The sequence below is a fragment of the Oncorhynchus mykiss genome, chromosome 17, assembly GCF_013265735.2.
Source record: "Oncorhynchus mykiss isolate Arlee chromosome 17, USDA_OmykA_1.1, whole genome shotgun sequence".
Lineage (NCBI taxonomy): Eukaryota > Metazoa > Chordata > Actinopteri > Salmoniformes > Salmonidae > Oncorhynchus > Oncorhynchus mykiss.
In genome coordinates this window covers 19,482,875-19,771,232 of record NC_048581.1, presented here as the reverse complement: position 1 = coordinate 19,771,232, position 288,358 = coordinate 19,482,875, and the positions used below count along the sequence as shown (strand labels likewise).

At 44.4% G+C, this 288,358-nt stretch overlaps 5 protein-coding genes across 16 annotated transcripts; 3 read left to right on the top strand and 2 right to left on the bottom strand.

Annotated features, from left to right (window-relative positions):
- Positions 1-11,647: 11,647 nt before the first annotated feature.
- LOC100305321 (max interacting protein) lies at positions 11,648-16,972 on the bottom strand. The gene is given in 3 exon segments (NM_001165226.1): positions 11,648-11,767; positions 16,007-16,112; positions 16,481-16,972. Coding segments are annotated over 3 exon segments (213 nt in total). The 5' UTR covers positions 16,554-16,972; the 3' UTR covers positions 11,648-11,733.
- Positions 16,973-45,942: 28,970 nt separating this feature from the next.
- Positions 45,943-189,776, bottom strand: LOC110485619 (gamma-adducin). 10 transcript variants are annotated; one of them, XM_036949240.1, is made up of 17 exons: positions 189,760-189,776; positions 157,341-157,395; positions 80,272-80,521; positions 71,438-71,576; positions 69,440-69,591; positions 69,045-69,125; positions 63,761-63,910; positions 63,081-63,224; positions 62,623-62,721; positions 61,278-61,454; positions 56,901-57,143; positions 53,365-53,481; positions 53,056-53,142; positions 52,509-52,529; positions 51,541-51,664; positions 50,178-50,270; positions 45,943-49,100 (listed from the first exon to the last, which is right to left on the bottom strand). In XM_036949240.1, exons 3-17 carry the CDS (start codon positions 80,479-80,481, stop codon positions 48,850-48,852), a joined length of 2,088 nt encoding a protein of 695 aa, XP_036805135.1. In that variant the 5' UTR covers positions 80,482-80,521; positions 157,341-157,395; positions 189,760-189,776; the 3' UTR covers positions 45,943-48,849. The 10 variants fall into 10 exon arrangements, with proteins under 10 accessions (XP_036805135.1, XP_036805134.1, XP_036805136.1 ...); XM_036949239.1 differs by lacking the exon at positions 189,760-189,776 and adding an exon at positions 188,974-189,182; XM_036949241.1 differs by lacking the exons at positions 157,341-157,395; positions 189,760-189,776 and adding an exon at positions 138,573-138,719.
- Positions 189,777-190,205: 429 nt separating this feature from the next.
- Positions 190,206-230,379, top strand: LOC110487230. Of its 2 annotated transcripts, none has more exons than XM_036949236.1 (11): positions 190,206-190,383; positions 207,212-209,065; positions 209,315-209,561; positions 210,642-210,741; positions 211,841-211,918; positions 217,547-217,651; positions 218,188-218,320; positions 218,788-218,902; positions 221,459-221,583; positions 229,472-229,552; positions 230,006-230,379. In XM_036949236.1, the coding sequence occupies exons 1-11, from the start codon at positions 190,365-190,367 to the stop codon at positions 230,107-230,109; spliced, it is 2,961 nt and encodes a 986-aa protein (XP_036805131.1). In that variant the 5' UTR covers positions 190,206-190,364; the 3' UTR covers positions 230,110-230,379. The 2 variants fall into 2 exon arrangements, with proteins under 2 accessions (XP_036805131.1, XP_036805130.1); XM_036949235.1 differs by lacking the exon at positions 190,206-190,383 and adding an exon at positions 203,345-203,589.
- A 1,165-nt stretch (positions 230,380-231,544) lies between these two features.
- On the top strand, positions 231,545-246,396 carry LOC110485541 (X-prolyl aminopeptidase (aminopeptidase P) 1, soluble). Of its 2 annotated transcripts, none has more exons than XM_036949234.1 (20): positions 231,545-231,698; positions 233,196-233,320; positions 233,752-233,815; positions 235,629-235,733; positions 235,987-236,079; positions 236,226-236,369; positions 236,540-236,635; positions 237,680-237,761; positions 237,898-238,108; positions 239,813-239,902; positions 240,027-240,077; positions 240,219-240,277; positions 240,804-240,881; positions 240,993-241,064; positions 244,067-244,127; positions 244,244-244,313; positions 244,423-244,596; positions 244,810-244,886; positions 245,189-245,287; positions 246,029-246,396. In XM_036949234.1, the coding sequence occupies exons 2-20, from the start codon at positions 233,204-233,206 to the stop codon at positions 246,146-246,148; spliced, it is 1,863 nt and encodes a 620-aa protein (XP_036805129.1). In that variant the 5' UTR covers positions 231,545-231,698; positions 233,196-233,203; the 3' UTR covers positions 246,149-246,396. The 2 variants fall into 2 exon arrangements, with proteins under 2 accessions (XP_036805129.1, XP_036805128.1); XM_036949233.1 differs by lacking the exon at positions 231,545-231,698 and adding an exon at positions 232,650-232,685.
- A 23,419-nt stretch (positions 246,397-269,815) lies between these two features.
- On the top strand, positions 269,816-271,009 carry LOC110485531 (high choriolytic enzyme 1). Its single transcript, XM_021556628.2, has one exon. The coding sequence runs from the start codon at positions 269,957-269,959 to the stop codon at positions 270,755-270,757; it is 801 nt and encodes a 266-aa protein (XP_021412303.2). The 5' UTR covers positions 269,816-269,956; the 3' UTR covers positions 270,758-271,009.
- Positions 271,010-288,358: the final 17,349 nt, after the last annotated feature.

Sequence of the window (288,358 nt, the reverse complement as noted above, 5' to 3'; positions counted from 1 at the left end):
TTTATCGTTCCCTGCTTCCCCTTCTTCCATCCATTCATCTCTTTCTCTATCACCCCCCATCCACCCCTCCCTCTCGTCCCATGCCTCCCTATCTTCCCATGCCTCCACCCCCCCCCCCCCTTCTATAGTGACCTGAGATCAGAGGAGCTTTAGATTAAACTCCAATACCCAGAAGGCTTTACTGTCCTAAAACACCGCTTTGGGCTGAAACAGATAAAACCAAGGGAGATCCCGCCGACATCCAACCAACCAGATGTTGGCTTCTGGGGCACAACTGTCCTTCTGCTATCCCTGCTATCCTCTCTCATCTCACGCTGCTCTGGTTTATGCTAATACTGTACACACACACACACACACAGCTGTCTCTCCACCCCCGCCTCAAAGCCTAAAAGCATATCCACTTAACCCTGCCTTGTAACAGAGTCTAGATACAGTAGTTCACCAACCCAGGACCCTATAAGCTCTGTCCTTGTTCCGGACCACTAACTGTAAACAATGACACTCCACCGCCCACGCAAACCAACCAGGAAGGATATGATGGCGTCAGAAGATACCGCATTTTGATTGGAGGGCAACAATCCTTAAAAATCCATGATTGGTGGAAACGGAGCAGTTTCCCCTCTAGCTGTCTAAATATAGACCACAGACAGATTTATTGAGGTGGTTCATTTCCAACAGGCTTCTAGTTCTTCCTTTAACGTTGGATGATTTGGTTAGCTGGAATGCTAACCGACTGACACGCTTCTCTAGTGTGCGTCCCAAATAGCACCCGATTCCCTATGCAGTGCACTACTTTTGACCAATGCCCATAGGGAATAGGGTGCCAGTTGGGACACAAATCTAGACTAGCATCAGCAGCAGTAGCGGAGAGGACGGAACATTAGTGCATTCCGTCCTGGAACACTCCAACTAAACAGCCCCTTGGGATGTGGGTTTGGATTGTCAAGAAGCGTGACCCACGATCGTTACGGGGTGCTTGTTAAAATGCCACCACATAAGGTATCAGTTGTGGTAAAAGGCGAAAGAGGGAGAGATGTTGATTTGATTGAAAGCACTGTCGGTGTCAATTTGTGTCATTTGAAAGCTTTTTACAGACTTATCAGGGAGATATTCCAAAAACAAATCAACACACGTTTCTATTTCTATCCTTCTAAACAAACATCAGTGTGTAATCCCGCAACAAACTGGCCCTCCCGTATCCTGCACATCTTGGAATGCTGTACGAGCTAATGCAAATATCCTGCATAAACACAAACATCCCCTGTGTAAGGGCACAACAAGGAGGTGAAAATATATCCGGAGTCAAAGGTCAGGTAAGAAAGGACGAGTGTCCGGCACCTAATCCAGCTGGAGGGTGTGTGTGTGTGTGTTCACTAAACCAGCGTGCTCTTACAGAGCGACTCAGCAGAGGGAGAATGTAGGGCAGTCAGAAAGACATGCGTAACGAGGATGACCTAGAGATTCTCCTGTGTCTCCTCCACGGAGTGTGTGTGTGTGTGTGTGTGTGTGTAATGAGCTGATGTAGGACTGTGTGTACACAGTACATCTAGGTTTGTGTATGTGAGTGGATAAGTGCACGCGATGTGTCATTCAGAGTCAGGCCCTTCGTGAGACAGGTGTTCTCTGTCTCTATTCACCCTGCACACTCTCACAGCCAGAGCAGCTAATGCTACACTATGCTAACCGCTAACTAACTCCTATAACAGAATATAACTTTGCTAGCTTTGCTAATGCTAACGGCTAGAAATGCCTATTGAACTCTGCTGTGCTCCACCCTGACTCTGCTGTGCTCCACCCTGACTCTGCTGTGCTCCACCCTGACTCTGCTGTGCTCCACCCTGACTCGGCTGTGCTCCACCCTGACTCGGCTGTGCTCCACCCTGACTCGGCTGTGCTCCACCCTGACTCTGCTGTGCTCCACCCTGACTCTGCTGTGCTCCACCCTGACTCTGCTGTGCTCCACCCTGACTCTGCTGTGCTCCACCCTGACTCTGCTGTGCTCCACCCTGACTCTGCTGTGCTCCACCCTGACTCTGCTGTGCTCCACCCTGACTCTGCTGTGCTCCACTCTGACTCGGCTGTGCTCCACCCTGACTCGGCTGTGCTCCACCCTGACTCTGCTGTGCTCCACCCTGACTCTGCTGTGCTCCACCCTGACTCTGCTGTGCTCTACCCTGACTCTGCTGTGCTCCACCCTGACTCTGCTGTGCTCCACCCTGACTCTGCTGTGCTCCACCCTGACTCTGCTGTGCTCCACTCTGACTCTGCTGTGCTCGCCAGACCAAAGATCAAGTCCCTTAAGCTGCTTTTCTGAGCCAAGAAAAGCTTACAAGGCATCAAGTTGGTTGACTAGGAACAAATAGGTCCCAAATCACATGCTATTCCCTATTTAGTGCACTGCTTTTGACCAGAGCTGATAGGGTAGTGCCCTATATAGGGAATATGTTGCAATTTGGGATGAAGCCCAACTAGGGTCAGTTTGGGCCTGGCTGCAAGGCCTGACAACAGGGAGGGTGGGTATTGTTGTTGCTATGGTCGGAGGAGAATTGGGGCAAACTATGCTCTCACACGCCATGAAGGATGTAGGCCCAAGCACGTGAGAGTACTAAAGCCTGGGCCAAAAGACAAAAACAGCTGTCAATGTGAAGTCACGACTTTGGTATTGTGTCTCATTGTCTTATTGTGCTCCCCTAAAGTCATTCTGAATACTCCGCTGAGAGAAGACGAGAGGTTCTTCTGAACTTATGTTCAATTGAATGCAACACATAAGGGATAATCAATGAGGGGCAATGCGTCCAATGGAAAAGGGAGGGGGGAGAGACTGACCGTCCGCGGAGTGAAACTGACCGTCCACGGAGTTGCATTCTTTTCCAGAGGACGCACAGAACCCAGAGTTGACTACCTCTTTTATACCATGGCTATAATTTAACACATGTGCAGCTACAAATGTGTTCATTTGTATTTGTATGTAGAAATGTGTTTAGCCTCCACTGAAGTAGCTTAGTTAACTAGATAGCTACAGTAGTTGCCTTGGAAACCAAACAAATAAGACTTGGTAATTACGCTAACCAAACCATCAGTCCTAGCTTGCTTTTAAAAGCAGCTCAAACATAGAACATGTAAGAATGAACTAAAGCCATTACATACCACCATGCTGATATACTGTGTGTTATAGGGGAATAATGCACACTCTATAAAGCCCTTCAAGCCAATCAGAAACGAGTATTCAACAATGCCATGGCATACAGTTTTATATTAGAAGCTTCATCAGCATTGTTCAGAACATCACATGCATGCTATCCGATATATAACACGAGCAGACACAAAGAAATGCAGACACATAGAAATGTTTTGAGTGACAACAGAAGCAGCCGTCGTTCTGTCCCACACCATTCCAATGTCCCCTGGTAATGAGCCATGGACATTCTCATCAGACTGTGGGCCAGCCAAAACAAACACCAGGCAGTAAGGATGTAACAAGTCACCGATACGCATCGTTCCCCATTCAAATGATTAAGATAAGACTGATTCAAATGATTAAGATAAGACTGATTCAAATGATTAAGATAAGACTGTAGCCGATTCAGAACCGATTCAAATGTAGCATTCATCGGTCAGAAAATGGATTCAAACATAACGAATCGCCGGTTCTCTACAATGTTCTGCTCATATTAGTTTTTACCTTCTGAAAATACCTCTCATATTTTGTGACAACTGATGCGTCCTCTCCTTCTGTGTCAAACTGAGCCTGTTACTGTGTTGACAGTCATTGACCTACAAGTTATTTTTCATGCGGAACAACCAAGCCTAGTCAAACTGCTCACTGTGCCCAGCTTGGCGTGCTGACCAGCGCCAGGTAGGCAGCTGATCTTGCGCAAACATTAGGCTTTATTAGTTGCGTGACAACCTGTGGAATTTGCAAGGTTATTGTTATCTATGCACTGTTTTAAAGTTCTGTTCTGCATTTTTTGAAACTGCCTCATGCCAATGACTCCTTATATGGCTGTGAATGAGCTACGAATGAGCTTACGTTTTCTACGTATTCCCCAAGGTGTCTACAGCATTGTGACGTCTTTTTACGCATTTCTGTTGAAGAATAGCCGTAAGGGACCACATTTAGCAAATGGTCACATGATGTCTCCCACAGAAAATCTTGCGTAAAATACTGAGGTAGCCATTTTTCCAATCGCTTCTTATGAGAAACCAATTGCCTCGACGGATATATTATCGAATATATATGTTAAAAACACCTTGAGGATTGATTCTAAACAACATTTGCCATGTTTCTGTCGATATTATGGAGCTAATTTTGAAAAAAGTTTGCCGTTGTAGTCATAGCATTTTCCGGTCGATTTCTCAGCCAAGCATGATGAACAAACGGGAGCTATTTCGCCTACAAAAATAATATTTTTTGGAAAAAGGAACATTTGCTATCTAACTGGGAGTCTCCTGAGTGAAAACATCCGAAGTTCTTCAAAGGTAAATTATTTAATTGATTGTTTTTCTTATTTTCGTGAAAATGTTGCCTGCTGCCAGCAGAGCCTAGCATAGCATTATGCCATGATAAACTTACACAAATGCTTGTCTAGCGTTGGCTGTAACGCATATTTGGAAAATTTGAGATGACAGTGTGATTAACAAAAGGCTAAGCTGTGTCTCAATATATTTCATTTGTGATTTTCATGAATAGGAAAATTTTCTAGGGGTATTCATGTCCGTTGCGTTATGCTAATTCGTTTGAGGCTATGATTACGCTCCCGGATCTGGGATTGCTACGAAAAACGTCCAAGCGGTGAAAACCATTGGATTTGGAGATTTGACATTACTGGCTCAAACACAGTGACGGTACAAAAAACACATTACCCCTCTAATATGATAGTGGGGTGGTAGATGCCTAGTCTCCCTTATGGTTCAGATCAGAGGCCTACATAGTATACACCATAGACATACATCATTTACACACACACACACACACACACACACACACACACACACACACACACACACACACACACACACACACACACACACAGATCCAGCTCAGAGAGGCTCAGCTCATGGGCTCCATCAGCAGCAGATTTGAATTTAGAATGGAAAATGTTGGTGTATCGTATCGTTCTCTCATCAATCCCAATCCCAACAAAATGTTTCAAACCAAAACATATAATTCCTGTATCAGAGCCGATGCATCTAGATATGTATCGATTCACTTTGAAAGGGAACGATGCACATCCTTACCAGACAGGATGCCACCAAAGGGGTTGGCAGACAGGCAGACAGACGCAATGGGGAAAAGATGAGTGCAAAGGGACAACCCCGAACCCCTATGGCAGCCCTGACCACTTCAAGAATCAATGGGTAGTGGGTAATTGGGTAGTGGGTAATTGAAATGGCAATTGAACTGCAGTAAATATTGCAGATTGTACCCTTAATATACCACAGACATCTGTTTGCTGAAAGGCGTGTGAGAGAGAGTGTGTTTGCACAACCCGTTGTCATAAAGCGTAGAGGGTAAAAACTAAACATCATTTCAGCGGCACCCAACCACCACCACCACCTCCCAATTTAGGGAGTTTTTATTATTGTCTGGTGTATTATTGGCCTAATACACAATCTGAAATGAATAGGGAGGGGTGAGAGAGACGGCATCTCTAGATTTATGTTCCAGAGTAAAAGCCTGGCCCTCTTGATTACCCATAAACAGAGACATCATAAAACAACATGGCCTGTTGAACACACAGCTGGTTCAATAGGGACTACTATCATTGAATCCCTCACTAGCAGCATGTATACCGTACATACAATACTTAGCTTAGCATCACGCATAGCAAACAAGCTAATGGTAGGGTTTAGTTAGTAGAATACTAAGTGGTGCATTAGGGGCTAGGCTATTTGGTAAGCAAAATGCTAACTGACATACTACTCTAGCAAGGAAGCACCCCACAAACAAACAATCGAATGGTATAATTAAGCAATTAGGCCTGAGGCGGTGTGGTATATGGACAATACAGCCCTTAGCCGTGGCACCCCTGAGGTGCCTTATTGCTATTATAAACTGGTTACCAATGTAATTAGAACAGTAAAAATTAAGGTTTGTCATACGGTCTGATATACAGTTGAAGTCGGAAGTTTACATACACCTTAGCCAAATACTTTTAAACTCAGTTTTTCACAATTCCAGACATTTAATCCAAGTAAAAATTCTTAGGTCTTGGGTCAGTTAGGATCACCACTTTATTTTAAGAATGTGAAATGTCAGAATAGTAGAGAGAATGATTTATTTCAGCTTTTATTTTCTTTCATCACATTCCCAGTGGTTCAGAAGTTTACATACACTCAATTAGTATTTGGTAGCATTGCCGTTAAATTGTTTAACTTAGGTCAAATGTTTTGGGTAGCCTTCCATAAGCTTTCCACAATAAGTTGGGTGAATTTTGGCCCATTTCTCCTGACAGAGCTGGTGTAACTGAGTCAGGTTTGTAGGCCTCCTTGCTCGCACAAGCTTTTTCAGTTCTGCCCACAAATGTTCTATAGGATTGAGCTCAGTGCTTTGTGATGGCCACTCCAATACCTTGACTTAGCTGTCCTTAAGCCATTTGCCACAACTTTGGAAGTATTCTTGGGGTCATTGTCCATTTGGAAGACCCATTTGCGACCAAGCTTTAACTTCCTGACTGATGTCTTGAGATGTTGCTTCAATATATCCACATAATTGTCTTCCCTCATGATGCTATCTATTTTGTGAAGTGCTCCAGTCCCTCCTGCAGCAAAGCACCCCCACAACATGATGCTGCCACCCCCGTGCTTCACGGTTGGGATGGTGTTCTTTGGCTTGCAAGCCTCCCCCTTTTTCCTGGCCAAACAGTTCTATTTTTGTTTCATCAGACCAGAGGACATTTCTCCAAAATCTTTGTCCCCATGTGCAGTTGCAAACCGTAGTCTGGCTTTTTTTATGGAGGTTTTGGAGCAGTGGGTTCTTCCTTGTTGAATGGCCTTTCAGGTTATGTCAATATTGGACTTGTTTTACTGTGGATATAGATACTTTTGTACCTGTTTCCTCCAGCATCTTCACAAGGTCCTTTGCTGTTGTTCTGGGATTGATTTGCACGTTTCACACCAAAGTACGTTCATCTCTAGGAGACAGAACGCGTCACCTTCCTGAGCGGTAAGACGGCTGCGTGTTCCCAGGGTGTTTATACTTGCGTACTATTGTTTGTAGAGATGAACTTGTGTCATGCTCAAAGTAGATGTCCTAACCGACTTGCCAAAACTATAGTTTGTTAACAAGAAATTTGTGGAGTTGTTGAAAAACGAGTTTAAATAACTCCAACCTAAGTGTATGTAAACTTCCGACTTCAACTGTACCTGGGCTTTCAGCTAATCAGTACTCAGGGCTCAAACCACCCAGTTTATAATTTGTCTTAGGTACTATTTGTTTTGTGTAATGTTAACTGACGTTTTGGGAAGCACCCAGCATACCCTAACAAACAAGCTAAACCAACCAGTTTAAACTCTGGCTCTAATGCAGTAGTCTCTAATTTCACGTCTGCATGTATGAGCCAAACTGGTTTATAAGAGGCAACTAAATAATCAAAGAATGTGAAACCGAGGCGTTATCTAGTCTGGTGGCGGTGGAGGCTGTTGCTACAGTATGTGAGCATCTGGAATGTGGTTTCTGGGTTTCAGGTCCCTTTCATCTCTGTCTGCTGCACGGCTCTGTCACTACAGGGTTATCACCTCACGGACCTGCTGCGGGAGCAAGAAGAATGGAACTAGTCGCTCTGTCACTACAGGGTTATCACCTCACGGACCTGCTGCGGTAGCAAGAAGAATGGAATGGAACTAGTCGCTCTGTCACTACAGGGTTATCACCTCACGGACCTGCTGCGGGAGCAAGAAGAATGGAATGGAACTAGTCGCTCTGTCACTACAGGGTTATCACCTCACGGACCTGCTGCGGGAGCAAGAAGAATGGAATGGAACTAGTCACTCTGTCACTACAGGGTTATCACCTCACGGACCTGCTGCGGTAGCAAGAAGAATGGAATGGAACTAGTCGCTCTGTCACTACAGGGTTATCACCTCACGGACCTGCTGCGGGAGCAAGAAGAATGGAATGGAACTAGTCGCTCTGTCACTACAGGGTTATCACCTCACGGACCTGCTGCGGGAGCAAGAAGAATGGAATGGAACTAGTCGCTCTGTCACTACAGGGTTATCACCTCACGGACCTGCTGCGGGAGCAAGAAGAATGGAATGGAACTAGTCGCTCTGTCACTACAGGGTTATCACCTCACGGACCTGCTGCGGGAGCAAGAAGAATGGAATGGAACTAGTCGCTCTGTCACTACAGGGTTATCACCTCACGGACCTGCTGCGGGAGCAAGAAGAATGGAATGGAACTAGTCGCTCTGTCACTACAGGGTTATCACCTCACGGACCTGCTGCGGGAGCAAGAAGAATGGAATGGAGCTAGTCGCTCTGTCACTACAGGGTTATCACCTCACGGACCTGCTGCGGGAGCAAGAAGAATGGAATGGAACTAGTCGCTCTGTCACTACAGGGTTATCACCTCACGGACCTGCTGCGGGAGCAAGAAGAATGGAATGGAACTAGTCGCTCTGTCACTACAGGGTTATCACCTCACGGACCTGCTGCGGGAGCAAGAAGAATGGAATGGAACTAGTCGCTCTGTCACTACAGGGTTATCACCTCACGGACCTGCTGCGGGAGCAAGAAGAATGGAATGGAACTAGTCGCTCTGTCACTACAGGGTTATCACCTCACGGACCTGCTGCGGGAGCAAGAAGAATGGAATGGAACTAGTCGCTCTGTCACTACAGGGTTATCACCTCACGGACCTGCTGCGGGAGCAAGAAGAATGGAATGGAACTAGTCGCTCTGTCACTACAGGGTTATCACCTCACGGACCTGCTGCGGGAGCAAGAAGAATGGAATGGAACTAGTCGCTCTGTCACTACAGGGTTATCACCTCACGGACCTGCTGCGGGAGCAAGAAGAATGGAATGGAACTAGTCACTCTGTCACTACAGGGTTATCACCTCACGGACCTGCTGCGGGAGCAAGAAGAATGGAATGGAACTAGTCGCTCTGTCACTACAGGGTTATCACCTCACGGACCTGCTGCGGGAGCAAGAAGAATGGAATGGAACTAGTCGCTCTGTCACTACAGGGTTATCACCTCACGGACCTGCTGCGGGAGCAAGAAGAATGGAATGGAACTAGTCACTCTGTCACTACAGGGTTATCACCCCACGGACCTGCTGCGGGAGCAAGAAGAATGGAATGGAACTAGTCGCTCTGTCACTACAGGGTTATCACCTCACGGACCTGCTGCGGGAGCAAGAAGAATGGAATGGAACTAGTCGCTCTGTCACTACAGGGTTATCACCTCACGGACCTGCTGCGGGAGCAAGAAGAATGGAATGGAACTAGTCACTCTGTCACTACAGGGTTATCACCTCACGGACCTGCTGCGGGAGCAAGAAGAATGGAATGGAACTAGTCGCTCTGTCACTACAGGGTTATCACCTCACGGACCTGCTGCGGGAGCAAGAAGAATGGAATGGAACTAGTCACTCTGTCACTACAGGGTTATCACCTCACGGACCTGCTGCGGGAGCAAGAAGAATGGAATGGAACTAGTCGCTCTGTCACTACAGGGTTATCACCTCACGGACCTGCTGCGGGAGCAAGAAGAATGGAATGGAACTAGTCCGTTTGATAAACTTGACAAAATGGAACTGGTGAGTGTTCCATGCCAGAATCCAGAGTGCAGTGCGGCTGGCTTGGACAATTCACTGCCAAACGGGCTTATTAGGCCCGTGACATATAAAGTACGTTATTTGCTTACGGCATGCAAATATAGGGATTAGAAGTTATATTCAGAGTTTTTCGTGTTTTTTCTTAAAGGGCCGGTTTACGATTGCTCCATGAATGAAACTAATTTCTCTCATTTAATATTGATTTATACCCTGCAACAACACCACTCGCTGTGGCCTAGGTCTGAATGTCATGTGGTGGGTTGAAGACCTTGTCAACAGCAACTAGCAGGTGCACTTGGCTGCTACAGTGCTGTTTTAGCATACTGCACTGAGCAGGGGATGTTCCAAACCAGCTAGGCAAGCACATCACTTAGTTACACCGGTAAAAGCCTACAGACGTAGGAGCTTAATTTGATCACCCTGTCGTAGGAGATCTTCCCTTTTTTTTTACTTGTAGTGTATTTGAGGTTTAAAAAGGCTTCTGAAGTTTGTAATTTCCACTTTGACATTTCAGACTTGATTTCCCTTACAAAAACATCCATTAATTATAATCCACATATTCATTCACATTTTCAGTTGCTGCAGGATTATTTTCCTGCTGTAGCAAACTGGCTCAAATGAAGATCCTACATCTGTACGTCTCCTCATCACTTATCTCGGCCACAACCCACACAGAGCCACACGCTGCATCAGCACTGACGATGCAAAGCCATGTGGGCACTATCTGCCAGAACCAGTCTCTGTGGCAGGATGGTAGGATGGCATGGTATCACAAGAACACAGGACAGTCATGAGATGATATGACATCATAACCATGTCTGTTTAACTAGTTAGTTGGTCATCCAACACATCTCCTCTCCCAATGTCCCTGTCATTTAGAAAAGTCACAAAATAAATAAGGAGGTGGTATGTAATTAAACGGATTGCTTGTGGCTACATTATGAGATGAGTGGGCTTGTTTTTACTAGACATCCTCCGCAGCCTCGTATTATTGATGGTTTCCAGGTGAACCCTTCCAGACCTTCCTCTCCTGTCAGGCGATTGATGAAGCCTAAACACTCCAAAGTAGGCGGCTGAACTCCAAATCTGATAAGGGCTTCTAAGGATCCACTGGGTTCTGTCTGTACAAAGCAACCATGAAACCCTGGGTGTGTCTGAAATGGCACCCTATTTACTAAGCAGTGCACTATTTTTGACAGGGGACTAAATTGTACCATATTCCCTATATAGTGCCCTATGGGGCCGGATGAAAAGTTTTACACTTTATAGGGAATAGGGTGCCATTTGAGATGCTGCAAATGCCTCTGGTTTCAGGCCCAGTCTGCTGTGCTTGCACCCTACCCTACCCTGCCTAGCTGTAACTGTGTAACTCAAAGCCCTTAGCAATGGCCCCATTGCATAACCCAATGTACTGTAGAGTAGTGAACCCAATGTACTGTACAGTGGAGACTCAACATAGAGAGAGGAGGGAGGGCAGAGAGAGAGAGAGAGGAGGGAGAGAAGAGAGAGAGAGAGCGGGGGCAGAGAGAGAGAGAGGGGAAGGGAGGGCAGAGAGAGAGAGAGGACAGAGAGAGAGAGGGCAGAGATAGAGAGAGGGGGAGGGCAGAGAGAGGGGGAGGGCATAGAGATTGAGAGAGAGAAAGGGCAGAGATAGAGACAGTACAGAGACAGAGAAAGGGAGAAAGAGAGGGCAGAGAGAGAGAGAGAGGCGGAGTATAGGAGAGAGGAAGGGAATGTCCTTAGATTAAGAGGAACTAGGTCAAATCTTACTTTTGGTTTTAATAACCTGTTGCTGGGTAAAGTTGCCTGGTGGAAAGCTCCAAACTGGCAAGCTAAGAGCAAGTGCTTTTTCAGTGCAATTTGAGGGGCTAGTTGGACTTTTCAGTATAGATTTGGACAAGTTTACTTTTTGTTTTAAGTCTAATAAGTATGAAAATGAAAGACCAACTCACCTGTTCTTCTCCAACTCATTATGTGTAGACCTGCAAACAGAAAAACAAGAAAGGAACTTGTTAACCAAGGAACCAACACATCGCAAAGACCTGTGACATTTCAACACATCCAATAATTAAACAAGCTTCAATGCAAAAGTCAATAGGCCTATCTATTCTAACAAACAGCCACGGATTCAGATGAGGGCGACAGTGTATAGGTGGCATACTGCACTTACTTTGACTTGGTCTGATTAGAATGAATTGGACTGATCAATTAATCCCAATTGAGAAGTACTGTACAAACCAACAACACACACACACGGGCCAGCTGGACTGTGATGTACCATACCAAGACCGTGCCGAGAGTCAGTGTGCACTATGAACTGTGCGATTGGTCGATACGCCCGGCCAGGCTTCAGTCCCATACAAAGGGCCTGTATCGTCACACACTTCAACCTCCTCTTCCTCCAACAGTGCATAGCCCATGTAGCCCCATGTATATGGCTGCCTGAGTGTGGCGTGTGTGTGTGTGTCAGTCCAGGCCTCAGACTCAGTGCTGTGTTAATAATGCAAAGTGATTCAGTGGTCCCCTAAGAGCCTCTTTGTATGGCAACACATTGAAGATAATCAGGCCCTCCTGCCTTGGCCTAAATGGCCTGCCTGCCCGCCCAGTGTGTGTGTGTGTATGAGAGTGTGTGTGTCTTTTTAAACAAACTCCTCCTCAGCTCCTCAACCCACTCGCCGCAGGGAGGAACCGTTTATTGGTTCCCAGGTCATATGGGCACTTCTCTTTATTGGAGGGGGACTATTACAGTCGCAACATTTTCACACACAAAAAAATGGCCTCTGCCTGCAGTGGCTGACCTGATTGGATAGCTGACTGTCCTGCTACAGGGAACAAGGGACGAGCGCGGAAGAGAGGAAGGAGAAAGACAGAGTTGGAGGAAAAAAGACGCTGCCAGGTTACAAGGGATTCTGGGAAGTTGGCACCTCTTCAGAGCGACTCCAAATCCTTTTTTTATGTTTAATTATTGATGTAAATAAAAAAGACCATATGTCTCCATTAGAATACATTACCACCGCTGCTGCTCGTGTGTTTATTGTGTATGCAAGACTGGGTTAACAACTGAACCGCGACAGTCATTTCTCATTAACAGGGTCTCAGGACCAGGGAAGCCGGTCTCTGCTAAGCCTGCCATCATTGCCGAGCAAGACCAAAGATTGCAACCAATTTCCTGTGCTAACTTTAAATAATTATGTAGAAAAACATCATCCTCAACCCAAAATATTTTTGCAACTCTGTGGTATAAATAAACAGCAGTGCTGGGCTCTGCGTGTTAGGCTACACACACACTCATGGACACACAACCTATACCCACCACACACACAAGCGTATCTTGATGAATCCAAAAGGTTTTTATCTATAGAGCCTATAGTCCACCAGCCAGCCAGGAGCCAGACTCCATGTATTTGTGTAAATACCACAACATTTACAGCTCGGCTCATAAACTGTACAAAGCCGTCTGGTATACAACGTTAAAACTTTATGCCCCTGACAGTTTATTTCTCCCCTGTAAAAAAATGACGGAGAGCTATTAAAGGGGTGCAGACAAACTGTGTCTGCTGCTATTGAGTTGTTCTAATGGCGGCTGACGACCAACAGTCTGAATCAGTGACATCCCCAGCCCGCCACGCACCAACGGAGGGTCCATCAGACATGACCTAGATCAATACACAACACAGTATCATTTCCATGATGGCGAGCGTCAGACTCCTCTTCCACTGTTGTTGTTAGCCCAGGCTACTGTTGGCCAACAAAAAACATAACAGCACCATGAAAACAACTGTGCACGGTGTGCTGATGTGGCATTTTGCATCACTGGTCAAGATTATTTAGAATGTTGACTATCTGGATATCCCTCTCCCCAAAATACATTTGTGATATTTATTTGAATAGTGAAATCATTTTGAGCTAATTCTAAAACTACTTGAAACATTTCAAATAGTATTTGAACCCTGGTTCAGGCTTTGTAGTGTTTGGGCAAAAAACAAAACGTGCACCCTTTGGGGTCCCGAGGACTGAGTTCGGGAAAGGTTGCACTAGCCTACACAGTAGACAATAGTGTATAATCACCCTCTACAGTAGGTTTACAGGACACATCAAATCAGCTATCAGAGAGCGATCAGAATGTCTGTAGCTATAGCTCAACAGATACGGATGACTTGAATGGAGGAATGGAGGATCCCTGCAAGATGAGATAAACATGTTCCTGCTGTATAGGGCGAAAGAGGGACAGAGAGAGTGAGATAAGCCCGTCACCTATAAGCCTCAACATGCTACAAATGAGGAGGCCTTACCTGGCCACACACACACCGGAGCCAATCTGATCACTATCGTTGCCATGCATAACTAGGCGACACTATAGCTGTGAGTCAAATGTTGGTTCCTGTTTTTCATTCCTCTCACGTTTAAGATGAAAAAGACCCTCAGTCTCTCAGTAGGATTGAATCATGGCTGGCTGTCCATGACGGATGTATAAGTAGAGGACAATAGTCAGTCCATGTTCTTAACCCGAAAACACCACCTTACGCTATTAGAGTCTATACAGCCTCTAGTCTTCAATGCATTTTCCTCTGAAAGAGCATTACGTGCAGTAGTATCAATCTCATCTAAGGCTCTTTGTAGAATGTCATTCTAATGGCTAATGTTTATACATTAGAATAAACTGCATAGACATTTAAGTTATAATCAGATTACACATATAAATTGGGGGGGGGGGGGGGTCATAAAGCCACATCGACAGTCTTTTAAAAGGTTCTATGTATTCACCTTGCTTGTGCCTGCATACAACACCAGCCTGCCTACATACAACACCAGCCTGCCTACATACAACACCAGCCTGCCTACATACAACACCAGCCTGCCTACATACAACACCAGCCTGCCTACATACAACACCAGCATGCCTACATATAACACCAGCCTGCCTGCATACAACACCAGCCTGCCTACATATAATACCAGCCTGCCTACATATAATACCAGCCTGCCTGCATACAACACCAACCTGCCTACATATAACACCAACCTGTCTGCATATAACACCAGCCTGCCTACATACAACACCAACCTGCCTGCATACAACACCAGCCTGCCTGCATATAACACCAACCTGCCTACATATAACACCAGCCTGCCTACATATAACACCAGCCTGCCTGCATATAACACCAGCCTGCCTGCATATAACACCAGCCTGCCTACATATAACACCAACCTGCCTGCATACAACACCAGCCTGCCTGCATACAACACCAACCTGCCTACATATAACACCAACCTGTCTGCATATAACACCAGCCTGCCTACATACAACACCAACCTGCCTGCATACAACACCAGCCTGCCTGCATATAACACCAACCTGCCTACATATAACACCAGCCTGCCTACATACAACACCAGCCTGCCTACATATAACACCAGCCTGCCTACATACAACACCAGCCTGCCTACATATAACACCAGCCTGCCTACATATAACACCAGCAGCAAATAGGAGCTTTTTCCCTTCAGGGTTGGGGATTAAAGTAACCAAATATTATAGCTTGGGAAGAGTATAGCAACATATAGAATTAACCAATGTTTCAACACTGTAAAATGGCAAACAGTTGTAAGACTGTAATAATGACTATATTATAACCAAGTATGATTTGTTTTGTACATAAAATAATTTAAAACCCTGTGGTGTTCATCTGTTTTTCCATCTCCATCTGTAATTTTCTCCCAGTCCCTAACCTCCATCAGTTTGACAATCAGCTGATGATAGCAGCTCGATCTGCTAGTGCTACCCCATGCCCCAAGCAAAGAGTGCCCTAACATTCACTCTTTGTAGGCTACACGGTCTTTATTCCACGTGTATATTTTATGCTTGGACAATTTCTCTGAATATATGTTAACTCCCGCTTATAACATGCCACGATGTTCTATAAGTGAGCTTACATGCTGCGACAGAGGGCAGAAGTAGGTTAAGACACTCAAGTGGTGTTGTGGCAACCACATCTAGGCTTGTTTTACCAGCAGTTAGGCTACAACGTTGCACTGACAGTCGAGTGATATCACATTATGGCAGCATTGTTATCGGTCATTCAGCTTATTATTGAGAAAGTCAAATGAATGACAGTTAATTTATTTGTTTAGATCAACATACATAACCAGGTAAATAACACATTGGCATCGCATGCATGCTTGAAGCTATTGATCAACAAAAGTGCCGTTTTTCTTACCTGTTATGGTTATTGTGGAACTTCTTGTTTCGACATTTATTTTGCCTCTGGTAGTTCGTGTTCTGAATTGACGACGGAAACGTCGATGCATATCCGTGTTCACACTCTGTTGAAATACAATTGTGGTTAGGGCGAGTTGGACCGTCCCCCACCACATGCAACATTTTGTAAACAACGGAAAAATATATACAATGTCGGTGCTAGGTCATCTGAATATATGGGGCAACTCATGCCACCCACACATCTACCGTTTACGGAATGAATAGTTTGTTTTTCGGCGATGACGCTTGAAAACAGCATCAACACACACACAGAACACTCACATAGCCTAGCTACATTTGTCTGTGGTGTATTTTAAAGTTGTCAAACATGACAAGCAAATTATTTACAACTCTGAAACGACACAAATTAACCTACATAATCAAATGAACGTCATCTAACCACAAATGTGTAACGTGTTTTTATTTTGCATACCTTTCTCCCTTCTATCAAGATATTCTGCCGCTTCCAATAACCTCTGGATGTTCATCAACTGCACTGCCGTCATTCTGCTGGAGCTAGCGAACGTTAGCGAAACCTTTCTACAACTTGTGATACTATTTCAAAGACAGGTACTATTGCGGTTCAAGATCCAAAATCGGAATAATTGTTCCTCGTTGAGTATAACACAAAACGTTACTTCATGAATGTCTTCGTCTTGTTAGCTATTTTGTTTGCTGGCTCTGTAATTAAAAGCCCTGTCGAAAAATATCTGCCCAGTTTTAATATGCAACACAGGTAGCAGCCTAGTGATTCAGGTTTTCAGCCGTTTCAAAAATCGAAAAACGAGTGTGGCAAAGTATTCAAAGTATTCAGGAAAAACAGTTACAAATGGTATAAAATGAATAGAAACTACATCAAATGTCCACCCAAAGCCTGAAAAGTCCCTGCTGCTGCCTGTGTTCAGTCCTCCCAGTTTGTTTACCCAGCTCCACAGCTGAGGGGCGAAGACCTATCACAAGCTGGGGGCTGGTCTCGACGCAAAGCTTTATGGGATATGTAGTCTTTATTCTACTGATCAATTCAATTCAAGGGGCTTTATTGGCATGGGAAACGTGTTAACATTGCCAAAGCAAGTGAGGTAGATAATATACAAAAGTGAAATAAACAATACAAATGAACAATAAACATTGCACATACAGAAGTTTCAAAACAATAAAGACATTACAAATGTCATATTATATATATAAATACATCAAACATGAATATTGTCCACTGGACTGCAGGTCTGTATGCTATTCTTGATGATCATATCTCTTCTCGCTTTCATTTCTGGCACAAAAAGACTGCAAGTCCCATGAATCAACACCAGAGTGGGGGTGTACCAGCCGACTGAAGCCAGGCCCAGCAACAAATTACATCACCGCAAAGGAGACGTTCGATTGGTGATACCTTGTGACAGGCATCTCATGCGAACTTGCACTTGACCAATCACAAAGGGATTTCGCGCCATGTGGAAAACCCGCAAGTATCAGGAAGCAACAACAATCGGGTAGGAAAAAGAGGAGATGAAAGTGTTGCACGAAAGATCTCATTATTTGTTAGATAATAAGAGAACAGTAATCCATTTTGTGTAACTTTGAAACTTAATTATTATATTACACTTTTTGCAATAACCTGATACATAAATAGTGTACAAAAGAAAGTATTTTTTATTTTAAAAATCGAATAATGTAGGCAAGCATCTAATCAACAAAATCATTTTGAGATTGAGATTTACAGATTGTGAAACTATTGCACAATGAACCTAAATATAAAGCAATACAACTGAAACCAGGTGCTCTAGGCTAGCGTCAAAATAGTGAGAAAAAGCATCCTATTTTAAATATGTGCAAACATCTAACAATAGGCCTATCTCTCCCCCCCAACAATCGAGCTGTTTAGGCTACAGAGAAAGATGCGGGGCACTATGACGTCACCCAAAAATGAGTTGGAGGGCGCTGCGATGCTGTGGTCAGATATATCTAATCTCAAAGTAGTGGCCAATACAATGTTCTGTGCACCCACACCCAAAACCATTGTGGGGTTTAATCAATCTAGGCTTTGTCAGTGGCCTGGCCTATGTGGTGAAATAGGCCTATGTGGTGAAATAGGAATTTAGGATAAATTATGAAATTGTTACAGTGAGCAGGTGCAAAGCAAATTATGCTTTGTAGGGGTAGAAAAACGTACAACCAACAAAAATAAATATATCTTAATCATATCAGAAATTTAGGCTACAGGGAAAGTAATAGATAATGTATTACATTCAGAATATTATGCTATTAGTGCAGTGCAATATCAGCGCGAGTGCATAATAATGCATGAGAATAATAAGTAGATCAGTTGAATGAACTCAGCCCTTTGTTGTCTCGCGTCTGTTGACAATGAAACTCTTGTTTCCCTGAATATTACTGGGGGGGAACCGTTACACAAAATAAACTTACTTCCATCCTTCCTCTCGGCGTTCTCGATAAAACTTGCTGCTTCCAGCAAAACTTGAACGTTTTTCAGAAAAGTATCAATCTGACTCAATGGAGAAGAAGCGCAGTCTCTGGAGTTGAATACGTCATTGATAGAGCATCTAGACATATCAAAATCTTGCCGATCCATAGACGTTTCGGAGTCCAAAAACACATATTCGCTCTTCAACTCTCTTTTCTGCCTATCACTTCTGGCCATTTTCGTTCACTTGGACTGCTTTGCCGGCTACTTTTCCAGTAGGAAAATAAACTGAAAGGCAGCTAGCAGTAGAGGCTCCTTTGCTTCTTGGTGGTGATAAGGGCTTTTATGAATGCAGGTTACAATGCACGAAACGGTGCTTGGAGGATTGTGGCGCATGGGGCACACGGAGAGCCTGCATCTGCCTGATGAACGCCGCATGGTCCTGGCGCCGGCTTTTCAAGGTATGTTCCTGCCGACGGTTGTCTCTACGTCTCTTTGGCCCCCAGATTTTGTAGACTACAAACAATATTACTCCAATATTTCTTTATGATAGCAACAGAATGAAAACTATTAGAGTTGGTGGATAAGGTGGCTGTAAGCACTGTATGCAATACGATTATATTTTGGTGTTCCTTTTGACTCATGGAGGCTGTTTTGTTCACATCACTAAGGTAATGTGAATGAAGGATTACTTTAATAGGTCACATTCATTTAGTCTATATTCAGACTATTGTTGTCTTTCTGGACCAGGTCCAGGTGTATGCAACATGTGACTGAAAAGGTTTGGCATGGGTCCTCAGATCCTCAAAATGTGCTACAGCTGCACCATCGAGAACATCCTGACTGGTTGCATCACTGTCTGGTATGGCAACTGCTCGGCCTCCGACCACAAGGCACTACAGAGGGTAGTGTGTACAGCCCAGTACATCACTGGGGCCAAGCTTCCTGCCATCCAGGTCTATACCAGGTGGTGTCAGAGGAAGGCCCTAAAAATTGTCAAAGACTCCAGACACCCTAGTCATAGACTGTTCTCTCTGCTACCGCACGGCAAGCGGTGCCGGAGCACCACGTCTAGGTCCAAGAGGCTTCTAAACAGCTTCTACCCCCAAGCCATAAGACTCCTGAACAGCTAATCAAATGGCTACCCAGACTATTTGCATTGCCCCCCTCCCCTCTTTTACTCTGCTGCTACTCTCTGTTATTACCTATGCATAACCACTTTAATAACTCTACCTACATGTGCATATTACCTCGACTAACCCCCGCACATTGATTCTGTACTGGTACCCCCTGTATATAGCCTCACTATTGTTATTTACTGCTGCTCTTTAGTTATTTGTTACTTTTATTTATATATCTTTTAGGTCTTTTTCTTAAAACTGCATTGTTGGTTAAGGGCTTGTAAGTAAGCATTTCACTGTAAGGTCTACTACAGCTGTTGTATTCGGCGCATGTGACAAATAAAATTAGTTTTGATGTATGGCCTGCCTGAATAGGCTAGAAAAAACTCCAGTCTTCTCGAACTTCAACCAGGAAGGAGCATTCCTTTGAAAAAGAGGGAAAAGTACTCAATTTTTTTGTGTGACTGCCTGGAATGGAAGGAACTGATTACCCTTGATTCTTTGCCCATTTCCCAGGAGCCTTTTAGCTTTTTACAGCACGAGATAGTTCTTTTTACCCGGTACATAGCCTACATGTTGAGACAGAGCTCTCTCCTCTTTGAAATCTACTTCAAACACACACACACACACACACACACAAACACACATACACACACACACACACACACACACACACACACACACACACACACACACACACACACACACACACACACACACACACACACACACACACACACACACACACACACACACACACACACATACACACACACACACACACACACACACACACACACACACACACACACACACACACACACACACACACACACACACACACACACACACACACACACAAACACACACCACTTCAAAGCAGCAGCAGTGGGCCATGGGTGTTTGATGTAAGGTTCACAGAGAAAGGTTTTAAGTCCAACGCACAAGGGAACCACGACAGAGTCCATCCCCTCTCTGTCATGCCCTGCTGCGTAGAGGGAAAAGAGGAAGGAAAGGACGTAAGCCATTTGAGGGACAGAGCTAGCTGCCCTGGTCTGGTCTGCTCTGGCTCAGTGGCCTTGTTTGAAGGTGTTGCATTTATGAAATGAATGGATCTATAAATAAAACGCTCCAGAATATTAGTAGGCCTATATACGAGTAGCTTATGTAGGAGTTTCAAATTCAGAATTCTATGAGTTCTTTACCATTCAGCCATCAGATTTTCTACTAATGCTCCTTATAGGACACATCACTGCACTCTATACTCCTCTGTAAACTGGTCATCTCTATATACCCGTTGCAAGACCCACTGGTTGATGCTTATTTATAAAACCCTCTTAGGCCCCGCTCCTCCCCTATCTGAGATATCTACTGCAGCCCTCATCGTCCACATACAACATCCGTTCTGCCAGTCACATTCTGTTAAAGGTCCTCAGAGCAAAGCACTGGGTCGCTCGTCTTTTCAGTTCGCTGCAGCTAGCGACTGGAACAGGCTGCAACAGACTCTCAAACTGGACAGTTTTATCTCAATCTCTTCATTCTAAGACTCAATCATGGACACTCTTACTGACAGTTGTGGCTGCTTTGTGTGATGCATTGTTGTCTCTACCCTCTTGACCTTTGTGCTGTTGGCTTTGCCCAATAATGTTTGTACCATGTTGTGTTGCTACCATGCTGTGTTGTCATGTTGTGTTGTCATGTTGTGTTGCTACCATGCTGTGTTGTCATGTTGTGTTGCTACCATGCTGTGTTGTCATGTTGTGTTGCTACCATGCTGTGTTGTCATGTTGTGTTGCTACCATGCTGTGTTGTCATGTTTTGCTGTTATGTTGTTGTCTTAGGTCTCTCTTTATGTAGTGTTGTGTCCCTCTTGTTGTGATGTCTGTTTTGTCCTATATTTATATTGCATTATTTTTAATTTTTTAAAATCCCAGACCCACGTCACCGCAGGAGGCCTTTTGCCTTTGGGTAGGCCGTCATTGTAAATAAGAATTTGTTCTTAACTGACTTGCCTAGTTAAATAAAGGTTAAATTAAAAATAAATAAATCAAAATAACTTCCCTGTGTTTCGAGGTAAATGGGTGCAGTTTGTTCATTGTAATATGAAGTCTAATATTTGACCAATCAGATATCCAAGATGGAACAATGGAATATCCCAAATCATAGGAGTCAGACTTTCAATTGCTAAAGTGGACAGACAGACAGCGCTGGTCTCCAGTGTGGGAAAAAGGCTTATGAGAAGGCCATAGCTCGGGGCTGATTGAGTGGTGTCTGAAAAAGCCAAAGACACACTACTGACCCACTAAGGGGTGGAACCATGCCCCTTACAAAACACACACACACACACACACACACACACACACACACACACACACACACACACACACACACACACACACACACCCCTGACCCACCACCAAGGGGTGGAGTCATGCTGTTTACAACCCTCCAACCCTCCTCTTATGACACGGGTCAACCCTTCCCCTCCAAGTTATCATTTAAATTAAAACAAGCTCTATGTTCTTTAATTAAAGGGTAATTCCCGTGACAAAACAAGGGAGCCTAGCTTACACACACTCCCGCACGCACGCCCGCACGCACGCACGCACGCACGCACACGCACACACACACACACACACACACACACACACACACACACACACACACACCCTTGCTTTAAGCCATAGATGATGACTAACAAACCATGCAGGGTGGGTCCCCCAACACCAGGGCACCAGTGGATAACCCAGGTCAACTATTCCAATAACTACAGCTCATTCTTCTAGGCTTAACTGGCGACCATAACAACCAGCTCATCCCTTACAGCGAGGCCTAAGGACAGACTCAGACTGTTGAAATGGCATCCTAGTAGTGCACTATAGGGGTTATACTAGTACACTAGGAAATAGGGGGCCATTTCAGATTGTCCCTAAACATGTTGAAATGCTATGCCAAGACTAATGTCTCAATTGGGGATATTAGGGCTGTTTTTGTAATGAAAATTGCAGCCCGGAATTCTTGTCAAAACACATTAAATGAGTCATATCAGTTAACTTGTTTTGATTAAAAACAGTGGGCTGTAATGGAAACTGGGGGCATGATACACCTTCAGTAATGTTGGGGAAACAATCTCTGTTAATGTCTGAGTAGGTGGTTAGCATTTAGTTTCAGGATCCCATCATTTTGTCCACTGCTGGTGAATTTACCGGAAGCCTCTTATTTCCTGACCCGTTTTTGCATCATTTTTTTGTCATCCTCACACTTCAGTGTCTCTGTGGAAGGGACATATTAGAAGCATTGATGAAAGAGAGAGATACAGAGAGAAAGAGAGAGGTGGGGGAGAGAGAAAGAGAGAGAGAGAGAGAGAGGGGCAGGAGGGATAGAGGCAGGAAGAAAGAGAGGGGAGAGAGAGGGGAGATGCATTGGCACAATATAAAACACAGTAATAATCAGGTTTCAACTTTATTTGTCCCAGAGGGCAATTGGTTTTGCAGGAAAGGAGCATAAAAAACAACATTGAACATATAATATCCATATGGCTCACAATAACACACAGTTATGGGTTTGGGAATGAAGAGAGGGTTAGACAGAGAGAGAGAGCGAGACAGAGGGAGAGAGAGAGTGGGGAGGGAGAGACAGAGAGAGAGAGAGAGGGAGAGAGAGACAGAGAGAGAGAGAGAGAGAGAGAGAGAGAGACAGAGAGAGAGAGAGAGAGAGAGGGGAGGGAGAGACAGAGAGAGAGAGAGAGAGAGGGGAGGGAGAGACAGAGAGAGAGAGAGAGAGAGAGTGGGGAGGGAGAGACAGAGAGAGAGAGAGAGGGAGAGAGAGAGACAGAGAGAGAGAGAGAGAGAGAGAGAGAGAGAGAGAGAGAGAGAGGGAGGGAGAGAGAGAGAGAGAGAGAGAGAGAGAGAGAGAGGAGGGAGAGACAGAGAGAGAGAGAGAGAGAGAGAGAGAGAGAGAGAGAGGGAGAGAGGGAGAGAGGGAGTGGGGAGGGAGAGAGAGAGAGGGGGGGAGAGAGAGAGAGGGAGAGAGAGAGTGGGGAGGGAGAGACAGAGAGAGAGAACGATAGGGGGGAGACAGAGAGAGAGAGTGGGGAGGGAGAGAGAGAGAGAGAGAGTGGGGAGGGTGAGACAGAGAGAGAAGGGGAGAGAGCGAGAGAGAGAGAGAGGGAGAGAGAGAGTGGGGAGGGAGAGACAGAGAGAGAGAGGGGAGGGGGAGAGAGAGAGAGAGAGGGGGAGAGGGGGGAGAGAGAGAAAGAAAGAGTGTGTGTATGTGTCTATGTTTAGACCTCCATCGTCCGTCGCTCATACATAGCAGGGAATTCAAGTCAATAATCATTATATTCATGTAATTGAGGATATGGACAAAACAACAACACAACGACTAAGAGGAAACCTCTACAGAGGGTAAGACACACAGAGAGAGATAGAGAGAGTGACAGAGAGACAGAGAGACAGATAGATAGAAAGAAAGAAAGAAAGAAAGAAAGAAAGAAAGAAAGAAAGAAAGAGAGATACACTGACACAATATAAAACAAACTTTATTATTACTTCCCTGCAAAACCTCAGTGACATTTTGGTAAATGTCAGCGATTCACATCATTCTCCTCCGAGGACACCTACAGCACTGGCTGTTTATGGGTAATTAGCTAACATCCGTCAGTTATCTAGCTACCGACATTTTAACTCACTGAGAGGGAGAGAGAGAACTCATCACATGACATGTCACATGACGCTGCTGCTGTTTACGATCTGTCGCTTTGTTCCGAGTTATATGTACATATCTACCTCAGTTACCTCGTACCCCCTGCACATGGACTCAGCACTAGTACCTGTGTATATAGACACATTATCACTACTGTGTATCTACACTATTATTACTTTTATTATTACGTTTTACTTTTCTTTGTCCATTTTCTTTCTCTCTACATTGTTGGGAAGGGCCGTAAGTAAGCATTTCACTGTTAGTCTACACCTGTTGTTTATGAAGCATGTGACGAATAGCATTGGATTTGATTTGATGTCTTCTGATGGAAAACATGACCCTTCAGATTGACCTCAGTTACGACACGTAAGAGCTGTCACTCAACAGGCCTTTTTACATCCCTAAAGTCCTATCTTTGACCCCACACAAGCCCTCAAAAGTACTCTTCTGTTTTAGTGTCACACTCCCAACACCCTTTGACCCCAAAGCCCATTTAAAACAGGTGTGTAAATCAACTCTGTTCTTCCTATTTGGTCTGTCCTCTTGTCCACTAGTGTTGTTAACAGGGACCCTGTTTAACCCCTCAGTGTGTGTGTGTGTGTGTATGTGTGTGTGTGTGTGTGTGTGTGTGTGTTTGAAGTAGATTTAAAAGAACATGTACATGTCTCAACATGTAGACTATGTACCGGGTAAAAATAACTATCTCGTGCTGTAAAAAGCACAAGGTTTCCTCTTAGTCGTTGTGTTGTTGTTTTGTCCATATGCTTAATTACATGATTGTAATGATTATTGACTTTAATACCCGGCTTATGTGTGAGCGATGGACGATGGAGGTCTACTCCACACACACACACACACACACACACGCACGCACGCACGCACGCACGCACGCACGCACACACACACTCAAAGAAGCACACACACGCGTAAAGAAGCACACACACACACACACACAAACACACACACACACACGCAAATCCTGTTTGCCCATTCCTGAAAACAAATAAGTTACATGATTTGTCTCTGTTTGTTCCATTGACTGACACCCACACTAAGTAAAGCCAATACAAGCTAGCTTGTACAGGTGTCTGTGTGTACTCTATCCCACGGGCATTCAGAGACATCGTCCGTCATGACGGCGCTTTCTCATAAAAGCAACACAACAGTGGGAGTGACAAAGTGTTTTGTTGGTGGGAGTTTTTCACTTCACATGACCTCCCGTTGACACCAGCTAGCTAGCTAACAGTTACGTCAGCTAATCAATGTAGCTTGTTTTCCCATGGGCCCAACAAGCTATAGACCTACGGGTCTCTCTGATTTGTCAGGGATTGTACCCTAGATGTTAATCTCTCCAATTATGTGACTGATCAGACATCAGATATCAGTCAGTCAGGCCCATTTTCTTTTGTTTGGCTAATAGGTCTTCCTGAAAGACTTCCTGTATATTATCTTGGGCTTAAAGGATATTCTCATTCTGATGCTAGGCTACAGCTCAAGTCCCCAATACTCTGCTGCTAGGCTACAGCTCCAGTCCCCAATACTCTGCTGCTAGGCTACAGCCCCAGTCCCCAATACTCTTCTGCTAGGCTACAGCTCCAGTCCTCAATACTCTGCTGCTAGGCTACAGCCCCAGTCCCCAATACTCTGCTGCTAGGCTACAGCTCCAGTCCCCAATACTCTGCTGCTAGGCTACAACTCCAGTCCCCAATACTCTGCTGCTAGGCTACAGCTCCAGTCCCCAATACTCTGCTGCTAGGCTACAGCCCCAGTCCCCAATACTCTTCTGCTAGGCTACAGCCCCAGTCCCCAATACTCTGCTGCTAGGCTACAGCCCCAGTCCCCAATACTCTGCTGCTAGGCTACAGCTCCAGTCCCCAATACTCTGCTGCTAGGCTACAACTCCAGTCCCCAATACTCTGCTGCTAGGCTACAACTCCAGTCCCCAATACTCTGCTGCTAGGCTACAACTCCAGTCCCCAATACTCTGCTGCTAGGCTACAACTCCAGTCCCCAATACTCTGCTGCTAGGCTACAACTCCAGTCCCCAATACTCTGCTGCTAGGCTACAGCCCCAGTCCCCAATACTCTGCTGCTAGGCTACAACTCCAGTCCCCAATACTCTGCTGCTAGGCTACAGCTCCAGTCCCCAATACTCTGCTGCTAGGCTACAACTCCAGTCCCCAATACTCTGCTGCTAGGCTACAACTCCAGTCCCCAATACTCTGCTGCTAGGCTACAACTCCAGTCCCCAATACTCTGCTGCTAGGCTACAGCTCCAGTCCCCAATACTCTGCTGCTAGGCTACAGCTCCAGTCCCCAATACTCTGCTGCTAGACTACAACTCCAGTCCCCAATACTCTGCTGCTAGGCTACAACTCCAGTCCCCAATACTCTGCTGCTAGGCTACAACTCCAGTCCCCAATACTCTGCTGCTAGGCTACAACTCCAGTCCCCAATACTTTGCTGCTAGGCTACAACTCCAGTCCCCAATACTCTGCTGCTAGGCTACAGCTCCAGTCCCCAATACTCTGCTGCTAGGCTACAGCTCCAGTCCCCAATACTCTGCTGCTAGGCTACAACTCCAGTCCCCAATACTCTGCTGCTAGGCTACAACTCCAGTCCCCAATACTCTGCTGCTAGGCTACAACTCCAGTCCCCAATACTCTGCTGCTAGGCTACAACTCCAGTCCCCAATACTCTGCTGCTAGGCTACAACTCCAGTCCCCAATACTCTGCTGCTAGGCTACAACTCCAGTCCCCAATACTCTGCTGCTAGGCTACAACTCGCATTTTCATTGTGACTCTATTTTCATTACGACTGTTTTCATTGTGACTCGATGTTCATTCTCACAGACACAGTCACACACGCTGCACTCACTCACTCACTCACACACACACACACACACACACACACACACACACACACACACACACACACACACACACACACACACACACACACACACACACACACACACACACACACACACACACACACACACACACACACACACACAAACACCCAACCTGTAGAAAATGGAAACCTGTTGGAAGAGAGTGACTTCTCTCTGTCCCCAGGCAATTGGCCTTTTGCTTGTGGTGACCATTGTTTCAGTATGTTCCCATGAAGTGACATCTGGTGACAATGGGAAAGAGGAAAGAAAGACACCCTGCCCCTCACACACCCTTACACACACACCCTTATACACACACACACCCTTATGCACGCACGCACGCACGCACGCACGCACACACACACACACACACACACACACACACAAAGAGAGAGAAACACAAAGGCAAAGTCACGCATGCATGTCCAAGAGCACACACAAACACGCACATACAAGCACTTTCAAGGGAGAGTGAGAGACAGACAGACAGACAGACAGACAGACAGACAGACAGACAGACAGACAGACAGACAGACAGAGACCTAGATAAAGTGAGTGCAATACAGAAGAGACACAGACACACACTGAGAGAGACATAAAGAACAGACACACACTCAGCATGTCACCTCTCCTCTCATAATGAAACGGTTTGCTTTGGTCTTTCAGCTAACCTGTCATCAACCAACAGCCACAGGCCCTCAGACTGCTGTCTCTATCTCCCCCCCCCCCCCTCTCTCTTTTTCTATATCTCTCTCCTTCTCTGTTTCCTTCTCAATTCAATTCAATTTAAGGGCTTTACTGGCATGGGAAACGTATGTTTACATTGCCCTCAGACTGCTCTCTCTCTCCTTCTCTGTCTCCTTCCTCTCTCTCTCTCTGTCTCTGTTCTCTCTCTCTGATCCTCTCACCCCCCCCTCTCTCTCTCGCTCTCTCTCTCTGTCCTCTCTCTCTGATCCTCTCACCCCCCCCTCTCTCTCCCTACTGACCGTGCGCTTCCTTAAAATGTTCCTCCTGTCCTGTCCAGCAGAATTAACCAGGAAGTCATTGGCGGTGTGTCTCTCTGTGCAAATTAGAGGGGAAGAGGAGAAGATTAAAGAGAGAGAGAACAGGTTGAAAGAGCTGCTAATGACCTGGAATGGATTGGGGGAGGGATGGAGGAAAGGAGGGAGGAAGGGATGGAAGAGCGAAGGCAGGGAGGGAGGAAAGGGAGACTGTCATCTCTCAGTCTCCCTTGCTCAGACTCCTTTTTGTCTGTCTCTGTCTCAGTCTGTCTCTATATCTCTTTCTTCCCCTCCTCCTCTCTTTCCTTCTCTCATTTCTCTGTAATTCCTGAGTTAGAGTCGGTGGCCCTTGAGACATATATGGTGTGATTCTTAAAGTGCTGAGTGGACCCACATGAGAACAGGAGGAAGAGAGGAGGAGAGGAGAGGAGGAGTGCTGTGGGAATCCTCCCTCTGTCGTTTTCACAGCCCTTCCACTCGTCACCACTCCCACTTCCTGTCCCTTATGAAATCCTGACGATTGCGCACACACACGCATGAACACAGACACACACACACGCATGAACGCAGACACACATCGGCACACCCACACACACAAGCACGGATTGAGCGTGATCCTCCGTCCTGCCATTGGTGGCGTTTTCTTCTTATTTCCCAGTTGGGCCAAGTACCTTTATGTGTTTCTCTCCCTCAATGTTTCCATTGTGTCGTTTTATTCCTTTAGTGTAAACACAGTCCATTTTCAGGTTTCATGACAAACAGCTCACTAGAGTACAGACGAAAAACAACAACTGCTGCAGTGTGAGTCTATCTAGGAAAGCTATGCTCTTCAATGATGTCAAGTTTGGCCTTTCCATGGGTACATTCAATTCCTGTTCACCAGTCTAATGGTGATGAGTCAATGCATGGAAGATGGCTGGCTGGTGGTGATTTGATTAAACCAACACATTCAACCCACACTTATCCTTTCCCATTCTCTCACTCCTTCTCCCACTATCCCTCTGTCCTTCTCTCAACATACTCCTCCCAGCCAGGTCCCCCGTGATACAAGTCAGTATTCCACGTCCATCCATGTCTGGGGACGTCGGGAGATGAGGTGGGAACTGGCCACTAGGGGCAACAGTGAGCACTGTTACCTTCAAGTAGGTTTCGGTTTTTCTAGGGTGTTGTGGATGGGGATGGTGGATTCCAAAGGTTGTATGTTCAAATCCAGCAATAGAAAGTTTTTTTTTTTTGTTTTAAGCCAATCCTTAACCCTTAACCCTTAACCCTTAACCCTTACCTTAACCATTCGGACTTAATGCCTAACTTTAAGAATTCCGAGCTACTGCCTATACTTAACCCTAACCTTAAAAATTCAAAGTTAATGCCTGAACGTAACCTTCAACACTAAGAAATGTAATGTAATGAACAACTTAGAAATGTTATGTTTGAGAAACATGGGATGAACGTCTAATCTTGACGTGAGACTGTGAGAGCGTGTAGCTCCTCCTCCCCCATTCCACCTTTTCTCTCTCTCTACTCTCTCCCTCTCTCTGAAACACAGGACAAAAAGTCGCACCTAAATACCCTCTTCCTCCTTCCCAATATCTCTCTCTCCAATATCTCTCTCCCCTCCTGTCCCCGGTGAAGGACAGACTCTGCAGTCTGCAGATTGAGGACGCTGTAGAGTGGTAACCTTTCCCTGGCTCCTCTCTGATTTCATTATTCCATTATGGGAGAGACTTCCACCATGGCTATCCCATTAGGTTAAGACTCAGCCCAGCGGGAGAGGAGAGGAGAGGGAGGACGAGCATGCAAGCAGCCAGCCTGGCTGTGTGTTTAGGGTGTGGGTGTGTGTGTGTGTGTGTTTAGGGTGTGGGTGTGTGTGTGTGTGTGTGTGTGTGTGTGTGTGTGTGTGTGTGTGTGTGTGTGTGTGTGTGTGTGTGTGTGTGTCGAGGTGTGTAAGGGTAGGGAGAAGAAGAGGCCCAAAGTTAAGCGCTGCTGTCTGGAGAAAGAGATTGACATGCAAATGATCCCATATTTACCAACCAATGGGTCGTCAGTTCCAAGGACTTCCTCTGTCTGGAGGAAGCTTTCAGCTGGATCAGGCTGTAATACGACTGTAACACCTCTGGAACTACAGCACTAACGTTTAGAATGAGTTAGTTATAGTACGCTGACGGATCTCTTAGTCCGTTATCAGATCTAAGTTTATTGGTCTCGTAAACAGATTTGCTGTTGTTGTAGCGGTTGCAGTGAAGTGCTTATGTTACCAGCTCCAATGGGACAGTAGAATGTCTGGTAAACACAATACAAATACAGAAATAATTGAATAATCTAAACAAGAGATCAGAACGAGTCCCCCTCCAAAATCTTGCAGTTACTTTGACCCAGTCAGTGGTGGGAGTGAAGCGGTCTGGGTAGCTATTAATCATTCTAGGATTCTAAAGCCGGAGTGTTGCCCCAGACAACAGCGACATCATCATCTAGGCCTCATGATCCGCCCACTTCACATCACTCTGACATTTTAACCGCCCCATTTAGCGAGAAAGCTTTTTGGTGGTGCAGTTAGGGGGGACCGTTTAAACTGGAGAGACACTCACACACACATAGGAAGCCCCCCCCCCCCCACACACACACACTACCCCCACCCCAGTCTGAGTAGCCCAATCTATCTCTCTAATTCCATCAACCACCCATGGCCCAGTCCAGTATCCTCATTGCCTAATCTACCAAATCAATCTATTGGTCAGGAACTATGGGAGCTCTTTCCTCCCTAAGAACCAGGATGGATGTAACCCTGGTACCCAGAGGGCTGAACAATAGGAGCTCAGCCCAGGCAGGGAGAGTGCAGACCAGGGATCTTCCCCATAGCCCCCATAGCCAAAACTAGGTTTCCCATTCACTGGAAGCCAGTTAGCCTCAGACAATGAAGGAATGAAGGGGGCTCTATTGCAGTGAGTGACAGGGCCAGTAGAGAGATGAAGGGGGCTGTTTTCTCTACTTCTCTATTGCAGTGAGTGACAGGGCCAGTGGAGAGATGAAGGGGGCTGTTTGCTCTACTTCTCTATTGCAGTGAGTGACAGGGCCAGTAGAGAGATGAAGGGGGCTGTTTGCTCTACTTCTCTATTGCAGTGAGTGACAGGGCCAGTGGAGAGATGAAGGGGGCTGTTTGCTCTACTTCTCTATTGCAGTGAGTGACAGGGCCAGTGGAGAGATGAAGGGGGCTGTTTGCTCTACTTCTCTATTGCAGTGAGTGACAGGGCCAGTAGAGAGATGAAGGGGGCTGTTTGCTCTACTTCTCTATTGCAGTGAGTGACAGGGCCAGTAGAGAGATGAAGGGGGCTGTTTGCTCTACTTCTCTATTGCAGTGAGTGTCAGGGCCAGTGGAGAGATGAAAGGGGCTGTTTGCTCTACTTCTCTATTGCAGTGAGTGACAGGGCCAGTGGAGAGATGAAGGGGGCTGTTTTCTCTACTTCTCTATTGCAGTGAGTGACAGGGCCAGTGGAGAGATGAAGGGGGCTGTTTGCTCTACTTCTCTATTGCAGTGAGTGACAGGGCCAGTGGAGAGATGAAGGGGGCTGTTTGCTCTACTTCTCTATTGCAGTGAGTGACAGGGCCAGTGGAGAGATGAAGGGGGCTGTTTGCTCTACTTCTCTATTGCAGTGAGTGACAGGGCCAGTGGAGAGATGAAGGGGGCTGTTTGCTCTACTTCTCTATTGCAGTGAGTGACAGGGCCAGTGGAGAGATGAAGGGGGCTGTTTGCTCTACTTCTCTATTGCAGTGAGTGACAGGGCCAGTGGAGAGATGAAGGGGGCTGTTTTCTCTACTTCTCTATTGCAGTGAGTGACAGGGCCAGTGGAGAGATGAAGGGGGCTGTTTGCTCTACTTCTCTATTGCAGTGAGTGACAGGGCCAGTGGAGAGATGAAGGGGGCTGTTTGCTCTACTTCTCTATTGCAGTGAGTGACAGGGCCAGTGGAGAGATGAAGGGGGCTGTTTGCTCTACTTCTCTATTGCAGTGAGTGACAGGGCCAAAGCAGATTCAGCCAAGGCCTGTAGATACAGACAGAAGGGAGGGTTCCCTCTCTCTCCCTGTCCTCCATTGAGCATCTGTGCTTAATTAAAAGAAGCCCCCCATTCATCCCTTTTAGTGTCCTCGTCTCAGAATGGTGAGTTCATGTGTATTGTGGTGATCATCCTAACCTCCCGGTCATCATCTCTGCCTGCTGATATTTTCCTCCTGGGGATTTGAAAGGCCCTGGTCAAAAGCAGTACACTACATAAAGAATAGGGTGTCATTAAGGACAAAGCCTAATATTGTTTAGTGCCTCATTTCTATGGGGGATTACACTCTGACACTGGGAGGATTTCTCCTTTTTTCATTCCTTATTTTTTCATCCGTTCTGTGCCTCCGCTTGGACATTAAAATGAGTTATGACCGTTGGCAGTTGAGTTGTTATTTTGTCTACACAGAATAGTTGATATTCAGAATGAAAACCAATGAAAACCCATTGTTGTCAGTTGTCAGTTAGCGGACTTTGCTGAAAACAACTTTACGGAGAATTATTGCCCTGCCTGAACAATTCAAACATTATCCCTCCTTCAAGGACAATCAGTCAGTCAGTCAGTCATTTTTGTCCCAAGTCTTGAGACGGGACAATAAGCTATGTGAACTATTCTACAGAATCAATCAACGAGGGCAAAGACACACAGGGCCTCGTTGTGTGATTGCGAGAGAGGGAGTGGGAGAGAGAGACAGAGCGAAAGAAAGAGAGAAAGAAAAGAGTGAAAAGTTGATATTTCATACTGGGCAACAGCTGCAGGAGAGTAGAGGCCACAGCCTCAAACTGAAACACATTCTAGTTCCCTTCAGACGGTGAAGTGACTATTTGCATTGACTGCTCAATAAGTTCCAGTATTTTCACCCAGATGGGAAGAGAGAGAGGAGAAGGGAGAGAGGGGAAGAGAGAGAGGGGAAAAGAGAGGAGAAGAGAGAGAGGAGGAGAGAGAGAGGGGAATAGAGAGAGGGGAAGAGAGAGAGGGGAAGAGAGAGAGGAGAAGAGAGAGAGGAGAAGAGAGAGGGGAAGAGAGAGGAGAAGAGAGAGAGGAGAAGAGAGAGGAGAAGAGAGAGGAGAAGAGAGAGAGGGGAAGAGAGAGAGGGGAAGAGAGAGAGGAGAAGAGAGAGAGGAGAAGAGAGAGGGTAAGAGAGAGAGGGGAAGAGAGAGAGGACGAGAGAGGAGAAGAGAGAGGAGAAGAGAGAGAGGAGAAGAGAGAGGGGAAGAGAGAGAGAAGAGAGAGGAGAAGAGAGAGAGGAGAAGAAAGAGAGGGGAAGAGGGAGAGGGGAAGAGAGAGAGGAGAAGAGAGAGGGGAAGAGAGAGAGGACGAGAGAGGAGAAGAGAGAGGAAAAGAGAGAGATGGGAAGAGAGAGAGGAGAAGAGAGAGGGGAAGAGAGAGGGGTAGAGAGAGAGGAGAAGAGAGAGAGGGGAAGAGAGAGAGAAACATACAGACAAAGACAGAGAGACAGACGGAGATAGAGAAGTAGAAAGAGAGAGAGAGAAGGAGACAGGAATATAGAGCCAAGACCTAAACTCCCTCTGCCTCACCTCCCCCTCTCCTCTCCAAATAATCCCTCTCTTCTCCCTCTCTTCTCCCTCACTGGGCAGCCAGGCATGCTGGCTGGCTCGGGGAGTCGACTAGAGGGGGTGTGTGTGAAGCAGGGAGAAGGGGGGCGCCAGACCCCAGACAAAGGGTGCAGATGGCTACTCCTCCACAGTTTTTGTAGTCAGGGACGTAACAGACGCCTGTGAAGGGAGCATGCCCTCCTATTGAGTTTATTTCAGTCCCCCGTTGAAAGGCTTGACGGAGACGGGTGCTTAGAGAGCTGAGCCCCCCCCCCCCCCCCCCTCTCCCCTCCCTTACTGCGGTCACCTGACCCCCCGACCCGACCAACCCCCCCACTCACTGGCCCACCACCTACGACCTCTATGAGGTTACATGTACAGACATGAACAAGGGAAGGTGTTGGATGGAGAGAAAGAGAGAGAAAGAAAGTGGACTTACGTGCCTGTCTTGAAAACATGTATTGTTTATATTACTTAGTAATGTCATTAGGATGATTCAAGGACTTTGCTGTTGCCTTAACTGTTAAAGGTTCAACCTGAGCCACAGAAGTCACTGTACCGTGATGGCACCTTCCCCCCAGTGTACTTTCAGAAGAATGTGTTCTGGTAATATTTGTGCTTGTCGGTCAGGCCTGGATAAGAGTACCACCATTTAGCCTACTAAACAAATACCTAACTGACCGTTATGAATGTTGCAATAATGTTTGTAAAATGAGTAGTTGGATCCTGGATGCTGATTGTACGAGCAGCGTTCGAAGCCGTGCTGGGTAATGAATGATTATGAATGTTGTGATAATGTTTACGATAAACCCTCCAACGTACATCTTTTAGTTTGGTAACACAGCATGTACCTGAACAGTACAGGATTCAATAAGGGATCGTCTGTAGATGATTACAGATCATACACAAGGAAGATACAGCCTCTCAGTGCTTGAGGCGACACTACAAACACCCTGGTTCGAATCCGGGCTGTATCACAACCGGCCATGATTGGGAGCCCCATAGGGCGGCGCACAATTGGCCCAGCGACGTCCGGGTTTGGCCGGGGTGAGCCGTCATTGTAAATAAGAGTTTGGTCTTAACTGACTTGCAGAGTTCAATAAAGGTTCAATAATGGTTCAATAAAATAAATATAAAGCCAAAATAAAGGAAACACTTGATTAAACGAGGGATACAAAGTATATTGAAAGCAGGTGCTTCCACACAGGTGTGGTTCCTGAGTTAATTAAGCAATTAATATCCCATCATGCTTAGGGTCATGTAATGAGCAGGCCATTATTTTGGCTACCATGGCTATGCCCCCATGGGATGACAATGCCCCCATCCACAGGGCACGAGTGAAAGCATGAAAAGGATGTAAACTATATGCCATGGCTTTTTCTAACATACTGCCTCTGGAGTACACCACCCCATGGCCGACTGCCCTATATCCAGTCTGCCCTACATCCAGTCTGCCCTACATCCAGTCTTACAGAGCAGGATCCTATATCATGACCCACTGGAGGCCGACACTGACTTAACTCAAGGGATCCTCCGTGTAGTGAGGGGCTTGACAACCTGGGATTTGTTGGGTGAGAGAGAGAGAGAGAGAGAGAGAGAGAGAGAGAGAGAGAGAGAGAGAGAGAGAGAGAGAGAGAGAGAGAGAGAGAGAGAAAGCATGCGTGTTTGGGTATGTATGTTGGGTGAGAGAGAGAGAGAGAGAGAGAGAGAGAGAGAGCGAGAGAGCGAGAGAGAGACTGAACTGAGCTGCACTTCCTAACCTCCTGCCCAATGTATGACCACACAGATCCACAAAGAATTCGAAAACAAATCCAATTTTGATAAACTCCCATATCTACTGGGTGAAATTCCACAGTGTGCCATCACAGCAGCAAGATGTGTGACCTGTTGCCACGAGAAAAGGGCAACCAGTGAAGAACAAACACCATTGTAAATACAACCCATATTTATGCTAATTTATTTCCCCTTTTTTTCCCCATTTGTACATTGTTAAAACACTGTATATATATGAAATTTGTAATATCTTTATTGTTTTGAAACTTCTGTATGTGTAATGTTTACTGTTAATTTTTATTGTTTATTTCACTTTATATATTCACTTTATATATTATCTACCTCACTTGCTTTGGCAATGTTAACATGTTTCCCATGCCAATAAAGCCCTTGAATTGAATTGAATTGAGAGAGAAAGCATGTGTGTTTGGGTATGTATGTTGGGTGAGAGAGAGAGAGAGAGAGAGAGAGAGAGAGAGAGAGAGAGAGAGAGCGAGAGAGAGAGAGAGAGAAAGCATGTGTGTTTGGGTATGTATGTTGGGAGAGAGAGAGAGAGAGAGAGAGAAAGCATGTGTGTTTGGGTATGTATGTTGGGAGAGAGAGAGAGAGAGAGAGAGAAAGCATGTGTGTTTGGGTATGTATGTTGGGTGAGAGAGAGAGAGAGAGAGAGAGAGAGAGAGAGAGAGAGAGAGAGAGAGAGAGAGATGTAGTCATGTGAATGTATGAGTGAGTGTCCAATCCAATCAAAGTTTATTGGTCACGTACACAGCTTAACCAATGTTATAGCTGGTGCAGCGAAATGCTTATGTTGCACCTAACAATGCAGTAAAATGTCCACAAAAAAATAAAGACAAATAAATCAAGAAATGTCGTAACGAATCCAATTAACAACCCAAATAGCACTAACTGTGATCCAAATCCTATCTATACGTACTGTGTGTGTGTGTCACCAACCGGCCTGTGAAAAGAGGTCATTGCAGCCACAGGGGACTGAGTGGAGGGGGCTAGGAAGGAGGTACGTGATCACGATAAAGGCTTTCATAGAGACGGCACCATGTCTTCTCTCTCTCTCTCCTTTCTCTGTTCCCCTCCCTTTCTCTTTCTCTCTCTCTCCTTTCTCTGTTCCCCCCTCTTTATCTTTCTCTCTCTCTCCTTTCTCTGTTCCACTCTCTTTCTCTCTCTCTCCTTTCTCTGTTCCCCTCCCTTTCTCTTTCTCTCCTTTCTCTGTTCCCCTCCCTTTCTCTTTCTCTCTCTCCTTTCTCTGTTCCCCTCCCTTTCTCTTTCTCTCTCTCTCCTTTCTCTGTTCCACTATTTTTCTCTCTCTCTCCTTTCTCTGTTCCACTCTCTTTCTCTTTCTCTCTCTCTCCTTTCTCTGTTCCACTATTTTTCTCTCTCTCTCCTTTCTCTGTTCCACTCTCTTTCTCTTTCTCTCTCTCTCCTTTCTCTGTTCCACTATTTTTCTCTCTCTCTCCTTTCTCTGTTCCCCTCCCTTTCTCTTTCTCTTTCTCTCCTTTCTCTGTTCCCCTCCCTTTCTCTTTCTCTTTCTCTCCTTTCTCTGTTCCCCTCCCTTTCTCTTTCTCTCTCTCTCCTTTCTCTGCTCCCCTCTCTTTCTCTTTCTCTCTCTCTCCTTTCTCTGTTCCCCTCCCTTTCTCTTTCTCTCTCTCTCCTTTCTCTGCTCCCCTCTCTTTCTCTTTCTCTCTCTCTCCTTTCTCTGTTCCCCTCCCTTTCTCTTTCTCTCTCTCTCCTTTCTCTGTTCCCCTCCCTTTCTCTTTCTCTCCTTTCTCTGCTCCCCTCTCTTTCTCTTTCTCTTTCTCTCCTTTCTCTGTTCCCCTCCCTTTCTCTTTCTCTCTCTCCTTTCTCTGCTCCCCTCTCTTTCTCTTTCTCTCTCTCTCCTTTCTCTGTTCCCCCCTCTTTATCTTTCTCTTTCTCTCCTTTCTCTGTTCCCCTCCCTTTCTCTTTCTCTCTCTCCTTTCTCTGCTCCCCTCTCTTTCTCTTTCTCTCTCTCTCCTTTCTCTGTTCCCCTCCCTTTCTCTTTCTCTCTCTCTCCTTTCTCTGTTCCCCTCCCTTTCTCTTTCTCTCCTTTCTCTGCTCCCCTCTCTTTCTCTTTCTCTTTCTCTCCTTTCTCTGTTCCCCTCCCTTTCTCTTTCTCTCTCTCTCCTTTCTCTGTTCCCCCCTCTTTATCTTTCTCTCTCTCTCCTTTCTCTGTTCCACTCTCTTTCTCTCTCTCTCCTTTCTCTGTTCCCCTCCCTTTCTCTTTCTCTCCTTTCTCTGTTCCCCTCCCTTTCTCTTTCTCTCTCTCTCCTTTCTCTGTTCCCCTCTCTTTCTCTTTCTCTCTCTCTCCTTTCTCTGTTCCCCCCTCTTTATCTTTCTCTCTCTCTCCTTTCTCTGTTCCACTCTCTTTCTCTCTCTCTCCTTTCTCTGTTCCCCTCCCTTTCTCTTTCTCTCCTTTCTCTGTTCCCCTCCCTTTCTCTTTCTCTCTCTCTCCTTTCTCTGTTCCACTCTCTTTCTCTCTCTCTCCTTTCTCTGTTCCCCTCCCTTTCTCTTTCTCTCCTTTCTCTGTTCCCCTCCCTTTCTCTTTCTCTCTCTCTCCTTTCTCTGTTCCCCTCCCTTTCTCTTTCTCTCCTTTCTCTGTTCCCCTCCCTTTCTCTTTCTCTCTCTCCTTTCTCTGTTCCCCTCTCTTTCTCTTTCTCTCTCTCTCCTTTCTCTGTTCCACTATTTTTCTCTCTCTCTCCTTTCTCTGTTCCACTCTCTTTCTCTTTCTCTCTCTCTCCTTTCTCTGTTCCACTATTTTTCTCTCTCTCTCCTTTCTCTGTTCCACTCTCTTTCTCTTTCTCTCTTTTCTCTGTACCCCTCCCTTTCTCTTTCTCTCCTTTCTCTTTCTCTCCCACCCCCTCAGCCTCTCACCCCCTCAACCTGTGGGTGACTACTGGCATGCTCTGGGGGGGGGGGGGGGATACAGACCTCACCCTCCTGACAGTGATGCTGCATCATCCGTAGAGGTCAATAAGGTATGACCCCTGTACTGTGAGTTCTGTCTCCAGGGTGTTCCGTCTCATTGTACTGCCTATCTCCACAGTGGCAGGCTAATGGGAGGATCGATTTCTTCTAAGTGACACTGATTAATGGCTTGGTATCCTTCTCGTCTCTGTCTTGCTGTCATAGTGTCTGTCTGTCCACTAGCTGAGCAGGCCACACGCACCACATGTATGTCCCCAAAATATATTAGGAGCTTTTACCAATGAAGAATGCTATTTTGTTTATTTTCCTTCGCCACAATTATATTCACATCTAATAGCACATAGTACAGTATAAGTAGTTATGTACAGACAGACAGAATATGGAATCTTTTAGGCTGTCCTGGTTTGTCTTTTGCCTCCATCTCCTTTACCTCTACTACCCCCGCCCAACACCATGTACCTCTCTCTCAATTCAATTTCAATTCAATTCAATTTAAGAGCTTTATTGTCATGGGAAACATGGGTTAACATTGCCAAAACCAGTGAGGTAGATAATAAACAAAAGTGAAATAAACAATAAAAAATAACAGTAAACATTACACTCGCAGAAGTTCCAAATAGTTAAAGTACAAAAGGGAAAATAAATAAACATTGGTTGTATTTACAATGGTGTTTGTTCTTCACTGGTTACCCTTTTCTTGTGACAACAGGTCACAAATCTTGCTGCTGTGATGGCACACTGTGGAATTTCACCCAGTAGATATGGGAGTTTATCAAAATTGGTTTTGTTTTCGAATTCTTTGTGGATCTGTGTAATCTGGGGGAAATATGTCTCTCTAATATGGTCATACATTGGGCAGGAGGTTAGGAAGTGCAGCTCAGTTTCCACCTCATTTTGTGGGCACTGAGCACATAGCCTGTCTTCTCTTGAGAGCCATGTCTGCCTTCAATGGCCTTTCTCAATAGCAAGGCTATGCTCACTGAGTCTGTACATAGTCAAAGCTTTCCTTAATTTTGGGTCAGTCACAGTGGTCAGGTATTCTGCCACTGTGTACTCTCTGTTTAGGGCCAAATACCGTTCTAGTTTGCTCTGTTTTTTTGTTAATTCTTTCCAATGTGTCAAGTAATTATCTTTTTTTGTTTTCTCATGATTTGGTTGGGTCTAATTGTGCTGTTGTCCTGGGACTCTGTGGGGTGTGTTTGTGTTTGTGAACAGAGCCCCAGGACCGGCTTGCTTAGGGGACTCTTTTCCAAGTCCATCTCTCTGTAGGTGATGGCTTTGTTATGGAAGGTTTGGGAATCGCTTCCTTTTAGGTTGTTGTAGAATTTAACGTCTCTTTTCTGGATTTTGATAATTAGCGGGTATCAGCCTAATTCTGCTCTGCATGCATTATTTGGTGTTTTACTGAGGATATTCTTGCCGAATTCTGCATACAGAGTCTCAATTTGGTGTTTGTCCCATTTTGTGAATTCTTGGTTGGTGAGCAGACCCCAGACCTCACAACCATAAAGGGCAATGGGTTCTAGAACTGATTCAAGTATTTTTAGCCAGATCCTAATTGGTATGTCAAATTTGATGTTCCTTTTGACGGCATAGAAGACCCTTCTTGCCTTGTCTCCCAGATCGTTCACAGCTTTGTGGAAGTTACTGACGGAACAGTACTGCAGACTGTTCTAGTGCCCTCCAATTCGTTGATATATATGTTGAAGAGGGTGGGGCTTAAGCTGGATCTCTGTCTCAGCCTCCGGCCCCGTGGAAAGAAATGTGTGTTTTTTGCCCATTTTTACTGCACACTTGTCTCTCTCTGTTTCTCTCTCTCCTTTCTTTCTTTCTCTTTCTATTTTCCTCTCTTTTCCCACCTATCTGCTCCTCCCCTCCTCCTCCCCCTGGTTGCCCCACAACCTGATATTAAAAAGGGATTAGAGCACTGAGAACAACATGGGTAATTTCCTGTTGGAGAGAACTCAACTAAACTCTCTCTCCTCGCACTTTCACTTCCTCCTTTCGCTCTCTCTTTCTCTCTCTCCGCCCAGACAGCCGGGCCTGTAGAGATTTGGAAGGAGACGATGGAGGGGTGGGATGGGGAGGGAGGAAATGTAAGTGTGACTCCCCAGAGACTCTCCTTCTGTCAGGGTGAGAAAGGAGAGGATAGGAGGGGGGAGAGGATTCTTCCTGTATCCGTTGTCTTCCTCTCCTATTCAGAACCTTTACTGATGAGGGATACATCTGTACTGACTGTACTGAGACCCTCCCTGACCTGACATACACACACACACACACACACACACACACACACACACACACACACACACACACACACACACACACACACACACACACACACACACACACACACACACACACACACACACACGCACGCATTCCCACCTCTCCTACTCACACATCCCCACATATCCCCGCACTCGCTGCCAAACATACACTGTCAAATGTGTCCATTGTGAAGAAATGTTGCTGAAGACACTGGAGATCAGGGCAGAGGAGGGAGTGTGTGTGACCAGGGCTGCGAGGAGAGCAGAGCAGGACAGGACAGAGCAGGACAGGGCAGAACAGGACAGGGCAGGACAGAGCAGGACAGAACAGGACAGAGCAGAACAGGACAGAACAGAACAGGACAGAGCAGAACAGAACAGGACAGAGCAGAACAGGACAGAGCAGGGCAGAACAGGACAGAACAGGACAGAGCAGAACAGGACAGAGCAGGGCAGAGCAGGACAGGACAGAGCAGAACAGGACAGGGCAGGGCAGAACAGGGTAGGAAAGAGCAGGACAGAGCAGGACAGGGCAGAACAGGGTAGGAAAGAGCAGGACAGAGCAGGGCAGGACAGAGCAGAACAGGACAGAGCAGAACAGGGTAGGAAAGAGCAGAACAGAGCAGGACAGGGCAGAACAGGACAGGACAGGACAGAGCAGGACAGGACAGAGCAGAACAGGACAGAGCAGGACAGGACAGAGCAGAACAGGACAGAGCAGGACAGGGTAGGACAGAGCAGGACAGGACAGGACAGAGCAGGACAGGACAGAGCAGGACAGGACAGGGCAGGCATTGGGTCCTGCAGTCCATGGCCTTTTCACAATTGCATTCTCCTTGCGTCATCTCTCCTCGTTTCCTTCTCAAAACCCATTGGACGAGAAGGCCGGAGGGGAGGGACCTTTGGCTTTCTCATCCAATTGGTTTTGAGAAGGAGACGAGGAAAGAGGATGCGAGGAATATGCAATTGAGTGCCATCTGGTCTTCTGGCCCAACCCAGCTCAACCTAACTAACCCAGTCTGGTTAAGCACAATATCGCATGACATCTGACACGTTCTGACCTTAGTTCTTTTAGTATGGTCGGGGCGTGAGTTGGGTGGGTTGTCTATGTTCGTTTTTCTATGTTGTGTTTTGTGTTTGGCCTGGTATGGTTCTCAATCAGAGGCAGGTGTTGTTAGTTGTCTCTGATTGAGAATCATACTTAGGTAGCCTTTTCCCACCTGGTTGGGGTGGGAGATTGTTTCCTGTTTTGTTGTTTGTGTCACCATTCAGGACTGTTTCGGTTTTCATTTCCATTCACTTTGTTATTTTTGTATTGAGTCGTGTTCAGTTATTATTAAAGTATCATGGACACTTACCACGCTGCGTATTGGTCCGATCCTTGCTACTCCTCCTCAGAAGAGGAAAGTCGTTACAACATCTTACTGAGCCATCTGAGTCTATAAGAGATTATAAACTGGGTGGTTTGAACCGTGAATGCTGATTGGCTGACAGCCGTGGTATATCACACTGTATACCGTATGACAAAACATGTGTTTTTCGTGCTCTAATTGCGTTGGTAACCAGTTTCTAATAGCAATAAGGCACCTCAGGTTTGTGGTATATGGCCAATATACCACGGCTAAGGGCTGTATCCAGGCACTCCGCTTTGCGTTGTGCGTAAGAACAGCCTTTAGCCGTGGTATATTGGCCATATACCACACCCCCTCGGGCCTTATTGCTTAAACAACATCATGTCATTGTGGTTAGGGGGAATCCATGCCACTGACTCCTCTCACTCTCTACTTAATTTATATCTTTCATCACAATGGTAGTGAAGCTTCTTTTAAATCTATATCTAGACTAGCTAGTAGTCAAATGCAGAAGCATTAAACAGAGCCACAGTTATCCTGTTCAGAGCTGTGAAGGAAACAGAATTTGCATCCCAAATGGCACCCTATTCCCTATATAGTGCACTACGTTTGACCAGGCCCCAGTGCACTACAAAGAGAATAGGGTGCCATTTGGGACACATAGGAATCATCAGAGGAACCACTCAACCATCTATAAACACAGGACCCAGGCTGACAGAGAGAGAGAAAGCATCTGTCTGTACAGTCTCATCTAGGAGGTGGCTTTTTTATTTCTGAACATGTACAGTTACACTGCATTAAGCAGGGGCAACGCAGACAGGGCACGGGGTTGGTGGTGGGTGTTGAGCGATGGGTAGAGAGAAGGGGTGATGGGTAGAGAGAGGGGGTAGAGACATAGGGGAGAGGGTAGAGGTTGGGGAAAGAGGGGGTAGAGACATAGGGGAGAGGGTAGAGGTTGGGGAAAGAGAAGACAGAGAGAGAGGTGAGGGGATATAGTGAGAGGGGTTATTGAGTGGGTAGAGAGAGGGGACCGGATTCTAGAGAGGGATAGAGGGGGTAGAGAGAGGGGACCGGATTCTAGAGAGGGAGAGAGGGGACCGGATACTAGAGAGGGATAGAGGGGGTAGAGAGAGGGGACCGGATTCTAGAGAGGGATAGAGGGGGTAGAGAGAGGGGACCGGATTCTAGAGAGGGATAGAGGGGGTAGAGAGAGGGGACCGGATACTAGAGAGGGATAGAGGGGGTAGAGAGAGGGGACCGGATACTAGAGAGGGATAGAGGGGGTAGAGAGAGGGGACCGGATACTAGAGAGGGATAGAGGGGGTAGAGAGAGGGATAGAGGGGTTAGAGAGAGGGATAGAGGGGGTAGAGAGAGGGAACGAGGGGGTAGAGAGAGGGAACCGGATATTAGAGAGGGATAGAGGGGGTAGAGCGAGGGGACCGGATACTAGAAAGGGATAGAGGGGGTAGAGAGAGGGGACCGGATTCTAGAGAGGGATAGAGGGGGTACAGGGGGGTTTCCTTTAGTGAGGGGATAGAGAACTGGGGGCGGGGGTACAGGGGGGTGAGAGGCAGTGCCCCTGTGCTTCTGTTCTCCAGACAGAGTCGTGCTGTGAGTGTCACAACCATGAGCCGGGGCTCATCCAGATGGTTGCACAGCCAGGGGGAGTCGACATGATACACACACAGTTCTACGTACATTTGTGTGGCTGAATTTTTGGACTGCCACCCCTTCCCCCCATGAAACAGACTCCCCATGACACGGGTTAGCATTAACATAGTAGCATCTACAGAAGGCCAGGCACCACTCAGATGAATATGGAGGAACAAGGGACCGCTAACAAGATGATTCTACTGAATAGACCCCTCCCCCATGACATGTTGACACGTGCTAGCAAAGTATCCCCATTCATAACATCTATAGTATGGACTCCAGTAGACACTTAACAGCTTCCCTCATGACATGGACTAGTAGGACAGTAGGCTAGCCCCCCTCCCCATATGCTACTGTATGACTGTGTGGAACTGGTCAACAGAGGCCATTGTTTGGGTGCTACCCTCAACAGACACCACAGCACCGTGACCCCCCCCCCCCCCCCCCCCCCCTCCTCATCGAGTGTCAGTGTGTCCAGTAATATTGGATATGTGTATATACAGTATATATCAGTGGAGGCTGCTGAGGGGAGGACGGCGAATAACAATGTCTAGAACGGAGTGAATGGAACGGCATCAACCCAAGTGTTTGATGCATTTGATACCATTCCACTCCAGCCATTACCACGAGCCCGCCTCCCTAATTAAGGTGCCACCAACCTCCTGTGGCATATATACCTCACATGCGGCTCATAACAAGACTAAGCCATGTTTATCTCTCCATAAAGATCATTTAAATATACAAGCAAGCATTAGGCAACGAGTTGACGTTGACGAGCAAGAATTGGTCTGAGAATTGTACACTACTGATGTACACTGCATCAGAACTCTGCCTTTAATGTTCAGTGTAGCAAAGTCTACATTTACTCAACACAGTGGCATTATCAAATCACACTCATTAACGTCAGGGTCAGAGTTCAATGCAATGATTTCTGTCGACAAATCACAGAAGGGAACACTTAAGGGAAGAGGGTGAGAAGAGAAGAGAACGGGTAATGTTGCTGTACTCCACTAAGTCTTAGCCACTCTCCCCTCCCCCACACACACTCCCGGTGGGATTTAGGAAGCACATAAAGTCATGGTGAGTTGCATGTATATTTTAGATTTTATTTATTTGCAGAGGAAAAATGCAGTCAAGGCACAACGGCACACACACCCCCGCAGCCCCCCCCCCCCCCCCCCCCAACAACTCCACTAACAGTCCCATGTTTACCGTGCAATAAAGTCGGCATTTTGCGTCAACGCTGTGCACTGTAATTGGTTAACGTCAGCATGAAACGAGCTCGTGGATTGATTCTGTTCAGTTCCAGTTCTAGAAGGTTTGACAGAGTCTCTTTGGGGGTGATGCGTACACATTACATGTGACAGATACACATACAACTAGGCGTGTCAGAGAAGGAATATCATGGTGGATCGCAGTCAGTAGTTTAGGTCCTTCTTTTCAAGATGTCCTATTTGTGCCTTTGCCATCGTCCCACACTCCCCCTCTCTTTCACACACAGCCAAGCAACAACAAACATACATGCAGCCATATGGAAGTTATCCTGTGCATTATCAATACATACATATATATATATATATATTACAAAATATATGTCACCCGCTCTGTGCTATATAATGGTTGGTTGATTGATTGAAACTTAATATTTGTTCAGTAGCTTCTCCATCACCTCCACTCCGTCTCAGTATAATGTCTGGACATCTGCTTCTGGCCTCCAGGTTTTACACCAAAGGTGATTTTGCATAATTTGACAGTTCATCTTTCATATGGACAATGTTCTCTATATATCATTGAAACCTGCATAATACGTGTGTATACTGGTTTTGTATTTACAGGATAATATCAGTACACCGAGAAACAACGTTCAGAAACCGTACAATATATTTGATTGCGTCCCCCATGTGCACACTGGATCTTTTCGTTTACGAGTTCAACTTAAAATGATTGTGGATGGATTATGTTCAACATAAAGACAGACAGTTGGAAGAATGATACGAGTGTTCATGAACGAGGACTGTAGGTGATGATTGCGCTAAAATAAATTGAATCGGAATTAAAATTTCTTCTGGCACTAAAATGACTCCATAAAAGGAGTCCGCCACTTCAATCAGTTTAACAAGACATGGAAATGAAAAATAAAGCTTCCGTTTCTTAAAATACAGTTTTATTTTGTGAATTCACACTGATTAGCAACACATCTGAAAGCAACTCCATTATAGAAGAACCATTTCTAATAGGATCTTTGTTCACAGGTCACAGGTCGGGCTTGGCTTGGCTCATTACTTGCATGCTAAAGCGATCCTTTCTTTTTTTTATCAACAGAAACAAAATGGTGGACAGAGGCATTAGTTAGTAAAACAAAGGTGCAAACGGTCGGTAGATGGGAGAGAAAAGTAAACAAATGCAAATTCAATCCATCTGAGAGCGGCGCTCGTACTGTAAATGGTTAATAAGGAAGGAGAAACCTAGTACTTGGGAAACGAAAAAGACTGAACCTGTCTGATACAAATGGAAAGATGAAAAATAAGAACTGTGTCAAAAAGGAGAAATGGTATGAAAAAATGGGTACAATTGTGAGTAATTCTAAAAATGTGGTGTGTTGATGTCATAGTTCTCCCTAAAACCCCACCCCACACATACACTTTTACATTTTCTAAAACTCACGCACCTCAACCCCTTTTTCCAGCTGTTCATGTAACTGTGAGACCAAAAAGCTCAACTCTGCTGTGAGACAGATGATAGGGCTATTTACACAGCTAAAGATGTGCCTCTCTCCTTCCCTCATTTCATCCCTGTCCTTCTCTCGCCCCATCCCACTCTCCTTCCCTTCCTCCCTCCTTCTCTCGCCCTATCCCTCTCCTTCCCTCCCTCCCTCCTTCTCTCGCCCCATCCCACTCTCCTTCCCTCCTTTCACCCCTCTCTCCTTCTCTCGCCCCATCCCACTCTCCTTCCCTCCCTCTCTCAATGTTCCAAATCCAATAGTTCACATTGCTAGCTGGGATATTGGTACATCTCTATATTAACTGTGTTCCTCTGTGTCTATATGCCACTTAGTCATCACTCGTCCATGACTTATATCTTCTAGAGAAATAACACGAGTTCCAGTTTCCACAACCGACAACGTCGTGAAAGGCGCTGTTGAGATGCAAATAAAAAGAGAAACTAAAGAGAAAGGCTAAAGAGGCTACGCAAACAACTACGAGCTGTCAAAGTGGTCTTATGAGCAGTCATAGGCATGACATAGGGGTGACTTATAAGAGGCCTAATGACAATCCGGGGAGCACTCCTGCTAAATTTGACGCCCGGGTGCGGGCAGGATAAGATTCTCAACCCTTGTCTCATGATTTAAAATATAGGAGAAAAATATAGTATAAGGCTTAAAAAAAAAAAAGTCACACACAAAATACACCCCATAGCAACAACGGCGCCAGTTCCACGCTCAAGGCCCATGATGTTTTACATTTTATAACTGAAGATACTTTTTGTATTTTGGGACCTGTTTTATGTATTTTGTTGTTTTTTAACTGAGAAATAATATTTTTTTCAAGCGTGACACAAATCTAGATCTTTTTCTTCGGAAACAACTCACTTTCCACAACCTAAAGTGGTCCTGCTCCTGCCATCTACTTTCTTGCTTCTACAGATTCTATTGGTTCTTCTGCTTCTAGAATCTCCTTCATAGTAGAAACCACCTGCAACTACATTGTGTTATAGTCCGTCCACAGTAAAAGTGCAGCACAATAAAATACTAAATATATAGTTAAAAATCTATACCCAACATATCCAGTTTCCATATATCTCAGTTATAGAGTACTTTTTGTAATCTGAACAAGAATATCATTTGAGAGAAACCTGCAGGCAACACTAGAGCAACGTAGTCAGCCATATAAATTCAGATTCTTGCAAAAACATGCGTAACATCTTGTATTTCTCTGTAAAAGTATAGAAATGAGCACAAAACTGAGTGAGATGACTACTACCAAACTGTGTTCGATAAAAACACTACAATGTAATATTATTCAATGAGATGACATGTTTTTATGATCTAAATGAGATTAAAAAGTATATAAATGATGATTCTTCACTAAAACGTGATTGTTTTTTTATTCCTTTTAGTTTGGCAAAATAAAAATGAAATTATTAAGAGGAGAGGACAATAAAAAAAATGGTAAGTTTATAGTGAATCAGTGGTGAACAACAGATGAAGGTCGGAGGTCGACTAGAAGAGAGCTCGGTAATGTAAAGACAGATTCACTTTTAACAGAAGGTGAGAGAGGAGGAGGAAGAGGAGCAATAAAAAGAGGGATGAAAGAGAAAAACGAAGCGAGAGGCAGAGAGAGAAAGCGAAAACAAGAAGCAAGAGTGAAAGAAAGAAAAGCTGTAAATTTAAAACCATCTCAAAACCATTTTTCCAGTCTGACTATTTCTCTGTGGCCTCTCTGATTTCAGTCCTCTATGGATTGAAGAAGCAGACCTCATATGAGGAGAAAATCTAAGTGAAAAGAACATGGTGGTTGTTATGGTTACCATAAGGGCGGAAAGCGTTTCCGTACGCTAGCTAGTCGCCATATTGTGCAGTTTAATAATACCACTGATGCATATCTAGACCCGCCAGTGTCGGCTGGAGATTATGAAGCAAGGAATACGATTGGCTGATTCTAATTGCATAATCAACAATTAGCCAATGGCAGAGAAGAAATAACATAATCAGCCAATGGCAGTAAATATTGAACATGGGGGAGGAGTCAGTCGTTGCAGCTTTATCATTTTAGTCCTCGCCTTCCCAAATCAATGAGCCTTCACTTCTAGGAAGAGAATCCTCAACTCAATTCATCACTTTTCGCACAAGTCTAAAAAATGTTAACTTAAAAGAACAGTTTGTTAAAAAATAAAATCAAAATAAAATCTTTTTAAAAAAAATGACAAAAGAGGACACTGACAAAAACAAAACTAAAATAAAAACAGACAAAAAAATAAAATAAGAGGGGTCCCCCCTTTCTTCTTAAACTGTATATAGGCTTTAATATCACTCCCTCCATCTCTCTTTCTCTAGGCCTCCATTTTCTCTTTTTTTTTGTTCTTCTTGAGGAAGGAGGGAGTGCGGAACTTCTTCTTCTTCTTGTTGGGGGACTTGGAGGGCGAGCTCTCGGGGGAGAGGGCGGAGTCTTCGATCTTCTCGCCGGTGCGGACCTTGACCTCAATGCTCTCCACGCTGGTGGTCAGCTGACTGACCCTTTTGCTCAGCTCGTCGTTCACCTCATGGTCGCCGCCATCCTTGCCGTTCTGCATCGTGTGGTTCTCTGGAAAGAGCAGGGGAGAGGGGTCAGAGGTCAGACAGGGTAGACCACCACCAACCCCACAACAATAAACCTGATTCTGTGTCTGCTACAGACCTGTATACTATGTTGTTTGACCACAAAATATGTTCAGGTCCTACTACGGATAACTTTTCCAAATTCCCAGGTTTTTCAGAAATCCTGGTTGGAAGACACTGGAATCAGGAAGAAATAACCAGGGAATCTGGGAATCCTCCAACCGGGATTTCTGGAAAACCTGGGAATTATGGGGAAATTGCAACCCTAGGTGCTACATTTACCATGAACCAAGAGCAACCTAGGAGAGGGTGTCACCTGATGTCACCTACCCTATCTGAAATGTGTTACAGCTGGTATCTATTAACTAATCAACACAAGTTCAATGATCACCTTTTTCAATAAAGTGCATTTCACAGCCAATGTTAATGTGACCGTGACTATGTACTGTACGGGGACCCAGTTACCACACAAAGAGGGTATCCTTACAAGCACTGTGCCGCTGTTCTATTACAAGAGCATTTCAATGTACTACAATGAACCAACGTGTGACATCATAAGAGGCTGTTGAGCAACAACCGACCCGACTTGGCCCCCACAGGAGAAGAACTGGTTGACTTAAGTCAAAAACTGTGTCACGAATTGTGTCGCACGCACACACACACACTCACACGGAGCAGTTTACTGTGGGGAGCTGTGTTGATGGCTACTCTAGTGTTCTGTAGTTACGTGGTGTTGGTGTTTGTTGTTCAAAGGGACAGGAAGTAGTTACTACAGGAAGTAAAACTGAGTCATTGTTAATGATTAAGAGGAAGTAAGACACTATAGAATTGGTACTGATTAAACATCGTAAAGTTGATTTCCCAATAGCAATGTAGTAGGTTTCCATATGACTTTGTTATTATATCTATTATCTATTATAACATTTGAGGTAAAAGTGGAACCAAAGGAATGTAGAATGTGTTTTTGACATAATAAAACACAGCACAACCTTAGTAAAGCCTGTTCTGTTGAAACGCACACAAACAAACACATTTCACAACGTTCTCTCTCTCTGTGTGATACCTTCTTTAGCTGGAGTTATTTGCGGGGACTGAGTTTGGGACAGAGACTGAGAGAGAGTGGAAGCGTCGTTGGAGGTTAGGTCGTGCTCGTCATCTGCAGGAGTGGGTGAGGGTTTGGGATGAGGGTTGAAGGGGTGGGAGTAAGGGGTCAGGGGGTGAGGAGGGGGAGAGGGTTTGGGATGAGGGTTGAAGGGGTGGGAGTAAGGGGTCAGGGGGTGAGGAGGGGGTGAGGGTTTGGGATGAGGGTTGAAGGGGTGGGAGTAAGGAGACAGGGTGTGAGGAGGGGGAGAGAGTTTGGGTTGAGGGGTAAGGGTGAGGGAGTGGGTTGGTAGGAGTAGGGTTTGGGGGGAGAGGGGGTGAGAGAGGGAAGTGAGGGTTTGGGGGGTGAGAGATTAGTGTTGACACACATGTTAGAGGCAAGACAGCACAAACAGATCTGGGACCAGGCTACGTTAGGGTACATGGAACGTAGTGTTCGTACAGTACCTCCAGTACATACAGTGAGGAATCTAAGGGGTTAACGTGGTTCATCTAACCACCAGGTCATTCATCTGATACTATTAGTTTATAAGTACACATCGATACAGTGACATTCCAAAAACCCCATTCATTATCACAGTGGAGTTCTAGCAGTAACATTACAGACAGACAGTCATTCTATACACAACATCATAGTATACATAACAGCACACAGTATTACTGTGAGCACAGACATGCAGAGGAACATTCTAGAAGGAGCATAAGAACATTCTATAAGGAGCATAATATGGAATCCAGATTGGACTGGTGTAGAGTAGGTGGGGATAGGGGGGTGGATGGTGTCATGGCAACCGGGCCCACTCATACAGTGGGTGTGAAAACCTGCTGTGGGCCAGTCTGTCTGTTCTGTTGGCCGCCTTAGTCATAGGATGTAGGGATGGTTCCCTGTTGCACACACACGTTACTACAGGCAGGGGTTTTACCATCTTGACTGCAAGATCAGGAACAACTCTCACTACAAATGGTGTTGTGGCTTATAAAACGGGTTCGGAGACATCTGCAATCTGATTGGCTGAAATGGGGCTCCAAGCCATTGACAATTCCTTGTTATCGGACTGTCTATGAAAGTAGTAGCAGTTTTTACTGGAGTGGAATACTACTCATTTGACTTGTGTATAACATGGTAGGATAGATGGCTGGTGGGTATTTCTCTGTGGTTCTGTATGTGTGTGTGTGTTTCTCTGTGGTTCTGTATGGGTGTGTGTTTTTCTGTGGTTCTGTATGGGTGTGTGTGTGTGTGTGTTTCTCTGTGGTTCTGTATGGGTGTGTGTGTGTTTCTCTGTGGTTCTGTATGGGTGTGACTTCTCTGTGTGACTCTCTCTTACCACTCAGCCCCAGCTGTCTCTTCTCTACGTTCATCGTGTATTCGTCCATCTCTTTCTCAGACAGCTGACTGAAGGGGTTAGGAGGTAGAGGAACCATCTGGTCATCCTCTGATGCCACATAGGGCTGGAGAGAGCGAATGGAGGGAGAGAAGAGAGAGAGTATGCAGGGAGAGGAGAGAGAGTATGGAGGGAGAGGAGAGAATGGAGGGAGAGAAGAGAGAGAATGGAGGGAGAGAGTGGAGAGAATGGAGGGAGAGAGTGGAGAGAGAGAGAGAGAGTGGAGAGAGAGAGAGAGAGTGGAGAGAGAAAAGAGAGAGAAGAGAGAGGAGGGAGAGAAGAGAGAGGAGGGAGAGAAGAAAGAGAGAGGAGGGAGAGAGGAGAGAGAGAGAGAGACAGAGACAGAGAGAGACAGAGACAGAGACAGAGAGGAGACAGAGAGAGAGAGAGAGAGAGAGAGAGAGAGAGAGAGAGAGAGAGAGAGAGAGAGAGAGAGAGGAGGGAGAGAGGAGAGAGAGAGAGACAGGAGTTAACATAAGACTCCCCATGGACAGATCCATTCCCAGATGAGGACCAGAGTGAGTACACTAATGCCAGTTCATCGTAAAACACAACACACACTAACACACCATTCAATAGAAATGGGCATATCACACAAACACACTCCAATACTTTCAAATGACTTACCAACAACAGGGAAAAACAATGATTAAGGGACACTGTCAAATATGAATGCTGTTCTGGCACAACCACATCAGAACATGCACAACACACATTTGGTGACATAAGGAAGTAGGTCATTCATTGGTGGAGTGCACTATCATGCGTAAACACTCCACTTCACTCCCACCTCCAGAAACACACAGACAGTGATGATGTGACCTAACAGGACAACAACTGAAAGGACAAACAGGTGAAACAGAAATGCACTAACACTGCACACTGTAGTATTCAGCCTGTAGAGACATTACCTTCACACGGACCGGCTGATCCTTCAACACATGACATACACCATGTAGGGAAACAATATTTCACAAGTGATCAAATCTCGTTTCATCTCAACTCTGATAACAGGCAGAGAGACCTGGATTGTGTTATTCCCTTGCTATAAGATGATACCAATCACCAAAATGCTGCCAAGAAGATCCAAAAGGATGAAGTTATTCACCAAAGTTGGCACTTTGAAGGAGGATGTCATTACAGAATCCCAGAGCCATGGAGATGTGTATTTCTGGTTCTAAACAATACATGTAATTAGCCCCACCTACTGGTCAAGGTTGGCAAACGCAATAACAAATAGCTAAGCCTGTCTAGCCTGGATGATATGGTTTACTTAGCAAAATCCTGAAGGATGCTCACAGTTTACAGACTGCCTTATATAGCCTATAATTCAAAAGACTGTCATATATTGAAATACTTTAGTTGTTGTTTGTGACACTGTTATGGATGTATCACCAACAGGACTTCAGGCCAAGTGGCAACAGATATATTGGTTTGTCACACAGAGTTGCCGCTCACCATTCGAGGTTCGTCCAATGGGATGCCTGCCAGGTGGTGAGAGCGAGGTCCGGACGTCATCATGTCGAATCTGTTCTGCTCTCTGATCTGTGATAGGACATAACAGTGACATCACTTACAGCTACACAACCAGGAAGTGCATGGTAAGGATTGTGGTTCTGATAGGGTGGTGGAAGGCAGAGAAGGAGCTGACAGAGAGGAGTTAAGTTGAAGTTGGCCTTAGTGCTCCAGGGTCAGTTTTGCCTTTCTCCTACTGATGTTTATGGTTAAGATGCATGGAGGGTAGCTGATCCTAGATCTGTGACTTACTCGGTTTCTCTTCTCCAGCACCTCGCTAGGGTTGGTGTTCATAGGGACAAACTGATTGGGGTCCTCGATCCGGATTGGAGTGCCGCTGCTGTTGCCACCTTCCTCTGACTTCATCCACTGTAGAGAACAGAAAATACAAAGACATAAACCAATCAGACACAGTCCATATCAGACACAGTCCATATCAGACACAGTCCATATCAGACACAGTCCATATCAGACACAGTCCATATCAGACACAGTCCATATCAGACACAGACCATATCAGACACAGTCCAATCAGACACAGTCCAATCAGACACAGTCCATATCAGACACAGTCCATATCAGACACAGTCCATATCAGACACAGTCCATATCAGACACAGTCCATATCAGACACAGTCCATATCAGACACAGTCCATATCAGACACAGACCATATCAGACACAGTCCATATCAGACACAGTCCATATCAGACACAGTCCATATCAGACACAGTCCATATCAGACACAGTCCATATCAGACACAGTCCATATCAGACACAGTCCATATCAGACACAGTCCATATCAGACACAGTCCATATCAGACACAGTCCATATCAGACACAGACCATATCAGACACAGACCATATCAGACACAGTCCATATCAGACACAGTCCATATCAGACACAGACCATATCAGACACAGACCATATCAGACACAGTCCATATCAGACACAGTCCATATCAGACACAGTCCATATCAGACACAGTCCATATCAGACACAGTCCATATCAGACACAGACCATATCAGACACAGACCATATCAGACACAGACCATATCAGACACAGTCCATATCAGACACAGTCCATATCAGACACAGTCCATATCAGACACAGACCATATCAGACACAGACCATATCAGACACAGTCCATATCAGACACAGTCCATATCAGACACAGTCCATATCAGACACAGTCCATATCAGACACAGACCATATCAGACACAGACCGATCAGACACAGACCATATCAGACACAGTCCAATCAGACACAGTCCAATCAGACACAGTCCATATCAGACACAGACCATATCAGACACAGTCCATATCAGACACAGTCCATATCAGACACAGTCCATATCAGACACAGTCCATATCAGACACAGTCCATATCAGACACAGTCCATATCAGACACAGTCCAATCAGACACAGTCCATATCAGACACAGACCAATCAGACATAGACCAATCAGACACAGACCAATCAGACACAGACCATATCAGACACAGACCAATAAGACACAGTCCATATCAGACACAGTCCATATCAGACACAGTCCATATCAGACACAGACCATATCAGACACAGTCCATATCAGACACAGACCATATCAGACACAGTCCATATCAGACATAGACCAATCAGACGTAGAACAATCTGTCTAGTTCAGCTGGAGGGAAAGGCAGCCCAATTTGGATATTTTTTTCATAAATTGCTTTTGACCAATCAGAGCAGCTCTGAAAAAGATCTGATGTGAAAAGATCGAAAGTGATTGATCAAAAGACTGATTAGTGGAAAAATTGGGCTGCCTGTGTAAACGTAGCCAAGGTGAACTTGCTGGTATTCCTTTCAGAGTCATTAAATGTGGTAATATCACAAAGATGTAATTCTCTAACGTACCAGGAGAGGGCAGTCTAATATAAAGTTTCACCAGAATGTGTCTCAGAGAACGTCAGATTGGCTCTAGACTAGCAACTGAGCTAGTCAGGACTAAGACCTGCACAACACAATGTGTAGACATGAACAGGGAGCTCTGTTTCTTCATCAACACTGACCATATGTGTGTCTGTATACAGTATGAGTACTGACCATGGTCCTGGTGTGTTTATATAGAGTGTTAACCCTCCCTATAGATGAGTACTGACCATGGTCCTGGTGTGTTTATATAGAGTGTTAACCCTCCCTACAGTATGAGTACTGACCATGGTCCTGGTGTGTTTATATAGAGTGTTAACCCTCCCTACAGTATGAGTACTGACCATGGTCCTGGTGTGTTTATATAGAGTGTTAACCCTCCCTACAGTATGAGTACTGACCATGGTCCTGGTGTGTTTATATAGAGTGTTAACCCTCCCTATAGATGAGTACTGACCATGGTCCTGGTGTGTTTATATAGAGTGTTAACCCTCCCTACAGTATGAGTACTGACCATGGTCCTGGTGTGTTTATATAGAGTGTTAACCCTCCCTATAGTATGAGTACTGACCATGGTCCTGGTGTGTTTATATAGAGTGTTAACCCTCCCTACAGTATGAGTACTGACCATGGTCCTGGTGTGTTTATATAGAGTGTTAACCCTCCCTACAGTATGAGTACTGACCATGGTCCTGGTGTGTTTATATAGTGTTAACCCTCCCTACAGTATGAGTACTTACCATGGTCCTGGTGTGTTTATATAGAGTGTTAACCCTCCCTACAGTATGAGTACTGACCATGGTCCTGGTGTGTTTATATAGAGTGTTAACCCTCCCTACAGTATGAGTACTTACCATGGTCCTGATGTGTTTATATAGAGTGTTAACCCTCCCTACAGTATGAGTACTGACCATGGTCCTGGTGTGTTTATATAGAGTGTTAACCCTCCCTACAGTATGAGTACTGACCATGGTCCTGGTGTGTTTATATCAAGTGTTAACCCTTCCTACAGTATGAGTACTTACCATGGTCCTGGTGTGTTTATATAGAGTGTTAACCCTCCCTACAGTATGAGTACTGACCATGGTCCTGGTGTGTTTATATAGAGTGTTAACCCTCCCTACAGTATGAGTACTGACCATGGTCCTGGTGTGTTTATATAGAGTGTTAACCCTCCCTACAGTATGAGTACTGACCATGGTCCTGGTGTGTTTATATAGAGTGTTAACCCTCCCTATAGATGAGTACTGACCATGGTCCTGGTGTGTTTATATAGAGTGTTAACCCTCCCTATAGATGAGTACTGACCATGGTCCTGGTGTGTTCATATAGAGTGTTAACCCTCCCTACAGTATGAGTACTGACCATGGTCCTGGTGTGTTTATATAGAGTGTTAACCCTCCCTATAGATGAGTACTGACCATGGTCCTGGTATGTTTATATAGAGTGTTAACCCTCCCTATAGATGAGTACTGACCATGGTCCTGGTGTGTTTATATAGAGTGTTAACCCTCCCTACAGTATGAGTACTGACCATGGTCCTGGTGTGTTTATATAGAGTGTTAACCCTCCCTATAGATGAGTACTGACCATGGTCCTGGTATGTTTATATAGAGTGTTAACCCTCCCTACAGTATGAGTACTGACCATGGTCCTGGTGTGTTTATATAGAGTGTTAACCCTCCCTACAGTATGAGTACTGACCATGGTCCTGGTGTGTTTATATAGAGTGTTAACCCTCCCTACAGTATGAGTACTGACCATGGTCCTGGTGTGTTTATATCGAGTGTTAACCCTCCCTATAGATGAGTACTGACCATGGTCCTGGTGTGTTTATATAGAGTGTTAACCCTCCCTATAGATGAGTACTGACCATGGTCCTGGTGCGTTCGTCCACGGCCGCCACGTTAACCTTCATATAACTGTTGGGGCTGTTGAGCCAGCGTGTCTTCTCCCTGGCCTGTCTCTGCTGGAGGAACTTAAACGGCAGCCGCGCGGCGCCCTCCTCCTCCTCGAACATGAACGCCGTCACCGTGGCCGGGATCTCCACGTCGGACTTGTGCCGAGGCTTCTCCCGAACGATGGGGTGGCGGTAAGCGTAGCCAGTCCGGTAGCCCTGTGGGGAAAAGGATACAGAAATCAATCAATCGACTAGATCTCATGTACATAGTGTGTTTAGTTCGGCAGCCCTGTATGGCCAAACAAACCAACGACAGAAATGTCCATCTACAAATCAGATTCCATTTGTATAGTTATTATTTTCCACAAAGTTTCTAAGTCCCTAGAGAGGAAGACGAGGGAAAAGTGGTAGGAAAGAAGACTCTTTGGTAGTGGAACAAAATGTTGTCAAGCTTTTGATCTCCCCATTCATCTAGAGTTCATTTCAATAGTGCAAGTCCTCTCTGTAGAATCCTCACTACATAGGAATGTAGTTTGTGTCTCTGTCCCACCCTTATTATTTGGACAGAGCTCTGGACTCAAAACTACCGCCTCTGTCACTAAGGAAAACGGAAAGAGAGAGAGCGCGAGAGAGAGAGAGAGGGGGGGGGGGGGGGGGGCAGTCTCCGGCCACTATCCCATGATTCCTAGCTGTGGGAGAATGGAAAAAGGATGATGTGCAGCCGGAGGGGTTCCTGGCATCCATGGACAATGGAGTGTGTTCAGATACTTCCTGTCTCTTTCTCCCCCTCTCTCTTATCCGTCTTTCTCCTCTCTGTCCCTCGCTCTCTCTCTCACCCTGTATAGCGCTCCTCTTCTCTATCTGACTTCTCTTTCCCATCCCTTTCTTTCTATATCTCTCGTCCCCCCTCCTTTTCATCGATACCAGACTATCCTGTCAGTGTCAATCACATATAGACTTTAACCAGGTGTTCGGAGACCAGACTCAACCTTTCAACTTGACTCGGGAAACACAGAATCAGAATCAGATGAGGTTCTTGGCATGCAGCTTCCTCTCCATATCAGAGGTATCTACTGTGGTGTTGTGAAACGTGTTATTCTGGTATATTCTGTACTGTAATAAATAGTATTTTTACGAGGTGTGAGACAAGACTGTGTAATAGGAGCGGTCCCCTTTGGACAGCTACACAGACCGTTGAGTAATGACTCTCCAGATACATTGAGGACAGAGGTGAGAAGAGAGGACAGAGGTGAGAAGAGAGTAGACAAACAGAGAAGAGAGACTTGGGGAGACAAGAGAGAGGGAGGAGAGGAAAGAAGACAGGACAGAGGTGAGAATACAGAGGACAGAATACAGAGGTGAGAAGGCAGAGGACAGAGGTGAGAATACAGAGGACAGAATACAGAGGTGAGAAGACAGAGGACAGAGGTGAGAATACAGAGGACAGAGGTGAGAATACAGAGGACAGAATACAGAGGTGAGAAGACAGAGGACAGAGGTGAGAATACAGAGGACAGAATACAGAGGACAGAGGACAGAGGTGAGAATACAGAGGACAGAATACAGAGGACAGAGGTGAGAGGACAGAGGTGAGAGGACAGAGGTGAGAAGACAGAGGACAGAGGTGAGAAGACAGAGGACAGAATACAGAGGACAGAGGTGAGAAGAGAGTAGACAAACAGTTAGAGAAGAGAGACTTGGGGAGACAAGAGAGAGGGAGGAGAGGAAATAAGACAGGACAGAGGTGAGAATACAGAGGACAGAATACAGAGGACAGAGGTGAGAGGACAGAGGTGAGAAGACAGAGGACAGAATACAGAGGACAGAGGTGAGAGGACAGAGGACAGAGGTGAGAAGACAGAGGACAGAGGTGAGAAGACAGAGGACAGAATACAGAGGACAGAGGTGAGAGGACAGAGGTGAGAAGACAGAGGACAGAGGTGAGAAGACAGAGGACAGAGGACAGAAGACAGAGGACAGAAGACAGAGGACAGAGGTGAGAAGACAGAGGACAGAATACAGAGGAAAGAGGTGAGAAGAGAGTAGACAAACAGTTAGAGAAGAGAGACTTGGGGAGACAAGAGAGAGGGAGGAGAGGAAATAAGACAGGACAGAGGTGAGAATACAGAGGACAGAATACAGAGGTGAGAATACAGAGGACAGAGGTGAGAAGAGAGTAGACAAGTAACAGTTAGAGAAGAGAGACTTGGGGACACAAGAGAGAGGGAGGAGAGGAAAGAGGTGAAAAAGACAGGCAAGAAAGAGGACACAAGGGAGAGAAGGGAGAGAGAGAGAGAGAAAAGGGAGAGAAAAGGGAGACGGAGAGAGACAGAGAGAAGGGAAGGAGTCTCTGCTGTAAGCTCAGCAGTGTCTGATCCTTGAGGGATCTGGTGTTGTTATGAAGCCTCCCAGTCAGAGTTCCAGCAGGGCCCAGACCATAGATCACTGACCCAGTCCCAAGTCTACAGGGCCCAGACCATAGATCACTGACCCAGTCCCAAGTCTACAGGGCCCAGACCATAGATCACTGACCCAGTCCCAAGTCTACAGGGCCCAGACCATATATCACTGACCCAGTCCCAAGTCTACAGGGCCCAGACCATAGATCACTGACCCAGTCCCAAGTCTACAGGGCCCAAACCATAGATCACTGACCCAGTCCCAAGTCTACAGGGCCCAGCCCATAGATCACTGACCCAGTCCCAAGTCTACAGGGCCCAGACCATAGATCACTGACCCAGTCCCAAGTCTACAGGGCCCAGACCATAGATCACTGACCCAGTCCCAAGTCTACAGGGTCCAGACCATAGATCACTGACCCAGTCCCAAGTCTACAGGGTCCAGACCATAGATCACTGACCCAGTCCCAAGTCTACAGGGCCCAGACCATAGATCACTGACCCAGCCCCAAGTCTACAGGGCCCAGACCATAGATCACTGACCCAGTCCCAAGTCTACAGGGCCCAGACCATAGATCACTGACCCAGTCCCAAGTCTACAGGGCCCAGACCATAGATCACTGACCCAGTCCCAAGTCTACAGGGCCCAGACCATAGATCACTGACCCAGTCCCAAGTCTACAGGGCCCAGACCATAGATCACTGACCCAGTCCCAAGTCTACAGGGACCAGACCATAGATCACTGACCCAGTCCCAAGTCTACAGGGCCCAGACCATAGATCACTGACCCAGTCCCAAGTCTACAGGGCCCAGACCATAGATCACTGACCCAGTCCCAAGTCTACAGGGCCCAGACCATAGATCACTGACCCAGTCCCAAGTCTACAGGGCCCAGACCATAGATCACTGACCCAGTCCCAAGTCTACAGGGCCCAGACCATATATCACTGACCCAGTCCCAAGTCTACAGGGCCCAGACCATAGATCACTGACCCAGTCCCAAGTCTACAGGGCCCAGACCATAGATCACTGACCCAGTCCCAAGTCTACAGGGCCCAGACCATAGATCACTGACCCAGTCCCAAGTCTACAGGGCCCAGACCATAGATCACTGACCCAGTCCCAAGTCTACAGGGCCCAGACCATAGATCACTGACCCAGTCCCAAGTCTACAGGGCCCAGACCATAGATCACTGACCCAGTCCCAAGTCTACAGGGCCCAGACCATAGATCACTGACCCAGTCCCAAGTCTACAGGGCCCAGACCATAGATCACTGACCCAGTCCCAAGTCTACAGGGCCCAGACCATAGATCACTGACCCAGTCCCAAGTCTACAGGGCCCAGACCATAGATCACTGACCCAGTCCCAAGTCTACAGGGCCCAGACCATAGATCACTGACCCAGTCCCAAGTCTACAGGGCCCAGACCATAGATCACTGACCCAGTCCCAAGTCTACAGGGCCCAGACCATAGATCACTGACCCAGTCCCAAGCCTACAGGGCCCAGCACAGCTGCACTGGACCAGTGATGTACTGTACTTTATGGAGTGATAGATCCAGTTGATGACCCAGAAACAGTAATGACAGAGGAAATGAGGGCAGGACTGTACACTATCTGTTGGATGCCAACTCACTGTCCATGAATTCCATTTCCCTGTTAGTTACACAACCTGGAGGTCAGAGGCAGGAGGGGGGCACCTGGGACAGGGCCAGCCCAGCAGGTCAACTCATAGCCTGGGTAGCGTGGGTGGTAGCCCCGCTTCCTCCCATGACCTTGGTGGCTAGTGCCAACTGCACATATGGCATAGCTAGGAGTCACTGTCACAGCAATGATGTTATATAGTAATGTAGATTACAGTGTGTGTGTGTGTGTGGAGGGGGGATGGAGTGTGTGTGTAGCAGGGAAAGGAGAGTGTGTGTGTGTGTGTGTCAGTGTAAACCACTCACCAGGTTATCCAGCATCCTCATGAGAGATTCAAACTCCAGCTCTCCCACCTTCCACTTGTGTGGGCTTCCCATGTTGACAGACGCTGCATCGGCCACTGCATGGGTCCGAGACTTATACTTCTCAGCATCTAACACAATCAGGTTGTCTACGCTGCCAGCACACGAGACCGCATTCACCTAGAGGGAGAGAGAGACAGATGGGGGAGAGAGAGAGACAGATGGGGGAGAGAGAGATGGGAGAGGGAGAGATGGGAGAGGGAAGGAGGGAGAGAGATGGGGGAGAGAGAGAGAACAGATGGGGGAGAGAGAGATGGGAGAGATGGGAGAGGGAAGGACGGAGAGAGATGGGAGAGAGAGAGAGAGAGAGAGAGAGAGGGAAAGAGAGAGAAAGAGGGAGAAAGAGAAAGAGGGAGAAAGAGAAATGAGCCATTTCGAGTTCTATCGAGAGGAATCTAGACAATTGAGAAATGCAACCCAGGGAGGTATTACAGTTTACAGTTTTTATACAAGGTCACTTTTTTTGCAATAGCCACACACACACACACCGTAGCCTGAGGTTAATCTCTAGGTATTAAGCAGGCTTTGTTAGGTTGGATTAATGTTTTGTTTGGCTCTGAGGCCGAGATTCAAATAGGGATTTGGTGCACCTATTACAGCAGTCAGCGTTAACACCCACACACACACCCCCACACCGTAATGTCTACCATATTTACAAACTGCATACACACACGCACAGCACACAGGCAAGCAGGCACACAAACAGTGACGCACACATATCATACGCACATGCACACACACACACACGCGCACACAAACACACGCGCACAACACAAACACACTTTGCCAAACAAAACTCTGGAAATCATTGACTTTCCATTCAAGCGGCCCTGCTGGTGTTGTTGTGGGGTAACATACAGTCCATTTAAAATGCTATTTTTCCCTCTTCTAATTCAGACGGTGTAGGATGTTATAGGGCTTGAACCACAACCTCTCTGTTTCCCTGCCAGTCTTTCTCTCCAGCCGTCTTCACGTTTACTCTCCCTCTAGATGTTTAACAACCCCATAAATTACATTCCGGCTTTCCTTTGAAAATACAGAAACTACCAAAACAGGAACAGCATCACTAATAAGCGTTAGAGGAAGATAACAGCCATTGTGACGTCGTGTTGTTGCAGAATCGAAGGCGTGAGAGGTTACTGAAATCTCTGTTAGAACAGAACAGTAAATGTCTGTAGAATCTAGATCTAAACGAGTTACTGAGTTCATTGACCTATTGTTTGATGAGAGTGAGGTCCAGGGTTCAGGGTGTGTGTGTGTGTGTGTGTGTGTGTGTGTGTGTGTATACCTGGATCTCACAGGCATACTGAGCGTTGTAGATGTAATGAAAGGCCTCTTCGATGGTTTCCCCCAGAGCCACCACTCCATGGTTCCTCAGCACCAGCACCTGATCACCAAACGGTCACAACACACGGTCAAATACAACGGTCACAACACAACCATAGACGAGGACAGTTACATCTAACGAGACCATATTCCCCAGTATGGTAATTAGCCTCCATAGTTTACCAGTCGATGACTCTAGAGAGGAGACACACAACCACAGTAACCTCAATGCCATTAAGGCTGGCTGACTAGCTCGTACATTTGATCACCAGGACTGTTTTTACAGTACACTAGCTAGAAAACAGTCCTGTCAAAGCAGTCCCACTGATTTACCCACTGATCTAAGGTCAGCTTTGCATCCCATGAACTAGCAATTAACATCACGTTTTGGGGTGGGGTAATCTGATCCTAGATCTTTACCTTGGCTGAGGGTCCGAGGGCCTTCTGCAGCGCCAGGCGTTCCTCCTGGTCGTCAAGGCTACCCTGGTAGTTGTAGTATGCGATATCACCCAGGATCAAGGCCTCCTGAGAGATGGGCAGGATGCCACACTTCATAGACGACACCTGGAGAGACAAGGAGGGAGAGGAGATGTGAGAACTATTCAGACACTGGAGGATGGAAAGAGAGAGAGACAGAGACAGACAGACAGAGAGAGAGACAGAGAGAGAGCCAGAGAGAGAGACAGAGAGAGAGCCAGAGAGAGAGCCAGAGAGAGAGCCAGAGCCAGAGCCAGAGCCAGAGACAGAGACAGAAACAGAGACAGAGCCAGAGACAGAGCCAGAGCCAGAGCCAGAGACAGAGCCAGAGACAGAGCCAGAGACAGAGACAGAGCCAGAGACAGAGCCAGAGCCAGAGCCAGAGCCAGAGCCAGAGCCAGAGACAGAGCCAGAGACAGAGCCAGAGACAGAGCCAGAGACAGAGCCAGAAGAGAGAGAGAAACTGGCAATGAACATTTACAGCATCACACAGTGCATTATAAATCACTGTGTGCTTGAAAACATCACAATGTGGACAATATGTGTCTAAAAGTCAGGCCTATTTAAACAACATTTCTTCCTGTAAGATCCTGAATGATTAAACAGACTGAAAAGTGACTCACGGCGGCGGTGGCAGGAGTGTGCACGTGGACGCAGCAGCGAGCGTCTGGCCTGATGGAGTAGATGGCAGCGTGAGGGCTGAAGCCTGACGGGTCAACCCTGAGGTTGGTGGAGCCCTGGTCAATCACATCCCCGATGATGTTCAGCTTTACCTGGGAGAGAGAGGGGGGGAGAGAGGAGAGGCAGAAGGAGAGAAAAGAGCATTAGCCATTGTACAGTCACACAAAATACACATGTATGGTTTTACATACACAAACATGTGAATCACTTCCCTTGAGAAGAATACATATATATTGTGAGGGAGACATCTGCTAGCTATATAAAGAGGTAATAACAATTTAAAATGGTTCATACACTCATCATCAGGAAATGTACAGAAGGAATGGTAACCGTGTCTGGTCTTGATACTGTATGTCCTCAATGAGAACTTCATGACCATGTGTCATTAGATTACCGGCTACCGAAGAGGGTTGGAGAGCAGAAAGAGAGAGAGCGAGAGAGAGGAGGAAAGGACAGAGTACAGCCAGTTCTCCATACACAACAAATTATGATGAGACAACACAGCCAAAGTGGTGTGCTGAGCAGTATTTCTGTCTGTAATAAAGCCCTTTTGTGGGGAAAAACAAATTCTGATTGGACGGGCCCGGCTCCCCAGTGAGTGGGCCTGGCTGCCAAGTGGGTGGGCCTATGCCCTCCAAGGCCCCCCCATGGCTGTACCCCTGCCCGGTCATGTGAGATCCATAGATTAGGGCCTAATTGACTTATACGAACTGTAACTCAGTAAAAACTGAAATTGTTGCATGTTGCGTTTATCTTTTTTGTTCAGTATAAATCTAACATCTATTTGTACTTACAGAATCACCAGATGACCAGGCTAAATATGTACTGTATACTGTTACAGACTCTGAATATGAAATGTCCGACTCTGTTTTCCAGCCTGACAGCCATATGGGACAGTGGGAGGATGACAAACACCAGTCGAATGGATTCGTTTGTCCAGTTAGATGAAATAACCAGTAAACCATGTCTAACGTGGCAGCTGTCAGACGAACAGACCAGACCAGCCGATCGAACACTAATGAGTTACATCACATGTTTGGATTGTAAGAGACCAATCACATCCTTCAGTGTCCGGCCCCCTCTACAAGTCTGCCAATCAGACGTCAGAACAGCTCAAGTTCTACTGTATGCGTGTGCACAGCAGTCCTAAAAATAATGGAGGGAAGTGTTGTTGAGTTGAATATGAAATGTGACGCAGGCTGATGACACGTTTGCATTCTGGGACAACGACGTACAAAGGCAGCAGACCCCTTGGTAGCTATCAGCTTGTTAGACATAGAGAAGAGGTGACCCACATGTTCACATATCCTTGAATTCCTTGGGGTCCTTTGAGTTGAACCAATCACAGAGATACATTTTGATCTCCTGACCCCACCCCAGATATGACGTGAATCTCAGTGGACAGTTCAGCCAGAAGGGGGTGTCCCCCCCCCCCCCTCTCTCTGCTGTACTGTTTTCAATGGAGACCATCCAACTTCAATAGCAGCAGCTGGCCAGAATTCTTTACTTATTGTGACCCAACTCTTGTGAGACTAAAATGATCCCCAAATCTAATTTGGAAATCTGATTTCTGAGTATACATCTACTGTATTAAATGTCATGTAAGTGTTTTATAAGTGCATCATACCCTAGGGACAATTCAAGGGTTAGAGGAAGGCTAGCTCGAGGATGTAACAGTCTCAGTCCCAAATGGCACCCTACATAGTGCACCACTTATGACCAGGGTGCCCATAGGGTTCTGGTCTAAAGGTAGGGAATAGGGTACCTTTTGGGATGCACATAGAATCCACATAGATCATCCACTAGCTAGCGAATAGATCCTTGCTTCATATTGCTTTTCGATGTGGCTAAATTGAATAAACCCTGTAATGGGAGTATGGTACGTCAGAGAGAGGGACTGTGTTTGGATGTGAATGCCCAGCTGATCAGAAGGAGTGCCTGCTGGGTGTTTGGCTTGGAGCATGGAGTCAAACAGGTAATCCTTTCAAAACAACAACAACGATGATCCAACAAACTCTCCATCAAAAAACTAATCCTCGTATCAAAGATCATGAGCGCTAACGGAGTGGAATGTCTCTTACCTTCTCAGTTCCCATACTAACTACTAATGAAACATAATCAAACATAATCATAGGGCCAGCTGTCTTCCTACAGGTATCCTCTCCTTCACCTTCTAGCTCAGACAGCTGAGCCACGCAAGAGCCCAGAATATCAACCCTGACCCCCCTGTGACCTTTCACTACACAGCGACCTCTCACACACTGAGCTCTGGATGACTTCCTTTCTCTCAGGAAGTCAATGGTGTTCGACCTCTAAAACCTTCCCCCTAATGAGTTCAAACCCATAACAGACCCGTGGAGAAAGAGAGGGAAAGGAAAAAAGAGAAAAGAGGCCTTTAGTAGTCAGCTAGTGGTCCACTGGAGTATAGTAGTCAGCTGAAGTATAGTAGTCAGCTGGAGTATAGTAGTCAGCTGTAGTATAGTAGTCAGCTGGAGTATAGTAGCCAGCTGGAGTATAGTAGCCAGCTGGAGTATAGTAGCCAGCTGGAGTATAGTAGTCAGCTGGAGTATAGTAGCCGGCTGGAGTATAGTAGTCAGCTGGAGTATAGTAGCCAGCTGTATAGTAGTCAGCTAGTGGTCCGCTGGAGTATAGTAGCCAGCTGTAGTATAGTAGCCAGCTGTAGTATAGTAGTCAGCTGGAGTATAGTAGCCAGCTGGAGTATAGTAGCCAGCTATAGTATAGTAGCCAGCTATAGTATAGTAGTCGGCTAGAGTATAGTAGTCGGCTAGAGTATAGTAGTCGGCTCTAGTATAGTAGCCGGCTCTAGTATAGTAGCCGGCTGGAGTATAGTAGCCAGCTGTAGTATAGTAGCCAGCTGGAGTATAGTAGCCAGCTGGAGTATAGTAGTCGCAGGAGTATAGTAGCCAGCTGGAGTATAGTAGTCGGCTCTAGTATAGTATCCAGCTGGAGTATAGTAGTCGGCTCTAGTATAGTAGCCGGCTCTAGTATAGTAGCCGGCTGGAGTATAGTATCCAGCTGTAGTATAGTAGCCAGCTGGAGTATAGTATCCAGCTGTAGTATAGTAGCCAGCTGGAGTATAGTAGCCAGCTGGAGTATAGTAGCCAGCTGGAGTATAGTAGCCCGCTGTAGTATAGTAGCCCGCTGTAGTATAGTAGCCAGCTGGAGTATAGTAGCCAGCTGGAGTATAGTAGCCAGCTGGAGTATAGTAGTCAGCTGGAGTATAGTAGCCAGCTGGAGTATAGTAGCCAGCTGGAGTATAGTAGTCAGCTGGAGTATAGTAGCCAGCTGGAGTATAGTAGCCAGCTGGAGTATAGTAGCAAGCTGTATAGTAGTCAGCTGGAGTATAGTAGCCAGCTGTATAGTAGTCAGCTGGAGTATAGTAGTCTCAGTCATCTCACAGAGACAAAGCTTATGTGTGTGTGACTACAGTACTACAGTAAAGATAATTTTGCACGCCCAATTCTTCAGTTTTTGATTTGTTAAAAAAGTTTGAAATATCAAATAAATGTTGTTCCACTTCATGATTGTGTCCCACTTGTTGTTGATTCTTCACAAAAAAATACAGTTTTATATCTTTATGTTTGAAGCCTGAAATGTGGCAAAAGGTCGCAAAGTTCAAGGGGGCCGAATACTTTCGCAAGGCACTGTACCAACATTCTTCATTCAATTCAGTCATCACTAAGTTAACATCGGAGTGAAGAGTTCTGCATCTATTCACAATGACATTTGGCCTAGTTACTCTTCTCTCTGGGAAGATCTCAATTGCATTCTCCTCGTGTCCTCTTGCCTCGTCTCTTTCTCAAAACCAATTGGAGGAGAAGGTCGGAGTGGAGGGAGGGACCTCTGGCTTTCTCCTCCATTAGGTTTTGAGAAGGAGATGAGGAGAGAGGAGAATGCAATTGAGATCTTCCCGCTGTCTGTCTCGGTCTCTCTGCGCTCTCTCTTTCTCTACTGAGTTACTGATCCAGTCTGAGCCAAAACTAGACAAGGACATCAACATTACCCAGCATTCACTACCACCACTGACACTGGACCAGAGACAATGACAAATAGACAGGGTGGTTTTGGTAATAACATGGCAGCCAGTCAGACAATAACATGGCAGCCAGTCAGACAATAACATGGCAGCCAGTCAGACAATAACATGGCAGCCAGTCAGACAATAACATGGCAGCCAGTCAGACAATAACATGGCAGCCAGTCAGACAATAACATGGCAGCCAGTCAGACAATAACATGGCAGCCAGTCAGACAATAACATGGCAGCCAGTCAGACAATAACATGGCAGCCAGTCAGACAATAACATGGCAGCCAGTCAGACAATAACATGGCAGCCAGTCAGACAATAACATGGCAGCCAGTCAGACAATAACATGGCAGCCAGTCAGACAATAACATGGCAGCCAGTTAGACAATAACATGGCAGCCAGTCAGACAATAACATGGCAGCCAGTCAGACAATAACATGGCAGCCAGTCAGACAATAACATGGCAGCCAGTCAGACAATAACATGGCAGCCAGTCAGACAATAACATGGCAGCCAGTCAGACAATAACATGGACAATCACAGACGCAACAAAGAGTCAGTGATAAAATACTCTTCAAAAAGTAACATACTGTAGGAATTCCCACAGTCAGCAATATCCCAATCTCACCAATGAAGAGATACAGTAATGTAACTGCAGGATAACATTGTATTCGCCATATCAAGCACATTACTCTACTCCCCTGACCTCCATGGCTTGACTAAACACAGACCAGTGTCAGCCTCTGTGCCAGAATGTTAGATTTCTGCTAATCCAATAGTTCTCTCTCAAATAATTCAAGGAAATAGACGGCTGATTAAGTGTTGGCGCTGTTGTGCTGGGTTTATGAGAAGGGCTGCCAGAAACCTTTTACTCCACATGGCGCAGTACATTGGCTTACTGGCACAAACACACAGACTACACCTCCAACCTGGGCTGTGTTCAGTAGGACCAAATGGGATAAAACGGTTTGAATTGGAGAAGGACAATGAGCATTCTTATTGGACAATATCAGAGATAGTTGCTCTTCCATTTCAAAACCTTTTATCCTGTTTGGTACTACTGAACACAGTCCAGCACACGTCTAAAAAGAGAGCTCACTCCTGACTGGGTACAGGCTTGGTTGGTTGTTTGTTATTGGGTGCATGTGCTTCCTGGTGCGTTGTGATTGGACTCACCAGGTTGGATGCGGACGCCTCAGCGAATGACAGTCCTCTGGGGATGATGAGGATGTGGTCCTGCTCTTTGCTGACTCGGACCTGGACACAACAACGTTAAAACACCTTGTTATGACCTTGAAACTGCACAGTGCTGCTGCTGCTGACACAAACAAAACTTTAGGAACCTGATGCTCAAACACACTGCTCCCAAACAAAAGGACGGGCACACAGTTGTATGTGTCCTGAAAACACATCCTGAGGGTAGTCCTGTAGGCAGGGGATAGACAGAACTCAGATGACACATACCTGCTTGCAGTATGTCTCAAAACACAGTTCTACAGAATAGGTTTATAATGAGTTATGACACGGTTATGACAGTTCTGAATGAGGTTAGTGCAAGGTTTATTTCTTACTGTGATGTAGGAGCTGGCGAAGTGTGCCCAGCTGAACAGGTCCACCAGTCTGTAGAGGCTGGCCAGCTTGCAGCGTGTCTGCTTCTCCCCCTTCACCAGAGTGGTAGACTCCACTCCATACATGTCGTTGATGGGAGTGACCATTCCAAGGCCTGGAGAGGGGGTGAGCAGAGAAAGCAAAGCAGAGACGGTTAAAAATGATTTTTTTTATTGTTGAGTATGGGGATTGATAGCTCTCTTGTTCTCTGTATAGTTATCAATATGAATAATGACATGAATCATTAACAATCAATACACACAGCCTGCATATTAGATTACCTGCAGCCTGGGAATGGAGACAGACCATGTTCTCTCCATTCTACCAAGTACATCAACTGTTCTAAGAGGAAACCAATTCAATCATTCAATACATATTTTATTAGAGAGACAAGATACTAAACAGATTTCAGATCAGTTAATAACCGATAATAACCATCCGAGACAGCGGTAGAATGCATCTGGATCCGTCTCATCTAACCAACTGATTTACTATAGAGTGCTCTACACTGGACAGTGGACACAAATAGCAACAAGCCATCCTTTGACACTGGCAATGTTCATATCAAAGACAATTCTATGTAGTTACAGTACATTTTAAATAATTCAATCATCTTACTTCACATATTTCCTAAGTAATAAATAATACTTGACAATCTTATCCTTTTCATTCCTTTTCAACAAATTACAGCAAATTCCGTAACTTTCCGCTGGTTGCTGAGATTAGTGGTGTTATTATGTGGACATATTATGGGATATATGAGGTATAACTGAGGACTCTATATTTCAGTGGTTGTCGTGGTAATTGATCATTAGTTCCACATTCCGAGGTCTGTAATTGCATGATTGGAAACAGATTTCACATGTGGAAACCTGGACTGAACAGAGCAATATATGCCAGGCTTTTCCAGAGTCAGCTAGGAGGGACAGGTCACTAGATAGATAGTGTGTGTTTCTGTGTATGAGCGTGCGTTCTACCAAGTGTGTGTGTCTATACAGATTTGGAAGTCTCCATTTTTCAAAAACAATAGAGTTCAAAATATTGGCCTAGTTGAAAGTCAATCGTATGGTATGCAGCTTCAGTGAGTGGCAGTTGGGCATTGCCTGGGTGACGGGCTGTACCAACAGCACTGCCTCCTGAGGGGGGTTACGGGCCGTACCACCAGGATTGTTTTCATTAGGCACCAAACGGAAGAAAACTGAAAAACGGACCCGAAACAGGGAGGGATTACCTGAACATTCAATAAGAAATGCTCATTTTCATTTTACTTTGCTACAGCGTGCCCTAATGGACCTACCACTACTACTCACAAAGGGGAGGAGGGGTTACTGGCCCTACCAACACTACTAACTGAGGGGGGTTACTGACCGTACCAACACTACTACTTACTGAGGGGGGTTACTGGCCGTACCAACACTACTACTTACTGAGGGGGGTTACTGACCGTACCAACACTACTACTTACTGAGGGGGGTTACTGGCCGTACCAACACTACTACTTACTGAGGGGGGTTACTGACCGTACCAACACTACTACTTACTGAGGGGGGTTACTGGCCGTACCAACATTACTACTTACTGAGGGGGGTTACTGGCCGTACCAACATTACTACTTACTGAGGGGGGTTACTGGCCGTACCAACACTACTACTTACTGAGGGGGGTTACTGGCCGTACCAACATTACTACTTACTGAGGGGGGTTACTGGCCGTACCAACACTACTACTTACTGAGGGGGGTTACTGGCCGTACCAACACTACTACTTACTGAGGGGGGTTAGGGGCCGTACCAACACTACTACTTACTGAGGGGGGTTAGGGGCCGTACCAACACTACTACTTACTGAGGGGGGGGTTACTGGCCATACCAACACTACTACTTACTGAGAGGGGTTACTGGCCGTACCAACACTACTTCTTACAGATGGGGGTTAGGGGCCGTACCAACACTACTACTTACTTAGGGGTGAGGTGCTGAAGCCAGCCACGGATGAAGACATGAAGAAGTCAGCGATCTGTCGGAGGGCCAGGAGACCAGTGGGGTTGTTGCCTTTCTTCTTCTGCTCCTCAATCAGCCCCTCCAACTCATCCTTAAAGGCCTGGAGACGAGGAGAGGGAGGGGGAGAGAGAAAATGAAGAAGAAGAGAGAAACATTAATCACAGATTAGACTGGAGGTCCGTGGGTGTCCCTCTCTCAGTAAACCCAGACTGACTGACTGGTCTAAACTGGCTGGCTGACCAGGGACAGAGAGGTCTATCCTTCTGTAATCTCCACATCCTCAAGTCCCCCCTGCACTACTTACAGCAGTACTGATACAGGCACACACTGCTGCACACCCTTCTTTACCCCATTCTGTCTTCTTTTTCTTCCTCTCCATCTCTTTCTCTGTTCACCTCCCTTCCTGACTGACCCAGTGCTGCTTCCAAAGCACTGCTACAACTGGAACTAGGACAGGTAGAGCTGAGGATCAAGGGAACTGGGGCGAGTCACACACAAACACACCGCCCACACACTCTTCAACAGCAGGGCTTAGATTTACCACAGTGTTGGCTAGATTTAACCTCAGTACAAGAGTTACTAAGGCAATAACTTTGATATCCCATTACATCTCATTATCTCTTTATAAAAAAAACACTATAATTTGAGAGAGAAACTGTTTATAATAGCACGGTTAGTCTTGATGTACTGAAACACATCAATCAGAAAAATCCCTATTTACATATAAAATGTTAGCTATATATACTATAAAAAGAGATCAAAAGCCAATAAACTGAATTGTAATAAACAAGTAATAGCTTGAAAGACTGTATAGAATGACTAACTGACAACGGGATCGGCCACCATGTTGCAATTGTTGTTTTTGCAAGAGAGGAACCGTTGTTCCGTTACTTAGTGACCTGGGTCAACTCTTATAAACGTCTTACAGCGCATCTCTTAAAAACAAGATTCAGAGAGGGGGAAGAAATAGGACGTGACACCATTTCAGTACAATGACTTCCTAAATAGGAACACATCCAATATTAATGTTTTTATTCCATGTCTCTCAGACACACACACACACACACTTGCATAAGAGTAGTCAGCTCCACAACAGCCTGGGTATAGAACCAGAGTCTCGCCCTAAACACAAAACATTTCTGACCGTCTACTCTTCTCTAACCCCCCCCAGCCGGCTGGCCCCATGGGATAGTCCATTATTGTTTGCGGATGGGATCGGGTCGATTCATTTCCCCCCTTGTGGGGGTGGTATTGTAAAATCTCTACAGCATCTCCCGGGAACACAGAACAGAACACAGAGCCAGTATAACTCTAGGGGTTCTGAGGGGTTCTGAGTCGAGGCCAAACATTCCGTTGTCGTTCGGGCCCTGTTGCCATAGTGACGGTTTTGGCTAGGTCTGGTTGCTGCACTGCAGTGGTGCGGATGTGGATAGGGTGTCTGCTGGGCTTGAGGTTTGTTCTGGACGTTTCTATTATACTGTCGACTGTGCTGTTACAGGCTGGAGTGAAAAGACTTGTCATAAACTCCATACTGTTCCCATGGTTCTATTTATCAGGCCTGGGGGGGATCCTGTGTGCGGAACTTGATTACAACTGCCTTCATTACTTCTGAATCTGCATCAGTCTTAATAGTCTTTTACCGGAAAGGCCAGCACGTGTGTATGACACACACACACACACACACTGTGGCAGGCATTTGCAGTGTGCGAGCTTGTGATGTGTTCAAAGACAGATTATAACGCTGAGCGGCAGGGATTTCATCCCCATCACCTTCATCTAACAGAGTGGATGTGATCATACGTTTTCCGACCCTCTAATCCTCTGCAGAGAGACTACAATAAAACACAGATACAGCTCACGGAAGAGCATGTTAGCTAGCTGCTGTGGTGTGTGTGTGTGTTTAAACCCACAAGGCAACCCTGTGCCATAACACTGTCCTAACATTGAGTTGAAACAAACAGCCAGAGCCCAAATCTAAATCAAGCTGGCCTGAGGTCCTTCTCTTGACATGAATAGCTGTCCACCATCCTGCCTGAGAAAAAACAACACTAAACTGAAAAGTCAAGCCACGGTCACAGAGAGCTTTCCCACTTTCACGAGCCACGTCTCTCCAGTTATTGGTTGGAGCGTATGGGAGGACGTGTGTGATTGGTTGGACGGTCAGGCTTAGGAAGAGAGGATTCCGTGTGCATTCACAACAAAGAGATATTCATCTTTCAAAATGGTGTCTTTAATATAGTCTTTGAGCTTCTCTCTCATTATTAAGACATGCAGATTGGAGCTGTTCCAATAGCTGTCACTGTGAGAAAGAAATCTCTTTCAGGATACACTCCAAAGACTCTCCCTTTTAATCGTATCAGAATAAAGACTTATATTTTGTGTGACAAAGCCATAAACAGCACTATATTAAAGCCTTCCATGTATAAATGTTACACATCTACAGTATGTAATATTTCTGTATTACCTAACGTGTTGTTAAAAGAAATCAGCCTCGCATTCAACTATCTATTTGTTGGGATGATCCTCTTCCTGCTGACTGTAGGGCTGCTGACAGACAGGTAAGAGCGCTGGGATGAACCCTGTAGCGTGGGAAAGGACAACAGACACTTATGACTAGACTGTAGCTGGGTTTGCTATCGCGCGTATTGTGTGTGAGGGAGGTGATGAAAGGGTTTTACGTCACCACTGACAGTTTTAATGACACCACTACCCCATCCAGACACACAATCTGGTCAAATAAGTACTCACAGTTATAGACACACACACACACCATGGTCCAAGTGAATCATAGAATAGCCTGTAATTACAACTAGACACACTCCCAACAGCCTTGCTAGTTTAGTGAGCACAATGATACTCTTTCATGTGGACTGTGTTGCAAGGTGGGAGAGAGAGAGAGCGAGAGACCGAGAGAGAAAGACATATGTTAACTTGCTTTGGCAATGTTAACATTAGTTTCCCATGCCAATAAAGCCCTTAAATTGAATTGAGAGAGAGAGCGAGAGAGAGAGCGAGCGAGCGAGAGAGAGCGACCGAGAGAGAGAGCGACCGAGAGAGCAAGTGCCAGCCAATTAATTATATTGATGTGTGCGTCAGTAAAAATCGGTCCCCCATTCCAGCTGCAACACTGCCTGCAGGGAGGAACTGTCTGGCAGACCAATAGAAATACTGTACATCCCAGCCAGCCCCCAACTCCCTATATAGTGCACTACTTTAGACCAGCGCTTTCCTCCCTGGGGGTTTGTACTGCCTAGCCTATGTCATGACTTTGCCCTCTTTGGGTACAGCGATCACTATCCCCCTCTCTCTGTCTCCTACACTCAGGATGCTGCGACCTCAGGTCGTACATTCCTGGAGGAGATTGTCTCCTCATGGCCACAGTATAGAGAGAGATTGAGTTTTCATAGAGAGAACAAAAGGAATTTCTTCCACCTCACAGAACTTGAGGTTCGAACAACATTTATGTTCTGGAGAAGGTATAAAAGATTGGTTGAAGAATCCAGCTACGAACTGGTCCGTTTGGTACAATTTTGTGAAACTCATGGGAGACAAAATATGGCCACATTACCATAACACTGTTTATATAATAGCCTCAGTTATGAGGCTTACATCTAATTGTTGTATAAGATAAATGAGTGAGGATGATACTGTTTGTGAAATTGTGTAATGTGATTTTGGTCTGTTTAATGAAGGAAACTCCAATTCCCTTTGGAGTTTAACTAAATCAGAGGACCGCCCATGAGCACAGTTATGGTTGGGCATCCTGGGACAGGCCATTTTCTGCTCTTCCGAATGAAAGCCCCACCCGGGTTTTCTATCACCAGACCATGTTTCTCTCAATTACGAGAGGACTAAGGTTGAGACCAGCTTACCTCGATAACGATAGGGCCAAGGTTTGAGAGGAGACCATAAACCTGAGTATAAGCTAAGGTTTGAGTAGATGGCTGAATCTTTTAACCATACCACGTGGTTAAACTATTAGACTATCGATACCGACAGAATAAGAACAAGTCTTTGATAATAATTACTAGTTTCCAGCTAGGAATTCGGTATCATTGAACGCGAAGACTGACAACCGCTGTAACATCTATTCTATAACGACATGAATGAATGTTACTCTGAACTATCCATTCTAACCACGACAGAGAGAGAGAGCGAGAGGACGGACAGACTCTCCAACAGAAACAAACTTTTCAACAGAGATCCCGATGACACACTGAGCGTAAATATATATATTGATTGCAATTATTCCCGAATGAGTGAGCGTTCATGTGCAAAGGATTAGCATTTCAATTGTTATAAAGATCAACTTTGTCGTGTCTCATCTCAGTCGACCCCCACTTCCCTTCGTGCAGATAACTAACAATTTACAACGTTTGGAATGAGACTAACGTGAGGTAAAGAATAATTCATTAGTCAGAAGACTAAGTGATCAGATATAATTTTCCTAATAACTTTCATATATTTATATCTTTATAATCTGAATATTTTCCTTGGTGCTCCGACTTCCTAGTTAATTACAGTTACATGATTAATCAGTTTAATCGCGTAATAATAATAATTACAGTTATATGATTAATCAGTTTAATCGCGTAATAATAATTACAGTTACATGATTCAGTTTAATCGCGTAATAATAATTACAGTTACATGATTAATCAGTTTAATCGCATAATAATAATTACAGTTACATGATTAATCAGTTTAATCGCGTAATAATAATTAGTTACATGATTTATCAGTTTAATCGTGTAATAATAATTAGTTACATGATTAATCAGTTTAATCGCGTAATAATAATTAGAGTTATTTGATAAATAAGTCTTCAGTTTAATGATGGCAAAGACACAACACCTAACATCAATACTTCAGTACAGCATCATCTTGAATGTGCAGCTGAAATCTGTCTCTCACTCTCTGTATCTCTCTCTATTTTTCTCTTTTTATCTCTGTCTCTCAGTCTCTCTCTTCTTCTCGGTCTCTCATTGAAAGATAATGTAAATGTCAGCACACAAGTCATCTAAGCAATATTGCTCTATAACCTAAATCCCAAACCAAAAGCTATCTAGGCAAAGTTGAGATAACGTAAATGCCAAAACAAAAGCTAGCTAGGCAAAGTTGAGATAACGTAAATGCCAAACCAAAAGCTAGCTAGGCAACGTTGAGATAAAGTAAATAAACCAAAACATAAAAACGTTGCTTTTCTAATGTTCTTTAGAACGAGATGTTAAAAGTTAAAGAGAACATCAACAGAAAGAAAGCATGGATGAAACACTTCCTCTCCTCTCACAGGGGTTTGGAATCAGGGAGGCTCTATAAATTATCCAGTCATTTTAAGTCTGAGAAGAAGAAATAAAAGTCTGCTTCCTTCTCCCAAACCGCAGTAGCAGTAAATATACACAACCCAACAGCACACACACTGCTTCCTTCTCCCAAACCGCAGTAGCAGTAAATATACACAACCCAACAGCACACACACTGCTTCCTTCTCCCAAACCGCAGTAGCAGTAAATATACACAACCCAACAGCACACACACTGCTTCCTTCTCCCAAACCGCAGTAGCAGTAAATATACACAACCCAACAGCACACACACTGCTTCCTTCTCCCAAACCGCAGTAGCAGTAAATATACACAACCCAACAGCACACACACTGCTTCCTTCTCCCAAACCGCAGTAGCAGTAAATATACACAACCCAACAGCACACACACTGCTTCCTTCTCCCAAACCGCAGTGGCAGTAAATATACACAACCCAACAGCACACACACTGCTTCCTTCTCCCAAACCGCAGTGGCAGTAAATATACACAACCCAACAGCACACACACTGCTTCCTTCTCCCAAACCGCAGTAGCAGTAAATATACACAACCCAACAGCACACACACTGCTTCCTTCTCCCAAACCGCAGTGGCAGTAAATATACACAACCCAACAGCACACACACTGCTTCCTTCTCCCAAACCGCAGTGGCAGTAAATATACACAACCCAACAGCACACACACTGCTTCCTTCTCCCAAACCGCAGTGGCAGTAAATATACACAACCCAACAGCACACACACTGCTTCCTTCTCCCAAACCGCAGTGGCAGTAAATATACACAACCCAACAGCACACACACTGCTTCCTTCTCCCAAACCGCAGTGGCAGTAAATATACACAACCCAACAGCACACACACTGCTTCCTTCTCCCAAACCGCAGTGGCAGTAAATATACACAACCCAACAGCACACACACTGCTTCCTTCTCCCAAACCGCAGTGGCAGTAAATATACACAACCCAACAGCACACACACTGCTTCCTTCTCCCAAACCGCAGTGGCAGTAAATATACACAACCCAACAGCACACACACTGCTTCCTTCTCCCAAACCGCAGTAGCAGTAAATATACACAACCCAACAGCACACACACTGCTTCCTTCTCCCAAACCGCAGTAGCAGTAAATATACACAACCCAACAGCACACACACTGCTTCCTTCTCCCAAACCGCAGTAGCAGTAAATATACACAACCCAACAGCACACACACTGCTTCCTTCTCCCAAACCGCAGTAGCAGTAAATATACACAACCCAACAGCACACACACTGCTTCCTTCTCCCAAACCGCAGTAGCAGTAAATATACACAACCCAACAGCACGCACACTGCTTCCTTCTCCCAAACCGCAGTAGCAGTAAATATACACAACCCAACAGCACGCACACTGCTTACAATTGTGATCTGATTACAACAACAACAACAACAAGCCTCCATCTTACAGAAAACACCAGCTTCTATCCATATGGTATTGTGTACATAGCACTATGCCTGCAGCACTAGACAGCCAGTCAGCTGTGCTCAGCAAACTGGTTAGTTCCTTCTGGTCTAGATCAGTCTTTAAATATAGTCTCTCTCATGGGCTGTCTCGAGAAAACATGAGCTGACATCGCTCTCCCCTGAAACACACTGGTAACACAATAAACTAACCCCATGTTCAGAGAGAGAGCGAGGGAGGGAGAGAGAGGACAAGAAATAGAGAGAGAATGCAGGGAGAGGGAGAGAAAGAGAATAGACGGGGAGAGAGAATGAGGGAGAGAGAGAGAGAAAGAGGGTGAGAGAAAAAGAAGAGGTAGAGAAAGAGAGAGGGTGAGAGAAAGAGAGAGAAAGGAGAGAGAGAGAGAGAAAGAAAGAGATGGAAAGGCAGAGTGCTGGAGGGAGATGTTTATTGTTGTTGTGATAGAGTAGTGTTACACTAGTGTTGGAACCAGCTAACCCACATGAGACAGATGACAACAATATGCCCTCCGGGACATCACCTGTCATTAGTTCATAGGTTTAGGCTGTGGCTCACACACAATCAAAACAAAACCACACACCCACACACACAGTTACATGTACGCACATACTCACGTAGGCAGGCACACACACACACACACACATTTACAACCCTTCAACATAGACATTTTCAGACAAAAGACACACACACACTAAACACACCGGTGAAGTTTAAAGCAGAGAGACTCTGTGCTCGTCTCCTGATCTCTCGACAGCTGGTATAAAAGCGCGCCAAAGACCCCGCGGTGGCATGTGTTGAATGTGGATCCCATTTAACGCTTTAAATAGAACACGGCTACACCAGCGCACACACACACACACACACACGGACGCACACACACACACGGACGCACACACACACACGCACGGACGCACACACACGCACGGACGCACACACACACACACACACACACTCGCACGCACACACACACACACACACACTCGGACGCACGCACACACACACACACACACACACACGGACGCACGCACACACACACACTCGGACACACACACACACACACACTCAGACGCACGCACACACACACTCGGACGCACGCACACACACACTCGGACGCACGCACACACACACTCGGACGCACGCACACACACACTCGGACGCACGCACACACACACTCGGACGCACGGACGCACGCATGCACACACTCGGACGCACGCACGCACGCATGCACACACTCGGACGCACGCACTCGGACGCACGCACGCACACACTCGGACACACACACACACACACACACACACACACACTCGGACACACACACACAGACGCACGCACACACACTCAGCCAAAAGCTATGAACCTGAGCTACAGACATGTCCTGCCTTGAGTCAATACCTGCAGGTAAACAAGCAGGTGTATCTGAGTGATTTAGGGGCTTGGAGAACAGACTACAGAGTTGACAGATAACAGCAGAGGGCATTCTGTATGTTGCAGGGCTAGATAGAATCTGTGGCAGTAATGTTGCGTCTGCTGGGCTGAAACAGTCTGCTGCCTGCTGGAGTGTTGCTGTGGTCTCCGTTACAACGTCAGTGTGTTATCCCCCAAGGGGTTTGACATGGCAGCCGCCGGCAGAAAAGCAGGGGAACTCTCATTCACAGACAGAATGTCCAATTCCCAACAACTGGTGAACAATGTCAATTGTCCTCTTGATGTCAAAATGAGCTTCAGGCCAGATGCACCTCTGTTCCCCCCCCCCCCACAGTCCTACTCCTCACTTACAGGACTCTGTAGTATCTGTGTGACTCTCCTCTCTACCCCCCCTCTCCTACTTACAGGACTCTGTAGTATCTGTGTGACTCTCCTCTCTACCCCCCCTCTCCTACTTACAGGACTCTGTAGTATCTGTGTGACTCTCCTCTCTACCCCCCCCCCCCCCCCCCCCCCCACAGGACTCTGTAGTATCTGTGTGACTCCCCCCCCCCCCCACCCTCTTTCTCTCTCCTACTTACAGGACTCTGTAGTATCTGTGTGACTCTCTTCTTCTGTTCCATCATATTGAAGTCCTGTCTGAGGTCAGGTGACATGTTCCTCTCTCTCAGGTACTCGGGATCGTTGGGGTCGATGCGGTCAAAGTATCGTTCCTTAGGACCACCGGTTCCTCCACCGCCGCTGGGCGTGGGAGGGGTGGTCACCACGGCGTGATGGCCTCCTGCGCTCATGCCTGCTTCCTACGCTCCTCTGATCGAGCTCAGCTTCTCACTGGAACGAGGGAGAGAGGGAGAGATTTAGAATAGAGATCTGACAGTTTGAGTTGCATCATGCATCATTCAAGTTGCTTGAGAAAATGTCACTTGCATCCTGTAACTGCAACAGTAATTGTGTCCAAATTGCTTTGTGTGACAGCGGTTTTACACTGAACTAAACTAAAAGACGCAATGGAAATAGGACAGATATGTTGAAAAACAATGGAAATAGGACAGATATGTTGAAAAACAATGGAAATGGGACAGATATGTTGAAAAACAATGGAAATAGGACAGATATGTTGAAAAACATTGGAAATGGGACAGATATGTTGAAAAACATTGGAAATGGGACAGATATGTTGAAAAACATTGGAAATGGGACAGATATGTTGAAAAACAATGGAAATGGGACAGATATGTTGAAAAACAATGGAAATGGGACAGATATGTTGAAAAACAATGGAAATGGGACAGATATGTTGAGAAACAATGAAAATTTGACAGATATGTTGAAAAACAATGGAAATGGGACAGATATGTTGAAAAACATTGGAAATGGGACAGATATGTTGAAAAACAATGGAAATGGGACAGATATGTTGAGAAACAATGGAAATATGACAGATATGTTGAAAAACAATGGAAATGGGACAGATATGTTGAGAAACAATGGAAATATGACAGATATGTTGAAAAACAATGGAAATGGGACAGATATGTTGAAAAACAATGGAAATAGGACAGATATGTTGAAAACAATGGAAATGGGACAGATATGTTGAAAAACAATGGAAATAGGACAGATATGTTGAAAAACAATGGAAATGGGACAGATATGTTGAAAAACATTGGAAATGGGACAGATATGTTGAGAAACAATGGAAATATGACAGATATGTTGAAAAACAATGGAAATGGGACATATATGTTGAAAAACAATGGACATGGGACAGATATGTTGAAAAACAATGGAAATGGGACAGATATGTTGAGAAACAATGGAAATATGACAGATATGTTGAAAAACAATGGAAATGGGACAGATATGTTGAAAAACAATGGAAATGGGACAGATATGTTGAAAAACAATGGAAATGGGACAGATATGTTGAAAAACAATGGAAATAGGACAGATATGTTGAAAACAATGGAAATGGGACAGATATGTTGAAAAACAATGGAAATAGGACAGATATGTTGAAAAACAATGGAAATAGGACAGATATGTTGAAAAACAAGTCCAGAACATGTAGTTCCCAACTTCCCATGTAGTGGTGGAAAGGTTTATCACCCCAAAGGGAACATTTATTCTGCAGAAGACTCATTTACCAGACTGTGGGAAAACAATAGTTTTAAGTCCTGTTGCAAACTACTATTGAGCACAGATGCAGAGCCCCAAGTTATGAATGCACACAAACTAAGTCTATTCCTGTGGGCAACAACTGTTCCAACTAAAAGGAATCCAAACTAGCATGAACCACTGACTTTAAAAACATCCAAACTAGTGGCAAACAGACAAGTCAAAGAGGACTATCACTGCAAAATAAGTGAAATCCTCTGAACAGCAACAGTCACTTTAACCAAACTGCATGCTAAACAGACAGTGAGACATGAGTATGCAGAGCCCCAGGTCAAGTGTCAATACAAAGTCAATTCACTTGACCATTACCTTTTCTGAAGAAGCCATTCCTATGACATTACTCTTCAAACAGAGAGATAAACAGACAGACGTACAGGATAACAGGTGACATGTCCCACAGGGGACAGACGGACAGAGAGGAAACAACAGCAACGTGTCTGCCAAGCAGGAAGAGGATGCTCATCTTATCAGGTCGTCTGCTGTGGGAAAAGTTGCTCTCTGATTGGTCAACGATCTGACGCCAGCAACAGGAGTCAGGACCCGCTCTGACTCTGGACAGATTTTTGTTTCCATCGTACGCACACACACACACACAGTTATCTATACGGAACGTGCTCCAGAGCGGGAAAGAAAGACAAACAAAGCGAACGAGAGAGAGAAAGACTCATATTTTGTTAGCCCATCAGGGTCATGACTGGGTTAGTGAATACATTCCCCTGACTGTTGCCTCACCCTGTTCCAGTTGGCATGACAACACACAACAGTTGGAAACAACTATAGTACGTCATGTGTTATTGACTCTCCTGAACCACTTGTTGTCATGCCAAATGAAGGAGAGAGCACAACAACGTCTGCAAAAGGGCCATGGATTTAATGACGCTATGAATTGACAGAGAGTGTAAGAAACCATCTCCCAGGTTGCTTTGCGGCGTGGCTGTGGAGGTTAAAGGCTTCCGAATGCTTCAGTTCAGCTGGCGACGAGGAGAGTGTGCTCACATACTCTCTTCAAAGACCTACGCTTGAAAAAGCAAAAAGCGGCAATACCGTTTGTCCATCTTGAAATGCCGTAGCCAGTATACACTTCCTCAAAATAGTCACCCAATTCTACATGTGACTAAAATGTTCCGTGCAGTATTTCTCTTCGGCCTGCCTCGAGAAAAATAGTTGTGTGTACAAACAGCTGGGAAAAAACAACTGTTGCCGAAGACCAAAACGTCACAAAATGTAGTCAGAATATATGCATGAACCGGTCCAGATGGGAAGCATGCGGATCGCCTTTAGGTTAAGCCTTGTATTAGAGATGGGAGGGGCAGTATTGGAGATGGGAGGGGCAGTATTGGAGATGGGAGGGGCAGTATTAGAGATGGGAGGGGCAGTATTAGAGATGGGAGGGGCAGTATTAGAGATGGGAGGGGCAGTATTAGAGATGGGAAGGGCAGTATTAGAGATGGGAGGGGCAGTATTAGAGATGGGAGGGGCAGTATTAGAGATGGGAGGGGCAGTATTGGAGATGGGAGGGGCAGTATTGGAGATGGGAGGGGCAGTATTAGAGATGGGAGGGGCAGTATTGGAGATGGGAGGGGCAGTATTGGAGATGGGAGGGGCAGTATTGGAGATGGGAGGGGCAGTATTAGAGATGGGAGGGGCAGTATTAGAGATGGGAGGGGCAGTATTGGAGATGGGCGGGGCAGTATTAGAGATGGGAGGGGCAGTATTAGAGATGGGAGGGGCAGTATTGGAGATGGGAGGGGCAGTATTAGAGATGGGAGGGGCAGTATTAGAGATGGGAGGGGCAGTATTAGAGATGGGAGGGGCAGTATTAGAGATGGGAGGGGCAGTATTAGAGATGGGAGGGGCAGTATTAGAGATGGGAGGGGCAGTATTAGAGATGGGAGGGGCAGTATTGGAGATGTGAAGGGCGGTATTGGAGATGGGAGGGGCAGTATTGGAGATGGGAGGGGCAGTATTGGAGATGGGAGGGGTAGAGAGCAGGCTGGCCTCAACCAGATGGCTTGAGGTTTCCACCCAAGAGAGAGCGACCACTACAGCTGGAACTGTTTTCACACACAGACAGACAGAGACAGAAAGAGAGAATGTAAACATATGTTTCCCATGACAATAAAAAACATTGAATTGAATTGAGCGAGAAAGCGAGAGACCTCTACAGCTGGGATTGTTTACCAATCACTCCAGTCACATGACCGCAGGCCACTTAAGAGGGTTACCCTAGCAGCAGAGAAAGATCTACTGTACCTGCAGTCTCACTCTCTCTCCCTTTCTTTATTTTCTCCCTGTCTCTTTCCCTTCCTTTCTCTTCTTGCCCAAGTCCTCTATCCCTTGGATTTGAACAAGGGAGGGAGTTAGGGATGGAGGAATAGAGGGATGGAGGGAGAGAAGGTAGATTATTTTCTTTGCTGCTCTGCGTTGCTAAGCTGCTCCTTCAGGTCTAATGGAATTTAACAAGATGTTGCAGATTAAGAGCCACAACGCACAGCTCTGGGCTACTCTGTAGTCTGGATCCGACCCAGTGTGTTGAACAACGCACAGCTCTGGGCTACTCTGTAGTCTGGACCCGACCCAGTGTGTTGAACAACGCACAGCTCTGGGCTACTCTGTAGTCTGGACCCGACCCAGTGTGTTGAACAACGCACAGCTCTGGGCTACTCTGTAGTCTGGACCCGACCCAGTGTGTTGAACAACGCACAGCTCTGGGCTACTCTGTAGTCTGGACCCGACCCAGTGTGTTGAACAACGCACAGCTCTGGGCTACTCTGTAGTCTGGATCCGACCCAGTGTGTTGAACAACGCACAGCTCTGGGCTACTCTGTAGTCTGGATCCGACCCAGTGTGTTGAACAACGCACAGCTCTGGGCTACTCTGTAGTCTGGATCCGACCCAGTGTGTTGAACAACGCACAGCTCTGGGCTACTCTGTAGTCTGGACCCGACCCAGTGTGTTGAACAACGCACAGCTCTGGGCTACTCTGTAGTCTGGACCCGACCCAGTGTGTTGAACAACGCACAGCTCTGGGCTACTCTGTAGTCTGGACCCGACCCAGTGTGTTGAACAACACACAGCTCTGGGCTACTCTGTAGTCTGGACCCGACCCAGTGTGTTGAACAACGCACAGCTCTGGGCTACTCTGTAGTCTGGACCCGACCCAGTGTGTTGAACAACGCACAGCTCTGGGCTACTCTGTAGTCTGGATCCGACCCAGTGTGTTGAACAACGCACAGCTCTGGGCTACTCTGTAGTCTGGACCCGACCCAGTGTGTTGAACAACGCACAGCTCTGGGCTACTCTGTAGTCTGGACCCGACCCAGTGTGTTGAACAACGCACAGCTCTGGGCTACTCTGTAGTCTGGACCCGACCCAGTGTGTTGAACAACGCACAGCTCTGGGCTACTCTGTAGTCTGGACCCGACCCAGTGTGTTGAACAACGCACAGCTCTGGGCTACTCTGTAGTCTGGACCCGACCCAGTGTGTTGAACAACGCACAGCTCTGGGCTACTCTGTAGTCTGGACCCGACCCAGTGTGTTGAACAACGCACAGCTCTGGGCTACTCTGTAGTCTGGACCCGACCCAGTGTGTTGAACAACGCACAGCTCTGGGCTACTCTGTAGTCTGGACCCGACCCAGTGTGTTGAACAACGCACAGCTCTGGGCTACTCTGTAGTCTGGACCCGACCCAGTGTGTTGAACAACGCACAGCTCTGGGCTACTCTGTAGTCTGGATCCGACCCAGTGTGTTGAACAACGCACAGCTCTGGGCTACTCTGTAGTCTGGACCCGACCCAGTGTGTTGAACAACGCACAGCTCTGGGCTACTCTGTAGTCTGGACCCGACCCAGTGTGTTGAACAACGCACAGCTCTGGGCTACTCTGTAGTCTGGATCCGACCCAGTGTGTTGAACAACGCACAGCTCTGGGCTACTCTGTAGTCTGGATCCGACCCAGTGTGTTGAACAACGCACAGCTCTGGGCTACTCTGTAGTCTGGACCCGACCCAGTGTGTTGAACAACGCACAGCTCTGGGCTACTCTGTAGTCTGGACCCGACCCAGTGTGTTGAACAACGCACAGCTCTGGGCTACTCTGTAGTCTGGACCCGACCCAGTGTGTGTTTTTCAATGGGACTGCATAGACTTGTGGTGTCATGACGTGGCCCTCTTTGGGTATAGCAAGTTCCTTCCCCCTCTCTCCCTCTTACACCCAGGTTCTGTTATTTTAGGTCGTAAATTCCTGAAGGAGACTCTCTCCCTCATGCAGTATAGAGAGAGAGAGTTTCACAGTAGAACAAAGGAACTTCTTCTACATCATAGAACTTGAGAACTGAACAATGTCCATGTTTTGGAGAATGTGTAAATGGTCGGTGGAGAAGCCAGCTACGACCGGTCCATTTTGTGTAATGTTTGTGACCTCATGAGAGACAATACAGCCACATTACCATAACTCTGTTTATACAAGAGTCTCCGTTATGTGTATCGCATCTAATTATGGTATAAAATGAATGCGTAAAGATGAAACTATTTGTGAAATTATGTAATGTGATTTTAAAAACTGTTTAATGAAAGAGAATCCAATTCCCTTTAAAGTCATTGGCCTGCCCCATGAGCATAGACATTGATCTGGCATCATGGGACAGCCCTTTTCTGCTGTTCCGGATATAAACCCCACCAGGAGAAGCCCACTTCAGACTATGCGTACCTCGATTACCGAGAGGGCTAAGGTTTGAGTAGAGACCATGCAATCCTCGGTTGTTGAATTCCTAACCAAACCACGTGGAGATTTGGCTACACTGGGGGAAATGGTTCAACTCTGAGACTATCGATACCGACAGAATAAGAGCAAATCTTCAACACTAATTACTAGTCTGCAGCTAGAATTTATGTAGACTGAATGTGAAGACCGACAACCGCCGAAACATCTATAAGAACATTTCTGAATATTACTCTGAAGTATCCATTCTAACCAAAGACTTTGTGGAAGAGAGAGACGGGCGGATTAACTTTCCAACAGAAAGACGGACGATTCCAACAGAGAACACGACGACACACTGAGCGTAAATATATATTGATTGCAATTATTCCCGAATGAGTGAGCGTTCATGTGCAAAGGATTAGATTTTCAATTATTTTCAGCTGTGTAGTGACTCGTCTTTCCCGGCCTTCTCAGTCCACACCCACTTCCCTTATCATTTCCTTGTAACCATATATATTGTTGTTTGTTTATGCATTTCTGTGATTATTTAGTTAGTTAGTAAATAAATGATTAAGGCAATTGATAGATGGATGATTCATAGCAAAGACTGGGTGCAGATAACCAACAACTTTCGACGTTTGGAATGAGACTAACGTCAGGTAAAGAATGATTCATTAATTAGAAGACTAATTGGTCAGATATTAAAATATCTGAAAAGCTATATTAGGAAAATTATAATTTTGTAATTTGAAGATTTTCCTTGGTGCCCTGACTTCCTGGTTGTCACGACTCCAACCGAAGGTGGCTCCTCTTCCTGTTCGGGTAGTGCTCGGCGGTCGTCGTCACCGGTCTACTAGCTGCCACCGATCCCTTTTCTGTTGGTTTTGTCTTATTAGTTACGCCTGTTTCTTGTTTAGGTTTTTAGTTGGGCTATTTAAGTCGGTACGGCCCGCCTGTTCTTTGTGCGGGCTTATTTTCTTCACTGTGTTTATGTGTGGTAGTGTGTTTAGTTTTGGGGTTTTCCTCGGACTTGTTAGGTCCGAGTTTTGGGTTATCGTGTATGTGCGCCCAGTGTTTTGGCGTTTACGATTTTCCCTGTGCCAATAAAAGCACTATTCCGTACCTTCAGCCTCCTGCCCCTGACTCCGCACCCACTACGCCTAAGTGCGTCACAATGGTTAATTATATTTACATGAGTAAGTTAGTTTAATCATGTAATAATAATTACAGAGATTTGATTTGATGAAATAAGTCTTCACTTTAATAATGCCAAAGACACGACAGTGGTTACTTCAGCCCCCTGCAAGTTCCTCTCTGTGGTGCTATAATAGTTTTAACTTACAGTAGGGGACCTTGTATGGACACAAAGCAAGATTAATGATCGCTTTATGACTTTATTGTAAGACACTATTAATACATTTCCCTCAAAGAGCTAAGGTACATAGTCTGTCTGTAGGTACATTACATGTTTGAGCCAAACTCCAGTAGGTATATCATGTGTGTACATAGTACCAGTCTGTCTGTAGGTACATTACATGTTTGAGCCAAACTCCAGTAGGTATATCATGTGTGTACATAGTACCAGTCTGTCTGTAGGTACATTACATGTTTGAGCCAAACTCCAGTAGGTATATCATGTGTGTACATAGTACCAGTCTGTCTGTAGGTACATTACATGTTTGAGCCAAACTCCAGTAGGTATATCATGTGTGTACATAGTACCAGTCTGTCTGTAGGTACATTACATGTTTGAGCCAAACTCCAGTAGGTATATCATGTGTGTACATAGTACCAGTCTGTCTGTAGGTACATTACATGTTTGAGCCAAACTCCAGTAGGTATATCATGTGTGTACATAGTACCAGTCTGTCTGTAGGTACATTACATGTTTGAGCCAAACTCCAGTAGGTATATCATGTGTGTACATAGTACCAGTCAGTTAGTATATAAAAAAGACTATTACAAGTGAAAGACGACATAGATTCAAAGCCAATGTAGTGACAGGTTGTTTGATAGTCTGACCAAATAGGCCATCACCATGACACCGGAGACAAGTGCATGCTGGACATTCCGATGCCATGCCCAGCTGACCAATGAGCTGACACTTGTGACCCTGAGAGGGGAATGGCTTAGGGGGATGACATGAGTTAACGAGTTTACAACATTGTCATGACAACAGGAGAGCCAAATAAGGCCAATAGTGCATCCTACAGCAGGGTTTCCCACGCTGCAATTTAAATAGACAGTATATGAGACTTAATATCCTGTCTAATATGGACTGTAATTTAGGACTACAGTATATGAGACTTAATATCCTGTCTAATATAATATGTACTGTAATGTAGGACTACAGTATATGAGACTTAATATCCTATCTAATATGGACTGTAATGAAGGACTACAGTATATGAGACGTACTATCCTGTCTAATATGGACTGTAATGTAGGACTACAGTATATGAGACTTAATATCCTGTCTAATATAATATGGACTGTAATGTAGGACTACAGTATATGAGACGTACTATCCTGTCTAATATGGACTGTAATGTAGGACTACAGTATATGAGACTTACTATCCTGTCTAATATAATATGGACTGTAATGCAGGAATACAGTATATGAGACTTACTATCCTGTCTAATATAATATGGACTGTAATGAAGGACTACAGTATATGAGACTTACTATCCTGTCTAATATAATATGGACTGTAATGAAGGACTACAGTATATGAGACTTAATATCATGTCTAATATAATATGGACTGTAATGTAGGACTACAGTATATGAGACTTAATATCATGTCTAATATAATATGGACTGTAATGTAGGACTACAGTATATGAGACTTAATATCCTGTCTAATATAATATGGACTGTAATGTAGGACTACAGTATATGAGACTTAATATCATGTCTAATATAATATGGACTGTAATGTAGGACTACAGTATATGAGACGTACTATCCTGTCTAATATGGACTGTAATGAAGGACTACAGTATATGAGACTTACTATCCTGTCTAATATAATATGGACTGTAATGTAGGACTACAGTATATGAGACTTAATATCATGTCTAATATTATATGGACTGTAATGTAGGACTACAGTATGAGACGTACTATCCTGTCTAATATGGACTGTAATGTAGGACTACAGTATATGAGACGTACTATCCTGTCTAATATGGACTGTAATGTAGGACTACAGTATATGAGACTTACTATCCTGTCTAATATAATATGGACTGTAATGCAGGACTACAGTATATGAGACTTAATATCCTGTCTAATATAATATGGACTGTAATGTAGGACTACAGTATATGAGACTTAATATCATGTCTAATATAATATGGACTGTAATGAAGGACTACAGTATATGAGACTTACTATCCTGTCTAATATGGACTGTAATGAAGGACTACAGTATATGAGACTTACTATCCTGTCTAATATAATATGGACTGTAATGCAGGACTACAGTATATGAGACTTAATATCATGTCTAATATGGACTGTAATGAAGGACTACAGTATATGAGACTTAATATCATGTCTAATATGGACTGTAATGTAGGACTACAGTATATGAGACTTACTATCCTGTCTAATATGGACTGTAATGAAGGACTACAGTATATGAGACTTAATATCCTGTCTAATATAATATGGACTGTAATGTAGGACTACAGTATATGAGACTTACTATCCTGTCTAAAATAATATGGACTGTAATGTAGGACTACAGTATATGAGACTTAATATCATGTCTAATATAATATGGACTGTAATGTAGGACTACAGTATATGAGACTTAATATCCTGTCTAATATGGACTGTAATGTAGGACTACAGTATATGAGACTTAATATCATGTCTAATATAATATGGACTGTAATGCAGGAATACAGTATATGAGACTTAATATCCTGTCTAATATAATATGGACTGTAATGTAGGACTACAGTATATGAGACTTACTATCCTGTCTAATATGGACTGTAATGTAGGACTACAGTATATGAGACTTAATATCCTGTCTAATATAATATGGACTGTAATGTAGGACTACAGTATATGAGACTTAATATCCTGTCTAATATAATATGGACTGTAATGTAGGACTACAGTATATGAGACTTAATATCCTGTCTAATATGGACTGTAATGTAGGACTACAGTATATGAGACTTAATATCCTGTCTAATATAATATGGACTGTAATGTAGGACTACAGTATATGAGACTTAATATCATGTCTAATATGGACTGTAATGAAGGACTACAGTATATGAGACTTAATATCCTGTCTAATATGGACTGTAATGCAGGAATACAGTATATGAGACTTAATATCATGTCTAATATGGACTGTAATGTAGGAATACAGTATATGAGACTTAATATCCTGTCTAATATAATATGGACTGTAATGTAGGACTACAGTATATGAGACTTACTATCCTGTCTAATAAGGACTGTAATGAAGGACTACAGTATATGAGACTTACTATCCTGTCTAATATAATATGGACTGTAATGTAGGACTACAGTATATGAGACTTAATATCCTGTCTAATATTATATGGACTGTAATGTAGGACTACAGTATGAGACTTACTATCCTGTCTAATATGGACTGTAATGTAGGAATACAGTATATGAGACTTACTATCCTGTCTAATATGGACTGTAATGTAGGAATACAGTATATGAGACTTAATATCATGTCTAATATGGACTGTAATTTAGGACTACAGTATATGAGACTTAATATCATGTCTAATATAATATGGACTGTAATGTAGGACTACAGTATATGAGACTTAATATCATGTCTAATATAATATGGACTGTAATGTAGGACTACAGTATATGAGACTTACTATCCTGTCTAATATAATATGGACTGTAATGTAGGACTACAGTATATGAGACTTAATATCCTGTCTAATATAATTTGGACTGTAATGTAGGACTACAGTATGAGACTTACTATCCTGTCTAATATGGACTGTAATGTAGGACTACAGTATATGAGACGTACTATCCTGTCTAATATAATTTGGACTGTAATGTAGGACTACAGTATATGAGACTTTTATGTTAACCTGTATGACATTTAGGAAGGTCAACATTGCGTCAGCTTCTTGATATCAAGCCACTGCTCCACTTAGGCTTGGCTGGAGCTGACATGACTCTCTTTATCAGCTGAATCATCACACATTGGAACACTTATGTTTCTTCTATGGCAGAACTCCAAACCAACCTTCTCCCTCCCTCCCTCCCTCCCTCCCTCCCTCCCTCTCATCTCCCTCCCTCTCATCTCCCTCCCTCCCTCCCTCCCTCCCTCCCTCCCTCCCTCCCTCTCTCCCTCCCTCCCTCCCTCTCATCTCCCTCCCTCTCATCTCCCTCCCTCTCATCTCCCTCCCTCCCTCATCTCCCTCCCTCCCTCATCTCCCTCCCTCCCTCATCTCCCTCCCTCCTCTCCCCCTCTGATCCTCAACTCTGTAATTTACATGGACATTAATAAAATTCCAGCTAGAAGAATCTGTTCAAGTCAAAGCAGCTGGACAACTCTCCCTGAAGGTTACATAACATCACATTCAATACACCCCCCTCCTCTGTGTGTGTGTGTGTGTGTGGTATCATTGTGTCTGTATGTGATTGAGTGTGTGTATTCAATGCCTCCTTTCCCAAAGCCATGCCCTGGTTTATTGAATGAAACTGCAGAGGGCAGACAGGCTACTATACATCCAACTATAAAGACACAGGCCTCAGGACTACAGCTACCCTGCTGACTACAACTACCCCGCTGACTATAGCTACCCTGCTGACTACAGCTACCCTGCTGACTACAGCTACCCTGCTGACTATAGCTACCCTGCTGACAGTTATACAGCCAATATGTCAATCTATGGGGAGTAGGGATACGAGAGAGAGAGGGGAGAGAGAAAGAGAGAGATTCTATGGGGAGTAGGGATACGAGAGAGAGAGAGGGAGAGAGAGAGAAAGAGAGAGATTCTATGGGGAGTAGGGATACGAGAGAGAGAGAGAGAGAGAGAGAGAGAGAGAGGGAGAGAGAGAGAGAGAAAGATAGATTCTATGCAGAGTAGGGATACGAGGGAGAGAGGGAGAGAGATTCTATGCAGAGTAGGGATACGAGAGAGAGAGGGAGAGAGAAAGATAGAGATTCTATGCAGAGTAGGGAAATGAGGGAGAGAGGGACCAGACCAGAATAAAAGAAACAGGCCTTATACTGTAGGAAACCACTAGCAGTGAATTGATAGGGAGGGACCTGTTGGTTGGGAGAAACAGATGTAAACAAAAGAGAGGTAGAGACAGAGAAGAGAGACAGTATGAGATCCCGAGAGTGAGAGAGTAAGAGGGAGGGAGGGAGAGAAAGGCATAGAAAGAGAGAGAAAGAGAGAGCATGGTGAACGTGAGAACGACAGAGGACCTGCTGGATGACTGCAATCCTCTGGGGTCAATCCCTAACAGCTGTGGAGTTGCCAAAATAAAGTTGCACAGCCCCTCACCCCCCTTTACCCCCCAGTGTTGACAACACCAGACTCCCCCTCTGCTACGAACACAAGTCCCCCAGTATGAATGGAATAACCGCACAACCACAGAAGAACTAGCTAAGCACACACACCTCTTTCACGAGGTATCCCAACGTGTATTGAATATCTACACAACCACAATAGAAGCAGCAGACAGGCTCACACACACAGACACACACTTCCGTCAGTGCTTACAACACAAGGCTCCCCGTAAAAACCACAACACAACCACAGACCCAGATAAACACAGGACAGCAGTATCCCTGCTCAGTACCCAGTCACAAGATGCCCAGTTCCCAGAGCGCTCCCTCCTGAGCCCTCAATGTTCCCTTTGTCTCCTTCCCAATTTTCCCGTCACTCGGGTCACCCGGCGGGAGTTTCACACAGCATGACATTTAGTTTCGGAACCAGAGTTAAGGGGTGAAAGGTCAAAAAGGTGAGCTCACACGAACTAGAATAAAATAAATGAAAAAACACTGACACGATTGGACTGTCAATGAGGCACCACCTAAAGCAGTTTCTTTCAGTCTTGTGTCTCTGTTGACAGACGACAAAGCTTTGTCAGATCAAATTGATCAACAAAATAAATTAATTAATAAATATAAACTACTCAGGGGAAGCCTACCATGCTGACCGCAAAATACCGTTTTGACTCAAGAGACTGCTTAAGGATCACCAGACTGTGACTGTTATCCGGTTGGTCTCGACTGGTTGCCTGAAGCAAAGTAACAGCAATCTCTGACCTATCGACCTTTCAACCTTTGGCCTACTGCTCCGCCGCCGGCCACACACCCCTTCCACGGCTTCAGACATAATGTGTCACTATGTGGAGGAGAGTGTGGTCTGAGGAACGGTCAACGCTTTGACTGAAACTAAAGCTTATCCAGGAAGCCCGAATAAATCACAAATGTGCATAGTGGAATTCTCTCTTCATTACTCCAGTTACCTCACCTCATGTCAGGATGACATTTAGCCTTGAACTAACTCCAGCAGGGAGGACAGATTAGAATGCTTTCCATACAGTCCTACACACCTTACCCCTCCTCTCTTCTGTTGACAGCTATCCTGCTAGTGTCCCCACCTCTTCCTCCCCAATTCAAAGGGCTTTATTGGCTTGGGAAACATACGTTAACATTGCCAAAGCAAGTGAAACAGATAAACAACAGTGAAATAAACAATATAAACAAAGTAAACATTACAAAGGAATAGAGACATTTCAAATGTTATATTATGTCTATATACAGTTTCCCTCTCTTTCTCTCGCACACCTCATTCCCTCTCTACTATTTGTTATCATGCCTGCTGGATTCTACGGCCTCTCTTTTAGCCATTACCCCTATTAATAGGGTGAGGCTTTTGGGTCGCGTTGCCGACTGTACGGGAACAATACCAGGAAACAATCCCACACACTAATTATAGATGGCTATCTACAGTGCTGCGTGGCCGTACACATTGTAGGTGGGCGGGGTGTGTGTGCGCTTTCAAAATAAACAAAGTGAGGACACAAAACCCCACTGAATAATCTACCAGTGAAAGCATGGTGGTGTAACCACGTAATGTTCATCATCTATGACGTGGCTGCTGTGAAGTTAAGTTACGTAGGCCTGGCCAGGTTGGATTGTGGCTGTAACCGAGCCATGCAAGCCAATCAGAAACGTCCGTTCCACCCTTACTGGACAGTTAAGCGTTTCAACTTGAACTTTGACGATGCACTGTAAGCAGAGAACAAGCTGTACTCTTCAGACCTCTAGGTAATATATTAGTGTACTGAGCAGTATGCATTCCTACTGTTTAGCTGATGAGTACAACTAATCTACCTAGTCTCCATTGACTCAGTGCTAAGCATGTTGAGAGAGAGAGGCGCAACACAACCAATGGGTGTTCATCCTGGAAGCCAGGAATTCACCCTTAAATTGGCAGTTGAACAAACAGCTTGAAATCACAATCACAGCTCACAGATTGAAATGAGTTCAGTCAACTCATGTAGTTGAAGTAGGGATAGTGACAGTCAACAACATACACAAAGAAACGGGCTTCAGCTAACTGACCTCGTAGTTTAGTGCTCAAATAGGTTTCACATTCAATTCAGTCCAATTTAAAAACTTGATTCGGTAGGAATAGTCAAGTCAGTAGTACACACACAAAGAAACACGCTTAGCTAACTGACCTTATTGTGTCCCCTGTACTCAGTCAGTGAATCTGATAGAACCTGGAATAGAAACGCCAGTCAAAACGCATGTCTACTTCCTGGCCTCGTTTAGAAATCCCAGAGTAGATCCACGGGGACGCTGATGAAAAGAGGGAGAGCGAGAAGGAGAGAGAAAAAACAGTCCGTTCACTGCTTCTTCGTCTCCCTTCTCCAGTTGATCCTATATGTTGGTCCTGGACCAAACCAAAAAATGAACTGCCTGAAGACAACAGAGTCGCTGCTAGTCCCAGATTCGACTGCCACACACACTCCACTCTCTCGCTGCTTTGGCTGCTGCGACCGCAGCGGAGGAGAAAGAGATTTCAACAGCTGTGGGTGTGTTTGTGTGAAAAGGAGCTAAAGGAACCACGTGATAGGCTTAATCCTCTGCCCACTGAGGGAACACACACTGCAGTCTGACCAATCAGGGGCCGGCTGTCACACACGGGCCCCCTCCCTTCTCGCTTTCCCTCTCTCCTGCTCTTATTCTAACTCTTCTCTTTCCCTCTCTCCTGCTCTTATTCTAACTCTTCTCTTTCCCTCTCTCCTGCTCTCATTCTAACTCTTCTCTTTCCCTCTCTCCTGCTCTTATTCTAACTCTTCTCTTTCCCTCTCTCCTGCTCTTATTCTAACTCTTCTCTTTCCCTCTCTCCTGCTCTCATTCTAACTCTTCTCTTTTTACTTGTTCCCTCTCTCTCGCTCTCCTTCCCTCTCGCAGCAGTATTATAGGGCAGTGTTTTGGAAGTATACTGTCAAGGTTACAAATCACCATGGCACATCGCTAACACACTGTCGCTCTAAGGTAACACACCCCCACCGTTTCTATGTGCCATGTTCTACATACCCACTGTACTGGAGAAGAAGGCATTGTGCATATCTGGGGAGGTAGCTAGCTAGAGCATTGAGTGTACCTAGCTAGAGAACATTGTGTGTGTGTGTGTCTGTGTGTGTGTGTGTCTACAGAAGCACAGCGTGACCACATTTCTGCAGGCCGCAGCCTAAACAATAGACCTTTATCATCTAGTTTATCAGGTCAAGGCTGTAAATCAAACGTGGCTCCTTATCAATGAGGTTTCAGCCTGGTTCTTGGGGACTAACTCTCTTGTGTGTTATTGAGTCTTGTGTCTTCAGCTGAGAGAGGAAATCAAAAGGGATGGTCTTCCTATTGTGCAATACTCCATTACAACACGACCAAGAGGTTATACATGGAATCATACTTTCCCAGACAGACATTAACCCAAGTCTTGACAGAAACACTTCCAATGAAGAATCTCCATTGAACATGTTTTTTAGTCTACAGGCTTAAATCTGTGCCCAGGAAACCGGCCCAGCGAGAGTAAGCTGATCCTAGATCAGGCTTTGAGTAAGACTGTGTTTTAGCATGAAGTAAATGCTTTGGAAACAGAAGACGAGCCTTTGCTCTGGTCAACAGTAGTGCATTAGGCTACATAGAGAATATAACCATAAACAGAAGACAGTCTGAAAGAGTTATACTTGACTGTGGTAGAGGAGACATCCCTCGCTTTGATCATGGAGACAGTGGTGACTGTGTTGTGGTGGGTGGATAGTGTGTTAGATTTGACAGGGCTGTGTGAAAGATTAGAGGGGTGTTAGTGGTGTGTGTGTGTGTCAGAAAAAGGGTATTACAACTCCTTTCCCCTATTTGACCTAGATATTGTGTGTATGCATTGATGTAGGCTGTGTGCTGTTTTTAAATGGAGTTCTGTCCTTGAGCTGTTCTGGTCTATTAATGTTCTGTAGTATGTTTCATGTTCTGTGTTGGACCCCAGGAAGAGGAGCTGCTGCTTTCGCAAAAGCTAATGGGGATCCTAATAAAATACACCCCCAATTTTTTTTATACATGTGTGTGTGTTAGTGTGTGTGTGTTTGTGTGAGTGATTAAATGTCAGTGAATGTGGTTAAGATTAGAGTGGTTGTGATTAAATATTGATGGACACATCTTCTTCCTCGTGATGTAATACTCTGCACACACACACACACACTTGCAAGCTTATCATCACTTTACAGGAGGGGAACGCAACCGGGCCATTGATCCCACAGATAACCAAACCATCCAGCAGCTTATCCTTTACACTATTCTGCAAAAGACTACATATAGCCTCAAGACCAACTCAATCAATTCAGAGCATTGGATGGGCTCTGTCACCCTTCATACCAACTGACTGAGCGTTTACTGTATAACTCAACAGTCTAATGCCATCCCCAGCTGGCACCACCAGCCCTGAGTCCGGATCTCTCATCCCCTACCACTCAACAACACACACTGACTACCCAACGACAATCAATGGGCTCGATAAAACACAGCGTTTAGAAAGGACAGCTAGTGTTGGGCATTGGCTCTGTTCATATGTCACATTACCATGGATACGGGCTGCTTACTAAGAGTTTAAGACAAGGAAGAGGCCAAGCAGCCATGACTTTGCTCATTGTATTCATGAAATAATATACCAGGGAGAAAGGAGAAACCAGCTGACTGAAAGTGATGTAAAACAAAAGTCACATATTGTCTTAAGGCCAGGCATCACACCTCAATAGGGGTTCATTTTCTCTTAATCCTATCACAATCAACTTTTTGTATCTATGTTGGTGATGTTGGTATGATAAACTAAAGAAAATATACATTTTCATTACATTTGAAAGTTTTTTACATTTTGATGTTTATTTTTTTGAAAATATTAATGTTAATGGACCAAAATCAAATCCAATTTTATTTGTTGCGTACACATATTTTGCAGATGTTATCACAGGTGTTGGGAAATGCTTATGTTGCTAGCTTCAGCAGTGCAGTAATACCTAACAATACACCCAAACCCTGAAAAATAAAAAAAACAAATGAAGAAATATCAGTCCGGAATATAAATATATTTGAAGTACAGTTGAAGTCGGAAGTTTACAGACACTTATGTTGGAGTCATTAAAACTAGTTTTTCAACCACTCCACTCCAATGTCGTGTTAACAAACTATAGTTTTGGCAAGTCGGTTAGGACATCTACTTTGTGCATGACACAAGTCATTTTTCAGACAGATTATTTCACTTATAATTCACTGTATCACAATTTCAGTGGGTCAGAAGTTTACATACACTAAGTTGACTGTGCCTTTAAACAGCTTGGAAAATTCCAGAAAATGATGTCATGGCTTTAGAAGCTTCTGATAGGCTAATTTACATCATTTTAGTGAAGATGCTGGAGGAAACCGTAACAAAAGTATCTAGATCCACAGTAAAACGAGTCCTATATCGACATAACCTGAAAGGCCGCTCAGCAAGGAAGAAGCCACTGCTCCAAAACCGCCATTAAAAAACCAGACTACGGTTTGTAACTGCACATGGCGACAGAGATAGTACTTTTTGGAGAAACGTCCTCCGATCTGATGAAACAAAAATAGAACTGTTTGGCCATAATGAACATCGTTATGTTTGGAGGAAAAAGGGGGAGGCTTGCAAGCTGAAGAACACCCTCCCAACCATGAAGCACGGGGTGGCAGCATCATGTTGTGGGGGTGCTTTGCTGCAGGAGGGACTGGTGCACTTCACAAAATATATGGCATCATGAGGAGGAAAATGATGTGGATATATTATAGCAACATCTCAAGACATCAGTCAGGAAGTTAAAGCTTGGTCGCAAATGGGTCTTCCAAATGGACAATGACCCCAAGCATACTTCCAAAGTTGTGGCAAAATGGCTTAAGGACAACAAAGTCAAGGTATTGGAGTGGCCATCACAAAGCCCTGACCTCAATCCCGTAGAATATTTGTGGGCAGAACGGAAAATGCATTTGCGAGCAAGGAGGCCTACAAACCTGACTCAGTTACACCAGCTCTGTCAGGAGGAATGGGCCAAAATTCACCCAACTTATTGTGGGAAGCTTGTGGAAGGCTACCCGAAACGTTTGACCCAAGTTAAACAATTTAAAGGCAATGCTACCAAATACTAATTGAGTGTATGTAAACTTCTGACCCACTGGGAATGTGATGAAAGAAATAAAAGCTGAAATAAATAATTATCTCTACTATTATTCTGACATTTCACATTCTTAAAATAAAGTGGAGATCCTAACTGACCTAAGACAGGGAATTTTTACTTGGATTAAATGCCAGGAATGGTTAAAAACTGAGTTTAAATGTATTTGGCTAAGGTGTATATGATGGTGTGTATAGACATTATGGACACCAATAAATCTCTAAATGGGATAGGTAGATGCAAAAATGTCATTTTGCCTGTGGTGCCTGGCCAAAAGTTGATACATTTTGTAAGTTTTGCAATCATACTCTGATACTCCCCTTCTGACCTCCTCTTTTGCTGTGTGTTCCATCGTTTGAAGTCAGGAATAGTCTAAATAACCGATTCTATCGGATCCTGGATGGGTCTCCTCTCTAAACTAAAGCCATTAGAAGTGAATGAGTTGTCTTTCCCAAACATGACCAAACCACCCAACTCCTTTGATGTGTGGTTTAGATCGGCGGCCATTTTATTTTTCCAACACGGTCCCAACATGAGGTCAAGTGTTTGCATTCCTCTCCCCCTGCATCAGTGAGTGAACAACGACGTACCCCCTTCTCCTGTTTCCCAGAAGTGTTGAGATGGGAACGCTGACAGAATGCTGATAAAAACGGTTTATGGTAAACGGACACCAGTATGTACTGCAGGCTTGGCTGGCTTCCTGTGTCTCTGTGTTGTGTTATGGTGTGTGATCATCTGTACAGCGTTATAGGGGTTAGTAGGAGGACTAACTAACAGAGATACTGTAGTGTCATAGTGGTCAGTAAGAGGACTAATTAACAGAGATAGTTAGTCCTCCTACTGACCACTATGACACTACCTCAGTTAGTCCTCCTACTGACCACTATGACACTACACTATCTCTGTTAGTCCTCCTACTGACCACTATGACACTACCTCTGTTAGTCCTCCTACTGACCAATATGAAACTACACTAACAGAGATAGTGTAGTGTGATGGTGGTCAGTAGGAGGACTAACAGAGACAGCAGGTTAGGGTTGACAGGTTAAGAGCATTACAGGGAGACATCACATGAATCACCTAAAGCTAACAGAGCAAACATATCTGTCCCCCAGGCTAAAAACCTTCTCCCTCCACCTGTCATCTATTAACCTGGACTCTGAACTGAATATGGCTTTACTATCCCTTCTGTACCTCCATGAAGTGAAACCATAGTGAAAGATAGCAGTATTTAGTTTGGGTTTCAGGCTAGCAATCTGTACCTCTACAGGCCTGAACACAACAGAGCAGTATGTCATCATGACATAGAGAACACAGCCCCAGAGCCGCCACGCCTGTATTAACACACTACAACCTGTCTAGGTTTATGTTTCTAGGACAGCGATCCTAAGTAACCCCCTAATCCATGTCCCAGAGGTACGTGTTTCAGGGTAGAGGGTAATGCTGTCAGAGGGGGTGTGTTTCCAGTTGTACAGGATACACATGGTATACACTGTCCAACTCGATGCTTACTGGCAGGTTCCTTTTTGACAATGCAACAACAATAACAAACAATAAAGGATAGGAACATAAAGTAAATGTCTCAGTAGAACAGAATAAACATTCTAGCATAAGTATAATACAGGAAGGCACAATTTATAGTCCAATATTTACACATGTATCAGGGCAGGGGGGGTTGGGGGGCAAGTGTTTAAATTGTTCAGTATTAGCAGTTATAAATAAGAGTCTGGAAGCAGCAGCTGTGGTGTGTGTGTAGCATGAATATACTGTATATATATGTGTGTGTGTTACAGTAATGTCGGGGTAATGTTTAACACAGGGTAACTACGTTTGGTTCATTTCCTGGGACACTGAACAATGCATTCAGTGTCTGTGCAGCTGTGTGTATTATGACACTAGTAAACACACACACACACTCAGACGGAGTGGAGATAATGTAGAGAAGGAGGGAGAGATAATGGAGAGAAGGGAAAGGCAGAGTGGAAAGATAATGGAGAGAAGGAGGGAGAGTTAATGGAGAGAAGGGGGAGACAGAGGGGTCCTGCTGTGTTTACTCAGCGATTGGCTACTCCATCTTCTTCCTGTATTGATGTGGATGGAGATGGTTGTGTGTGTGTGTGTGTGTGTGTGTGTGTGTGTGTGTGTGTGTGTGTGTGTGTGTGTGTGTGTGTATGTGTGTGTGGATGAGGACGAAACAAGGTTTTGGAAGGAGTTCAACCACTCCAAAACAACCAGAGTTGTAGTCGTTCTGTCGTAGTTAACTGGGCCAAGAGATGAGAGGTGCTACTCTGGGTCAAGTTGACTAGGTTGATCTTGAATGTGACATGAACTGAGTGCAGGGGGTGGGCAGGGGACAGGCCATGGGAGACCACCTCTACAATACTGTAGAGTCGACTGTATGAACTATGAAAAGGTGGAACAGGTAACAGTGGAAATATAGACTTTACTTTGTCATCTTTCAATTACTGCATTCAGGCGTAGTCAAATATACAGGCTATGTATTCTGACTAGAGACAACAGTTTTTTCTGCTACCTGACCAGGAAAGTCTCTGGGCCTGTACCCATCATGACTGAACACATGACTCTGGGCCTGTACCCATCATGACTGAACACATGACTCTGGGCCTGTACCCATCATGACTGAACACATGACTCTGGGCCTGTACCCATCATGACTGAACACATGACTCTGGGCCTGTACCCATCATGACTGAACACATGACTCTGGGCCTGTACCCATCATGACTGAACACATAACTCTGAGAAAGAAATAAAGAAAGAAAGAGAGAAAGAAAGAAAGAGAGAAAGAAAGAGAAAGAGAAAAAAAGAGAGAAAGAAAGAAAGAAAGAAAGAGAGAAAGAAAGAGAGAAAGAGAGAAAGAAAGAAAGAAGAGAAAGAAAGAGAAAAAGAAAGAGAGAAAGAAAGAGAGAAAGAGAGAAAGAAAGAAAGAGAGAAAGAGAGAAAAAAAGAGAGAAAGAAAGAGAGAAAGAAAGAGAGAGAGAGACAAGAAGACTGGATACCTTGGATTGGCACTGAGGGAACACGAGATAAAGGGCTTTGGAATACAACATCTTGTCATTGTCTCAGAAGACTGGCTCTTAGAAGTTAAGAACAAACAAAATACTAAGCTACATTTTTGACATCACAGGAAGAACACTTCAATCAACATATCAAAGTCCCAAAGTTGAGACTCAATGAAGGTACAGTAGCACATAAACTATGAATGACATGTTCTTTGTAGGACAGATTCCCACCAGCCATCAAAGACAAAGGAAGGGCATTGTATTCTCACATCTGACACACGGAAGGTCAACGTTCAATATGAAAGCAGTAGAACTAGGCTGCGCCAGGCAGAGACTCTAAAACATTGTGTGTGTGTGTGTGTGTGTGTGTGTGTGTGTGTGTGTGTGCGTCCGTGCGCCAACAACTACAACAGACACGTTGAATCACAACATGAAGCTGAATCAGAAACAAACAATTAATATGGTGTTTATGGTGCTTCTCTCTCATCAATATGGTGTTTATGGTGCTTCTCTCTCATCAATATGGTGTTTATGGTGCTTCTCTCTCATCAATATGGTGTTTATGGTGCTTCTCTCTCATCAATATGGTGTTTATGGTGCTTCTCTCTCATCAATATGGTGTTTATGGTGCTTCTCTCTCATCAATATGGTGTTTATGGTGCTTCTCTCTCATCAATATGGTGTTTATGGTGCTTCTCTCTCATCAATATGGTGTTTATGGTGCTTCTCTCTCATCAATATGGTGTTTATGGTGCTTCTCTCTCATCAATATGGTGTTTATGGTGCTTCTCTCTCATCAATATGGTGTTTATGGTGCTTCACTCTCATCAATATGGTGTTTATGGTGCTTCTCTCTCATCAATATGGTGTTTATGGTGCTTCTCTCTCATCAATATGGTGTTTATGGTGCTTCTCTCTCATCAATATGGTGTTTATGGTGCTTCTCTCTCATCAATATGGTGTTTATGGTGCTTCTCTCTCATCAATATGGTGTTTATGGTGCTTCTCTCTCATCAATATGGTGTTTATGGTGCTTCTCTCTCATCAATATGGTGTTTATGGTGCTTCTCTCTCATCAATATGGTGTTTATGGTGCTTCACTCTCATCAATATGGTGTTTATGGTGCTTCTCTCTCATCAATATGGTGGATAATAACAGTCTGTTACTGGTGCTAAGAGATACGTAATCAACATGGTGTGTGTGTGTGTGTGTGTGTGTGTGTGTGTGTGTGTGTGTTGTAACCGATAGAACAGTGAATCAGCTATTATCTGTTGATAATGATGGTGCTACTGAAACATCACGAAGGGAAGTGAGAGGTGCCATGATGTCAATCAGTGTAATTAAGGATAACGAGAGTGGAAGTTGAAGCCCACTCAGAAACCACACACACACACACACAGCTAATGACCCCTATAATCATGCTCGGTAATGACAGACACATACACTATTTTTTAACGAACTCCTGTTGCTTTAACCACGTAAACAAAAACAACCTCTCCGCAGACCCACGCTGGCTAAGTGCAGACCCACACAGACCCACGCTGGCTAAGTGCAGACCCACACAGACCCATGCTGGCTAAGTGCAGGCCCACACAGACCCACGCTGGCTAAGTGCAGACCCACGCTGGCTAAGTGCAGACCCACGCTGGCTAAGTGCAGACCCACACAGACCCACGCTGGCTAAGTGCAGACCCACGCTGGCTAAGTGCAGACCCACACAGACCCACGCTGGCTAAGTGCTACCCTTTATATACCTCCCTGAGTCTCTAGCTTTACACAGAGTGGGTTATTCTAAACAGTGACCTTGGCTCCTGGGTAGAAACAGGCCTGGCTGCCAGTCTCTCTACTTTATCTGACCAGTGTGTGGTTGTCATGCCAGTCCTGCTACAAAGCAACATTCAGCCATGGAACACAACCAACCGTGCAAAAACTGGTTGAATCAAAACTGTTCCACGTCATAAAGAAGTATAATCAATGTGATGACTGATTGGAGTTGATTTGCAAAAAGTCAAACTAAGGAATTTTTGTATTTTCTTCACTAAAACTTGTAATCTAAATCCAATGACAAGGTGACTTTTTTTGTTGATTTCAAGTTTAATTCACATTAGTTGACAACTCAACCAAATGTAAATCTAAACTAGACGTTGAAATGACGTCTGTGCCCAGTAGGAAACTACTCCCAGAAACAGTCCTGAAAGACTTGATTTGATTTGTTCAGCAGTTTTTGAAATCTTCATATGTATATGAACCTAATACTCCTTTGCACTGCAGTATAGGACACATAACAGCCCACGACATCTAGCGACTCAGCCAGCGATGCTGCTAGTCCAACACTCCCTGGGCTTTGAGAGGGGCCCAAGACGGGAAACCAGAACCCTGGTTGAGATGCAGCGATCTGGGCTAAAGGAATCTGGAGGGGTGCCTGTAGTGTAGTATGCAGCTCCATGCCTCTAGGGTCTCTAGTCTGTCAGTCTGCATCCCAAATGGCACCCTATACCCTACATAGTGGGCCCTGGTAAAAAGTAGTGCACTATGTAGGGAAAAGAGGTCGACCGATTAATCGGAATCGGCGATTAATTAGGGCCGGTTTCAAGTTTTCATAACAATCGGTAATCTGCATTTTTGGACACGGTTTATGGCTGATTGCACTCCACGAGGAGACTGCGTGGCAGGCTGACTACCTGTTATGCGAGTGCAGTAAGGAGCCAAGGTAAGGTGCTAGCTAGCATTAAACTTATCTTATAAAAAACAATCAATCTTCACATGATCACTAGTTAACTACACATGGTTGATGATATTACTAGTTTATCTAGCTTGTCCTGCTTTGCATATAATCGATGCGGTGCCTGTTAATTTATCATCGAATCACAGCCTACTTCGCCAAACGGGTGATGATTTAACAAGCTCATTCGTGAAAAAAGCACTGTCGTTGCACCAATGTACCTAAACATAAACATCAACACCTTTCTTAAAATCAATACACAAGTATATATTTTTAAACCTGCATATTTAGTTAATATTGCCTGCTAACATGAACTTCTTTTAACTAGGGAAATTGTCACTTCACTTGCATCTTATGCAACAGTCAGGATATATGCAGCAGTTTGGGCCGTCTGGCTCGTTGCGAACTGTGTGAAGACCATTTCTTACTAACAAAAGACAACCAACTTCGCCAAACGGGGGATGATTTAACAAAAGCGTATTTGCAAAAAAAGCACAATCGTTGCACGAATATACCTAACCATAAACATCAATGCCTTTCTTAAAATCAATACACAAGTATATCTTTTTAAACCTGCATATTTAGTTAAAAGAAATTCATGTCAGCAGGCAATATTATCTAGGGAAATTGTGTCACTTCAGTCAGGGTATATGCAACAGTTTGGGCCGCCTGGCTCGTTGCAAACTAATTTGTCAGAATTTTACATAATTATGACATAACATTGAAGGTTGTACAATGTAACAGCAATATTTAGGCTTATGGATGCCACCCGTTAGATAAAATACGGAACGGTTCTGTATTTCACTGAGAGAATAAACGTTTTGTTTTCGAAATGATAGTTTCCAGATTTTACCACATTAATGACCTACGGCTCGTATTTCTGTGTGTTATTATGTTATAACTAAGTGTATGATTTGATAGAGCAGTCTGACTGAGCGGTGGTAGGCAGCAGCAGGCTCGTAAGCATTCATTCATTCGACCAAACCATGGGCCATTGTGCAGGTGTCCCTGGTCTGCCATAGAGAGGAGCAGAGCAGAGACCTCGTCTAGACTAAAGGGAGAAGGCTGGCTTTAGGTTTACACCGGCAGATGGACTGAGCAGTACAGGACTGTGATACGGTCAGAGGTTGGTTTAGAAGCAAAACAAAATCATATGTGATGTTGAATGAATTGCAGAGCAGACTTTCTAATCTAGGGCACAGCCTTCCTGATGTTCAGTTTTCAATGCAAATCCACCATGTCTCCTAAATCTGGAGTGATGACCAGCTAGTCATCTAGGTTACATACCCTCTATTTCTAGGCACAGTTAGGAAATACAATTCCTCTTAGCACAAACCAACAACCATCCTCTCGATCACACACATACACACCCATTGGAGGAAGCATCTGGGGCAGGAAATTGACGCTAAAGTCTCAATTACAAAGAGGATTTTTTTTTTTTTTTTGTGGAAAACCGACAACCGACCGGCACCCAAATCACATGGTAGAAGAAAAATGACTGTCTATAATAAGGATGTCCATTTAATGCTCGGAGACATAATCCATTCCCCCAAATCCTGCTTGTCAAATGAAGCATTTCACTGTCGAGGACATAACAAACCCACAAGGTATTCTGGGAATGGACAGAATTTCAGAACCCTTGGTTGCATGGAACCTTTTACTGAAGAATGTGTTTGTTTTCTATGATTGTGTTCTGTATCTGTTGTGCTTCCCTAGTGTATTGATGTGTGTATGTTTTGTAATTACAGGGCTTTTCTCCAAAAGAGGCCTTGGTCTCAGAATGACTCCCTGTCAAAATAAAGGTTCAATAAATAAAACAAACAATGGAGTCAAGGAGAACTTTAGAATGTTGTATCTAAGTACTATCCTTTTTTGTTATCTACCCCTAATCCTCCTCTACCCTTCCCCTAATCCTCCTCTACCCTTCCCCTAATCCTCCTCTACCCTTCCCCTAATCCTCCTCTACCCTACCCCTAATCCTCCCCTACCCTACCCCTAATCCTCCTCTACCCTTCCCCTAATCCTCCTCTACCCTTCCCCTAATCCTCCTCTACCCTACCCCTAATCCTCCCCTACCCTACCCCTAATCCTCCTCTACCCTACCCCTAATCCTCCCCTACCCTACCCCTAATCCTCCCCTACCCTACCCCTAATCCTCCTCTACCCTTCCCCTAATCCTCCTCTACCCTTCCCCTAATCCTCCTCTACCCTACCCCTAATCCTCCTCTACCCTACCCCTAATCCTCCTCTACCCTACCCCTAATCCTCCCCTCCCCTACCCCTAATCCTCCCCTCCCCTACCCCTAATCCTCCCCTCCCCTACCCCTAATCCTCCTCTACCCTACCCCTAATCCTCCTCTACCCCTAATCCTCCTCTACCCTACCCCTAATCCTCCTCTACCCTTCCCCTAATCCTCCTCTACCCTTCCCCTAATCCTCTACCCCTAATCCTCCTCTACCCTACCCCTAATCCTCCTCTACCCCTAATCCTCCTCTACCCTACCCCTAATCCTCCTCTACCCTACCCCTAATCCTCCTCTACCCTACCCCTAATCCTCCTCTACCCTTCCCCTAATCCTCCTCTACCCCTAATCCTCCTCTACCCTACCCCTAATCCTCCTCTACCCTACCCCTAATGCTCCTCTACCCTACCCCTAATGCTCCTCTACCCTACCCCTAATCCTCCTCTACCCTACCCCTAATCCTCCTCTACCCTTCCCCAAATCCTCCTCTAACCTACCCCAAATCCTCCTCTACCCCTAATCCTCCTCTACCCTTCCCCTAATCCTCCTCTACCCTACCCCTAATCCTCCCCTACCCTACCCCTAATCCTCCTCTACCCTACCCCTAATCCTCCCCTACCCTACCCCTAATCCTCCCCTACCCTACCCCTAATCCTCCTCTACCCTTCCCCTAATCCTCCTCTACCCTTCCCCTAATCCTCCTCTACCCTACCCCTAATCCTCCTCTACCCTACCCCTAATCCTCCTCTACCCTACCCCTAATCCTCCCCTCCCCTACCCCTAATCCTCCCCTCCCCTACCCCTAATCCTCCCCTCCCCTACCCCTAATCCTCCTCTACCCTACCCCTAATCCTCCTCTACCCCTAATCCTCCTCTACCCTACCCCTAATCCTCCTCTACCCTTCCCCTAATCCTCCTCTACCCTTCCCCTAATCCTCTACCCCTAATCCTCCTCTACCCTACCCCTAATCCTCCTCTACCCCTAATCCTCCTCTACCCTACCCCTAATCCTCCTCTACCCTACCCCTAATCCTCCTCTACCCTTCCCCTAATCCTCCTCTACCCCTAATCCTCCTCTACCCTACCCCTAATCCTCCTCTACCCTACCCCTAATGCTCCTCTACCCTACCCCTAATGCTCCTCTACCCTACCCCTACTCCTCCTCTACCCTACCCCTAATCCTCCTCTACCCTTCCCCAAATCCTCCTCTAACCTACCCCAAATCCTCCTCTACCCCTAATCCTCCTCTAACCTACCCCAAATCCTCCTCTACCCCTAATCCTCCTCTACCCTTCCCCTAATCCTCCTCTACCCTTCCCCTAATCCTCCTTTACCCCTCCCCTAATCCTCCTCTACCCCACCCCTAATCCTCCTAATCCTACTTTACTCTAACCCTACCCCTAATCCTACCCTACACCTAATCCTACTATACCCTACCCCTCATCCTACTTTACTCTAACCCTACCCCTAATCCTACCCTACACCTAATCCTACTATACCCTACCCTACTCTAACCTACCCCTAATCCCACCCTAACCTAACCCTATTCTACTCTACCCTTCTCTACTCTAACCCAGCCTACCCCTAATCCTACTCTACGGCTGCTTTCCAGATTTAGCTCCACAGCAACACCACAGAAACATCTAGCAACCCTCTTAATCATGCAACACTTAAATATTTAAATAAACACAATCTATGATTGACCTTCACATGACCCTAGGTTCATGGAAAGGCCAAACTCTCATCCTCCGCTATTCTCTGAAAAACAGACACATGAAGACAACAGACTGAGACACTATTGAGACACATCGATGCCAAGAGCCCCATTCAGACAAATCAAATCAGATGATTTTATTGTTTTGTACGAGTATATGAGTGAAAGCATTCAGAAGTAAATTCACTGTCACATTGTCAAACCAATGCACTTGTGTCCTGTTTTGCTAACCACATACCTTGTGACTGACTTAACTACGGACAAGTTAGCTGGACTAACAGAGAGAATGAGGTCAATTTGAAAAGGGGAGTGTGTTTGTGTAGTCTCCATTCCACAAGCCAAGGAAACAGACGTTTTGAATATGTTGGTGTGTGTGTGTCCATGATGTAATGTAACCCTACAGGAGGCAGTGGTCTTTCTCACACGGCAGTCCACATGACAACCCTCCCACCTCACCCCAAAGTCACCCCCACATGAGGATCTCCATAGCAACCCCAAAACAAACACTGTACGCATGATGTGGCCACCACACCCCGGGACCAGAGAGTCAGTCAGAGAGCGAAAGAGAGAGGGGAAAGTCAAGTGACAAGAGGAATATAGAGAAAAATGTAAGGAGCAAGAGACAAACAGAGAGTAAGAGAACGAGGGAGGGGGAGAAAGAGCGAGAGACAGGGAGTAAGAGAACAAGGGAGGGGGAGAAAGAGCGAGAGACAGAGAGTAAGAGAACGAGGGAGGGGGAGAAAGAGCGAGAGACAGAGAGTAAGAGAACGAGGGAGGGGGAGAAAGAGCGAGAGAGACGGGGATCGATGGAGACATCACAAGGGATTTCTCTAAGCAACATATGGTATAGTTTAGCTACGCTACTGATCAAATCCATTCATAAAGCTGAAGAGACGGTTGGAAAGATAACCCTCGTCAAGAAACCATATGCAAACACTTACGATCCGCTTTAAAAGGGCCAAACACACTGATACTGAACAAACACACTGATACTGAACTACTATAACCTTTGTAATGTAGAGTATGAACTAAACACTGTGTCCAAGTTGGAAGAGCTTAAGAAGAAGCTAATGACTCTTGTTTTTCATCAGAGGCTAGAAGAAGAAAACCATGAGAGAGAAAGCCTTCTACTCACGTTTAAATGCTTCAAAAAGTCTCAAATGAGAAAGCTCTGGACAATTATACTTTTGTTTATCAAAGTAAAATGATTTTTTTAAGACTCCTTCTCTGACCCACGTTCATGAGCCTGATCTGGTCCCATTGGAGTTATGCGTCACGTGACGCACATCTAAAGAAGAGGTGAACTCTGGGAATAAGGTCCTCCCCACCACTTCTTCTCCCGCTATCCCATAAGCCTTTAGTGCCTTTAGAGTTCAGACCAGCAAACCGGCCAAAGTCCTGACACAGCAGATATACAAAACCCAAGACTCTTCATTGTGTTTGGAATCAACCCCTCTCCACTTTGAAGACTGAGTGGGGACACTCAAATAAACCTGTGGCGGTATCAAGGTCAGAGAAAAGAACTGGGCTCGTTATAGTGGGTGTAGGAAGGCCATTTGTGGGTAACACCATTACGCCCACGTTCAACAACAAGGACACTGGCGCTGACTGTAGCTCTATCTTTTGTGTTGGTTGGTGGTTCTGGGATAGAACATCAAACCCAAACTTACAAAAGACATTCCAAAGTATATTTGTGGGGGCACATAAAACCATCCCCGGTGGCACCAAAGTGATTGGAAACAGGCCCATGTGAATGCCCTTTCCTTACATAACCTCCATCCCCCACGCCTGCCCTTTCCTTACATAACCTCCATCCCCCACGCCTGCCCTTTCCTTACATAACCTCCATCAACCACGCCTGCCCTTTCCTTACATAACCTCCATCCCCCACGCCTGCCCTTTCCTTACATAACCTCCATCAACCACGCCTGCCCTTTCCTTACATAACCTCCATCCACCACGCCTGCCCTTTCCTTACATAACCTCCATCCCCCACGCCTGCCCTTTCCTTACATAACCTCCATCCCCCACGCCTGCCCTTTCCTTACATAACCTCCATCCCCCACGCCTGCCCTTTCCTTACATAACCTCCATCCCCCACGCCTGCTTGGACTGACACTAGTAGAACATGGACAATGAAAATACATACAGGACACGTTCCATGTGAACTTCCTCATATAACATCCAATATGAAAGTCCTTCCTTACCCTGACGTTCATCTACCATGTTTTCCTGCCACTAGTGGAAAGAAATGACAAAGTAAGCTTTGTCACTGATGTGAGGTCAAAGGTTAGGTGTCAAGTCAACCTCCTTTTGATGTAGAGAGCATCGCAGAATGACAGAGTCAGCACAGGAAACTGACCAGGGAAACCAACTCATCTTTCAAATACAGCCAGCTGACCTCTCTCTCTCTCCATCTCTCTGACACACTGCCAGAAGAGAGAAGAGAAAGGGGCCCCTGGGGGGCCGGGGGGAGAGTGAGACACTTGTCAATACAAAGCATCCATCACCACGGACACGGTCGCCCACAAGGTCAGGCATCTAGCTGAACAGCCCGCTGAGGGCCTTCGATGGCGATGCCCCGTCAACAGCCATGGACTGTTACTTGGCAGCGTGTGTGTGTGTGTATGTAGTGAATAATTCAAAGGAAATGGTTGTTAGTGATGAATCCTGGCATTGAGGAGACCGTATTAAGGGTCAGTTTGGGTGCCAGGGCTCTGACAGTTTGTGGTGAACGCCTGGTCTGTATGACCCCCAGGGAGAGTGGTGCTGTGAAGTGGACACTAGACAGCTCCTACTGCCACTACACACTACTGATGACTGGGACCATGTTGGTGTAACACAGCCGGCCCATCATGAGAGTCGCTCCTGTTCGGAGCGTTTAAAATCCTAAAGGCCAAATCAAACGAAACGTGAACGCACTGGAATTAGAAAGCACGGTGGTGAATGACAGACAGAGTGTCAATGCTGTCAAAAGCATTATGGCATCAAAACAGAAAACAAGTCTATTTCTCTGGCGTCTATGTGAAGCAATGCTCGTTCACGTTTCGTTTGATTTGGCCTTAATAGTTTGGGTCAAGAGTCTCTGTAAGAGCTTTATGTGAGTGACACTGCTGGTTGATAAGTCCTGAGGTGCGATAGATTGGATGACCTCGCTCTCTCTCTCTCTCTGAGGGTTAAATGAACATTGTTGAGCAGCAGCCTGAATGAGAGGAGAAATAAAGGAGAAGAAACTGATTGAGGAGGAACGGAGGAGAAAGGACACAGCTTCCTGTCAGGATGTGAGGCCCCGCTGGGGGACACAGGGCCCTGAGCCAGGAGTCACTTTTATACTGAGACGCAGTGTGTGTGTGTGTGTGTGTGTGTGTGTGTGTGTGTGTGTGTGTGTGTGTGTGTGTGTGTGTCCATCCTCAACAAAGTTAACAATTATGCCCAGTATTATTCTAAACATGCCTAATGTTTGTTCTCACAATAAACACTTAATCTGGGAACGTAACCAATGATCCTAATGGTGTATTACAACACAGACCAGACTAAATATTGCTGCAGTTTCCGTTAGTAAAGCCTTGGTGGATTAACGTAGGAATACCAATTAGCCTAATAACAGCGTCTAATTATCAGTCCATCTCCCTCTCATACCAAGCTAATAGAACAGGGATCTCTCTCTACGAGAGTTGTTTTTAATTGGACCACCATGGCTGAGCGAGGGCCCAGCCCAGAGCTTCATCCCCCCCCCCCCCCTCTCTCTCACTCCCCCACTGAGAGAAGGAGTGGAGCAAAGACATCTTACTTTTAATGATACACATTCCTTGTCTCTTCGTGGCGTTTCAAAGCTGTGAACGACCACGCACACTCCTGGCGTCCCACGGTCCCCTGGCTTGTGAGTACGCCCATATAATCCACTGGGTCAAAGTGCCCCCTTACAAGACGCTGTTCCCTCACACACCTTATTCAGGAAGAGCGTGAAGGACATCCAGAGGCCAGTGGAGTGTTCTGTTAATTAACTCATTGTTCCTTAGATCTTTTATTTAGTACCCATAGAGATAGATAGAGGACTCTAGTGCCTGAAAGCAACGACACAATGTCCATCTAAGTCTATGTTCACTCTGTCATGTCACTCAGTCACTTTAATGAGACAAGAAGACCAGGCGCTGTGGCAGCAGAGGAACGTTTTAATAACCAACAGGAGGGCTGTGGTTTAGGTCTATGTACTAGCCTGGAGCTGTGCTCAACGCGCATCACTTCCCATAGAGACAGGACTGTTCTTCAGAAACCTAGCCAGTAGAGCTCAGTATCTGCTTATTGGACACGGTGCCAGATTGCTGTAAGGCTCAGAGTTGTCATGTACTCTGAATAATGTGTGTGTAATGCTAAGTCATCCAACACGTGTGTTTGTATATATGTGTTTGTGAGCGTGTGTTTGTGTATATATATATATATATATATATATATGTGTGTTTGTGTGTGTGTATAAATATGTGTTTGTGAGCGTGTGTGTGTGTGTGTGTATATATGTGTTTGTGAGCATGTGTTTGTGTGTTTATAATGATGTGTATATGTGTGCAGGTGTGTGTCAGAAGGTCCCAGCCAGTGATGGTATCCTTGCCTTGCAGGCAGTGTGACTGTGACACGCGCCATTGTCACAGAAAACGGCAGAGCACATACCAGAGAATATAATGACTATCCAATGACAGGTGCCTAAGGTCTACTGGAAAAATCTCCATCCCAGTGGGAATTATCTCTTCAATGTCAACGATTAGATTTCTTGATGCGCGCGCGCACACACACACACACACACACACACCTCATCTCCTGCAGGCGTATAGTTACGGAGCACTACTTAAATATCACGACGAATGATAGCCAAGATCTAGTCCAGTCAACTCAACTTGTACGCCCCTGGTTCGGAGATCAACTAGTTGGGTCTGAGGTGCAGAGGAGAATGAAGTCCCTCCACATTGATCTAAGGTCAGTTTGGGGTTCCCGTAATGGTTAAGGTTTGGGTGGAGGATTAAGTTGATCCTGAGGGCAACGTCTGTTCACATCTACTCAGAGCAGAAAGGAAACGGTAGAAGAGGGAGAGGGGGAGGAAGAAAGGAGAAGAGGGAGAGGTGGAGGAAGAAAGGAGAAGAGGGAGAGAGGGAGGAAGAAAGGAGAAGAGGGAGAGGGCAAGAAAGGAGAAGAGGGAGAGGTGGAGGAAGAAAGGAGAAGAGGGAGAGGTGGAGGAAGAAAGGAGAAGAGGGAGAGGTGGAGGAAGAAAGGAGAAGAGGGAGAGGTGGAGGAAGAAAGGAGAAGAGGGAGAGGTGGAGGAAGAAAGGAGAAGAGGGAGAGGTGGAGGAAGAAAGGAGAAGAGGGAGAGGTGGAGGAAGAAAGGAGAAGAGGGAGAGGTGGAGGAAGAAAGGAGAAGAGGGAGAGGGGACTGTCGGTTCGAGTTACATCTCAATTAGCCAGGCATTTGTAGCGCCAGGTGAACCAACAACCTACCCCCCAGCTCTCTATTCCAGTGTCAGCTTCAATCAGTGTGCTCAAACAGCATAGCCGAGAACAGAGAGAGAGAGCAGAGAGACAGAGAGCGGAGGAGAGAAACAGAGAGAGACAGAGAGCGGAGGAGAGAAAAAGAGGGAAAAAAAGAGCAAGAGAATAGAAAGAGAGAGAGAAAAAGCACATAGTAGCAGAATACCTGGCCACGGTGACTGACCCTAAATGTAAAATATCCTTGACTATGTACAGACTCCGTGAGCATAGCCTTCTTATCGATAGAGGCCGCGGTAGACAGACCTGGCTCTCAAGAGAAGACAGACTTTGTGCCCACTGCTCACAAAATGAGGTGGAAACTGAGCTACACTTCTTAACCTCCTGCCAAATGTGTGACCATATTACAGACACATATTTCCCATAGATCACACAGACCCACAAAGAATTAGAAAACAAATCAAACATTGATAAAGTCCTATATCTGTAAGGTGAAATACTGCAGTCACAGCAGCATGATGTGTGGCCCGTTGTCATGAGAAACGGACAACCAGTTGAGAACAAACATTATAAACACAACCTGTTTATTTATTTTCCCTTTTATACTTCAACTACTTGCACGTTGTTACAACACTGTACATAGCCAATAATATAACATTTGAAATGTCTAGATTCTTTTCAAACTTTTGTGTAATGTTTACTCATGTTTCCAGTGTTTATTTCCCTTTTGTGTATTGTCTATTCCATTTGCTTTGGCAGTGTAAACATATGTTTCCCACACAAATAAAGCCCTTTGATTTGAATAGAGAGGACAGGAGAGAGGTAAAGAGCGAGAGAGGTAGCGAGAGAGAGGTAGAGAGAGAGAGGTAGAGAGAGGTAGAGAGAGAGGTAAAGAGAGAGAGAGGTAGAGAGAGAGAGAGGTAGAGAGAGAGGTAAAGAGAGAGAGGTAGAGAGAGAGGTAAAGAGAGAGAGAGGTAGAGAGAGAGAGAGGTAGAGAGAGAGGTAAAGAGAGAGAGAGGTAGAGAGAGAGGTAAAGAGAGAGAGAGGTAAAGAGAGAGAGAGGTAAAGAGAGAGAGAGGTAAAGAGAGAGAGAGGTAAAGAGAGAGAGAGGTATAGAAAGAGGTATAGAGGGAGGTAAAGAGAGAGAGAGAGAGAGGTAGAGAGAGAGGTAGAGAGAGAGAGAGAGAGGTAGAGAGAGAGAGAGAGAGAGGTAGAGAGAGAGAGAGGTAGAGAGAGAGGTAGAGAGAGAGAGAGGTAGAGAGAGGTAGAGAGAGAGGTAGAGAGAGGTAAAGAGAGAGGTAGAGAGAGGTAGAGAGAGAGGTAGAGAGAGAGAGGTAGAGAGAGAGGTAAAGAGAGAGAGAGAGGTAGAGAGAGAGGTAAAGAGAGAGAGGTAGAGAGAGAGGTAAAGAGAGAGAGAGAGGTAGAGAGAGAGAGAGGTAGAGAGAGAGGTAAAGAGAGAGAGAGGTAGAGAGAGAGAGAGGACTGAAAGAAAGGAGAGAAAGCAGAGAGAGACAGAGGGGGAACAAGAGAGTGTGAAAGAGAGAAGGGAGAGAGAGGAGGGAAAGGAGAGAGAAAGAGAACAGAACAGAACACAGCAGAGTCTAGGATCACGTCCCCTCTGTCTATATTGTCCTATCCATTATGCTCTAAAACGCTAAACTGATCCTTGACCAGCACCTTAGTGAGGACTCAGGAGGAACCACTGTGAATAGCCAGAGACTAAGGAATCATCTGCTCCGTTTTTCAGCTGTGTAAATCGATACTTCAGTTATGCACAGACATTCCAGAACACCCATCTCTCTCTCCAACTGACAACACCCTCCATCCATCTCTCCCTCTGTCCATAGGATCTAGTTATCCATTATTAGTGGATATCTGATAAAACAGAGAGGGAAAGAAATGTAAAAAGAGCCATAGGAGTCCAGTGGAGAGAAGAAACAGAGCCCTGGGCCATATGGTTTCAGCAGAACCCTTCACACCAGCGCCACCTCAAACAGTGTGTGTATGTGGCAGTCATCACTCTCTGAGGGTGTAGAGATGCTTTGAAGGCGAGGCAGCAACTCAACGCAGTGCCAGCATCTCAGTTTACAGGTGAGTGAGTGAGTGAGTGAGTGAGTGAGTGAGTGAGAGAGAGAAATAAAAAATACTTGAATCAGTTCTAGAACCCATTGCCCTTTATGGTTGTGAGGTCTGGGGTCCGCTCACCAACCAAGAATTCACAAAATGGGAAAAACACCAAATTGAGACTCTGCATGCAGAATTCTGCAAAAATATCCTCAGTGTACAACGTAGAACACCAAATAATGCCTGCAGAGCAGAATTAGGCCGATACCCTCTAAAATAATCCAGAAAAGAGACGTTAAATTCTACAACCACCTAAAAGGAAGCGATTCCCAAACCTTCCATAACAAAGCCATCACCTACAGAAAGATTAGCCTGGAGAAGAGTCGCCTAAGCAAGCTGGTCTCGGAGCTCTGTTCACAAACACACCCCAGGACAACAACACAAATCAGACCCAACCAAATCATTAGAAAACAAAAAGATAATTACTTGACACAAAAACAGAGCAAACTAGAATGCTATTTGGCCCTACACAGAATACCTGACCACTGTGACTGACCCAAAAACTGACCCACTGTGACTGACCCAAAATGAAGGAAAGCTTTGACTATGTTCAGACTCAGTGAGCATAGCCTTGCTATTGAGAAAGGCCGTTGAAGGCAGACCTGGCTCTCAAGAGAAGACAGGCTATGTGCTCACTGCCCACAAAATGAGGTGGAAACTGAGCTGCACTTCCTAACCTCCTGCCAAATGTATGACCATATTAGAGATACATATTTCCCTCAGATTACACACACCCACAAAGATTTCGAAACAAATCAAATTTCGATAAACTCCCATATCTATTGGGTAAATACCACAGTGTGCCATCACAGCAAGATTTGTGACCTGTTACCACAAGAAAAGGGCAACCAGTGAAGAACAAACACCATTGTAAATACTAGAAATGAACGATATATATCGGTGAACATATAGGAATCAGACGATATTAGCTAAAAAATGCCAACATTGGTATCGGCCTGATGTCTAGTTAAACGCCAATGTTAAAACCGATGACAAAGCTACCGTTCATACCTATATAACGTAGGTACATGACTTAATGACGCCATGTAAAATTTTGCGCTACACATGCAACACAGCATTCCTAACCTAGCCCACAATGTCTGCTGTGTGGATTGAGCAGTCAACAAGTCCAGCAGTCATTTGAAAGAGTAAGAGAATTTCAGCGAGACAACTCAAAGGCGAAAACCATTAAAGCCAAGACAATGGAATTCATTGCCCTTCATTTCATCAACCGTTCTCTGTCGTGGGTGATGTTGGCTTTCGCAGACTGGTCGAGCACCGGTACACACTACCAAGTGCGCTATTTTTCAGATGTTGCCCTACCGGAGTTAAACAGTAGTGTCACTGCTATTAGCTTCATGACATACATACTATGGAATGCCGTTTGGGTCTTTGTGTATCAAAAAAAGATTCAGTAGCACTGTCAAAGCTGTACAAAAAAGTCTGCAAACAAGTAAACACGGCCCACGAACGATGTGTTTACAATACAGCGTTGGTAATAAAGCAGAGTTTGTTCGACCTCAACTTCTGGGGTGGCTAGCTTTAACTTGGTACCTAGCTAGCACCAATACAACCAGCCTGAAAACAATGGCCAGTAGAAACTGCAGTCATTTTCATTATTCTTAGCAATAATTTATGAATCCTTGTGAGTAAGTATTAGCTAGGTTGCCACTTGTTGTTCGCTTATTGAAATTGAACTTCAGTTCATGAAAATAAATAGCTAGCCAGCTACTTAACCCTGTTGCCCAAAGCTAACGTTATAAGCAGCCAGCTAGCTTCATCTGGCTAGTGAGGCTCGACTGGACCGGGTCGTGTGTTGGGAAGCTAGCCAAACAGTGTTATTTGATGTGTATCTTTTTTGACACGCAAAGACCCAAACGGCGTTCCATAGCAATCCTGGTTGAGAATGAAATGCCTGAACAAATGAACAACGAAACAGCACAGCAAGTAAGTGAAAGAAATGGGTTTTGATTATGTTTTACTGGTAATGGGGACATACGTAAATGCCCCAAAAATGTATTTTTGGTCAGTGTGGTGTGTGTGTGTGTGTAACCTTTACTTAACTAGGCAAGTCATTTACTACAATTTTAAATACTAAAATTTTAAATATCAGTTATCGGTATATTTACTTTTCACTCATACAATCATTCAGTTCCTCCCTCCCAAGGCCTATCATTCTAGAGAGCAGCAGTTCCTCCCTACCAAGGCCTATCATTCTAGAGAGTAGCAGTTCCTCCCTACCAAGGCCTATCATTCTAGAGAGCAGCAGTTCCTCCCTACCAAGGCCTATCATTCTAGAGAGTAGCAGTTCCTCCCTACCAAGGCCTATCATTCTAGAGAGCAGCAGTTCCTCCCTACCAAGGCCTATCATTCTAGAGAGTAGCAGTTCCTCCCTACCAAGGCCTATCATTCTAAAGAGTAGCAGTTCCTCCCTACCAAGGCCTATCATTCTAGAGAGAAGCAGTTCCTCCCTCCCAAGGCCTATCATTCTAGAGAGCAGCAGTTCCTCCCTCCCAAGGCCTATCTTTCTAGAGAGTAGCAGTTCCTCCCTCCCAAGGCCTATCATTCTAGAGAGTAGCAGTTCCTCCCTACCAAGGCCTATCATTCTAGAGAGTAGCAGTTCCTCCCTACCAAGGCCTATCATTCTAAAGAGTAGCAGTTCCTCCCTCCCAAGGCCTATCATTCTAGAGAGCAGCAGTTCCTTATTCCAAGGCCTATCATTCTAGAGAGAAGCAGTTCCTCCCTACCAAGGCCTATCATTCTAGAGAGTAGCAGTTCCTACCTACCAAGGCCTATCATTCTAGAGTAGCAGTTCCTCCCTACCAAGGCCTATCATTCTAGAGAGTAGCAGTTCCTCCCTACCAAGGCCTATCATTCTAGAGAGTAGCAGTTCCTCCCTCACAAGGCCTATCATTCGAGAGTAGCAGTTCCTCCCTTCCAAGGCCTATCATTCTAGAGAGCAGCAGTTCCTTATTCCACGGCCTATCATTCTAGAGAGCAGCAGTTCCTTATTCCAAGGCCTATCATTCTAGAGAGTAGCAGTTCCTCCCTACCAAGACCTATCATTCTAGAGAGTAGCAGTTCCTCCCTCCCAAGGCCTATCATTCTAGAGAGTAGCAGTTCCTCCCTACCAAGGTATATCATTCTAGAGAGTAGCAGTTCCTCCCTACCAAGGTATATCATTCTAGAGAGTAGCAGTTCCTCCCTACCAAGGCCTATCATTCTAGAGAGTAGCAATTCCTCCCTCCCAAGGCCTATCATTCTAGAGAGTAGCAGCCACTCAGTACTACTGTAGTTCACTGTACAGGTCTCCGTGGTGATTCGAGACGTTTCTTTCATGTCCGAGCCATGACCCTCTCTGGTTTACAGATCAATACGCCCACCAACTCCACAGGAGGGATTATTGGGACACAGAGCTGGAGGAGGAATGGGATATTTCCACATTTTGGGGACCTGAACGTGGATATATGGCTCGTGTGTGTGTGTGTGTGTGTGTGTGTGTGTGTGTGTGTGTGGTAGAGCATGACGATGTATTGGATACAACACATTTCCAGGAGGTGAAAATCAGATACTGAAGTTGAGGTCTCTTTATGGCTGGTCAGATACTGTTTTGCAGAGAAAGGGGATCAGCTTTGGAGAAGATTTCTCCCTTCAAGAAGATACTGTTACATCTAGGGCAGTGAAACACATGCATTCAACAATCTGGAACTACTGAGGACTGAAAGTTGATCTTCTGGTCCATATGCCATGTCACTTACACACCATCTCACCCCCCCCTCACCCATGTCACTTACACACCACCCCCCTCACCCATGTCTCTTTCCACACCTCCCTCTTCATCTCTCCCTCTCTGGCCTCCAGTCCTCTGTGTCCATCCATCCATCTCTAATCCACTCCCCCTGTCCCTCTCTGAGCCCACAGCGTTCATTTGTCTGCCCCTTTGTATTGTTTTCAGGACAGGGGCGTCTGCACCCCCCTCCCCTCCACCTTCTCCTCTCTCAGTGAAGGACAGACAGTGCAGCATTCGGGCATGGTCCCGCCCCAGCACGTGGAAAAATAAACAAGAGTCCACATCTTCGTGGTGTGTGTGTGTGAGAGTGTGTGTCGATGTGTTCGCCCTCTGGAATGTTAATGACTTCCATAACCATCTGTCCCGTCTTTTTCCTGCCAAAACTTGGAAAAGGCTCGGAAGCAGGACTTCCAACGACGCCGCCGCCAACTCATTCTAGGTGATCCAACTCATTCTAGGTGATCCAACTCATTCTAGGCGATAATGAAGCCTGAATGGAACGTTTCAAAAGCATGAAAAGACAGTCAAAGGGCCTGAATGAAAGGTGCTCTTCAGTTCAGCAACAGCACCTACTGGATGATTCCCTTGTGTTCCAAGAGCTGGAGCTAGCTGAGGAGTTCAGAGGGACAGACAGACAACAGGCTGAGGAGTTCAGAGGGACAGACAGACAACAGGCTGAGGAGTTCAGAGGGACAGACAGACAACAGGCTGAGGAGTTCAGAGGGACAGACAGACAACAGGCTGAGGAGTTCAGAGGGACAGACAGACAACAGGCTGAGGAGTTCAGAGGGACAGACAGACAACAGGCTGAGGAGTTCAGAGGGACAGACAGACAACAGGCTGAGGAGTTCAGAGGGACAGACAGACAACAGGCTGATGAGTTCAGAGGGACAGACAGACAACAGGCTGAGGAGTTCAGAGGGACAGACAGACAACAGACTGAGGAGTTCAGAGGGACAGACAGACAACAGACTGAGGAGTTCAGAGGGACAGACAGACAGACAACAGACTGAGGAGTTCAGAGGGACAGACAGACAGACAACAGGCTGAGGAGTTCAGAGGGACAGACAGACAGACAACAGGCTGAGGAGTTCAGAGGGACAGACAGACAGACAACAGGCTGAGGAGTTCAGAGGGACAGACAGACAACAGACTGAGGAGTTCAGAGGGACAGACAGACAACAGACTGAGGAGTTCAGAGGGACAGACAGACAACAGACTGAGGAGTTCAGAGGGACAGACAGACAGACAACAGGCTGAGGAGTTCAGAGGGACAGACAGACAGACAACAGGCTGAGGAGTTCAGAGGGACAGACAGACAGACAACAGGCTGAGGAGTTCAGAGGGACAGACAGACAACAGACTGAGGAGTTCAGAGGGACAGACAGACAACAGACTGAGGAGTTCAGAGGGACAGACAGACAACAGGCTGAGGAGTTCAGAGGGACAGACAGACAACAGGCTGAGGAGTTCAGAGGGACAGACAGACAACAGGCTGAGGAGTTCAGAGGGACAGACAGACAACAGGCTGAGGAGTTCAGAGGGACAGACAGACAACAGGCTGAGGAGTTCAGAGGGACAGACAGACAACAGGCTGAGGAGTTCAGAGGGACAGACAGACAACAGGCTGAGGAGTTCAGAGGGACAGACAGACAACAGGCTGAGGAGTTCAGAGGGACAGACAGACAGACAACAGGCTGAGGAGTTCAGAGGGACAGACAGACAGACAACAGGCTGAGGAGTTCAGAGGGACAGACAGACAACAGGCTGAGGAGTTCAGAGGGACAGACAGACAGACAACAGGCTGAGGAGTTCAGAGGGACAGACAGACAGACAACAGGCTGAGGAGTTCAGAGGGACAGACAGACAGACAACAGGCTGAGGAGTTCAGAGGGACAGACAGACAACAGGCTGAGGAGTTCAGAGGGACAGACAGACAACAGGCTGAGGAGTTCAGAGGGACAGACAGACAACAGGCTGAGGAGTTCAGAGGGACAGACAGACAGACAACAGGCTGAGGAGTTCAGAGGGACAGACAGACAGACAACAGGCTGAGGAGTTCAGAGGGACAGACAGACAGACAACAGGCTGAGGAGTTCAGAGGGACAGACAGACAGACAACAGGCTGAGGAGTTCAGAGGGACAGACAGACAACAGGCTGAGGAGTTCAGAGGGACAGACAGACAACAGGCTGAGGAGTTCAGAGGGACAGACAGACAACAGGCTGAGGAGTTCAGAGGGACAGACAGACAACAGGCTGAGGAGTTCAGAGGGACAGACAGACAACAGACTGAGGAGTTCAGAGGGACAGACAGACAACAGGCTGAGGAGTTCAGAGGGACAGACAGACAACAGGCTGAGGAGTTCAGAGGGACAGACAGACAACAGACTGAGGAGTTCAGAGGGACATACAGACAACAGGCTGAGGAGTTCAGAGGGACAGACAGACAACAGACTGAGGAGTTCAGAGGGACAGACAGACAACAGGCTGAGGAGTTCAGAGGGACAGCCAGACAACAGGCTGAGGAGTTCAGAGGGACAGACAGACAACAGGCTGAGGAGTTCAGAGGGACAGACAGACAACAGGCTTGTTATTTCACTGACAAACAGTGAACAGATGGTCTTTTCATACAGGTTTGATGAATAACTGGTATCAGAAGTGCTTAGTAAGGAGATTCATTGTTCTAAGTCAACACACACAATCACCGTACTGCCAGGTCAACACAGTGGCCCACTAAATGACTTAACATCAGTAATGACCAGAAGGAGGAGGAAAGAAGATCTCTCTCTCTAATGCTGGGTGGTCTTTAGAGGGCTATGGGTTAGTGCTCTAGTCTTTAGAGGTATGGGTTAGTGCTCTAGTCTTTAGAGGTATGGGTTTGTGCTCTAGTCTTTAGAGGGTTAGTGCTCCAGTCTTTAGAGGTATGGGTTTGTGCTCTAGTCTTTAGAGGTATGGGTTAGTGCTCTAGTCTTTAGAGGTATGGGTTTGTGCTCCAGTCTTTAGAGGTATGGGTTTGTGCTCCAGTCTTTAGAGGGGTTAGTGCTCCAGTCTTTAGAGGGGTTAGTGCTCCAGTCTTTAAAGGGGTTAGTGCTCCAGTCTTTAGAGGGGTTCATGCTCCAGTCTTTAGAGGGCTATGGGTTCGTGCTCCAGTCTTTAGAGGGCTATGGGTTCGTGCTCCAGTCTATAGAGGGCTATGGGTTAGTGCTCCAGTCTATAGAGGGCTATGGGTTAGTGCTCCAGTCTATAGAGGGCTATGGGTTAGTGCTCCAGTCTTCAGAAGGGTTAGTGCTCCAGTCTTCAGAAGGGTTAGTGCTCCAGTCTATAGAGGGCTATGGGTTAGTGCTCCAGTCTTTAGAGGGCTAGGGGTTAGTGCTCCAGTCTTTAGAGGGGTTAGTGCTCTAGTCTTAAGAGGGCTTGGGGTTAGTGCTCCAGTCTTTAGAGGGGTTAGTGCTCCAGTCTTTAGAGGGGTTAGTGCTCCAGTCTTTAGAGGGGTTAGTGCTCCAGTCTTTAGAGGGGTTAGTGCTCCAGTCTTTAGAGGGGTTAGTGCTCCAGTCTTTAGAGGGGTTAGTACTCTAGTCTTTAGAGGGGTTAGTGCTCTAGTCTAGGGAGATGATAGGCAGTGGAGATTAGGGACTATAAGGGTTTGAGAGCTTTGCTGACAGGCCAGACAGCAGGTCAAAGCCCAGGGGATGACTCATAACTAAGTGAGACACACAAATACATCATGATATATGCATGACCTGAGAGAAGATAATCTTTTTTACGGGCTCTGTTGAAGGTTGATGGGGGTCAATGAATAACTTGAGTGACTGCTGTCACACACACACCACTAGAAGTCATTAGCGCCAGACAAGATGGGGACATAGAGATGTCATAACCAATAGACCTTACTGTGATAACCCAATATAACGGTATGAACTTCAAGAGTTCTGGTGAATAAGATTTCCCATGTATTTATTTACACACGGCCCACACTTGAAATTGAACAGAAAAGGTCAATCCAAAAGACAAACACCTGTACAGTGGATGGCCCCAACGAAAAACCAGAACCCTCTGATCTGAGACCTGTTGACCCACTGAAACATTCTATTATGCTCTTTAATAGAGGATGCACTGACTCATAACAACGTCAACAGTATATAGGCTACTCTTTAGAGATGCCTGCAGTGCAGAGAGGAGAGAGAGGAACCATCAGGTTCCCCTGATAAATGTTTAGATTACAACCCTCTCACACGCTACAGAAGAGAGGGCACAACAAAAGAGGGAACACCCATCAGGCTCGCTGGATAAATGTTTAGGTTTCCCAGCTCCTCTGTGGTGTTGTTTGTTCCCGTTCGCAGCCTTCTGACTGTTCGGAGCGCTCCAAGTCAAGCTGCAGAGGAAATGACAATACGGAGGAAAAACAACCACGGGCCAACGACACATACCAAGGCACCCTCCTTCCAAGCCCCTCTCTCTCTCTTCCTCCCTCTCCCTCACTCCAAGCCCCTCTCTCTCTCTTCCTCCCTCTCCCTCACTCCCTCCCTCCCTCCAAGCCCCTCTCTCTCTCTTCCTCCCTCTCCCTCACTCCCTCCCTCCCTCCAAGCCCCTCTCTCTCTCTTCCTCCCTCTCCCTCACTCCCTCCCTCCCTCCAAGCCCCTCTCTCTCTCTTCCTCCCTCTCCCTCACTCACTCCCTCCCTCCAAGCCCCTCTCTCTCTCTTCCTCCCTCTCCCTCCCTCCAAGCCCCTCTCTCTCTCTCTTCCTCCCTCTCCCTCACTACCTCCCTCCCTCCAAGCCCCTCTCTCTCTCCCTCCCTCTCCCTGCCTCCAAGCCCCTCTCTCTCTTCCTCCCTCTCCCTCACTCCCTCCCTCCCTCCAAGCCCCTCTCTCTCTTCCTCCCTCTCCCTCACTCCCTCCCTCCCTCCAAGCCCCTCTCTCTCTCTTCCTCCCTCTCCCTCCCTCCCTCCAAGCCTCTCTCTCTCTCTTCCTCTCTCTCCCTCACTCCCTCCCTCCCTCCCTCCCTCCCTCCAAGCCCCTCTCTCTCTCTTCCTCCCTCTCCCTCACTCTCTCCCTCCCTCCCTCCAAGCCCATCTCTCTCTCTTCCTCCCTCTCCCCCACTCCCTCCCTCCCTCCAAGCCCCTCTCTCTCTTCCTCTCTCTCTCCCTCCAAGCCCCTCTCTCTCTTCCTCTCTCCCACTCCCTCCCTCCAAGCCCCTCTCTCTCTCTTCCTCCCTCTCCCTCACTCTCTCCCTCCCTCCAAGCCCCTCTCTCTCTCTTCCTCCCTCTCCCCCACTCCCTCCCTCCCTCCAAGCCCCTCTCTCTCTTCCTCTCTCTCTCTCCCTCCAAGCCCCTCTCTCTCTCTTCCTCTCTCCCACTCCCTCCCTCCAAGCCCCTCTCTCTCTTCCTCTCTCCCTCCAAGCCCCGCTCCCTCTATCCTCTTTTCCTTTCGGTCCCTCACTAGCACTATGGGACTAGTCTCCAGCTTTTGACAATGGAAACTGATACATCAGGCACGCACTTGCACCCACCCACCCAGACCCATCCACACACTCCCTCTCCAAAACCCCATCTGCTGTCACGCTCCTGGAACCCAGGAGGCAGGTTTCTTGGGAAGCTGTGGCCCAGAACAAGAGCCAGACTTTAGGGTGTGGACCTTACACAACTCCCCCTGAAGTCCCCAGCAGAAGATGGATGGATGGGCTAAAGCCAACAACCCAACTGAGACTCTGGATGTGGTTGGGCTTCCTGCCACCCATCGACTACTTCTAGTCGGGAGTTTATTTTTTAGTTCAACTTGTGGACGAGAACAGACGGTTGCTCGGTCGCTAATTTATCGGTGTGTGTATGTGCGTGCGTGTGTGTGTGTGTGTTTTGGAAAGGCTTAAAGTGTTTATAATCCACAACAGCCTTAATCCAAATCTCTGAATGAAAAATGACTTTCTCTCCTCCCTCTCTATGGCTGTTGGGAAGGAGAGTCCCAATTAGCCTTTTAAAATGATAAACATGGATTAGCTAACACACTGTGCCATTGGAACACAGGAGTGATGGTTTCTGATAGTGGGCCTCTGTACGCCTATGAAGATATTCCGTAAAAAAAAAAAATCTGTTTCCAGCTACAATAGTCATTTACAACATTAACAATGTCTACACTGTATTTCTGATCAATTTGATGTTATTTTAAATGGACAAAAAAAAAGCGCTTTTCTTTCAAAAACAAGGACATTTCTAAGTGCCCCCAAACTTTTGAACGGTAGGGTACAAGTCGGGACATTATTTCTGATAGTATATCATATCATTTCGACAATATCGCAATATTATTTGTGCGTTTTCTCATGCAGCAGACATATAGTGAGCAATGTGCTTGGAACATCAAATCGCTATAAAATCACAGTATCGAATTGCAAGACATATAGAAGAATCGTGAGATTCGCAATAAATATCGTATCGGCACCTAAGTATCGTGGTAATATTGTACGTGAAGTCCCTGGCAATTCCCAGCCCTACAATCCAATATGGCTCTCTTCCTGTCTTCAATGTCTCCTTCTTCATCTGCACAATAGCTTTCTGAGTGACATCAGTGTTTAATATCACTCTAGAATCCTCTCTCTTTCTCTTCCCAATCCTTCCATCTCTCCATCTTTGTTTCAATGTAATATATGTTCTACATCAGTCTGTATCCCTCGGTCAGGACTTTTGTCTTATAACACCTCAGTTCCCCCGCCATCTTTTTCCATCTCTCCATCTTGTATCCATTCAATCTCTCACGCCACTTGCATTCTTTCTTCCACATACCTCATCTTCATTTCCTCAGAGATCTGATATGAAAACAGGAGCACTCCAAACACTCCAAAAAACAGTAAAACAGGACCATCTCAAGCCCAGGGAGACAATCACTCCAGCAGTCTCAACAGATGTGCAGCCCCAGCATAAGTTATGGGTTGAGGATTTTAAGTTGAATTGGCGACAGCAACAGAAGATTCCCTAGTAGTTGTTATCAAATCCTTGACCCCTCTCTGAATTCCCTACCCATCCCTTGATCCATACGACTGAACTCTCAACCATTTTAACCACATTCAAATATTTAAGTTCCAGCATTGAGATCTGTGTGGTTCCGCCCTGATGTGATTCCCATGATATGAGGCGTGTGACCCTTGACTTATAAAGGGAAGGAACCCAGTATGACTTCACACATCATACATGAGTTCCAAGTTTTAGTTAATAGTCTCGGAGAGATAGAGAGAGAGAGACAGAGAGAGACAGAGAGAGAGAGAGAGAGAGAGAGAGAACGAGGGGAGCATCAGAGAGGTAGCAACAGGGGGAGAAAGAGAGAGGCGAGAAGCGATACAGAGAAAGAAAGGTAGTGAGATGCAGAGAGAGAGAGAGAGAGAGAGAGAAAGAGAGGAGGAAATTAGCAGGCCTTGTAATCCCCAGCATATGTTCACCAGCTCTGAGAGGTAGAGTCAATATAAACCATGACATCATTCCAAGCCCTGGTGAGGTCATCATTTTCTGACTCCAAAAAAAATTAAGGGTCTGGGTTCTGGATTCCCAGAGGTCCCCAGTGTGTGTGTGTGTGTGTGTACAGATGTGGAAATGGAATATCCATTGTTATCCAGGAACTCACAAGGCCAGGACCAGAGTAAAGTAATATCCTTCTTCCTGTATCCTCTCCCATCACTGCCCACCCACTCCACAACCGCTCTCTCTCTCACACACACACACACACACACACTCCCGTGTTCTTCCAGGCTTGTCGATGTACTGCAACTAAAGCGGGTAGGTGCTCATCAACAACGAGGCCACCTAGTCTCCTTCCCACAACCACCGTGTCTCCGTCACAGCAGAACAACACACCCATCCAGACGTGGCCATGTCTACAGGCTTCAGACATCGCTCATTAGCTCTAGCCTAGTGGTTAGAGCATTGGACTAGTAACTGGAAGGTTGCAAGTTCAAATCCCCGAGCTGACAAGGTACAAATCTGTTGTTCTGCCCCTGAACAGGCAGTTAACTCACTGTTCCTAGGCCGTCATTGAAAATAAGAATTTGTTCTTAACTGACTTGCCTAGTAAAATAAATGTAAAATATTTATTTTTATTCTCATCACTTACCTCAGGCATTTTGCTAATAACCTTCATTAAGGATAAGTAGCCTACACTAGAATGTGAAGTTTGAAATATAATACATTTGCTAATATATAGGTGATGGTTAATGGGACAATTGATGGTTACAAACTAGAATTAGTAGTTTAAAGAACAATACAACAGAAAACTGTGGTGCACATTCACGTTATGAACTTTACCGCAATATGGATTGTTGTCCATATGGCCCAACTCTAATACAAGATCAGCTCAGACATGATTCGTCTGATAAAGTGTTGAAAAGTGGCCACTGTTGAGAAGCTTGTCGTAGAATTTATAGTTTTAGCTCAATGTCTTGTTTGGCTAGATTACGTGGTGTTATTTGGACTCAGAAAAATGCGGATTGGCCGCCTGCTCGGTCTCTAGGCCAATCGTAAATCAGTCATACGTATCCGGTTTCCATGGCGTTCGCTGCCACAGTGACGGCATCTCTAATGCAATCCTTTCAAACCCTGAAATTGACTCAGATGTTCTCAAATATTTGTTAAACTGGTCCCTTGAAAAGCAATAAAAAGGACCTTGCAGCAGGTTGTTTGGGCCTCCTTTTTGCTCTTCTATTCTTGGCAGTTCTCTCATGGTTTTGGGGCGTAAGTTTTGAATATTGTGCTTGAAGAGAATAGTTACATTATCGCCTCAAGCTGAGAGATTTGCAGTTGCCGTCAATCTAGATGTCCTCTCCCTGATTCTTCAGTTGTATCCAACTGAAATTCCCCACAAAGTGTGGCCACGAGTCAGGGATGTGACACTGTTATAAGATACTCTCTGTCAGGATGGCCAACTACCATGGGTCATAGGATGCATCAAATCAAATTCTATTAGTTACATGCGCCGAACACAACAGGTGTAGGTAGACCTTACAGTGAAATGCTTACTTATCAGCCCCAAACCAACAATGCAGTTTCAAAAAAATACAGATAAGAATAAGAGATAAAAGTAACAAGTAATTAAAGAGCAGCAGTAAAATAACAATAGCGAGACTATATACAGGGGGGTGCCGGTACAGAGTCAACATGCGGAGGAACCCGGTTAGTTGAGGTAGTATGTACATGTAGGTAGAGTTATTAAAGTGACTATGGATAGATGATAACAGAGAGTAGCAGTGGTGTAAAGAGGGGGTGGGGGGCACGGCAAATAGTCTGGGTAGCCATTTGACTAGATGTTCAGGAGTCTTATGGCTTGGGGGTAGAAGCTGTCTAGAAGCCTCTTGGATCTAGACTTGGCGCTCCGGTACTGCTTGCCGTGCGGTAGCAGAGAGAACAGTTCATGAATAGGTTGGCTGGAGTCTGACAAGTTTTAGGACCTTTCTCTGACACTGCCTGGTATAGAGGTCCTGGATGGCAGGAAGCTTGGCCCCAGCATATTGGGCCGTTCGCACTATACTCTGTAGTGCCTTGTGGTCGGAGAGCGAGCAGTTGCCATACCAGGCAGTGAAGCAACCAGTCAGGATGCTCTCGATGGTGCAGCTGTAGAAGCCTTTGAGGATCTAAGGACCCATGCCAAATCATTTCAGTCTCCTGAGGGGGAATAGGTTTTGTCGTGCCCTCTTCACGACTGTATTGGTGTGCTTGGACCATGTTAGTTTGTTGGTGATGTGGACACCAAGGAACTTGAAGCTCTCAACCTTCTCCATTGCAGCCCCATCGATGAAAATGGGGGTGTGCTCGGTCCTCTTTTTCCTGTAGTCCACAATCATCTCCTTTGTCTTGATCACGTTGAGGGAGAGGTTGTTGTCCTGGCACCACACGGCCAGGTCTTTGACCTCCTCCCTATAGGTTGTCTCGTCATTGTCGGTAATCAGGCCTACCACTGTTGTGTCATCTGCAAACTTATAGAATGTGTGACTTCTTGCAACCCACTGTGGGGGCGTGACGTTTAGTAGTTTAATAATGTTTTAAAATGTAAATCATTACAAAAAAGACTCACTGATCCCCATCAACCCACATGTATAGACTCAGGGAGAGACCTACTGACCCCATCAACCCCCATGTATAGACTCAGGGAGTCAGAGAGAAGGGAACATTGTGTTCCTTGATAGTGAAGTATTGTGCTGCTAGTATCTCTCCCTGGTGGCTCTGAATGTCCCTTCAACTTCCTGTCCCTATGTTTCTACTTTAGGGAGTAGGGGAGTGGGTGGGTGTGTGTGTGTGTGTGTGTGTGTGTGTGTGTGTGATATATCAGCTGGCTGGCTGGTCTGTGATTATGTCACTCAACAGCACAGCTACCAGCTGTCCATGTCAGCTGTACTTCATTTTGCAGGCGAGAAAAAACTAATCACACACCACAATATACAGTGTGTGTGTGTGTATGTGTGTGTGTGTGTGTGTGTGTGTGTGTGTGTGTGTGTTTCTTTGTATGTAAAGCTATCAACTCCACAGTGTAAACGGTTTGTTTTGGGGAAGCATTTGGAGAGAAAGGGAGGTGAAGTTACGTCGAGATCCGGACGGCCAAAGCCCCAACTTTCTTCTGCACATTTTCAATAGAGTTTTTAGCAGTTCTACACTAAACTAACCCACATGTATTTGGGCAGCCAGGGCCCTCCATCCGCCCAGAGAGGCTAAAGAGGCTGAGACAACTGGACAGGTGACATGTTTTTGGGCCAGGATAAAAGAACACCTGATATGGATCACATTCCAACTTATAGCTCATATTTGTTCACTGGAAAGTTATGTGGGTATAGGAACATATGAATACAGTGGAAGGTTATGTGGGTCTAGGAACATATGAATACAGTGGAAGGTTATGTGGGTATAGGAACATATGAATACAGTGGAAGGTTATGTGGGTATAGGAACATGTTATGAATACAGTGGAAGGTTATGTGGGTATAGGAACATGTTATGAATACAGTGGAAGGTTATGTGGGTATAGGAACATGTTATGAATACAGTGGAAGGTTATGTGGGTATAGGAACATGTTATGAATACAGTGGAAGGTTATGTAGGTCTAGGAACATGTTATGAATACAGTGGAAGGTTATGTGGGTATAGGAGCATGTTATGAATACAGTGGAAGGTTATGTGGGTCTAGGAACATATGAATACAGTGGAAGGTTATGTGGGTCTAGGAACATATGAATACAGTGGAAGGTTATGTGGGTATAGGAACATGTTATGAATACAGTGGAAGGTTATGTGGGTATAGAAACATGTTATGAATACAGTGGAAGGTTATGTGGGTATAGGAACATGTTATGAATACAGTGGAAGGTTATGTGGGTATAGGAACATGTTATGAATACAGTGGAAGGTTATGTGGGTATAGGAACATGTTATGAATACAGTGGAAGGTTATGTAGGTCTAGGAACATGTTATGAATACAGTGGAAGGTTATGTGGGTATAGGAGCATGTTATGAATACAGTGGAAGGTTATGTGGGTCTAGGAACATATGAATACAGTGGAAGGTTATGTGGGTCTAGGAACATGTTATGAATACAGTGGAAGGTTATGTGGGTATAGGAACATATGAATACAGTGGAAGGTTATGTGGGTATAGGAACATGTTATGAATACAGTGGAAGGTTATGTAGGTCTAGGAACATGTTATGAATACAGTGGAAGGTTATGTGGGTATAGGAACATGTTATGAATACAGTGGAAGGTTATGTGGGTCTAGGAACATGTTATGAATACAGTGGAAGGTTATGTGGGTCTAGGAACATGTTATGAATACAGTGGAAGGTTATGTGGGTATAGGAACATGTGAATACAGTGGAAGGTTATGTGGGTATAGGAACATGTTATGAATACAGTGGAAGGTTATGTAGGTCTAGGAACATGTTATGAATACAGTGGAAGGTTATGTGGGTATAGGAACATGTTATGAATACAGTGGAAGGTTATGTGGGTCTAGGAACATGTTATGAATACAGTGGAAGGTTATGTGGGTCTAGGAACATGTTATGAATACAGTGGAAGGTTATGTGGGTATAGGAACATGTTATGAATACAGTGGAAGGTTATGTGGGTCTAGGAACATATGAATACAGTGGAAGGTTATGTGGGTCTAGGAACATGTTATGAATACAGTGGAAGGTTATGTGGGTATAGGAACATATGAATACAGTGGAAGGTTATGTGGGTATAGGAACATATGAATACAGTGGAAGGTTATGTGGGTATAGGAACATGTTATGAATACAGTGGAAGGTTATGTGGGTCTAGGAACATGTTATGAATACAGTGGAAGGTTATGTGGGTATAGGAACATGTTATGAATACAGTGGAAGGTTATGTGGGTATAGGAACATATGAATACATTCGATTCTTGATGATAAAGCTGTGAGTGTCTATGGTGATGTTTGTTTTGATGCCAGTAAATGGAGTTAGTTTCAAGTCTGATATCCCTGGTGTGTGTGCGCGCGCGTACATTAACTAGCCGATGTCCCCATTGAGACTGGTAAACTAATCCTCTATTTCCCCCTCCATTGATGTCAGACATACTCCTCTGTTGACGTCGTAGACTGATTCACTCACAGGTAGTTCCCTTTTTACAGATGTTTCTGGGAATCTCGGACTGTTCCCATGTCAGAAACTTGAGATGGGAGGAGGAACGGCTTCTCTTTGGCAGAAAGCCCTTCACTGATCTGGGTTTAAATGGTATTTGTTCGCTTTCCAGTACTTTGTCAGGGTTTTGATAGAGGTTGCCTGGAGCACTTGAACCAATGGAAGAGCCCCTCGTTATTTTATTGGGTTACTTTTCTTTTTTTACTTTAGTTTATTTAGTAAATATTTTATTAACTCTTTCTTGAACTGCATTGTTGGTTAAGGGCTTGTCAGTAAGCATTTCACGGTAAGGTCATGTGACAAATACAATTTGATTTGATTAGAAAACCCACCCATTTGACACTCCAGGTCAGACTAAAGCAAATTCTCATAGTATTTGAAAGTATAGAGTACATACTGGTTGGACCCAGGTCTGGTTCTGATGCAGTCAACAGGGGTTTTGCTCTCTCTCCTCTCAGTGAGATGTCAGTTAGATTTACACACGGGAGTGGGTGTGCCTGGCTGGTCTGGACTGGCTGTTTTTGTTACAGTCTCCTGGCAGGGGCGGAAACCAAGGTTAATTTTCCCTCTGACCCCCGGCTACTCCTGAGTGACCTTAACCGCAAGTCAACAGACCGCACCCACCGCAAGTCAACCGACCGCTCCCCGCCTCACAGGTGGAAGTCCAAGAATGAACTCTGTCCAACCCTTTTGAAGACCGTTCTGGTCAAGCCAAGGTCAGCATTGCTTTTCCTCACAGAGCTTTGGTTCAGATCCAACACACGCTTCATATCCACTAGCTGTACATCAGAATCATTACACAGTAACTTCTCACCGCCGTCCTGGTTGGGCTATTAAGGGGACTCTTCTCATACATAGCAGCATTGGCATTGAGCTGATGACCGAGGGACATGTTGATCTCAACTATAAACAGAGTCTGGGGTGTCCTCGACTCACTTTACCTCTCATGACCCCAAACACATATATTTCACCGGGTCGACAAAACCCTGCTTGACAACACCACTGTGATCTCAAAATCCCCAAACTGCCCATTACTAGCTATTGATAAGAGATGTACTATGTAGCCTGAACTGTAACTAAAATGTGAAGTATCTGTTCAGACCTGCCTTTGTCAAGGACAGAGTGCCTGTACTGTACTGGCATAGATGGAAGCAATGTGTCGAGAGATGGTGTTTGGTGACTGCTTACCTCTGCTAGGGGATAAAATAGGCTTAGTTACAGTGCCTCGCACAAGTATTCATCCCCGTTGGCGTTTTTCCTATTTTGTTGCATTACAACCAATTTAAATTTAATTAATTAAATTAATTTAAATGTATTTTTATTTGGATTTCATGTAATGGACATGCACAAAATAGTCAGAATTGGTGAAGTGAAATGAAAAAAATTACTTGTTCTTATATATATATATATATATATATATTTTTTTTTTTTTTTAAACAACGGAAAAGTGGTGCGTGCATATTTATTCACCCCCTTTGCTATGAAGCCCCTAAATAAGATCTGGTGCAACCAATTACCTTCAGAAGTCACATAATTAGTTAAATAAAGTCCACCTGTGTGTAATCTAAGTGTCACATGATCTGTCATATGATCTCAGTATATATACACACACCTGTTCTGAAAGGCCCCAGAGTCTGCAACACCACTAAGAAAGGGGCACCACCAAGCAAGCGGCACCATGAAGAGCTCTCCAAACAGGTCAGGGACAAAGTATAGTGGAGAAGTACAGATCAGGGTTGGGTTATAAACAATTATCCGAATCTTTGAACATCCCACGGAGCGCCATTAAATCCATTATTAAAAAATGGAAAAAATATATGTCACCACAACAAACCTGCCAAGAGAGGGCAGCCCACCAAAACTCACAGACCTGGCAAGGAGGGTATTAATCAGAGAGACAACAAAGAGACCAAAGATAACCCTGAAGGAGCTGTGGAGATTGGAGTTTCTGTTCATCGGAAGAGTGGCCAGAAAAAAGCCATTGCTTAAAGTGTTCACCAAAAGGCATGTGGGAGACTCCGCAAACATATGGAAGAAGGTACTCGGGTCAGATGAGGCTAAAATTGAGCTTCTTGGCCATCAAGATAAACGCTATGTCTGGCGCAAACCCAACACCTCTCATCACCCTGATAACACCATCCAATGTTTTTCATTGGCAGGGACTGGGAAACTGGTCAGAATTGAAGGAATGATGGATGGCGCTAAATATAGGAAAATTCTTGAGGGAAACCTGTTTCAGGCTTCCAGAGATTTGAGACTGGGACGGAGGTTCACCTTCCAGCAGGACAATGATCCTAAGCATACAGCTACCCTCAAGTGGTTTATGGGGAAACATTTAAATGTCTTGGAATGGCCTAGTCAAAGTCCAGACCTCAATCCAATTGAGAATCTGTGGTATGACTTAAAGATTGCTGTACACCAGTGGAACCCATCCAACTTGATGGAGCTGGAGCAGATTTGCCTTGAAGAATGGGTCAAAAATTCCAGTGGCTAGATGTGCCAAGCTTATAGATACATACCGCAAGAGACTTGCAGCTGTAATTGCTGCAAAAGGTGGCTCTACAAAGTATTGACTTGGGGGGTGAATAGTAATGCACGACGCTCAAGTTCTGTTTTTTCTTTTTTTTCTTGCTCGTTTCATTAGAACAAATATTTTGAATCTTCAAAGTGGTAGGCATGTTGTGTAAATCAAATGATACAACCCCCCCCCAAATCATTTTTAATTCCAGGTTGTAAGGCAACAAATTAGGAAAAATGCCAAAGGGGGTGAATACTTTCGCAAGCCACTGTATATTCTATTCTGGTATACTCCTTCACTTTCACTCAAGTGGTGAGTGCAGGGTTGAGGGAAAGGGTGGGCATCGATCGGTGTATGTCTGTGTACACGTGTGTGTGTGTGTGTGTGTGTGTGTGTGTGTGTGTGTGTGTGTGTGTGTGTGTGTGTGTGTGTGTGTGCTCAACCCTGAGGACTGTCATGAAGTGCAGGTGTCTCAGAGAAACAAACCAATCAAACTCAGCCATTTCAGACGAGACATAAAGGTACTTGACAAGAACACCTGATTCTTCTTGACAGCCTGTCTGTTATGGGGTCTCAGACTTGATAGGCTTGTCAAAAGATCACAGTCGCACTGACAATCAAATGATTTCTGTCCTCTTGGACCATGAACAAAATCTATATATGCCTCACAATGTTGTCTCGTCTCGGATATGGAGTGCTACCTAACCTCTTAATAAGGATATAATTACATTAATAAATCATTCAACAGAGCAACTCTCCAGTTATCTACCTCATTACTACCACCAAAACAAGTGACCATGCCTCTAGAATCAGTTGAAATAACTTCCCATCATAATAACCCCAAATAATACATTTTGACACTTCAAAGTAGTGCATTCGGCTATTTCAGCCACACCCGTCGCTGACAGGTGTATAAAATTGAGCACACGGCCATGCAATCTCCATAGACAAACACTGGGAGTGGAATGGCCTTACTGAAGATCTCAGTGACTTTCAACGTGGCACCGTCATAGGATGCCACCTTTCCAACAAGTCACTTCATCAAATTTCTGACCTGCTAGAGCTGCCCGGGTCAACTGTAAGTGCTATTATTGTCATATGGAAACGTCTAGGAGCAACAACGGCTCAGCCGCAAAGTAGTGGGCCACACAAGCTCACAAAACGGGACCACAGAGTGCTGAAGCACGTAAGAATTGTCTGTCCTCAGTTGCAACACTCACTACCGAGTCCCAAACAGCCTCTGGAAGCAACGTCAGCACAATAACTGTTTCTTTGGGTTTCCATGGCCCGAGCAGCCACACACAAGCCTAAGATCACCATGCACAATCACAAGCGTCGGCTGGAGTGGTGTAAAGCTCGCCGCCATTGGACTCTGTGTGTGTGTCTTAGGAAGGGATTGAAGTGAGTGTATTGGGACAGACTGTTGGTACTTTGACCTTTTAAACCGATTTAACTTTAGTGCATAACTCTGCCATGCAGGTCAGATAGATGTGTGGTGTTAACAATCTGGTATAGATGTTTACACACACTCCAAAGCTACCCGCAAGGCCACACCCACACCCACACACATTAAGCACGTTGACACTTGAGGATGGGCGGCACCTCTGTTGTAAAACAGACCCATCAACCTCATTCCCAGGTCTATTCTTCACTGTGTTTGTGAAGGTAATTGCTCTTTGGGGGGGAATACAAAGCATTCCTCTATATGAGCTTCTTATACTTTGGACAACATCCCAACAACAACAGACACAAGTCAGTCATCCTCAATACCCCAGAAGAAAGTAATCTTACAGGCACATACACACCACTGACTGATTTCACATCTCAAAACTGTTACTAGGAAACTCTCTTTCATCTGATTCATTGAACTGCACAGATCAAAGCTTTCCAACCATCCCTACACTATCTGGCTTAGCAACTGTATTATTGGAAAAATTCATGAAAACAAAAATGAGATTTTTGGTCTTAATTTAAGGTTAAGGTTAGGCATAATGTTAGCAGTGTGGTTAAGGTTAGGTTTAATGTTAGATTTAAAATAATATTTTAAGAAAATCAATTGTAGAAATAGGCAGGGTTTAGATATCATTATGACTGTGGCTGTGGTAACTAGTGACGGCCCTAAACTATCTGCAGTGAGCTGTGAACACTCCTGTTGCCACACACTAGTGGTATAGCTGCTGTTATCGCCTGTCTGACTGAGAATACACACACAGAAACCAGAGAGGAATACACACACAGAATGTACAAGTATAGTACAGTACTGCTGACCTGTGACAGACACACAATGTATAAGTATAGTACAGTACTGCTGACCTGAGACACACACACACACACACAATGTATAAGTATAGTACAGTACTACTGACCTGAGACACACAGACACACACAATGTATAAGTATAGTACAGTACTACTGACCTGAGACACACACACACACCCACAGAATGTATAAGTATAGTACAGTACTACTGACCTGAGACACACACAATGTATAAGTATAGTACTGTACTACTGACCTGAGACACACACACACACACAGAATGTATAAGTATAGTACAGTACTACTGACCTGAGACACACACAATGTATAAGTATAGTACAGTACTACTGACCTGAGACACACACAATGAATAAGTATAGTACAGTACTACTGACCTGAGACACACACACACACACACAGAATGTATAAGTATAGTACAGTACTACTGACCTGAGACACACACAATGTATAAGTATAGTACAGTACTACTGACCTGAGACACACACAATGTATAAGTATAGTACTGTACTACTGACCTGAGACACACACAATGTATAAGTATAGTACAGTACTACTGACCTGAGACACACACAATGTATAAGTATAGTACAGTACTACTGACCTGAGACACACACAATGAATAAGTATAGTACAGTACTACTGACCTGAGACACACACACACACACACAATGTATAAGTATAGTCCAGTACTACTGACCTGAGACACACACACACAGAATGTATAAGTATAGTACAGTACTACTGACCTGAGACAGACAGATGGAAAGATTAGCAACAAATCCTTTCCTTCCTTCCCTTTAGAGTGAATGAGTCAGGATCCCCCTGCAGTCCACTATTACTCTACTCCTTCCTCTCCCTCTCTCCCCAACTCACGCCTCTCCCTCTCCCTCTCTCCCCAACTCACGCCTCTCCCATTGTGACAGTGAGTGTGCAGTGCGCAGAAGAGAGGAACTGTTGCTGCATTGATTGGCTGCACTCGTTGATTCTCCCGTTTCCTCTCCTTTTCTTTCTAACCAGGCCCTTCCCTTATCTTATTCCAGAGGGGAAAACAATAGAACACAACTTAGGCTCTCTGTTCAGGGCTACGAGGGAATGCAGCTTGCAGGGAGAAGGAAGGCTTTTGAATGGAGGGGGGAGAGGGGGATTTGAATTCTCTCAAGGCAAGAGCACACAGGGTTCTCTCTCTCTCTCTCTCCTTTTTCAAATGTCTTCTTATAGTCTTATTATTGTGGTAGAAAGGGAGAGGGCATTATTTTTTCACTTTAAAAAAGTTTGCTCCCCTTTCACTTGTTGGACTCTCCCTCCCTCCCTCTCTCCCTCTCTCCCGTATTCATCTCTCCCTCTGGGTTGGCAGGTTTGAACAATGAAGCAGTGGCCGAGCACAAAAGACACACAGCTGCTTTCAACAGCGCGGACAATCGAGGACCCCTCCCTTACCCCGTCCCTCTAACCCTCCCCGAAACCCCCGTCCCTCCCCTTATTAACATTCACGACTCTCCTTGACTGAGGTTCAAGTAGCTCGAGTAGCATTCTCATGAGCGAAGGAAAGAACGTTCCAGTGAAGGACCCATAACACTAAAGCAGTTGAAGTAGTGTTCTGCATCTGAAACGGCACCCAATTCCCTGTAAAGTGCTATGGGCTCTGGTCAAAAGTAGTGCACTCTATAGGGAACAGGGTGCCATTTGGGACACTGGCAGGCCGAGCATGAGTAAGCCATGGACCCTCAGGAATTAGCTTGCAAACACGTCTCCCTCGAGGATGAAGGTGTTTACATATAGTCAACGCTTCGTCATTTAACAGAAGAAATGCTATTAGCCATGTTAATTGACTGTACAATAGTTGAGGGACAGTATGTCAGTGAATAGAACAGACAAAAGGGGAGAGAAGAGTCCAGACAAATTGAGCTTGTCTACACAATTACAAGACACTTTGCCCAAAAATCACAAGTGGATTGACGCAGAGTGAAATGATGAGTGAGTTGTGGTTAGTTGATATGTGGTTAGTGTTGTCAAACAGCTGTAGTCTGGTCCATTTGTTAACCGCTGCAGGACAAAGGGAGGCGATGGGAACGACATGACATCATCATGAGAATGGCAGACGAGCTGATAGACGATCATACTACTTTCAAAACGTATTCCTACCATGACGAGCCCATTAAACTCTCATTATCTAGGCCGACTGATCAGAGGACTACTACAACACATGCACTAAAGTGTAATTCAGAGTCCACAGACGCAGAGCCACTGTCCTATGCGGCTCCGAGACAACAGTCCGCGGGGGACGCACAGCTCAAACACGCACCACCCCCCCAAAACTCCCACACAATCATTTGAATGTGTTGACAGCTGGAGAAATTGCTTGAGCAGCGCTGAGAATTCAATAAGTATGAAAGCCAACGACTGAATATTCTAGAACAGTGCTGTGTGGATGCGTGCACCTTTTGGACTCCGATAAGCCCTTAAAAACGGCAATCAGCAGTAGAAACAATAACAAAGCAAATTCCCAGCCCCCATTTCTGTAAAAAGCTGAGGGATGATGCTGGAGAAATGTAACCCTTCTCAAATTCATAGACAGAGCTATGGATGCAAGGACTGACCATCCATGATATCAACATCATAGTTTGGAGTAAAGCAAGCTTATATTTTGGGTTCTGATGGTATGTTTCTAAACACTTCTACGTTGATGTGGATGCTACCATGTTTACGTATAGTCCCCAAAGACATGTCAACCTCTCGCCATTACAATAATTTTCCCAATACTTCTGGAGCTCACTATCATACATCTTTAAGTCCCCAAAAAATGGATGTAGCAACTGCTTAATGGCCCTGTAAGGCCTACATCAAATAACAACACACATCAGAGTGACAGCCTCCTTACTGTCTCCACGCTAACTTGTATTTATGAGGCCCGGTCGCACACGCTGCAGTTCCCAGAAGCCTCCTGTAGATTTCCCAGAAGGCCATTCAAAGGGAATTGAAAAGGAAACAGCTTGACATTTAAACCTTCATACAATGTCCACATAGCATTGAGACAGATAGTTACGTACGTCTGTAGCCTATTAGTGCACTGTGAGAGACGACGATTGTAGTGTATACTGCTTGTGTGTTAAAAGGGACACTCTGCGATGTCTCTGCCTGTTCAATGGTCATTTCAATTAATGATATACTCATTGATTCTTTCTTAAATAGAATATCCTGAAAGAATGACTTATACATGCCTCGTGAGCTTAGTAGACCAACAACTGTCTTAGCCCATCCTGACCCAAAATATAAGGTGGTTGTTTTACGTTGGGGTGAAACACAGTCTCAGGACTGTGGCTTTAAGATGATCCACAGTAAATCACAGTGAATAAACAATCTTCCTCTTCTGTGGTCTCAAATGTTTTCAATCGCTTCCAGCATCCATCCTTCCGTCCGTCGCTTTGGGAGATGAAAGCTTTAGTACAGTGCTGACTGAGGTAGAGAAAAAACAGCAGACAATAATTATAGGAAGTAAAACATAAACGTTGTGTCCACTTTTCCTAGTGTCCACTTTTCCACTAACCGTCCAATGCCAAGTGTCCTGATGAACAAGCTAAGCAGTACTTATCGGATGAGTTTAAATCAATTCCATATCAATTATTCAAGCTAAGGGAGGAAAGGAAAACACACACACACCCCGCCAAGCCAACTGTCAATCAGTGGTATAGGGATTCCCTCCATCCTGTAACTTGTGGTCTGAGTTGCTTAGTGTTTGTCAAACAATGCCAGGACTAGAGAATCAATCTTCCATAGGCCAAAACACACTGGTCATTTTCATGAAAACTTTGTGCTGGGAACTACTGAAAGTTGCTTTAGAAAAGGGAGACCTAATGCAATGAAAATGTTAGCCTGATACCAGATCTATCTATATGAAACCGTTAGCCTGATACCGGATCTATTTGTGTATTTGACCACAAACATGAGAGTAAATCTTCCACTCTGGAGCGGTATTGAGGTCTCCTTAGTGCAGTCTATCCCGAAGCTCTCCGTTAAAACGAGACTCAGCCACATTCCAACGGTTGGCCTCGCCTCAGCCATCCCCTTAACCAGACACCGCATACCTGCCCAAAATAACTTAGCGTCGCTTCTCGCCCACTACACCCCTTTGCTTGGTGTTTTGGTCTAACATTAGTACATTTGAGTGGAGGAGATGGTCAGGCCTCCCTCCATTCTCTGGGTTACAGACCCTCCCAGAGTCTTCATACCGCTGGACTGGTTCCACATGTCATGTTACAGCCTGAATCAAAAACGATTACAATAGCTTCATTTTCTCACCCATCTACACACAATACCCCAGAATGACAAAATGGAAGAATTTATTGAAAATGAAATACAGAAATCTCATTTACATAAGTATTTACACCCATGAGTCAATCATTTGTAGAAGCATCTTTAGCAGTGAATACAGCTTTCCACACCTGGATTGTGCAACATTTGCCAATTATTTTTTTCAAAATTCTAAAAGCTCTGTCATATTGGTTGCTGATCATTGCTAGACAACCATTTTCAGGTTTTTCATGTAGATTTAAGTCAAAACTGTAACTTCGACACTCAGGAACATTCAATCTTTTTGGTAAGCAACTCCAGTCTAGAGTTGGTCTTGTGTTTTAGGTTATTGTCCTGCTGAATTTATCTCCCAGTGCCTGGTGGAAAGCAGACTGAACCAGGTTTTCCTCTAGGAATTTGCCTGTTCTTAGCTCCATTACATTTCTTTTTATCCTGATAAACTCCCCAGTCCTTAACATTTACAAGCATACCCATAACATGATGCAGCCACCACTATGCTTGAAAATATGAGGAGTGGTACTCAGTAATGTGTTGCATTGGATTTGTCCCAAACTTAACACTTTATTGAGGACAAAAAGGGAATTGCTTTGCCTAATATTTTGCACTATTACTTTAGTGCCTTGTTGCTAACAGGATGCATGTTTTGAAATATTTGTTTCTGTACAGGCTTCCTTATTTTCACTCTGTCAAGTAGGTTAGTATTGTGGAGTAACAACAATGTTGTTGATCCATCCTCAGAGTTGAATCTGATAGGAAAAAACTAACTGTTTTAAAGTCACCATTGGCCTCATGGTGAAATCCCTGAACGGTTTCCTTCCTCTCCGGCTACTGAGTTAGAAAGAATGCCTGTATCTTTGTAGTGACTGGGTGTTTTGATACACCATCCAAAGTGGAATTAATAACTTCACCATGCTCCATGACATTCAATGTCTCCTTTTTTCATTTTCACTCATCTACCATTAGGTGCCCTTCTCGCGAGGCATTGGAAATCCTCCCTGGACTTTGTTTTTGAATTGGTGTTTGAAATTGACTGCTCGACTGAGGGACCATACATATGATTTTATCTGTGGGGTACAGAGATGAGGTAGTCATAAAAAAAAAAGATGTTAAACACTTTTATTGCACAGACAGTGAGTCCATGCAACTTATTATGTGACTTGTTAAGCACATTTTTACTCTTGAACTTATTTAGGTATGCCATAACAAAAGGGTTGAATACTTATTGACTCAAGACATTTCAGATTCTCATTTTTTTTTTTTTTTTTAAATGTCAAAAAACACAATTCCACTTTGACATGATGGGGTACTGTGTGTAGGCCAATGACAAAACAATCTCAATTTAATCACATTTTAAATTCAGGTTGTAACACAACTAAATGTGGAAATAGTCAAGGGGTGTGACTACCTTCTGACTGTATACAGGGATGTTGAGGGAGTGATTCATGTATGACCATCATGGAGGACAGAGAACCAGTTCTTCTCTAGTATAGACTGTCCCGCTGGTTGTACTGTACGTAATAAGCATCTGAGGAATTATAGTGTGTCAGGAACACACACACACACACACACACACACACACACACACACAAAAGGGTTTCAACCTCAATGTTTGAGCAGTGCAAACATGTACACAATGCACTGCTTTTAATAGCAACAACATTGTCAGTCGCCACCCATTCATACAGTAAATCTAGCATCATATCCATTTCCTTCAACACACAACTGTACACAGTTCCCATGGATATCTAGTACTGTGTTCAGAACTCCCTCCATCAGATCCCGGGTTCAACATGATGATTTCTTCATCATTATACAGAACAACATTATAGATTTCCCATCCATGTCCAGTGCTGTATCGCTTCACCCCTAGGTCCAGGGTTTTTTCTGCATATAAAAGTGTTGGGCGGGTCGCCTATGTCCAATCAGTAAACAAAACAAAAAAAAGTAGATCCGTTTTGGGTTCCATGTAGAACCCTTTCCACAAAGTGTACTAAATGGAACCCAAAATGGTTCTACATTGAACCAAAAAGGGTTCTCCTATGGGGACAGCTGAAGAACCCTTTTGGAATCCTTTTCTCTAAGAGTGTAGATCCAACCATATAGAAGAGACATAGATTAAGAGGGGGATGTGGAGCGGCATTTGACTCTCTGGATGCTTCCCGTTACAGTGAGGAAGCGTACTCACATAGCTTATAAACTATGAACAAGTGTCTCCAAGCCGTTTCAGTGAGGAAGCGTACTCGCATAGCTTATAAACTATGAACAAGTGTCTCCAAGCCGTTTCAGTGAGGAAGCGTACTCGCATAGCTTATGAACGATGAACAAGTGTCTCCAAGCCGTTTCAGTGAGGAAGCGTACTCGCATAGCTTATAAACGATGAACAAGTGACTCCAAGCCGTTTCAGTGAGGAAGCGTACTCGCATAGCTTATAAACGATGAACAAGTGTCTCCAAGCCGTTTCAGTGAGGAAGCGTACTCGCATAGCTTATAAACGATGAACAAGTGACTCCAAGCCGTTTCAGTGAGGAAGCGTACTCGCATAGCTTATAAACGATGAACAAGTGACTCCAAGCCGTTTCAGTGAGGAAGCGTACTCGCATAGCTTATAAACGATGAACAAGTGACTCCAAGCCGTTTCAGTGAGGAAGCGTACTCGCATAGCTTATAAACGATGAACAAGTGACTCCAAGCCATTTCAGTGAGGAAGCGTACTCACATAGCTTATAAACGATGAACAAGTGACTCCAAGCCGTTTCAGTGAGGAAGCGTACTCACATAGCTTATAAACGATGAACAAGTGTCTCCAAGCCGTTTCAGTGAGGAAGCGTACTCACATAGCTTATAAACGATGAACAAGTGTCTCCAAGCCGTTTCAGTGAGGAAGCGTACTCGCATAGCTTATAAACGATGAACAAGTGACTCCAAGCCAACAACCACAGAGTATTGTTGGAGCATCTTAGGGCTGACCACATTTAGTCGACAGGCTGTTGGTCGAACAAGATTTTTTGGGTCAAGCAGTCGCAAATATATATATGTTCTATGGCACACGAGACACCTGTCTGATTCACGCCTGTGTAAGTAGACTAATCCATTGTGGAGGCTGAGGGGGATGACATCAGTATCACCAGTAGTATATTTTACTGTTCATTCCCATCATTTGTAATCTACAATGTTTGTTTGGTTACAGTCATTTCTGTGAAAACCTACAGGAGGGTATCTCTCCAGGAACAGGGTTGGAGTGGAAACCTACAGGAGGGTATCTCTCCAGGAACAGGGTTGGAGTGAAAACCTACAGGAGGGTATCTCTCCAGGAACAGGGTTGGAGTGAAAACCTACAGGAGGGTATCTCTCCAGGAACAGGGTTGGAGTGAAAACCTACAGGAGGGTATCTCTCCAGGAACAGGGTTGGAGTGAAAACCTACAGGAGGGTATCTCTCCAGGAACAGGGTTGGAGTGAAAACCTACAGGAGGGTATCTCTCCAGGAACAGGGTTGGAGTGAAAACCTACAGGAGGGTATCTCTCCAGGAACAGGGTTGGAGTGAAAACCTACAGGAGGCTATCTCTCCAGGAACAGGGTTGGAGTGAAAACCTACAGGAGGCTATCTCTCCAGGAACAGAGCCCTGCTTTAAACACTATTGTGCTGACCTGACCTGTCCTCCGCTGGCTCTGAGCATTTATTTTCATATGATCCTTTCCAGCACAGCTAAAGAAACGATGGTGGATGTGTAACCAGGCGAGCAGAGTACAGCTCGGCTCAGTCATGTGAAAAGGGTCTGTGAACTTAATATGACCAAAAAAAAGGACTTCAGGCATTAGACTAGATTAGTCATTCATGCTTCTCTTTGTTTCCGTCTGGTGTAACATTAGAGGTCCAGTCATGTCCAGGGGCCATCCCTGACCCTAGTTATGGGTGTCCAGGGGCCATCCCTGACCCTAGTTATGGATGTCCAGGGGCTATCCCTGACCCTAGTTATGGGTGTCCAGGGGCTATCCCTGACCCTAGTTATGGATGTCCAGGGGCCATCCCTGACCCTAGTTATGGATGTCCAGGGGCCATCCCTGACCCTAGTTATGGATGTCCAGGGGCTATCCCTGACCCTAGTTATGGATGTCCAGGGGCTATCCCTGACCCTAGTTATGGATGTCCAGGGGCTATCCCTGACCCTAGTTATGGATGTCCAGGGGCTATCCCTGACCCTAGTTATGGATGTCCAGGGGCTATCCCTGACCCTAGTTATGGATGTCCAGGGGCCATCCCTGACCCTAGTTATGGGTGTCCAGGGGCTATCCCTGACCCTAGTTATGGATGTCCAGGGGCTATCCCTGACCCTAGTTATGGGTGTCCAGGGGCTATCCCTGACCCTAGTTATGGATGTCCAGGGGCTATCCCTGACCCTAGTTATGGATGTCCAGGGGCTATCCCTGACCCTAGTTATGGGTGTCCAGGGGCTATCCCTGACCCTAGTTATGGATGTCCAGGGGCTATCCCTGACCCTAGTTATGGGTGTCCAGGGGCTATCCCTGACCCTAGTTATGGATGTCCAGGGGCTATCCCTGACCCTAGTTATGGATGTCCAGGGGCTATCCCTGACCCTAGTTATGGGTGTCCAGGGGCTATCCCTGACCCTAGTTATGGATGTCCAGGGGCTATCCCTGACCCTAGTTATGGGTGTCCAGGGGCTATCCCTGACCCTAGTTATGGATGTCCAGGGGCTATCCCTGACCCTAGTTATGGATGTTGGGGGCTTCTGTGACCGTTGGCACGTTCCTTGACTGTAATACTGTGTGACAGAGGTGGATGGGATCCTACTGCTAATGAGAATGTGTCTGTGGCGAGTCAAGAAGCAACCCTATACAGCATCCTCAGTGAATATAGTGACAGGACTCTGCCTTCAAATCAAGTCAAATCAACCTTGGTGTGTGTGAGAGGTCATAATATGTGGATGTATCCGATAGAGATCATTCAATTTATTAATACCAGAATAGATCATTCAATTGAATTCGTTATGGTCGATATTTGGTTCCATTACACCTAAACAACATACAATAAAAAAACATTGACACGATCGGCCACTCCACAGGCAAACTACAATATATTATATACACTGCTCAAAAAAATAAAGGGAACACTAAAATAACACATCCTAGATCTGAATGAATGAAATATTCTTATTAAATACTTTTTTCTTTACATAGTTGAATGTGCTGACAACAAAATCACACAAAATGTATCAATGGAAATCAAATTTATCAACCCATGGAGGTCTGGATTTGGAGTCGCACTCAAAATTAAAGTGGAAAACCACACTACAGGCTGATCCAACTTTGATGTAATGACCTTAAAACAAGTCAAAATGAGGCTCAGTAGTGTGTGTGGCCTCCACGTGCCTGTATGACCTCCCTACAACACCTGGGCATGCTCCTGATGAGGTGGCGGATGGTCTCCTGAGGGATCTCCTCCCAGACCTGGACTAAAGCATCCGCCAACTCCTGGACAGTCTGTGGTGCAACGTGGCGTTGGTGGATGGAGCGAGACATGATGTCCCAGATGTGCTCAATTGGATTCAGGTCTGGGGAACGGGCGGGCCAGTCCATAGCATCAATGCCTTCCTCTTGCAGGAACTGCTGACACACTCCAGCCACATGAGGTCTAGCATTGTCTTGCATTAGGAGGAACCCAGGGCCAACCGCACCAGCATATGGTCTCACAAGGGATCTCATCTCGGTACCTAATGGCAGTCAGGCTACCTCTGGCGAGCACATGGAGGGCTGTGCGGCCCCCCAAAGAAATGCCACCCCACACCATGACTGACCCACCACCAAACCGGTCATGCTGGAGGATGTTGCAGGCAGCAGAACGTTCTCCACGGCGTCTCCAGACTGTCACGTCTGTCACATGTGCTCAGTGTGAACCTGCTTTCATCTGTGAAGAGCACAGGGCGCCAGTGGCGAATTTGCCAATCTTTGTGTTCTCTGGCAAATGAAAAACGTCCTGCACGGTGTTGGGCTGTAAGCACAACCCCCACTTCTGATTTCACAGAAGTGTGATTGACTTGGAGTTACATTGTGTTGTTTAAGTGTACCCTTTATTTTTTTGAGCAGTGTATTATTATATTATTAAAAACACATAGGTCACTAGCCATCATCATCATAGAGAAAACATAGACTACCACATCAAGCTGCTGACATAGAAAATACCGTCTTCATTTTCACACTGACACATTGAAAGCATCTAGCTAATAACATCTCAGTTATGATCCAGCAGTGAGAGATCGCGTTGAGACGGCCCATGTGGATTAACGGCAAAGCCGCCATTGGAGACACAGCATCCTAAATGGCACCATATCCCCTATATAGTGCACTACTTTTGACCAGGGCACATAGGCATTATGTATTGAATAGGGTGCTGTTTAGGATGCAAACACTGAGGGATCCAGGCACACGGACCACCAGACTCCCAAACTCCATTAGTTATATACTCACATTCTCTGACTTCAACAACACGCTGTTGCAACATATTTCCACACAGACTGCCAGATTTTCTGAGGATATTAGATAGTGTTTTTTCGTTTTTTCCATGACATTTGGAATTATTTAGTTTGCACATCTGAGTACATTAAATGTAAAAACACAATGATGGAATATTTTTTTTATCTTGTTACGATTTGCTATTAATAAAAATAATAATTATGTGTGATTGTTTGCTGTGGTCCTATCGGTGACTGGTACATAGATTGCTATGATACCTGTTAGCAAATGGAATTAGTCAGTTAATAACAACACGTTTCCTCTAAACCAACCATTGTACAGTTTGCAGATGGGACATACCTGAGTATTTGGCACAGTATATTGTTCAATATATTACTGTGTTTAAAAAAAAATATATACAATTACTAAGGCCTTTACATGAAACTACCCCGTAACTTTCAATCTTGTCTTTTTTGCTTACTGCAGTTGGTATTCCCAGTCTCCCATCCCAGTACTAACCAGGCCCGACCCTGAACAGGCACGTTAAGGGTGGTATGGCCACAACCTTATTTTTTAAACCCTTTTCTCCCTGAATTTGGTCCGTTGGCTCATCTCTATTACTCAATGGGCTTTTGAGCGGCGAAGGTCGAGTCCTGCGTCCTCTGAAACATGACCCGCCTGGCTGTATAGTTCTTGTCACACTGCTCTCTTAACCCGGATGTCAGCCGCACCAATATGTCGGAAAAAACACAGTTCGACTGACGACCGGAGTCAGCTTGCAGGCGCCCAGCCCAGTCAATGGGAGTCGCTAGAGCACGATGAGCCAAGGAAACCACACTGGCCAAACCCTCCCCTACCCCAGACGGCGCTGGGCCAATTGTGCACTGTCCTATGGGGCTCCTGGTCATGGCCGGTTGTGGCACAGGATCGAACCCAAGGCTATAGCGGCGCATCTACACTACTGAGCCTCGTGGTTAGAGCGTTGGGCCAGTAACCGAAAGGTTGCTGGATCGAATCCCTGAGCTGACAAGGTAAAAATTTGTCTTTCTGCCCCTGAACAAGGCAGTTACCATACTGTTCCCCGGTATGCCGTCATTGTAAATAAGAATTTGTTCTTAACTGGCTTGTCTAGTTAAATAATGGTTCAAAAATAAGCACAAAAATCTGCACGTGGGTTGTCGTCTTAACCCCACCCTGGCTTAGTTTCTCATATGCAAGGAGGATTTAGAGACAATGAGGGATTGTTCTACTCCTAAACTGTCTCTAGTAAAGCACATTCTTGTCTATGTAATGCAGTCTAACTCATTTGTCAGCTCAAGCCATCTCTGGTGACCATACGCCCAGATTAGCTGCAGGGAACTGGAGTGGAGCCCATGAAAATACAGACTTGTTAACCATTAATATCAAATAAACCAGGTAAATACGGAATTTTCTATCACAACTTACAGGAGCAATTAGGGTTAAGTGCCTTGCTCAAGGGCTCGTGGGCAGATTTGTCACCTAGTCGGCTCAGAGATTCAAACGAGCGACCTTTCGGTTTTTGACCCAACGCTCTTAACCGCTACTTACCTGTCACTTGTGGCCCTTTAAAATCTTTACCCCTCAAATCTTCTCCACTCCTCCCAGTTGTAAAACCCAGAGGAGCTTCTCCACTCCTCCCAGTTGTAAAACCCAGAGGAGCTTCTCCACTCCTCCCAGTTGTAAAACCCAGAGGAGCTTCTCCACTCCTCCCAGTTGTAAAACCCAGAGGAGCTTTTCCACTCCTCTCCGTCAGTAAGTGACAGTAGATCATATCTTAGCCTAGGATGATCAGCTAACGGATGATGTACTTACTCAACATGAATGCACCCAAAACTCCCTCTCCTATCCTACACATGAATTTACTACAGTGTAATAGAAAGTTAATACCCATCTTTAGTCAATGTCCTGTACACTGACTATAACATTCCTGTAGTAATATTCTACCATACAACAACCTTATATCACCTAGTCTAGCATTCCTTCTCATTCTATTCTGCCTGTGGCAGTTGACCTTTCCTGACTCCCTCACCTCCTCTACCTTTCATTATATTTCAACTCTTTCTCCCTTCTTCAACTCTCTCTCCTCCCATCTTCCTCCTCTCCTCTTATTCAACTCCCTCCTACATGATCTCCTCTTTGACTCTCTTCCTCCTCTTCTCCAATCATTTCTCTTCTCTCTCTCCTTGAGGAGTTCTTGCTGAAACAGCCCATTGAGTTGAATGGAGCAGTGGACTGGCCTGACACTGCTTGAGGAGAGAGTTTGCGCTCCAAGTTTCCCAGCCTCCCTGAGGACAATGCTGTCGTTTGTGGCCACTCGGCTCAGCGCTACAAAGACCACACAGACTACCAGCCAGAGCTGGAGGGGATGTGTGTGTGAAGAGAGAGACAGAGTATGCATACATTGTTGCATGTGTGTGTGCGTCCGTGTGTGTGAGACTCAGGGTTGACTGCTAACACTAGTCTGGTTGACTGAGATCTCACATCAGCCAGCTGTAGAGAGGCCCCAGGAGATACAGTGTGATAGAAGCATGATAGGAGACAGAACAGAGCTGGCGGGCCAAAACTGAAAACACAACACACTGACCGCACCCATCTCCCTCCCAAAATGATGCACACACACACACACGATGTACTAAATAACCTTGAAAAGTCACTGACAGCCACGTCATGGCCACTTCAACATCATCAATACACTGCAACAAAAAAACGTCCTTAAACTTTCCTTAATTGAAACCACTACAAACAAATCATACCCTGCTGTAAACACACTGCCAATCAATACAGCCACACACAGCCAATCCACTGCCACGGTCCGGTGAGTCTGGTCCAATAGCGATGAGTCACTGTGTGTCCCCATGGAGACCAGCACAGCTGGTATGTGTCAGGGAAACACCCCTACTGATTAATCTGGAGCGGCCCAGTGCCGTTTCCCCCCGGCCCCGTGTGTGTGTGTGTGTGTGTGTGTGTGTGAAGCCCAGCCTGTCAGCTCTCAGGCCAGTGTTTAGCAGATAAACTGACTCTACTGTGTTTTCAGCATTCTATGGCTCTGAGGTCACTACTAGAGATAGAGTGAGAGAATGGCAATCTGCAGACGCCCTAACATACAACAACCCCCCCCCCCCCCCAACACTCACTTTCAAAAACCTGATATCACTTACATACCTTTCAAATCACCACAATTTCAACCCGTCACTTCTGCTAAGCCTCAAGATCCATATGGACTACCACCCGTCCACTGGGTTTCTACAACTCTCTGTCTCACTCACACACAGTCACTTTGGCCAAGCCTCAAGATCCATATGGACTACCACCCGTCCACTGGGTTTCTACAACTCCCTGTCTCACTCACACACAGACACACAGTCACTTTGGCCAAGCCACATCTAGAATCTCCCTCCACATGCTTTTTACATTTTCTACAAATGAAAACCTCCTGGACGTACAGATTTTTACCAGGCTCTTAAATTCAACTCCAACCAAGACACATGTGAGGGAGACGTTCTATCAGTGGAGAGAGGTTGTGTGGGCAGAGAGCCAGACTGCATATCTGTCCTTTAGAGGAATCGACACCGGTAGAGAGGATCCAGGCTGCTAGCATCTGTCCATTAGTTTGCTCCAGAGAGAGAGGGAGAGAGAGAGAGAGACTGTTTGCTCTACTCCACAGAGAGAGAGATAAGATGATTAGAGCAGAGAACAGAGGAGGAGAGGATGCCAAGCAACAGCAGCACTACCAATAAAACAGCAGCACTACCAACTACCAACACCACAGCAGCACTACCAACTACCAACACCACAGCAGCACTACCAACTACCAACACCACAGCAGCACTACCAACTACCAACACCACAGCAGCACTACCAACTACCAACACCACAGCAGCACTACCAACTACCAACACCACAGCAGCACTACCAACTACCAACACCACATGCAGTGCCTTTTCAAAGTATTCACATCCTTTGACTTCATTTTAAATGAATTAATTAAGATTTATTTGTCTCTGGCCTAAAAAAAACCTTCATGTCAAAGTAGAATTGTGTTGATCAAAACTTTTATAAATGAATTACAAAATGAAAAAGCTGAAATGTCTCGATTCAACCCCTTTGTTATGACAAGCCTAAATAAGTTCAGGAGTAAAATGTTTTAAAACAAACCTTTGTTATGACAAGCCTAAATAAGTTCAGGAGTAAAATGTTTTAAAACAAACCTTTGTTATGACAAGCCTAAATAAGTTCAGGAGTAAAATGTTTTAAAACAAACCTTTGTTATGACAAGCCTAAATAAGTTCAGGAGTAAAATGTTTTAAAACAAACCTTTGTTATGACAAGCCTAAATAAGTTCAGGAGTAAAATGTTTTAAAACAAACCTTTGTTATGACAAGCTTAAATAAGTTCAGGAGTAAAATGTTTTAAAACAAACCTTTGTTATGACAAGCCTAAATAAGTTCAGGAGTAATATGTTTTAAAACAAACCTTTGTTATGACAAGCCTAAATAAGTTCAGGAGTAAAATGTTTTAAAACAAACCTTTGTTATGACAAGCCTAAATAAGTTCAGGAGTAAAATGTTTTAAAACAAACCTTTGTTATGACAAGCCTAAATAAGTTCAGGAGTAAAATGTTTTAAAACAAACCTTTGTTATGACAAGCCTAAATAAGTTCAGGAGTAAAATGTTTTAAAACAAACCTTTGTTATGACAAGCCTAAATAAGTTCAGGAGTAAAATGTTTTAAAACAAACCTTTGTTATGACAAGCCTAAATAAGTTCAGGAGTAAAATGTTTTAAAACAAACCTTTGTTATGACAAGCCTAAATAAGTTCAGGAGTAAAATGTTTTAAAACAAACCTTTGTTATGACAAGCCTAAATAAGTTCAGGAGTAAAATGTTTTAAAACAAACCTTTGTTATGACAAGCCTAAATAAGTTCAGGAGTAAAATGTTTTAAAACAAACCTTTGTTATGACAAGCCTAAATAAGTTCAGGAGTAAAATGTTTTAAAACAAACCTTTGTTATGACAAGCCTAAATAAGTTCAGGAGTAATATGTTTTAAAACAAATCTCAGAATACGTTGCATGGACTCACTCTGTGTGCAATAATAGTGTTGAACATGATTTTTAATGACTACCTCATCCCTGTACCCCACACATACAATTATCTGTAAGGTCCCTCATTCGGGAGCAATGAACTTCAAACAAAGATTTGACCACAAAGACCAAAGAAAGGCACCTATTGGTAGACAGTAAATGTTTGTTTTTTAAAAAAGAGCAGAGTCACTACATAGATACAGACGTTCTTTCTAACTCAGTTGCCGGAGAGGAAGAAAACTGCTCAGGGATTTCACCATGAGGGCAATGGTGACTTTAATGTCTGTGGTAGGAGAAAACTGGGGATGGATCAACCACATTGTACTTACTCTACAATACTAACCTAATTGACAGAGTGAAAAGAAGGAAGCCTGTACAGAATATTACAAAACATGCATCATGTTTGCAACAAGGCGCTAAAGTAATACTGCAAAAAATGTGGCAAAGCAATTCACTTTTTGTCTTGAATCGAAAGTGTTACGTTGGAGGAAAATCCAATACATTACTGAGTACCACTCACCATATTTTCAAGCATAGTGGTGGTTGTATCATGTTATGGGTATGCTTGTAATCGTTAAGGACTGGGGAGTTTTTCAGGATAAAAAAGAAACCGAATGGAGCTAAGCACAGGCAAAATCCTAGAGGAAAATCTGGTTCACTCTGCTGTCCACCAAGAAGACAGTGAATGTTACGGTTTTGACTTAAATCTACTTGAAAATCTATGGCAAGACCTGAAAATAGTTGTCTAGCAATGATCAATGTGACAGAGTTTGAAGAATTTTGAAAATAATAAATGGGCAAATGTTGAATACTTTCTGAAGGCACTGCACATCTTACTGTACATTGTGAGATACTGATATACTTGGGATTTGCTTTAAATTCCAGGGAATCACATGGGTAACCACTGAGCGGTCTTTAAACATGACCAGATGGAGCGGTAGTAACGATTATATCATAATAACAAGGTGCATGACATCATTACTGCGAGAAGTCCTGCCGATCAGGAAGTGGAGTGTGGAGTCAGTGTGGAGCGTGTTAGACTTACAGCTGAGTGTTTCACGTGGGTCTGGGGGGGAGAAGAGGTTTAAATGGCAGCCCAGGGAGCTCTGTGCGTGTGTTTTTTTGGTATTACTATCTTTGTGGGGACAATAAGTTCTCACAAGGATAATAAAACAAGGTAAGTTCAGACAAGTGTGGAAATTAGTTGGTCCCCACAAGAAAAAAGGCAATTTTAGGCTAAGTTTAGGGTTCTGGAGAATATGATTTTGAATGGGAATAAATGTTTTGGTCCCCACAAGGATAGTAAAACAAACATGTGATATGTGTGTGTAGGTTTAAATGGTGGCCCAGGGAGCTAGCAAGGTCTCTTTACTGTCCTACACACTGGTCTAGTACAGCTAGCATAGCTCGTCTTACCAGGGTGAATGACAGAGGGAGAGAAAGAGAGGAACAACTGGACCTTGCATGGTTGGTACTGAACCCTTCAACATCCACCCATCCATCCATCCGGTCCTGTAAAAGGTTTACGAGTCATGCAGCTTTTTCTCTCTATTCTGTCTCTCCTTTTTTCCCCTCCTCCGGTCCTCCTTTCAGGGGTAGTGGGTGTACCTCTCTGGGCTAACACCCTCACAACCCCTTGGAATGCCTGGTCCTCTGTCTCTCTGTGCTGTGTGTGTGTGTGTGTGTGTGTGTGTGTGTGTGTGTGTGTGTGTGTGTGTGTGTGTGTGTGTGTGTGTGTGTGTGTGTGTGTGTGTGTGTGTACCCCTGGCCTAGACATTAGTCACATCAGACTGCCTTGGAGGAATGGAATAAATTAACCACATGGAAACGCATAGAGAGGGGAGAGAGAGAAAGAGAATTGAGGCCAACACCATTGTTAACTTGCATCATCACAGAAGTATTTTAACACGAAAACAGGACCAGCCGACAAATAAGAATTCGTCATTTTCAGACTTTTGTCTCTTCAGATATTGCTATCGAGGCAAGATAACAGACAGAAAAAGCACTATGAAATGATTAACTAGCTTAAAGTGACAAACTCAAATCCACTTTCCATTGTGGTGTAATGTAGAAATGCAGTATAAGGAGCTTAGCCAGAGAGATTAGCAGCCTCACTTAACTGCAAATCCTAAATATGGACGACGCACCGAGCAGACAGACGACGCACCAAGCAGACAGACGACGCACCAAGCAGACAGACGACGCACCAAGCAGACAGACTATGTCCACGGACAATTAAAATGGAGAAAGCTCTACATGCAAGCCGTCACATTCCATAAGAAAGCAATTGACTTACCTAGTTAAAGAAAGGTTAAAGACTGGTTGATTCAAAGATAAAACTACAGTGAAAACGGAGATAGCTCAGATAGCAACCTTGACAAAGCTCATAAAACACCCCTCCTCCTCCTCCCCCTCCTCCTCCTCCTCCTCTCCCCCCCCCCCTCCTCCTCCTCCCCCCCCCCCCCCCCCCCCCCCCCTCCTCCTCAGTTTAGAGCATCTTTGTTCATTCAGTTCCTACTCTGGCAGGTTGCCAAGTCCCACGCAGACACTATATGCCCAGGTCAGACCCAGGCCAGACCCAGGCCAGACACTATATGCCCAGGCCAGACCCAGGCCAGACACTTATTGCCCAGGTCAGACCCAGGCCAGACACTATATGCCCAGGCCAGACCCTATATGCCCAGGCCAGACCCAGGCCAGACCCAGGCAGACACTATAAGCCCAGGCCAGACCCAGGCCAGACCCAGGCCAGGGGGAAAACAATGCTGACTGCTTGCTTACGTGTCTCATTATGTGTCAAACACGTTCCCTGGATAATGTTGACAGGCCAACCTAGGCATTATCGTCATGACTAAAGCGTATTGTCATGACCTCGATACACAGTTCAGAAACTGATGAGGAGGCTCATGCCATGTAGCATAAATAGTAGTGAAGTTGTCCTCTGAAGAGGGGTGGTGCTGTTAGGACCATAAACACGACAGGTTGGTACGTCAAGGAAAACGTCTAGACCAGACTGAGCCGGCGAAAAATGATGAGGAGATGAAGAAATGTTAAACAAATCAGATGACATAGGAGAGGCATGGTCAGGCCCTCTTCAACCACAGACGGGGGAGGAGAGGAACAAGGGAGAAAGAGGAGAGAGAGACAGACTGTAAACTGAACATTTTAGGGAGACAAAAGCAGTCACTATTTCCCATGTAGGATAACTTCCAAAAGCAGTAAAACATCTTGTGGTGTGTGTGTGTGTGTGTGTGTGTGTGTGTGTGTGTGTGTGTGTGTGTGTGCAACCACAGTAAAACGTCTCGCCAGACAGGCACAGAGTGACCACCAACAGACAAATCAAAGCCATATCATTTGTTAGTTCAGCATTTCCAAAATAAGCAAGTGGCAACCCAGAGTGTCCGTTTATTTTTGAAAACGTCTGTGGCACGGTGGAGAAAGATTTCCATGCAGAATAATGCTTAGCCTACTGCACATGAGACAACGGCAATGTCTTTTCATTAAAACACATAACAAGTCTACAATGAATGTGATACATGAACTGGGGTTGTTGATACAACCCACTGGTGCTGCTACACAATAAGTCAGCTAGAAGAGTGACGTTAATTCATGTAAATAAATATATCTCTCACCTCTCTGGAGAGATGACTTCCTCGTCCGGTCAAATCGCTAACACCGTTTCCTCACCTGGAGAAAACACAAAACAGACAAGACTTATTCATCTCCTGTCTTACCGACTTAACGATCTCATCAACCAGAAAGCTTTTTAACGTGTCTGGAGCAAAGCACTTTAAAAACAGCAGACTTCTTAATAATTAGACACAGAGAGACGTTTCTATTTGGTTTAAAACACAACTCTGCTATTACAATACATGCTTCTGAGGCCTGCTCTGCATAGATAGACAGAATGAGTCCCAAGTGACACCCTATTCTCTGTTATAGTGCACTATTTCTGACCAGACCCCTATAGGTCCTGGTCAAAAGAAGTGCATAGGGTGCATTTGGGACTCACACAGATGCCTCAAGGAAAAAAACAGTTTAGATATGAAAATATTAAATGAAAAAGGTGGGCCACTTGTAAAATAGCACCCAGGCTTCTGATCTTTTAAAAGAGGCTTGGAATGCAGTCATTACACATCAAAGTCATCGTAACGACATCCTTCACATACACATCGTTGACTCAAACACCAACGTCCTACATCATCATAAAGGACGGGTATAAAGCAAACAGACAAAATAATCCCATTCTATTTCACAGCACAACCTCATTTATCTGGGGGTCAGGGGCCCAGTGTACAGGGTGTGTAGCCTCTCATTTAGCTGGTGGCCAGGGGCCCAGTGTACAGGGTGTGTAACCTCTCATTTAGCTGGTGGCCAGGGGCCCAGTGTACAGGGTGTGTAACCTCTCATTTAGCTGGTGGCCAGGGGCCCAGTGTACAGGGTGTGTAACCTCTCATTTAGCTGGGGGTCAGGGGCCCAGTGTACAGGGTGTGTAACCTCTCATTTAGCTGGGGGTCAGGGGCCCAGTGTACAGGGTGTGTAACCTCTCATTTAGCTGGGGGTCAGGGGCCCAGTGTACAGGGTGTGTAACCTCTCATTTAGCTGGTGGTCAGGGGCCCAGTGTACAGGGTGTGTAACCTCTCATTTAGCTGGTGGTCAGGGGCCCAGTGTACAGGGTGTGTAACCTCTCATTTAGCTGGTGGTCAGGGGCCCAGTGTACAGGGTGTGTAACCTCTCATTTAGCTGGTGGTCAGGGGCCCAGTGTACAGGGTGTGTAACCTCTCATTTAGCTGGGGGTCAGGGGCCCAGTGTACAGGGTGTGTAACCTCTCATTTAGCTGGTGGTCAGGGGCCCAGTGTACAGGGTGTGTAACCTCTCATTTAGCTGGTGGTCAGGGGCCCAGTGTACAGGGTGTGTAACCTCTCATTTATCTGGTGGTCAGGGGCCCAGTGTACAGGGTGTGTAACCTCTCATTTAGCTGGTGGTCAGGGGCCCAGTGTACAGGGTGTGTAACCTCTCAAACAGCAGTGAATGGGAGGGGAGTTGTAGAGGAATGCTGTCAAAGTGTAAATATCTTTTCACTTCCCAAGTTCTTAGGGTCAGGAGTGTCCCCTCTCTTCTCATGCGCTCTGTCTGCACGTTATGAACTCTGATGGGGAACCAAGTGCAGCTAGACCCCATGGACACCCCTGGGTCAACGATGTCAGAGCCTCAGAGCTATGGGGAGTGTGTGCGCATGTCTGTGTCTGTGTTTTAACATGTTCTTCATCATAGCACTCAGCAGGTAGTGATTTCCACTATAGCTGGTGGCCAATGGCCCAGTGTACAGGCTGTGGAACCAGGTGCCCCTACCAGACCAATTCAAATATTATTTCAGGTATTTTAAAAATAACTATACAGATAACTTTCTTTGGAAAAAACAAAATAGTTGAATATTGGAATGTGTTTGTATACACTTGGAAAGTATTTGAAAATACTCAAATATACTGACTCAAATACACTCCCATGCATTTATCATAGGTATATGGAAATACTTTCAAATACAATTTGGCCGACTATTTATTTTTTGTTTTTACAAACGACCATTAAAATACTGAAGTAAAACTACATGTTTTGGGCTGTGTATTTGGATATACTCAAATATACAGAAAACAAAACGTATTTAAATAACACACCCAGGTGTGGCCCCTACACACACACACACACACACAGGGCGGTGGCAGGGGTAGCTTGACCTGCCCGTGATAGCCATCTCTGTCCTCTGAACAAACACCAGCTGTGTCAACACCAGAGTAGAGTACAACCTATCATTAGTAGAGAATCAATGTCATGGTTAGAGGATTGTTGCTAAGGGAAATAGAGACTCATACACATACTAGCATAAGGGTTGTCGTTAGTAGTCGTAGAGCGTAGTCGTAGAGTGTTGTCGTAGCTCTACTTGAGCAATGAGCATCTACCGATTCTAACTACAGATTCGATGGTGAAAGCATCAAAACTAGGGGTGAAACGGTACGTTAACCGTTCGGTCCACGGTGCACGATTCGGTACGCACTGCGAACCGAACAATACATTAATCATATATTATAGCTAGGAAGATATGTAATTGTAAAAAAATAATATTATTGCATAAACCAATGGCGTATAAATTACAGTGGAAAAAAATCTACATAGTAATAAAGTTGTCTTTAAATTTAAAAAAAATAGTTTAGTCTCGTAGCTGTATGCAGCTCCGCTCATTAGTTATTCCATTCCAGGGAGAACAGAGCTGAGACCGTCGTAGCGGCAATTAGCCTATGAAGGAATTAGCAGTTAGCTACATGCAAAGGAGCAACATGGCGAGCCAGAACTAGAAGACGCCCCAGTACCATTCAGGTCTGACGTCTGGGAACATTTCGGTTTCCCTGGAAACTATAACGGGGATTACCAACGAGTGGTGGATATAACTTCAACATGTAGGCTCTGTTCATTACTGATAGCCTGTTAGAGTGGTGGATATAACATCTACATGTAGGCTCTGTTCATTACTGATAGCCTGTTAGAGTGGTGGATATAACATCTACATGTAGGTTATGTTCATTACTGATAGCCTGTTAGAGTGGTGGATATAACTTCAACATGTAGGCTCTGTTCATTACTGATAGCCTGTTAGAGTGGTGGATATAACATCTACATGTAGGCTCTGTTCATTACTGATAGCCTGTTAGAGTGGTGGATATAACTTCAACATGTAGGCTCTGTTCATTACTGATAGCCTATTAGAGTGGTGGATATAACATCTACATGTAGGCTCTGTTCATTACTGATAGCCTATTAGAGTGGTGGATATAACATCTACATGTAGGCTCTGTTCATTACTGATAGCCTATTAGAGTGGTGGATATAACATCTACATGTAGGCTCTGTTCATTACTGATAGCCTGTTAGAGTGGTGGATATAACATCTACATGTAGGCTCTGTTCATTACTGATAGCCTGTTAGAGTGGTGGATATAACATCTACATGTAGGCTCTGTTCATTACTGATAGCCTATTAGAGTGGTGGATATAACATCTACATGTAGGCTCTGTTCATTGCTGATAGCCTATTAGAGTGGTGGATATAACCTCTACAACATGTAGGCTCTGTTCATTACTGATAGCCTGTTAGAGTGGTGGATATAACATCTTCATGTAGGCTCTGTTCATTACTGATAGCCTGTTAGAGTGGTGGATATAACATCAACATGTAGGCTCTGTTCATTACTGATAGCCTGTTAGAGTGGTGGATATAACTTCAACATGTAGGCTCTGTTCATTACTGATAGCCTATTAGAGTGGTGGATATAACATCTACATGTAGGCTCTGTTCATTACTGATAGCCTATTAGAGTGGTGGATATAACATCTACATGTAGGCTCTGTTCATTACTGATAGCCTATTAGAGTGGTGGATATAACATCTACATGTAGGCTCTGTTCATTACTGATAGCCTGTTAGAGTGGTGGATATAACATCTACATGTAGGCTCTGTTCATTACTGATAGCCTGTTAGAGTGGTGGATATAACATCTACATGTAGGCTCTGTTCATTACTGATAGCCTATTAGAGTGGTGGATATAACATCTACATGTAGGCTCTGTTCATTGCTGATAGCCTATTAGAGTGGTGGATATAACCTCTACAACATGTAGGCTCTGTTCATTACTGATAGCCTGTTAGAGTGGTGGATATAACATCTTCATGTAGGCTCTGTTCATTACTGATAGCCTGTTAGAGTGGTGGATATAACCTCTACATATAGGCTCTGTTCATTACTGATAGCCTGTTAGAGTGGTGGATATAACATCTACATGTAGGCTCTGTTCATTACTGATAGCCTGTTAGAGTGGTGGATATAACATCTTCATGTAGGCTCTGTTCATTACTGATAGCCTGTTAGAGTGGTGGATATAACATCTACATGTAGGCTCTGTTCATTACTGATAGCCTGTTAGAGTGGTGGATATAACATCTACATGTAGGCTCTGTTCATTACTGATAGCCTGTTAGAGTGGTGGATATAACCTCTACAACATGTAGGCTCTGTTCATTACTGATAGCCTGTTAGAGTGGTGGATATAACATCTACATGTAGGCTCTGTTCATTACTGATAGCCTGTTAGAGTGGTGGATATAACCTCTACAACATGTAGGCTCTGTTCATTACTGTTAGCCTGTTAGAGTGGTGGATATAACATCTACATGTAGGCTCTGTTCATTGCTGATAGCCTGTTAGAGTGGTGGATATAACATCTACATGTAGGCTCTGTTCATTGCTGATAGCCTGTTAGAGTGGTGGATATAACCTCTACATATAGGCTCTGTTCATTACTGATAGCCTGTTAGAGTGGTGGATATAACCTCTACATATAGGCTCTGTTCATTACTGATAGCCTGTTAGAGTGGTGGATATAACATCTACATGTAGGCTCTGTTCATTGCTGATAGCCTGTTAGAGTGGTGGATATAACCTCTACATATAGGCTCTGTTCATTACTGATAGCCTATTAGAGTGGTGGATATAACATCTTCATGTAGGCTCTGTTCATTACTGATAGCCTATTAGAGTGGTGGATATAACATCTTCATGTAGGCTCTGTTCATTACTGATAGCCTGTTAGAGTGGTGGATATAACTTCAACATGTAGGCTCTGTTCATTACTGATAGCCTATTAGAGTGGTGGATATAACATATTCATGTAGGCTCTGTTCATTACTGATAGCCTGTTAGAGTGGTGGATATAACCTCTACATATAGGCTCTGTTCATTACTGATAGCCTGTTAGAGTGGTGGATATAACATCTACATGTAGGCTCTGTTCATTACTGATAGCCTATTAGAGTGGTGGATATAACATCTACATGTAGGCTCTGTTCATTGCTGATAGCCTGTTAGAGTGGTGGATATAACCTCTACATGTAGGCTCTGTTCATTACTGATAGCCTGTTAGAGTGGTGGATATAACCTCTACATGTAGGCTCTGTTCATTGCTGATAGCCTGTTAGAGTGGTGGATATAACCTCTACATGTAGGCTCTGTTCATTACTGATAGCCTGTTAGAGTGGTGGATATAACCTCTACATATAGGCTCTGTTCATTACTGATAGCCTGTTAGAGTGGTGGATATAACATCTACATGTAGGCTCTGTTCATTACTGATAGCCTGTTAGAGTGGTGGATATAACATCTACATGTAGGCTCTGTTCATTACTGATAGCCTATTAGAGTGGTGGATATAACATCTACATGTAGGCTCTGTTCATTACTGATAGCCTATTAGAGTGGTGGATATAACATCTACATGTAGGTTATGTTCATTACTGATAGCCTGTTAGAGTGGTGGATATAACATCTACATGTAGGCTCTGTTCATTACTGATAGCCTGTTAGAGTGGTGGATATAACTTCAACATGTAGGCTCTGTTCATTACTGATAGCCTATTAGAGTGGTGGATATAACTTCAACATGTAGGCTCTGTTCATTACTGATAGCCTGTTAGAGTGGTGGATATAACCTCTACATATAGGCTCTGTTCATTACTGATAGCCTGTTAGAGTGGTGGATATAACATCTACATGTAGGCTCTGTTCATTACTGATAGCCTATTAGAGTGGTGGATATAACATCTACATGTAGGTTATGTTCATTACTGATAGCCTGTTAGAGTGGTGGATATAACTTCAACATGTAGGCTCTGTTCATTACTGATAGCCTGTTAGAGTGGTGGATATAACATCTACATGTAGGTTATGTTCATTACTGATAGCCTGTTAGAGTGGTGGATATAACATCTACATGTAGGTTATGTTCATTACTGATAGCCTGTTAGAGTGGTGGATATAACTTCAACATGTAGGCTCTGTTCATTACTGATAGCCTGTTAGAGTGGTGGATATAACTTCAACATGTAGGTTATGTTCATTACTGATAGCCTGTTAGAGTGGTGGATATAACTTCAACATGTAGGCTCTGTTCATTACTGATAGCCTATTAGAGTGGTGGATATAACCTCTACAACATGTAGGCTCTGTTCATTACTGATAGCCTGTTAGAGTGGTGGATATAACATCTACATGTAGGCTCTGTTCATTACTGATAGCCTGTTAGAGTGGTGGATATAACATCTACATGTAGGCTCTGTTCATTGCTGATAGCCTGTTAGAGTGGTGGATATAACATCTACATGTAGGCTCTGTTCATTACTGATAGCCTGTTAGAGTGGTGGATATAACATCTACATGTAGGCTCTAAGGAGCTAAGGGAAGTAGTTGCAGTGTGGAAGTTGGAGAGGGATAACTTAACGATTCCTGGGACCACTGACAACGCTGGAAATAATGTAAATGCAGTTGCACTAGCTGGATTGGGGCCACAGATAGGATGCTTTGCTCGCGTTGTTAATCTAGCGTTTCAAAGAGCAATGTCAGTGAATCCAGCCTTTCGCCTCCTAGCAAAGATCAGGAAGGTGGTATCCTTCTTTCATAAAAGCACAACTGCTGCACATGTTTTCAAGACAAAACAGGAGATGCTGGAGCTGCCAAACCACAAACTAATCCAAGATGTCCCTACTAGATGGAATTCAAGCCATGACATGGCTGTGTCTGGGACCTCCGTCCCTAGCGAGAGGTTATTCTCCACAGCTACCTGGCTGTGTCTGGGACCTCCGTCCCTAGCCAGAGGGTATTCTCCACAGCTACCTGGCTGTGCCTGGGACCTCCGTCCCTAGCGAGAGGGTATTCTCCACAGCTACCTGGCTGTGCCTGGGACCTCCGTCCCTAGCGAGAGGGTATTCTCCACAGCTACCTGGCTGTGCCTGGGACCTCCGTCCCTAGCGAGAGGGTATTCTCCACAGCTACCTGGCTGTGCCTGGGACCTCCGTCCCTAGCGAGAGGGTATTCTCCACAGCTACCTGGCTGTGCCTGGGACCTCCGTCCCTAGCGAGAGGGTATTCTCCACAGCTACCTGGCTGTGTCTGGGACCTCCGTCCCTAGCGAGAGGGTATTCTCCACAGCGGCTGGCTGTGTCTGGGACCTCTGTCCCTAGCGAGAGGGTATTCTCCACAGCGGCTGGCATTGTCACAGCAAGCCGATCTGTGCTCACTGCAGATAATGTGGATAGACTAATCTTAAAGAAAACGTGAAAATCTGATAATTTTTCTAATATTTTGGGTCAAGTAACCAGTCTCAAGTGGTCCTATTTTGTTTAAGACACTGCCATGTGACTTAATGTTGATATATGCTGCTGGACTACACACTTGAAGTTCTGTTTTAAATGTTACAAGGCAGGCACTGCTGTTTGTTGTCCCTTTGTTTCTATCTGCTCATGAGAATTCAAGCTACCCATGTTACTATTATAATACATGGTAAATCTAAATACAAATCACATATTTCTCAGGCATTTATTTTGCTGATGTATCGAAACCGCACCGTGACACCACTGTACCGTATCGAGCCGAGCCGTGACACCACTGTACCGTATCGAGCCGAGCCGTGACACCACTGTACCGTATCGTACCGAGCCGTGACACCCCTGTACCGTATCGTACCGAGCCGTGACACCACTGTACCGTATTGTACCGAGCCGTGACACCCCTGTACCGTATCGTACCGAACCGTGACACCACTGTATCGTATCGTACCGAACCGTGACACCACTGTACCGTATCGTACCGAACCGTGACACCACTGTACCGTATCGTACCAAACCGTGAGTTTTGTGAACCGTTTCACCCCTAATCAAAACACATTGTAATATTGCACAATGGCTAAACATAAGAGAATTGGTCACAACTCTTTGGAAAGTCCTGGGAAGTAGGCTTAGCTGTCTTTCCTTAGTGCTAGGTGCCAGCCTTGCCCAGGGAGTGAACATGAGGAACCAGCACACTTATATAAGCCCATCAAGTTGTGTTGAGCAGTCTAAATGTTTAATGATCCTACGGCCCAGTTTCACAACCCAAAACAAAGGTCTTCCCGATGAGCAGCTTCGAGATCACAGGACAGAACATCAGGTTGTGACACAAGCACTCACTCACTCAAACACACACACACACACTTTTTAATTAAAAAACCCAATGAGGACATGACCTGCTTCATTTTTTGCATCATCACAGTTACGCAATAACATGCGATCATTAGTGTGATTTTGTCAGCCGGGCTCAGAGAGGTGCTGGCGCCAAGCTTTTCTCCCTGTCGGTGGTGGATTCTCTAATGACACCGTTGTTGCTGGAAAAAGACCAGCATTGGTTCAGGGAAGAGACTTGCCTTTGTGAATGAATACAGTTCTCTTTGTCATTACATAATGTCATTATCACCATCATCCAATATATTATATGACAATTCATGAATCAGATCAGATTGTCAAAGAAGACCATTCACCGGGAGACAGAGAGAGAGAGAGAGAGACAGAGAGAGAGAGAGAGACAGAGAGAGAGAGAGACAGAGAGAGAGAGAGAGACAGAGAGAGAGAGAGAGACAGAGAGAGACAGAGAGACAGAGAGAGAGAGAGACAGAGAGACAGAGAGACAGAGAGACAGAGAGACAGAGAGACAGAGAGACAGAGAGACAGAGAGACAGAGAGACAGAGACAGAGAGAGAGAGACAGAGAGAGAGAGACAGAGAGAGAGAGACAGAGAGAGAGAGACAGAGAGAGAGAGACAGAGAGAGAGAGACAGAGAGAGAGAGAGAGAGAGACAGAGAGAGAGACAGAGAGAGAGAGAGAGAGAGAGAGACAGAGAGAGAGAGAGAGAGAGAGAAAGAGAGAGAGACAGAGAGAAAAAGACAGACTAGGGTGGAGGAGGTTGACCTCCCATGGCTGGTAGGATACTAAACCCTTCACTTCCATCCAGCCCTGTAGAGATATAAGGTCATTACCTCTATTTTGAGGTCAAATGCAACTTCAAAGTAGAGGTGAATTAGATGTATTTTGCTCTCCAAGTCTAATCCCTTTGACTAGCAGAAACCAACGACCAAGGCTGTGCTCAGTATCTGTAGACACCTGACCCCAATCAAAAACTAAAAACAGGTGGTCTAGTCTGAAAGCAAAATAACCAAACTAGCGGAATCAACAATATTTTCCAGGAAGATGTGTGCTACAACACAGCATGTCCAAGATCACACGAGATGCCTCGTCTCAGGAGCAGATGGTGGGAGGAGACATCACTGGAACAGCAACAGACGGCACTAAGATGATTGACAGCTAATAAAATCAGGCCATTTATCAAAGTCAATAATCACATGCAAGCCCTTTCATTATAGAACACCCCAAGACAATGCTATACTGGAGTGTCTCAAATTGTACCCTATTCCCATGGCTCTGGTCAAAAGTAGTGCACTATATCGTATGCCATTTGGAAACAACCCTAGACAACCCTGAAAGTAAAATTGATGACTAAAATTGTGCTGTGTCTCAAATGTCTAAAATTCAATTTCAAACCAATAGCTGATATTGACTTGTATTTGGCACAATTCAAATGCATGGCAGAGGTCGAGAGAGAGCAGGAAGCTAGCTTGACTGCAGAGGCTTGGCATCATGGCCCGAGAGCCACAACTAGCCAATAAAAGTTTTTTCCTGATAGCAGCAGTTTTGGGCGGAGGTGCGATTCTTTGTGTCTGTGCTGCAGTCCACACTAAAAGCCCTTTAATCTGCTTACTGTTGACACAGCTTTATGGGGGCAACAATGTGTGTGTTTTCCTGCGTGTCAGACTCCCAGCATCATCACACATCACCATTATACCCAAATAGACAATCTGACTGACCCTCTCTCCATCTAACCACTATAACAGGTGAGAGACTCCGCAGGTAGTGAGAGGTCCTCTGTAGCTCAGTTGGTGCTTGCAATGCCAGGACAGTGGGTTAGATTCCCAGGACTACCCCTACGTAAAATGTATGCTTGCATGACTAAGTCGCTTTGGATAATTATATGATAGTGTCTATAGGGCTCCTATATGAGCTCTGTTTACAGTAAGAGCTCCTAGAGCTCCATGTTTACAGTAAGAGCTCCTAGAGCTCCATGTTTACAGTAAGAGCTCCTATAGCGCCATGTTTACAGTAAGATCTCCATGGTTACAGTAAGAGCTCCTAGAGCTCCATGGTTACAGTAAGAGCTCCTATAGCGCCATGTTTACAGTAAGAGCTCCTATAGTGCCATGTTTACAGAAAGAGCTCCTAGAGCTCCATGGTTACAGTAAGAGCTCCTATAGCTCCATGTTTACAGTAAGAGCTCCTAGAGCTTCCTGTGATGGTAAGAGGACCAGGACTGACACTGAAAACAGTGCTGTAGTTCTTTCAGGACAACTGACAATGCAGTATTTGTCTAATTGACACCCATGCAGGTAATCTTGGAGGTCCACAACCTCTATACTGTTGATGGTGTTGAACCCCCCCCCCCCGTACATTAGGCTCTATAGAGAATAGTGTTGATGGTGTTGAACCCCCCCTCCTCCTGTACATTAGGCTCTATAGAGAATAGTGTTGATGGTGTTGAACCCCCCCCCCCCCCCCCTGTACATTAGGCTCTATAGAGAATAGTGTTGATGGTGCTGAACCCCCCCCTGTACATTAGGCTCTATAGAGAATAGTGTTGAACCCCCCCCCCCCCTGTACATTAGGCTCTATAGAGAATAGTGTTGAACCCCCCCCCCTCCTGTACATTAGGCTCTATAGAGAATAGTGTTGATGGTGCTGCACCCCCCCTCCTCCTGTACATTAGGCTCTATAGAGAATAGTGTTGATGGTGCTGCACCCCCCCTCCTCCTGTACATTAGGCTCTATAGAGAATAGTGTTGAACCCCTCCTGTACATTAGGCTCTATAGAGAATAGTGTTGAACCCCCCCTGTACATTAGGCTCTATAGAGAATAGTGCTGAACCCCCCCTGTACATTAGGCTCTATAGAGAATAGTGTTGAACCCCCCCTGTACATTAGGCTCTATAGAGAATAGTGCTGAACCCCCCTGTACATTAGGCTCTATAGAGAATAGTGTTGAACCCCCCCTGTACATTAGGCTCTATAGAGAATAGTGTTGATGGTACTGAACCCCCCCCTGTACATTAGGCTCTATAGAGAATAGTGTTGAACCCCCCCCCCCCCTGTACATTAGGCTCTATAGAGAATAGTGTTGAACCCCCCCCCCTCCTGTACATTAGGCTCTATAGAGAATAGTGTTGATGGTGCTGCACCCCCCCTCCTCCTGTACATTAGGCTCTATAGAGAATAGTGTTGATGGTGCTGCACCCCCCCTCCTCCTGTACATTAGGCTCTATAGAGAATAGTGTTGAACCCCTCCTGTACATTAGGCTCTATAGAGAATAGTGTTGAACCCCCCCTGTACATTAGGCTCTATAGAGAATAGTGCTGAACCCCCCCTGTACATTAGGCTCTATAGAGAATAGTGTTGAACCCCCCCTGTACATTAGGCTCTATAGAGAATAGTGCTGAACCCCCCTGTACATTAGGCTCTATAGAGAATAGTGTTGAACCCCCCCTGTACATTAGGCTCTATAGAGAATAGTGTTGATGGTACTGAACCCCCCCCTGTACATTAGGCTCTATAGAGAATAGTGTTGAACCCCCCCCCCCCCTGTACATTAGGCTCTATAGAGAATAGTGTTGAACCCCCCCTGTACATTAGGCTCTATAGAGAATAGTGCTGAACCCCCCTGTACATTAGGCTCTATAGAGAATAGTGCTGAACCCCCCTGTACATTAGGCTCTATAGAGAATAGTGTTGAACCCCCCTGTACATTAGGCTCTATAGAGAATAGTGCTGAACCCCCCTGTACATTAGGCTCTATAGAGAATAGTGTTGAACCCCCCCCCCCCTGTACATTAGGCTCTATAGAGAATAGTGCTGAACCCCCCTGTACATTAGGCTCTATAGAGAATAGTGCTGAACCCCCCTGTACATTAGGCTCTATAGAGAATAGTGTTGAACCCCCCCCCCCCTGTACATTAGGCTCTATAGAGAATAGTGTTGATGGTGCTGAACCCCCCCCTATAGATAACAGCAGTGGGAAGTGGTGGGGGTCAAACATAGGTCAACATTACTGAGGGAGGATAAACACAGCTGCATATGGACACACCACTGCACAAACACACATGCAAATACTCTCCACCCTTCACTTGTCCTTAAACTCTTCTGTCCTACACTTCCTCCCTAACTCCTAACCCCTCCTTCCTCCTCTCTTACTGTAAATAAGAATCACATAACCCTCAAGTGATGTCCCTCATCTCTAAATCTATTCCAGAGCACAGTTCACTTAACTGAGCCAAACTGTCACTTTACAGAGCTTCACATGCACGGCAACCATAAGGGTGCAGTCCCACCCCAGCCATAGCTTCCTCACCTAACCCCTTCCCTCCAGACAGTCTAAAACACACACACCCCTCCCAACAAGCACTCCTCAATCCAGAAAGTACATGATAGTCCAATAACGCTGCTTACTGCACAAGAGACTTTGTTTGAAGCAAAACTCTGATGCTCAAACAGCATCCCTGTTAAACTGTTATCATCTCTGTTGACTTGTTATCTGGTGCGAAGCCATGAGATAGAACCATCATGTGGATCTGTGTAGCTGTATACTGAGGAGACAGTAGATATGTTTAGCTGTATACTGAGGAGGAGTCAGTAGATATGTTTAGCTGTATACTGAGGAGGAGTCAGTAGATATGTTTAACTGTATACTGAGGAGGAGTCAGTAGATATGTTTAGCTGTATACTGAGGAGACAGTAGATATGTTTAGCTGTATACTGAGGAGGAGACAGTAGATATGTTTAGCTGTATACTGAGGAGCCATATGTTTAGCCATATACTGAGGAGGAGACCGTAGATATGTTTAACTGTATACTGAGGAGGAGACCGTAGATAAGTTTAACTGTATACTGAGGAGGAGACCGTAGATATGTTTAGCTGTATACTGAGGAGGAGACCGTAGATATGTTTAACTGTATACTGAGGAGGAGACCGTAGATATGTTTAACTGTATACTGAGGAGGAGACCGTAGATATGTTTAACTGTATACTGAGGAGGAGACCGTAGATATGTTTAACTGTATACTGAGGAGGAGACCGTAGATATGTTTAACTGTATACTGAGGAGGAGACCGTAGATATGTTTAGCTGTATACTGAGGAGGAGGAGACAGTAGATATGTTTAGCTGCATACTGAGGAGGAGGAGACCGTAGATATGTTTAGCTGCATACTGAGGAGACAGTAGATGTGTAGCTGTATACTGAGGAGACAGTAGATATGTGTAGCTGTATACTGAGGAGGAGTCAGTAGATATGTTTAGCTGTATACTGAGGAGGAGTAGATATGTTTAACTGTATACTGAGGAGGAGTCAGTAGATATGTTTAGCTGTATACTGAGGAGGAGTCAGTAGATATGTTTAGCTGTATACTGAGGAGGAGTAGATATGTTTAACTGTATACTGAGGAGGAGTAGATATGTTTAACTGTATACTGAGGAGGAGTCAGTAGATATGTTTAGCTGTATACTGAGGAGGAGGAGACCGTAGATATGTTTAGCCGTATACTGAGGAGGAGGAGACAGTAGATATGTTTAGCTGTATACTGAGGAGGAGGAGACAGTAGATATGTTTAGCTGTATACTGAGGAGGAGTCAGTAGATATGTTTAGCTGTATACTGAGGAGGAGTCAGTAGATATGTTTAGCTGTATACTGAGGAGGAGACAGTAGATATGTTTAGCCGTATACTGAGGAGGAGGAGACAGTAGATCTCTGTAGCTGTAGAAGCAGCACAAATCATGTGTTATGTGTATGAGTTAATCTATAGATAAAGGTGAAGAAGCTCAAACCCCTCAACCCATCCTGTTGGCATCATTGCACAATATGACTTTAGGGTGTCTGGTTTCTGGGCTGGATCCATGAGATTAACTCTGGCTATGAATCAACTGTTGGCACAGGTGTGTGTATATGTGTGTATTTAGTCTGTCTAGTCATACCACTGGGGTGTGTAAGGATGCTGGGTAGGAAGATTCTGTTAAAGATCATATTGCATGCTATGGAGTCATGAGGCATCATCTGCATGGCTGTGTGCTACTTTACCATCAACCTTTTATCGTGATGGAGCCAGTTTGACGTGATGGAGCCGGTTTGACGTGATGGAGCCGGTTTGACGTGATGGAGTGTATGTGTGTGGTGTCAGTGAGGATACACGTTGTGCTCTCACACACGTCCTAAGGGCCAGCTGAACAATAGAGCTCCTTTTTCTTACCCCCTTTTTCATGGTATCCAATTGTTAGTAGCAATGTGTCGGAAGAAACACCGTACACCTAGCGACCTGGTCAGCGTGCACCGCGCCCGGCCCGCCACAGGAGTCGCTAGTGCGCGATGAGACAAGGATATCCCTACCGGCCAAACCCTCCCTAACCCGGACGACGCTAGGCCAATTGTGCGTCGCCCCACGGACCTCCCGGTCGCGGCCGGCTGCGACAGAGCCTGGGCTCGAACCCAGAGTCTCTAGTGGCACTGCTAGCACTGCGAGGCCCATAGAGCTCCTTCTGTATGGACTAGGAGACAGATACTCCTGTCAGTAACACTTTACCCCCCTTATCAGTGAAGTAACACACACACACACACACACACACACACACACACACACACACACTCTCTCTGAGCTTCCACTGAGGATGTGTCTGAAGGAAATAACACAATAAGTACCCTCATCTTTCTTTGTTCTGTTCTTTTCATCTTTTTATTCAGGATGGACAGTGATGTCATGCCGATGTTTACAAAATGGACCCATTCCATTTTCCCTTTGGCCATACTTTTGAGTGGTGAAATGATGTCATGTCATATCCTTTGATGTGATCCTTAAATACATCCTGTTGTGGGTAAAGTTTGGTTTGTATTCTGAACTCCATGCCTACCCTGTGATGGTATCAATTATGCTTTCTGTGATTGGTTGGTTTTTGTTCCAGAAAAATCTGCTCCATGGAACTAACAATAGATGGTCAATAACATTGCAGTCTTCTGAGACATTGTTAATAAGGAAGATTAAAACACAACAGTTGATCTCTGTGTGTATTTTATTCCATTGTGAGAATGTTGTACAAACCGCAACACTACTCTTGGGCCAACACCATAATGTCCTCATGCACTACAGCCCTCAAATTTAAATCTGGACCTCGAAGCCAGTTCCACTACTTGTATTCTTTCTTCCCCTCCAAATCAGGGACTGATTTAGACCTGGGACACCAGGTGGGTCAATGAATGATCAGGTAGAACAGAAACCCGACAGGCTCCGCACCTCGTAGGGTCAGATCCAGTGGAGGCTGCTGAGGGGAGGACGGCTCATAATAATGGCTGGAATGGAGCGAATGGAATGACGTGTGTTTGATGCCATTCCACCTATTGCTCTCCAGTCGTTACCATGAGCCCGTCCTCCCCAATTAAGGTGCCCCCAACCTCCTGTGGTAAGATGTGAATACCCTGGTTCTACTGGACGAGATGCTGTGCATACACACCATTGACTGAACTATCCTCTTCCAACAGTGTTGTTACAACCCCACTAGGAACGTACACGTCAAAGCTCTGTTTCTCTGTGAGAAAGAGAAAGGTCGTCCATTACAATCCAGACCCCATGGTGATAAGATAAAGGAGACAAGTTGGCACCCGACTTCCTGTTAGACAGGAGCCTGTTTACTGCTCCGTCACGACGACAAACAAACCACTAAATAAATAGTTAAAAAGGGAGGAGTGTCCCCATCAGTCCATCACCAACAGGAAAGAAAGGAACACAACAAACGTGTTACCAACAGGATATTACGCAAGAACCCTCCATAGCAACCATCAACTGACACAAACACACCACAACTCAGGGTGCTCCTGCTATCTAATTAGAACGGCCTGTCCCATGTTTTGTCTCTGCAGGGTTCAGGGGCGATTACAGTGATTGGACATGGACACTGAACAGGACATGGAGGGATAGAGACAGATGGATTGTCACAATCGGTGTCCCCATTTTACATCAGAAGAGATGACATGCACTCATCCTAGCCGGCACACACAGAGACGACTCAGTGACACACACAGGGCTGCCATGCCCTCAGGGGTACAGAGCAGAATGCAAGATGTGTCACCAATGAAACGCATCATTGGCTTGGTTCAAAACAAGCACACCACAAAACAACAACAAAGTCAAAAGATATCCATCTAGAACTACAGTACCAGATACCTCTACACCTAGACCTCTAGGGACTTCAATGGAGATTCTACAGTACCAGAGAGCAGATACCTCTACACCTAGACCTCTAGGGACTTCAATGGAGATTCTACAGTACCAGAGAGCAGATATCTCTACACCTAGACCTCTAGGGACTTCAATGGAGATTCTACAGTACTTAGTGGGTTCACTAATCTGCCCTGGATATAGGCCCTACAGACTCCATATTAGGCCAAATATAGCCTCGCTTTAAATACAGTAACACTGACCTACATGCATTAAACTGCCATAGAACACAATGGTGATGTATATAAACAGTCTAAGGACAATGGAAGTGAGTCTAGGTGTGTTTAGAATATAGCAGTGAACAGTTAGGCTCATGTTCATGCCTCATGTTAGCAGGAAAGAGAGAGAACCTGAACTGTGGGGGTCTGGGTCTACTATTAGAACACAATGAGGTGAAAACACACACACACACACACACAGAAACACACACAAAGACGCACACTCACTCATGTCGCACACACACACAAACACATGTCATAGACACACGCACACACAGACACATTCTATTAGAATTCAGGCTGTGGAAGCAATAGACGATCCTTGGATTAACACTGATGGGCCCATGTTGTTCAGGGATCTCATGTCGCCATACAGAACTGTGAGTACAGTATGGTACTTACGTAGTCAACGCCACACTGTTACCCTCCCCTCTATACAGACATCTGACCTATGATCACGTTGCTTTAAATATGACCTATCACTAGGACCGACAGTCTTCTTCCTTCTGAACCCGCAACCCACACAATGGACCTGACCAGAACAGAGCCTGACTTATTAAATCATGACATGACGTCTAGCTATAACAACAGTACAGTTGGTAAGCGTATCATCCATTCGTATTAGGGCCGGGACGATACCGGTATCATCCATTCGTATTAGGGCCGGGACGATACCGGTATCATCCATTCGTATTAGGGCCGGGACGATACCGGTATCGCCCATTCGTATTAGGGCCGGGACGATACCGGTATCGCCCATTCGTATTAGGGCCGGGACGATACCGGTATCGCCCATTCGTATTAGGGCCGGGACGATACCGGTATCGCCCATTCGTATTAGGGCCGGGACGATACCGGTATCGCCCATTCGTATTAGGGCCGGGACGATACCGGTATCACCCATTCGTATTAGGGCCGGGACGATACCGGTATCATCCATTCGTATTAGGGCCGGGACGATACCGGTATCGCCCATTCGTATTAGGGCCGGGACGATACCGGTATCATCCATTCGTATTAGGGCCGGGATGATACCGGTATCGCGATACTCGTTGGTATCGTAGCAAGGAAACAAAACAGTCCTACTGTTGAAAACAAACATCACCATGTTGTCATCCAGAGTCACATGTATTTATTTTTGAAGGAACAAAGTGTTTCGTCTGCTTCGTGGTTTCCTTTTTTCCATGGAATAAATCGTCCCGGGCATAATTTGGACGCTAGAAGAAAAGTGACAGCAGAACACACACACACACACACACACACAATGCAATATTTTGCGGTGAATCCTGCCAGTAGTGATTTGTCACTGGGTGTGTGATATGACCAGAGGATGTTGCTGATGGTTTACCCCACAAACAGGAACTATAGTCTGGGTGTGTCTGGTAGAACAGCAGCTGATGTGGTAAATATAAACGTTTGGTAACAGAGATGATAATGCATGTTTCCTGTGCCTGTGGAGGGACACACACAAACTCACATATGAACACAAACTCACGTACGAACACACACAACCGATTGCACGTACATATGTACACTAGGGCTGGGGTTTGCCAGGGACCTCACGATACGATATTGTCATGATACTTAAGTGCCGAAAAGAAATATATTGTGATTCTATGTATTGCGATTCGATACTGTGATTTTATTGCATTGGGATGCTCACTATATGTTTGCAACTTGAGAAAACAAGTTTTGATCAGTCGTGGAAATATCAAGGCTGAAAACAAATTGGCTCACTATTCAAAAAGAAGATGGAGAACAAGCTCCAAAATAATATTGTGATTTTGTCGACACGATATATACACCCCCCCCCCAGAAGGAAGCCATCCATCTCTACAGGACAGCTATGATTGAAGCGATAGCAATAAGCTGCTAGATTATGTTGGACAATGTGATGTCAGCAACGAGCCAAGGAAAACAAGGCCTAATGATAATAGAACGTGGATCTCTGACTCTCTTTCCATCAGCAGAAGAAGTCGACTCTCTCTGACCCCAAACCCCACTCCCTCTCTACTATCCTAAAGCCAGCCAGATACCAATTACCTAACCCCAAGACAACCTAACCAAACCCCCACCACAAATCCCACTGATTTACATACCTACATGTTCTGACTTCCCAGTCATCTAATAATGAACAACAATATAAAAACACAACATGTAACAATTTCAAATTAAATTTGTCACATGCACCGAATACAACATGTAAAATGCTCACTTATAAGTCCTTAACACATTTTTCTTAACTGCATTGTTGGTTAAGTAAAAAAAAAAAGAAATAAAAGTAACAAATATTTAAAGAGCAGCAGAAAATAATAATAGCGAGGCTATATACAGGGGGTACCAGTACAGAGTCAATGTGGAGGCTATATACAGGGGGTACCTGTACAGAGTCAATGTGGAGGCTATATACAGGGGGTACCGGTACAGAGTCAATGTGGAGGCTATATACAGGGGGTACCGGTACAGAGTCAATGTGGAGGCTATATACAGGGGGTACCGGTACAGAGTCAATGTGGAGGCTATATACAGGGGGTACCGGTACAGAGTCAATGTGGAGGCTATATACAGGGGGTACCGGTACAGAGTCAATGTGGAGGCTATATACAGGGGGTACCGGTACAGAGTCAATGTGGAGGCTATATACAGGGGGTACCGGTACAGAGTCAATGTGGAGGCTATATACAGGGGGTACCGGTACAGAGTCTATGTGGAGGCTATATACAGGGGGTACCGGTACAGAGTCAATGTGGAGGCTATATACAGGGGGTACCGGTACAGAGTCAATGTGGAGGCTATATACAGGGGGTACCGGTACAGAGTCAATGTGGAGGCTATATACAGGGGGTACCAGTACAGAGTCAATATGGAGGCTATATACAGGGGGTACCGGTACAGAGTCAATATGGAGGCTATATACAGGGGGTACCGGTACAGAGTCAATGTGGAGGCTATATACAGGGGGTACCAGTACAGAGTCAATATGGAGGCTATATACAGGGGGTACCGGTACAGAGTCAATATGGAGGCTATATACAGGGGGTACCGGTACAGAGTCAATGTGGAGGCTATATACAGGGGGTACCAGTACAGAGTCAATATGGAGGCTATATACAGGGGGTACCGGTACAGAGTCTATGTGGAGGCTATATACAGGGGGGTACCAGTACAGAGTCAATGTGAAGGCTATATACAGGGGGTACCGGTACAGAGTCAATGTGGAGGCTATATACAGGGGGTACCAGTACAGAGTCAATATGGAGGCTATATACAGGGGGTACCGGTACAGAGTCAATGTGGAGGCTATATACAGGGGGTACCGGTACAGAGTCAATATGGAGGCTATATACAGGGGGTACCGGTACAGAGTCTATGTGGAGGCTATATACAGGGGGGTACCAGTACAGAGTCAATGTGGAGGCTATATACAGGGGGTACCGGTACAGAGTCGATGTGGAGGCTATATACAGGGGGTACCGGTACAGAGTCTATGTGGAGGCTATATACAGGGGGTACCAGTACAGAGTCAATGTGGAGGTTATATACAGGGGGTACCGGTACAGAGTCAATATGGAGGCTATATACAGGGTGTACTGGTACAGAGTCAATGTGGAGGCTATATACAGGGGGTACCGGTACAGAGTCAATGTGGAGGCTATATACAGGGAGTACCGGTACAGAGTCAATGTGGAGGTTATATACAGGGGGTACCGGTACAGAGTCAATATGGAGGCTATATACAGGGTGTACTGGTACAGAGTCAATGTGGAGGCTATATACAGGGTGTACTGGTACAGAGTCAATGTGGAGGTTATATACAGGGGGTACCGGTACAGAGTCAATATGGAGGCTATATACAGGGTGTACTGGTACAGAGTCAATGTGGAGGCTATATACAGGGGGTACCGGTACAGAGTCAATATGGAGGCTATATACAGGGGGTACCGGTACAGAGTCAATGTGGAGGTTATATACAGGGGGTACCAGTACAGAGTCAATGTGGAGGCTATATACAGGGGGTACCAGTACAGAGTCAATGTGGAGGCTATATACAGGGGGTACCGGTACAGAGTCAATGTGGAGGCTATATACAGGGGGTACCGGTACAGAGTCAATGTGGAGGTTATATACAGGGGGTACCGGTACAGAGTCAATGTGGAGGCTATATACAGGGGGTACCGGTACAGAGTCAATGTGGAGGCTATATACAGGGGGTACCGGTACAGAGTCAATGTGGAGGCTGTATACAGGGGGGTACCGGTACAGAGTCAATGTGGAGGCTGTATACAGGGGGGTACCGGTACAGAGTCAATGTGGAGGCTATATACAGGGGGTACCGGTACAGAGTCAATGTGGAGGCTATATACAGGGGGTACCGGTACAGAGTCAATGTGGAGGCTATATACAGGGGGTACCGGTACAGAGTCAATGTGGAGGCTATATACAGGGGGGTACCAGTACAGAGTCAATGTGGAGGCTATATACAGGGGGTACCGGTACAGAGTCAATGTGGAGGCTATATACAGGGGGTACCGGTACAGAGTCAATGTGGAGGCTAAATACAGGGGGGTACCGGTACAGAGTCAATGTGGAGGCTATATACAGGGGGTACCGGTACAGAGTCAATGTGGAGGCTATATACAGGGGGTACCGGTACAGAGTCAATGTGGAGGCTATATACAGGGGGTACCGGTACAGAGTCAATGTGGAGGCTATATACAGGGGGGTACCGGTACAGAGTCAATGTGGGGGCTATACATAGGGGGGTACCGGTACAGAGTCAATGTGCGGGGGCACCGGTTAGTCGAGGTAATATGTACATGTAGGTAGAGTTAAAGTGACTATGCATAGACAAACAGAGAATAGCAGCAGTGTAAAGGGGGGGGGGGGGGGGGGGGGGGGGCAATGCAAATAGTCTGGGTAGCCATTTGATTAGCTGTTCAGGAGTCTTATGGATTGGGGGTAGAAGCTGTTGAGAAGCCTTTTGGACCTAGACTTGGTGCTCAGGTATGGCTTGCCATGCGGTAGCAGAGAGAACAGTCAATGACTAGGGTGGCTGGGGTCTTTGACAATTTTAAGGCCTTCCTCTGACACCGCCTGGTGTAGAGGTCCTGGATGGCAGGAAGCTTGGCCCCGGCGATGTACTGGGCTGTACTCACTACCCTTTCCTTTTGGGTCGAGGCCAAACAGTTGCCATACCAGGCAGTGATGCAACCAGGCAGGATGCTTTCGTTTTTTCTTGTAAGCAGGAATCAGGAGGATAGAATTATTGTCAGATTTGCCAAATGGAGGGTGAGGGAGAGCGTTGTATGGGTCTCTTTGTGTGGAGTAAAGGTGGCCTACAGTTTTTTCCCCTCTGGTTTATTTAACATGCTGGTAGAAATGAGGTGAAACAGATTTATTTTTCCCTGTATTAAAGTCCCCGGCCACTAGGAGCGTGGCCTCTGGATGAGCGGTTTCCTTTTTGCTTATGGCTGTTTGTGGTGGTAAATATACAGCTATTAGAATATAGATGAAAACTATCTTGGTAAATAGTGTGGTCTACAGCTTATGAGATGCTCAGCTGATGTAGAGTAAAACCTTAAGACTTCCTTAGATATTGTGCACCAGCTGTTGTTTACAAATATACACAGACAGTCACCCCTTGTCTTATCAGAGGCTGCTGTTCTATCCTGCCGATACAGTGTATAACCCACCAGCTGTATGTTATTCATGTCGTCGTTCAGCCACAACTCGGTGAAACATAAATATTACAGTTATTAATGTCCCGTTGGACAGATATACGTGCTTGTAGTTAGTCTATTTTATTATCCAATGATTGTACATTGGCTAATAGGATCGATGGTAAAGGCAAATTACCACTCGCCGCCGGATCCTTATGAGGCACCCCGACCTTCGTCCTCGATATCTCAGTCTCTTTCTCCTGTGAATGGCGGGGATCAGGGCCTTGTCGGGTGTCTGGAGTAAATCCCTCTCCTCTGACTCGTTAAAGAAAAATAGGAGGTGAGTAACCGCTGTCCTGATTTCTAGAAGCTCTTTTCGGTCATAAGAGACGGCGGCAGAAACATTATTTACAAAATAAGTTACAAATAACGCAAAAAAACACACAATAGCACAATTGGTTAGGAGTAGAGGTTGACCAATTAATCGGAATGGCCGATTAATTAGGGCCGATTTCAAGTTATCCGAATTTTTGGACGCCGATTATATTGCAATCCACGAGGAGGCTGCGTGGCAGGCTGACCACCTGTTACGCGAGTGCAAGCAGCAAGGAGCCATGGTAAGTTGCTAGCTAGCATTGAACTTATCTTATAAAAAACAATCAAACTACACATGGTTGATGATATTACTAGTTTATCTAGCTTGTCCTTCGTTGCATATAATCAATGCGGTGCCTGAAATTGTGTCACTTCTCTTGTGTTCAGTATCGGCATTGAAAAATCATAATCGGTCGACCTCTAGTTAGGAGACTAAAACGACAGCCATTCTCTCCGAGTTACAGTTCATATGAGAAAATCAGTCAATTAAAAGGAATTCATTAACCCATAATCTATGGATTTGTTGATCACAGATACCTTTTTAAAAAATGGTAGGGACGTGGAATCAGAAAACCAGTCAGTATCTGGTGTGACCACCATTTGCCTCATGCAGCGCGACACATCTCCATAGAGTTGATCAGGCTGTTGATTGCGGCCTGTGGTTGTTGTCCCACTCCTCTTCAATGGCTGTGTGAAGTTTCTGGATTTTTGCAGGAACTGGTACATGCTGTCCTACACGTCAGAGGGATGTGGGTCAATGAAGCCGGGGCCTATCTGAATACCATTCCATCCCATAAGGCTCTGTGCACATTGGATCAGGGTCCATAGAGCACTATGTAGGCCTAGTGAATGGACTAGTGTATTTAATACAAGGGAATGGGACAGCAAGGAGCACATACCATTGAGTTCAGTAGGCAGCACCATAGAGCTGGGGCTCTGACCTTGGGAGTGCTACTGGATATGCATACGTGTGTGTGTGTGTGTGTGTGTGTGTGAACACACACAATCACACAGCTACTAAACTCAGAAAAAAATGAAACGTCCTCTCATTGTCAACTGCATTAATTTTCAGCAAACTTAACATGTGTAAATATTTGTATGAACATAAGATTCAACAACTGAGACAAACTGAACAAGTTCCACAGACATGTGACTAACATACATTTTATAATGTGTCCCTGAACAAGGGAGGGGTCAAAATCAAAAGTAACAGTCAATGCAGCTGGTGGCCACACCAGATACTAAGTACTGCAGTGCATCTCCTCCTCATGGAATGCACCAGATTTGCCAGTTCTTGCTGTGAGATGTTACACCACTCTTCCACCAAGGCACCTGCAAGTTCCCCGGACATTCCTGGGTGGAATGGCCCTAGCCCTCACCCTCTGATCCAACAGGTCCGAGACATGCTCAATGGGATTGAGATATGGGCTCTTCGCTTGCCATGGCAGAACACTGACATTCCTGTCTTGCAGGAAATCATGCACAGAACGAGCAGTATGGCTGGTGGCATTGTCATGCTGGAGGGTCAGGATGAGCCTGCAGGAAGGATACCACATGGGGGAGGAGGATGTCTTCTCTGTAACGCAGAGCGTTGAGATTGCCTGCAATGACAACAAGCTCAGTCCGATGAGGCTGTGACACACCACCCCAGACCAAGACGGACCCTCCACCTACAAATCGATCCTGCTCCAGAGTATAGGCCTCGGTGTTATGCTCATTCCTTTGACGATAAACGCGAATCCGACCATCATCCCTGGTGAGACAAAACCACGACACGTAAGTGAAGAGCACTTTTTGCCAGTCCTGTCTGGTCCAGCGATGGTGGGTTTGTGCCCATAGGCGACGTTGTTGCCGGTGATGTCTGGTGAGGACCTGCCTTACAACGGGCCTACAAGCCCTCAGTCTAGCCTCTCTCAGCCTTTTGCGGACAGTCTGAGCACTGATGGAGGGATTGTGTTGTCCTGGTGTAACTCGGGCAGTTGTTGTTGCCATCCTGTACCTGTCCCGCAGGTGTGATGTTTGGATGTACCGATCCTGTGCAGGTGTTGTTACACGTGGTCTGCCACTGCGAGGACAATCAGCTATCCGTCCTGTCTCCCTGTAGCGCTGTCTTAGGCGTCTCACAGTACGGACATTGCCATTTATTGCCCTGGCCACATCTGCAATCCTCATGCCTCCTTGCAGCATGCCTAAGGCACGTTCACGCAGATGAGCAGGGACCCTGGGCATCTTTCTTCTGGTGTTTTTCAGTCAGTAGAAAGGCCTCTTTAGTGTCCTACGTTTTCATAACTGTGACCTTAATTGCCTACCGTCTGTAAACTGTTAGTGTCTTAACGACCGTTCCACAGGTGCATGTTCATGAATTGTTTATGGTTCATTGAACAAGCATGGGAAACAGTGTTTAAACCTTTTACAATGAAGATCTGTGAGGTTATTTGGATTTTTACGATTTATCTTTGAAAGACAGGGTCCTGAAAAAGGGACGTTTCTTTTTTTGCTGAGTTTATATGCCAAGCCACACGCGCACACACACACCCACTCTCTCTCGCAGGTCACATACAGTTATAGACACGCATAAATAGAGTTGGCGCAGTGCAGATTCCCTCCATAGTAAAAGGATCAACTCCTATAAATCGTGCCTCTGCTGGGGACAGATCACATCTCCTAGCTCCCCACATGTCAAAACACATATCCCTCCTCCTTTAATATGCCTATCTCTTTATACTGTATTATCACAGCTGTTCTCTTATGGCTGCTATCAATGTTGTTCAGGCCTGCATGTTCAACTAAGGCCTATTAGGGATGACATAGCTACATACCACACCCTAACAGGGAGGACACAGCTACATAACACACCCAAACAGGGATGACACTGCTGACACAGATGACAGTGATTGGCTTAATTGGCAGTGATTGGCTTAATGAGTCTGGTGACCTGGAACACAGGCATATAAAGTATAGAGGCCCTGTGGGTACAGACAGCGTAGGGGGTAGATGCACGAGGGTACAGACAGCGTAGGGGGTAGATGCACGAGGGTACAGACAGCGTAGGGGGTAGATGCACGAGGGTACAGACAGCGTAGGGGGTAGACGCACGAGGGTACAGACAGCGTAGGGGGTAGACGCACGAGGGTACAGACAGCGTAGGGGGTAGACGCACGAGGGTACAGACAGCGTAGGGGGTAGATGCACGAGGGTACAGACAGCGTAGGGGGTAGATGCACGAGGGTACAGACAGCGTAGGGGGTAGATGCACGAGGGTACAGACAGCGTAGGGGGTAGATGCAAGAGGGTACAGACAGCGTAGGGGGTAGATGCACGAGGGTACAGACAGCGTAGGGGGTAGATGCACGAGGGTACAGACAGCGTAGGGGGTAGATGCACGAGGGTACAGACAGCGTAGGGGGTAGATGCAAGAGGGTACAGACAGCGTAGGGGGTAGATGCACGAGGGTACAGACAGCGTAGGGGGTAGATGCACGAGGGTACAGACAGTGTAGGGGGTAGATGCATGAGGGTACAGACAGCGTAGGGGGTAGATGCACGAGGGTACAGACAGTGTAGGGGGTAGATGCATGAGGGTACAGACTAAAGGCCGACCGATTCTGATTTTCAACGCCGATACAGATTGGAGGACCAAAATAAAGCAGATACCGATTAATCTGCCGATTTTTATTTATTTATTTGATACTGAATGAAAAGTTAAAATAAGTTAATATAATACATCAATAAAATCAATTTAGCCTCAAATAAATAATGAAACATGTTCAATTTGGTTTAAATAATGCAAAAACAAAGTGTTGGAGAAGAGAGTAAAAGTGCAATATGTGCCATGTAAGAAAGCTAACGTTTCAGTTCCTTGCTCAGAACATGAGAACATATGAAAGCTGGTGGTTTTAACATGAGTCTTCAATATTCCCAGGTAAGAAGTTTAAGGTTGTAGTTATTATAGGAATTATAGGACTATTTTTCTCTATACCATTTGTATTTCATATACATTTGACTATTGGATGTTCTTATAGGCACTTTAGTATTGCCAGTGTAACAGTATAGCTTCTGTCCCTCTCCTCGCTCCTACCTGGGCTCGAACCAGGAACACATCGACAACAGCCACCCTCAAAGCAGCGTTACCCATGCAGAGCAAGGAGAACAACCACTCCAAGTCTCAGAGCGAGTGACGTTTGAAACGCGTCAAGCTTCAATGCTTCAAGCATTGCGAAGAGCTGCTGGCAAACGCACAAAAGTGCTGTTTGATTGAATGCTTACGAGCCTGGTGGTGCCTACCATCATCGCTCAGTCAGACTGCTCTATCAAATCATAGACTTAGTTATAACATAATAATACACAGAAATACGAGCCTTGGGTCATTAATATGGTCGAATCCGGAAACTTTCATTTCGAAAACAAAATGTTTATTCTTTCAGTGAAATACGGAACCGTTATGTATTTTATCTAATGGGTGGCATCCCTAAGTCTAAATATTGCTGTTACATTGTACAACCTTCAATGTTGTCATAATTATGTAATATTCTGGCAAATTAATTATGGCCTTTGTTAGGAATAAATGGACTTCACACAGTTAGCAATGAGCCACGTGGCCCAAACTGCTGTATATACCCGGACTGCAATTTACAGAACGCAAGAGAAGTGACAATTTCCCTAGTGAAAAGAAATCCATGTTAGCAGGCAATATTACCTAAATATGCAGGTTTAAAAATAGATACTTGTGTATTGATTTAAAGAAAGGCATTGATGTTTAGGTATATTGGTGCAATGACGGTGCTTTTTTTTCCGCAAATGCGCTTGTCACCCATTTGTTGAAGTAGGCTGTGATTCAATGAGAAATTAACAGGCACCGCATCGATTATATGCAACGCAGGACACGCTAAACTAGTAATATAATCATCAACCATGTGTAGTTAACTAGTGATTATGTTAAGATTGATTGTTTTTTTATAAGACAAGTTTAAAGCTAGCTAGCAACGTACCATGGCTTCTTGCTGCCCACACGTAACAGGTCTCCTCGTGGAGTGCAATGTAAGGCAGGTGGTTAGAGCGTTGGACTAGTAACCGGAAGGTTGCAAAAACTAATCCCTGAGCTGACAAGGTAAAAATCTGTCGTTCTGCCCCTGAACAAGGCAGTTAGCCTAGGAACGGTGGGTTGTCATTGAAAATAAGAATATGTTCTTAACTGACTTGCCTAGTTAAATACAGGTGTAAAAATAAAAAATAAACAATTACCGGTTGTTATGAAAACTTGAAATCGGCCCTAATTAAATCGGTCATTCCGATTAATCGGTCGAACTCTAGTACAGACAGTGTAGGGGGTAGATGCACGAGGGTGCAGACAGTGTAGGGGGTAGATACTAGTGCACTACTTTTGACCAGGGCCAACAGGGAATTGGGTGCCATTTGGGAAGCAACTAAGGATTTGTGAAGCTCAAAGACCAGATCTTGAATCATTTTAACGAGAGAAGTCTGGCATGGAGATCACAGCCCGTTAATTTTGCCCAAACTTGGCACTCCTCTCTCTTCCCATGGTCGTGGCTTGCTTGACCCCGTAACTATGGCGAAGGAACTCCAATATCTATGCAAACGCCTTTTCACCGCTCAGGAATCTCAACTCTAGTCTGGAACGCAGACACACACTTCCCCTGGCAGAACAAAACTCAGCTGAAGTCCAAGGGCCGGAACCACGACTCCATTCAGCACATCACATCACCCACATATGTATAATGAGGTTATTATAACCCAGCCCACCAGGATTACTGGGAACACAGAGTTTGGTTACCCAACAAAGCTACAAACATTCATCCCACACAGACAGACAGTAAGATCCATTTATCTATGCTGAGAATATCGTATACAGAGATTAAAATGTAAACAATGTGTAATTGTTCTCACATTACTTTGACATAAGTCATTTCTAAGTGGCGTTCATCTGGTTTCCCTGGGCATTACAAACAAGTTTAGAGACACTGAGACAGGGTTCTGAACATGCCCAAAAGAGCAGCTTCATTCAGACCCGACCCAGAACCAACTACTACACGGATATATAGAAAACAGTCAAATGTATTACAGATGGAGAGAGAAAGAGATATATAGAAAGAGATATTATATATAGAGAAAGATATATATAGAGAGAAAGATATATTTAGAGAGAAAGAGGTATATATAGAGAGAGAAAGAGGTATATATAGAGAGAGAAAGAGATATATAGAGAGAGATAGAGATATATAGAGAGAGAAAGCCACATGTTTTTGATCAGCCTCTGAGAGAAGAAGTGAGGTAACGGTGATGTCATGTTTGTCTTTTGGACAGGTTCAAATAAAAGGAGTTGATGCTTCTAAATGGTTTAATGCTCCCGCTCTCTCTCCCAAACCAGATACACACACATACAGAGGCAAGCATGAACGAACACACCAACAACAAGTAAAAGTGTCACGCCCACACACCCATCCACCAAACACACATACATTTACAGGCATAGTTCCACACACATGCATGCACTAACGCGCTGGAACACACACACCAAGTTGATTGTGCATGTTACAACAAGCCCTAGCTGCTCTTTTATATAGAGTTGAGCCTATCGAGAAGCTACGTATTCACCAAAACAAACACTAACTCTTTCAAGCCTTCCTCAGTACACAGACGTATTTCAGGTTTGATTTCATACAACACAACGCTGCTAACAGTTGAACAAGGCTTAGTGTACTCGTGGGACCGACATCTGTCACAACAAATACAGTGTCCTGCAGTGATTGTAGCCACTTAGCCGTCACTGAAGTTGTGTGTTGTTGGAACCGCCTTTAAAAGTCCAAATAGTTAATAGGCCTTATTCCTGTACGTGTACTCACTAGGTCAAATGGACCATGGTGGACACTGTACTTCCTGCCTACTCAGACCTTAGTACTGGCTGGGCAGCTAGCGCCTTGGGGTGACTGTAAAGCCATTCATTTGGAAAGAGAAAATAAACAGAGGCAAGGAGAGAGAGAGAAAGAGAGAGAAAGCGAGGAGGGAGAGAAAGAACGAGAGAAAGAGTGAGAGAGCAGAGAGATCACTAGGTTGGAGTGATAGAGGAAGTGACGCCACCGTGCCAAAAGCAAGAACGCACTAGCAGTATACTGTTCCTTTGGACAGGGTGAAGGCCTAGTCTGGATTTGGATTTCAGGTCCATCTACTGAACAGAACACACACACCAAAACGACTGGGGAAAAATCAAGCATCTCAGATTCAGAGTTACACCCTTTCAGAAGCAATTATCGTATTTATCTTGGCTGGACCTTTTAACTCCAGGCAGTCTGCTCTCTGGTCCTGGTGTTGAAATGGAGATCCTTAGAGGGTGATTATAAGTTGAGAAATATCAGTGCTGAGGTGATCTGGATAGTCGGGGAGGTGTGTGTGTGTGTACCTGTATCCCTTGTGTCTTTGATCTATCCAGAGTCCAGACATGGTAGACTACAGGGGAGAGCGGTGTGAAACCCCAAGGCGTTCAAGGGGTCTGGAAGATATGAGTGATTCAGCACTGAACACCATACTATAGGTTAAAACCAACTCTGCAACAATCTATGATTAAACACATATTTATCTTGTCTAGTCATACCACCGTGTGTGTGGTCTGCATATGGGTTCCTTTTTGATACTGTAGTAGCTCACTGTCTGGATTATGTTTCAAATTAGTTACCAGTGTAGTTAGAGTGTAATTACATACCATTACACCAAGACATTTACATTCCACGTAGAGAGTGACAGTGATTGCACCACTTTGATAAAGTACTGGGACTGTATAGTGTCAGCTGATATCAAAGGGTTTTATCTCCCAGACAGACTCTCAGTTGGAGATAGAGAGACATATGAAGACAGAGGGGAAACCGCAGACCATTGTTTTCTGTCTGGAAGATAATCAAGGGAACTCAGACAACTGTGACATGGAAGAATGAATGCTATATGATATAATTAAATTGAGCCTTTTCAATACTACAAAATCAATGAAGGAGCAAAGCGCTGATCATCACAGTCTCGCACCACATGCCGCGTTGAAAACTGGGAACTCGGAAAATCTGGACTTCCGACTTCAGTGCGTTCAAGACAACTGGGAACTCGGAAAACAAACGAGCTCAAAAAAAACATTTTTAACAGTCGCCCAACTCAGAATTCCAAGTCGGAAACTCGGGCATGTTTCTAGAGCCTTTCCGAACCGAAGATCACTAACGTCATGATCTGACCTGGTTCTTTTGCGATTTCCCAGTTGTCTTGAAAGCACCAATATTTTCTTCACCACGAGTGTTTTTGCATGCATACCATACCACTTTCACGCTTTCCGCAAACAAAGGGTAGTTTAATGCAATAACACGCCAACATATTTAGCATTTTTTTAAAGAGTAGCACTTATTTTACTTTCCCTAGTCGAACTACTGTAGGCAAACCTACATTGATTGTCTGGTTGCCATGATTACATATTGTACCCACCACCACGTGAAGACGTTTACAAAACACATTACAGTATCATACACACTCATTGACGGAGGATACAATTTACATTGTTGTATCACGTAGCAGAGGCAAATTCGAATGCGTGCCACCGCATGCCACCACGGTTTGCCAGATAATAGGCTGTTACTGTCTGACGCGCGGTGAACGTCCATCAAAATCACACACACAGGTTAACTTACTAGATGTAAACGAATATGCTACGACTATTAAAATACATAACCGAGTTAACATTTTAAAGTGCATTTACCTGAAACTCGTGGAAGCTGGATAAATTGAGAATAAATTAATTTCATTCAGGACCACGGCACGCCACTCCGAAAAGTGCTCTGATCTTTGATTCAAGCGTTTTGAATTAAAGCAATTGACCACACGAAGAGAACGCCTCCTTCACTGACGACAAACTAAAGTGATATGCCTAAACTGATCCTAACACTTATTCAAAACCAAGCCAGATGGTGTAGAGATTTAAAATATATCAATGCGGAACCACAGAGTCACAATTTGGCAGGAAGTCGTTTCTGACTCTCCTCTGCTTTACGTGAATGTACATAAATTTGGCAAACCTCACCTCCAGTAAACCAATAACTTGTGTTATTATAAGTTATAGGCCTACTGTAAATAATGACGCTATACATTTACTCACGGCAAAACAAAATGGCAAACTGTCCAGTCTTTATTACAATCTGAATAGATGGACCATGAATCATACGACTAGGCCTATATATAATTCACAAAAACAACATAGGCACTTTTTCGTGAATAAAACATGTATAAAAATTACCATGGCAGAGTATTATGACATAGGTCAGTTGTTCTGACTAGGGGACTAGGACTCTGCTTCCCATTGACCTGACTGTAATCGGAGCCTTCTATGGCGTTCAGTAAGTAGTCTAGTCAAGTGGACGCGAAGAAACAACGCCCACATGCGTTCTGCATAGGCCTATATTATTTCACCAGTTTATCCCATGCAAAACTCCACTCTATGTCCTATACGTACGACTAGACATGCCATAGATATATGTAGGCTACTCACCACAGCCGCACTTTGAATGATCCTGCAGCAGAATTCCCTACTACCTATTGTGCTCTACCGGCTCCGCGCAACCTCCATGGCATTTAACTGACACCTCCTCTCTCTGCTACAGTGTAGCGCATTCCTGCAAACGAGACCATTCCGAAAATGTATCATTATAGACGTCAAAGCTTGCATCCTACAGCCATAGAAAATGATGCATCTGTTAGATTTTTTTTTATTTTTTTTACACTAAATGTCAACACCACCAGTTACTTTAAAATATTATGGATTACAACTTTATACAAAATGTAGGGCGGGTCCAGTCTGTCTGATTGGGGTCAGTTGACAAATTCTCATATTCCATCTTTAGTAACACTCTCAACTGTATGTTCCTCAAAAAAGTCAGAAAACCCACAATTTCCTTACACGAATTGTCCTGAACAGACGTATCACCTGCCCAGAAGATGCTGCTGGTGATGGAGCCTCTCCAGCGGTTTCCATGTTACACTAAGGCCACCTGGTGGCCATTGTCACTGTGCCGTAGAAATGCTGAGGCTACTCAGAAGTGAAGCAGACCGTCTGAATATAAATCAGATTTGTAGCAGGTAGTACATACAAACCAGATGTCTAAACATGACCAAGGTGAGTGTACTTGTGCGTATAGAATGAGGAGAAAAGAAAGCCCCGCACACTGCTCTTGCTCGAATGATATCACTTTAGTTTACTTTTCAACCTGTATGCCTAAAGGCTTCGTCAGTGCTTGACGGCCTGCTCGCTCAGTGTGCGGGTCTTTTTTTTTCTTCTAAGATATTAGATATCAGATCGTTATTCCCACGCACCTGCAACAAGAAAACTCAGATGTGCCAGTGTTTTTACTCTTTTATATAATTGATAAAAAGGATGTCTGGTGGAATAACACCGCCCACAGCTGCTCAGAAAGATTGCAATTCTGTATGCAGCTCAATTCATACAAGATGTGTTTATGATGGTAGGGTTTCTATGGTAGACGACATACTGACCAGGTATGGTAGGCCCGCTTACCACTGGTGGTGTGGGCCAGGGTTTTCTCAAACATCGGTCCCTAACGCTACACAGCTGATTCAAATCGTCAACGTTTTATGATGAGTTGGTGATTTGAATCAGCTGTGTAGTGCTAGGGCAGGAACCAAACCGTGCACCCAGGGGGGGGGGGGGGGGGGGGGGGGGGGGGGGGGGGGGGGGGGGGGGGGGGGGGGGGGGCACGTTGTGGATACCCTGGTGTAGGCTATGTATAGCTTTGAGTTTAACTGTAGGTTTACTAGAATAAAACGGTAGCATAAAATGGTAACATAAAATGGTAGCAAAAAATGGTAGGCCTGATTTTGTATATGCCAGATTTCTTCACAAATTACAAAAAAAGAACGTAGGCCATTTGTCTTAAAACCAAGTTATGCAAGTTATCCAGCCTATTAATTTTTCAAGAATTGAATTGTTCTTTTTCATAACCTGATTTTTGTACAACCGCCACGAGCGCTCCTGGAGAGATACACAGCACAATATAATAGAAGCCTTGACTAAATATGTTTTTGTTACTGGAAAACATCTCTAGAAGGTGTGCTAATACTGTTAAACTCAGAGCTAAAGATACAATTGTAAGGAGCAGAACTCGCCCCCCCCCCCCCCCCCCCCCCCCCCCCCCCCCCCTTTGTACCCTTAATCAAAGAGGCAATCTGCGATTGCTGCATATGCTTGTAGACTTTTAAACATTCAAAACACAGTTAAAATTGTAATTTTGATCTAATACTTGCGTCCAGAGCTCTGTCTTTGAATTTGAAAGTGGTTCCATTTCTCCAGCCCCATCCCTCAGCTATTTACCAAATCAGGGGCGGGGTAACCGCTTTGTTATTGTTTGATTTGTGGATTGCCCCTTTTATCAAAGATGAAACTAATCCATTCACTTGCACAGCACGCTGTTAATAACCAGGAAGTGGAAAAACAAAGTTAGAGAAAATAAACATTTGTTTTTACATTAAGAAGCAAATTAATTTGTATAACTCATAAATTAAATAAACCAATTGCTCAAGGGGTGACGGACAATGGTGACCCTCGTCGTGACCCCACTTCTTGCAGCAGGTATCTCAGGTGGAGTTGGAATACGCAAGAAACACGTTTCCATTATACACTTGTTAAAGGACAAATATAAGCACCCCCCCCCCCCCCCCCAATTATTATAATAAAACTCAATAAAAGAAAAGGAGCGTGAGAAGTGTGTTTACAAATGTTCTGGTGAGGCAGTGTGTTTACAAATGTTCTGGTGAGGCAGTGTGTTTACAAATGTTCTGGTGAGGCAGTGTGTTTACAAATGTTCTGGTGAGGCAGTGTGTTTACAAATGTTCTGGTGAGGCAGTGTGTTTACAAATGTTCTGGTGAGGCAGTGTGTTTACAAATGTTCTGGTGAGGCAGTGTGTTTACAAATGTTCTGGTGAGGCAGTGTGTTTACAAATGTTCTGGTGAGGCAGTGTGTTTACAAATGTTCTGGTGAGGCAGTGTGTTTACAAATGTTCTGGTGAGGCAGTGTGTTTACAAATGTTCTGGTGAGGCAGTGAGTTTACAAATGTTCTGGTGAGGCAGTGTGTTTACAAATGTTCTGGTGAGGCAGTGTGTTTACAAATGTTCTGGTGAGGCAGTGTGTTTACAAATGTTCTGGTGAGGCAGTGTGTTTACAAATGTTCTGGTGAGGCAGTGTGTTTACAAATGTTCTGGTGAGGCAGTGTGTTTACAAATGTTCTGGTGAGGCAGTGTGTTTACAAATGTTCTGGTGAGGCAGTGTGTTTACAAATGTTCTGGTGAGGCAGTGTGTTTACAAATGTTCTGGTGAGGCAGTGTGTTTACAAATGTTCTGGTGAGGCAGTGTGTTTACAAATGTTCTGGTGAGGCAGTGTGCTTACAAATGTTCTGGTGAGGCAGTGTGTTTACAAATGTTCTGGTGAGGCAGTGTGTTTACAAATGTTCTGGTGAGGCAGTGTGTTTACAAATGTTCTGGTGAGGCAGTGTGTTTACAAATGTTCTGGTGAGGCAGTGTGTTTACAAATGTTCTGGTGAGGCAGTGAGTTTACAAATGTTCTGGTGAGGCAGTGTGTTTACAAATGTTCTGGTGAGGCAGTGTGTTTACAAATGTTCTGGTGAGGCAGTGTGTTTACAAATGTTCTGGTGAGGCAGTGTGTTTACAAATGTTCTGGTGAGGCAGTGTGTTTACAAATGTTCTGGTGAGGCAGTGTGTTTACAAATGTTCTGGTGAGGCAGTGTGTTTACAAATGTTCTGGTGAGGCAGTGTGTTTACAAATGTTCTGGTGAGGCAGTGTGTTTACAAATGTTCTGGTGAGGCAGTGTGTTTACAAATGTTCTGGTGAGGCAGTGTGTTTACAAATGTTCTGGTGAGGCAGTGTGCTTACAAATGTTCTGGTGAGGCAGTGTGTTTACAAATGTTCTGGTGAGGCAGTGTGTTTACAAATGTTCTGGTGAGGCAGAGTGTTTACAAATGTTCTGGTGAGGCAGTGTGTTTACAAATGTTCTGGTGAGGCAGAGTGTTTACAAATGTTCTGGTGAGGCAGTGTGTTTACAAATGTTCTGGTGAGGCAGTGTGTTTACAAATGTTCTGGTGAGGCAGTGTGTTTACAAATGTTCTGGTGAGGCAGTGTGTTTACAAATGTTCTGGTGAGGCAGTGTGTTTACAAATGTTCTGGTGAGGCAGTGTGTTTACAAATGTTCTGGTGAGGAAGTGTGTTTACAAATGTTCTGGTGAGGCAGAGTGTTTACAAATGTTCTGGTGAGGCAGTGTGTTTACAAATGTTCTGGTGAGGCAGTGTGTTTACAAATGTTCTGGTGAGGCAGTGTGTTTACAAATGTTCTGGTGAGGCAGTGTGTTTACAAATGTTCTGGTGAGGCAGTGTGTTTACAAATGTTCTGGTGAGGCAGTGTGTTTACAAATGTTCTGGTGAGGCAGTGTGTTTACAAATGTTCTGGTGAGGCAGTGTGTTTACAAATGTTCTGGTGAGGCAGTGTGTTTACAAATGTTCTGGTGAGGCAGTGTGTTTACAAATGTTCTGGTGAGGCAGTGTGTTTACAAATGTTCTGGTGAGGCAGTGTGTTTACAAATGTTCTGGTGAGGCAGTGTGTTTACAAATGTTCTGGTGAGGCAGTGTGTTTACAAATGTTCTGGTGAGGCAGTGTGTTTACAAATGTTCTGGTGAGGCAGTGTGTTTACAAATGTTCTGGTGAGGCAGTGTGTTTACAAATGTTCTGGTGAGGCAGTGTGTTTACAAATGTTCTGGTGAGGCAGTGTGTTTACAAATGTTCTGGTGAGGCAGTGTGTTTACAAATGTTCTGGTGAGGCAGTGTGTTTACAAATGTTCTGGTGAGGCAGTGTGTTTACAAATGTTCTGGTGAGGCAGTGTGTTTACAAATGTTCTGGTGAGGCAGTGTGTTTACAAATGTTCTGGTGAGGCAGTGTGTTTACAAATGTTCTGGTGAGGCAGTGTGTTTACAAATGTTCTGGTGAGGCAGTGTGTTTACAAATGTTCTGGTGAGGCAGTGTGTTTACAAATGTTCTGGTGAGGCAGTGTGTTTACAAATGTTCTGGTGAGGCAGTGTGTTTACAAATGTTCTGGTGAGGCAGTGTGTTTACAAATGTTCTGGTGAGGCAGTGTGTTTACAAATGTTCTGGTGAGGCAGTGTGTTTACAAATGTTCTGGTGAGGCAGTGTGTTTACAAATGTTCTGGTGAGGCAGAGTGTTTACAAATGTTCTGGTGAGGCAGTGTGTTTACAAATGTTCTGGTGAGGCAGAGTGTTTACAAATGTTCTGGTGAGGCAGTGTGTTTACAAATGTTCTGGTGAGGCAGTGTGTTTACAAATGTTCTGGTGAGGCAGTGTGTTTACAAATGTTCTGGTGAGGCAGTGTGTTTACAAATGTTCTGGTGAGGCAGTGTGTTTACAAATGTTCTGGTGAGGCAGTGTGTTTACAAATGTTCTGGTGAGGCAGTGTGTTTACAAATGTTCTGGTGAGGCAGTGTGTTTACAAATGTTCTGGTGAGGCAGTGTGTTTACAAATGTTCTGGTGAGGCAGTGTGTTTACAAATGTTCTGGTGAGGCAGTGTGTTTACAAATGTTCTGGTGAGGCAGTGTGTTTACAAATGTTCTGGTGAGGCAGTGTGTTTACAAATGTTCTGGTGAGGCAGTGTGTTTACAAATGTTCTGGTGAGGCAGTGTGTTTACAAATGTTCTGGTGAGGCAGTGTGTTTACAAATGTTCTGGTGAGGCAGTGTGTTTACAAATGTTCTGGTGAGGCAGTGTGTTTACAAATGTTCTGGTGAGGCAGTGTGTTTACAAATGTTCTGGTGAGGCAGTGTGTTTACAAATGTTCTGGTGAGGCAGTGTGTTTACAAATGTTCTGGTGAGGCAGAGTGTTTACAAATGTTCTGGTGAGGCAGTGTGTTTACAAATGTTCTGGTGAGGCAGAGTGTTTACAAATGTTCTGGTGAGGCAGTGTGTTTACAAATGTTCTGGTGAGGCAGTGTGTTTACAAATGTTCTGGTGAGGCAGTGTGTTTACAAATGTTCTGGTGAGGCAGTGTGTTTACAAATGTTCTGGTGAGGCAGTGTGTTTACAAATGTTCTGGTGAGGCAGTGAGTTTACAAATGTTCTGGTGAGGCAGTGTGTTTACAAATGTTCTGGTGAGGCAGTGTGTTTACAAATGTTCTGGTGAGGCAGTGTGTTTACAAATGTTCTGGTGAGGCAGTGTGTTTACAAATGTTCTGGTGAGGCAGTGTGTGGTGGGAGCTTTCTCACAAACCTCATCATTAGTTTGATACTTTTGATTTGTTGCCGCAGATGGTTTGTTTTACATAGCAGCTTAGGATAAATAATGTGTCAGGTTAGGTGAATTAACGCAGCAGGTTAGGTGAATTAACGCAGCAGGTTAGGTGAATTAACGTAGCAGGTTAGGAGAATGAGGTTAAAGGTTAGGAAAAGGGTTAGGGTTACAATGCTACAGTTGTCAACAACTGTTATCCCCAACACGGCCGTTAGATGGCGTTGAATGCCTACTCTCATTACAACGGGAGGAACGTTAACAAACCGTACATAGTGACAAATCATCAGCGTCATAACAGCGACAAATGTGTGGCGAGCAGGCATTTTCCACAGCATTTTCCACATAATTTTCCACAGCATTTTCCACAGCATTTTCCACATAATTTTCCACAGCATTTTCCACAGCATTTTCCACATAATTTTCCACAGCATTTTCCACAGCATTTTCCACATAATTTTCCTCAGCATTTTCCAATTAGGTGGGTCAGCGCCTAATTTGGTTCAATAAAAATGTTGACGCAAAAAGCGTTGAAAACAGACACAAAGTAGACCAACTGTAAATAAGTGGTGAGGCTCACACATCAGGAGAAAGGAGATAGTATTAGGACACACCCTGCCTATACGTTCCTCCCCTTACCATGGAACAGTGTGCATCCCCATCACAAGTTGACCTCCCACTACAATCAAGGGCCAAAATAGAACCAGTGAAGTACCTTCACCACCTTGAGGGCCCTCTGAAATGTGTAAATGACCTATAAATAACTCACACTGGAGTGTGTGTGTGTGTGTGTGTGTGTGTGTGTGTGTGTGTGTGTGTGTGTGTGTGTGTGTGTGTGTGTGTGTGCGAGTTACCTACCAAAAACAACACTCTGATCTGATGGTCCTTTACGACAGCTATTTCTAGCTCGGAGGGAATAGCCTATTCTGCTCAACCCCGTCACGAGGGGAGCTGACCATGATGGTGAACAGGGGAATGAAGTATATGGACAAAGAGATGAGTCTAAATATGTCCATGTTAACTGTTTGTGTCAGTGAGCAATGAAAAATGTGTTGGTGTATCAGATCAAACATGTGTTTAAATATCTTTCATTTGCGTCTTCATTTCTGGTGCTATTCCTTTTTTTCTTGTGAACTTGCACGCCTCAACCTTGACCTCATGGTTGTGTCTCAATTTCGGACACATCACATGATGTAGTGATACATCACCTTAATTAAACTACAGTCAGATTACCCTGGTAGTCAGATTCATGTTCCTGAGAATCCAACCCAACCCAATGGATACACGGGTACTCCTTCCGTCCAATACCAGTCCACACCCATAGACGTTCACTCACAAATACAAAATTGTTCTAAACTAGGCTATCTATTTCTAATGAATCTATTCTTTATGCATCTATGATTTGCCGGTCAGATTAAGGGTATGGTTCGCTCTGGATGGTAGTCCTCTCCCCAGGATTCAGCGTGAGACGCTACCTTTAACCCTCACTGTTTCTGGTAATCATAGTGAAACCATTTCTTTTTTAATTTTTCGTTCACCTTTTACACCTGTTGTTTTGGGCCATCCCTGGCTAGTTTGTCATAATCCTTCCATTAATTGGTCTAGTAATTCTATCCTCTCCTGGAACGTCTCTTGTCATGTGAAATGTTTAATGTCTGCTATCCCTCCTGTTTCCTCTGTCTCTTCTTCACAGGAGGAGCCTGGTGATTTGACAGGGGTGCCGGAGGAATATCACAATCTGCGCACGGTGTTCAGTCGGTCCAGGGCCACCTCTCTTCCTCCACACCGGTCGTATGATTGTAGTATTGATCTCCTTCCGGGAACCACCCCCCCCCCGGGGTAGACTATACTCTCTGTCGGCTCCCGAACGTAAGGCTCTCGAAGATTATTTGTCTGTAGCTCTTGACGCCGGTACCATAGTCCCCTCCTCCTCTCCCGCCGGAGCGGGGTTTTTTTTTGTCAAGAAGAAGGACGGGTCTCTGCGCCCCTGCATAGATTATCGAGGGCTGAATGACATAACAGTGAAGAATCGTTATCCGCTTCCTCTTATGTCTTCAGCCTTCGAGATCCTGCAGGGAGCCAGGTTTTTCACTAAGTTGGACCTTCGTAACGCTTACCATCTCGTGCGCATCAGGGAGGGGGACGAGTGGAAGACGGCGTTTAACACTCCGTTAGGGCACTTTGAATACCGGGTTCTTCCTTTCGGCCTCGCTAACGCTCCAGCTGTCTTTCAGGCATTAGTCAATGATGTCCTGAGAGACATGCTGAACATCTTTGTTTTCGTTTACCTTGACGATATCCTGATTTTTTCACCGTCACTCCAGATTCATCTTCAGCACGTTCGACGTGTCCTCCAGCGCCTTTTAGAGAATTGTCTTTTTGTGAAGGCTGAGAAGTGCACTTTTCATGCCTCCTCCGTCACATTTCTCGGTTCTGTTATTTCCGCTGAAGGCATTAAGATGGATCCCGCTAAGGTCCAAGCTGTCATTGATTGGCCCGTCCCTAAGTCACGCGTCGAGCTGCAGCGCTTTCTCGGCTTCGCAAACTTCTATCGTCGTTTCATCCGTAATTTCGGTCAGGTGGCAGCTCCTCTCACAGCCCTTACTTCTGTCAAGACGTGCTTTAAGTGGTCCGTTTCCGCCCAGGGAGCTTTTGATCTCCTCAAGAATCGTTTTACATCCGCTCCTATCCTTGTTACACCTGACGTCTCTAGACAGTTCGTTGTCGAGGTTGACGCGTCAGAGGTGGGCGTGGGAGCCATCCTTTCTCAGCGCTCCCTCTCTGACGACAAGGTCCACCCATGCGCGTATTTTTCTCATCGCCTGTCGCCGTCGGAACGTAACTATGATGTGGGTAACCGCGAACTGCTCGCCATCCGGTTAGCCCTAGGCGAATGGCGACAGTGGTTGGAGGGGGCGACCGTTCCTTTTGTCGTTTGGACTGACCATAGGAACCTTGAGTACATCCGTTCTGCCAAACGACTTAATGCGCGTCAGGCGCGTTGGGCGCTGTTTTTCGCTCGTTTCGAGTTCGTGATTTCTTATCGTCCGGGCTCTAAGAACACCAAGCCTGATGCTTTGTCTCGTCTCTTCAGTTCTTCAGTAGCCTCCACTGACCCCGAGGGGATTCTCCCTGAGGGGCGTGTTGTCGGGTTGACTGTCTGGGGAATTGAGAGGCAGGTAAAACAAGCGCTCACTCACACTCCGTCGCCGCGCGCTTGTCCTAGGAACCTTCTTTTCGTTCCCGTTCCTACTCGTCTGGCCGTTCTTCAGTGGGCTCACTCTGCCAAGTTAGCCGGCCACCCTGGCGTTCGGGGTACGCTTGCTTCCATTCGCCAGCGTTTTTGGTGGCCCACCCGGGAGCATGACACGCGTCGTTTCGTGGCTGCTTGTTCGGTCTGCGCGCAGACTAAGTCCGGTAACTCTCCTCCTGCCGGCCGTCTCAGGCCGCTTCCTATTCCCTCTCGACCGTGGTCTCACATCGCCTTAGATTTTGTCACCGGACTGCCTTCGTCAGCGGGGAAGACTGTTATTCTTACGGTTGTCGATAGGTTCTCTAAGGCGGCTCATTTCATTCCCCTTGCTAAGCTTCCTTCTGCTAAAGAGACGGCACAAATCATCATCGAGAATGTTTTCAGAATTCATGGCCTTCCGTCAGACGTCGTTTCGGACAGAGGTCCGCAATTCACGTCTCAATTTTGGAGGGAGTTTTGCCGTTTGATTGGGGCTTCCGTCAGTCTCTCTTCCGGCTTTCACCCCCAGTCTAACGGTCAAGCAGAACGGGCCAATCAGACTATTGGTCGCATCTTACGCAGTCTTTCTTTTCGTAACCCTGCGTCTTGGTCAGAACAGCTCCCCTGGGCAGAATACGCCCACAACTCGCTTCCTTCGTCTGCGACCGGGCTATCTCCTTTTCAGAGTAGCCTCGGGTACCAGCCTCCGCTGTTCTCATCTCAGTTCGCCGAGTCCAGCGTCCCCTCCGCTCAGGCTTTTGTCCAACGTTGCGAGCGCACCTGGAAGAGGGTCAGGTCTGCACTTTGCCGTTATAGGACGCAGACTGTGAGGGCTGCTAATAAGCGTAGAACTAAGAGTCCTAGATATTGTCGCGGTCAGAGAGTTTGGCTCTCCACTCAGAACCTTCCCCTTAAGACGGCTTCTCGCAAGTTGACCCCGCGGTTCATTGGTCCGTTCCGTATTTCTCGGGTCATTAATCCTGTCGCAGTTCGACTTCTTCTTCCGCGATACCTTCGTCGCGTCCACCCGGTCTTCCATGTCTCCTGCATCAAGCCCGTCCTTCGCGCCCCCGCTCGTCTTCCCCCCCCCCCCCCCATCCTTGTCGAGGGCGCACCCATCTACAGGGTCCGTAGAATTTTGGACATGCGTCCTCGGGGCCGTGGTCACCAGTACCTCGTAGATTGGGAGGGGTACGGTCCTGAGGAGAGGAGTTGGGTTCCCTCTCGGGACGTGCTGGACCGTGCGCTGATCGAGGATTTCCTCCGTTGCCGCCAGGTTTCCTCCTCGAGTGCGCCAGGAGGCGCTCGGTGAGTGGGGGGGTACTGTCATGTACTGTCATGTTGTGTCTTGTCTCTGTCCTTTCCCTTCACCCTGTCTCCCTCTGCTGGTCGTTGTTAGGTTACCTTTTCTCCCCCGCTTTCCCCCAGCTGTTCCTTGTCTCCTCTAACTACCCATTCACCCCGTTTCCCACCTGTTCCCTTTTTCCCTCTGATTAGGTCCCTATATCTCTCTCTGTTTCTGTTCCTGTCCTTGTCGGATTCTTGTTTGTTGTGTTTCATGCCTGAGCCAGACTATCGTCATGTTTGCTGTAACCTTGTCCTGTCCTGTCGGAATCTGCCGGTCTATCTGAGCCTACCTATGTTTGGTTATTAAAGAAGCTCTGTTTAAGTTAGTTCGCTTTTGGGTCCTCATTCACTCACCATAACATCCACAGTGAATGCTATAAAGATAATCTCTCTTGGCTGGCTAAACCTCAGATTAAATATTTTTCCCGACTCCTACTAATGTCACACACTGAACAAAAGTATAAACGCAACATGTACAGTGTTGGTCCCATGTTTCATGAGCTGAAAAAAAGAATAATACCAGACATTTTCCAAATGCACACAAAGCTTATTTCTCTAAAATGTTGTGTACACATTTGATTACATTCCTGTTAGTCAGCATTTGTCCTTTGCCAAGATAATCCATCCACCTGACAGGTGTGGCGAATCAAGAACCTGTTTAAACAGCATGATCATTACACAGGTGCACATTGTGCCAGGGACAATAAAAGGCCACTTTAAAATGTGCAGTTTTGTCACACAACACAATTCCACAGATGTTTGGCGTGCTGACTGCAGGAACGTCCACCAGAGCTGTTGCCAGAGAATTTAATGTTCATTAACTACGCCATCCCAGGACCTCTACATCTGGCTTTTTCACCTGCGGAATCATCTGAGACCAGCCACCTACACAGCTGATGAAACTGTGGGTTTGCACAACCGAAAGAATTTCTGCACAAGCTGTCAGAAACCATCTCAGGAAAGCTCATCTATGTGCTCGTTGTCCTCACTAGAGTCTTGACCTGACTGCAGTTCAGCGTTGTAACCGACTTTAGTGGGCAAATGCTCACCTTCGATGGCCACTGGCACGCTGGAAAAGTGTGCACTTTGCGAATTAATCTCGGTTTCAATTGTACCGGGCAGATGGCAGACAGCATGTATGGCATCGTGTGTGTGAATGGTTGGCTGATGCTAACGTTGTGAACAGAGTGCCCCATGGGGGCAGTGGGGTCATGGTATAGGCAGGCATAAGCTACAGACAATGTACACAATTGCATTTTATCAATTGCAATTGCATTGTCGTGCCATTCACCTCATGTTTCAGCATGATAATGCACGGCCCCATGTCGCAAGCATCTGTATACAATTCCCGGAACCTGAAAATGTCCCAGTTCTTCCGTGGTCTGCATACTCACCAGACATGTCACCCATTGAGCATGTTTGGAATGCTCTAGATCAACGTGTACAACAGCGTGTTCCAGTTCCCGCCAATATCCAACAACTTCGCACAGCCATTGAAGAGGAGTGGGACAACAATCCATCCACAAGCCACAATCAACTGCCCGATCAACTCTATGCGAAGGAGATGTGTCACGCTGCATGAGTCACACCAGATACTTGACTGCTTTTCTGATCCACACACTGGTTTTCTGACCAGATGCTAAAATCCCCAATCAATTAAACCAATTAAGAACCTTAAGTCAAATAACATGCACTGATGACATAGAGTCCGGAACAACAAAACTGAGTTTCATTCAAGATTCCAGACCGGCATAAAATACTCAAGCACCATAAATGTAGATATGTAAGATATTTTTGCGCCCTTAACTCACATCCCTATAGGACTACCAATACACAGTTTTTGTCTAGTACAGGTCTGGCTTACTACAGTACAGGATATTTCTTTCCCCCTCAAGGTGAAATGGTTCATAGAGTAAAAGTTCAACTTAAAAAGTACTTTAAAATACCATCAATGAAGAGATCCTACACTCTTAGAAACAGGGTGCTTTCTAAAACCTTAGGAGAACCCTTTTGAAGAACTATTTTTGGTTGCAGGTAGAACCCTTTTGGGTTCCATGTAGAACCCTTTCTACAGAAGGTTCTATACGGAACCCAACAGGGTTCTAACTTAGAAGCAAAAAGGGTTATCCTATGGGTTAAAAACTCTAATCACACTTTTATCATAAACTAAAAATAATATATAAATAACCACACAATCCTTCAAACTGAATAAAGAACAGCCCCCAACTAAAATTCTCTCCTCCTTTTGTACTCATTCCATATCTCTTCTGATCATTCATGTATTTAATCTCTCAATCACTTGTTCATTAACTTGTTCATGTATTTTTTCTTTGTGTGTCTGAGTGTGTATGTGTGAGTGTGTGTGTGTGTGTGGGTTTCCTGTCCACATAATATGGGTTTCCTGTCCACATAACCATTGTGTGTATTTGTACATGCGTGTAAATGTTAATGTGTAATTCTATGTGTGTGTCTATGTACTGTGTGGCTGTGTGGTCATCAGCCTGTGTAGGCGTTGTGTCAGCTGTGACTTTGAGTTTGTGTGTATGTGTTCGGGTAATTCTGTGTGTGTCTATGTACTTTGTGAGTGTGCATGTATCCACATGCGTTATTGTTCATCATATTTACAGGCAACAGTGTGTGTTCACAAAGCTATAGCCTCCTAGTGTGACCATAGAGATTAGATCAGGGGGAGTCCCTCCCCAGCCAGTCGGTCAACCAACCAGTCATCCAGTCCGACAGACAAACTGTCAAGTCACGCAGTCAGTCATTTAGCCAGCCAGTCAGTCAGTCATTCAGCCAACCAGCCAGCCGGCCAGTCAGTCATTCAGCTAACCAGCCAGTCAGCCAGTCATTCAGCTAACCAGCCAGTCAGCCAGTCATTCAGCCAACCATCCAGTCAGTCAGTCATTCAGCCAACCAACCAGTCAGTCATTCAGCCAACCATCCAGTCAGTCAGTCATTCAGCTAACCAACCAGTCAGTCAGTCATTCAGCTAACCAGCCAGTCAGTCATTCAGCCAGCCAATCAGTCATTAAGCCAACCAGTCAGCTAAACAGCCCCTCCTTTCCTATGCTCCATAGAATAGATACAGTGGTGTTGGCTGGACCAATCAGCTGCTTAAACAGCAGGGGTTGATGCTGGGAGAGAGAGAGAGGCACAGAGAGGGAGGCTGCACACACATCTCTCACACACACACACGGTCGTTCCTTCTGAGACCAAACACACACACACACTCGCTCGCACACAGACACACACGATGATCTCTCTTTCACACACTCAATGTTTTATTATACACTTTTGATTTGGATTTTGTATGTACATTTTGAATTGGTTTTATTTTTTGCATGTTTTCATACATTAGTACAATACACACATTTGCCAATATGTGCCTTGTTCCAGTTGTCGTGCTGTTGGCTTTTCTGGGTAAGTACGTCAAATGGTTTTGAAATACTTTTGCAATACTTAAGCCTGGTTAGTTTGCAGTTCTTTTGTATACAAAGTGCTGTTTACTTGGTTACTGTAGAGGGTGTGGGAAAAGGTCACATAACATTTACACCTTGAAATCCACTTGCTTAGTTAATAATTGATTGTTAACTATTCCTATTAACTGTCCCTAAAAAGAGACTATGACCAATACAGTTTCTTTCTGAATACTTTGTTTTATTCAATCAATCAAACTAATCCATCAAACTAATCTATCAAGTATCAAACGAATCTTTCAAGTATCAAACGAATCTTTCAAGTATCAAACTAATCTATCAAGTATCAAACTAATCTATCAAGTATCAAACTAATCTATCAACTATCAAACTAATCTATCAAGTGTCAAACTAATCTATCAAGTATCAAACAAATCTATCAAGTGTCAAACTAATCTATCAAGTATCAAACTAATCCATCAAACTAATCTATCAAGTATCAAACTAATCCATCAAACTAATCTATCAAGTATCAAACTAATCTATCAAGTATCAAACAAATCTTTCAAGTATCAAACTAATCTATCAAGTATCAAACTAACCTATCAAACTTGATGTTAAAAATCACAGTAATGTTCCAATGGAGTTGTCTTCTGCATGGTCACAGGTTCAGAACACACCTGTGGTGTATATTTACATGTTACTCTGTTATTACCTTTTCACCCTTAGATACATACACTCCACCCGTAGCAGCTATGAATGTCATTTGATACTGTAGCATTTCTCAGGGCTACCCAGGCTAATTGGTAGAATTACATGCGCTGAGAGACAATGTCTGCTTCCCAAATAGCACCCTATTCCCTACATAGTGCACTACTTTTGACTAAAGCCCTATAGTTTCAGACAATGTTATCAGCCCATTGGGTAGCAAGGGTGATAGCCATTTCATTCATCCTTAATACATGGCTTGGCTCACGCAGCAGTCTTTGGCGCCAGTAGCCTATTCTCTATGGCTGAGTTGAGCTCTTGTACGAAATCCATTCATGTGTTACATGAGACCAGTGTAATTTCAGCTTAGATCAGGTGAGCAGTATACTCCTGGTAAGGGGGCATATCGGTTAAGTGAGAGGTCCAATAGCCCACATTCATAGGTGCTTTGTTTACTTCCTCCAGATATCCTAATATTGATGTTTACTGCATACCTTACATTCATAACAGTCCTGAGTCATAGGCTATCATTCGGCTAGAATATGAAGGTATATTAACTGGTATGCGTATCTGTTTTATAGGCTACTACATGCATGTTGATGACTTAATTCGCTGCAGCTATCTGTCATCGTCTCACGTTAAATATACTAGCTTTTGAAATTACAGTGATGATGAAATCTACTAATTATTGACATTCAGTGGTGTAAAGTACTTAAGTAAAACTACTTTAAAGTACTACTTAAGTAGTTGTTTTGGGTATATGTACTTTACAATTTATATTTTTGACAACCTTTACTTTTACTTCACTACATTCTTAAAGACTATTACATTTTGAATGCTTAGCAGGACAGAAAAATTGTCTAATTCACACACTCATCCCTACTGCTTCTGATCTGGTGGACTCACTAAACACACATGCTGTAATGTTCTGTGTGTAGCTGGTGCATAGGAGTCAGGCGCAGGACAGCAGAGATGAGTAACACTCGTAACTTTACTCAAAATATCAAATAACAAGTCGTACATACCAAGCCCACAAAACAACGGACCGAACAATACAATAAAACAATCACGCACAAAAACCATGGGGAAAACAGAGGGTTAAATAATGAACATGTAATTTGGGAATTGGAACCAGGTGTGTATAACAAAGACAAAACAAATGGAAAATGAAAAGTGGATCGGCGATGGCTAGAAAGCCGGCGACGTCGACCGCCGAACGCCGCCCGAACAAGGATAGGGACCGACTTTGGAGGAAGTCGTGACACATGCTTTGTTTGTAAATTATTTCTGAGCGTTGAATTGTGCCCCTATCCGTAAATAAAAAAACAAGAAAATGGTGCCGTCTGGTTTGGATAATATAAGGAATTTGAAATTATTTATACTTTTGATACCTAAGTATATTTTAGCAATTACACTTACTTTTGATACTTAAGTATATTTAAAACTAAATAACTTTAGACGTTTACTCAAGTAGGATTTTACTGGGTGACTTTTATTTGAGTCATTTTCTATTAGGGTATCTTTACTTTTACTCAAGTTTGACAATTGGGTACTTGTTCCACCACTATTGACATTACAGTAATGATGAAAATATACTAGCTATTGACATTACAGTAATGATGAAAATATACTAGCTATTGACATTACAGTAATGATGAAAATATACTAGCTATTGACATTACAGTAATGATAAAAATATACTAGCTATTGACATTACAGTAATGATGAAAATATACTAGCTATTGACATTACAGTGATGATGAAAATATACTAGCTATTGACATTACAGTAATGATGAAAATATACTAGCTATTGACATTACAGTGATGATGAAAATATACTAGCTATTGACATTACAGTAATGATGAAAATATACTAGCTATTGACATTACAGTGATGATAAAAATATACTAGCTATAGACATTACAGTAATGATGAAAATATACTAGCTATTGACATTACAGTGATGATGAAAATATACTAGCTATTGACATTACAGTAATGATGAAAATATACTAGCTATTGACATTACAGTGATGATGAAAATATACTAGCTATAGACATTACAGTAATGATGAAAATATACTAGCTATTGACATTACAGTAATGATGAAAATATACTAGCTATTGACATTACAGTGATGAAGAAGTGACTGTAGTAGTGGGGGAAACCCTTTCTACATGCCTTGGACAATATGTCAGTTTAACCACTGCTACTGTATAGTCGTCAATACTTAAGCTTGAAGAAATATCATAAACCACTATAAGATTATCCTAAAAGGCCTAGTGCAGTCAAAAACATGACTTCCTGTGTTTTATATATATTTCCACACTATGGCCCCCATAGTGGTTGAAATAATACTGTGAAATTGTGAAGATTATAATAATGACCTTTTAGTGTAAGTGCTGTTTGAAAAGACCGTCAGAAATGTCAGCCTGTTTTGGTGGGATGGAGCTTTGGCCTGCCTGGTAATTAGTTAATAGACCAATAAAAAAGAGAGTTCCAAACGTCTCTGCCAATAACAGCTAGTTTTCAGTTTCCCCCTCCCAACTCAGACCACTCCAAGACAGTCCTAGCGAAATTCTGCCTTGAGAAATGGGCCTTTACCAAGAAGATATTTTGGTTTCTTTTCGGCCGTTTTAATTGAGAACGATCACAGTAAGGTACTTATTTGTGACCCAGAAATGATATTTAGATAAAAACGGCTGCATTGGACCTTTAAGAACTTCCTTGAGAAATGAGAAAGATCAATATCAATTCCTAAACCTGTCAGTTATTACGTCCATAATGGCAAAGCATGTGAACACTCCAAAACAATTCATATGTAACACAATAGGGACGTACCTCCTTGTGCACTTATTTACTTCCACGTTTGTCTGTCTGTATGTCTCTCTGTCTGTTTGGCTGGGTTTTTCAGGTTTCAGTTCCTGCATCCAGTTTCAGGCCAACCTAAACATGGGGGGAGTCACGGGATGGGTGCGGTTTGACTCCACTAATCAGACGGCGACCGTAAACGTCACCGGTACCGGAACCTGTGATTCGTCGCTCAACTTTTCCCTGAGTGTGTTCCCTGTGATGTTCGGCCATTTTGCTCAGCCTTGCCTTGAAGCCAACTTAGGAGCGAGCATCTTCACGTTCACCATTGATCCATTCTCATCCAACACCACTGTTAATATGTCCAGTCTATTTAAGCAGAGGTCAAATCTGGAAGACCTTTCGTTGACCTTGGAGACGTGCAACGGCACCAAAGCTTGTACAGTCATAAGCGGTCAAACCACAGTTCAGACGTGGCAGGCCAGGTTCTTCAGCTCGGTCGCCGGTGACATTTACATCAGGCAGAGCGTCGGACAGAGTCACGCCAGGGTCCTCGCAAACTTGGCAATGATTGGTCAGGTCGGTGCTACGACAACCAACATCACCATCTTGACGTCGCAGAGTTCTGCTAGAGACTGTAAGGCTCTTCTGGATAGTCTGGAACCTTCATCTCTCACCCAGCTTGGGGAACTGAATGTAGGCAGCCCTCTTACACCCGTCAAGTCTCGTTTGGACCTTGCTAGCTTCAGCTCCAACACCCGCTTTGCTCTCCTCAAACTGGGGTCTTTGAGTTATATGTGCGCTGAGATCAGACAAATGGACAGGAAGGAGGTGAGCGCCCTGGTGAACATGAGAGGGGTCAAGGGTTACTTCCTCTTTAGGCAGGACTCGCCGTTCGAAGTCACAAAACTGAGAGTGAATCTGACCAATCTGGGGAGCCGGGTCGGACCCTATCACATCCACCACTTCCCCACACCTCCTATGAGGTCACCGCCACAGACGACCTGCTCCAACGACAACGTTGGAGGCCATTGGAACCCGTTTGGGATGGACACTAAAGATCCCACCTACCCCTCTGGACCTGGGTCGACCCATGACCGGTATGAAGTAGGGGACCTCAGCGCCAGGCATGGGTCACTAGAGGGTAAAGCTGTGATGGAAGCAGTTTTCACAGACTTCAACCTCCCTCTGTTCGGACAGAACAGCATAGTGGGTCGGTCTGTGGTAATCCACCGTCCGGATGGAACTAGGTTCCTGTGCGCCTACATAAGCTACCCAGGAGAGGTGCATGTAGCCAGGGCTACATTCCGTCACCCTGTGGTGGGTATGGTCCAGTTCGTCCAACTCAAGAGCAACCCGTTGTCTGATGTCACAGTCTTCATGGATCTGTCCTATGGGAGACCCTCCGAGACCGCTACACGTAACCACCACTGGCACATCCACATGTATCCTATCAGCTCAGAGACAGACGCGGACAAGGGGAGATGTGGGACCACGGGGGACCACTGGAACCCCTTCAACGTGAACACAAAGGATTTGAGCTACGCCCTCCACTGTGGCCCCTCCAGCCCCTTTTCCTGTGAGGTGGGGGACCTCTCCAAAAAGCACAGCACCCTCGACCTGGGGACCCGAGTGGGTGGGGCGTCGGCCAAACACTTCTTCACGGATACCACTTCCTGGTTGTCACTTCCCGCCAGGTCGGGCTCCATGATTGGTCGATCGGTGGTGATCCACAGTGCGGAGGGCGCCGCCCCCAGGATAGCCTGTGCTAACCTCACGGAGGTCCGGATGCCCGCGGCGGTCTTGGGCCCCTGGCATGGACCAGGGGTCTCTAGGGGCCAAATCCGGTTCTCCCAGGCTTTCCCTCAGGGCCCAACTATGATGGACGTCTCCCTGGCTGGACTCAGCTCCAGGGCTGGGGGCTACCACGTCCACATGCTGCCTATCAGTACCACAGGTACTATTTCATGTACTTTATAATGGGAGCCAGGTGTCCTTGAGTGTTGTGAAAGTCCTCTAGTGTTTTGACTGTTTGTTCAGCCTTTGTGTGTATATCTGTTAATTCATTTCAAAGTTGTAACTCTTTTGTAATATGAATGGATGACTTGATAAAATCTTAATTTTTTAAAACGCAAAGTATCAATCCTTTCCCCTCATTTTGTGAAAGGCTTTTATCAAACAAAGCATATTATTATTAATATTACAGGAGAGCCCTGCTCGGACAGCAACGTCATGGACCACTTCAACCCCTTCTCCTGGAATGTGTCTGCTTCTCCTGCTCCGGGGTCAGGGACTGTGGATGAGTATGAGGCCGGGGACATCAGCGGGAAGTTTGGGATGCTGACGGATCAGAACCAGACACAGACTCAGTATTTGGACGGGAATATGCCGATGACAGGACCGAACAGTATAGTGGGGAGGTCATTGGTGGTTCACTACACTAACGGATCCAGGTGAGTGTGGGGATTTTGTGTGTGTGTGTGTGTGTGTGTGTGTGTGTGTGTGTGTGTGTGTGTGTGTGTGTGTGTGTGTGTGTGAGAGAGAGAGAGAGACAGAGACAGAGACAGAGAGAATGTGTCCTTTGTCATGGGTCTGTATAGCCACAGTTCCCTCCAGGAGTGCTATAAACAGCCAAACCAAAAATACACAAGGGGAAAGATTGTAACAGGTGGTGTGTGATTCATTTAAGACGGCTGTAGACTTGGTTCCTCTTTGGGTCACATTTGTGATACCTTGACATTCATGAACGGAACTTCTGACAAAATTAGAATGTTTTACATTATCGTACCATTCCTCTTTAGCTCAGTCGGTTCACGCAGAATCATTTCTGACTCAAATCAAACACTGGACTCATGTAAAAGGGAGATCGCTATATTCACTTTTATTTTTTAAAATGTAACCTTTATTTCACTAGGCAAGTCAGTTAAGAAGAAATTCTTACTTACAATGACAGCCTACCGGGGAACAGTGGGTTAACAGCCTTGTTCAGGGGCAGAACAACAGATTTGTACCTTGTCAGCTCAGGGATTCGATCCAGAAACCAGAAAAACCTTTCGGTTACTGGCCCAACACTCTAGGACACACAGACATTTGAGTCATTTAGCAGATGCTCTTATTCAGAGCAACTTACTGTAATTGTGTGTGCATTCATTTTCATACTGTTCACCCGCGGGAATTGAACCCACAACCCTGGCGTTGTAAGCACCATGCTCTACCAAATGAGCTACACTTGGCTATACAGGACACGGGACAGCTCACATTATTACCTTGGAACGAAGCTTCTTTGGCACAACAAGAAGCCAAACAGGTAAAGGCCTTTATAGGGTAGGATGTCTGGAATGCTGCATCCTCATCTCTTGTTGTGGTGTTGACTTGTAAAGGGGGTATGTGGTCAGTCTTCTGAATCGGCATAACAGTTTATAACACATCTGAATCAGGTTTGCGTCCCCTAAATGTTTCATTTTTGAGTCGTTCACAACAATTGCTTTCTTTAAGGAGTTCATAGTTAGTCTGTTTGTGTTTGTGAACTCCAGGATGCGGTGTGCTGACGTCTTAGCTGAGAATGCAACAGATGGACACTGGGTGTTTGCCAAGGCTGTCTTCAAAAGCACGGTGACGGGGACAGTCACACTGGTAAGACCTGGACCTCACCTTTGCTCTCTACAATATTCAGATGGCACAAAAGTACTTTATTGGTTTGAATCCGGTCTAATGCTATTTCAGAAAAAAATCCAATAAAGCAATAATTGCCAAATATATACAACAAAAAACAACAAAAAAGACGTCATTATTGCCTGCAGGGGAAACCGATTTAGACTAATTCAGACCATGAAGAATACAAGAACACACATCTGCAGGGTGGATGTTATCCCGGTTATGATACGTCCCAGGAGAGTAAGCTGGCTAATCATTACAAAGCTGCCACAAAAACATGACACTGTATTTTCTGCTGCGCCAGACAGTGAATTCATTAGGGCTGTGGCAGAGTCCTGTGTGTGACGGTAGGGCGTGTGTCTGGATCTGTGTGTGTATATCTGTGAGTGTTTGTGTTTGTCTATGTGTGTCTATGGCTGTGTTTACACAGGCAGCCCATTTCTGATGGGTTTTTTTTCTCATTAATTGGTCTTTTGAACAATCAAATATCAGAATTGGGCTCCCTATGTAAACACAGCCATGTAGTATTGGCCTGTAGAGTCAGCCCCCAGCCTCCCGGCAGCCCCCGGCAACCCCCGGCAACCCCAGGCAGTCCCCAGTCTAAAGCACTCAGGAGAACAGCTGTATTTGTCAGGCTCCTATACAGACCCGTGTCCTCCACAGTGTATCTCTATCACTGTTTAGGATGCTTAGAGAACCCATCAAATATCCTTTCAAATATTATGGTCTATCAGATGCAGGATTTGCGTGCTCTTTACAGACAGTTCAGAACACCTGGTATGAGCGTCTCATAAAACAAGTGCTAATCTAGTCGAAATGTATCCTCTACTGTCTTCAGTCCCATTGACTCAGTAGCTAGTCTAACAGTATCCTCTACTGTCTTCAGTCCCATTGACTCAGTAGCTAGTCTAACAGTGTCCTCTACTGTCTTCAGTCCCATTGACTCAGTAGCTAGTCTAACAGTATCCTCTACTGTCTTCAGTCCCATTGACTCAGTAGCTAGTCTAACAGTATCCTCTACTGTCTTCAGTCCCATTGACTCAGTAGCTAGTCTAACAGTATCCTCTACTGTCTTCAGTCCCAGCAGACCTTTCTGGATGGCAGCAACAGTGACATCACTCTGGAGGTGGACGTGCGGGCGTCACAGGTGCTAGATGTAAGCATGCATGGACCTCTTGCATCTGTTCAATCTCTTTTAATAGATACAACAAAACGGTCACATTATCATTGTTATCTAATTCCTAACCTTATCACAGGTAGGTTCAATTAAAAACAGGAGCCTGGAAAAATATCCTCTTTTTGTGGCAACAAATAACTTATGTCACATAGTGGCTGTTATCTAGCCTACTGTGCAATCTCTGCATCGAGAAATCAAAGTCAATCAACCAAATGTATTTATAAAGCCGGTTTTACATCAGCAGTTGACACAAAGTGCTTTTACAGAAACCCAGCCTAAAACCCCAAAGAGCAAGCAATGCAGACGTAGAACCACAATGCAGACGTAGAAACACAATACAGATGTAGAAACACAATACAGATGTAGTTACACAATACAGATGTAGAACCACAATACAGACGTAGAAACACAATGCAGACGTAGAACCACAATGCAGACGTAGAACAACAATGCAGATGTAGAAACACAATACAGATGTAGTTACACAATACAGATGTAGAACCACAATACAGATGTAGAACCACAATACAGACGTAGTTACACAATACAGATGTAGAAACACAATACAGATGTAGAACCACAATACAGATGTAGAACCACAATACAGATGTAGAACCACAATACAGATGTAGAACCACAATGCAGACGTAGAAATACAATACAGGTGTAGAAACACAATACAGATGTAGAACCACAATACAGATGTAGAACCACAATACAGACGTAGAAACACAATACAGATGTAGTTACACAATACAGATGTAGAACCACAATACAGACGTAGAAACACAATACAGATGTAGTTACACAATACAGATGTAGAAACACAATACAGATGTAGAACCACAATGCAGACGTAGAAATACAATACAGATGTAGAACCACAATACAGATGTAGAACCACAATACAGATGTAGAACCACAATACAGATGTAGAAACACAATACAGATGTAGAAACACAATACAGATGTAGAACCACAATACAGATGTAGAAACACAATACAGATGTAGAACCACAATACAGATGTAGTTACACAATACAGATGTAGAAACACAATACAGATGTAGAACCACAATACAGATGTAGAACCACAATGCAGACGTAGAAATACAATACAGATGTAGAAACACAATACAGATGTAGAACCACAATACAGATGTAGAACCACAATACAGACGTAGAAACACAATACAGATGTAGTTACACAATACAGATGTAGAACCACAATACAGACGTAGAAACACAATACAGATGTAGTTACACAATACAGATGTAGAACCACAATACAGACGTAGTTACACAATACAGATGTAGAACCACAATACAGATGTAGAACCACAATACAGATGTAGAAACACAATACAGATGTAGAAACACAATACAGATGTAGAACCACAATACAGATGTAGAAACACAATACAGATGTAGAACCACAATACAGATGTAGTTACACAATACAGATGTAGAAACACAATACAGATGTAGAACCACAATACAGGTGTAGAACCACAATGCAGACGTAGAAATACAATACAGATGTAGAAACACAATACAGATGTAGAACCACAATACAGATGTAGAACCACAATACAGACGTAGAAACACAATACAGATGTAGTTACACAATACAGATGTAGAACCACAATACAGACGTAGAAACACAATACAGATGTAGTTACACAATACAGATGTAGAAACACAATACAGATGTAGAACCACAATACAGATGTAGAACCACAATGCAGACGTAGAAATACAATACAGATGTAGAACCACAATACAGATGTAGAACCACAATACAGATGTAGAACCACAATACAGATGTAGAAACACAATACAGATGTAGAACCACAATACAGATGTAGAAACACAATACAGATGTAGAACCACAATACAGATGTAGAACCACAATGCAGACGTAGAAATACAATACAGATGTAGAACCACAATACAGATGTAGAACCACAATACAGATGTAGAAACACAATACAGATGTAGAAACACAATACAGATGTAGAACCACAATACAGATGTAGTTACACAATACAGATGTAGTTACACAATACAGATGTAGAACCACAATACAGATGTAGAACCACAATACAGATGTAGAACCACAATACAGATGTAGTTACACAATACAGATGTAGAAACACAATACAGATGTAGAACCACAATACAGATGTAGAACCACAATGCAGACGTAGAAATACAATACAGGTGTAGAAACACAATACAGATGTAGAACCACAATACAGATGTAGAACCACAATACAGACGTAGAAACACAATACAGATGTAGTTACACAATACAGATGTAGAACCACAATACAGACGTAGAAACACAATACAGATGTAGTTACACAATACAGATGTAGAAACACAATACAGATGTAGAACCACAATACAGATGTAGAACCACAATGCAGACGTAGAAATACAATACAGATGTAGAACCACAATACAGATGTAGAACCACAATACAGATGTAGAACCACAATACAGATGTAGAAACACAATACAGATGTAGAAACACAATACAGATGTAGAAACACAATACAGATGTAGAACCACAATACAGACGTAGAAACACAATACAGATGTAGTTACACAATACAGATGTAGAACCACAATACAGACGTAGAAACACAATACAGATGTAGTTACACAATACAGATGTAGAAACACAATACAGATGTAGAAACACAATACAGATGTAGAACCACAATACAGATGTAGAACCACAATACAGACGTAGAAACACAATACAGATGTAGTTACACAATACAGATGTAGAACCACAATACAGACGTAGAAACACAATACAGATGTAGTTACACAATACAGATGTAGAAACACAATACAGATGTAGAACCACAATACAGATGTAGAACCACAATGCAGACGTAGAAATACAATACAGATGTAGAACCACAATACAGATGTAGAACCACAATACAGATGTAGAACCACAATACAGATGTAGAAACACAATACAGATGTAGAACCACAATACAGATGTAGAAACACAATACAGATGTAGAACCACAATACAGATGTAGAACCACAATGCAGACGTAGAAATACAATACAGATGTAGAACCACAATACAGATGTAGAACCACAATACAGATGTAGAAACACAATACAGATGTAGAAACACAATACAGATGTAGAACCACAATACAGATGTAGTTACACAATACAGATGTAGTTACACAATACAGATGTAGAAACACAATACAGATGTAGAACCACAATACAGATGTAGAACCACAATACAGATGTAGTTACACAATACAGATGTAGAAACACAATACAGATGTAGAACCACAATACAGATGTAGAACCACAATGCAGACGTAGAAATACAATACAGGTGTAGAAACACAATACAGATGTAGAACCACAATACAGATGTAGAACCACAATACAGACGTAGAAACACAATACAGATGTAGTTACACAATACAGATGTAGAACCACAATACAGACGTAGAAACACAATACAGATGTAGTTACACAATACAGATGTAGAAACACAATACAGATGTAGAACCACAATACAGATGTAGAACCACAATGCAGACGTAGAAATACAATGCAGATGTAGAACCACAATACAGATGTAGAACCACAATACAGATGTAGAACCACAATACAGATGTAGAAACACAATACAGATGTAGAAACACAATACAGATGTAGAACCACAATACAGATGTAGAAACACAATACAGATGTAGAACCACAATACAGATGTAGTTACACAATACAGATGTAGAAACACAATACAGATGTAGAACCACAATACAGATGTAGAACCACAATGCAGACGTAGAAATACAATACAGATGTAGAAACACAATACAGATGTAGAACCACAATACAGATGTAGAACCACAATACAGACGTAGAAACACAATACAGATGTAGTTACACAATACAGATGTAGAACCACAATACAGACGTAGAAACACAATACAGATGTAGTTACACAATACAGATGTAGAACCACAATACAGACGTAGTTACACAATACAGATGTAGAACCACAATACAGATGTAGAACCACAATACAGATGTAGAAACACAATACAGATGTAGAAACACAATACAGATGTAGAACCACAATACAGATGTAGAAACACAATACAGATGTAGAACCACAATACAGATGTAGTTACACAATACAGATGTAGAAACACAATACAGATGTAGAACCACAATACAGATGTAGAACCACAATGCAGACGTAGAAATACAATACAGATGTAGAAACACAATACAGATGTAGAACCACAATACAGATGTAGAACCACAATACAGACGTAGAAACACAATACAGATGTAGTTACACAATACAGATGTAGAACCACAATACAGACGTAGAAACACAATACAGATGTAGTTACACAATACAGATGTAGAAACACAATACAGATGTAGAACCACAATACAGATGTAGAACCACAATGCAGACGTAGAAATACAATACAGATGTAGAACCACAATACAGATGTAGAACCACAATACAGACGTAGAAACACAATACAGATGTAGTTACACAATACAGATGTAGAACCACAATACAGACGTAGAAACACAATACAGATGTAGTTACACAATACAGATGTAGAAACACAATACAGATGTAGAACCACAATACAGATGTAGAACCACAATGCAGACGTAGAAATACAATACAGATGTAGAACCACAATACAGATGTAGAACCACAATACAGATGTAGAAACACAATACAGATGTAGAAACACAATACAGATGTAGAACCACAATACAGATGTAGAAACACAATACAGATGTAGAACCACAATACAGATGTAGAACCACAATACAGATGTAGAAACACAATACAGATGTAGAAACACAATACAGATGTAGAACCACAATACAGATGTAGAACCACAATACAGATGTAGAACCACAATACAGATGTAGAACCACAATACAGATGTAGAAACACAATACAGATGTAGAAACACAATACAGATGTAGAACCACAATACAGATGTAGTTACACAATACAGATGTAGTTACACAATACAGATGTAGAAACACAATAAAGATGTAGAACCACAATACAGATGTAGAACCACAATGCAGACGTAGAAATACAATACAGATGTAGAAACACAATACAGATGTAGAACCACAATACAGATGTAGAACCACAATACAGACGTAGAAACACAATACAGATGTAGTTACACAATACAGATGTAGAACCACAATACAGACGTAGAAACACAATACAGATGTAGTTACACAATACAGATGTAGAAACACAATACAGACGTAGAAATACAATACAGATGTAGTTACACAATACAGATGTAGAACCACAATACAGATGTAGAAACACAATACAGATGTAGAAACACAATACAGATGTAGAAACACAATACAGACGTAGAAACACAATACAGATGTAGAAACAAATCAGCTGCTCTGTAACATTTTACTGTCTGTCACTAGAGTCTATCTACCGTAGAATCCTATCACAGGTTCTATTAGAAAAGGGAAGCTGTATAAGAAGAATGATAAAACATCAGAGAAATCCTGTTTTCCCCACTGTAACCAGGTAACAGAGGTTTCCTGGACCATCACTGGTAAAGGCTCTGAGGTGAACGACAACCAGTGTCCCGGTGTTGGGGACACGTTTAACCCCTTCAACATGGAAGCTGGGGTGAGTTTATTCTCTCATGTTCACTCACAATACATCATGTCCCTTCTTCGTGAAGTGTCTAGGATAGATCAGCATTCCTACTCTGAGACACTTTATGAATTAGGGCCCAGCACATCGCCATCATAGGAGAATGTCCCCCACCATGTAGCGCTGATCTCTGCTTTATTCCAACTTTAAAGTTCCACTTGATCAGCAAGTCTTATGGAATCCAACGGAACTGTGTTTGATATTCCATCGAATCTTTGTCTTTGACAATGTCACAGTTGTTGGGTTTTGAGTTTGCAAGACAGGAATTTCACTGTACTTATGAGTGTGACATTAAAACGTGAAACTACACCACAACCACAACCATATACTTCATATTGTTCTCATAACCAGAAGTGGAAGTGTTTGTTGGAATTGGTTTCAATAACATTAGAATGAGTAGAACAGTCATGGAACCTCTGACCCAGCCCTATTGACATGGGGACTTCCCTTCTAGTAATTATATTTCTATAATTACTATAATTACTCTGCTCTGTTCTGTTCTCTCTCAGAACTCCAGTTGTTCCCGTGACAACGCTCTGAGTTGTGAGGTGGGAGACCTGACGACCAGACAGGGGACAGTCAGCTTGACACACAGACAGCTTTACACCGACACCAGCATACAACTGGCTGGGGACTACACAGGTAACACACAAGCATGTACACACACACACACACACACACACACACACACACACACACACACACACACACACACACACACACACACACACACACACACACACACACACACACACACACAGCACTGTAAGCTGGACCAGACAGAATACAGATAGCTGTACTCAGACACCAGCATACACATGTCAGGGGAGTACACAGGTAACAGACACACATTGTTTGTTCAGAAATCTAGACTCCTTTAGGGTGCACATGAAACATAATATTGATTTGTTGTCATTGCACGCTCACCGAACTGCAATCCAAAATTGTTGCATCACATTGTTTCCCAAGAGAATCAAGTTTCGTGAGAAAAATGTCAACCACCTTCACTATTAGGGGATATGTCATGTGTGAAACAACAAAGTCATTTAGGTGATAATATAAAAAGTATATTTCTGACTTTGGTGCTGTTGTTGATGTTGTTGTTGTAGTGGTCCACAGGTCCCTGGTCCTGAGGAGAGGCAGCGATGTCTTGGCGTGTGCCGTCATTCTTCCAGAATCCCCCTGGGCAGAGCAGACCTTCCCCAACGTCATGTCTTTCAGCAGGTGGGTGTGATTGGATATTAAACCGCCTGTGAACTCTAGACTGTGTTAGCCCATCAAGCTAAGACCTACAGGGGTTCGTGTTGGGAGCCAATATGTGAGACTGAGCGGGTATTAAACCATGGAACTGGAGAGGGAATGAGGAAGTGAATGTTACATGTAATTAGACTACTTGTTTTTAATACTTGAGTACCTGGCACTTACATTTATGGGGAATATTTCAACCATCAAGGAAACACCAGTATTATCTTGCTCTGTGGAAAGGGTTCTACATAGAACCCAAAAGGGTTCTACAAAGGGTTATCCTATGGGGACAGCCGAAGAACCCTTTTTTTCAAAGAGTGTATTCTCACCACCTCCTCAGCCAGCCACCACATGTGCCACACCTGAATAATCACTAATCCTGAATTATGGGATGACAGTACATCATCATGAATATATATGTATGCTGAGTGTACAAAACATTAGGACCCCCTTCTCTTTCCATGACAAACTGACCAGGTGAATTCAGGTGAAAGCTGCAGTATGATCCCTTATTGATGTCACTTGTTAAATCCACTTCAATCAGTGTAGATGAAGGGGAAGATACAGGTTAAAGAAGGATTTTTATGCCTTGAGACATTTGACACATGGATCGTGTGTTTCATTCAGAGGATGGATGGGCAAGACAACATATTTAGGTGCCTTTGAACAGGGTATGATTGTAGGTGCCAGGCATATTGGTTTGAGTCAAGAACTGCAACGCTGCTGGATTTTTCACGCTCAACAGTTTCTCGTGTGTATCAAGAATGGCCCACCACCCAAAGGACATCCAGCCAACTTGACACAGCTGTGGAAAACAATGGAATCAACATTGGCCAGCATACTGTTCTTAATGTTTTGTATACTCAATATCACACAGATGGGTTGTCATGTGCCTTTTACTGAGAAGTGGCTTCCGTCTGGCAACTCTACAGTAAAGGCCTGATTGGTAGAGTGCTGCAGAGATGGTTGTCCTTCTGGAAGGTTCTCCCATCTCCATCCACAGAGGAACTCTGGAGCTCTGTCAGAGTGACCATCGGATTCTTGGTTACCTCCCTGACCAAGGCCCTTCTCCCCCGATTGCTCAGTTTGGTCAGGCGGCCAGCTGTAGGAAGAGTCTTGGTGGTTCCAAACTTCTTCCATTTAAGAATGATGTAGGCGACTGTGTTCTTGGGGACCTTCAATGCTACAGAACATTTTTTGGTACCCTTCCCCAGATTTGTGCCTCAACACAATCCTGTCTCAGAGCTCTGTGGACAATTCCTTCGACCTCATGGCTTGGTTTTTGCTCTGACATGCACTGTCAACCGTGGTACCTTATATAGACAGGTGTGTGCCTTTCCAAATCATGTCCATTGAATTTACCACAGGTGGACTCCAATCAAGTTGTAGAAACATCTCAAAGATGATCAATGGAAACAGGATGCACATGAGCTCAATTTCGAGTCTCATAGCAAATGGTCTGAATGCTTATGTAAATAAGGTATTTCAGTTTTACATTTTTAATAAATTAGCAAACATTTCTAAAAACATGTTTTCTCGCTTTGTCATTATGGGGTATTGTGTGTAGATTGATGAGGAAATTTTTTTTTTAAATACATTTTAGAGTGAGACTAACGTAACAAAATGTGAAAAAGTACAAGGTCTGAATACTTTCTGAATGCTCTGTATGTATGACAGGATGTTGGTTGCACCTTAATTGGGGAGAACGGGATCGTGATAATGACTGGAGCGGAATCAGTGGAATGGTACCATATACATAAAACACATGGCTTACAGACTTACAGAAAACGTTTGACCTCTGTAATTGCCAACAAAGGGTATATAACAAAGTATTGAGATAAACTTTTGTAATTGACCAAATACTTATTTTCCACCATAATTTGCAAATAAATGAATTAAAAATCCTACAATGTGATTTTCTGGATTTTTTTTCTAATTTTGTCTTGTCATAGTTGAAGTGTACCTATGATGAAAATTACAGGCCTCTTTCATCTTTTTAAGTGGGAGAACTTGCACAATTGGTGGCTGACTAAATACTTTTTCCCCCCACTGTATGTACAGTGCCTTGCGAAAGTATTCGGCCCCCTTGAACTTTGTGGTGCATTTATACGGAGACTTGATTACACACAGGTGGATTGTATTTATCATCATTAGTCATTTAGGTCAACATTGGATCATTCAGAGATCCTCACTGAACTTCTGGAGAGAGTTTGCTGCACTGAAAGTAAAGGGGCTGAATAATTTTGCACGCCCAATTTTTCAGTTTTTGATTTGTTAAAAAAGTTTGAAATATCCAATAAATGTCGTTCCACTTCATGATTGTGTCCCATTTGTTGATTCTTCACAAAAAAATACAGTTTTATATCTTTATGTTTGAAGCCTGAAATGTGGCAAAAGGTCGCAAAGTTCAAGGGGGCCGAATACTTTCGCAAGGCACTGTATGTATGTATGTATGTATGCTGTCAAATTGTCTATCTTCCCAACAAATTTTAAAAACAATAAAATAAATGGTCTATTGTTCATTTTTCTCTCCAGATATGACTTCCGCAATAGGGTGGCAGAGGTCCTAGAGGTGAACATGTCCAGGGTCACCATCCTTCCAGGGTCTCCTCTGGCCACAGTGGACGGACCGTGCCAGAAAGTTAGCTTCCTTGTCTCAGGTACAGCCAGTAATAGAGTGCTGTATGTGAATGGGTACAGCACAGTGATTCACAATATTCTCTGATCAAAGAAGAAACAATAAGAAACTTATTATGTCTCGGAATTACGGAGGCAGTGGCACTTAAGACGCATTTAAAACATTACATTTGTAATTCTTGTCTGTGCCCATGCAATTATCAGCTTCCTTATCTCTGGTACAGCTGATGACATACAGAAGTATATTGTTTGTCTATGGTTCAGCGCAATGATGCCCAATATTCCTTTATCAAAATCTGACTGAAAGCGTGTTCTCTTTGAATTTCTATATTGTTCAAAAGTTACATTCTTTCCAAATAAGACACAGACAAATGTTCCAGCACAAACACTGATAATTATGGCAAAGTCAAAACATTACAGAATGAATTATTGTCTGTGCCCATGATAATATACCAAGTCCCCTCTCCTGACCCTAAAACTGAACAGGGAGTGGTGTCATGTAAGGTGTAAATAGGAAGTGGGTGGGTTGTGCTGATGAATCAGATCAGCCTATAACATCTGACAGTGCATGTGGGGGAATTGTTTTAACAATGACAATAAAGTGTAAAGTCCCAGTGCAGTCGAAAAGTGATATTCCTGTGTTTTACAATATACATTTCTCCTCACCATGAGGTTAAAATATAATTATGATAATGCTCTTTTAATGTAAAAGCTGTTTGAAAAGACAGCCTGAAATCCTTGCCTGTTTTAGAGGGATGACGCTTTAGCCTGCCTGGTGATATCACCAGGTGGTATATTAGTTAATAGACCAATAAGAAAGAGAGTTCCAAATCTTTCTGCCAATAACAGCTAATTTTCAGTTTTCAGCTCCCCACTCAGACCACTCCCAGACAGTCCTAGCAAAATTCTAGCTTGAGAAATTGCTCTTTGCTATTTTTGACCATTTTAAATCACAGCAATGTACTTAATTGTTACCCAGAAATGATTTGATATTGAGATAAAACGTCTGCATTGGAGCTTTAAGCACTTGTGAGGGAGATCCCCTATAGCTTATAGTCTAAGAGCCTACAGCGTCTTCAGAAAAACAATAAAGTATCTTCCTCAGTGAGTCATTGAAAGTAGTGAGAAGCTAGTCACCCATATTCAGAAGTGGTTTCAGGACAGGTTCACTGCAGAGGTGTTGAAGCGATGACAGCAATTCCAGTAAGAATGACAGCTACTGCACATTGTTGTCCCTCATTTTAAGGTATACGTCAGTTCAAGTCAAATACTAACAGTGACAATACAGCGTAGGTCTATCACCAGTCTAACGTTATATTGGAAAGGTCAAATCACATCAATTGTTATTGGTCACATACAGATGTTAGCAGATGTTATTGCGAGTGTAGCGAAATGCTTGTGCTTCTAGTTCCGACAGTGCGGCAATATCTAACAAGTAATCTTAACATTCCACATCAACTACCTAATACACACAAATATAAGTAAAGGAATGGAATAGAATATGTACATATAAATATATGGATGAGTGATGACCAAGCGGCATAGGCAAGATGCAATTGATGGTATAAAATACAGTATATACATATGAGATGAGTAATGCAAGATATGTAAACATTATTAAAGTGGCATTATTAAAGTGACTAGTGATCCATTTATTAAAGTGGCAAATGATTTAAAGTCTGTATGTAGTTAGCAGCCTTTCTGAGGTTAGTGATGGCTGTTTAACAGTCTGATGGCCTTGAGATAGAAGCTATTTTTCAGTCTCTCGGTCCCAACTTTGATGCACCTGTACTGACCTCGCCTTCTGGATGGTAGCAGGGTGAACGGGCAGTGGCTCGGGTGGTTGTTGTCCTTGATGATCTTTTTGGCCTTCCTGTTACATAGGGTGCTGTAGGTGTCCTGGAGGGCATGTAGTTTTCCCCTGGTGATGCGTTGTGCAAACCGCACCACCCTCTTGAGAGCCCTGCGGTGGTTGTGGGCGGAGCAGTTGCCGTACCAGGCAGTGATACAGCCCGACAGGATGCTCTCAATTGTGCATCTGTAAAAATTTGTGAGGGTTTTTGGTGACAAGCCACATTTCTTCAGCCTCCTGAAGTCCAAGATCATCTCCTTTGTTTTGTTGACGTTGGGTGAGAGGTTGTTTTCCTGACACCACACTCCGAGTGCCGGCACCTCCTCCCTATAGGATGTCTCGTCATTGTTGGTAATCAAGCCTACTACTGTTGTGCCGTCTGCAAACTTGATGATTGAGTTGGAGGCATGCATGGCCACACAGTCATGGGTGAACAGGGAGTACAGGAGGGGGCTGAGCACGGACCCTTGTGGGGCCCCAATGTTGAGGATCAGCGAAGTGGAGATGTTGTTTTCTGCCTTCACCACCTGGGAGCGGCCCGTCAGGAAGTCCAGGACCCAATTGCACAGAGTGGGGTTGAGACCCAGGGTTAATGATGAGCTTGGAGGGTACTATGATGTTGAATGCTGAGCTGTAGTCAATGAACAGCATTCTTACATAGGTATTCCTCTTGTCCAGATGGGATAGGGCAGTGTGCAGTGTGATGGCGATTGCATCGTCTGTGGACCTATTGAGGCCATACACAAATTGAAGTGGGTCTAGGGTGACAGGTAAGGTGGAGGTGATATGATCCTTGACTAGTCTCTCAAAGCACTTCATGATGACAGAAGTGAGTACTACGGGGTGATAGTCATTTAGTTCAGTTACCGTTGCCTTCTTGGGTACAAGTATAATGGTGGCCCTCTTTAAGCATGTGGAGACAGCATACTGGGATAGGGAGAGATTGAATATGTCCGTAAACACATCAGCCAGCTGGTCTGCACATGCTCTGAGGACGCTGCTAGGGATGCCGTCTGGGCCAGCAGCCTTGCGAGGGTTAACACAGCCCACAGTCCTTGGTAGCGTGCCGTGTCTGTGGCACTGTATTATCCTCAAAGCGGGCAAAGAAGGTGTTTAGGTGTGTGTGTGTGTGTGTGTGTGTGTGTGTGTGTGTGTGTGTGTGTGTGTGTGTGGGTGTGGGTGTGTGTGTATTTACATATTTGGAAATCTATGTTGGAATCTAGTTTCTTGGAGGCCATGACACACTACATTAGTCAAAAGCATTCACCTGGAATGTAAACCCATTGTTTACATCCGAAACGTTATAATTATGTTGTCTGAGTAATTGAACATCACACCACTTATATAGTTGTCTTTGTCATTAAAGTGTCACAACTGACAGTCAGGTAGAGAGGGAATGGAGGTGCTGAAACACGAGCTGTGGGTGTTGGTGAGTGGAGGAATGCCTTTTTGAAGAATGAGGAGGTAGGCTGTAGATGTCGACCATTATGATTTTTCAACGCAGATACCGACTATTGGAGGACCAAAAAAAGCCGATACCGATTAATCGGACGATTCTTTAAATGTATTTGTAATAATGACAATTACAACAATACTGAATGAACACTTATTTTAACTTAATATAATACATCAATAAAATGTATTTAGCCTCAAATAAATAATGAAACATGTTCAATTTGGTTTAAATAATGCAAAAACACAAGAAAGTGAAAGTGCAATATGTGCCATGAAAAAAGCTAACATTTAAGTTCCTTGCTCAGAACATGAGAACATATGAAAGCTGGTGGTTCCTTTTAACGTGAGTCTTCAATATTCCCCGGTAAGAAGTTTTAGGTTGTAGTTATTATAGGAATTATAGGACTATTTCTCTCTCTACCATTTGTATTTCATATACCTTTGACTATTGGTTGTTCTTATAGGCACTTTAGTGTTGTCAATGTAACAGTATAGCTTCCGTCCCTCTCCTCGCTCCTCCCTGGGCTCGAACCAGCAACACAACAACAACAGCCACCCTCAACTGCTCCAGGTCTCAGAGCGAGTGACGTTTGAAACGCTATTAGCACGCACCCCGCTAACTAGCTAGCCATTTCATATCGGTTACACCAGCCTAATCTCGGGTGTTGATAGGCTTGAAGTCATAAACAGCGCAATGCTTGACGCACAACGAAGAGCTGCTGGCAAAACGCACGAAAGTGCTGTTTGAATGAATGCTTACGAGCCTGCTGCTGCCTACCACCGCTCAGTCAGACTGCTCTATCAAATCATAGACTTAGTTATAACATAATAATACACAGAAATACGAGCCTTAGGTCATTAATATGGTCGAATCCGGAAACTATCATCTCGAAAACAAGACTTATTTCAGTGAAATACGGAACCGTTACGTATTTTATCTAAGGGGTGGCATCCATTAGTCTAAATATTCCTGTTACATTGCAAAACTTTCAATGTTATGTCATAATTACGTAAAATTCTGGCAAATTAGGCGGCCCAAACTGTTGCATATACACTGACTCTGCGTGCAATGAACGCAAGAGAAGTGACACAATTTCACCTGGTTAATATTGCCTGCTAACCTGGATTTATTTTAGCTAAATATGCAGGTTTAAAAATATATACTTCTGTGTATTGATTTTAAGAAAGGCATTGATGTTCATGGTTAGGTACACATTGGAGCAACGATACACACTGCATCGATTATATGCAACACAGGACACGCTAGATAAACTAGTAATATCATCAACCATGTGAAGTTAACTAGTGATTATGATTGTTTGATTGTTTTTTATAAGAGAAGTTTAATGCTAGCTAGCAACTTACCTTGGCTTACTGCATTCACGTAACAGGCAGGCTCCTCGTGGAGTGCAATGAGAGGCAGGTGGCTAGAGCGTTGGTGTCACGTCCTGACCTTAGTTCCTTTTTTATGTTTCTATTTTGGTTTGGTCAGGGCGTAGGTTTGGGTGGGCATTCTATGTTTTGTATTTCTGGGTTTGGCCTGGTATGGTTCCCAGTCAGAGGCAGCTGTCTATCGTTGTCTCTGATTGAGAACCATACTTAGGTAGCCTGTTCCCACCTGTGTTTGTTGGTAGTTGTTTTCTGTCTCTGTGTCTGCACCAGACAGAACTCTTTCGTGTTGGTCTATTTTTGTTATTTTGTCTTAGAGTTAAAATAAATATTAACATGGACACGTGCCACGCTGTATTTTGGTCTGATCTTGACTACTCTTCCTCAGACGAATAGGAGAATCGTTACAGTTGGACTAGTTAACTGTAAGGTTGCAAGATTGAATTCCCTGAGTTGACAAGGTGAAAATCTGTCGTTCTGCCCCTGAACGAGGCAGTTAACCCACCGTTCCTAGGCCGTCATTGAAAATAAGAATGTGTTCTTAACTGACTTGCCTAGTTAAATAAAGATTAAATCAAATTAAATAAATAAAAATAAAAATTGGCCAAATCGGTGTCCAAAAATACAGATTTCCGATTGTTATGAAAACTTGAAATCGGCCCTAATTAATCGGCCATTCCGATTAATCGGTCGACCTCTAGTAGGCTGCTCACAGATGGTTTGAAGGACACAGATTAAGCCTAGTATAATGGAGAAAAACAACTCCTCCTTATGCTACGGAGCAATTACCAGGGTTTTTGTGTGTCATTTTCAACGAACTGTCAAATCGTGGGAGTCTGTGTAGATGCTATGCTAGGTGTTGATTCTTCCCCCCATTAAGCTTTGTTGTTTTCTCAGCCCTTGTGTCACACTCTGAGAGCTACTCAGATATAGTTGCGTTCAAAAAGCACCCTATTCCCTACATAGTGCACTACTTTTAACAGAACCCTAATGTCCCTGATCAAAAGTAGTGCACTAAGTAGCTAGCTGCTCAGGCCTCTGTGTCTGACCAGACAATGAATAATTCTGCCCATTCAAAAGCCTTACAAAACCTAGAAAAACTGCTGGGTAACCTGATGCAGGAGTTAAGTGTCTGGCTATTCTCTATAGTGTACTACTTTTGACCAAAGTCCTATGCACCCTGGTCAAAAGTAGTGCACCAAGTAGGGAATAGGGTGCCCTTTGGGATGCAGCCTGTGTCCCCCTCCAAGTTGTCTGTCCCAGTAGGACAGAGGAGAGCAGTGTATGGAGAAGTGGTACCACAGTATAGCACAGACAGGATGGCCTTTATGACATCAGAAGAACACAGTGGAACGTTCTCAGTCTAGGACTGCCCGATGAAGACATACAGAGTTGTGAATGATAACTATCTTAGTGAAAAAAACATAGTTTTACCTTGATCTGGGTACTCAGACTAGGCTGTAGATGTATTTATTGAGTCATACTGAGACAATAAATTACAGAAAATACACACATAAAAAAATATAAATACAAAATGCAAGCATAAAGAAGCACGGTCATAAAAAACAAAGACATTCATCAGTAATGAGGTCCTCAATCATCTTTCTGAATGGACCTAGAGGCACCAGAACATCACATTCATCAGTAATAAGGTCCTCAATCATCTTTCTGAATGGACCTAGAGGCACCAGAACATCACATTCATCAGTAATAAGGTCCTCAATCATCTTTCTGAATGGACCTAGAGGCACCAGAACATCACATTCATCAGTAATACGGTCCTCAATCATCTTTCTGAATGGACCTAGAGGCACCAGAACATCACATTCATCAGTAATAAGGTCCTCAATCATCTTTCTGAATGGACCTAGAGGCACCAAAACATCACATTCATCAGTAATAAGGTCCTCAATCAGCTTTCTGAATGGACCTAGAGGCACCAGAACATCACATTCATCAGTAATAAGGTCCTCAATCAGCTTTCTGAATGGACCTAGAGGCACCAGAACATCACATTCATCAGTAATAAGGTCCTCAATCATCTTTCTGAATGGACCTAGAGGCACCAGAACATCACATTCATCAGTAATACGGTCCTCAATCATCTTTCTGAATGGACCTATAGGCACCAGAACATCACATTCATCAGTAATAAGGTCCTCAATCATCTTTCTGAATGGACCTAGAGGCACCAGAACATCACATTCATCAGTAATAAGGTCCTCAATCAGCTTTCTGAATGGACCTAGAGGCACCAGAACATCACATTCATCAGTAATAAGGTCCTCAATCATCTTTCTGAATGGACCTAGAGGCACCAGAACATCACATTCATCAGTAATACGGTCCTCAATCATCTTTCTGAATGGACCTATAGGCACCAGAACATCACATTCATCAGTAATAAGGTCCTCAATCATCTTTCTGAATGGACCTAGAGGCACCAGAACATCACATTCATCAGTAATAAGGTCCTCAATCATCTTTCTGAATGGACCTAGAGGCACCAGAACATCACATTCATCAGTAATAAGGTCCTCAATCATCTTTCTGAATGGACCTAGAGGCACCAGAACATCACATTCATCAGTAATAAGGTCCTCAATCATCTTTCTGAATGGACCTAGAGGCACCAGAACATCACATTCATCAGTAATAAGGTCCTCAATCATCTTTCTGAATGGACCTAGAGGCACCAGAACATCACATTCATCAGTAATAAGGTCCTCAATCATCTTTCTGAATGGACCTAGAGGCACCAGAACTTCACATTTAACATTTTGAAGATTGTTCCACAAATAATGTGCAAGAAAACTAAAGCTGATTTACCTAACTCTGAGAGACCACAGGAATTTACAGAGTTAGTCATCCCTGAGCCCCGGTGTGGTAGCTAGTATGACTAAAGTTTAGTAATGATGTTAGGAACAGTGGAACTTTTTGTAAAAGGGCTTCATAAATGAAAACATAGCAATGTATCAACCTACGTGACATCAAAGAGGGCCAACCAACTTTCTGGTAGAGAATGCATGATATACCATCCAAGCTTTCACAGACTCCAAAACAATCTTTACACAATATTCTTAGTTTAGGGAAGCCTGATGAAGAGAATTACAGGGCAGAATAAAGTGGCAATAACATTGTAATAATACTGTGGTAACTCACAATGCTACATACTACTGTGACTTTTAATAACCAATAACCCTGTTGACTTCCAGGGGAGGTGAGTACGGACAAGATGAACTCTATCAAAGACAGTGAGAAGATGGACATCTTCAAGCAGACAGAAGGTTGCTCAAGTAAGTACACCACTGACTCACACACCCACCCACCCACACACACCCACCCACACACACCCAATACAGCTCAAGTAAGTACACCACTGACTCACCCACCCACACACACCCACCCACCCACACACACCCACCCACCCACACACACCCAATACAGCTCAAGTAAGTACACCACTGACTCACACACCCACCCACCCACACACACACACCCAATACAGCTCAAGTAAGTACACCACTGACTCACCCACCCACACACACCCACACACCCACCCACACACACACACCCACCCACACACACACACCCACACACACCCACCCACCCACACACACCCACCCACCCACACACACCCAATACAGTAGGTGTGATAGTGTATAACTGAACAGAAACATACAAATAAACCTTACTGTGTAGACGTATTAATGTAATACAATATTTAATCTCAATGTTCATTTAAACAGGAAGTTCTGGACAACTGCTGGAGCCTGGGAGATATCTGGTGATGTTGACGATAGCTGCAGCCTACTTCCTACACTCTCTGATCCAGCAGAGGTTTATACTGTAGATCTAGGTTTGCATCCCAAATGGCACCCTATTCCCCATATAGTGCACTACTTCTGACCAGAGGACTTTAAAAAAAATATATATATATATATTTCACCTTTATTTAACCAGGTAAGCCAGTTGAGAACAAGCTCTCATTTACAACTGCGACCTGGCCAAGTTAAAGCAAGGCAGTGCGACACAAGCAACTAAACCGAGTTACACATGGAATAAACAAACGTACAGTCAATAACACAATAGAACAAATCGATATACATTGTGTGCAAATGAGGTAAGATTAGGGAGGTAAGGCAATAAATAGGCTGTAGTGGCGAAGTAATTACAATTTAGCAGGTAAACTGGAGTGATAGATGTGCAGAAAATGAATGTGCAAGTAGAGATACTGGGGTGCAAAGGAGCAAAAAAATAAAAAAATAACAATATGGGGATGAGATAGTTGGATGGGCTATTTACAGATGAGCTATGTACAGGTGCAATGATCTGTGAGCTGCTCTGACAACGGATGCTTAAAGTTAGTGATGGAGATATGAGTCTCCAGCTTCAGTGATTTTTAAAATTCATTCCAGTCATTGGCAGCAGAGAACTGGAAGGAAAGACGGCCAAAGGTGGAATTGACTTTGTTGGTGACCAGTGAAATGTACCTGCTGGAGCGCATGCTACAGGTGGGTGCGGCTATGGTGACCTGTGAGCTAAGATAAGGCGGGGCTTTACCTAGCAAAGACTTGGGCTTTGGTCAAAAGTAGTGCACTATATAGGGAATAGGGTGCCATTTGGGCATAGCCCTAACCCTCACTTTGAATCAACACTGGAACTGTCAAATATTCCTATTTTCTAAACTGCAATGAAGTCTATATTTTGATGATCTTTTTGTCATTGGTCTGAATGGTGTGGGTTTGAATTTGCTCTTGATCAAGCATTTTTTTGTTTATTCGTTTTTTATCCTAGATATAAAAAAATATATATACTTTAGATGCCAACTAAATGCCAACTTCCTGTACTATATTGTAAATATTCCACATTTGGGTAAATATGACTGAGTAATATCCAATATCCAGAACATCAAAGCAAACGTAATAGAGCAACAATTGTTCATTGTCCTTCCCTGTCCAATTACTGTATCAAAAATGCAATTTGAAGGAAAGAGATGCTGTAAATGTTTGCAAATGTGTCCCATTGTATGTATGCATTGTTTTCTCATGCATTAATGTATTAAACTGCCACATTCCCATTTAAGGTGAATTTCGAAGTCTTGCATATATGTTTTTATTGAGTAACCATAAAAATAATATGTGATGATGAAAACATATATTTGGATAAATACGAATTATTGAAATCGTGAAATTTCTATAGGCCTTTTTCTCCTATGCAGGGACGTAGGCTACATACTGTTTCATACATGTTGCTGTTGACTTGAGCCGCTGTATTTTGAATTAAAGGGAGGCGAGTCTCATCTCCGTGTGGTTATTGGAAGAAGCTCGTGTCACGTGACCAGAAACGTCAAGGATTCAATGGCAGCCTACTGTTTTGTAAATTAACACAAGGGACAGCTGCATAAAATAGTGTTTTAAACGACAGAATTGCATTTCTAAGGTAAATGTACAATTTAACGTTATCTTATTAAACTAACATGGTGTTAACAAACTTTCTATCGGGGGTTCAGTTGCCCGATGCAAGAAAGCAATGAATAGAGAATATCGTGTGGTTGTAATGTGGAAGACGCTCGCGTGCTACATGCTACTCGCGTAGCCCCATTAATGTTGTCTAGCTAGCAAGATAGGCAAAGCCCACGAATATTTTTTGTAGAAAATATATGTCTAATGTGTTAACTACTACAGCTATGAACAACGTGTGACTCATACTCTAATGAAATATATACAATATTGGCTAAGAAATTCGTATTATTTTGCTCAAAGTAACTTTTCCATTGAATATCCCCCACAGCAAACTGATGAAATGCCACACCTATCCCAACTGCGACAAAATAACTGCATTGAATTAACACAATTATGCCAGTTGGAATCATTCAATTAGCAATTTAATTAGTTCACCAGTTTCCAACCACTTGTTGCCAGCGAACTTACCATAATAATTGTTCTCAAATGGTAAACAACATCGCATGTAGGTTTCAGCCAATCCGTGAGTTCGGCGGTGGCTTTGTTGAGGCGATTGGATGACGCCCATTCTGGCATCATGAATAAAACTACCCCATTAACAATATGGGATGATTTTATTCCTTTAATGGCCTGAAATGAAACCACTGATATTATCCATTATACACCTTACAGTATGTCAAATCTTTCAAAATCATCATCTCACAAAATGCCTTTTTGTAAATGGGTTTCTTAGACCTTGATGCATGATCAAAGTATACTGTCTAAAGGCAGCATTCAGGCCTAAGGGTAATTGAATAGTTTGCAATTGCAGCAAAGATAATAACCATCATCTGTTAATATTTAACCCTGAGTTTGTCTGAGTCAGCAAGGTTAAAGATCCAGGTGCAGACTAAGACTTTGAGCCCCACGTTAACAGGCTATTTGTCAGATATCTCATAGACGGCTGAAGACGACATGGGCTCAGGTAATTGCATTATTAATAGTTTGAGTTCACAATAATGAATAACATATGTTTAGTTTGTTCGGTATGTTAAACGAAGTGTTTATGTTATTATTCCTTATCATTTTGTAGGAGGTCGATTCTAGTTTAGGCTATACATGGTCCACTTCTGACACCAAGGTAACGAAACAGGCACCTTCTGGCCCGTAGCCCCACGGAATTCAACTGTGTCACAAAAGCATGCTCCAATGGTAGAGTCGATATAAACCAGGGTCGTTCCAGTTGTATTACACTGCTGTGTGTAGCCTAGTTCTGAGGGAGCATCTTTAGCCATGGTGTGCCTGTTCAGTTACTCTATTGTGGTTTAAACCCCTGTATCTGTGGAGGTAAAACTGTGACTGAGACAGATGAACTAACCTACTCGAGAGGGGAGGCAGGAGCATACTGTAACTGTGGATCCCTCCGGAGTCCCATTCTTGGGCTGCCTGTTCAGTTCGTCTGTTATGGCTTTACCGCCTGTGTATCTCTCCCTAGACGCTGCCATGTCTCCCAAGATCACAGTGGAGCTGCTGCGGCAGCTACGGCAAGCCATGAGGAACACCAAGTACATCGCTGAGCCCATCCAGGCCTACATTGTCCCCTCTGGAGACGCACACCAGGTACTGAACACACACACATGGTCGCACGCAAGAACACACACACTCACACACACACACACACTCACACACACACACACACACACACACACACACACACACACAGAATGACTAATTAGGAATAATGAACAATAGTGAGTATAAGTCTGCCTGACCTCTAGTAATGGACAATGTGACTTTCTAGCAGGGTCCTCTCCATCTCCACATCTTTCACTCTACTCTTTCTTTCTTTCTCTCGCTCTCTAAACCTCATCTCTCCCTTACACCCTCTCTCTCTCTCTCTCCCTCCCTCTCTCTCTGGTCTTGAGTCGTGATGTGAAGAGGGGAATAATTAAGATGTTATAATAACTGCTAGGGGACCACTTATACCTGATTACTGCTGGATCTGATCTCTCTCTCTCTCTCTCTCTCTCTCTCGCTCTCTCTCGTTACAGAGTGAATACATCGCACCATGTGACTGCAGACGTGAATTCATCTGTGGCTTCAATGGCTCCGCAGGTATTGTGTGTGTGTGTGTACTTGTGTCAGGATCTAGTTCCCTTGTTATAAAGGAGGCTGATATGGCGAGAACACCAGTGAATACACAAAGACAAACTTATCTCAGCCTTTGTTCATGTCAGACCAGATGAAATCAACACTTCATACAATACCAGGAAAGTTGTATTGTCATTTCCCATAAATGCACACCTTGATTATAACAGTGAACTTATACGCCCTAAGAAAGAACAGGGCATCTGTAAACTATATAGACAGACATTTGCTTGTATTGAATTAGGGTCAGAGATTGGACACGTTGATAATAAAATTAAATCAGGCCATAGAAACAGGACAGTTCTGTAGCCTTGCTTGACAACCTTTGAACAGTAGCATAGTGACAACTAAAGACATGACTAAGAATCAGCTATTAAGACGACGTGTCTCCAGGTACGGCCATAGTAACAGAGAACAGATATGTAGCCTTGATTGATTGATGACATGGTTCCAGGCACGGCCATAGTAACAGAGAACAGATATGTAGCCTTGATTGATTGATGACATGTCTCCAGGCACGGCCATAGTAACAGAGAACAGATATGTAGCCCTGATTGATTGATGACATGTCTCCAGGCACGGCCATAGTAACAGAGAACAGATATGTAGCCCTGATTGATTGATGACATGTCTCCAGGCACGGCCATAGTAACAGAGAACAGATATGTAGCCTTGATTGATTGATGACATGTCTCCAGGCACGGCCATAGTAACAGAGAACAGATATGTAGCCTTGATTGATTGACGACATGTCTCCAGGTCATAGTAACAGAGAACAGATATGTAGCCTTGATTGATTGATGACATGTCTCCAGGTCATAGTAACAGAGAACAGATATGTAGCCCTGATTGATTGATGACATGTCTCCAGGCACGGCCATAGTAACAGAGAACAGATATGTAGCCCTGATTGATTGATGACATGTCTCCAGGCACGGCCATAGTAACAGAGAACAGATATGTAGCCCTGATTGATTGATGACATGTCTCCAGGCACGGCCATAGTAACAGAGAACAGATATGTAGCCTTGATTGATTGATGACATGTCTCCAGGTCATAGTAACAGAGAACAGATATGTAGCCCTGATTGATTGATGACGTGTCTCCAGGCATGGCCATAGTAACAGAGAACAGATATGTAGCCCTGATTGATTGATGACATGTCTCCAGGCACGGCCATAGTAACAGAGAACAGATATGTAGCCTTGATTGATTGATGACATGTCTCCAGGCACGGCCATAGTAACAGAGAACAGATATGTAGCCCTGATTGATTGATGACATGTCTCCAGGCACGGCCATAGTAACAGATAACAGATATGTAGCCCTGATTGATTGATGACATGTCTCCAGGCACGGCCATAGTAACAGAGAACAGATATGTAGCCCTGATTGATTGATGACATGTCTCCAGGCACGGCCATAGTAACAGAGAACAGATATGTAGCCCTGATTGATTGATGACATGTCTCCAGGCACGGCCATAGTAACAGAGAACAGATATGTAGCCCTGATTGATTGATGACATGTCTCCAGGCACGGCCATAGTAACAGAGAACAGATATGTAGCCCTGATTGATTGATGACATGTCTCCAGGCACGGCCATAGTAACAGAGAACAGATATCTAGCCTTGATTGATTGATGACATGTCTCCAGGCACGGCCATAGTAACAGATAACAGATATCTAGCCTTGATTGATTGATTGACGTCTCCAGGCACGGCCATAGTAACAGTGAACAGATATGTAGCCTTGATTGATTGATGACGTGTCTCCAGGCACGGCCATAGTAACAGAGAAGCATGCGGCCATGTGGACAGACGGACGGTACTTCCTCCAGGCCAGCCAGCAGATGGACAACAACTGGACCCTCATGAAGATGGGTAAACAACAACAACAACAACACTCTTAGTTCTTGAATGGATATGGAATCTGAAGACACCTAGTTGAAGCTAGTATAAGTGGAAGTTGGTTTCTTCTGCATCTAAAGTTAAAACTTTAAAAGAAATGCACTTAACCAGTTTAGTATAGATTGTCCGATGCTTCTCTTGATAAGACATCCTACACATGGGACCGTCGACTCTGTTGTGAGATGTCAGTATTTTCTGGCTCATTGCGGGTGTTTCCTGTCACCAGGTCTGAAAGAGACACTTAGCCAGGAGGACTGGCTGATCAGTGTGCTGCCTGAGAACTCGACAGTAGGAGTGGACCCCTGGATCATTGCTGCTGGTCCGTAGAGTTCCACATCTCTTACGTCGTACACAATAACACAGTGATAATGATGTAGCACATGTTGTGTACTATACTTCCAGTGCTAAGTATCTACCATTTTGGTGCTGACTATGGTTACATGACCTGTCTGTTGTTCCATCCAGACCAGTGGAAGAACATGTCTAAGGCCCTGGCCAGTGCAGGCCACTCCCTGGTGGCTGTTCAGGACAACCTGATAGATGCCATCTGGATGGACCGTCCAACCAGACCCTCCACTCAGCTCCTCACCCTGGGCCTGGGGTTCACGGGTCGGTAGTACCGCTTGGAGCCTTTATTGACCTATTCAACATTCTAGAGGTGTTATGTATCCTATCTTGTGATTGGTTGGAAGGTAGTAGCTGTACATGTGTGTACAATGTTTTTGATACATCTTCCTCATCAATGGTTCACAGTTAATCCAGGTCCTCCTCTGTTCCAGGTCTGACCTGGCAGGACAAGATGACCGCTCTGAGATCCAAGATGGCCGAGAGGAAGATCTCTTGGTTTGTTGCCACGGCGCTGGATGAGATTGCATGTATGATTCCCTTTATACTGATATAGTTACTATAACACAGCACAGATACATTTTTCCTATATAATTCACCCTAAACAGTCGTTGGAATTACCATATAAAATATCACCAACTCACTAACCCTGGTCATGTCGAGTTACAGGGTGCACAGGCTTTCGTTCCAACCCAGCTCTAGCACACCTGATTCAACACATTTTTATTTAACTAGGCAAGTCAGTTAAGAGCAAATTATTATTTACAATGACAGCCTAATCAAATGTCTTGATTGAAGAGTAGTTGATGGGTTGAATCAGGTGTGTTAGTGCTGGGCTGGAACAAACGTCTGCCCAACCAGTAGACCTACAGGACCAGGGTTGATGCACTTTATTGAATGACCTCACCAAACAGTTAGGTTGCATAACCCTGTGAGGTAGACACGACACCCTCTGATCACGATCCAAGAACCCTGAGGCTGTACGGGTGTCCCTGTAGATGCCTGTCTGAGCACCTCGTTAGCTGGCCCTAACGGGCCTATAGAGCTCTCAGAGCTGATTGGCTGGCCAGAGTGTTTGTGTTAATTAGGGAGGACAATGTTGATGTTGATTGCAGTCGTCCAGTCACTTTCAGACTAATGTGTCTAAATGAGGGGGTTTGTCTGGGCTTCTTCCCCAGAGGGTGAGGAGGGTAACCTCATCATCATAATAATAATAATACAATGATTAATAATAATAATAATGATTAGGATCATATTAATAATAATAATAATGATTAGGATCATATTAATAATAATGATTAGGATCATATTAATAATAATAATAATAATAAGTGCTAGCTAATTTATTTTTAGCAGAAGACACATTTTTAAATGGCTGTTTACAAGATTCAAACCACTGTACATAAAAATCTAATTTGATTTGTCACATGTGCTGAATACAACAGGTGTAGTAGACCTTACAATCAAATGCTTACATACATTACTGAAATTGTTGAAGGAGAACAGGAAAAACAATTGTATCCACCAAACAGGTGTAAAGTGGTAGTGTGTTTTAACTGTGTTACTCTTCCCAGGGCTGTTCAACCTCCGTGGCTCTGACATCGAGTACAACCCTGTTTTCTTTGCGTACGCCATCGTTGGAATGAACACAATCAGGTAAAAGCACCTAAATCCTAAAAGCACCTTAATGAATCTAAAATAAAAAAAAATATCTGACACAGTATAGAATGCACAGCATACTTTGATCTCCCATGAGAAGTAGGTCATGAATCTGACCTCTGACCCCACCTAGGCTCTTCGTGGACATCAAGCGTCTGGCCGTGCCGACGGTGAGGGAGCACCTTCAGCTGGACACGCCCTCCAAGGTGGAGCTTAGCATCCAGACTGCCCCCTATGAGTCTGTGTTCACAGAGCTGCAGGCTGTGTGTGCCTCCTTGGGGCCCAAGGAGAAGGTGTGGATCAGCGACAAAGCCAGCTGCGCCCTCATGCAGGTCATCGCCAAGGTGAGAGAGTGCGACTGTGTAATTCCTGACACAAAATGGCTGTAGTGGGTGCTCATGCAGGTTATTCCCAAGGTGAGAGAGTACAACTGTGTAGTCAGGCACAAAATGACCACTGTGACCACATGGCTGTGTCACATTGGTAGAATGAGTGGGATGGGGATGAGTTACCCCCAAACAATGTAAAGTACTTTTGTTAATAAACTCAAAAATAGAAACGTCCTCTCACTGTCAACTGCGTTTATTTTCAGCAAACTTAACGTGTATATATTTGTGTGAACATAAGATTCAACAACTGAGACATGAACTGAACAAGTTCCACAGACATGTGACTAACAGAAATGGAATAATGTGTCCATGAACAAAGGAGGGGGGGGGGGGGGGGGGGGGGGGTCAAAATCAAAAGTAACAGTCAGTATCTGGTGTGGCCACCAGCTGCATTAAGTACTGCAGTGTATCTCCTCATGGACTGCACCAGATTTGCCAGTTCTTGCTGTGAGATGTTACCCTACTCTTCCACCAAGGCACCTGCAAGTTCCCGGACATTTCTGGGTGGAACTGCCCTAGCCCTCGCCCTCCGATCCAACAGATCCCAGACATGCTCAATGGGACTGAGATCCGGGCTCTTCGCTGGCCATGGCAGAACACTGACATTCCTATCTTGCAGGAAATCACGCACAGAACGAGCTGTATGGATGGTGGCTTTGTCATGCTGGAGGGTCATGTCAGGATGAGCCTGCAGGAAGGGTACCACATGAGGGAGGAGGATGTCTTCCCTGTAACGCACAGCGTTGAGATTGCCTGCAATGACAACAAGCTCAGTCCGGTGATGCTGTGACACACCGCCCCAGACCATGACGGACCCTCCACCTACAAATTGATCCCGCTCCAGAGTACAGGCCTCGGTGTAACACTCATTCCTTTGACGATAAACGCGAATCCGACCATCACCCCTGGTGAGACAAAACCGCGACTCGTCAGTGAAGAGCACTTTTTGCCAGTCCTGTCTGGTCCAGCGATGGTAGGTTTGTGCCCATAGGCAACATTGTTGCCGGTGGTGTCTGGTGAGGACCTGCCTTACAACAGGCCTACAAGCCCTCAGTCCAGCCTCTCTTAGCCTATTGCAGACAGTCTGAGCACTGATGAAGGGATTGTGTTTTCCTGCTGTAACTCGGGCAGTTGTTGTTGCCATCCTGTACCTGTCCCGCAGGTGTGATGTTCGGATGTACCGATCCTGTGCAGCTGTTGTTACACGATCAGCTGTCCGTCCTGTCTCCCTGTAGCGCTGTCTTAGGCGTCTCACAGTACGGACATTGCCATTTATTGCCCTGGCCACATCTGCAGTCCTCATGCCTCCTTGCAGCATGCCTAAGGCACGTTCATGCAGATGAGCAGGGACCCTGGGCATCTTTCTTTTGGTGTTTTTCAAAGTCAGTAGAAAGGCCTTTTTAGTGTCCTAAGTTTTCATAACTGTGACCTTAGTGTCTTAATGACCATTCCACAGGTTCATGTTCATTAATTGTTTATGGTTCATTGAACAAGCATGGGAAACTGTGTTTAAACCCTTTACAATGAAGATCTGTGAAGTTATTTGGATTTTTACGAATTATCTTTGCTGAGTTTACATGTAGGCCTATTTAGTAAAATGATATGTGTAGCATCAGGTACCTACTAATTCATTGCTTTGTTTTTCTGTTTTGTCCACAGGCCCACCGGTCTCCTATCCCCTACACTCCTCTCTGCCTCGCCAAAGCTGTCAAGAACGCCACCGAGATTCAAGGGATGAAAATGGCCCATGTAAGTTACCTTTAAGCTTTTGACCCTTACAATTATTTAATTGGATTTTAGACATCATCAAATCACCATAATTGTATCATCAACCAGCCATTGATCCTGTTTGACTTTTTCTCCTCAACCACAGATCAAGGATGCTGTCGCCCTTTGTGAGCTCTTCGCTTGGTTGGAAAAAGAGGTACTTTATATGTACTTTTAAAATGTAATTTCCAGTAGTTTTGTAGCTGAAAGTAGTATTACACTTTTATGATTGCAGACTTTTTGGCTGTGAGTGTTGCAATGACTGCGTGTCATGTACTGTGTGGTTGTGGTTTTCTAGATTCCAAAAGGCACAGTGACTGAGATATCCGCAGCAGATAAGGCCGAGGAGTTACGCAGGTGGGATTCTACTTTTCACTTCAACCCTAAAATAACAAAGCTATGTAATAACAACATCTCTGATGTTTGCTCTCCAACTTCACTGATGATCCTGGATCTTTAGATTGAGATGTTATTTTCCGTGCAGTCACTACACTGTGAAAAATCATTTCTGAAGCACAAAGAATAGGACAATTGCATACAGCTCTCTTTCTCAAAACACATTGGAGGAGAAGGTCAGAGGGGAGGGATCTCTGGCTTTCTCATCCAGTGGGTTTTGAGAAGGAGACGAGGAGAGAGTAGAGCGGACACGAGGAGTATGTAATTGAGATATTCCTAGTGAGTCAGAAGCTTTTGCATGAGAGGGATATTTAGCATTTGAACTCCCTCTATTGAAACAATTAGGAACTGTATGTACCTCCTTCAACTCTGCGATGCGTGCCTAAGAACAGCCCACAGCCGTGGTATATTAGCCATATACCACACCCCCTCAGTCCTTATTGCTTACATACACACATAAATGTTCATGTATTTTATGTGGTTTCAGCCAACAGAAAGACTTTGTTGGACTCAGCTTCCCATCCATTTCCAGTGTTGGACCAAACGGAGCAATCATTCATTACAGGTACCTTTGTTTATTGTAGAACTTTATTACACTGTAATTAATGTAGTTGTCTATAATCATGTTTTTGATAACTTATTTTCTATTTATGTACTTATTTTTGTTGTCCTATAGACCCCTCCCTGAAACCAACAGAACTCTCTCTCTAAACGAAATCTACCTCCTCGACTCTGGAGCCCAGTATATGTAAGCAATAATCCTACATGTGATAATGCTGCACATAATCCTACATGTAATACTGCTGCACATAATCCTACATGTAATAATGCTACACATAATACTGCACAAATCCTACATGTAATAATGCTGCACATAATGCTACACATAATGCTACATGTAATAATGCTGCACATAATGCTACATGTAATAGTGCTGCACATAATCCTACATGTAATAGTGCTGCACATAATGCTACACATAATGCTACATGTAATAATGCTGCACATAATACTGCACATAATCCTACATGTAATAATGCTGCACATAATGCTACACATAATGCTACATGTAATAATGCTGCACATAATACTGCACATAATCCTACATGTAATAATGCTGCACATAATGCTACACATAATGCTACATGTAATAATGCTACACATAATGCTACACATAATGCTACATGTAATAATGGTACACATAATACTGCACATAATCCTACATGTAATAATGCTGCACATAATGCTACACATAATGCTACATGTAATAATGCTGCACATAATCCTACATGTAATAATGCTACACATAATCCTACATGTAATAATGCTGCACATAATCCTACATGTAATAATGCTGCACATAATGCTACACATAATGCTACGTGTAATAATGCTGCACATAATACTGCACATAATCCTACATGTAATAATGCTGCACATAATGCTACACATAATGCTACATGTAATAATGCTGCACATAATCCTACATGTAATAATGCTACACATAATCCTACATGTAATAATGCTGCACATAATCCTACATGTAATAATGCTACACATAATCCTACATGTAATAATGCTGCACATAATACTGCACATAATGCTGCACATAATGCTACATGTAATAATGCTGCACATAATACTGCACATAATCCTACATGTAATAATGCTGCACATAATGCTACACATAATGCTACATGTAATAATGCTACACATAATGCTACATGTAATAATGCTACACATAATGCTACATGTAATAATGGTACACATAATACTGCACATAATCCTACATGTAATAATGCTGCACATAATGCTACACATAATGCTACATGTAATAATGCTGCACATAATCCTACATGTAATAATGCTACACATAATCCTACATGTAATAATGCTGCACATAATCCTACATGTAATAATGCTGCACATAATGCTACACATAATGCTACGTGTAATAATGCTGCACATAATACTGCACATAATCCTACATGTAATAATGCTGCACATAATGCTACACATAATGCTACATGTAATAATGCTGCACATAATCCTACATGTAATAATGCTACACATAATCCTACATGTAATAATGCTGCACATAATCCTACATGTAATAATGCTACACATAATCCTACATGTAATAATGCTGCACATAATCCTACATGTAATAATGCTACACATAATACTGCACATAATGCTGCACATAATGCTACATGTAATAATGCTGCACATAATACTGCACATAATCCTACATGTAATAATGCTGCACATAATGCTACACATAATGCTACATGTAATAATGCTGCACATAATACTGCACATAATCCTACATGTAATAATGCTGCACATAATACTGCACATAATCCTACATGTAATAATGCTGCACATAATGCTACACATAATGCTACATGTAATAATGCTGCACATAATCCTACATGTAATAATGCTACACATAATCCTACATGTAATAATGCTGTACATAATCCTACATGTAATAATGCTGCACATAATCCTACATGTAATAATACTGCACATAATCCTACATGTAATAATGCTGCACATAATGCTACATGTAATAATGCTGCACATAATCCTACATGTAATAATGCTACACATAATCCTACATGTAATAATGCTGCACATAATCCTACATGTAATAATGCTACACATAATCCTACATGTAATAATGCTACACATAATGCTGCACATAATGCTGCACATAATGCTACATGTAATAATGCTGCACATAATACTGCACATAATCCTACATGTAATAATGCTGCACATAATGCTACACATAATGCTACATGTAATAATGCTGCACATAATACTGCACATAATCCTACATGTAATAATGCTGCACATAATGCTACACATAATGCTACATGTAATAATGCTGCACATAATCCTACATGTAATAATGCTACACATAATCCTACATGTAATAATGCTGCACATAATCCTACATGTAATAATGCTGCACATAATCCAACATGTAATAATGCTACACATAATCCTACATGTAATAATGCTGCACATAATCCTACATGTAATAATGCTACACATAATCCTACATGTAATAATGCTACACATAATGCTGCACATAATGCTGCACATAATGCTACATGTAATAATGCTGCACATAATACTGCACATAATGCTACATGTAATAATGCTGCACATAATACTGCACATAATCCTACATGTAATAATGCTGCACATAATCTTACATGTAATAATGCTGCATATAATCCTACATGTAATAATGCTACACATAATCTTCATGTAATAATGCTGCACATAATCCTACATGTAATAATGCTACACATAATGCTGCACATAATGCTGCACATAATGCTACATGTAATAATGCTGCACATAATCCTGCACATAATGCTACATGTAATAATGCTGCACATAATACTGCACATAATGCTACATGTAATAATGCTGCACATAATACTGCACATAATCCTACATGTAATAATGCTGCACATAATACTGCACATAATCCTACATGTAATAATGCTGCACATAATCTTACATGTAATAATGCTGCATATAATCCTACATGTAATAATGCTACACATAATCCTACATGTAATAATGCTGCACATAATCCTACATGTAATAATGCTACACATAATGCTACGTGTGATAATGCTACATGTAATACATAATAATGTGACACATAAGAAAAGCACGTTACAAATAAAACATATTGTTCTAATAAATTCTGGTGTTTTCTAGTGATGGAACAACAGACGTCACCCGCACCATGCACTTTGGATCCCCCTCTGCTTATGAGAAGGTAACAATTATCCATATGCCTCTCCTCTCATGACCTGCTACAGCATATGACAGAAGGAAAGTCCCAGTGGCCAGTGGTATGTTCAGTGACATATAGGTTTTCTCTCTGTATCTCAGGAAACCTTCACCTATGTTCTGAAGGGACATATAGCCGTCAGCGCTGCCATTTTCCCCAACGGAACCAAAGGTGAGACCTTGTTGTTTGTGGAGTACTCAATGTTGCCAGTGTTTGTTTTTAAATGACTAATATGTAAAATGTAAACCTCCACTCCCCCCTCCTCCCCATCCACCCTTAGGCCACCTGCTGGACTCGTTTGCCCGCCAGGCGCTGTGGGACTCTGGGCTGGACTACCTTCATGGTACGGGCCACGGGGTGGGATGTTTCCTCAATGTCCACGAGGGACCCTGTGGGATCTCCTACAAGACCTTCGCCGACGAGCCCCTGGAGGCAGGCATGATTGTCAGCGATGGTGGGTACGCTCACACATATATGGACATACACAGACTCACGTACATGCATGCAAACACACACAGACATGCAGGCACGCATACACACACGCACTTACTAACTATCATGCATGCATACACAAACACACAGACAATTTAACTATTTCTCTCTCTGTTTCTTTCCGTCTCTGTTTCTCTCTCACACACACCTGAACTTGTCTCCTTCCTTTCCTCAGAACCTGGGTACTATGAGGACGGCTTGTTTGGCATTCGAATTGAAAACGTTGTTCTGGTGGTGCCAGCAAAACCCAAGGTAAGAGATTGACTGAATAAGTATAAAATGAAGTAAAGTGTGTGTAGAGTGAAGAATGAGTATGGATGTTTATGGAGACAGATTGACTGAATAAGTATAAAATGAAGTAAAGTGTGTATAGAGTGAAGAATGAGTATTGATGTTAATGGAGACAGATTGACTGAATAAGTATAAAATGAAGTAAAGTGTGTATAGAGTGAAGAATGAGTATTGATGTTTATGGAGACAGATTGACTGACTACATGTAAAATGAAGTGTGAAGGCTAGTGAAGACCATGTGACCTTTGTGTCTGTGTCCTCAGTACAACTACAGGAACAAGGGCAGTTTGACGTTTGAGCCTCTCACTCTGGTCCCCATCCAAGCCAAGATGGTAAACACAGATCTTCTCACCCAGAAAGAGGTCAGTCTTGGTCCCCATTCTTTGGAATTCATATTTTACCAAACACACTTCACTTTCTTTAGGAGGTGTCATTCATTTATTTATACTAAAATAAAGCACAAATATATTTATACTAAAATAAAGCACAAATGTATTTATACTAAAATAAAGCACTCATTTATTTATACTAAAATAAAGCACTCATTTATTTATACTAAAATAAAGCAATCATTTATTTCTAATTTTAAAAAAGTCATCATTATACAGCTCTAAAATTTAAACAGCCCTTGAAACTTGTGTAGAAATACTGTATTGTTTGGTGGAATCTTTCAGTTTCAAATCAGCTTTGCCATAGGAGACAAAGATCATGTATAAGGAGGTCTTCAGGAAATATCCACAGTTTCAAATCAGCTTTGCCATAGGAGACAAAGATCATGTATAAGGAGGTCTTCAGGAAATATCCACAGTTTCAAATCAGCTTTGCCATAGGAGACAAAGATCATGTATAAGGAGGTCTTCAGGAAATATCCACAGTTTCAAATCAGCTTTGCCATAGGAGACAAAGATCATGTATGAGGAGGTCTTCAGGAAATATCCACAGTTTCAAATCAGCTTTGCCATAGGAGACAAAGATCATGTATGAGAAGGTCTTCAGGAAATATCCACAGGTGCCCTTTGAAACCGGGGAAATCGATTAGTAATAGTTCTGCCATTTTGTATGTTATCACTCTGTGTGTGACACTCTCTCTTCTCTTCCTGCAGCGTGATTGGGTGAACGAGTACCACAGGCAGTGCCGGGAGACGATTGGAGCAGAGCTGGAGAGGCAGGGCCGCAAGGAGGCCATGGATTGGCTGATCAGGGAAACCCAGCCAATCGCCTGAAGGCTATTCTGTGACTGACTCTTATTTAATTCAATTGTATTGCCCAGGTGTACAATTGATCGATCAATTGATTGCTCATCTCAGCAGTGATGATAACCTTTTCTTTTGATATTTTCTCTGAGAAGCTACTATCTATGGTTCTGGTCTCTGTGTATTTCACGCTATGCTTCTTTTCTAAAGCATCATCACCATCCATGTCTGAACTGTTTTATGGCGATTCAATAAATATCCAAGTGTGGAAAAAAGGATCGTTCACAACTTCCAAATAACTTCATCAAAGTTCATCCACTTTAGACAATGTTTTTCCCAAAATACAAACTTGAATAGGACAAAAAAATCAAACACCCCTCCCATGAAGTGGAACATGCCACCTTGCTCTAGAGCTGCATGTAGAAGTTGGGCGGGTCCAGGATGATACCACTATTGGGATCATTGGCGTAGTCCTGAAAGGTTAGCTCTTCTTGCTCCTTCGATCCACCAGGGGTGATATTCTGCATATTGTCCTCTTCCTCCAGCCCTATGGGTAGAGGGTTACTGTAGATGTAGTAGATTCTGGAGTTGTCCTTAGATGCTTCCTGCTTTCTGAAGAATGAGAGAGGGTTTCTGAAACTGGCGGATCTCTTGATAGCTCTGATGTCCACCGGGTTGACTGGTACGTCACGGAGCACAGCACTCTCATACATTTGGACCCTCTTCAACAGCCTGGAGGCGGGAAAAGATATAATGCGCTTTCAGGGAACTGTGGGACATTCTATGTGTTCTTTCTTGTCATTTTAAACCAATGCATTAAAATCATTATCCATCATTATTTTGTGTGCACACCAACATGGTAAACCAACATGGTAAACCAACATGGTAAACCAACATGGTAAACCAACATGGTAAACCAACATGGTAAAAAGACCATTCAGTTTCATCATATGTCCATGGAGTGTCACTGTTCTACTGTGTTAAATGTGGAGTCGTACAGTGAGGAAAAGGCTACGCCAGAGGAAGCCGGGCTCATTGTAATGTAATGGCTGGAATGGAATAAATGGAAAGGTATTAAACGCATCAAGCATGGAAATGACATGTTTGACTCCGTTCCATTAATTCCATTCCAGCCTCTACATTGAGCTGGCCTCCTATAGCTCCTTCCACCAGCCTCCTCTGGGCTACACGTCTAGGTTTGTCACCAAAACCACCTTCAACAAAGGTTCAATGTAATTTAAACATCATATTCCATTACCAAATATTTTGTTTGCTCCAATGTAGGCTAATGAGTGAGAGTCATTACTAAGATGACTTTAGCTGAGGATGCCAACATGACTCAGAGAGGTAATTGTAAGCCAGAGATATAAACATGACCCAGAGACAGATGACCTCCTGCGACCATGACAGGAGATGCTGTAGAGCCTCTTTAGATATATATGAAGTACAGGGAATTATGGGTACTGTAGTACAGCAAGACTTACCTCCTGTGACTGTGACAGGAGATGCAAAGCGAGAGGTTTTACTCCACCCAAAATCTGTCCACGAAAATAATTTATTTACAAGAATATTTTTTTTATGGAGGTCAACGAGAGTGTTGAATTTGTCAATAAAAAAATGTAATTGCTAATTTGCTATTTGAGGCTTATTTGATCGAATTGACGTTTTGTAATGTTTGTTACGAATGCACTGATATACAGTGGGGGAAAAAAGTATTTAGTAAGCCACCAATTATGCAAGTTCTCCCACTTAAAAAGACGAGAGGCCTGTAATTTTCATCATAGGTACACTTCAACTATGACTGACAAAATGAGAGAAAAAAAATCCAGAAAATCACATTGTAGGATTTTTTATGAATTTATTTGCAAATTATGGTGGAAAATAAGTATTTGGTCAATGACAAAAGTTTATCTCAATACTTTGTTATATACCCTTTGTTGGCAAACGTTTTCTGTAAGTCTTCACAAGGTTTTCACACACTGTTGCTGGTATTGTGGCCCATTCCTCCATGCAGATCTCCTCTAGAGCAGTGATGTTTTGGGGCTGTTGCTGGGCAACACGGACTTTCAACTCCCTCCAATGATTTCCCATGGGGTTGAGATCTGGAGTCTGGCTAGGCCACTCCAGGACCTTGAAATGCTTCTTACGAAGCCACTCCTTCGTTGCCCTGGTGGTGTGTTTGGGATCATTGTCATGCTGAAAGACCCAGCCACATTTAATCTTCAATGCCCTTGCTGATGGTAGGCTTTGATACTTTGGGCCCAGCTCTCTGCAGGTCATTCACTAGGTCCCCCCGTGTGGTTCTGGGATTTTTGCTCACCGTTTTTGTGATCATTTTGACCCCACGGCGTGAGATCTTGCGTGGAGCCCCAGATCGAGGGAGATTATCAGTGGTCTTGTATGTCTTCCATTTCATAATAATTGCTCCCACAGTTGATTTCTTCAAACCAAGCCGCTTACCTATTGCAGATTCAGTCTTCCCAGCCTGGTGCAGGTCTACAATTTTGTTTCTGGTGTCCTTTGACAGCTCTTTGGTCTTGCCCATAGTGGAGTTTGGAGTGTGACTGTTTGAGGTTGTGGACAGGTGTCTTTTATACTGATAACAAGTTCAAACAGGTGCCATTAATACAGGTAACGAGTGGAGGACAGGGGAGCCGGTCTGTGAGAGCCAGAAATCTTGCTTGTTTGTAGGTGACCAAATACTTATTTTCCACCATAATTTGCAAATAAATTCATTAAAAATCCTACAATGTGATTTTCTGGATTTTTTTTCTCATTTTGTCTGTCATAGTTGAAGTGTACCTATGATAAAAAATTACAGGCCTCTCATCTTTTTAAGTGGGAGAACTTGCACAATTGGTGGCTGACTAAATAATTTTTTGCCCCACTGTAAGTGGACACGTGGAATTTCTGCAACTTGTCCAATTTCTGCAAAAACGACTTTATATCGGAGATGTGCCTTTTGTCATAGAGATAGAACTCTCATCATGGATATAACCTGTTTTAGAATGGGCCTTGCCATTGAGGGCCTCCACCATTTTAAAGTAGTCAACTGAGTGGGGATTCCTATGAGTTAGGAACAATCAATCAATGATGAAGACTTTTAAATAGAGTTAGCCTCAATGGCGCTGCCAATGCTCTCTAACAGATGCTATTATGCCCCAGATACAAAGATGAGTGCTCTATCTAACTCTATGGCCTGTTTACGCGATTATCTGCCCTCTCATTGGCTAGAATGGTTCCACCTGATCTCACCTCCTCCGGCCTGCCTTCCTTATTTGAGGACATATCCAATATCTTGTCAATATAATATACAATCTTTGCAAAGATTCATATGTAGTACAAAGCATTATGGGTATTGTAGTACATCAAGTCTTACCGTCTGCGGTTGTGACAGGATATGCTGCAGAACAGGCCAGTGATGGTGAGAACACACAAGGCTAGAGACATTAGGATGATGTTGAACACGTTGAGCTCTGGAAGAAGAAGGATAGGAACAAGTGACTACGGTGACCATATTCTAAGAAGAGGGGAAAACAAGTGAAGACTAAGGTTCACCTTCATTTCAAGTCAAACACTGAAACTTATTCAAGACCCACTCAACTAACAACACTCCCAATTCAACTTACAAATGAGGAGGCTAGATTCAACAGTGAGCCTTCTTACAATATGTTTATAGGTACCAAAAAGCAGCCCTATAGTTGACCTTACCTACCATGTACTGCTGCGTTCATATCCTGGTCGACCGTGGTGAGAGCCGCAGTCCTGTTCATATCAAACGCCATCACCGTCACACTACTGTGGTTGTGGGTCCCAATCCCACTCATATTGTTGCCATTGGCATCCACCACATGGACTGATCCCAGGCTTCAAGCTCTACTCGCTGATTTAAAAGCCCTCAACACCATGTGACTCCCCCCAACTATTCTTGGCTCTGTTCTGTTGTCGTGGAAACTTGGCGCCCCTCTTTTAGCGCCCCCCAGCCTTTGTTCTGCACCCTTTTTAGTTGTTGTACCCCTCTTCCCCCCTCCCATCTCTCCATACACCACTCGTTTGCATGTTATTAGTATTCTCTCCATCCCTGAGGGACAGTGAGAGAGGGAGTATTCTCTCCATCTCTGAAGGACAGTGAGAGAGAGGGAGAGGGAGTATTCTCTCCATCTCTGAAGGACAGTGAGAGAGAGGGAGAGGGAGTATTCTCTCCATCTCTGAAGGACAGTGAGAGAGAGGGAGAGGGAGTATTCTCTCCATCTCTGAGGGACAGTGAGAGAGAGGGAGAGGGAGTATTCTCTCCATCTCTGAGGGACAGTGAGAGAGAGGGAGAGGGAGTATTCTCTCCATCTCTGAGGGACAGTGAGAGAGAGGGAGAGGGAGTATTCTCTCCATCTCTGAGGGATAATGAGAGAGAGGGAGAGGGAGTATTCTCTCCATCTCTGAGGGACAGTGAGAGGGAGTATTCTCTCCATCTCTGAGGGACAGTGAGAGGGAGTATTCTCTCCATCTCTGAGGGACAGTGAGAGAGAGGGAGAGGGGGATAGTGGTGGAGGGTGGATGGGTAACAGTCTGAATACTCATGGCAGGTTCTGAGTGGTGCCCCACTACATTAACAGGGAGCTACAGTACTTTAGGCCTCTTGGGTTGAACACCACCAACTTTTCCCTCAACACCGCCACCCACTTTAGTACAGACAAGATATGTTGTGTTCATGTTCTGACACTATAATTGGTTTCACAGCTAGTTGAGCTTCAGCTAACGACCCCAATAATAACAATATGTTGTAATATGGCCTCTATAAGAAAAAAGTCCATCGTGTTCAATACATCACGTATCAGCTTCTTTTCATCACATCCTGTCAAACAAGGAACATACTGTCTGTGTCCCAAATGGCCCCTATCCCTAACTAGTGCACTACTTTTGACCAGAGCCCTTGTCAAAAGTAATGCACTTTATAGGGAATAGGGTCCCATTTGGGGAGCACACACTGTATTGTATTGGAACACATTGCGTAATAGCCTGGCTATCTGCAGTAGCGTTCCAGTGTGAAATGAAGCATGACGAGTTGGTAGAGGAATACAATGCTCTCTTTGTCTCTGTCTGCTCTCTGTGCGTAGCCCATATTGGGAAACCATGGCTACAACCTGGATATAGAGGTCATTATTAGGATTCTCGGTATTCATAACAAAAAACGAGTCTTTCAACCATGCCATCTCCCATCGATCTAGGACCATTTTATTTGGGGTTCCTCACTTTCCAGTAAATGTGTGTCTATAGTTCATAGGTCATCATTGGGCCCTTGTGGATGTATCAAATCTACATAAGGCCTACTGTCCAATATCCATATATGTGAATAGGAAAACATCTCAATCTCCCCTGATACTTCTAGAATAATCCCATCCTAGTTGTTGATATCGTATATTTTCCGTGCTCATCTTCAGTACTGTTTTGGACATTCTTGACAATGTCACAGTCCCCGGCCACTCAATGCCGTGCCAGACGTGTATTAATAGATTGTCCCAGTAGAAGTTCAGTAAACATCTTTCCACTTTTTCGTCTTGTTCTCCTGAGGCTGTCTTCATGGTCACCAACAAGTTTATTGTGGTGAATCTGGCTACGATCCTAGTTAAAGCCATGGGGGGGTGGAAGCAATGGTGGAAAAAGTACTAAATTGTCATACTTGAGAAAAAGTAAACATACTGTACCTTAATAGAAAATGATTCAAGTATAAGTGAAAGTCACCCAGTAAAATACAAGTAAAAGTCTAGAAGTATTTGGTTTTAAATATACTCAGGTGAATGGAATTGCTAAAATGTACTTAAGTACCAAAAGTAAAAGTATAAACCATTTCAAATTTCCTTATATTAAGCAAACCAGACGGCACCATTTATTTTGTCATGTTTTTATTGATGGATAGCCTGGGGCACACTCCAACACTCAGACATAATTTACAATTAAAGCATTTGTGTTGAGTGAGCCAGCCAGGTAAGAGACAGTAGGGATGACCAGGGATGTTCTCTTGATAAGTGTGTGTGTTGAGTGAGTCCGCCAGATAAGAGACAGTAGGGATGACCAGGGATGTTCTCTTGATAAGTGTGTGTGTTGAGTGAGTCCGCCAGGTAAGAGACAGTAGGGATGACCAGAGATGTTCTCTTGATAAGTGTGTGTGTTGAGTGAGTCCGCCAGGTAAGAGACAGTAGGGATGACCAGGGATGTTCTCTTGATAAGTGTGTGTGTTGAGTGAGTCCGCCAGATAAGAGACAGTAGGGATGACCAGGGATGTTCTCTTGATAAGTGTGTGTGTTGAGTGAGTCCGCCAGGTAAGAGACAGTAGGGATGACCAGAGATGTTCTCTTGATAAGTGTGTGTGTTGAGTGAGTCCGCCAGGTAAGAGACAGTAGGGATGACCAGGGATGTTCTCTTGATAAGTGTGTGTGTTGAGTGAGTCCGCCAGATAAGAGACAGTAGGGATGACCAGGGATGTTCTCTTGATAAGTGTGTGTGTTGAGTGAGTCCGCCAGATAAGAGACAGTAGGGATGACCAGGGATGTTCTCTTGATAAGTGTGTGTGTTGAGTGAGTCCGCCAGGTAAGAGACAGTAGGGATGACCAGGGATGTTCTCTTGATAAGTGTGTGTGTTGAGTGAGTCCGCCAGATAAGAGACAGTAGGGATGACCAGGGATGTTCTCTTGATAAGTGTGTGTGTTGAGTGAGTCCGCCAGGTAAGAGACAGTAGGGATGACCAGGGATGTTCTCTTGATAAGTGTGTGAATTGGGTGTCAGGGAAAATGTATGGAGTAAAAAGTATATTATGTTCTTTAGGAATGTAAAAGTGTGCAAAAATATAAATAGTAAAGTAAAGTACAGATTCCCCAAAAAACTACTTAAGTAGTACTTTAAATTAGTTTTACTTAAGGACTTTACCCCACTGGATAGAAGGAAGGAGAGAGAGGGAGAAAGGTTGAGAGAAAGAGTTATACAGACAGAAATAGGAGGGAGAAGAGAGGAGAAGGATAGAGATACACAGAGAGAGAGATGGAAGAGGAGAGAGAGAAAGAACCCACTGGACTTGGGTGTGTAGAGGGACAGTTCTCTAGACATAGGGGGGATCTGTTCACCTCATGGGAAATCAGTGCCTTGCTCCTCTCTCCGCAATGAGCCAATGGAACGTGGGAGAAATAGTTTCCTTGTGAACTCTCACTGCTGCTTATTTGACTGTCCTGACCGAGACCAGTTGGACAGCAACCAAACTGGCTACTGTAAACCATAGCCCACTAGATAAGTGCTGAGTGTGATTGGTGAATTTGCCTGAAACACAAACAGAATAATGACATGGTAAATATTCAATAACGGAAATTAAATTATCTGGATGTCAAAACAATAATAATAATTTCCTATATCCTCCTTGGCTGTGATATCTTATTGTAGGACCATTTGGAATTTGAAAGAGGGATAGATTTGACTTTATAATCCACTAGAGGTGAGTATTGACATGGGTTTCTGTCATGAAACCACTGTAGGAGTTAGAAGTTGTTAGAAGTTGTACCCTAAATGCTGGTCCAGGATTAGATGTTTCTTTTCCACCTTAGTTATGGATAGGGTTGAGGAACAGGTCATGTTATCCTAGATCTGCTGTTTGGGGAAAGTTGTTCCTCAAGCCAGTTGTAAAGCACATTATGTCTACATGGAGGACATGCTGCTGAGTTGAGTGACAGTTATAACCTGTATATATTACAGTAATAACATAACACACTATACTGTATATGTTACAATAATAACACAACACACTATACTGTATATGTTACAGTAATAACACAACACACTATACTGTATATGTTACAGTAATAACACAACACAATATACTGTATATATTACAGTAATAACATAACACACTATACTGTATATGTTACAGTAATAACACAACACATTGTACTGTATATATTACAGTAATAACACAACACACTATACTGTATATGTTACAGTAATAACACAACACACTATACTGTATATGTTACAGTAATAACACAACACACTATATTGTATATGTTACAGTAATAACACAACACACTATACTGTATATGTTACAGTAATAACACAACACACTATCCTGTATATGTTACAGTAATAACACAACACACTATACTGTATATGTTACAGTAATAACACAACACACTATACTGTATATGTTACAGTAATAACACAACACACTACACTGTATATGTTACAGTAATAACACAACGCACTATACTGTATATATTACAGTAATAACACAACACACTACACTGTATATGTTACAGCTCTTAAGGGTATATCATAAGCAAAAACAGCAATATGGAGGCAGATTGACTGATAAGGAAATGAAGCATGACACTGGCCTCTTAAATGTGTTTATTTACCTACTTTCTCCATTTGATATTGTATTCTAGCGTAGCCTATACTGGAGTCTAGCTGTTTTGATCTGAGGGTATGTGTGTGGCACTGGATGGAAAGGTTTATTTGAGAAGCAGTCGGTATTCATAAACCATGCTCCTTACAAGAACCACCGTGGGAAGGAGAGTCTTTTCTAACTCCATTTACAATTGGGGTCAAATATTAACATATTTTAATGTGCTAACATGTCTTACAAGCACGAACGCCACTTAATGCACCATCGCTCAGTCATATGCTATGAGCTGCCATTTTGTGACCTGGTCTACGTCAAGCTTTCCCCTCACACCATAGTGAAGTGACTACATGTGGTTGCTCTTAATGCAGTTTATTTGGGCAAGTGGTGCAGGAATTATATCTTATGAGGAGGGAAAGTGTCTGGGGTAATTATTTGTGTAAACCTTATTCCTCTTGATGTACTTTGTAAAGTAAATAAGCAGAGTTTCTGTCAGAGACAGTGCCAGATAGTTCCAGTGTTGGCGTGGTAGACTGTTTAATGTCGTCATTAATGAATGAATTCCCCTCCCTTACCCCTCACCTGTCTGCCTCACTCCTCCTCACCCTCCCCTCCCCATTGAGCACACCCTTCCTCCTACCCCCTCCGCACCCCATGCCCTCGCCCCACCTCCCCCTCTCACCCTCCCCTCCCCATTGAGCACACCCTTCCTCCTACCCCCTCCGCACCCCATGCCCTCACCTCACCTCCCCCTCTCACCCTTCAGTCTATGTTTACTGAAAAGCTGGTAGGGAATTAGTGTTCTGACGCGGTACATTTGTTCTGATGCGGTTCAATGGCAAGGCCTGACTATTGATTTATTGCACGTGCCATTTCTAATACCCAGGATACTTCTTAACCATAGGGCACTGCCTGAGTTCTAATACCCAGGATACTTCTTAACCATAGGGCCTGAGTTCTAATACCCAGGATACTTCTTAACCATAGGGCACTGCCTGAGTACTAATACCCAGGATACTACCATAGGGCACTGCCTGATTCTAATACCCAGGATACTTCTTAACAATAGGGCACTGCCTGAGTACTCATACCCAGGATACTTCTTAACCATAGGGCACTGCCTGAGTTCTAATACCCAGGATACTTCTTAACAATAGGGCACTGCCTGAGTACTCATACCCAGGATACGTCTTAACAATAGGGCACTGCCTGAGTACTCATACCCAGGATACTTCTTAACAATAGGGCACTGCCTGAGTTCTAATACCCAGGATACTTCTTAACCATAGGGCACTGCCTGAGTACTAATACCCAGGATACTACCATAGGGCACTGCCTGAGTTCTAATACCCAGGATACTTCTTAACCATAGGGCACTGCCTGAGTTCTAATACCCAGGATACTTCTTAACAATAGGGCACTGCCTGAGTTCTAATACCCAGGATACTTCTTAACCATAGGGCACTGCCTGAGTTCTAATACCCAGGATACTTCTTAACCATAGGGCACTGCCTGAGTACTAATACCCAGGATACTTCTTAACCATAGGGCACTGCCTGAGTACTAATACCCAGGATACTTCTTAACCATAGGGCACTGCCTGAGTTCTAATACCCAGGATACTTCTTAACCATAGGGCACTGCCTGAGTACTCACTACTCTTTTTCGTGTCGGTACAGAACTGATAAATGTTGTTTATCCAGTCATCTGTTGGTTCTAGAATCCCTCTTCATCCTGGTATGTCATGTACTGTCATGTTGTGTCTTGTCTCTGTCCTTTCCCTTCACCCTGTCTCCCTCTGCTGGTCGTTGTTAGGTTACCTTTTCTCCCCCAGCTGTTCCTTGTCTCCTCTAACTACCCATTCACCCCGTTTCCCACCTGTTCCCTTTTTCCCTCTGATTAGGTCCCTATATCTCTCTCTGTTTCTGTTCCTGTCCTTGTCGGATTCTTGTTTGTTGTGTTTCATGCCTGAGCCAGACTATCGTCATGTTTGCTGTAACCTTGTCCTGTCCTGTCGGAATCTGCCGGTCTATCTGAGCCTACCTATGTTTGGTTATTAAAGAAGCTCTGTTTAAGTTAGTTCGCTTTTGGGTCCTCATTCACTCACCATAACAGAAGAATCCGACCAAGAATGGACCCAGCGACTTCGGATCCTCTCCACTCAGCCGTCGGGATCCAGGGAGCGATGCTAGGCAGACACGAGCAGGAAGTGTCTGCTGCTCGACATGCCGTTGAGACCCTGGCCACCCAAGTCTCCAACCTCACAGAACAGGTTCACCATCTCCGCCTCGATCCACCGGCCACTTCCAGGGCTTTCGAATCTCCGGAGCCCAGAATCAATAACCCGCCGTGTTACTCTGGGGAGCCCACTGAATGCCGCTCGTTCCTCACCCAGTGTGATATTGTGTTTTCTCTCCAGCCCAACACTTACTCCAGGAGCACTGCTCGTGTCGCCTACGTCATATCTCTCCTTATTGGACGGGCTCGTGAGTGGGGCACGGCAATCTGGGAGGCAAGGGCTGAGTGTACTAACCAGTATCAAGACTTTAAGGAGGAGATGATACGGGTTTTTGATCGATCTGTTTTTGGGGAGGAGGCTTCCAGGGCCCTGTCTTCCCTATGTCAAGGCAATCGATCCATAACAGACTACTCTATTGAGTTTCGCACTCTTGCTGTCTCCAGTGGCTGGAACGAGCCGGCCTTGCTCGCTCGTCTTCTGGAGGGTTTCCGCGCAGAGGTAAAGGATGAGATTCTCTCCCGGGAGGTTCCTTCCAGCGTGGATTCCTTGATTGAACTCGCTATTCGCATTGAGCGACGGGTTGATCTTCGTCACCGAGCTCGTGGAAAGGAGCTCGCGCTCTCCGTCGCCTCCCTCTCCGCATCACTACCATCTTCCTCTGCCGGCTCGGGTGCTGAGCCCATGCAGCTGGGAGGTATCCGCATCTCGACTAAGGAGAGGGAACGGAGAATCACCAACCGCCTCTGTCTCTATTGCGGTTCCGCTGGTCATTTTGTCACTTCATGTCCAGTAAAAGGCCAGAGCTCGTCAGTAAGCGGAGGGCTACTGGTGAGCGCTACTACTCCTGTCTCTCCTTCAAGATCCTGCACTACCTTGTCGGTCCATCTACGCTGGACCGGTTCGTCAGCTTCCTGCAGTGCCTTAATAGACTCTGGGGCGGAGGGCTGTTTTATGGACGAGACCTGGGCTCGGGAACATGACATTCCTCTCAGACAGTTAAAGGAGCCCACGGCCTTGTTCGCTCTGGATGGTAGTCCTCTCCCCAGGATTCAGCGTGAGACGCTACCTTTAACCCTCACTGTTTCTGGTAATCATAGTGAAACCATTTCTTTTTTAATTTTTCGTTCACCTTTTACACCTGTTGTTTTGGGCCATCCCTGGCTAGTTTGTCATAATCCTTCCATTAATTGGTCTAGTAATTCTATCCTCTCCTGGAACGTCTCTTGTCATGTGAAATGTTTAATGTCTGCTATCCCTCCTGTTTCCTCTGTCTCTTCTTCACAGGAGGAGCCTGGTGATTTGACAGGGGTGCCGGAGGAATATCACGATCTGCGCACGGTGTTCAGTCGGTCCAGGGCCACCTCTCTTCCTCCACACCGGTCGTATGATTGTAGTATTGATCTCCTTCCGGGAACCACCCCCCCCCGGGGTAGACTATACTCTCTGTCGGCTCCCGAACGTAAGGCTCTCGAAGATTATTTGTCTGTAGCTCTTGACGCCGGTACCATAGTCCCCTCCTCCTCTCCCGCCGGAGCGGGGTTTTTTTTTGTCAAGAAGAAGGACGGGTCTCTGCGCCCCTGCATAGATTATCGAGGGCTGAATGACATAACAGTGAAGAATCGTTATCCGCTTCCTCTTATGTCTTCAGCCTTCGAGATCCTGCAGGGAGCCAGGTTTTTCACTAAGTTGGACCTTCGTAACGCTTACCATCTCGTGCGCATCAGGGAGGGGGACGAGTGGAAGACGGCGTTTAACACTCCGTTAGGGCACTTTGAATACCGGGTTCTTCCTTTCGGCCTCGCTAACGCTCCAGCTGTCTTTCAGGCATTAGTCAATGATGTCCTGAGAGACATGCTGAACATCTTTGTTTTCGTTTACCTTGACGATATCCTGATTTTTTCACCGTCACTCCAGATTCATGTTCAGCACGTTCGACGTGTCCTCCAGCGCCTTTTAGAGAATTGTCTTTTTGTGAAGGCTGAGAAGTGCACTTTTCATGCCTCCTCCGTCACATTTCTCGGTTCTGTTATTTCCGCTGAAGGCATTAAGATGGATCCCGCTAAGGTCCAAGCTGTCATTGATTGGCCCGTCCCTAAGTCACGCGTCGAGCTGCAGCGCTTTCTCGGCTTCGCGAACTTCTATCGTCGTTTCATCCGTAATTTCGGTCAGGTGGCAGCTCCTCTCACAGCCCTTACTTCTGTCAAGACGTGCTTTAAGTGGTCCGTTTCCGCCCAGGGAGCTTTTGATCTCCTCAAGAATCGTTTTACATCCGCTCCTATCCTTGTTACACCTGACGTCTCTAGACAGTTCCTTGTCGAGGTTGACGCGTCAGAGGTGGGCGTGGGAGCCATCCTTTCTCAGCGCTCCCTCTCTGACGACAAGGTCCACCCATGCGCGTATTTTTCTCATCGCCTGTCGCCGTCGGAACGTAACTATGATGTGGGTAACCGCGAACTGCTCGCCATCCGGTTAGCCCTAGGCGAATGGCGACAGTGGTTGGAGGGGGCGACCGTTCCTTTTGTCGTTTGGACTGACCATAGGAACCTTGAGTACATCCGTTCTGCCAAACGACTTAATGCGCGTCAGGCGCGTTGGGCGCTGTTTTTCGCTCGTTTCGAGTTCGTGATTTCTTATCGTCCGGGCTCTAAGAACACCAAGCCTGATGCTTTATCTCGTCTCTTCAGTTCTTCAGTAGCCTCCACTGACCCCGAGGGGATTCTCCCTGAGGGGCGTGTTGTCGGGTTGACTGTCTGGGGAATTGAGAGGCAGGTAAAACAAGCGCTCACTCACACTCCGTCGCCGCGCGCTTGTCCTAGGAACCTTCTTTTCGTTCCCGTTCCTACTCGTCTGGCCGTTCTTCAGTGGGCTCACTCTGCCAAGTTAGCCGGCCACCCTGGCGTTCGGGGTACGCTTGCTTCCATTCGCCAGCGTTTTTGGTGGCCCACCCGGGAGCATGACACGCGTCGTTTCGTGGCTGCTTGTTCGGTCTGCGCGCAGACTAAGTCCGGTAACTCTCCTCCTGCCGGCCGTCTCAGGCCGCTTCCTATTCCCTCTCGACCGTGGTCTCACATCGCCTTAGATTTTGTCACCGGACTGCCTTCGTCAGCGGGGAAGACTGTTATTCTTACGGTTGTCGATAGGTTCTCTAAGGCGGCTCATTTCATTCCCCTTGCTAAGCTTCCTTCTGCTAAAGAGACGGCACAAATCATCATCGAGAATGTTTTCAGAATTCATGGCCTTCCGTCAGACGTCGTTTCAGACAGAGGTCCGCAATTCACGTCTCAATTTTGGAGGGAGTTTTGCCGTTTGATTGGGGCTTCCGTCAGTCTCTCTTCCGGCTTTCACCCCCAGTCTAACGGTCAAGCAGAACGGGCCAATCAGACTATTGGTCGCATCTTACGCAGTCTTTCTTTTCGTAACCCTGCGTCTTGGTCAGAACAGCTCCCCTGGGCAGAATACGCCCACAACTCGCTTCCTTCGTCTGCGACCGGGCTATCTCCTTTTCAGAGTAGCCTCGGGTACCAGCCTCCGCTGTTCTCATCTCAGTTCGCCGAGTCCAGCGTCCCCTCCGCTCAGGCTTTTGTCCAACGTTGCGAGCGCACCTGGAAGAGGGTCAGGTCTGCACTTTGCCGTTATAGGACGCAGACTGTGAGGGCTGCTAATAAGCGTAGAACTAAGAGTCCTAGATATTGTCGCGGTCAGAGAGTTTGGCTCTCCACTCAGAACCTTCCCCTTAAGACGGCTTCTCGCAAGTTGACCCCGCGGTTCATTGGTCCGTTCCGTATTTCTCGGGTCATTAATCCTGTTGCAGTTCGACTTCTTCTTCCGCGATACCTTCGTCGCGTCCACCCGGTCTTCCATGTCTCCTGCATCAAGCCCGTCCTTCGCGCCCCCGCTCGTCTTCCCCCCCCCCCCCCCCCATCCTTGTCGAGGGCGCACCCATCTACAGGGTCCGTAGAATTTTGGACATGCGTCCTCGGGGCCGTGGTCACCAGTACCTCGTAGATTGGGAGGGGTACGGTCCTGAGGAGAGGAGTTGGGTTCCCTCTCGGGACGTGCTGGACCGTGCGCTGATCGAGGATTTCCTCCGTTGCCGCCAGGTTTCCTCCTCGAGTGCGCCAGGAGGCGCTCGGTGAGTGGGGGGGTACTGTCATGTACTGTCATGTTGTGTCTTGTCTCTGTCCTTTCCCTTCACCCTGTCTCCCTCTGCTGGTCGTTGTTAGGTTACCTTTTCTCCCCCAGCTGTTCCTTGTCTCCTCTAACTACCCATTCACCCCGTTTCCCACCTGTTCCCTTTTTCCCTCTGATTAGGTCCCTATATCTCTCTCTGTTTCTGTTCCTGTCCTTGTCGGATTCTTGTTTGTTGTGTTTCATGCCTGAGCCAGACTATCGTCATGTTTGCTGTAACCTTGTCCTGTCCTGTCGGAATCTGCCGGTCTATCTGAGCCTACCTATGTTTGGTTATTAAAGAAGCTCTGTTTAAGTTAGTTCGCTTTTGGGTCCTCATTCACTCACCATAACATGGTACACATCATCACACACTTCATGCAGCATCTGCCTACTTTGGATGAATAGGTGCCAATATATTCTGTTATACTGTATATACATGATGTATTATGATGTGGCACGCTGACTGTCTGGTGAGCATAGCCTTAGTGGACCTACAGTATAACATTTTAAAGATCAAATCTTCTAAACATATTGTACTGTTTCTGTATGTTGCCAACACATTTCCTTTTATTTCTATGACCATTTACAAATAGAAGCCAATGAGACCAGCGGACATGACCTGTTAAACCCCTCCCATCACACTAATCTCACCCATAGCAGAACGGGAGCCACCAAGGACCACTGAAAACCCAGGCAGTCAGGACACATTTTATGTGAATGATTTAATGATTCCTGCTGTCATCGCCGTTCCATCCTACTGAATCCATACACATGGCACATGGTCATATGTCATGTATAACAGGTCCCAGTGTTACACGCACACACGCACACACACACACACACACACACACACACACACACACACACACGTCCCAGTATGACTGTATCATATATCAGAGGGGGATTGTACATGGTGCATGACCCATAAACTCTGTTAATACACTGCCTCCACGATCCTGTCTGACCTATACATACCGTTCTGATGCCAACAAGAGCTTTGTAGCCATGCACCGGATTGCATATCCAGCTAAGCTTTAACGTTATATTAAACATAATTACTCTTTACGGAAATCCCTGTTTTCATAAACAATATAGCCCTCTGTGATCCCATAATATAGAAACACATCATTTAATGGATTCCTAGAATACCTGTTGCAATCCATGGCTTCACTACATCCCTGACCTCATCCTCCACACAGCTAAAGCAGACGCTGATGGACAAGTGAAGATCCTCGTAACCCCACAGAGAGGTTGTAATTTGTGCCAGATGTGTAGGAGATATCAGTGTGAGCAAAGATCGTACATGAATCAGAAATATGTGCTTCTTATTTAGTGGTGAATCGTTTTACCAAACAATTATCAAGTGTGCGTGTGTGTCGGTCTTCCAAAAACAATTACTGCTTTTCTGCCAAAGCTATACTGTCTAGAGAGAAGCATACATTTGGACCAATACTTGTCCTATAGATAACGCTTTAGGAAACCCAACAAAGATGAAATTATCCTATCAATCTCTACCTATCTATCAATCTCTACCTATCTATCAATCTCTACCTATCTATCAATATCTACCTATCTATCAATATCTACCTATCTATCAATCTCTACCTATCTATCAATCTCTACCAATCTATCAATCTCTACCCATCTATCAATCTCTACCTATCTATCAATATCTACCTATCTATCAATCTCTACCCCTCTATCAATCTCTACCTATCTATCAATCTCTACTCATCTATCAATCTCTACCCATCTATCAATCTCTACCTATCTATCAATATCTACCTATCTATCAATCTCTACCCCTCTATCAATCTCTACCTATCTATCAATCTCTACCTATCTATCAATCTCTACCTATCTATCAATCTCTACCTATCTATCAATCTCTACCTATCTATCAATCTCTACCTATCTATCCCACCAGAAAGCTATATACTAAAATGCCATAACTTGTCTGTCTGTCTGCCTGTCTGTCTGCCATGACTCAATACAACCACGGGGGTATGGATCATAGATCATCCAAGCACCCCCAATGCTCCTTCCTTCCCGGCCCAGCTCAGTGCACTGTTGGCTGGGTACCAAGCCCTCCTTGACCCTCTGAGGATAGCCAGGCCTGCTATTCTGGCTGGTGGTAGCAAATACAGTTTGTCTGGAAGTGGACCATGGAGACACGGTGGGAACTAAAAGAAGAAAACACTTGTTGCTGTGTTTAGGACTGTTCCTTGTGTGACTGGGTCCTTTTGCTGTTAGGGCTTGTTGCTAGGCTTGTTGCTGTGTTTAGGACCTCACACTCAACGTCAACAAAACTAAGGAGATGATTGTGGACTTCAGGAAACAGCAGAGGGAACACCCCCCTATCCACATCGATGGAACAGTAGTGGAGAGGGTAGCAAGTTTTAAGTTCCTCGGCATACACATCACAGACAAACTGAATTGGTCCACTCACACAGACAGCATCGTGAAGAAGGCGCAGCAGCGCCTCTTCAACCTCAGGAGGCTGAAGAAATTTGGCTTGTCACCAAAAGCACTCACAAACTTCTACAGATGCACAATCGAGAGCATCCTGGCGGGCTGTATCACCGCCTGGTACGGCAACTGCTCCGCCCTCAACCGTAAGGCTCTCCAGAGGGTAGTGAGGTCTGCACAACGCATCACCGGGGGCAAACTACCTGCCCTCCAGGACACCTACACCACCCGATGTCACAGGAAGGCCATAAAGATCATCAAGGACATCAACCACCCGAGCCACTGCCTGTTCACCCCGCTATCATCCAGAAGGCGAGGTCAGTACAGGTGCATCAAAGCTGGGACCGAGAGACTGAAAAACAGCTTCTATCTCAAGGCCATCAGACTGTTAAACAGCCACCACTAACACTGAGTGGCTGCTGCCAACACACTGACACTGACTCAACTCCAGCCACTTTAATAATGGGAATTGATGGGAAATGATGTAAATATATCACTAGCCACTTTAAACAATGCTACCTTATATAAATGTTACTTACCCTACATTATTCATCTCATATGCATACGTATATACTGTACTCTATATCATCGACGGTATCCTTATGTAATACATGTATCACTAGCCACTTTATACTATACTATGCCACTTTGTTTACATACTCATCTCATTTGTACATACTGTACCCGATACCATCTACTGTATCTTGCCTATGCTGCTCTGTACCATCACTCATTCATATATCCTTATGTACATATTCTTTATCCCCTTACACTGTGTACAAGACAGTAGTTTTGGAATTGTTAGTTAGATTACTTGTTATTACTGCATTGTCGGAACTAGAAGCACAAGCATTTCGCTACACTCGCATTAACATCTGCTAACCATGTGTATGTGACAAATAAAATTTGATTTGATTTGATTTGATTTGATTTGATTTTGTGTGACTGGGTCCTTTTGCTGTTAGGGCTTGTTGCTAGGCTTGTTGCTTGTTGCTAGGCTTGTTGCTTGTTGCTAGGCTTGCTTGGGATTGAGATGGATGCAAGCTGGCTATCTGGCAGAGGACTGTAGGGATCTTGATCCATGACAAGAAATACATTTCTATAATTCTTGAATCAACGTATTTAGATAGGCTAGATACATTAAAGCATAAGTCAACAGTCTTGGCATCTGTTGTGATGCAAAGTTTAGCCTCTTAGTGGACATCATAATGACAGCAAACACTTCGTAGCCTATGTGCCATGACACAGCCCAAATGTTATCCATGTGTGTGTGTGTGTGTATGTGTGTGTGTGTGTGTGTGTGTGTGTGTGTGTGTGTGTGTGTGTGTGTGTGCGTGTGTAGTTTGGCCCTCGTCACAGGGTGTGTGTGTCAGCGGTTTGCCCCTCATCACAGTGTGTGTGTGTGTGTCAGCGGTTTGCCCCTCGTCACAGTGTGTGTGTGTGAGAGCGGTTTGCCCCTCGTCACAGTGTGTGTTTGTGAGCGGTTTGCCCCTCGTCACAGTGTGTGTGTGTGTGTGTGAGCGGTTTGCCCCTCGTCACAGTGTGTGTGTGTGAGCGGTTTGCCCCTCGTCACAGTGTGTGTGTGTGCGAGCGGTTTGCCCCTCGTCACAGTGTGTGTGTGTGCGAGCGGTTTGCCCCTCGTCACAGTGTGTGTGTGTGTGTGTGCGAGCGGTTTGCCCCTCGTCACAGTGTGCTACTTAACAATAAAAAAAAGCTTCCCTCACTACCACAAGAGAACATAGACCACCCAGTACTCTCTAAGGGGGTTGTCACAAGGGAACAATCACTTTATAGTCTAGTGGGAAAATGTGGTAATTTTAGTTCAACTACACCTTTAAAACAACCTTACTACATTAAGATGTATTGTAAGTTACTCTGGTAAAAGTTGCTAAATGACTAAAATCTAAATATAAATCTAACTGAATTTAAGTCAATATAATATATCTCAACAAAATGTTAATTTTCTGCTCATGGAGTCTTATAAAAAAAAACTGTTCTGACACAGCTCTCTCTCTGCCTCCTGTTTTCTAGGTGAACATTTCCGGGCAAACTCAGTCAAGTCAGTTTATCTCTCCCTGTGATTTCACTCCTCAGAGGTGATCCCCTCTTCCAGACAAGAGTGTGTGTGTGTAAGAGACAGGTTGCATCCCAAATGACCACCTATTCCCTACGTAGTGCACTACGTTTGACCAGAGACATAGAGTATGGACCCTGGTCAAAAGTAGTGGGATTTGGGATACAGACAGAGAGTGTAGAGCTGGCATGTGGGAGCCTGGACAGCCCACACAAATACCCTGATCTATGTCTGTGTGTGCAGTCATCAGACAGAGCACCACAGTCTGTGCTTTGTACCAAACACACACTCTGTCATGAAGATGAACTCTCCCACACACACACACACACACACACACACACTACCACCCCCTAGTCAACCCTGTTACTTGAACAAAACCCATCAGATGTGCATTAATACTCATATCTCTGACAGGCTGAGGGAGGCTTGCTAATACACAGTCCCTACAAGATCCAATATTGATTATGATTTGGGAACCTCTACAGCAGGGGTGTTCAACTCTTACCCTACGAGGTCCGGAGCCTGCTACTTCTCTGTTCTACCTGATAATGATTTGGGAACCTCTACAGCATAGGTGTTCAACTCTTACCCTACGAGGTCCGGAGCCTGCTACTTCTCTGTTCTACCTGATAATGATTTGGGAACCTCTACAGCAGGGGTGTTGAACTCTTACCCTACGAGGTCCGGAGCCTGCTACTTCTCTGTTCTACCTGATAATGATTTGGGAAACTCTACAGCAGGGGTGTTCAACTCTTAACCTACGTGGTCCGGAGCCTGCTACTTCTCTGTTCTACCTGATAATGACTTGCACCCACCTGGTGTCCCAGGTCTGAATCAGTCCCTGATCAGACAGGAAGAATGAGAAAACTCAGAGGAACTGACTTCCAGGTTCAGAGTTGACTTTGGGGTGCTAGAGGTTTTTACATCCATGCTATTACAATGAATTGACATTATGATAAAATAATTAGACACTTTGGACCTGGAACTAAAACCTTATGGTTTCAAATAAAGACCAACTCTAAATCCAACGTCCTTTCACTCATGCCTCCCATTCCTTTAACACTTGTACAGATTTGTGGTCTTAATTTGATCATTGTGTCTTCTGTGAAGATCATCCCATCCTCGTCATCCCCACGGAGAGGCCTAGGAAGAACTAAGGATCATTCCATCCTCGTCATCCCCAAGGAGAGGCCTAGGAAGAACTAAGGATCATCCCATCCTCGTCATCCCCACAGAGAGGCCTAGGAAAAACTAAGGATCATCCCATCCTCGTCATCCCACGGAGAGGCCTAGGAAGAACTAAGGATCATCCCATCCTCGTCATCCCCACGGAGAGGCCTAGGAAGAACTAAGGATCATCCCATCCTCGTCATCCCCACGGAGAGGCCTAGGAAGAACTAAGGATCATCCCATCCTCGTTATCCCCACGGAGAGACCTAGGAAGAACTAAGGATCATCCCATCCTCGTCATCCCCACGGAGAGGCCTAGGAAGAACTAAGGCGAGAGAACTAAAGTAGCTCGACTTTCTTGGCAGTGGAGAGGAGACTCTTTGGAGGGAAGGGTCTTTGGATGCAGTAGTGGAGACTCCCTAGACTGGAATACTTACGTTTTAGTATTTTATTCAACATCTGACAGACTTCTTGGCTGTGTCTGGATGCTGGAGTCCAGAGAGACCATGTATTTTATACAGAACCTTCATAGATGTGTCTGGATTAGGATTATGGCTTGGTGTCCATCCTACCTGTCCTGTACAAACACCCAATGGGAGTTTCTCACAGTCTAACCCCACAGTTCCAACTAGGTGATGATCCCGTAATAATCCATGTTGATCAGAGTACACAACACCATGCCTACTGAAAACTTGCCCGTTCAGTTTACATCCAGGTGTAATTAGCAGGTCTAAATAGACTTCTTCTGTCCATGTTGTACTATACAAGGGTTAGTGCTTATTTACTGGTTATGGTATCATGCAAGTATTTTATTCAACGTCTGACAGAAGTGCAGTGCAATAAAGCTGCCACTAAACACTGATCTTAGGTCAGTTTTCACCCCGAATGAAAGATAGTTGGTTAATATGCCCCTAACCCTCTCCTCCTCTTCTCCTCTCCTTTCCCCCTCCTCTTCCACTCTTCTCCTCTCCTCCTCTCCTCTCCTCTCCCCCTCTCCTCCTCTCTCTCCTCCTCATTCCATTTGTGTGTTCTCAGCATTGCACTGTAGTGTAAATCTCATCCATTACATTACAGTGGCATCTCTAGTTTCATCTACACACCCTAGATATTAACATACTGTGCATCCCAAAATGGCACCCTATTCCCTACAAAGTGTATTACTTTTGACAAAAGTAGTGCACTACATAGGGGGAGGGCTAGTCAAAAGTATCGCTCTACAGATGCTGTATCTTAATTCGATCCTCCTGTTGTTACAGGAATCTTCCTGCATGGCAGGAAATACAAACTAGCAGTGTATTCAAGGATGGTAATTTCCACGTTAAAATTTCAGACTTCATTTTCCCTTCTGAAAATGTATCAACCCCTACAAACATGTCCATGAATTATAATCCACATAATAATTCACTTTTCCTGTTGCACACGATTCTCTTCCTGGTGTAACAAACGGGCTCACATTAAGATCCTACATCTGTATCTAGGGAATATGGTGGCATTAGAGACCATAGTCTGTCTTGATCATCTAACTCCCATGAATGTTATATGAATCTCTGTATGTGATAAGAGGGGTGCTATCTGCCGTAACACAAGAGTAGAGTCAACCCACAGTCGTTTAACTAAGCTTGAACATGACAGCGGTGCAATGAAGACATATTAATCAGGTTACTAAGGAGTACGAAAATCAAAGGAAAAATAAATAGAAGCTTTGCACTTGTTGATAAGGTAGAATAATTTAAACAAACTTAACACGGGTGGCTTTTAATCCTTAGACTACTAGTCATTTCTATATGTGAACGTACCATTAGGGAGGGTGAGTAGAGTAGAGTGATGGTTCACCATAGAGGAGTGTGTAGCTTTCAGCCATATACAGATCTTTATCCTCGAAGTGCAGTTGATCCAAGGTCGTCCCTCACACTGTGTAGCCTAATCAGTGTGAAGCAGAACGTATGGAGACAGTGTCTGTATGTCAGGCCCATGGACATACATCAGACCCAGTTCTCCTCGCCCTCTCACCTCAGGCGGGATGAATGAAGACTAGGAACTGTGGTTATGTCTGATGATGTGGTGTAGGAAGGAGGAGGGAGCGTACCGGTGTGTGGCACACACATGTAGATAAATACTGGAGGATGAATTACAGTATGTGAGAGAGAGAGAGAGAGAGAGAGAGAGAGAGAGAGATATGGGGAGGGAGAGAGAGATATGGGGAGGGAGAGAGAGAGAGAGAGAGAGGGAGAGAGAAAGATATGGGGAGGGAGAGAGGGAGAGAGAGAGAGGGATATGGGGAGGGGGAGAGAGGGAGAAGGAGAGGGGGAGGGAGAGAGGGAGAGAAAGGGCGAGGGCGAGAGGGCGAGAGAGAGAGAGGGAGAGGGAGAGAGAGAGAGCAAGGGAGCGAGGGAGAGGGAGAGGGAGAGAGAGAGAGAGAGCGAGGGAGCGAGGGAGGGAGAGGGAACGAGGGAGATATACACAGAGAGAGATACTCAGCCTGTTCTCTATCTGTTGTGCACTCACCCACTCCGTCACCACCCACTTACACCATTCACAATCCTCAACCATTTTAGGATCTCTGCAGTGCTGCTATGGGGTCTAACAGAATCAAAAACAGCATTCCTGTCCCTCCACTCTTCCATAACCCTACAAACACCAGCCCCAGACACACAGTCTATGTGTATCCAGCACAATGTCTTCAGCACAGCTAGGATTGGAATGATTGGGTATAAGGCCTTTAAAACGCCATATTAACGTAAACCGGATTATTGAATGAAATGAAATTGTTACCACTTGTGGACTAAACAGTATTGTCTGTCCTTTACCATGTTTCTAGTCACGAAGACCTTAATGCCTCAACCAGGCTACAGTGGCCTCAGAGTAGGGCAATTACAATCAGAGTTTCTGGTTTAGGAATGTGTGGGGAGAGTGTGTCTGGTCTGGTGGTGGCGCATCATAAAGACTGTAGCAGCATAGCTGGACAACTCCTACAGCTCTGGTATAGATACATTACATTACCTGAACAACTTGAATAGACACGGCTAACTACTCTGTCTGAAGATTACGTAGTCATTCTGAATGACCCATACATGCATCAGTACAGACGTTGGTTGATATGAAACTGATACAACTTTCAACTGAACAATGGGAACAGTGAAACATTGTCTACTTTGGGTACAGAGAGTGATGACCAGCCGGTTCAGCCAGTTCAAGGCTGGATTGGTCACGAGTTGAGGCTTCTGAGAATGTTGTGTCCTGTGTCATCTGGGTCTTCGTCAGGCATCCGGCTGGCCGGGCTGTCCCCCACAGCCACAGCGAAAGAGGACACCCAAACAGTCTCTCCGACTGCTAAGAAAAATGGCCTACCTTCTTTCTCTCTCCTTCTTCCTCCTCTTCCTAGGACTCACACAGGCCCACCCTCTCCAGCTTGATGAGATGGTCTTCACAGAAGACCCAGATGATCTGGTGGACATCACAACCAGGATCCTGGAGACCAACAATGGCACCACAGAGATGCTGATGGAAGGAGACGTCATGGTCCCCAGAACCAGGACTGCCATCAGGTGCTTGTGGTCCAACAAATGTCTCTGGGAGAGGAAGAAGTCAGAGAACCTCGTCAAGGTTCCTTACACGCTCAGCTCAGATTTTGACTCTTATTCCCAGGGGAAGATCAAGTACGCCATGAACACCTTCCACACCAAGACCTGCGTGCGCTTCGTCCAACGTAGCAACCAGAGGGACTACCTTAGCATCGAAAGCAGATCCGGCTGTTCTTCATGGGTTGGAAAAACCGGAGGTAAGCAGCTCGTATCCCTCGAAAAAGGAGGGTGTGTTTACCACGGTACCATCCAGCACGAGCTGCTCCACGCTCTGGGTTTCTACCACGAACAGAACAGGAGTGACCGCGACAAGTACATCCGGATCAACTGGGAGTATGTTGAACGTGGGGAGGAGCCCAACTTCGACAAAGAGGACACCAACAACCTGGACATTCCCTATGACTACTCCTCTGTCATGCATTATAATAGATGGTCGTTCAGCACTGTGTATAGGAAGGAGACGATCACTCCTATTCCTGACGCCACTGTGCCCATCGGACAGAGCTTGGAGATGTCTGCGATCGACGTTCAGAGGGTTAACAAGCTCTACAGGTGTTAAAGGGAGGGAAAAGTTGGAGCTGAATCTGATGTCTGAATCTGATGTCTGAATTTGATGTCTGAATCTGATGTCTGAATCTGATGTCTGGATCTGATGTCTGGATCTGATGTCTGAATCTGATGTCTGAATCTGATGTCTGAATCTGATGTCTGAATTTGATGTCTGAATCTGATGTCTGAATTTGATGTCTGAATCTGATGTCTGAATCTGATGTCTGAATTTGATGTCTGAATCTGATGTCTGAATCTGATGTCTGAATCTGATGTCTGAATTTGATGTCTGAATCTGATGTCTGAATTTGATGTCTGATTCTGATGTCTGGATATGATGTCTGAATTTGATTCTGGACTGTCAATGTTAAAATGATCTGGCATTGTGTTGTTTGAAGGCAATGTGGGGTTAACTCATTTTGTCATGTTCATTACTTGATAGTAATGGAAATAAATACATCTCATGAGGAAGCACATAAGTCCTCTATCTTTCTTTTGTCAAGTCATTTCAGTCAATTGTCCACACTACATCATTTAGGGTTAGATTAGAGCTAGGGTTAGGGGTAGAGCTAGAGTTAGGGGTAGAGATAGGGTTATGGTTATGTGTAGGGTTAGAGCTAGGGTTAGGTTGGGGTTAGAGCTAAGGTTAGGGTTAGAGCTAAGGTTAGGGTTAGAGCTAGGGTTAGGGTTAGAGCTAGAGTTAAGGTTAGAGCTAGGGGTAGGGTTAGAGCTAGGGTTAGGGTTAGAGCTAGGGTTAGAGCTAGGGTTATGGGCTAGGGGTAGGGTTAGAGCTAGGGTTAGGTTGGGGTTAGAGCTAGCGTTAGGGTTAGAGCTAGGGTTAAGGTTAGAGCTAGGGGTAGGGTTAGAGCTAGGGTTATGGTTAGAGCTAGGGTTAGAGCTAGGGTTATGGGCTAGGGGTAGGGTTAGAGCTAGGGTTAGGTTGGGGTTAGAGCTAGCGTTAGGGTTAGAGCTATGGTTATGGTTAGAGCTAGCGTTAGGGTTAGAGCTGGGGTTATGGTTAGAGCTATGGTTATGGTTAGAGCTAGTGTTAGGGTTAGAGCTAGGGGTAGGGTTAGAGCTAGGGTTAGGTTGGGGTTAGAGCTAGCGTTAGGGTTAGAGCTATGGTTATGGTTAGAGCTAGCGTTAGGGTTAGAGCTAGCGTTAGGGTTAGAGCTATAGTTATGGTTAGAGCTAGAGGTAGGGTTAGAGCTAAGGTTGGAGCTAGGGGTAGGGTTAGAGCTAAGGTTATGGTTAGGGGTAGGGTTAGAGCTAAGGTTAGGTTCAATAAATGACTGACGAATCTGATGTGCACTGGCACAGGCAACCCCTTTAGCATAAATGGTAAGACTTGTGTATAAGATACTTTAAATTACTAAAAAAAAGCTCTAAAAAGAAGACCAGAATCAGACATTAAAATAGGGCTTAGGTTAAGAGCCAGAAATTCTAAACTAAGAATAGAGGCCAAGTGCCAAGGTCAGAGCGGTGGTCTAGGAGGAAAAGTTCGGTATGAGAATCTAAATATTAAAATAGATATAGAGAGTGAGGGATTCGGATTAGATATGGGGGTGTAGGGACACAAGGTTAGGGTTAGGAATTAAACTGAAGATTTAAAATCTATAGGTTAAGCCAGGAGATGAACATGAACCTAGAGTTAGGGTTAGGGTTAGGGTTATGGTTAGGGTTGAGCCAGGGGATGAACATGAACCCAGAGTTAGGGTTAGGGTTAGGGTTATGGTTATGGTTAGGGTTGAGCCAGGGGATGAACATGAACCTAGAGTTAGGGTTAGGGTTATGGTTAGGGTTGTGGTTATGGTTAGGGTTGAGCCAGGGGATGAACATGAACCTAGAGTTAGGGTTGTGGTTATGGTTAGGGTTGTGGTTATGGTTAGGGTTGAGCCAGGGGATGAACATGAACCTAGAGTTAGGGTTGTGGTTATGGTTAGGGTTGTGGTTATGGTTAGGGTTGAGCCAGGGGATGAACATGAACCTAGAGTTAGGGTTATGGTTAGGGTTAGGGTTGAGCCAGGGGATGAACATGAACCCAGAGTTAGGGTTAGGGTTATGGTTAGGGTTGAGCCAGGGGATGAACATGAACCCAGAGTTAGGGTTAGGGTTATGGTTAGGGTTGTGGTTGAGCCAAGAGATGAACATGAACCTAGAGTTAGGGTTAGGGTTATGGTTATGGTTAGGGTTGAGCCAAGAGATGAACATGAACCTAGAGTTAGGGTTAGGGTTATGGTTAGGGTTAGGGTTGAGCCAAGAGATGAACATGAACCTAGAGTTAGGGTTAGGGTTATGGTTATGGTTAGGGTTGAGCCAAGAGATGAACATGAACCTAGAGTTAGGGTTAGGGTTATGGTTAGGGTTGTGGTTATGGTTAGGGTTGAGCCAGGGGATGAACATGCACCTAGAGTTAGGGTTAGGGTTATGGTTATGGTTGTGGTTGAGCCAAGAGATGAACATGAACCTAGAGTTAGGGTTAGGGTTATGGTTAGGGTTGTGGTTATGGTTAGGGTTGAGCCAGGGGATGAACATGAACCTAGAGTTAGGGTTAGAGTTAGGGTTAGGGTTAGGGTTAGGGTTATGGTTGTGGTTATGGTTAGGGTTGAGCCAGGGGATGAACATGAACCTAGAGTTAGGGTTAGGGTTATGGTTAGGGTTGTGGTTATGGTTAGGGTTGAGCCAGGGGATGAACATGAACCTAGAGTTAGGGTTATGGTTAGGGTTGAGCCAGGGGATGAACATGAACCTAGAGTTAGGGTTATGGTTATGGTTAGGGTTGAGCCAGGGGATGAACATGAACCTATAGTTAGGGTTAGGGTTATGGTTATGGTTATGGTTAGGGTTGAGCCAGGGGATGAACATGAACCTAGAGTTAGGGTTAGGGTTCTGGTTATGGTTAGGGTTGAGCCAGGGGATGAACATGAACCTAGGGTTAGGGTTAGGGTTATGGTTATGGTTAGGGTTGTGGTTATGGTTAGGGTTGAGCCAGGGGATGAACATGAACCTAGAGTTAGGGTTAGGGTTATGGTTAGGGTTAGGGTTGAGCCAGGGGATGAACATGAACCTAGGGTTAGGGTTAGGGTTATGGTTATGGTTAGGGTTGTGGTTATGGTTAGGGTTGAGCCAGGGGATGAACATGAACCTAGAGTTAGGGTTAGTTGAACAGTTGTTGATAGTTAGTTTGAACATCTATAAATCATCTGAAGGGGGCTGTCCCGATAGTGGGATTCTACTGGTTCACTCCCACTGACCATGCACTTGCAGAGTCTCCCTCCATCCTTCTTGTTCTAGACACACTTATCTCCTGGACCCTGGTCCCACAGACAGACACACACATTCTCTCTCTGAATGCTGTATGAAACCATATCTTTTGCCATAGTGGAAGCATGCCCTGCGTCTCAAATCACTCTCTATTCCCATACATAGTGCCCTACTTTTGACCAGGGCCCATGCCCTATGGTCCCTGGTCAAAAGTAGTGCACTAAATAGGGAACAGGGTTTCATTCGAGACGCTGGCCATGGACAACGTCCTATCTGTTCAGTGTCACATGTTAATGCGGATGAGGATGAGCCACATTTTGAATTACATGTAGAAAGAGCGAGCGATCTTAGGATCTCTGGTACTAGGAGGAATGCATGTCCATGTGAAAGTGCTCTTAAAATGGAACTGGGCAACTTCTTGAGTCCAGTGGAATGAGTGCATTTGGCAAGAGTACAAAGGCAGAGGAATACAGTAGATTACATATTGTGGAAGATTTCTTAAAAAGCATATGGATTATTTCTCTTTGCCATTAGGTCTATCTCTTCCATCTAATAGCACTGGTTCTGTTATGAAGACTCACCTCATGCGTTTTAAAGTATAGAAATGACTCAAAGCCCAAAGAAAATGTTAAATGGAAGCAAGGAGGTTGATTTTGCTCCTATCTTCCTTCACATCTGTAGAGCTATAATGGAGCTATGGAACACTCCTAAATCAATATGACTATAATGGAACTATAGAACACTCCTAAATCAATATGATTACAATGGAACTATAGAACACTCCTAAATCAATATGATTACAATGGAACTATAGAACACTCCTAAATCAATATTATTACAATGGAACTATAGAACACTCCTAAATCAATATTATTACAATGGAACTATAGAACACTCCTAAATCAATATTATTACAATGGAACTATAGAACACTTGTAACGGACGTCTTGGGGAGAAAGAGAGGAGGACCAAAGTGCAGCGTGGTTAGTGTTCATCTTTTTAATAAGAAACTGAACACTTCAAAAATACAAAACAACAAAGTGACAACCGAAACAGTTCTATCTGGTGCAGACACACAAAGACTGAAAATAACCACCCACAAAACACAAAGGAAAACAGGCTACCTAAATATGGTTCTCAATCAGGGACAACGATAGACAGCTGCCTCTGATTGAGAACCATATCAGGCCAAACACAGAAATAGAAAATATAGAAAAACTAACATAGACTGCCCACCCCAACTCACGCCCTGACCATACTAAATAAAGACAAAACAAAGGAATAAAGGTCAGAATGTGACAGTCAACTCTGGCGGCTCAGGACAGACGGGCGACACTGGCGGCTCAGGACAGACGGGCGACTCTGGCGGCTCAGGACAGGCGGGCGACTCTGGCGGCTCAGGACAGGCGGGCGACTCTGGCGGCTCAGGACAGGCGGGCGACTCTGGCGGCTCAGGACAGGCGGGCGACTCTGGCGGCTCAGGACAGGCGGGCGACTCTGGCGGCTCAGGACAGGCGGGCGACTCTGGCGGCTCAGGACAGGCGGGCGACTCTGGCGGCTCAGGACAGGCGGGCGACTCTGGCGGCTCAGGACAGGCGGGAGACTCTGGCGGCTCAGGAAAGACGGGCGACTCTGGCGGCTCAGGACAGACGGGCGACTCTGGCGGCTCAGGACAGACGGGCGACTCTGGCGGCTCAGGACAGACGGGCGACTCTGGCGGCTCAGGACAGACGGGCGACTCTGGCGGCTCAGGACAGACGGGCGACTCTGGCGGCTCCGGACAGACGGGAGACTCTAGCAGCTCAGGACAGGAGGAAGGCTCTGGCAGCGCTGGACAGGCGGGAGCACCTGTAGGCAGACGACGGAGAGACAGCCTGGTGCGGGGGGCTGCCACCGGAGGGCTGGTGCGTGGAAGTGGCACTGTAACGGACGTCTTGGGGAGAAAGCGAGGAGGACCAAAGTGCAGCGTGGTTAGTGTTCATCTTTTTAATGGAAAACTGAACACTTCAAAAATACAAAACAATAAAGTGAAACCCGAAACAGTTCTATCTGGTGCAGACACACAAAGACTGAAAATAACCACCCACAAAACACAAAGGAAAACAGGCTACCTAAATATGGTTCTCAATCAGGGACAACGATAGACAGCTGCCTCTGATTGAGAACCATATCAGGCCAAACACAGAAATAGAAAATATAGAAAAACTAACATAGACTGCCCACCCCAACTCACGCCCTGACCATATTAAATAAAGACAAAACAAAGGACTGAAGGTCAGAACGTGGCAACACTCCTAAGTCAATATGACTATAATGGAGTTCTGGAACACTCCTAAATCAATATGATTACAATGGAACTATAGAACACTCCTAAATCAATATGACTATAATGGAGTTCTGGAACACTTCTAAATCAATATGACTATAATGGAGTTCTGGAACACTTCTAAATCAATATGACTATAATGGAGTTCTGGAACACTCCTAAATCAATATGACTATAATGGAACTATAGAACACTCCTAAATCAATATGACTATAATGGAGTTCTGGAACACTCCTAAATCAATATGACTATAATGGAACTATAGAACACTCCTAAATCAATATGACTATAATGGAGTTCTGGAACACTCCTAAATCAATATGACTATAATGGAGTTCTGGAACACTCCTAAATCAACATGACTATAATGGAACTGTAGAATACTCCTAAATCAATATGACTATAATGGAGTTCTGGAACACTCCTAAATCAATATGACTATAATGGAGTTCTGGAACACTCCTAAATCAATATGACTATAATGGAACTGTAGAACACTCCTAAATCAATATGACTATAATGGAGTTCTGGAACACTTCTAAATCAATATGACTATAATGGAGTTCTGGAACACTCCTAAATCAATATGACTATAATGGAACTATAGAACACTCCTAAATCAATATGACTATAATGGAGTTCTGGAACACTTCTAAATCAATATGACTATAATGGAGTTCTGGAACACTCCTAAATCAATATGACTATAATGGAGTTCTGGAACACTCCTAAATCAATATGACTATAATGGAACTATAGAACACTCCTAAATCAATATGACTATAATGGAGTTCTGGAACACTTCTAAATCAATATGACTATAATGGAGTTCTGGAACACTCCTAAATCAATATGACTATAATGGAGTTCTGGAACACTCCTAAATCAATATGACTATAATGGAACTATAGAACACTCCTAAATCAATATGACTACAATGGAACTATAGAACACTCCTAAATCAATATGACTATAATGGAGTTCTGGAACACTCCTAAATCAATATGACTATAATGGAACTGTAGAACACTCCTAAATCAATATGACTATAATGGAGTTCTGGAACACTCCTAAATCAATATGACTATAATGGAACTGTAGAACACTCCTAAATCAATATGACTATAATGGAGTTCTGGAACACTCCTAAATCAATATGACTATAATGGAGTTCTGGAACACTCCTAAATCAATATGACTATCATGGAACTGTAGAACACTCCTAAATCAATATGACTATAATGGAGTTTTGGAACACTCCTAAATCAATATGACTATAATGGAACTGTAGAACACTCCTAAATCAATATGACTATAATGGAGTTCTGGAACACTCCTAAATCAATATGACTATAATGGAGTTCTGGAACACTCCTAAATCAATATGACTATAATGGAACTGTAGAACACTCCTAAATCAATATGACTATAATGGAGTTCTGGAACACTCCTAAATCAATATGACTATAATGGAGTTCTGGAACACTCCTAAATCAATATGACTATAATGGAACTATAGAACACTCCTAAATCAATATGACTATAATGGAGTTCTGGAACACTTCTAAATCAATATGACTATAATGGAGTTCTGGAACACTCCTAAATCAATATGACTATAATGGAGTTCTGGAACACTCCTAAATCAATATGACTATAATGGAACTATAGAACACTCCTAAATCAATATGACTACAATGGAACTATAGAACACTCCTAAATCAATATGACTATAATGGAGTTCTGGAACACTCCTAAATCAATATGACTATAATGGAACTGTAGAACACTCCTAAATCAATATGACTATAATGGAGTTCTGGAACACTCCTAAATCAATATGACTATAATGGAACTGTAGAACACTCCTAAATCAATATGACTATAATGGAGTTCTGGAACACTCCTAAATCAATATGACTATAATGGAGTTCTGGAACACTCCTAAATCAATATGACTATAATGGAACTGTAGAACACTCCTAAATCAATATGACTATAATGGAGTTTTGGAACACTCCTAAATCAATATGACTATAATGGAACTGTAGAACACTCCTAAATCAATATGACTATAATGGAGTTCTGGAACACTCCTAAATCAATATGACTATAATGGAGTTCTGGAACACTCCTAAATCAATATGACTATAATGGAATCTATAATGACATCTTTATAAACTCTTCATTTTTTGCAGAAGAGCTGAATCGTGGTATCACCCTCCATATAAAACTACAGTTCTCTTCTGAACTACAGTCTCAGCAATAACTCCTGGACATATCTTGAATCGTTGCTGTAAAACGGGACTGCATAAATCCTCTCAAAGACCCAAAGACACCTCCAATGACAACAGTACAGTTGTACAGTACAGAGACTTGGCTTGCTTTTTCTCCCTCCCTTGCTCAGTTTGAGATGGATAGTAGTCTCTCGTGACATATTTGGTTCTGGGTTTGGAAATTAGATGGATAGAAACGCTTGTCTCTGGGAACGCATATATGTTTGATGTGGGATTTGCCCATGAAAAGTAAAAAGCAAACCGGTCGGGGAGTCGAGACGAGCATCCGGGACTGCATCATGAATGCACCCTATTCCATTTTTAGTGCACTACTTTTGACCAGGGCCCTGGTCGAAGGTAGTGCACTATAGGGAAAAGGGTGCCATTAGGGATGCAGCGCGGGACGCTGGGAAACAATGTCTCAGACACTCAGGGGGAATCATGTATGTGGGGGACGGACACAGGAGCACACAGCCGCCCCAAAGATAGAACCGACTGACATCTCCATATCTCTCAGCAGCCTTGCATGGCGACTGTTGGAAAAATGTGCCCCCCTGTTGACTTGTGTGTTCACACAGGGTGCGTGGACACGGGAAACAGGCAGGGTCTGGGGCTCGTAATGGGCCAGATACCTTCATGTCTTGTACATCACGGCAGTGGTTCTCACAGATACAGTTTAGTAGTCCAGGTTTTTGTTCCAGTTTAGATTCATTCATTCTCTCTGTTCTCTTCTCAACACAATCCAGTGGGGTTTTCCCTGTAGTTGAAGAAGAATCAGACAGGTTTGTTAACCATTGCCAAACCCAACAGTGAAATCACATACACCACAGCTCACAGTACATTGAGTACGCTCATCCAAGCGTGGAGAAAGGGGATGGAGGGATGGAGTGGAGAGGTATTGGGTTCTGCCCCCAGAGACAAGACACTCTGGAGGGGCTATATATTGTAAAACCTCTGCCAGCTGCACCGGACAACCCTGCCTGGGTTCAAATCATCTTTGTTTTCTTTCAAACCCATTCACTGTGCTTGATTGAGCTTACCTGACGCAATAGAACCAATGGAATAGTCCCAAAAGTGCAAACTACATCCATCTGGCAGTCCAGACAGACTCTAATAAAACCATCAAACTATTTGAAGGGAAACCAATGCAGTTTGAACCCAGGTCTTCCACTGAGGAGCTCCACTTGAAACGCTGGACAATCCTGAGAAAGGGCAGTATTTCAACCAGCTATAGCAGCTCCACTGTCAACATGTTACAATACATGGTGGATTGATGACATTAAAATCGCACTATGTTGTAGCTGGCAGATAGAGGTGGTGGAGAAAGAATACAATGTCTGCTCAGACATGGTATTCAAATGGGATTCCAATCTTATAGGAGCAGGGTGGTAATTTGGCTTTAGCGTTTATAATAATAAGATTTGAAGTAATTCAATATAAATAATGATACATAAGTGTAAAAAGGTCATTGTCACATTGGGAATGTTTTCACTGTGTTTAGTGGGTCTATTGTGATTACCCAGATAGAGAGAGAGCTAGCCTACAGGATCAGGTTGGTTTTCACTGTGTTTAGTGGGTCTATTGTGATTACCCACACAGAGAGAGAGCTAGCCTACAGGATCAGGTTGGTTTTCACTGTGTTTAGTGGGTCTATTGTGATTACCCACACAGAGAGAGAGCTAGCCTACAGGATCAGGTTGGCTTTCACTGTGTTTAGTGGGTCTATTGTGGTTACCCACACAGAGAGAGAGCTAGCCTACAGGATCAGGTTGGTTTTCACTGTGTTTAGTGGGTCTATTGTGGTTACCCACACAGAGAGAGAGCTAGCCTACAGGATCAGGTTGGTTTTCACTGTGTTTAGTGGGTCTATTGTGGTTACCCACACAGAGAGAGAGCTAGCCTACAGGATCAGGTTGGTTTTCACTGTGTTTAGTGGGTCTATTGTGGTTACCCACACAGAGAGAGAGCTAGCCTACAGGATCAGGTTGGCTTTCACTGCATATGCCTTACTGTATTCCTATAGGAAACGCCAGGATATGTAACTTGATGGTCAGTTGGTTATGAAGGGAAAACTATATTCTCCATCCTCCTAATCCCAGGTGCACATTGTCATACTGTGACATATCCCCAACGATAACAAATTACGCTGTCAACTTCTACTGGAAAAGGTATTTGGCATTATATGTATTGATAGGCCTATATTCTGTAGAAGTCTCCTTGGTCTTATGAGCGAAGACTTGTAGTTAGGAAACTTAATACAGTGATATACACTGAATTTACAAAACGTTAGGAACACCTTCCTAATACTGAGTTGCACCCCCTTTTGCCCTCAGAACAGCCTACATTCGTCGGGGCATGGACTCTACAAGGTGTCGAAAGGGCTCCACAGGGATGCTGGCCCATGTTGACTCCAATGCTTCCCACAGTTGTCAAGTCGGCTGGATGAACCATTCTTGATACATACGGGAAACTGCAGTTCTCGACACACTCAAACCGGTGTGTCTGGCAGCTACTACCATACCCTGTTCTAAGGCACATTGTTTGTCTGAATGACACACATGCACAATCCGTGTCTCAATTGTCTCAAGGCTTAAACCTTTTATTTTACCTGTCCCCTCCCCTTCATCTGTACTGATTGAAGTGGATTTAACAAGTGACATCAATAAGGGATCATGGCTTTCACCTGGATTCACCTGGTCTATGTCGTGGAAAGAGCAGGTGTTCTTAATGTTTTGTACACTCATTGTTCAATACATTAAAAGAAGAACCAAACAAAAGAACTTCATATTCTGAAAGTCACACATAGGCTGATCTCTCCAGTAAAGCTGTTACTGAAGAAATATTTATATAATGTCTAGATACTGTTCGTGTTAAATGATGTATAGATAATGTTCATGTTGTGGGTGGCAGGTCGCCCAGTGGTTAGAGCGTTGGACTAGTAACCGAAAGGTTGCAAGATTGAATCCCCGAGCTGCCAAGGTAAAAATCTGTCATTCTGCCCCTGAAACAAGGCAGTTAACCCACTGTTCCTAGGCCGTCATTGAAAATAAGAATTGATTCTTAACTGACTTACCTAGCTAAATAAAGGTTAAATGATGTATAGATACTGTTCATGTTAAATGATATATAGCTACTGTTCATGTTAAATGATTTATAAATACTGTTCATGTTAAATGATATATAGATACTGTTCATGTTATATGATGTATAGATACTGTTCATGTTAAATGATTTATAGATACTGTTCATGTTAAATGATATATAAATACTGTTCATGTTAAATGATATATAAATACTGTTCATGTTAAATGATGTATAGATACTGTTCATGTTAAATGATTTATAAATACTGTTCATGTTAAATGATTTATAAATACTGTTCATGTTAAATGATTTATAAATACTGTTCATGCTATATGATGTATAAATACTGTTCATGTTAAATGATATATAGATACTGTTAATGTTAAATGATATATAGATACTGTTCATGTTAAATGATATATAGATACTGTTCATGTTAAATGATATATAGATACTGTTCATGTTAAATGATGTATAAATACTGTTCATGTTAAATGATATATAGATACTGTTAATGTTAAATGATATATAGATACTGTTCATGTGAAATGATATATAAATACTGTTCATGTTAAATGATTTATAAATACTGTTCATGTTAAATGATTTATAAATACTGTTCATGTTAAATGATTTATAGATACTGTTCATGTTAAATGATGTATAGATACTGTTCATGTTAAATGATATATAGATACTGTTCATGTTAAATGATTTATAAATACTGTTCATGTTAAATGATATATAGATACTGTTCATGTTAAATGATTTATAGATACTGTTCATGTTAAATGATATATAGATACTGTTCATGTTAAATGATGTATAGATACTGTTCATGTTAAATGATATATAAATACTGTTCATGTTAAATGATGTATAGATACTGTTCATGTTAAATGATATATAAATACTGTTCATGTTAAATGATGTATAGATACTGTTCATGTTAAATGATATATAAATACTGTTCATGTTAAATGATGTATAGATACTGTTCATGTTAAATGATATATAAATACTGTTCATGTTAAATGATGTATAGATACTGTTCATGTTAAATGATATATAGATACTGTTCATGTTAAATGATATATAGATACTGTTCATGTTAAATGATATATAAATACTGTTCATGTTAAATGATATATAGATACTGTTCATGTTAAATGATGTATAAATACTGTTCATGTTAAATGATGTATAGATACTGTTCATGTTAAATGATATATAGATACTGTTCATGTTAAATGATGTATAGATACTGTTCATGTTAAATGATATATAAATACTGTTCATGTTAAATGATTTATAAATACTGTTCATGTTAAATGATATATAAATACTGTTCATGTTAAATGATATATAGATACTGTTCATGTTAAATTATATATAAATACTGTTCATGTTAAATGATATATAGATACTGTTCATGTTAAATGATATATAAATACTGTTCATGTTAAATGATATATAGATACTGTTCATGTTAAATTATATATAAATACTGTTCATGTTAAATGATGTATAAATACTGTTCATGTTAAATGATATATAAATACTGTTCATGTTAAATGATATATAGATACTGTTCATGTTAAATGATGTATAGATACTGTTCATGTCAGATACTGTTAATGTTAAACTTCCAAAATGCAGAAATCCTCCCGGTATGAATCATTTTGCATCACATGATGCAAAACGCAACATCACATGATGCAAAACGCAACATCACATGATGCAAAACGCAACATCATGTGATACAAAACGCAACATCACATGATGCAAAATGCAACATCATATGATACAAAACGCAACATCACAGGATGCAAAAAGCAACATCATGTGATACAAAACGCAACATCATGTGATACAAAACACAACATCACATGATGCAAAACGCAACATCATGTGATACAAAACACAGCATCACATGAAGCAAAACGCAACATCATGTGATACAAAACGCAACATCATGTGATACAAAACACAACATCACATGATACAAAACGCAACATCATGTGATACAAAACGCAACATCATGTGATACAAAACACAACATCACATGAAGCAAAACGCAACATCATGTGATACAAAACGCAACATCATGTGATGCAAAAAGCAACATCATGTGATACAAAACGCAACATCATGTGATACAAAACGCAACATCATGTGATACAAAACGCAATCATAAGGGGATGCTTTTTGTATTTTGAAACTTACATATCTTGAAAACTTGATTGACGACAACCAAAACATTTTTGGACTATGTCATCAATTGACTAATGAAACAAGTACGGTACTAAAATATTGTTTTTGGGTGGAGATTCCTTTAACCTTTAAGCCACAAAGCACAATGATCTTATCACCTAGTGCCCATGTCTCTGTACAACCTACCCCTACAACAATCTGTTTATGTTATCTCTCCATAAGCACTCTCTCTCTATGTTTGCAGTGTTTAAGCACTTTAAATCTCCTTTTTTTGCTCATGTCAGCTCTTTCCACTGAAAATGATTGATTATAGGTTTGTCAGGTTTGTTGTTTAAAGTAGTATTTAGTCTGAATCCAGGGAAAGCAAGGAACTCTGTACGTTTGCAATTCTTCAATACTTTAGATCTCATTTTCTGCATCAGTGTCATGTTATCATTCTCCTAGCTAAATGTTTCATCAGACTGTTGGTGGACAAGATGGATGGCAGTCACTCTAAAAGTACATATTTGTTGGTGGACAAGATGGATGGCAGTCACTCTAAAAGTACATATTTGCCGTCATGGAATATTAAGAACCTATCTGAAGGTTGAAATGAGTTATGGAATCTTAGACAGTCCTGTTCAGAAAACACTGCCAAGACAGACAGACAGACAAACAGACAGACAGACATGACTAGGCCTAATAAGGCAATGTGTTCTCAGTAAAAAAAAATGCATTTTCGGCACCATTGAAATCCCAATGAAGCGTAAGAATAGCATGATTTAATAGCATGAGTTTGTTTCCAAAACGCTACATCCACAAACGTCACACATTTGTGGTTTTTCATCAGAAATGATTGCTGATGTGTACATTCATGTGTGTGTAAAAATATTACTGTTCTCAGATTTTTTATACATAGATTTTAGATGATAGATTTTAGAGTTATTTTTTTGTAAAACACTATATATCCATTGTTGAGCAGGAATCAAATCTTTGTATCCTGTATACTTGACTGTCAAATGTGGTTGTCTCACCTAGCTATCTTATGATGAATGTTGCTGTAAGTCACTCTGGAGAAGAGCATCTGCTAAATTACTCAAATGTCAAACGTAAATGTTTTACATACAGATCTCACATTACTGTACTGAACTATTTAATATATATATTTTAAAATGTCTTTATAATTTTGTTTTATTTGTTACATTTGACTGTGTAAAGCCTAGCAGTACTATTTATTTCTCTGAGAGTGAGGCGGATATATAGCATTATGCAAAAAAATAAGGATTATTTGTCTCTCTGAAACCACCAAGTGATACATTTTAAACAAATACATGTCTGTCATTGAACAACCCCATGACATGATTAGACAGTGAAAAAACACACCAATCTCTTTCAGAATATCTTTAAACAATAAAAGCTAATTTAACAACATTTCTGAAAATGCATATACATATAGCATTTTTGAATGAAACTCTTAATTTAAATCTACCCCATACTGCAATACCAGCCCTAGTGAACAGCCTAGTCCCTATCTCATCCCTATCTGTAGCTAATAAGTCATTACGTCCTCAAACTTCTCTATTGGCTGTTTATTTTTACAATTTGGACCGGCGCCATGTTGATATTATACAGATCATCGTAAGCCATAAAAAATATACCATACTGCCTAGACAGGAAGGAAGTCATAGACTGCCGTTAGTTTACTCTGGAAAGACGTTATTGTAAAGCAACAATGTTACGGTGCGTGAATGAGGACCCAAAAGCGAATTAACGTAAACAGAACTTCTTTAATTGTCACGCCCTGACCATAGTTTACTTTGTATTTTCTATGTTTTGATTGGTCAGGGTGTGATCTGAGTGGGTATTCTATGTTTCATGTCTTGTTTGTCTATTTCTATGTTCAGCCTGATATGGTTCTCAGTCAGAGGCAGGTGTTCGTCATTGTCTCTGATTGGGAACCATATTTAGGTAGCCTGGGTTTCACTGTGTGTTTGTGGGTGATTGTTCCTGTCTATGTGTTTTTCACCAGATAGGCTGTTTTAGGTTTTCGTTACGTTCATCACGTTCTTTATTTTGTAGTGTTTGCATTGATTCGTGTTTTACGTTTGTTCATTAAAACATGGATCGCAATCTACATGCTGCATTTTGGTCCGACTCTCCTTCACATACAGAAAACCGTGACAGAATCACCCACCACAAAAGGACCAAGCAGCGTGTCAACAGGCAGGAGCAGCGCGAGGAGATGCGCAATAAGGATTTCTGGACATGGGAGGAAATCCTCGACGGGAGAGGACCCTGGGCTAAACCAGGGGAGTGTAGCCGCCCAAAGGTGCAGCGGGAGAAGAAACAACAGGAGCAGCCCAAAGAGGAGTGCAGTATGGAGTATACGACTTGGGAGGAGATCGACAGGTGGGCGGCCGACCCAGGGAGAGTGCCGGAGCCCGCCTGGGATTCGATGGAGCAGTGCGCGGAAGGATATAGGAGAATGGAGTTTGCGAAGCAAGCAAGGCGGCGCGGACGGAGGCCCCATAGTCAGCCCCAAAAATTTATTGGGGGGGGGCTCAGGGAGAGTGTGGCAGAGTCAGGAGCCAGACCTGAGCCAACTCTCCCTGTTTATCGTGAGGAGCCAAGGAGGAGACCAGAACCAGAGCCGGTGTTGGAGGTGAGTGAAACAGAGACTGTGAAGGAGTTAATGGGGAAATTGGAGGAGAGAGAAATGAGGGAGTTGCTGTGTTGGTGCATTTTGCATAGAATTCGCCTGACGGAACAGGGATTTGATGGCACCTGGGTTAGCGCTCCATACTCGTCCTGAGGTCCGTTTTAGTCGGCTGGTGAAGTTGGTTCCAGTCTCACGCATCAGGCCTCCTGTGCCCATCCCTAGCCTTGCACGTCCTGTGCCAGCACTATGCATCAGGCCTACAGTGCACCTCGCCTGTTCAGCGCAGCCAGAGCCTCTCTCATCTCATTCGTTATCGGAGTCTCCCGCCTGTTCAGCGCAGCCAGAGCCTCTCTCCTCTCCTGCGCTGTCGGAGTCTCCCGCCTGTTCAGCGCAGCCAGAACTGCCAGTCTGCATGAAGCAGCCCGAGCTGCCAGTCTGCAAGGAGCTGCCAGTCTGCAAGGAGCTGCCAGTCTGCAAGGAGCTGCCAGTCTGCAAGGAGCTGTCAGTCTGCATGGAGCAGCCTGAGCTGTCAGTCTGCATGGAGCAGCCTGAGCTGTCCGTCTGCATGGAGCAGCCTGAGCTGTCAGTTTGCAAGGAGCAGCCAGAACTGTCAGTCTACATGAAGCAGCCAGAGCTGCCAGTCTGCAAGGAGCTGCCAGTCTGCAAGGAGCTGCCAGTCTGCAAGGAGCTGCCAGCCTGCAAGGAGCTGCCAGTCTGCAAGGAGCCGCCAGAGCTGCCTGTCTGCAGGATGCCGCTAAAGCTGCCAGCCTGCAAGGAGCTGCCAGCCTGCAAGGAGCTGCCAGCCTGCAAGGAGCTGCCAGCCTGCAAGGAGCTGCCAGCCTGCAAGGAGCTGTCAGTCTGCATGGAGCAGCCTGAGCTGTCAGTCTGCATGGAGCAGCCTGAGCTGTCCGTCTGCATGAAGCAGCCCGAGCTGTCAGTTTGCAAGGAGCAGCCAGAGCTGTCAGTCTACATGAAGCAGCCAGAGCTGCCAGTCTGCAAGGAGCTGCCAGTCTGCAAGGAGCTGCCAGTCTGCAAGGAGCTGCCAGTCTGCAAGGAGCTGCCAGCCTGCAAAGAGCTGCAAGCCTGCAAGGAGCTGCCAGCCTGCAAGGAGCTGTCAGTCTGCATGGAGCTGCCAGTCTCCAAGGAGCCGCCAGAGCTGCCTGTCTGCAGGATGCCGCTAAAGCTGCCAGTCTGCAAGGAGCCGCCAGAACTGCCAGTCTGCAAGGAGCCGCCAGAGCTGCCAGTTAGCATGGAGCAGCCAGGGCCGCCAGTCAGCATGGAGCAGCCAGTCAGCATGGAGCAGCCAGAGCTGCCAGTCGGCATGGAGCTGCCAGTCGGCATGGAGCTGCCAGTCAGTATGGAGCAGCCAGAGCCGCCAGTCAGCATGGAGCAGCCAGTCAGCATGGAGCAGCCAGAGCTGCCAGTCGGCATGGAGCTGCCAGTCAGCATGGAGCAGCCAGAGCTGCCAGTCAGCATTGAGCAGCCAGTCAGCATGGAGCAGCCAGATCTGCCAGTCGACCAGACTCTTCCAGATCTGCCCGTCGTCCAGACTCTTCCAGATCTGCCAGTCGTCCAGACTCTTCCAGATCTGCCAGTCGTCCAGACTCTTCCAGATCTGCCAGTCGTCCAGACTCTTCCAGATCTGCCAGTCGTCCAGACTCTTCCAGATCTGCCAGTCGACCAGACTCTTCCAGATCTGCCCGTCGTCCAGACTCTTCCAGATCTGCCAGTCGTCCAGACTCTTCCAGATCTGCCAGTCGTCCAGACTCTTCCAGATCTGCCAGTCGTCCAGACTCTTCCAGATCTGCC

Excerpts from the sequence above, each read along its gene's own strand:
- LOC110487230 (XM_036949235.1), top strand. The coding sequence starts at position 203,511 with ATGTTTTCATACATTAGTACAATACACACATTTGCCAATATGTGCCTT. Across the intron at positions 203,590-207,211 it reads CGTGCTGTTGGCTTTTCTGG|GTTTCAGTTCCTGCATCCAG; the intron begins GTAAGTACGTCA and ends TGGGTTTTTCAG. Across the intron at positions 209,066-209,314 it reads GCTGCCTATCAGTACCACAG|GAGAGCCCTGCTCGGACAGC; the intron begins GTACTATTTCAT and ends TTAATATTACAG.
- LOC110485619 (XM_036949240.1), bottom strand. The coding sequence starts at position 80,481 with ATGAGCGCAGGAGGCCATCACGCCGTGGTGACCACCCCTCCCACGCCC. Across the intron at positions 71,577-80,271 it reads CACAGATACTACAGAGTCCT|GCCTTTAAGGATGAGTTGGA; the intron begins GTAAGTAGGAGA and ends CCTCGTCTCCAG. Across the intron at positions 61,455-62,622 it reads AGTATGCCTGTGAGATCCAG|GTGAATGCGGTCTCGTGTGC; the intron begins GTATACACACAC and ends CTCTCCCTCTAG.
- LOC110485531 (XM_021556628.2), top strand. The coding sequence starts at position 269,957 with ATGGCCTACCTTCTTTCTCTCTCCTTCTTCCTCCTCTTCCTAGGACTC.
- LOC110485541 (XM_036949233.1), top strand. Across the intron at positions 236,636-237,679 it reads GGCGCTGGATGAGATTGCAT|GGCTGTTCAACCTCCGTGGC; the intron begins GTATGATTCCCT and ends TACTCTTCCCAG. Across the intron at positions 240,278-240,803 it reads AAGGCCGAGGAGTTACGCAG|CCAACAGAAAGACTTTGTTG; the intron begins GTGGGATTCTAC and ends ATGTGGTTTCAG.